This window comes from Xiphophorus hellerii, chromosome 15 (genome assembly GCF_003331165.1).
Source record: "Xiphophorus hellerii strain 12219 chromosome 15, Xiphophorus_hellerii-4.1, whole genome shotgun sequence".
NCBI classification, from domain to species: domain Eukaryota; kingdom Metazoa; phylum Chordata; class Actinopteri; order Cyprinodontiformes; family Poeciliidae; genus Xiphophorus; species Xiphophorus hellerii.
The window spans coordinates 2,443,465-2,687,257 of record NC_045686.1 but is presented as its reverse complement, the minus strand read 5'-3'; the positions used below and the strand labels follow the sequence as shown (position 1 = coordinate 2,687,257).

At 36.2% G+C, this 243,793-nt stretch overlaps 3 protein-coding genes across 5 annotated transcripts in view; all 3 read right to left on the bottom strand.

Annotated features, from left to right (window-relative positions):
- Positions 1-2,149: 2,149 nt before the first annotated feature.
- Positions 2,150-2,768, bottom strand: ptrhd1 (peptidyl-tRNA hydrolase domain containing 1). Of its 2 annotated transcripts, none has more exons than XM_032584445.1 (2): positions 2,533-2,768; positions 2,150-2,426 (listed from the first exon to the last, which is right to left on the bottom strand). In XM_032584445.1, the coding sequence occupies exons 1-2, from the start codon at positions 2,728-2,730 to the stop codon at positions 2,256-2,258; spliced, it is 369 nt and encodes a 122-aa protein (XP_032440336.1). In that variant the 5' UTR covers positions 2,731-2,768; the 3' UTR covers positions 2,150-2,255. The 2 variants fall into 2 exon arrangements, with proteins under 2 accessions (XP_032440336.1, XP_032440335.1); XM_032584444.1 differs by having other exon boundaries at positions 2,521-2,763.
- A 1,350-nt stretch (positions 2,769-4,118) lies between these two features.
- fam184ab (family with sequence similarity 184 member Ab) lies at positions 4,119-133,710 on the bottom strand. Of its 2 annotated transcripts, XM_032585596.1 has the most exons (22): positions 133,013-133,180; positions 74,651-74,770; positions 72,426-72,584; positions 70,889-71,128; positions 70,096-70,179; positions 68,907-69,158; positions 61,157-61,292; positions 59,506-59,687; positions 57,354-57,539; positions 49,506-49,628; positions 48,037-48,198; positions 47,792-47,913; positions 43,989-44,139; positions 40,184-40,396; positions 33,245-33,398; positions 30,597-30,724; positions 22,156-22,340; positions 19,552-19,698; positions 14,857-14,974; positions 14,110-14,214; positions 10,627-10,877; positions 4,119-5,027 (listed from the first exon to the last, which is right to left on the bottom strand). In XM_032585596.1, exons 1-22 carry the CDS (start codon positions 133,178-133,180, stop codon positions 4,946-4,948), a joined length of 3,468 nt encoding a protein of 1,155 aa, XP_032441487.1. In that variant the 3' UTR covers positions 4,119-4,945. The 2 variants fall into 2 exon arrangements, with proteins under 2 accessions (XP_032441487.1, XP_032441488.1); XM_032585597.1 differs by lacking the exon at positions 10,627-10,877 and having other exon boundaries at positions 133,013-133,710.
- Positions 133,711-152,369: 18,659 nt separating this feature from the next.
- man1a1 (mannosidase, alpha, class 1A, member 1) overlaps positions 152,370-243,793 on the bottom strand; it is a 119,206-nt gene continuing 27,782 nt past the window's right edge. The window contains exons 2-12 of the mRNA XM_032585440.1: positions 240,815-240,911; positions 221,949-222,064; positions 216,343-216,423; positions 181,119-181,213; positions 169,054-169,177; positions 168,888-168,981; positions 164,898-165,013; positions 160,811-161,030; positions 159,662-159,834; positions 158,589-158,704; positions 152,370-156,535 (exon numbers count right to left, since the gene is read on the bottom strand). Of these exons, the coding sequence (XP_032441331.1) occupies positions 156,409-156,535; positions 158,589-158,704; positions 159,662-159,834; positions 160,811-161,030; positions 164,898-165,013; positions 168,888-168,981; positions 169,054-169,177; positions 181,119-181,213; positions 216,343-216,423; positions 221,949-222,064; positions 240,815-240,911 (1,359 nt within the window). The 3' untranslated portion in view covers positions 152,370-156,408. The remainder of the gene's footprint in view (positions 156,536-158,588; positions 158,705-159,661; positions 159,835-160,810; positions 161,031-164,897; positions 165,014-168,887; positions 168,982-169,053; positions 169,178-181,118; positions 181,214-216,342; positions 216,424-221,948; positions 222,065-240,814; positions 240,912-243,793) is intronic.

The following is a 243,793-nucleotide window of genomic DNA, read 5'->3' as shown; positions in this document are numbered from 1 at the left end:
AGGCACAGGAAAGGCTAGCTGGTCACGGCTAGCTAAGCTAGGGTAGTGACTTGAACTAACACGCTTTCTCTTTGGTTACCTAGCAACCCACTCATTCTTTGGTTACGTAGCAACAGCTCCGGAACTGCTTAAAAATCAAGGGAAAAATAAAAAACAACAGTGTGGGACGAAAACTACGGATATAACAGGAAAGGTCACGTCTCTAGGTTGGCATATTTCAGATATTTAAAACGAAATGCTTACATTTTTCAGCCAAATACTTATAACTAAGCTGTTTTTCTTCTGGTAAAATTGCAGTCTTCATCGCTCTCAGTTTGATTGATACGTGATGAAAAACAGACATTTTCTCCGCATCCTGTCCGTTTTCCTGCTGTCCCTCAGGTAAACACGTCTGCAGCCTGCGGACGTGTTCAACTGGTTGCTCCTGTGCAGCTCAAACGATTCAGTTAGAAAATGAGTCAGACTGAAACTATTTCAGTAACAGATCATTTGAGGCGAGTTTAGTCCTGACAAAGCAAAGCGTCGCCATTCTGCTCTGAAAACCAAATGAACTATTTGCTCTATTTAAGGCTGCTCTAAAAAATATATTTTTTTTATTGTTATTGAGTAAAAAGTATCTTACCTATTAAGCAGGAACAATTCCATTTCATTCGCCACGCCTTGTTTAGATTTGTATATGATGTAAAAGTAAAACATTTTCGACTTTTGAAACCCAGAAATTTCCAAAAGCATTTTTTTTACTTTTGAAGCTCAGATGTCCACGTTTTCCCAGAAAAGTTCGAAGATCAGCCTAAAAGTTCTCACATTTTTTGACTTTTCAAAATTCCAAGTTTTTTCTAGAAATTTTCTGAGATTGATTTACCAAATTTTCCACTTTTCTCTGAATTTTTCTTGTTTGTTTCCTACAATATATCTGAGATTAATCTAAATATAAAAATTTACTCTTGTTTTCTATAGTCGCTCCAACACGCAGTCATAAGTTAATTATAACTTTGTCTCCCTTTATTACTGAAGACAGTTACAACATTGTACAAAATTTAGACTTTTAAAAAAATCTTCTTAGATCAAAAGTTATAATTTTGAGATTGAAGTCTCTTCCGAACCTTTTAGCCTTACTGTGCCTTTTGAAAAATATTTTATTCTAATGTTGTGATTAATTATGCTGTAAAACCGGAGCAGTTCCGGGAAGCAATCAGAGATGAACACAGGAGCAGATGTTCATTTCAGGGTTGCGCCTCTACGGAAACTTCACAAAGTTGAAGAATATTGTTTAAAAATGTACATTTCCACAACAAGGGATAAAAATCTGCAGGTGACAAAACAAGGTCAGCCATGAAATATGTTTCCTCTTAGCGATTGTTAAACCTTTGAGAAAAAGCGGCTGCTTGTATTTTTAAATACATTTTTATAAAATGTTGTTTATAGAAAAACATTATTCTTTCTGATCGGTTGATAATGGAATTGCAAGAAATTGATTATCAGCGGCGCAGCGATAAAAAGTAAAAAATCCAGAACAAACGCCTTTTCAGGAATTATTGCTATTTTTTTTAGCGCCCTCTTGTGATGAAAAATAATATAAAATAAACATTCCTTTAACTTTAAAAAACGAAAACGCTTCACTTATTCGAAATAACATTTCTCCAAACAATTTAGGTTTATTAATAGTGGTTAACCTGATTTTCACATTCTTTCATGTTACAACCACCAACTTTAACATATTTTATTGGGATTTTCTGATCAAAAATTGAAGAAAATAAATTAATTCACTATTATGTAAAAGTGCGAAGATTTCCTTTATTTTCAATTCTAAAAACAAAAGAAAACCTTCCAGCAGGACATCGCCACCAAAGCATCGAGCCAGCGATACAAAGAAATGTCAGATTTTTAGAAACATTTTTTAATTAATCTCAAATTTTCTAGCATATTTTTGACTTTTCAAACTCAGAAATTTCCTTGTTTATTCTAGAAAATTTGAGGGGGTTTTTTTTCTCCAGAAATGTACTCCATTTTTAATAAAAATCTTAATTGTTTTACCTTTTCAAATAATAAAAAAAAAGGTTATGTCACTTTACAATTCAACTAAACCAAAAATACTGCAGAATTTGTCGTTTCTGTTGATTAAAGTAGCAGGTTTTTTTTAAAGACAGACTGCATTCAACAAGGATTTATTCATGTAAACATGGAATCATTGTGCAGCTTCATTTTGGCGCCACCCAGTGGACACACAGATTTCTTTCACTTTAAGTCGTTTTCCATTATTTAAACAGTTTGAGCTTCTTCATCAGCGGCTGCACCGTCTCTTTCGGGTACGGCTTCAGGGCCAAGCAGGTGGGGATGTTTTCCGGCTGCTCGATCCAGAGTTTGTGGGAGATTCCGGCCTGAGTCAGGGAGTCCGACAGTCCGGAGAGCGCGGCTTCATCTGGGGCCTGCGGAGCAAAAACAACCCGGTTTTTACTCACATCTGGATCTGTTTCCATCTCCGAGGAGTGGGAACTAAACGCTGCTCGCGGCGCCGCTCACCCCCAGCACCACCTTGTGCATGGCGTCCAGCTGCTCCAGGTACCGCCGGGTGTCCGGGTCTCCGTAATGCAGGTGGATGGCGGCGGTAGCGGCGTGGCAGGCCTGGGTGATGACGGCCCCCAGCGGCCATGACAGCTGGTGGACCAGATCCGAGCGGACCACCACATACTGGACCAGCCGGCTGGGAGCGCCGGCACCGGGGGCGGCCATCTTCAAGCTGTGACCGGAAGCTGGTTTGTTTATGTTCCGGGTTTGGTTGACGTCACCACAAACACCGCCCCCTAGCGGTTTGTTTTTATACCACTACTTTAATAATAACTAGATAAATTTATGCTTGAAAAGATGCATATAAAAATTTCCAATAATCATAAATAAAAAGTAATTTTATTTTTTACTGCCTTTATGTCAAAAAATTGAAAATAGTAATATTTAATGAAGAGTTTTGTATTGCAAACATTTTTGATTTACTCTTCAGGTAAACTGGCCTAAATAAAAATGTCAATACCAAAAAATAAAATAAAAATGTAACATTACATTTTAAATAGAACAATGCTCTTATTACTCACTACTCCTAATAATATATATGGTAAATATACTACCACTTCCAGTAATAATGCAAATATTAATTTATAACAATTGAGCGAAAAAAATCAAATGTTCTGTTCTTGCTAAATAATTACTGACTATATCCTAAAATAATAGTAACTAGTGAACAACAAATAACTATTTGAACTATGATTGTTTTTTTTATAACCCCTCCAGGGGGTCTTTTGTGGGCTCTAGAGTCCCTTTTCATGAAGTAGGCTGACAGGAAAGGGGGGAAGACATGCGGTAAACGTCGCCGGGTCCGGGAGTTGAACCCGCGACAGCCGCGTCGAGGACTTGAGGCCTCCAAATGTGGGTCGCGCTAACCACTACGCCACCATGGCACGCCCTTGAACTATGAATTTTAAATAAATTTCTATATTATTGCTACTACTTGTACTACTAATTTTAATATTTAATTAGTTTTTCTCTAGTAACACAAATACTTTTTCACATGAGTTATTAGATAATTCAGAATCCAATATAAAAAAATTGTATCCAGTTATATTCAATAACATAACTGATTATTATTGATTATTACAGTACTTTATTGAATATTATCAAATCTGATTTAAAAAATCACCTTTCATCTCTTCGAGCTAAAAAATGAATCACTAGAATAATAACGATATTAATCACTAATGAAAAACTATTTCTTGTTATATTGAGGAATGTGGAGCACTGCAATAATTATTTGCTGTAGCCTAAATGCTAAAAAACAAGTTATAATTCCTTAATTATAAAATAAAATTCTAGAGCTGCGCTGCTCATGTTAGCTCTTATGTTCTGTTTTGTCGACTTTAATTCATAATTTACTGGTTGAATCGTTGAATGTTTGGACGGTTTCAGACGCTGTGCAGCTGGAAAAATTTATTCTCTTTCAAACAGCAACAGTCTTCCATCAGAGGCATCTTCAGATCTGTTGCAAGGCTGACTGCTACTGGAGCTCCTTAAAAACAACAACTGCACCTTCATTCAAAAATTCAGACAGATGAATGACAGACAAGCACCGCTAAATGTCACAATAAGTCTTTAATAAGCATACACATTATATTATAAATATAAAATGCTATTTTTGTTTTTAAAATCGGTGAGACATCATTATATCTGTGTTGAGACAGACAACCATACAAACAGGTTTTAATATTCTACCAAAATCTGCTGAAACGTCTACGCAGCTGTAACAAACCGTCCTAAAGTCTGAGCCTGTTGTCATGGTAACTGATCTAGGATCAGGTGAATGTCACCAGAAATGAGGAGGGGAACTGGTCCTGGATCAGCCCTCCTAGTCTAAGATGCTGTGTGCAGTAGAACCACATACAGACAGAGAGAGAGCGAGAGAGAGCACAATAACCTACCATTTATTTCTTTATATATATTTATTCTCACTTTAATCCAACTATGGCATTTAGCAGCATGATAACGCACCACTCGGTGTTTCCTAGCTCAAAGAAACTGCAACAGAAATCAGAAAGTAACGGAACCAAATAAACATCGAACGTACGGATGATTATAGTCACTGTACTAAGAGAGAAACTCGTCCACAGTGAGCCAATCAAATCAGGTCGGAGTGATGATCGGGCCGGGCTCAGTTCACGCTCGTTCCATCGGCTCTGCCAAAAGTGGGAATTAATGACATCAAGTTCTGTGCGTTTCACCGATTCTCCAACTGCAGCCGACTGAATCTGAGGTGAACTGACCCCCAAAGCCCCAAGATGACAATAAATAACAAATAGTTTCAACATTTTTTCTCTTTTTTTTTCTCTAATGCTTCTTTGTTTTTTTTAAAATCTCTTTAAGTTTGGTTGACATGCTGAATCCTTTTAGAAGTTCTGGTCAGTCAAAAGGAAAAGTACTGGGCGAACCACTCCTGGCGCTGGGCGTCGGCCGGGTCGATGGGCGAGTCCTTCGTCTCAGGAGGGCTTCAGGAGTCGCACACAAAGTCAGACAGGAAGTCAGAGTTAAATCACAAGCCGGGGGGGAGCGTAACGGAGCGGTCCAGAGTTTAATTAGACTCAGATTTTAAAAAACAAACTTCAGAAAGTCTGGCTGCTTAGGAGAACAACTGCTTTCACATTTTTCAGTAAAAACGCTTTTTGTGTCTAATTGGATCTGAATAAAACTTTGGATTTAATAATCTGTGTTTCCTGAATGAAGCCGTTAGATTTAGGATTTCTAAACTGACGTCTTTCAGCACCAAACAGCAACACATTAATCAGCTCACGATTATTTTGTTAATCGATTATTCTGACGATTAATTGATGCTTTCTGCTGATTTTACATTAGACAATTTTTACAAAATTAGATATACACAAGAAAATGCAAATAAACACATTTTTTAAATAAAAAACAATTTTGTTGCCTAAAATACGACAACAAAGCGTGACTTTAGAAACTATTAATTATTTGTAGCAAATAATGAATTAACTGCTAAAAATGCTTCTAACATTAAAATGTGAAAATTTGTAGGGCTGATCTATTGATTATTTTGAATATTTTTTTTATTTTTAGAAAGTTTCAACCAGGTGAAGTTGGGTAGAACATATTTACAGACAATGTTGTTTTTTTTATCTTAAATGCAAAATGTATTTATTGTTCTGTAAAGTTTTGAGTTAATTTCTGCTCTGAATGTTATTTCAGGAAATCATCTTTTTCTAGAATCTTTATACTGCAGTTAATGATTGATAACAAAATTAGTTGATGATTACTTCAATAATCGATTATGATTAATCGATTCAACCCTGGAGAGGGTGAGCATGCAATGCACAGCTGAGCCCACCAGAGGGCAGCATAACCCAGTTATATGATACATGGGCTGCAAATAGCACCAGATATCAGAGGCTGAGTAAACACAAAACAATGTTTTTTTATGATAATTTAATTAATTAATAAGGAAAAAATAAGTTAGTCAAACCAAAGAGCTGCGAAAAAGTAAAAGCTACTAAATTTAATAACTGTGCCACCATCAAGTGTTTGTGACAACTTGAGTGTTGAGAAATTTTGTCCCTCTTTTTTACAGAACTGTTTTAATTCAGCCTCTTCCAGGCTGAGACCCAGACCATCACTCTGCCACCACCGTGTTTGACTGCATTAAAAATGCTCTTTTTTCTGAAATGCTTCGCTGGTTTCAAAACGACGAGTCAGGCATGAACTCTCCAAATAATTTTAGGTTTGAAATCAAAATTTTAATCATTTAAATATGACAAAAAGCGATAAAAGAAGAAATCTGTAACTGATTCATTAGAAATATGTGAATTTTCTTTCTTCCTGTTTTACTTTGAGACAAATGTTGAGGCCTTACGGTATTTTTATCCATGTGACAACAAGAAGCTGCGGTTTTAATCTTCCACGCGTCTCTGGGGTGAAAACATGTTCCCCAAAGTTTCATCTAATTAGGTTAAGTGCTAAAAACAAACACCTACTTTAGGCGTTCCTGCTTCCTTAATTGGCTACTTCGAAAACAAACAGTCCCAGAATCCCTCAGTGACATAAAAGTTTTTTGCTATTTTTCATGTTCAAGGAAGCAAATCCCTTCCCTGCTGACTTCAGCATAATGAATCAAATTCGAAGCTCTAGAGCGTCGTTTAAACCGCCAGATAATAAATATATTAAATTAGTTTAGCAGATTTCTTTTCACAAGACAATGAAGTTTAGACGACAAGTTGTGCAGAAAAAGAGGAAAAGAGAGGAAATGTAAGGAGAGAGGCAGAAACAGGGAGGGAGTAACGTGGAAAAGGCGTGAAAAAGAAATTAGAGGATGATAAATGAACATCGCAGGAAGCTAGAAAAGAAGAGGAAGGATGATAAAAGATGATTCAGTGATTTTTCTTTGCATTAATGGCTGAGAGGATGGAAGATTTCCAGAAATCCTGCAGAAATTCAAATTACCTGGGCTAAGATTTTAAATTAACAACATCAGCTCTTTCATTCTCTTTGGAAATTCAAACAACGTGAAAATAACTGATGCAATTAATCCCGGAAATAAGCTTCGTCCCACCTGAGAACAGAAACTAACGCAGGTAAGATGGGGCTGAATGAGGATTTGGAGTCACTTCTCTGCAATTTTACAGCCAATCACATCGACTGATGCTGTAAATCTGAAGCAACTTTTGATTGGAGGCTTTACATCGATTTCAAAACAGATAACTAAGACTTAAAGGTGATTTATTGTGCTTCCTTGAACATGTTTGAATCTGTTTACGGTTTTTATGCACAAAATCCTTATTAGATAATGAGATTTTAGCTTCGAGTTCCTTTCAGAATGAGCTGTTTTAGGGCAACCTGTCACTTTAAATCCAAATAAGTTGCTGCTGGCCACTCCTCCCAACTCAATGTTGCAAACAGATTCACTACTATACAACCGTACATATTTGAAAAGCAGAAATGGAGCCTCCTGCACAACCAACAAGAATGGAGCAAGCGGTTTCAGGATGGTAAGTCAACAACAAAACACTTGCAGCAGTAAAACCAGCTGAGCAAACATGCTGGAACTCTGTTTGGGTTGCTAGGTAACGGGCTGGGCTTGGCTGGGGTTGCTAGGTAACGGTGAAGCGACATTGGAATGCGACACAACAATCAGCAGGTTTTTGAAACTCGTTTTCCAGACACCAATAAACAATCTACTTTTTAGCGCCTGGGCTGAATAAAAACATGCAAAATGTGAATTTTTAGTGAAAGTATGGATTTCTTTTTATTGCCTTCACCTGGTTTCCTTAAAAAAACAGCCTCCTTAGATAAAAAATATATTCATGTAATATAATTACAGACTAATGGAGTACAGATTAGACATATATAATCCATTCCCTAACATTCTTGTATAATCTGTATATTCTGTATAATCTGTGCATACAGCTCCCATATTTATATTTATACACAATATCTACTGTATATCTCTTTGCTATAACCCCTTATAGTCCATACATACATAGTCTTGTACGTCTGTAAATAAATATTTATATCTCATAGAGCACTTCTGGATAGATGCAAACTGCATCTCGTTGCTTGTACTTGTGACAGTGCAATGACAATAAAGTTGAATTCTATTCTAATGGGAATTAGCATAGAGTTATTTGGTTTTAGTACAATGGCAATTTAAAAGTTAAAGGTCAACTAAAACGTGGCCATTTATGCTGAATTCATTATAATTTGACTAAAATGTGAAAAACAAGCCTTTCAACTGTGTAAAAGCTTCTTTAGTGCCAGTTATCAAACTGACATAAACTGACAGAAATGTAAACATGAACTAAAATCTACGTTATCGGACCTCAGACTGTAAGGTTGTAGTGGGTTAATGTGTTGCTGTAGTGCTGGGACAGTATATTTAATTTGTTTTTTTATAGTTAAAATCATTTCGGTGTGCGTGAATGTTTGTGTAGAGAAAATGTTTGTCCCAAGCTTTTGCAAAGCAGCCATCTTGTTTTGTTCCTGAAACGAACTGCAGGAAAGCATGCAGCACACATGCTACACACCTAAACACTCCCATCAGAAAACACCAGCTGCCATGCAAAAAGATCCACCGCATGTGTTCATGTGTCACGTAATTTATCACCTGGATGCCACAAAACAAAGAGAGTCTCTTGTTGGACCGCAGAGTAGAGCTGTTTGTAGGTCAGAGGTCACAGAAACAACAGTTCAGAACCTTTTATGACAACAATCATCATGTTTCGGAGCCGGGAAGGAAAGAGCATCATGCTGAACTTTGGATGAGGATGAAAAAAAATCACAAAATGACAAAATGCAACAACATAAAGGAACCACAAAGATTTCTGACAAGTGTTATAACTTCCTGAAACAAAAGACAAACCTGCAGGCATGCGGACAACATTTACACACTGACGCACACGACTGAGGAAAGAAAACTTAAAGGGAAAAACATCATGCCCCTTTTGCATTCCAACGCCATTCTTTGAAGCTTCAGTCGCGTGTGGGACTCTTGTGTTTGTGTCCAGCTGGTATTTTTGCCCCTTAAATATTAGTAGTTTATTTAAGGAGCTGTGCTGCAGCAGAAGCAGTCAACAGTGAATTTCAGGCCTGGTTAGGAGGCAGAAAGTAATCTCCTGTATGTTTGCTGAACCTCCTTGTTGAAGAGGAAAACTGAGTAAAACACAGAACTTAAGTGATCAAAAGAAACTATAAAATAACTTTATGTAACTATAAGGAACAGTTTATCCACTGCTACTGCCCTGGAAGCCTCATTTACATTTAAAATGTACAAATATTAAGTTGCATTATGTTTTTTGAATTTGTTTTAACCAGAAAGGCAAAAACAAATTTAATTATTATAGAAAACAAGAAGTTACTAAAATACCAAAATACTAAACTGTAAGTTTTAAAATAGTTAAATATTTTTGCCTTTTTGCAATAAGCAACTTTTATGTGATTTTTAAAGTAATTTTAGTTATGAAGTTCTGATATATTGTGAAATGTGGAGGTTAATGCATCTGAAATGGCTAATGCTAACATTAGCCATGCTAAACAAGAATCATTCAGTTAGCTTATTAAATATAAGCAACTGCATCAGCTAGCTAAACTTTGGAAAGGGTTTGATATATAATTTGACAGATATTTTGTTGTTTTTTCTCACTTTAATGCTAAAAACTTTAGCAAAGATGATTTAACATGCTAGCATCGAAAGTGTTAGCATGATAGCACAACAGTAGCACAGACAATCTTCAACAAATCAAATCAAAATAAAACAATTGTGTGTAGTTTTATAATTGAAAATGCGTTAACATGATACATCAGTCTAAAAACTAAAAGTTGAGGCTGTTTTCAGTAAAATAGTAATAAAACTGTATATTTCTGATGCTGCTTTAATGTGTGTATATTATACTGGCAGTACACGTATATTAAATAACATTTTTAAAAATGCGATTTGTTGTTTTTGTCCACTTTACTTCTAAAAACAAAGTAATGCCAGAAAACATTCATTAGCATATTAGTATTAGCATGCTAAGCTAAGAACAGTAACCAAAAGTTACTCGCTTTTCAGGTCAGTTTACAGCTGTTTTTAAAAAAACAATAGTTGATTATTAAATGTTGTTGACCTTACTGATTTAAATAATTAAATGTCTATTTAGTAAATTTGAACTAATTGTATTTATACAAAGTAAAAAAGTGGATCAAAAATCAACGTAATAAAACACCAATCCACTTCAGTGGAATCCATATTTACTGGCATGGAGGCCAAAAATGTCAAATTGAAAATATCCTGAAGTTTTTTGTTTTTCTGTATAATTATAACAGCAAAAGCCATTTTATTTATTTGTTTTTACCTGGTAAATAAACTAAAACTTTTTGCTCCAAACATGGAGGTCAGCAACATTTAGGCTCTTAGTTATGCTAACTTTTAAAAAGAGATCTCAGTATGACTGCACAGAAGTGTAAAAATACATAAAATACTTTATTGTAGAATCAGAATCTAGATTTTTTTTTACATTAAAGGCGAGCTTCGGCTCAGAAAGTTTCTGTCGGACGGTAAGCGTTTGCCGAGCCGCTGACCGTCGGCGGGAAAAGTCTCACCTCATGAACTTCTTGGGTTCGGTGGGAGGGGTCGGCGGGGCTAGAGGTTTGTTGGAGTTGAGCTCCAGGTGGTGGAGGGGGGAGTTGGGGATGGGCTCTAGGCGGCTGGGCGGGGGAAGGGGCGAGGTCAGCGGGGTCTGCCCGGTCCCCGCGCCTACCACACCCAAACCCATACCTGCCGCCTCCAGAGCCCTGAGATTAGGAGAGCTGCTCAATCTGCTGGCTGCTGCTTTCTCATTCTTTTTCTTTTGCTACACAGAAACAGAGAACAGGAGGGGCACCGGGGTCAAAACGGGAACGTTAAAGGAAAATATTAAAATGAGGGAGGGGGGAAACCAAACGGAGCACAGGGAGGTCCAGAGCAGGGCTGTCCAAACTTCTTACATTCAGGGATAAACTGTGACGTTACAAGCAGCCATTTTGTTATGAACAGGGTTGGGTAGTAACAAGTTACATTTACTCAGTTACATTTATTTCAGTAGGAGTATTTTTACTATGCTGTACTTTTTACTTTTTCTTGAGTAAAATTTCTAGATTTTCTACCCACTGAATGAAAAACAAACATGTTTTAACTGAAAATTCACCACAGACACAAACCTGCAGTTTTTGTTAAAGCTTCATAAGTTTTATAATGAAATAAACTGATTTGGAAACATTTTCTTTTGCCTGATTTTGTTATTTTTTGTTACTTTTATGAATTATTGTCATTTTTGTCTTTAAAATACAAAAATTTCTACTTAATATTTTCGGCCATATGATTATGTAATTTTTAAATGATCATTTGATCAGTTACTCAGTTCTTGAATGTACTTCTTATTAAATACTTTTTACTTTTACTTGCTGAAGTAGTGCTACTGAGTATACTTTTGGGGTTTTAAAAAAAGCAAAAATATTCAATTGTAAAAAACTAAATATACAATATTTTAATAAAACGTACTAGCAGAAATAATTTGCAGATCATTGTAGATGTTTTCTAGTCTAAGAGACGACGATACGAGTCTCTTTTTCTAGTTAAAACATTCTTATTTAGTCCAGTTTCATAAATGGGTATATTGTACAACTTTTACTAAAAGTTGCTGGTGTAACCTGCACAAAATAATCAACCCGTATTTTATTTTGGAGGGTATACTTATAGGAAAATATTAATAGTTTTATTATTATTGAATACCTCCCTAAATATATGCAAAACTATAAGTTTGAATACAATAACTTGAACTTACTACCTGTCTGTTGGTGTTTTATTCACACACACAGGCTCCTTTCTGACTGCCTATTACCATATTTGGCCGTAGTAAGGCGCCTAGCCTTAATTAGCGTTACACTGGATGCAACTAACCATTATTTCAGTTATCGGTTAATCGATTTTTCTGACGATTAATCACTTAAATGGAAAAAAAATTGGCCCATGCAGCAGATTTCTCCACTTAAACTCTTTTTGGACATCCCTGCTCTGGAGGGAGCAGAAACCCAGCAGAAATCCAGCCGATGAGTGACAGGAAAGAGCAGCGGCTAACTTGATCCTAATAAATAGTGATTGAAGCAGACAGAATGGATCAGTCTGGAGGTCTTAGGAAGCAGCAGTCGCTCTGAGCGGAATGAAGAGATGAGTCAAAGCAGGAAACATCTCGCTCCAGCAAATGGCTTGGAAAGCAAAGGAAAGCTGGAATCAAAAAGCGGTTAGGAGGGGCGATCGAAGAGTCGCACACAAAGAAACGAACAAAAGGAGGGACAGAAAACGTACAGCGGTATGTAGAAAAAATACACGCAACGACAAAAAAACAAACACTGGAAGTTATAAAACTTGCGCTGCTGTTGACATTAAAACCCAAAAGTCCAGGAGATTTTAAACTCAAAGGTGGCAACGTTTGATCTTTTTCTGATGTTTTATGAAATATACCTGCAGGTGAAATGACGACGTCTAAATAAACTAAACTGTACATCTTCAAGTTAACAAAAAAACGTGTAACAGTTTTGAATCAAGAAAACATTTTAAATCTAATTTATTTCTGAATAAAAATCTAAAATTTGTAACATGCTTTTGTATTCAGAGTCAACACTTTCCAGTAGAGCTGGACAATATGGACTTAAAGTTTTTTTGAGGTACTATTATGATAACAGTATGAACTATTTATTACATTCTATTAGGTTAGTGTATGACTGCGTGTCACAGCAATTACAGCCCCACAAACACAAACACTGCTGCTGAAAAACATTCCCATATCTAATGCACTATTTCAGGTCAGATCATCATTTGTGTCACTAAACTGCACAGAGTAGCTGGATTTTCTATTTATTTGGAACAGTGGAGAAAACTACCAGTCCTGACAATAAGGACAGTTTTGGAAGGTTCCAAAAATCATTCATTGAAATTTATTGTGACAATGACAAATCAAAATTCTTATAAGAAATTTATCACAATAAACAAAACGATGCCTGTATTTAGTGTTTTAAACTAATGCTACGTTCACATACCAGGTCTTGATTCCCCGTTCTGATTCTTTGCTCAAACATTTTTTTACGAGGTTGTTCATATTACTAACTAAATGAGACAACAATCAGATTTTTTACAACCCCAAAGCGACTTCAATGCGCAGAAGAAGAACGCTGACGTCACGCATCAGCGCTCTGTTTACAGAATTAATCATGGTCGCCGTCGTCTGAGGATCAATTTTAAAGCCTAACAAGATGAAGGAAGCTAATAACAAATGTACAGCGAATAGCAACGGCCTTTTACAGAGCAGCGACTGAAACGTGTGTAACAACATCAGTTTGGATGCGTAGCCAGAACTAGTGGCGAGACTGAGATGTGATGTGATTCAGAGACTCATTTCATAAGTATAACTTTCAGCCGTTGTTTACGTCTGATTTACAGCATCTGGCTTCTTCTGGTGCAGAATTATGACGGATGTCTCACATCAATAACGTAAAAGTCGGATAAAACGAAACATTAGTCTTTGAAAACAATCGGTTATGTGTCTGAATTAATAACATTTATATAAGTGGCTCAAATAAAATTTTTTGGGGGTGAAAAGATCGAAATTGACTGCTGTGTAAAAGTTGCAAAAAAAAAAATCGGATTTGGGTCGCAGTCGGCTAGCCTCAGCTACTCCATGGTAGCTCTTATTTTTATGTTTTGGTTCTGCTGGAAGTTGAATCTCAGCTTTGGTCTCAAACTCGATTTAACCTCCATCCAGGTGACATCGGTCCCGACTCTGATGGGAATGTGTAACGTTTGGTTTTCAGGTCTCCAACATGGATTGTTGAAAACTTTAAATGTGATCTATGGCTTTCTTCCTGCAATTCTTCCGAATACAAATGCTTGCCACATTTTTTAGGTTTTAAAAATAAAATGCTTCAAAATTTGTGGTCATGATGTGGAAAATGTTTGAATCCGAGTATAAAAACCTCAGCGATGAACATCCTGTCTGCCTGATCTGCAGGTAAAATGCTTGTGGTTTAGCATCACAGCTTTGCAGGACCTACCTTAATGAGAGGGTTGATGACTCCTACGTTTGGACTGGCGTTGAATACTTTGTTGAAGTTGGTCTCCCTGTTGACAAGTTCCAGCTGGTAAAACTTCTTATCGTCCTGGAGGAGAAATTACTGTTAGCCGACAGGCAGTGGAGCAGCAGAGGACTGACAGGGGGGAGAGCAGACATTTCATTTCATTTAATTAGTTGTGCATGCGGAGTTTTCCAACTAAGATGCAGAGTTGGCTCTGCAGTTTTTCCTGCATTCATAAAATCTGCAGAAACAGCTGCTGACTTTTCAAACCGGCACTTTCAGTTTAAACTTTTCACCTTTCAAAGAATCTGGTTAGTAGCAAACTTAAAATATTTATTCCTCTTGCGTTTCACTTTCAGATTTTTTTATTTATTACTGGACAAAATTCCGTTTGCTGTTTCTAAACTGCTGAAACAGTTTTTTCGCAGCTGCTGCAGGAAAATACACACACACACGCCAACACGCACAACCACACACACCCCCACACACACATGCTCTCTAAGGATTTTGCCTCATGAAAATTTGCACAAACCAGTAAGAAGTCTCAGTTTTCTATAAATATCTCACAAAGGAAGCGCTAAAACCAAACAGTGTCTCAATCCAAAGCCGGTCGCCTCATTCACATAAAGTAATATGCATGAATATGAAATATTTGGGTGAGATACAGCTACATTTTCCTTTTGCAAAGATAAAAGTCAAACATTTTTAATTTTCTTGGTTTCTTACCACCAGCTTCTTGACGAGAGATTCTCTCTCGGAGACCATCTCCTTCAGCTCGGCGATGACCTGCAGGTCTTCAGGTCGACTCTCTCTGTTCCTGAACTTCTCCTCTGTTCCCTCCAAACTGTGGGAGAACAGAACGAGATGGTTCGTCTTTGAAAAGCAGAAGTGGAGCCTACTGCACAACCAACAAGAATGCAGCAAGTTGTTTCTGGTCAGTATGTCAACAACAAAACACTTCTCTTTTCTAGTGGCCATTGTACAGTAGTAAAACCAGTCGACCAAACATGCTGGAGCTCTGCTGGGGTTGCTAGGTAACGGTGGATAGCAACTTAACAACTGGGAGGTTTTTGAAGAGGCTCGTTTTCCAGTCACCGAAAAACATTCATTTATGGCCCAAAAAAAACGGTCAGGTGTGTTTTTAAGCACATGGTCTGTTTTTCTAACCCAAATTGAAGTATAAAAACTTTTGGAATGTAATTTTTGCATAATAGGTTCTCTTTAAAGGAACTACTCCTCAGGTCCCGTTGAATGAAACGTTGCAAAGTAAAATACCCGTTTACCACTTGGTGACATTTCATTTCATTGTTGCAACATTAGCAAAAGTTGCATTTTTGAGGAAGGAGAATGTCCGGTAATTTGCAGGTGGTTTCATTGTCTCGCAGCTTGGTGTACAGCTTTCATAATGGCATTTTTATTTCTTCTCGACGTTGACTAGTCGCGGTGACGCCATAGTGACGTAAGCACAAAACGCTTCACAACTACTTGGAGGCTTTATCAGCTATATTCAAATATTTTCAGTTTCTCTTTGGTAAATTATTTACATTTTTATACAATTTGAGCTGTCTGACGAACTCATCTAGTTCCCTTTTTCATTTCCTTGGAAAAATCTGTTTTGTCACCTGATTGCGACTTGTTGACTGGCCCAGAAAAAAAGTCATTGCAGAGAAAAGAATCGATCGTCAACTAATTGGTGCAACCCCTAGTTATTAGGAAGGCTTTCAACATGATCAGAGGATGGACATTTCTGCCATTCTCAGATGGGAAAACAGAGATGATTTTGCTTCATTGAAGAAGAAATGCTCACATCTGCAGGACTTCATGAGGTTTTTCCCACCAGCAGATAATTGGTGCTATTTGCTGTGTGAGTACAGAGTGCAGAAAACAATGGGGAGGAAATAGCTGTTGGCTCATCTTAGTGAATTCATGCCCATGTGTTTTTACTAGCAGCTTGAACTTCATCTGAATTTGCTAAGAGCAAAAAGAAACTGAGGCCAAATGTTCAATGCGAAGAGATTTTGCACATGAATGCAACAATGTAAGGATCCTTTCCGGAGCCTGAGGGACCGGGGGAGCCTTGGTCACGACAGGCCAGGAAGTCTGATTCATCCCAGGCATTTTGATGCTTCTTTTCTATTTCAGGCTTCGGTTTGTTTGCAGACCATCAACCTGGTATTCTTCAACACATCTTGCAGGGTGAAAATCCACTGCAGGGGTTCGCTGATAAGAAACACGGCCCTCAAACGAGTCGGTAAAGACGCCAAGAGAGGTGCTGAAGAGCGGATTTTGAAAGTTGATGAACTGAAACTCACTTTGAGGTAAACATGAATTTCAGGAGGAAAAATTGTTGTTATCCTTTTAATTTTCTAGCAGCACAGCAGCTTGTGTTGCAAGGCCTTAACATTTGCTGTATAGACGCAATATTTAACCACAAACAGGTCAAGGTAGTGCTGAAACGATTAATTGATTATTGAAATACTCTTCAACTAATTTAGTAATCGATTAGTCATTCCTAGAGTATACAGACTCAGAAAAAGACTATTTGCTGAAAGGACAACATATTCAGAACAGTAATCAAACCAAAACTGTATATAAAAAATGCTTAAGTAGAAAAATATATAGAATGTGCCATTTTTTAAAACTGATTACTCGATTAATCGCCAGAATAGACGATGGAATAATCAAGTACTAAAATAATCATTAGTTGCAATCGTAAAATGAATGTTTCTCCTAAGTTTGTTCCTTTTTTAATCTGGTTCCACAATTTTTATGTACCTGAGAGAATCCAAAGGACAGACTTATATTCCTTCACTTTCGACTAAACGGTTAATCGGATTCATCACGATGAATCGATTATAGAAATAATAGTCAACTAATTTAGTGCAACTGATCAGGCATACGCTAAAGGAATGCTGTTATTGCATTTCAGTGAATAAAATGTTTATTTTCTTATTTATTTAGTTAATTTTCATCTTTTACTGTATTTCTAATATTGTACAAAAGAGGGTTAAATGAAAAATCTTTAGAATATCTATTTGTTTTATCCGATTAATTGTGAGAATAATTGATTAATTGTCAGATAGATAGATTAATCGATAACTAAAATAATTAAAATAATAAAAAATTTACATAAATCTACAGATTACTGTAAAGAGGAAGATGAACCAACGATGAAGATGAGCTGAAGGTCGATATTAAAGCAAACAACTTCTAAACTATTAACTGGCAAGAGGCGAGAGACACCAGAAGACTCAAACTGAGGATCTGTTTTTAACGTGAAATATAAATTTTTAAAGATGTTTTCATTAAAAAATCTAGGAAAAAAACTAACAACCCTGTGAAGAGAACTTTAAAGACGATTCAAAAATGGAGAAGAGTTTTCTGAAACAAAGAGCAAAACAGAGCTAAACTCTCAGAGGCTTCAAAGTGTTTACAAGCCGTCGGCCTTGGCTTGCAAACTGTTGCCTCAGGCTTCCTTTAACCTTTTTTATCATTTCAAAGCTTGAAAATATAAAAAAAATACAAATAAAACTTTACTTGATGCACACCTTTAGGAAATGTAGGAAACTTTTATTTAGTTTTGTAACTTACAGTGAAAAATCTGGATCAATAGAAACGAAAGGGTTGTTTTTATGTGCACATAGTGATCAACGGTCAATGATAAGTGAAGGCTGCAGGTTTTCTGGCCATTTATTTGACCCAAATGGAAAATGAAACATTAAAATATGCATTAAATCCAATCAATGCAGCTGAAGTCGTTACAGTGATTGATCAGGTAGGAACGGACTAAATTTGTTAAGATAGATTTGTGCTGTTCTTACTTAAATTAGTAAAAGTGAATTTTCCCCTAAGTAAAAAGCACAAAAGCATCAACAGGAATTAAAGTCAGAAAGATGAAGAATAAAAACAGATGAGATTTAAGGTAAGCCATAAATTGAACTAACGCTGGAACTAACTATTATTTTAGTCGATTATTATCACTATTAACTGATTAATCAATTAATCAGATAAGAAAATGTATACATTCTGTAGATTTTTCATTTAAGCATTGTTTGTACAAGATTGGAAATATATTAAAAGATAAAAAATTAAACAATCCAATTCTTCTTATTTTCTTAAATAAGAAAACAAACATTTTTTTCCTAAAGTTCAATAATATTTCATTCCTTTGGTGTAGGTTGTAGCAAAAAATGCATCTGCAGCTACAAAAATACTTATGTTCTTAAATTAATAAAAGTTATTTTGCTTCTGTACAAAATAAAACAAAAAAGCATATATAAGAGTTGTTAAGTTTTTTTTAATCTTAACTTTAACAGAGCTGGAGCTTTTAACCATAACCCAACTTAAAAATGCTGGAAAATGTAACTTTTTACAGGAAATTATAACAGAGATGAGATATTTTCTCCAGGAAGATGAACTACATTAAAGACTAAACTATTTTTTTCCTGTAAAGACCAGCAGGTGGCGCTGTGCTGTCACCAGAATCCGACTGAAAAGGAGGTCAGCTATGATGAAGAGGGTGACTGCTGCCTTTAAGAACAGCAGAGCGTTTATTTCACTCATCCGTCTTCCTCTGACTTTCACTCTGACTCTCTTTATAAATTTCAGGTTCGGTCTGTTCGCCGCCAGCAACTAAAAACCTTCCACTTCCTCTGCTTTTCTTTTCCAGCATCCATTGTTTTCTGTCCTGTGGCATTTTATCTGACAGCTTTTTTTTTTCTTACACAAAACTGGCTTCAGCTAATGGCTGATGTCACCTTCATGTCCCTGGAATAAATCAGTATATAAACAACTTGGATCATCAGAAATTATATATATATATATATATATACACATTTGAACTAAAATTATATCAAGCTTCATAATTTCTCGCCATGATAAATCTATCTGGGTCACATTTTATCTAAATCTGCACATTAGTTTCCAACTCTGCTGACATTCAGACTGATGAGCCGAAATCCAAATTATTTAATATCCTCCAGAGTCTCTGTTCTTTTTCTTCAATTTTTACAGTAAAAATATAAAAGAAGATTTATGGAAAATTTCAATAGAGGCCAGACTTTAAAAATGAAACCTACAAAAACGACTGGAAGGAAGAAAAGCTGGACAAACGGATGGATGGATGGAAACAGTTTTCAGACGATGTAAGGAGTAAAAATTCAGGAAAATCACATTTTTTTAATGAATTGTAAAATCCTTTCGTTAAATTCCAGAGTTTCCCAGATTTCTCAGTAAATCTGATTTAAACAACAAAATGTTTTCACTGAATTTGTCTCATTAATGTCCTAGCTAAAGTTTGCTCAGCATCGTTTTGGAAATAAAGTCCAGTTTTTAATCTCTTTCCAGCCAAATCCACAACAGATATTCTCCGTAACAACCAAAGTCGAATTCGTTTTGCTCAAATTCGTTTTGCGTACGTACAGAATCTGAAGAGCCGAGATCTTGTCCTTGAGGAGCTCCTGTGCTTTGTTGAAGTCCGACAGCATGTTCTGGGTCTCCCTGCTGTGGGCGGCGCTCAGCTCCGTCAGCTCCCGCTCGTGCCTCTTCATCAGCTCCTGTTCATGAGCGCTGAGGAGAGAGGAAGAGGAAGAGCTGAGCGAATCGCAGCATCGATCTGCTGAACTCTGCAGGTTAGTTTACACACGCAGAACGAGCCCAACCCGAGCTGGAGCTGCAAAAAATCAACCCAGTTTATAAAGAAATGATGATAGCATGTCATTTTTTTACTTGGAAAAACGTAAATATGAAGTACAGATGTATAATTCAGAATTAAAAGCTCAGAATTGGGTGATGAGTTTGGGAAAACGTATGCAAGTTTTAGTTTAATGTTTTAACATAAAATTGTTTTAAAAGTATAAAAACGTTCCTTCAGAAACAAAATCAGATTCAAAATTTAAACAATTACCCACTTTCTGATTGAAAGCCTTAATGTTTGCCAGCATTTTAAAGGAGTGTTGTGTTAAGTCTGGCGCCATCTATAGGCAAAGCTGCACACTGCAGCTGTTTCCTATATAATCATCCTCCAATCAGAGTAAACATGAATTAAAATCTGGTTGAATTAATTATGTTTTATCCTGTATTTTAACTAATATCAAATATCTAAAATAATTAATTTCATAAATGCAACTCAAATTGTAGAGCGACAAAAAACATGTGACTCCAGTAAACCACATTTATTGGGAAGCCAACGTCTCCTCCTGGATGGATGGATGGATGGATGGATGGATGGATGGATGATCAAATGGAAGACAGCATGTCCATCCTTAATTTTTCTTCCTTGATCTGAACCAATCAGAATTTGTTGTGGCATTGGGCCTTCACCGCCGTCATGGCCGCCTGAACCAGGCGGCTCTGCGCCATTTTCCAGCAGAGCAGAACTGAAACAAATCTCCTCTTTCATCCCATCCAGCTCTGCGGTGCGGTGACGCACACAGAAAAATAAATAAAGAACCAGAAACAGATTTCATTTTAATCTGCAAATGGCCGACGTTTCGCCTGAAGACTCAATCAGGACGTGGCGACTGCGTGCGTCTCCCGGGAGAAAACATAATTGATTGCTCTGAGAAGGAAGCGGGAGTGAGATTGGAAAAAGGAGACGCACGACGCATGGAAATAACTTAAACAACAAACCGCATGAAAAAAAACAATGGCTGTAATTAAGATGGAGAGGAAAAAAATCAACCAAATGAAAGCAGTGAATGTGACATTAAATAATTTATTACGTCAAAAAAAAGGAGAAGAAGGGATAATGAAGGAGTCTGCCGCTCACTCCGACTCTCCCTGAGGGGCGCACATCTTCCTCTTTTTTTATTTATCAGTCTATTTTTAACCACAATTCAGATCTTATGTAACAGAAGAGGCCTGTCAGCAAACTAACGGCAAATAACGGCGCAACAGGAGGGCGGCTGAAAAAACTAAACAAAAAACCTTGAAACACATAAAGATGACTGATTTCAACGCATCAGCTGCAGAAAACTGCTATAAAAATTCACATGGAGCCGCAGGGAATAACATGGCTGCACATCAGGGTTTTTCATTTCACCCAAAATAACTAAGATTCCCAATTCGATGATTTAATGAGAAGGCGAGCGAGGCGTCATCAAATATAACCAGGAGAGTTTAAATTTAGCACCAAAAGGTTGGAGACGGATCCACTGCTTAATGGATTTAAAGGAAACTTGTAATTCTTCCTTTAACAGGTCAGGATAGGCCTGTGGCCTAAACAAAACATGTTCATTATATTTTTTGCACAAAATTGTTCTTAGATTGTGAGATTTTAGTCCGCTCCGTCCTCCTGTCACTTTAAATCCAAATAACCTGCTGCTGGTCATGACCCTCAACTCAACACTTACACTCAAAATAGCTGCAAACGAATGCACAATTATTAATACCGTAGTACGTCTTTGAAAAGCAGAAGTGGAGCCTCCTGCACATCCAACAAGAATGGAGCATGTGGTTTCTGGATGTTAAATCAACAAAACATTTTTTTACAGCGCTCACAGCTGTAAAACCAGCTGGCCAAACGCGCTGGAATTCAGCTGGGGTTGCTAGGTAACAGGGCTGGGACTGGATGGGGTTGCTAGGTAACATGGAAGGTCACTTAACAACTGGGAGGTTTTTTGAAATGGCTCATTTTCCAGACACCAAGAAACATTAAATTACTGATAAAAAACAACAGCTGGATGGTTTTTTTAAGCGCTTGGCCTGTTTGTAGAAGCAGCTTAAGAGGATGTGAAAAAATGAACAAAATGTGAATTTTGCAGAATACGTCCCCTTTAATATCTTTAAACTCTTTACTCTCAACATGATTTACTGAAACATTGAAGTTTCAGTTTTACTCCAGTCTACATTAAATAAATGTTTTACACAGAGCCTCACTCTTTTAATTGATATAACTCTCTAAAACACTAATAAGGTAATATATATATGTGTATTCTGATTTAAAAGCCTAAAATGAAGGCATCTCAAACTGTAACTGGATCTGGCAGAGGAAAACAATCATTTGGGCTTTGGGTTTCGTCTTACCGGATCTGCTGGTTGGCTTCGCTGCGGATCTTCAGCACCTCTTTGCCCTTCAGCTCCAGCTCCCTGGTCAGGGTGCTGATGTTCTCGTTGAGCGTGTGGATCTGGTGGTCCAGCTGAGCGATGTGGCTCTTCCTCCGGGAAACCTCCTCCTGCAGCTCAGAGATCCGGCTCAGCAGGTCCCGCTCCTGAAACCAGGGAAAAATTCAGTCCAATCATCAGCGTCTTTCTAAAGGCTTGAGATGGATCCCTGTTCAAGTATTTTTCAAGCATTTCCAAGATAAGTTTTCAAACTTTTGCAGCATCACTTTACAGAAAGACACAATTTTAACATATCATTTATTACTGTTATTAATAATGTTTTGTGATAGACAGCAGGGACAAAATAAATTACAATAAAAGAAAATATATTTTTTAAAATGTCTCTCATACACATTATACATCTGATTGATTTGAGAACAAAACATTAATTTTACAAAAAAAATCCCAAAATGTCAACAACGTTGTTTAACGTATAAAATATAAACCAAATTAGGAATAATACATATTCATTACATTGAAACAATCCAAACATATTTAGGGTAAATTACCCTCTTGCTTAAATTAAATGCTTAAACACAATATATAAAGAAAATCTCTGTAGGTTTTGTGGCATTTAATAAATAGAAATAATTTTGCTGATTCTAACTGACCTAAAATAGACGAAGTTTAGTCTGATTTATCTTTAGACAGCGAGAAAAAATGTGTGTATTTTCATCAGGTTTATGTAAATATCTGGATTCAGGTGCAAATAATGTTTTCCTAATTTGAATTATATATTACTAAATTGTTCCATTTGAATATCAAGCACTTTCAATGACTTTATACAGAAATCAAGCACTTCCCAAACCTTGAAAACATCAAATTAAATTCAAGAATTTTCAGGGATTTGTATGAACCCTGTACAGATTCCTGCTGATTGTTTAATTATTAGATTCAGGTGAATAAAAACATAGTAACATCAAAACGTTGGTTCACATTAAAGCATATTAATGTATTAGAATGGCCTAGTCAAAGTTCTGACTTAATTCCAACTAATGAAACTGGAAAATTAACAATCTCTATCCAATCTGATGCAGCTGGACCATTTTTTGCAAAGATAAAATGGCCTGAAGAGACGTCTTCTTTGTTATAGCTAAGGGGTCTTCAATCTAAGGCTCCAGAGCCACAAGTGGCTCTTTGGACGTTCCAAAATGGCCCCTGATAACTTTGGCTAAAAATGAAAACAAACCAGTTAATGCATTTATTACGTATAATAATAAATGCATGTTTTAACATGAAATATTTGGCAAAATATTTTTTCATAAAAATGACACAAAAAGCACCAGTAACATGTTTTTAAAGACATGAGACATTTGCAGCTCTAAATAAATTTTTTGGGCTTTTCTGAGAGCAAAATGGCTCTTTGGGTCGTAGAAATTGCCAACCCTTGTGACAGAAAGTGTTCCCTCAGGGAGGATGGACACAAACACACTCAATGCAACACTTTCCTGACCCAAACCCACAGCCCGAGCAGAGCTGCATTACTGGATTAACTGGTTTACAGACAGAAGGAGCCCAGTGAGGGAAGGAGAGACGCCAGCGACTGAATCCATCTGCAGCCAGGCGCCGGCCTTGCATCCTCTCTGGAGCAGGATCAGTAGTTTCAGGAACAACATGTTGGCTGCTCAATAATAAAAACCAAAGCGAAGGAATGACAGTCCACTGTTTGGCTTCTCTGAGGCGTTTGGCTTCACAAATGGACGTACAAATTGTGGAAACTTGGAGGAGTGACAGGATTTGGAGATAAAAGAGGGACAAACATAGGAGGAACATGAATTTAAGGCTGCAGCTAATGATTAGATCTGTAATTATTTTATCAACTATTCTGATGATTAATCAATCATAACAAAAGATACAGATTTTTCACTTTACCACTTAAGCCTTTTTTAAGTGGTAAAATTAGAAACACAGTTATTAAAATTAGTTGACGATTATCTCTACAATCAATTAATCACGATTAACCCGATTAATCAAAAGCTGAAGAATGCATCTCCATCCTTATCCCTTGCAGATCAAAATACAAATGGCACAAACTATAGAGGAATATTCATTTTAGTGCTGCAACTAACAATTATTTTATTAATCAATTCTATTCTGACAATTATTGAGCAATCGGATAAACAAAATTAATTACTGCTTTGAATGTGTTGTTTTTTCAGCAGATGGCTTTTAATTTAGTCTGTATACTCCAGTTAACAATTACTAAATTAGTTGACAATTATTTCCATAATCGATTAATTGTGATTAATCGTTTAATCAATAAACTGGAAACTGGGAATGCCAGTCCATCCTTCGAATCAGCAAATTTACACAGAACCAGGGAGGAATAACAGGAATTAGTGATAAATACAGGCAGAAACGGAAGAATATTTGAAGTTTGTTCCTTATTGTGTCAACTCTTCTGATGATTAATCGATTAGTTGATGATTATTTAAATAACTGATTCATTGTGACTCATAGCAATTTAATTGTTTCAGCCCTAATTTATTTGAAGAGCAGTTTAAAACACTGAGATGCTTTCCAATGATCAACCTTGGAAACAAAAACATCAAATTATCAGAGAAAACCTGAAGCATCTTCCAATCACTTTCAAACAGAACCCTTAAATTAAATGTTGCTCCTTTTCAGGTGAATCTGATGTTAATTGTGTCTTTGAAAAATCCCAACAAATCTCAACTTCAAGCTTGTTGGTTAAAATATGCCGCTTATATCCAGGTAAATGAGATTATAACAATAAGATTTTGGGTAAAGTGCTTTGAATCCGTCTGAACATAAAAGACAACAGCGCTCCAAACTGCCAGAAGATTGCATGTAAACATGACCAGTGGGTGAAATTACTCATGGCCACCTGCTGAGCTGCTCTCTTTTCCTTCTCAGCTCCTCAGGGACTCGAGACGTTTCTGTTGTGGTGTGAAACGGAGAATATGAGCAGCGATTTTCCCCAGCTGGGAGAGGAGGCAGCGAACAAACGGTGCGTAGGTTCAATGAAGCGCCCACACGGAGGCGACACAATGAGACCATTATCAGGACGTCACTAACGAGTGACGCATCCGAAACTTCAACATGTTTTCCACTTGGGCTTTAAAGGGAAACAGAAAATAGTTTTGACACCTTTTATTTAACGTCTGATATGCAGATGATACTCAGTTCTACATCACAACGTCACCAGGTGACCATGAACCCATCCAGGAATTGAACAGAAGCTAAAAACTAAACAATGTGGATGTGCCAAAACTTTATTCGGCTGAACAGAATCAAAATCTAAATTATTTTTTTACCTAAAGAGGAACGATCTAGAAATTATGCAGGAAGAATATTATGTGAAAATATTGAATTAACACCAGGAAGTTAAATGTTGGTCTTCCAACAATGAGCTTGAGACGCTTATCTTGAAAACTTTTGACCCAAGTCATACAGTTTAAAAAGCAATCCTATCAAACACAGACAAAATGTGAATTTAAAGAAATACAGCAGATAAAATTTTTTGTTATCCTAATTCACTTAAAACAGCTATTTTATCTGATTTTACAGTTCAAATTAAAGGTTTATTTCAATATGTAACGTGCAGCTGCAGTAATCAGTGTTTTCATAATAATTTGTAGATTCACTTCACAATTAAACCTCCATTTTCAGAACAGAACCAACAATCTAAATACTCATTTTATACTGTTGTTAAAGTTAAATGAAAGATAAATAGATATGGTTCTATCTTTTTTTGTAAAACTTTATAAATAAATAAATGTAGCTGCCATTTAAATCTAACAATCAGACCAGCCAAGTTTACCATTAGAGACAAATTTGTTCTTCTAATGAGGCTTGAAAAGGAGAAAACGTTTCATCTGACGCATTAGAGAAGCACTTACCTTCATTACAATTAGATTCAGTAACTTTACTGTCCACTGATGATTGGCCCTCACTTTAAAACATTTCAACTAATTCAACTTGAATGAAAGCCATTTATATGATTTGTGTTCAGTGTCTAAAGGTCATATTATTTGTTTGAAACACTTTTCTCTGTCCAGATCCTCTTTAAAAACCTAAACCTTTTCTTCACTTTTCTGCTTTTTTTTACATCCATTTTTGTTCTGTAATTTTGAAATTATCAACTGAAGAATAATCCAAACAGAGAAGTCAATCTACAGCAAAATAGCTCAGAAAGTGAAGAATCAAAGTGCTTTGATGGCCTAATCAAAGTCCAGATCTCAACGTGATTTAAAAGCTGTGGTGTAAATAAAAATAAACTTTTATCAGTTATTCCTGCTAAAAATGATTAAATATTTTTCATTTTGGCTTCATGTTTGTTCAGTAAAAGGTGACATTGTAGAATCTGTTACACTGACATCATGTCCTGAAGTTGAGTAGAAATAAAACAGAATGTATAACAGTGAACGATCAGATCATTTAACAAAGTTTCTGTTTCCTGACCTGAAACGTGTTTGTAAAAACTCGGCGGGTCGCAGTCAGAGAGAGGAAGTGAAAGCAGAAAGGAAGGAGCGGTTTTAATCCGGAGCGACTAAACAGCGACTTCTGGCTTCAGAGAGATAACAGAGCCGCTTGCTGGGTGACGTCCCGAAACACCACAGACACTTTTCTGCTCCAAATCTCCTCTGGAGGCAGAAAATATTCCCTCCAAGGAACATTTTCAGGACCAAGAAACAAGACCTGTCACAGAATATTTCTGCATTAAAGAGACGAGTGATAAGGTAACCGTTTTGTCATTACGGCTGAGAACCTCAGGGTGTTTTATTGGGATTTTATGTCAGAGAAATGCAAAGTATTGTGAGGTGGCAGGGAAATGATTGATGGGCTGCAACTTTTTAAAACAGAAAAAACAGAAACAATTTACTGCCAACTTTGACCAGATTTCTTTACAAACTTCCTCAAACTCAGATTAGACGGAGAATGTCTCTGAGATCATCACAAGTTTTAACTGGATTTATATTTAGACTTTCTAACATTAATTTCAGTTGTAAAAACTATACCTTGTTGCCATGGATAAATCCAAAAGTAAAAAAAAGTAGGAGCGAAAATACGTCCAGCTGCACAGCATTTAGAGTCAGAGGGAATAATTGTATAAAATATGCAACAATTTAATCCAAAAATTAAGAGTAAAAGATAATATTGAGATTTCTGAAGAAGTGATTTTTAACTTTTTTTTAGAAAATTTTGAGTTCAGGAAGACATTTGAGAGGTTATAATTAATCTAATTTCATGTTTCGGTGGATTTATATCTGATTACAGCAAATAAAAGCAAATAAGAAAAATTATTAGAAAGATGTCTATTTGTCCTTCACAGGTCCAACCATTTGTGGTCAATATTCCTCAAAAAAAAAATCAATGAAACTCATCCAGTTGAAACCTGAGGAAAAGGAAATTCTGAGCAGAAAGTCCTGGTTTCTTCGCGCCGAGCGTTTAACTGAAGCAAAGAGAATCGATGTTTAGTTCCCGTTGGCCGGCTGCTGCTCTGAGGTGACGGATGGTTTATGAACTTCATGGGATTTAATAAACCGACGTTTATCAGTCAGACAACCGTCAGCAGGACGATGTGTGAAATTTGCAATTTCAATTAGTTTTTCCCTTCGTTTGTCGCCTGAAACGCTCCATGCAGCCGCACGCATCGCTACGGCTGAAATCAGGACTCTTACGGTTTTAACACAGTAAAGTTTAAGGACTTTTCAAGCATTTTCAAGGCAAGTTTTAAAACTTTTCCAAAAATAAAAACAATTAACTAAACAAAAAAGTTTATATTCATGATTACATGATATAATTTATTACTATTATTAATGGATTTTCACAGTATTCTACATAAGAAAATAAAGTAAAATATAACAAAATGTTTTGAAATTTCTCTCTCACATATCTTTAAAATCCATAACTTTGTTTAACATAGAAAATATAAAATGATCAATAAGTTATTGAGTTATTAGGAATAATAAATATTGATTACATTGAAACAATCCAAACTAATCAACCTTCCTGCTCAAATTAAATGTTTAAATATAATACACAAAATAATCACTAAAAGGTTTTCTGACCTTTAGCAAATAAAAATAATTTTGGTAATTACAAAATTAAAAAAAGTTTACTCTGATTTAACGTCAGACAGCGAGGAAGAAATGTGTCGTTTAATTAAGTTGTATGATTCAAGTGTCAATAATGTTTTCCAAATTTAGGCTTTTAATCAAACATTAAATCAAACTTTATTACAAAACTGTGCAGTTTGAATATCAAGCACTTTAAAGGAGTTTATACAAAAATGAAGCACTTTCCAAACCTTAAATTTTAAGAATTTTCAAGGATTTAAATAAAAACACTGCAGCCCTACAATCTGCTTTGCTTTAGTTTAACTGCAGCATCTGAATGGAGTCATTGCTCTGATTTACTGCATGACTGGCAGTTCAGTTCAGACTCTAACGCTCAGATATTAACCTTTATTGACTTCTTGTCACCTCAGCAGCAAAAGATGGAGGGAATTAAAGACAACCAGCTGCGCATCTTTGGTAGAACATCTGAATCATAAGGTGACGAAAGAGGAACCCATGGCGTATGAGGGTAATTAGGATGATTTACAAGCAACAGTAGGACGGTTCCCTGCGGGGCAGGGATGGGGTGTGTGTGTGTGTGTGGGTGTGTGTGTGTGTGTGTGTGTGAGAGAGAGAGTCTGCATCCTAAAGCACGCTCACTTCATCATTTAATCATTTCACCATCCTCCCTCTAATTTCTCCGACTTCAAATGAAAAAAAAATGCAGCTAAGCAGTGAAAGTTTTCTGCACAGATAAAAATAATATGGGTCATGAGTGATGGAGGAAACTTTTATTATTGGGGGTTTCATTCCTAAAACTGAAGATAAAGTGCCAACATTTCAGCTGTAATTCTCTAATTTAACTGGCTTTAGTTTTCCTTGATTAAAACTATAATAAACTTTCTGTTGCTTAGGAACTCGGCTAAACACCTTTTAGCTTCAGGACCCTCTCCAAATGTTTTTATGTCTTAACAGTGAAATATATTAAAAAAACGTTTTAGAGTCAAGGCTTGGCGTTTTCCAGTTTACATTATTTTTGAATGATTCGAAAGGTTAGGTTTACTAACCACGAGTTCACTTAAAAGAATCTTAGATCTGCAAAAATTAGAGGAAGCTACGGCTAAATCACTATCAGATAAAGAAAAGTTAACAGAAACAAACATTAAACCATTAAACACATACACAAATTTGAAGAAGCCAATGCTAAGTAACTAAACACATGAAAAAATTAGCAGAAGCTAACGCTAAACCATAAACACATAAAAATGTGACTTATAGCAGTTACTTTCTACTCAATATTAAAGAATTACTGACTTGAAACCAGCTTTCATATCTTGTTTTTAAGTTCGTTTCGTCTTATTTCAAGTGTATAACAATATTTGTACTGACACTAGACCAGGATTACTTGGTAAGATTTAATGTTTTTTCAGTGTAGGAGCAATGAATCTAAAAGCAATCTGAAGGTTGACTTGTCATTTTTACAGTTTGATGAAGAATCTGAAGGAGCAAATGGTTAAAATTTTAAATCTAGGGTGAGAAAACTCTCCAGATCTGATTGAGAAGCGATGGTTAGTTATCAAAAAGCAAGTAGAGAAATAAAAACCGATAAACTGCGGCTGCGTTTCTGTTACAAATGTGAGCAAAACTTTGCTAATATTCTGCTAATGTTGAGAAACACAATTTTGTAATTGTCGTGTTTCCATAAAATAAGTTTAAGTGATAAATCATTAATAAACATCCCGTGCCATCATCCTCCCACCACTTCCTGCCTGTTGTCGTCTTCTTTGTGGTTTCCACCAGTAGTAACATCTAGTTGTTAATCATGTGATTCATGTGATGTGAAAAACGCGTCTTCAGTAATAAATTAAAAAACTTCCATTAAGTGAATTCATTTCCTTAATGTCAAATTGCACAATCAAATGATCAACAGAATCGCAGCTTTCATGACCGTCAGTCAGGATTTGATCAACGCTGAAAATATCGACTCCTGATGCATTTGCAGCTTTGCTAAAACTTTGAGTCGTTAAAATAATCTACACTTCATTTGTCTCAGGAGGAAGTTCTTCAGAAAGCTTCCTCAGACCCGACTTTAATGACGCGATCTCGCCGCCGCCCATCAGAGAGACGGAGAAGTCTGAAGTGTTTGGGAGGATTCAGACGAGACGGCAGAGTCGTTCATCATGCAGCGCGGCTGGCAGCTTCAGCAGAAACCATTAACGTCACACTGATTATTACAATTAAATGCTAAAACACAGTTCAGTCCGCAGCTGTCAAGCCGAGATTTATGGTCATCTGATAATGAAAGCGTGGCTGAGAACAGATAAGAGATGAAGGTTCTACCTGGCTCTGGTTGTCCTCCAGGACTTTCTCCAGCTCGGCCTTGGCAGCTGCAGACTCCTGGTGGTGGGTCTGCCGCAGGTGTTCGATAGCTGAGGCGTGGATGTGGTTCAGCTCCGATCGCAGAGAGGCTGCAGGACGACAACAAGGAAGAATTTATCTTTCAAGAGGAAAAAAAGAGGCTGAACATGGAGTTAGAAAGCTCTGGAAGGACAAACACCTAACTTGGCACAGGAACTTGCTTTTTTGAAAAAATCGTCCAGATGGCCACGATTTTTTAAGATGGTCATCAAGGAAAATTTATTTTTTCACTAAATTTGTCAATATTTTTCCCTGATGAATACTTTTGCTGTCAAGTCCTACATGACTGGACCCTCAAAAAACATATTTACTGACATATTATTTTTAATTTTTCATGATGGTTAGTATGGTTGTCATGAAAAATAAATTTTTGGACTAAAATCTTCAATTAATGTGTCTGGTGTCAAACAATAGCCAACACGTTTTGAATCATAGAAATCATTTATATTTTCTTGATCTTGTGTTTACTTTTCCATTGAACATTTTTCAAAATGGCCACCATGGTGGTAATGGAGGAAATATGTTAGCACTAAAATTAGCAGTTGCCAGTGGTAATCAAAACATTAGGTTCACTCACCACTAGTTTGTTAAATCTTTGCTCTGCTAATGTTAGGCACATACAAAAATTTGAAGAAACTAATGCTAAGCTGCTAAACACATAAAAAAATTTAGCAGAAGCTGACACTAAAATGCTAAACATATAACAAAATTAGCAGAAGCTAACACTGAACCACAAACACATACAAAAAGTTGCAGAAACTAACCCTAATCCACAAAACAGATGAGAAAAATTAACAGAAGATCATAAAAAACTGTTAAACACATACAAATGTTCGAGGAAGCTATGGCTAAACTTCTAAACACATTAAAACAATTAGCAGAAGCTAACGCTAACCATTAAGACAATTGACTCTCAGTCTGTCACGTCTTCCGACTGGTATGAGACTCACACACCAGTAGCATTTTTTTTTTTTCTCCGAAGAGTTTTTGCGGCGCTAGTGGCTCGTATTTTTCCGACAGTAGGCAGACAGGAAGGAGAGCGAGGAGAGGGGGGAGGTCGTCGGCAAAGGTCGTCGGGACCGGGAGTCGAACCCGCGACATCCGCGTCGAGGACTAAGGCCTCCAAACGTGAGGCGTGCTAACCCCCTGCGCCACCACAGCACGCCCCACCAGTAGCATTTTATTACAATAATTAGTTTAAAGGTTCAAAAAATGTCAGCCATGTTGAAAAATGGCCGCCATCCTCTAGAAACACTTGAAAGATTTTTACAGGAGCCAAACTCTGAACAAAGAGGAGAGCATCTGCTTCCTTTAGCAGATTTAATCCTCACTTCAAACATCTGTTATTGCAAACGGAGCAAAAGAAAGAGGAAACGTTTTCAGCTTTTCTATCAACAGGCTGCATTTCTCTGTAGTGAATAATGTCTGAAAACACATAACCCTGAGTGGGGAAGAGTATGAAAATTGGTGGAGGAAGTGATAATGAGAAAAGGAGGGTAATAAAAGGATGTCAAGAAGCAGGAAGAGCGAGACGGATGGAAGGAGCTCTGCAGTGTCGGGACCGAGACATGAAGGTTAATGGAGGCCCATTCATCTCACTCTGCCGCACGGCGCTAGCACTATAAACTGGGTGGTCCTCATATTTTAATACGCCTCAGATATATTTAGTGCAGATTTAACTCCTCTGGCATTTATTTTATCCAATTTCTCATATATGTTTGAATATATTTAGACACTGACCCAAATTGTGTTGTTTTATTAAACAAATGAGTTTTTTAAAAACCTTTAACTCGCCATTTAAGGAAATTTTTGCAAAATTATTAAAACTTTTTTAACATGATTTATTTAATGAATTTAAGACATTTCAAGGCCTTAATTAAGACTTTTCAAGGATGCATGGACACCGTGGTTAATATGTGTTGCTAGGACTGTCACAATAAATTTTTCTGAACAATAAATTGTCCCTTAAGTTATTGTTGTAAACAATAATATTGTTGTCTTGAGACCATTTTCAATAATGGTAATGGCATAATAAATCAAGAAAACCTTCTCAAAGATCAACAAATGTTAAATCTTGTAACTGGAAGACATTCTAAATATCCAAAATAAGTAAACAAAACTACAGAAAGAACAAAATTATTCTAAAAAAAAAAGAAGCTAGTTGAGACCAAAGTACCAAACTGCAGATCTTTATCATCCACGTTTTGGTAGAAAAAAGAGAAAAATGATAAATCATGCAAATGGAAATTATTGAACTTGTTTTAATTTTTCATTCGATGAACTGATTTATTGCAACAGGCCTACATTTACTGCAAACTGAGATGACTGACAGCTGCCTCATATGGGTAAGACACTGACTGCTTCTTACTACTCCACACAATCCCATTTAAGTTAATCTTCAATGTGAAACTTTCCAAACGATGTCTGCCTGTATTTGAATAATCCGGGTGTAATATCTGTCCAATTTGAAAAGTAAAGTAAAACTTCTACCGGTTTTATTAGCTTCCATGCTAAAAGCTGATGATGAGAGGAAATATGAATCTGACAGTTCAGATGCAGGGAACCCTCACCCAGCATGGCTTTGCCCTCGTCCTCCAGCTCGAAGCGGAGAGTCTGCAGCTCCTGTTCTGACTGCTGTTTGAGCGTCTCGATGCTCTGCCGGTGGGCCTCCCTGAGCGACTGCAGCTCTGCGTGGTGATGATGGCGCAGACGCTCCTCTAGGTCCTGATGGAGGCACAGAGGAAGGAAAATGTGAGTAGAACGAGAAAAGACGATGCACTAAAAGGCCAAACTGTTTGTTAAAGAAAGAGAACGACGACAACAAAATATGTCCCGAAAAGGTCAATAAACGATGGATGATTAGAAAATACAAAACCAACACTGGTTACAGCAAACTGAAACTTTAAAATTCAAGCAGGTTAATGTTGCTGTATGACAAATGAATGTACGACGGCGTATTAGGGTGACTGTAGATATATATATATATATATATATATATACATATATATATACAGTATATATATTTAAAAAAAGAACTGACTGGTAAAAAAAAAAATCTGAAAATTTGAGGTTAATCTCAGAAATCTTCTAGAAAAAAAAAAAGGACATTTCTGAGTTTCAAAAGTCAAACATTTTCAACTTTTGGAAATTTTCTTAGATTCAGAAATAAAAATATGAGCAAATGGCCCCCGGCCTCCCTTTGGACACCCTGCTTTAGCCTTTTTAAAGCGGTAGCGTCGCGTTTTTCAGGTTCCTGCTAATCCCCATTGTCCTGAAGCAACCAGCGATGGAGGAATGAGAAAGTGAGTTTTAAAACCCACTAATCTGCCTCGGTCTTCGCCACAGATCAGTGGTGCTTTTGTAAAAATGGCGGCTCCATCCCTTTAATTAAAGGCAGCCCATTAATCTTTACTAAACGCAGCGAATCCCATAATTACCATCTGACTGAAATGCTGCTGCTGCGTTCATTTCCTCCGACTCTCTTCTTTTAATGGACCGTCGATATTTTTCATCAACAACATGGAGGAACATGAGCTGACCTTAATCCTGACCCCTTGAGCTGCAGGAAGTGAGGCGTGAGAGCGGCGTAGCTGAATTTTAACGTCCGAGCTTCCCTGAAGGCAACACAGGAACTCGGAAGTTAAATGATTTCTGATCCAGGATCAAAGAAACGGATCCAGATGAAGGATCGGACACAATTTTCCAAAAACATGGAGAAATTTTACAAATAATAAAAAAATAAATAAGAATAAAATGATACAGAAGGCATTGCAAACATGTTTTCATGTTGATAAAATTAAGATTTTATCAGTTATTAATTATTATATAAAATTTCTGCAGCGTTTCTGTAAATTGTGTTATAGCGTCAGACGCAACTTTAATGAAGGAAGGAAGGAGGGAATACGGATGGAAAAACTGAAAGAAGAAAGCAAGAAAGGAAGGAGAGAAGGAAGGGATGAGGGAAGGAAAAAAGAAAAAAAAGGAAGGCATGACAAGCTAAAGGAAGAAAGGATGAAAAAAGGAAGGAAAGAAGGAAAAGAGGGATGAAAAACTGAAAGAAAAAAGTAAAAAGGGAAATTAAGAGGAAAGAATAATAAAAGAAGGATACAAAAATAACAAAAAGAAAGGAATGAGATAAGGAAAGAAGGATGGAAGGACAGATGGAAAAAGGAAATAAAGGATGGACAAACTAAAGGAAAGAAAGAAGGAGAAAAGGAAGAAAGGGAGAAGACAAGCAAGGAAGGAAGGAAATAATGAAAGAAGGATGGACAAACTGAAAGAAGAAATTAGGGAGGGAAAGAGAGAAGGAAGGAACAAGGAAAGAAAGGAAAAAAGAGCAAACAAGAGGAAGGAGAGAAGGAAGGATATCCAGAAAGAGACTCGGTCGCTGCTTGTCGTTTTGTTGATGGAGAGAATCAGAGAGGAAGAACTCGGAGTTTAGCATCATCATCGTGAAGAATCGTTTTATAAGATGAAGAATCATTTTGGTAAAAACTGAAGTTTGCTCTGATTTCACTTCAGACAGACAGAAAATAACGACCATGTCACTTTTCACCCGCTGAATGTAAACTTCTGGCTTGCACTGCGAGTCACCCTGAAACTTCCCGAACTTGCAGCCATTTTTATTTGGAAACTTTCTGTTTTGTGCCGTAATAAAATCAACCTGCGCTGCGAAAAGAACACTTATCACCATGAACGCAACGCGGAGGCAAAACGAAGTGAAACAAAAGAAGATAAACTGCCAGCCGCTCCTCGCCGCTTCTATTTGTAGCTTTTTGTATCGGCGGGAATTAAATCTGGTTATGTGAACGTGCGCGCGCTCGTGTTGCAGGGATTTGGAGCTACTTTATTACTCCCTGGATATGACTTCCTGTGAACTGTGAAGAGATAACACCAGGCGCCGCCATCCAGCCTAACACGCATAAAACACACATTCACAAATCATCCTTCAAATGGCTCCACTCAGGATAATTGAGTTTGCTTTCCCCGGCGCTGCAGACAGAAATATAAACAGCACCTCGATATAAAAGCCCTCCGTAAAGCTTTTAACTCCCAGTTTCTCTGCTTATTAACTAAGACTGCAGCGGGAGGAAAGATGCTTCAGATGATTTCGTCGTTACACAGAAAGTTTCCTCTTAATGCCATCAGAGAGGAGAATATTTCTGATAAAACTATTTATTTACATCATTCAAGGATCTTCAAAGAGCCGTGTTTCCATTGATTATATAAGTGCGCAATTTGATATTTATATTTAATAAATTTGCTTAGTGGAAACATAGGAATTTTCGGCCATATTGAAATTGGTTTATTGGGCAAAACTGCAATGGAAGCACTTTTTTTTGCATCACACAAGTCACATGATCAACAACCAGATGTTACTACTGGCAGAAACCGCAAAGAAGAAAACAGGAAGTAGTGAGAGGATGTTTTTTAATGACTTATCACCTGAACAAATTTATGAACGCGTGATTTTATTTGTGTTTCTTATTTAATGGAAACACAACAATATTGAAATTGTGTCTTTTCATCATTAGCAGAACATTCACAATGTTTTGAGCACATTTGTTATGGAAAAGCAGCTGCTGTGGACATTCTGCTGTAGCAGTCAGTCTTACAACTAATCTGAAGAGGCCTCTGACTGAAGACTGTAACCTTATTTGTAAATTCAGTAATCTGACCTCGTTTTTCACCAACACGTTACTATTTCCAATCCAGTAATCAAATTAAAGCTGCAGTACGTAACTTTCATTAAAAAATAAGTTGTTTTTTTAACATATTTATTAAAATGATCAAAGCCTTCTTTTCAACTCCTCTGGGATTTGGGGTCAGAGTTCAGGTAGTGTTTCAGCTATGAGATGTTCATCTGTTCCCAACTGCAAACAAAAAATTAATATTAGGATTCTTCACAAAAAATCAATTAGTCCTTAACTGGGCTATACAGACTCCAAAGTAGGCCAATTGATAAAAAACAATGCATTATTTTTTTTAGCAATATAAAAACAATATATAAGTACTTAAGCCAAATTTTCTTTACAAAAATATAAACATTTTGCAGTCGAGATAAAAACACTTTTGTCTGTAAATGTGTTTTAGCCAAAACTCGACGATCAGTTTTAGCTTCGCCTGATTCAGATGAACTAAAGTTATGCTACGTTGCTGCATTTCAGCCAATAAAATGTTTGTTTTCTTAAAATATTTGTTCATTTGCCTTTTTAATGTATTACTTATATTGTAAGTTAAATGGAAAATATGCAGAATTTGCTCATTGTTTATCTGATTAATCGTCAAAAATAAAATAATCTTTAGTTCTACAATAAGTACTTTTTTACCACAGTTAAGAATCATAACATCTGTTCAAAAGTAAAAAAGTAAAAGGGAAAATCCTTTTAGCTGCATACCATCCAGAAAAATAAAACAAAATACAAAAAGAACAAATCAGAAGTAACGAAACGGAGCGACTCCAACATGCAGCCACAGTGAGCGCCGCAAATCAGAGTTAACAGTGAGTTTACAGAAGAATATTAAAAACTGAGCTGCATGACTCAATCGCTCTTCCTTGTTCAAATTTATAGTCAAATAGTTGGCAGCAACACATGCGAGGACGCTGTTCTCTGACCGGCAGCTTTCTGACAATTACAGCATCCAAGAGGAGAAGGGGATTTAAAACCGAGATGTATGGCTGATCCACATCGACCTTGGCTGAAACGGAGGGATTAGCGCCGAGCGACGACTCATTGGCACGTTGAGGAGCGCGGGCTTTGTTTTGGAGCGTGCATATTTCCACATTAAGCAGAGAAGAGACAGCGCTGTCAGAGAGAGTGAGGCGCGGCGGCGATGAGTCACTGCAGCTCTAACCTTGACTCTGACAAGACGGAGCTGAATTAAAATGTCAAGTAGCTGGGCTTGTTCTGAACAGCTGCTTCCACCGCCACACAAAACGGTCAAACTCATCGGTTTTTAAAAGAAACAAAAGATTTGCACAAGTGGGTTGGCAATTCTGTCTCGCAAAGTACTTGGACCCTTTGAAATAGCAAAGCAGTGCAAAATTGTGAAAGAAAACATGCCAAAAACAACATTTTGGTGCAAATACACTTAAAATAAGACAAAACTAGAAATAACTTTTCAGCTAAATATAGGAGCTTATAAGTCAATAAAAAGGTATTTCTTTCACTTTCAGACTATTTAACAGTCTTGTTATATGTGAAGAAACCTTGTACTTTTCATCAATATTAAGGAATTATTGATTTAAAGGGGCAGTATTATGTAAAATCACCTTTTTTAAAAAGCTTTACATCATGTTTTTATGTTACTCCCTCATCAAAAACATACCTGGAGTGACTTTTAATCTCCATTTCAACCATTCATCTCTGCAAAACACCTGGGCGGACATAGCTCCGCCTTCAGGGCACAGCTCCTCCCCCACTCAGCTCCTTCAGACTAGCCAGCAGAAATTAGCAAACACCTGGTGAGCTCATCATAGGAGCTGCATCTCAGTGAAAAGCAGTGAAAATGTTGTTAAACAGAGAAGCCATGTTGTGAGAACTTTTAAAGAGACAGGTCCAATATCTAGGCTTTAAATCAGGAAGTGAAATTTCTTTTAAATCATATTTGACGTTTTTATAATAACTGAAGGTAGTAACATGGTTGTACTATGAAATGACACCATGTGTCTGGAAAACATAGAATACTTTAAAACAAGCTCCTAATTGTTACATTAAGTTAATTTTGTATTATTTGAAGTGTTCTAAGATATTTGCTCTAGAAATAAAACAAAAGTACTTGAGATTTTGTACTTTTTCAGTGCAGATTTACGCAGAAGGACTGTGACTTTTGAAGGAAACTGACTTCACTGGATTTTTAAAGAAATTTTTTATTTATACAAAAATAAAACAAAATCATCCTCCATTAATTAGGAAACTAAATACTTTTTCCCCCACCATGGCTCTGTTATTATGAAATCCACTTTGCTGTCTCAGACATTAACTCCACTGACCTGAAATAACACAGCTGAGCCTGCAGGCAGCAAACAAGATGATTTTATGAAAACTTACTGCTGTAGCATTGTTTGTGTTCCCCTGACCCTGTTTCCAGCTCATCTGAGTCATGAACCAAAGCTGAGAGCCAACCCAACCTACAGCCTGCAGGAAAAGATTCTATTATGGGCTAAGAAAACAGAAAAAGCTCCCAAATGTATTAATAGTAACATCATGGAGGATTCCATCTGGCTTTTCTCTCAACAAAACTCAACAAAAAATTATTAGAATGAAGAAAAAACATACATGTTTTACTGCAAACAAAACTAACTTACCGGTAAGAAATAATAGATTGTGCAAGTAAAAAATTATTTGGATGAAAAAGTTCTAGTTCCATTGCAGAGTTGGCCAGTAACTAGTTACATTTACTCAGCTACATTTACTTAAGTAACTTTTTTGAAGAAAATAGTTTCAGGAGTATTTTTACTTCGATGTACTTTTTACTTGAGTAATTTTATTATGACCAAAAATTCACCAAAGAGACACACACAGTTTCATACGTTTTAAATTGGAATAATTTTATTTTTCCTGATTTTGTTATTTTTATTACTTATATGAATTATTGTCATTTTCGTCTTTAGAAAATAAACTACATTTCCACTTGACTTTATATTTTGCTCAGTCAGATTATGTAATTTTTAAGTATTAAGTGATAATTTGACCAGTTACTCAGTAGTTTAGTAGACTTTTTAACAAAGTTTTTTACTCTTGAGTAATTTCTTGAACGTCTACTTTTTACTTTTACTTGAGTAAAAGTAAACTGAAGAGATGCTACTCGTACTGGAGTATAATGTTTGGGGTTTTTGCTAACAGCTCTGTTCCACTGGCAGATTATTTCTCATGGGAAAATGTCTTGCTAGAAGTGAAATAATCTGCCAATTTCAGCAACAATAAAGAATTATTGAATTACAACAAACTGCTATATCCAACAGCTCTGGAAAAAAATTAAGAGACCACTTAATCAGTTTCTCTGATTTTTTACTCTTTATAGGTTTATGTTTGAGTAAAATGAACATTGTTCTTTTATTCTATGAACTACTGACAATATGTCTGCAAAATTACAAGCAAAACTTTTGTATTTATTTGCAGAAAATGCGAAATGGTCAAAATAATGAAAAAATGCAGTACTTCCAGAGCTCACACTCAAATTCATATTCATTCAGAAGCAACAATATTAGGTGGAATAGCCAGGAGGTTTTCAAAGGAGTTCAGTGAAGTGGGCTCTTAGTTTTTTCCAGAGCTGGATATGCAAGTTAGTTTTATCTAATTTCAAGTGCACAAAGCACAAGATTTTGTGTTTTTCTAGAGATAAATGGTGCATTCTGGTTCTGGTAGTTACTAGCAGATAAGTGTGGATAATAAAACATCTTGAAGAACTTTAATGATACATAAAGCATCGATTTCTTTTGAAATCCCACACAGAGGTAGGATTAATATGAGATTGTATTGTTTGTGCATGTTTCGCCCTTCACCGACCTTCAGGTCGCGCTGCCTGGCGTGCTCCATGTCCTGCATGGCGCAGCGGTGGGCTTCCTGCAGACGCTGCTGCCGCCTCTGATGTTCTGTCTGCAGCTCGTCCAGCTGCATGCGCAGGTGCTCCCTCTCCTGGCTGAACTGGTGCTGCAGCTGCTGCAGCGAGGACTGCGACTGCGACAGCTGCATCTCCAGACTCTGCTTCAGCAGAGATATCTGCACAGAAACCAGACAACATTAAACAACAAAGGGTTTTTAAATCGAACGCGTTTAGTTCATCGGTGAACGTTCGGTTCATCCTGCAGAATAATAGAAGCAGAAAAAGAGGCAATCAGTTTGTTTAGAACTAATTTTTTAATCCCAAAGCTTGAAGCAGAAAAGCTTTTAGCTTTATGCTAATAACTTTGAGTTCATGGCAGAACATAATAAACTAAAGCTGCAATGCAATGAAAGGCTCGCTGAAACCCATTATTGGTAGGAAGGAAGGAGTGTGACTCAGTAGATTAGTCTGTCTAGACAGATTGCAGAAGCATGGTGAATACATCTTTGTCTAATGATAAACTTCTCCTTGTAGAAGCTGCTAACATAAACAGCTGTGAAGGCAGAAAAGCTCATTCAAAAAGATAAAAGTAGCTTATTTTTTTAGCAAAATATGCTCTGCATAACATAAGTTATTGCGATAAACAATAATATTTTAGTTTTAAGACCATTTTCAGGTAAAAAAAAAATCTCAATTATTAAACTTTAATCCTGGTGAACATTTAACGCTGGAACTGGAAGACATTTTAAATATCCAAAACAAACAAACAAAACAACAAATAAAATGAATTATGAAGTCTCTGTAAACAAAACTTTCCTTCAAAAACAGAGCTTGTCGAGACTTTTACCAACCAGAAAAAGAGATGAAAGAAAATGAGAGAAAATGTATTTATTGCTTATTGCGACAGTTTTAAATTGACAGTCTGTGTGAAACTCCCAGATGCAACTTGAAGTTAGTAACGTTTATTAAAAGCACAAAAGGTCTCATGTTAACCATACAAGACGCTAATCTGTAGGTTTGTATTTAGGTTGAGTTACTAAGTTTAGTTTAATGACTGTGTTGAAATTAAACTCAACAAAAACAGCAGATCACAGGGGAATGCTTAAATTTTATTAACCCGTGTAATTAATTCATTTTTAATTTGCTGCTCTGCATACGGTAAGCTTTCCTTTTAAGTCTCCTTCTAAAAATGTTGCACGCTTTTACCCACAACAAAACTAGATTTCATGAGGTGAAAGCTGCGATTTTTGCTTTCAGTCACGGGATAAAAGTAAGTACACCCCTTTTCAATCCTAGAGTTGTATCAATCAGGATGATAAAAAGAAGATTCTAAAATAATTTAAGCCCTCAGTTTCCTCAGATTGGCTACAGGAAACATCTGAGCTGACCAGCATCATCATTCACAACATGCTAGCTAACACGAGCTTCTCCAGGTCATTTACTGTTTTCTATCATGTGCTAGAAAACATATCAATATGTTTTACAGCGTGTAACTTTTATAAAAAATATGTTTTGTTTTTTTTTACATATTTGTTGAAACTATGTCTATGTTGTAATAGTTCAGTATGAGACGGATGATCTGTGAAAAGAAATTGATCTCATCTGCCTTCTCCCAGTGCTAACTAGAAACAACCAATCAGAGACAGGAGGCGGGTCTTAGTGCCGTCAATCACTCCCCCTTTGCTCTTTGCTACGCTGAAGCTAGCATAGCATGCTGTGAATGATAATGCTAGTTAGCATGGCCACCAATGACAGTTTTCCAGTAACGGTTGTTTCTCAACATTAGAACATTTAGCAGCGAGTACATAAGGTTGATTAACAGCGCTAAGCCCCTCCTCCTTGCTCTGATTGGTTGTTTTTGGTTGGGAACCGTAGATTTCTTTAGACAGAGACAGCAGCTCAGGTAGGAGGAGGAGAGATTGATTTTTTTCACAGATTATCTGTCTCAAAACAAACTATAACAACATGGTGACAGTTTTAATAAATATGTAAAAAAAAAACATCTTAATTATAAAAGCTATATACTGAAGCTTTAATAAACAGCTGTTCTGATTAGATAAGAATCTTCTGGTTCTGTGAAATAATTATCTTGAAAGGAAAATGGGCCAACGTGGGTCATCTTTCTCCATGGAGTCATCCGTTCACCTGAATCTGAATTATTGTGGTCCAGCTTTATAAACAATACTTGATAAACAAAACAGAGGAAAATGTAGCTCAGATTCTCTTCCACCAACTTTTCAGAAAGTTTAAAAATAACCTCCAGCTCTCCATGTTTGCACTTTTTTCTGCCTCTGGTAAGGCACAAACCCACCAGTGTTCGCTACGTCAGAATTTATTTTGCTAATGTGTTTGCGCATTAACTCTTTTTCAGAAAAGCCAAAAACGACCAGAAGAGAGTGTAAAAACTTTTTAGCAAAATTGAAGAAGTTCTAAGAATTTTGTTGCTGCTGGTCCAATACAGCAAAGTTACATCCTGCAGCTTTAATGATAAATAATAACAAAAAGGACTGAATGTTTACTGGGGTGTACTAACTTTTATTTTTATAACACTTTGCTGTATTATAGTTCAGCTCTCTGAGGAGTTAGCTGAGCTTTCAAGGCAAACTTGCTCATTTTGCTAACAGAAGATCTTCTTCTAAACGTCACATCAGCTCCTGCATCAAGGCGCCGCTGACATCACTTCCATCTGTTAAAATACAGGTCATTAGATTTTGTAAACGCCATCCCGCCTGTCAGAGTGCATCCATCCCGAAGATGAAAGCTGCTCCTGTTTGGCATCAGATTGGATAAATATAGTTTAGCTGCCTGTGTGGCAGCAGGACGACGCGCCGCCGTCGCCTGACGCAGGAACGAACTTCCAGTGTGACGGCGACAACAGAGCAGCTTCGCCGCGCCGCGTTAATATTACAGAGCAATGATTAGGAGTCTGCTGCTGTCTGTGTTACACAGAGCTGAGACAGTCAGTCGCTGCTCTTTTTGTTGTTCTTTTCTTTTCTTCCAGCATATTGATTTTCTCACAGCTGCTTTCATTACATTCATTCAGCTAAAAAAAAAATCAAGTATTTCATGTAAAAAAACAAAACCAGAGGTTATAGGATGAGGATCATCTGTTCTTCAGATAAACCTGTCGCAATAAGCAACATATAAATGTAATTAAAATGAGCTCAATAATTTCTATTTGTATGATTTATCATTTTTCTCTTTCTACCAAAAACTGGATGAGGAAAGTGTTGAATCTGTTGCTTTCGTTCACATTTCTACATACCAACAATTTTCTTTAATTTACCACTATCACACAAATATTATTTAATTTTCTTCATCTGTGAGTTTTGCATCTTTAACAAATGAATAAAATGAAAACCAAACCTCCTCAAATTTTTTTGCTTCTGATTCTGTATGCATGTTATTCTTTCTGGGGGAAAAGTTGCTCAATTTTGTCTAATCCAAAAGAACTATTAGTTCTTTTTTAAATGTTCAGTTGAGTTTACAGTTTAGTGATCTTTGAGAACATGTTCTTCCATTATTATTATGGCATTACTATTATATTAGTTGAAAATGGTCTCAAAATAATATTATCATTTATCGCAATAATTTCTGGGACAATTTATTGTGACAGATCTAGTCGAATTACGTCTTTCTGTCTTCAAAAATGTATTTGTTGTAGTTTTTAAAGTCCTGACATTCAGCCACTATTTCTCCTGCTTTCTGAGAATGTAAATAAGATGAGGAAGACTTGGAAGAAGGTCAGTCACGATGTGCAAGTCACACCTGTTCCAGCAGGTCGTCCACTTTCCTCTGCCAGCTCTCCCTGGCGCTGTTCTGCTCCTGCTCCTTGCTCTGCGCCAGCTGAGCCAGAGCCGCAGTCTTCTCCTCCTCATGCTCCTCTCTCAGCTCCTCTCGAAGCTTCTTGCATTCCTGCCTGTAAAAAAAGAAAAGAAAAAGTAATTCAGAAACAGGTGAACAGTTTGTTTAAAAAGGAGGAAAATAAAAACTTTAAAAACTGAGGACCATATGATCTCCAAATGTAGATCTGTAACCTGGACATTTTCCCATTTTGTGAAGAAGGAAGTTGCGCTCAGTTTTGATGTTGTTCTCTTCTGTGGTTCTTGGTGCAGCGCCCCCAGAGGCGAGGAGGGGAACAATTTTTTCCATTAGCTTGGATTGTTTGACACAGTGTGAAAGCAAACCGCTCCAGTATTGTAGAAAATGTTGCAATTTTGGTCCCAAATCAAACAGAATCTACCAGACTATCAGGTCTGAAAACACCCCAACACACCCTTGACTGGGTTTATATGTGGATATTTCCCACTGCTAGGTGATGTAGAGGATCTCTTTTGATGGGACTTTGAAATACCTTGACAGTATAAATTAACATATGGTGGCCTCTGCCAGAAAACAGAGAATGACTCAACAGGATTATGATCCAAAACATCAACAGAGAAACTAAACTCAGTCCGTCTGTTAAATGGACAGAGGTTCTGGTAAACTTGGTTCTATTGCAATATTTGTTATATTTTCAGCCTCTGTGGGGTTTTTTTCACGAAAACAGAAATGGAGAAGCAACAGATATTAATGGCTGTAGCATTTCACTTTTGTCTTTGGTAAACAAACACAACCCATTTCTCCTGCTATCACTAGGCTAAACCATTTGCGCTGGGTGTATTTACCCAGAATGCCCTGTGCTGTAGTCCACTTCCTGCTTTTGGAGGCACTCAAATATGCATTCGAACCGCAAAAAGAGTTCACTTCACCCAAACCGAGACTGATGTTTGCTGGTGGACCAGAGTTCACTGTTTTTGTCCGGATCAGAGTTTGATTGGCATCCACACCCTCCCAATTGAACCAGACTTTCTAGACAAACTTGAGTTTGATTAAAGCGAACGCACCCTGAAAGTCGCAGGATAGCAGATCTCGAAGACTGGACTTGGGCATCCCTGATCTAGAACGACTGCAGAAAGAGGAATGATCAAACATCCTTCTTTATCTTTAGTCTCCTTTTGACTAGACAGAGCTGAGCAAAGGTATCCTTGGTTTCCTTCAGTTTTTGTCTTCTGTCTGCATAGAAGGGTACATAATGGTCACAATCACGTTAACACTCACCCAGAAGTTTGCCACTAAGGTAAAAGTGCTCCAGAGAGCTGAATGTCCCCCTAATGGCAGCAATAAATTGTCTTGTGCCGCTAGACCCCAACACAGCTTTTAGTGGGTGACCATCTCTCCTTAACGCCGCTGCTCCCACCTCCGCGCCTCGCCTCCTAGATGAATGTGTGTGTCTGCACGCTGTCAATGTAATAGCTGAGTGGGAGTTGAAATGGCAGCTGTTAAATGGAGTATCCAGCAGGCGAGCATGTTTTTTTTTTTGGTTTTTTTTTTGTCACTCAAAGCTAGAAAGTGTCAGCCTGAAAGCGGGATCTCACAAAAGTGAACCCATCTCCTGAAAAACGTGCAGTTGTGAGGATCCAGGTGTCCTGGAGCTGCAGATCAGACGGCCATGATATTTTTTATTTGGACTAAAACACAGAGTAAGAGAAAGATCAATTTTTTCACCACACACAGGGAATTAAAGCTTAGACCATCAGAACCGGCGTCCCTCAGGGCTGACTTCTCACCCCACTCTTCTTCTCTCTGTACTAATGACTGACCAATCAGTGAATTTGCAGATGGCACCGCTGTTATTGCTTGGAGCTAGAGAGACAGTTTCTTCCCCCATGACCAATCAAAGCACCAGGACCAATAACATAAATAAATAAGTGAAATTCAATTAAAATGTGACCAAAGTACAAAGAAAACCTACAGAAACCGTGGAGAATTGATGACCAAAGAATACTTTTTCAAATATTCCATGGAGACTCTTCATTTTTAAAGAAGTGAAATTAAAAGTGATGTTCTTTGAAACACATCTCTGTCCATTCTCTCAACAAAATGTTAACTATTTAGTATCTATTTCTATACATCTAAAACATATTTACACTCCACTCGCAGCACTTTTAAACTTTCAAAGAGGAGAAACACATCGCCACAAAGATTTTCAAATGTCCAGTCAGGGATTATTGAGCTGCAGATGATAAAGAAGGTGATTAAATATTAGTTGACATTTAGCTTCACAGTCTCAATGTTTAGCTGCAAACAACTGTACACAAAACCTCGACCCCGAAATTCAAACCCAAGAAAATATCAGATATTCCTGAAGGAGAAATCCCTTCAAATTGTTTGAAGTAACTTTCTGAGACATGAAGGGTCAAAGAAAAGACCATTTGAGTCTAATTCTCACATTTGACAGAGAAAAAAACCTTTAAAATTACCACATAAATTTGATAATTTCACAAAAGCCATATTAAAAAAAAGCTGACTTTTTATTTATTAGTATTATTTTCATGCATATAAATATTCAATGTTATTAGCAGTTATTATAAGACGAGAAATGCATAAAGTGAGTGCTTGGTAATCTGTGAATCATTCATCTTTCCATTTTCAATTTACGACCAAAAAACAAAAAATTAAAAAGCGAAAGTAGAGTTTTCTTTTATTTGTTCTTGAATTGGATACAAAAAAACTCTAAAAAGATCTTGTTTTCCATATTTCTTATTTGTCTTAGACTAAAAATGCTCAGATTCTTCGCTCTACAGAATCTGAAGAGAGAAAGACGTTCGTCACCAGAGTGTTTAGGTTGGATCAATATCTGAATTAAATTTAGATGCAGATTTCCACTGTTTATTTTGTAAACTTTGCCTTTAAACATGCAAGTTTATGACTGCTTCTTCTGCATGAATGCAGTTTCAAATTATTCCCTTTTGTCACCTTTCAGCTGTGTTGTTCCCTCAGCAGCGGAGCTTCAAGCAGAAAACATTTGAATTAGACCCTAAATTGGCTCTTTAGTTAACATTTAGTGAGATAAATCTCTCCAACAGCAAACGTTTGTGGAAACTTTAAAGTCTGTACTTTTCATGACATTTTAAATAAAAAATACTGACACCTGTGGGGCAGAGCATTTATTCTCATCCATTTATTTTGGTATTCATTATCATCTAAAGTGACTTCAGCATCAAAAGTACAAATTGGTTTCCAAGCATAGAAACTTTAAAGTGTTGAAAACGCTGAGTCATCGCATAGTTTCTGCTTTTACCATATAAAAAAACACAAGTTCCCACAATTCCTTGGGACTTTTTGCAGCTTCATGGACTATTCTAGAGCTGCAACTAACGATTAGTTGTCAGTTTCTGCAGATTTTTCACTTATGCCTTTTTATGAAATATTAGAAATCCATTGAAATATGCAGGTAAAAAAAAATAAATAAAATTTTTTAAATTAGAAAATAATTATTTCAGAAAATGCAGTAAAAGCCTTCCTTTAGTGAGCGCTTTAAAGAAAATACTTCCAACATCTCCATGTGGAAAGCTCAGTCTTTTCTGCTTCACTTATCAATACATTTAAAAACTGATCTGTTGATTTTTTTTTGGACTAACAGATTAATAATTGGCTAATAAAAGATGCTTTATACCAGATTTGTTTTGTTTTTTTACAGAATTTAAACTGGGTGAAGCTCTGGCAGAGACCCGAACGCTCAGACTTACCGGAGCGTCTCGGTCCATTTCAGCTCCAGCTCCAGCGCCATCTTGTCCATCTTATGCTTTTCTTCTTCTTTGGTGGTTATGAGTTTGGCTTCATGTTGACGTTTTTGGGTTTCCAGCTCTCCCTGAGGAACAGACAGACGGACATCTTGGTGATCCTTCCAGTTGTGAATTTATCAATAATATTGATCTTTTGTCATACAGAAGGTCCAGATTATATTTCCCATCAGATGTGCGGTAGAAGTTACCTGCAGCGCAGTCAGCAGGTTGCTGGTCTCTCTGAGTCGGGCCCGCGTGGCGTCCAGCTCCTCCAGCAGTTTGTCCTGCGCCTCTTTCAGGGTGGAGATCTGGCCCTCCGCTGTCCCGAAGTCCTCCTCCCCTTTCAGCACCTCCTGCTGCAGCCGGTACACCTGCAGGAGGGTTGAACAGGACAGACCTAAACTCAGCTGCACCCTGTGCTTCTCAGTGCAGAAACAACCTTGAATTAGCCTCTGCAGCTCTTTGTTCAGTCAGCTTTTATCAAAAATATGTACAACTTTATAAATGTTGCTGACATGCAATGTTAAGCATTAAATGCTTTCCCTAAGCTACAAATCTAGCAAAAATAGGTTTAAACAGTGGCATTGAAATAAAAATATTTTATTAATTCCAAGGGGAAATTAAATGTCATCCAAGTATCTATAAAGAGTTCTTGTGGATAGTGATGCTGAAGGATTTCCAGTGGCAGTCAGTCTTGCATCGAATCTGATGGAGTCCCTGACTGAAGACTGTTGATGTTATGATTTCTGGGAAGCAAAGATGATATTCCACAGTAACATGTACTGTTAAACTATTTATATTCATCTATTATATATATAATAAATATAAAGATGCAGGGTTTGTGCACTTTTCCCACAATACATTCAAGCATTTTCAAAGAGAGTTTTCAAACTTTTCCAGGACCACACTTTGAAGATAAAAAAACAAATAAACTAAAGAAAACAGTTTAAATTCACCATGTATCTTATGATTAATAATGTCTTGTCAGTTTTCTACATCCTTCAGTAACTAAAATTTTATTTATACATCTAGAATAATTTTGGTAATTCTAACTGACCTAAAATAATAAACATTTGGTGTGATTTAAATTCAAACTGAAAAAAAGTGTGTCTTTTTATTAGGTAAATTTAAATATCTAGTTTCAACTGTAAATATAATTTTCCAAATTTAGGCTTTTGATCAAACTTTAGATAACAATTCATCACAAAACGGTGCAGTTTTAATATCAAACACTTTTCCTTGAAACCTTGAAAACAGCTAAATTAAATTCAATCATTTTCAAGGACTCAGATTAGGCCTGTCGCGATAAACGGTAAATCAATTAATAGTTCAGCAAAATTTGCTATCGTGACAGGCCTAACTCAGATACTTTTTTACCATTTGACGTTACATCAGAATAAATGTTTCTTGTTTTAGGTCAGAGGGGATTACCAAAATTATTTTTATTTTCTAAATGTAAGAAATATATGACCTTTTATTAAATTCTTACGTTTCTTTTTAAGCACATTGGTTGATAAAACAAACTATTTTATATTTATTATCTCAGTTATGTTCCATCTGTTACCGTTTTTACTCCAGAAACAGAAAGTTAAGGCTCTGATGTTGTGTTGTCAGTATTTCTATTTTTGCAGAGAGGATTGCAGATGTTAGATATCCAGAGGTTTGGGAGAAGTCTCACCTCCTCGTTGGCTGCTCTGAGTTTGGACGTCAGCTCCTCCCTCATCTCGTCCAGCTGCTGACTGAGGAGCGTCTTCTGCTCCTCCAGAGAGAGGCGCTCCTTCTCAAACTGCTGCTCCAGCTCCTGATAAAACAGAGAAATTAAATCAGTTATGAGATTAATGTCATGTCAGTGACGCTCCAGTTACAATCTGATCCCCTCACTATCCACTGCAGGACATTAATTACATGCCGCATTGCAGCTGGATCTTATTTAACATATCATGAACTTGTTTACTTGTCCAGATTTTATATTTTTGGACATGAAGATGGAGCCATAAATCTGTAATAATTATCCAGGAGGAAATTATAGATAAGATTTGAGACAAAATGGACAGCAGATGTTTAAATGTTTAGGACAAAGATTCAACTTTAAAGAAAGTTGATTAAACTACAGTCATGTGAAAACAAACAGTCTGTTGGTTTTTCTAACATATTTAGCCTGAAAATTTGAAAATTGAATAAATGGGAACACACCACTACGGAGCTAAATTGGGGCCAGAAAGTTTGTTCAACAAAAAAAACTGAAACTGAAAAAAATAAATTCTAACTGAAAAGTTATTTAGAAATTGAAAGAAAATATGAAACAGAAAAAAAAATTGGGGCCTTAAAACTTATTTAAAAGAAGAAAGAAAATCTGAAACAGAAAAAACCCCTCAAATTTGAAAGCAGTATTGACATTTTTTTTTCAGTGTCACATCCTTTGTTTAGTTTCGAAACATTTCTTTCAGTTTCAAAATTATTTTTCAGCTTGAGATATTGTTTTTCAGTTTAAATTTTTTCTTTTGAAGAATCCTTTTGGCCCCAATTTAGCCCCATATTTTAGCCTCATATTTTACATGAGTTAAAATTACACAATTAAACCACATCAGGTACAGACAAGAAAATCAATTTGCAACATTTCATTTAATTTTTCATTTAATATTACTTTGCATTTCATTCATTCAGTAATTAATATGAGTAGTTCTCCCTAAAACATGCACAGTTTGGTCTGCAATAGTCACCAGATGACATGTAGAAAAATTTAATAAGACTTAAAACAGGGGTATTCAAGAAAACTGTGAGGAGGTCCAGTTCAAAGAAATTTCCTCAAGCAGAGGTCCGCAATATCGTCTATTTGCAGTATGACAATATCGGAATACATGGTGTTAAAAATAATAATAATACAGGTTAAAATAATTTCAAAGAAGTTTATTAGCACTGAAACACAGGATAACATTGTGTGGCTGCAGTTTAAATTAAAAATAACTAAATTATGTATTCAAAAATAAAGAAAGTGCTTAAGAAAAAATAGCAGCTTCAGTTTCCTTTTGTTTGAACAATCTCAATATTTCTGCTCAACAAAACAACTCTCAAAACACCTGAACTATTTCTCTTACAGATTTCTCTTACATCTGTCTTCCCCCAATTTCCCTTGCTCAGTGTGAGAATTGAGCTTTGGCTTGCCCTGCCAACATTTTAAATCTGGGCTTGAAGGAGGTCAGGGCCATTCTCATGCACATGTGCAGATGCTCATTGGTGAGCTTGGAACGATATTTTTGTTGTGTATGTTTGTTGTGCGCTGAAAGCACGGCTTAATACCCTGGTGGACTGATCATATTGGGCAGTGAGACTTCGAATTTCCTGCGTCCGGAGTTCGGACTTAGGGGGGTATGATTGGTCAAATGCTTTGTGCTTAGTCTCATAGTGACGCTTGACATTGGCACTTTTAATAAGTGCCACGGTTTCGGAGCATATGAGGCACACTGGTTTCGTGCTCGCGGGTGGAAGAATGAACATGTATGCATCCGTCCATTCCGTGTTGAACGCTCGATTTTCGGCATCTACTTTTCTCTTTTTAGAAAGCGCCATAGTGTTTGCACCTCTTCTGACTGTAATTCACGCCCTGTCTTCCTGTATCACCTCCCTGCGTTTCTCGCTTCAATCGCTTTTTGCTCGCCTTTCACCTCCTCTTCCTTATATCACACTGCGTGGATGTCTGTGCCTGGCTACAAACCTCTGCTTCGGTTTGCTCATACAACTCGCGCTGAGTTCAAGCTGGCGATTTGATTCGCTAGTTGAACCACGTGGTTAGTATGACTCGCACGCGATTGGTTTGTAGCTTCCAATCCTTGCTCAGTGCAGTGCTGGTAAAAGCACTTGTGTCAGATAGGGAAAAAAATAAATGCTCCGGTTTAAAATTAATTCTCCCGTCAAAATTAACAAATATTTTAACAATTTATTCCGGGTCCGGATGGGATGGCATATGGGTCCGTATCCGGACCGAGGTCCGTTGGTTGCGGACCACGGACTTAAAACCTTCTGGTGCATTTTTAATTTAATTTCAGGCAGTATTACCCCCTACTGTAAATCAATGGAAAGAGAAACTAGTGAACGTTTATACGATGGAGAAAATAACCGCAAAATTAAACTTGTCCACTGACTTATTTAAGAAAAGATGGAACCCTTTGAAGACATATTTCCAATTAATATTGTAGTAAGTAAGATAAATGTAAACACACAGGCACATATTTTATAGGTAGATTTAACACATATCTCCGTTATGATAAAGACAAAAGTCACTCGAGGAAGATTTTTCCTTTATTTCATCCCCCATGTAAAAAATCCTGGATCTTCAGCTCACCGACTTGTTTGGTTGTTGTTGTTCAACTGTTTGTCTGGTTGTATTGGAAATTGTTGTTTCTGACTTATTGTATTAATCATTGATTTTGAATATTGATCTGATAAAATAAAGTCTTTGTTCAAAAAAAAAAATAATAATTTCAGGCAGTAAAGCAACATTACTGCAGGTATTACAGATTGACTTTTTCACTGCATTCATCTTTAGAAACTTTTCAGAGCATCTTGGTCGTCCTTGACTGAGGTGAGAGGAAGAACTAATCGTCAGTGTAATACGGCTTATTATGCCTGCTTATTAGTGGACAATTGTTTCTGTTACACTGTGAGATGAGCATGACTTTCCAAGGACAATTAGAGCCGAGGGAATCTGCTCTAACGCCTAATACAGTTTGCGACATTTATTCATTACACAGAGGGAAGCATTTAAAAACAGGATGTTACAGAATATCGTCGCAAAGAAGCAAAGCGTGAGAAATTACTTATGAGAAGCTCTTAAAGTGTGATTTAGTCAATCTAGTGGATCAACGGTCGTTTATTTCCCGTGACATGAGCTCACAGTTTGACGCGTAAAGGTAGCTTACCAAAGGATTGTGTTTAAAAATAATAATGGTCACTCAACAGAAAAGCTGAAGATACCGGTGCAAAGAAAACACCAGAAGTATCCAGACAATTGGAGGAATTCATGTGAAATCCTTGTGGTTTTGTTTGTTTTCTGATTTTTATTTGTTCTCCCCTGGCTCCCTGTGCTCCACATGGTTTTTGATTGTCACTTTTCCCCCATTAAAGCTCTTCTCTCTCCTGCATTTGATGGATCCACCATCAACCACACAATCATGACAGGAGCATTTTCAAGTTACGAATTTGTTAAACGGCTTAAGACATACGCTTAGACTCACTGAAAGTTTTGGGTTTATTCATAACTTCATCCACCTCGACAGAAAGCTTAGTTCTATCTGGAAAAACAGAACCATCATATGATGTTGCAGAGGATCCAAACGGTAAGATACAGGCCAGAGGAACATGGTGGGGAAAAAAGGAATGCATAGTTTAATTTGGACTCAAAGCCAACAGCCCTGTGAAGTGAATCCATTGTCTCCTACTTTCAGCTGCACAAAACAACATTAAATCACTGCCGTCTGTGTGATATTATCAAAGGCTTTGTGGGCAATTTTGATACTGAAACTGAAAAAAATCAATCGTGACGCATCGGGATTGATTTTATTACTCGCAACTCGCAACAAAGGCAGAGCAGACCCATCCATTTAAATTCAAAACGCTGCTTTCACGGAGAGAACTCATTATGATTCAAAGTGTTGAAAAGCTGCATCTGATGAAAGAAAAGATCATTTACTAGATTAAAGTTGGACCAGGCGACAGAATTAGGTGCTGATGAACAGAGGGATCATCTGTCTGGCCTGTCATTTGTCAAGAAAATAACTGATGGCAGAGTGAGGACTGAAGGAAAGCCTCAGCGGCCATTACTGTTCAGCAGAGTTCAGGGAGGAAGTCCTTATATGGAAAGAATGGCTTACATCCCTTGGAACATGATTTAAAACACATTCTTATTGCACAACTTTGATGCAGGAGAGCAGTAGATCAGCGGTTGTGCTCTGTGTGACTGGGATAAGGCCTCTGTGGAGACTGGGAACCATTACAAGGCCATTCCAGGCTGGAGGAAGCGTACGCCTCAGCAGCAGCTAAACGAGAGGTGAGCTGCGGTTCGGAGCGGCGACTCATTAACCAGTCCTGTTTGTAATCCCAGGAGACGGGTTTGGCCTCGTATCAGACCAACCCAGCTGCTGGGTTTAATTTGAACATTAGGCACAAAGGAACGAGCAGTTCTGATGGATGTGGACTGGCTGAAATGAGAAAACTGCAAAACAGCTGAAACACTGAGTTCCTTTACATCGAGGCTTAAAACCCACATGGTTAGAGATGCAGGTAACATTGTCTTTGAAGATAAGTGTATAAGACTGACATGACATTGTCATGAACATGAAGGAGTCTTAATGAAAGATTATGACTGTTGTCATGAAGTGTCATTGGGTAAATAATGACACTTTTAATGCAAAGCTGCTTTACAATTTGCAGTAAAAGTGTCATTATTTACCAAATAATGCTAAGTTGACACTTTTAATTCACCCTTAATGCAACTTTGCATTAAAAGTTGCATTAAAAGTGTCAACTTTGGATTATTGTGTAAATAATGACACTCTTAACACAAAGCTGACACTGTTAACGGCCCTTTTATGCAATTTTTTTTATAATTTTTATATTTTTACCCCTCCAGGGGGTCTTTTGTGGGCTCTAGTGTCCCTTATATGATAGTGGGCTGACAGGAAACGGGGAAGGAGAGGGGGGAAGACATGCGGCAAATGTCGTCGGGTCCGGGAGTCAAACCCGCGACGGCCGTGTCGAGGACTCAAGGCCTCCAAATACGGGTCGCGCTAACCGCTACGCCACCACGGCACGCCCCCTTTTATGCAACTTTTAATGCAGCTTTGCATTAAAAGTTTCAGTATTTACTGAATGACACTTCATGACAACATGACAACTGGATCACTGATCAACATTTTTAATGTGCATTTGATTGATGACTTTGTCTATTGTCTGTGTCATAATTGGTGACTGCATGATGTTTTTATGATTTAAAGCACTTTAAATATTCAAGATTTTACACTAAAGCTTCCATTTTGGTCAAAAGGTGAAAAGAGAAACTCCTATTTTTCACAGGAGTTAAAAACAGACTCTGCAGCTGGCAGGCGGTGGAAGTGGCTTTGTGTGTGAGCCTGCGGCCGGTCAGGACAGCCGACCTCTGTGCTAAGTAAGAGGGAGTAAATTATTAAACCTGGATGTTTTAGAAACTCTCACACAACGCCTTTCAGTATCGCTCTGCAGCATTCATCCATCTTTTCCCATCAAATCAGCGCCGTCTAGTTTCTACTTTACTTTCTTTTCCCTCTTTCCTCTGAGTTGTACATGAAGTAAATGTCATCAGCATTCAAGCGGGAGTTTAAACTTAAAAAACACATGCATTCTGCACCTTTTTAAATGTCAAAGTTGCAGCGCTTCCGCAAAGCCCAATTTCCTCGTTTGTTTGAAAGAGCAAAAGTGACAAATACCCAAGTACGTGAGGAGAATATGTAGTGCAGAACCTGAAAATAGACGAGCTTTCTTTGCTCCTTTGTAGCTGTGTGGGCAGGATTTTAACCTGATTAGTGTCAAACCGTCGACCACAGAGCGACGCAGCTGTGTGGGGTAGATGTTTTAGCTCCTGCTTTAAATGGCAACAAAAACACCCGTATCACCTGCGTGACTCATCATCAGGCAGATTGCGTGACGTGGCGTCACCAGGATTTGTTTTTTATTTTTGGAAAAAAAATCTGTTGTAACACAAAAAGGCAGAATTGACAGAAGCAGCCCCAGGTTGCTCACATTTCCAGCAGATTATGCAAAGTGACCCAGATGACTGTTATAGGTGGTAAATATAAATGTGCACCCACGCAGGGAGGCTGCGTTTTCTCATTTAGGTGTGCCAACCTCTTAGTCACTGTTGCAACCTCTTTATGATGAACCTTTTCTACAGAGGACCCCAACAAACTGCAGCTTTTCTGCAGGAGTCTCAGGTTCAATCACCTGCCACCCAAGTGAAGGAATCTGACGGAAAAGGCTGAATTTAAATGTGTGTGTGGAGCGATAATACATTCCTGACCTATATTCAGTAAAAAAAAAAAAAAGAGTTGCTTGGATGTAACACAAGTGAACTAAAATAAAATATAGTCCTGAACATCGTCTTTCTGCAAAACCAGACAAACTAATTTCTTTCTGGCAGCCAAAAATCTGCAGAGTACTTTAATGGAAACAACTTTTCCATTTGCATTTTATCTCTATTTTTACCTCAGAGGCAGAAAATCCTTAAATCCTGCCATAACTTAATTAAGACAACTAACTACAGAAACAGAGAAAGATTTCACATATCAAGTATTTTACTGAAGTAAATCACTTTGACAGCATTTAACAAGCTCATTTAAACGGGCCATGTAATCTGATTATACAATCTGAATTGGAAACCTGAAAAGTTGTATTTTATTAGGGATGATGGATGGATGGATGGATGGATGGATGGATGGATGGATGGATGGATACACATTTTTTTAAACAGACAAATTAATGCTGTAGTAACTGGTGGCGCTAACATCACCATTAACACCATTAATCAAAACTCAGAAGAAGAAGAACCCCAGCATGGCTAAGGCAGTGCTAGGCTAACTGCTCCAACAAAACAACAGCAGCTGTTTTTTTTTGTTCCTTCTCCTGTTTCCTCTCTGTCATTATGTTCTTCAGAATTAGTTTCTAATCTACACAAAGTTGATCAGATTCTGTTTTTCCTCAAAATAATCTACAAAATGTCTGTAATATATTATGTAAAAGAGCAGGATTCTCCAGAACCCGACTGGATGCTGAGCCAAAAAACAACAGATTAATAAGCTTCCAGAACCAAGTGGAACAGCTTTTTAAATGGCTGCTTTTTCGCCCTTGCAGCAGATGGTTGGGTCGGAGAAAAACGTTGGCCTGTTATAAACCAGAGAGTTTGTGGATAAGTTAACAAGCGCTGCTTCCCCACAGAGAACAACTTTATCAGCAGTTCTCCGCAGAATCTCTGCTACCTGGATGAAAATACAAACTGGGTAGATTTTTTTTTTAAACGACTTTTCCTTTTAGCAGGAGATATAATATACTTGGATGGATGGATATAGAAACATGGCAGGTTTTTTTTTGTCTTAAACCTGATAGTTTTTTATTTTAAACCTGTTAATTTTTTATTGTAAACCTGTTAATTTTCTACTTTAACCATTAGTTTTTTAGCTGCCTCTGCTGGTGGAGGCTCTCTGGATTCACCAGCTGCTGCTTCTGATCCCGAGCAGACAAAGCCACTCAGTTATAAACAGATACAACATCAACAGACTGAATTGAGTGGCAGGAGCAGATCTTTTGGCAGGCAGTGGCAGCAGAAAGCAGACGGACTGACAGCTTGTATTTTCTCTGAGTCACTCCCGATTATCTGTCTGTTCAGGTTAAACATATTTCAAATTCGCTGTTGCTTTAAGATTCTCCCTGGCTCTGCACTGTAACTTCACCTTGAGGAGGAGTGAATGTCAGCCTGCTGGTGTGTGACGGTGTGGGGACTCACAGCCAGCAGGCGGTTCTTGTCCTTCTCCGCGGTGGTTAGCGTGTTCTCCAGGGTCACTCGGTGCTTCTTGGCCACTTCCTCCAAAGCGCGGGCCTGGCCGTCCTTCATCTGGCTGGCCTCTTCCTCGTAGTGAGCTCGCACGCTCCTCATGTCCTTCTCGTGGGACGTTTTCTCCTCATGGAGGGTCTGACGAACACAACAAGGCACAATGAACAGATTTAAGCAGATCGGAGGCCATTTCTCTGACCAGCATCATATTGATTCTGTTTGTGTTTATGCTTTCTCTATCTGAAACAAAAAACAAAACTTTATCCTTGAATCTTATGAATGATCTAAAGCAGTGGTTCCCAAAGATTTTCTGGGCCCCCTATGGATTACAATAGACCCCCCCAAAAGAAAAAAAAAAATCAACTGGGCACACACATCGTTCAACCAGACATAAACCTATACACATATTCTGTTTTCATACTCCACTGAAGTTTATTTCACATTTCAACAAGTTGCAACAAAACAAACTACATTCATCCATACCGCCCTTTTACCTTCACCTGGTTCAAATTCTGTCAAAAACATCTTCTATTAAGCACACTTTACTGTCCAATTATTGATCAGTTAATCAACAAAGTAACAGATCAGCTCTAAACTGTATAGATATGAAGTAAAGCAGAAAAAAACTTGACTTGAATATGTTGATATTAAAAGTATTTCCTTCGCTACAAATGTTCGAGTTTTCACTAAAGAAATTGTGTTTTTGCATTTTAGGCAATAAATGTAAATTTTTGCGTTTGAAAAATTTATTTGATTATTTGTTTAGTTGCATCTTTTAATGTATTTCTAATATTGTATAAGAAGGCTCATGTGGTTAAATAAAAAATCTGCAGAATCAGATTATTTTTTAATCTGATTAATCAATTAATCAGATAACTAAAATAATTGTTGGAAAACATCTAAAAGATGCAGGACAGACTGTTCTAAATCCTCAAAATGAGCAGCTTTTTTCTTTCAAATGATAAAAATGATCCAATATTATATTTTGTATGTGCTTAAACTTTAGATATCTTTAAATTTTCTTTGCCAATCAACTGAAACATCCAGTTATTCACCATAGCTGTGTGCCTTGGAGGCCACTCTGACAGAAAAGTGTAGTAAAGTTTAGCTGATCTTCTGTTTTCCTGGGGAAAGCATTGAAATTCACAGCAGCCGCAGCCAGTGGGAGACCTCTCCCAGCTCCCACAGGATTAAACTGCACAAATGTCAGAGACAAAAGGATGGGAAAACACACATGAAGCAGCAACACTTGACATTTACTGTCTGCTGCGCTTGGCCGGCTGACTAAACTGTTCCACAAATCATCTGACCTTTAAGGCTTTTTGTTTTTAAAAAGCTTGTTTTGTTTTTGCTTCGCAGTTTTTTTAAAGCTGTGATCGACAGACTTTGCAGCCGAACAGTTTGAACTTTTTTTGCATTAAATTCAACATTGCAGAAAATTACTGCAGTTTATCTGCAGCAGACCTAATATTGGATGTAAATCTAAGCAAAGTAAGAGATACAAATGGCAGTGGAGAAAGAGGGTGAAAGTAAACAGAACAGATATTAATTTAACACGGTCGAATGAATTACACTTTTGCAAACCAAAAATAAATAAATAGGAATAAAAAAGTATGAAATGGACACCAGAGTTAGAAGATAAGAACATGAAACACAACGTTACTAAAATATTTTACACAAAAAGTAAATCTGATCTGATTTCAACACATTACAATAATAAAGTTCAATTCAATTCATTCCAACCAAGAAATAAGAATTAAGTCATTCAGAATCCATCCATTCATCTTTCTATCCATTGATCCAACCATTCACCGTTACGCCCGCCCATCCGCCCATCCATCCATCCATCCATCCATCCATCCATCTTGATTCACAGCAAACTGAGTTGCTGCCTACTGAGTTCTGTCACACTGCATCCTCATCCTATTAGCATAAAGTAGCAGAATTAATCTGATACAACTCTGCATTCAAACAGCAACATGCTGACTATTGTTCAGCTTCCCTACAGTCTACAGAACGGATCAGCCTCAGCATCCTGATCAGCTTTTAGTTATTCATAACAGTAACTTGCAGCCTTGCATGAATTCTAAGCAAACACACAGACCTTCTCCAGGGACTGGATCTGCTGTTTGTGTCTTTCTTCCAGCGCTTTGCTTTGGCTCTGCAGGGCCTCCCTCTCTTCCTCCATCCGCAGCACCTTGTCCTTTAGGCGGCTGCGCTCGTTGTCCAGGTCCCTGATGGCGGCTTCCTGTGTCATCTGGGTGGCCTGCAGGCTGCTTATCTGACCTGTCATGAGAGAAATGTTACAGATCAACACAGTTATATAACGAGTGATTATTTTAGGAATCAATTATTCTATTCTGACGATTAATCGATTAATTGGATAAAAACAAATTCAGTAGATTTTACTTTTAACCACTTATGTTTACTTTACACACTAAAATTATGTAAAACAAAAAAAAAGTGCAAACCCCCCAATAATTAATTAATTGTTTTAAAATAAGAAAATAGACATTCCTAAAAAAAAAAAAAAAAACATTGTTAACAATTATTTTAGGAATCAATTATTCTATTGGGACGATTAATCAGATTAAAAAAATTTGACACATTCTACAGATTTTTTGTTTAACCATGTAAGCTTATTTTATGACATTTTAAAATTACGTGATAATTTTAATACATCCTCCCTCCACCTAATAATTAACTGTTTTCAAATAAGAAAATAAACATTTTATGAAGCTAACAATTATTTTAGGAATCAATTATTCTTTTCTGACAATTAATCAATTGACTGAATAAAAAATTTGAACATTTTGCAGATTTTTTTATTTAACCACTTAAAACTATTTTTGTTTACAATATTAAAGACATGTAAAAAAAAAAAGAATGCAAAAAAACCCCATAATTAATTAATTATTTTCAAATAAGAAAATAAAAATTTTTATATAGCTAATTATTATTTTAAGAACTGATCTTTCTATTTTGGTGATTAATTGATTAATCAAATAAGAAAATGGGCACCTTCTGAAGATTTTTTATTTTAACAATTAAGCTTATTTTATACAATATTTTGACTTTGCATAAGAGTTTAATTGCGCATTCACTCCTCCCCAAACCAAACAAACTTTCAAGGCTGGAGTTTGATTAAAACAAACTAAACAGGGCTGCTGGGAAACCACACTTAATTACAGTCTACAGATTTTTCTCCATTTTTAACCAAATAACCCAATCAACCTTTACAGGACACATTTCAACAAACCAGCTCCAACAGTTCATATAAAATTTGAGAGAATGTGTTTTTCTTTGCAAAACGCCCTCCATGTGCCCTCTGAGCTCCATTCACCAGCCGGATCCCAAGCAGCTTTGGCGGAAAGCGGAAAAACATTTTTCTAATCAAACTTTAGGAGCTCATGAAGCTAATGAGGCGAATATTATTCCGCTCTAACGAGCTCAGATGGCTCACATGCATCAGACTGTAATGTTTTTACAATATAGTTTCAGCAAAAAAGAGAAAACATAGACAAGTTGTTAAACTACATTGTGTTGCTTAAACTGGATCGACTCAAAGTGTAGAGTCCACTGCCTTGTAGGGACAGGGAACGCCCTTAGCTATGATATGGAGCCATAACTTTAAAACGTTTTGGGTTGTGATGCCTCAGACGAGACAAGAGGAGCTGTTAGTCGATGTCTAATGTGTTTCTGCGACTGCCAGCGTGACGAGAAGTGAGGAGAGGTGATGACATTTAGGTCCTTACTGGCTTTGAGGAGTATTTCCGTGGCCTGCTGCTGAACTCGGTCTCTGGCTGCCTCCAGCTCACACTCTGCCTCTTTCTGACGGATCTCTATAATCTCAGAGTTCTGGGTCACTTCATCCAGCTGCTTGGTTAAGTCCTGGAGAAGAGTCAAAACAATGCAAGAAAACTTAAACGGTGCAAATGTATGAGTTAAAACAGAAATAAAAGACAGGGCTTTCTTCTACAACTCTCGTCTTCTGATGTCATTTCCAGAGAAAGGATGAAGCTTTTATTCCTCCAATGTGTGTATATTGATCAGCTGCTTATCTATTAGTGCAAAAACTTCACCCAGGGTTTCACCAACTCAAATTTAAGACTTTATAAGACATCTTTAAGACCATTATGAATCGAATTTAAGACCTGTTTTACAATGAAAATGTATATTTAAGACTTTTAAAGACCTCTTTAAGACCATTATGAATTAAACTTGACATGTATTGCAACAGAAATGTACTTTTAAAACTTGCTAAGACATTTTTAAGACCATTATGAATTAAATTTAAGACTTGTATTGTGATAGAAACATATATTTAAGATATTTTAGGACCTCTAAAACCATTATGAATAAAATTTAAGACTTTTATCATGACACAAATGTACATTTAAAGCTTCTTAAAACCTCTTTAAGACCATTGTCAATTAAATTTAAGACTTGTATCACAGTTTTTTGAGATATTCTACAATCACGGCAATTCACGCAAAATTTGTTGATCAACGCATTTTTTCATGCTAGTGCATAATTGTGAGCTTACTTAATTTTCATTATGAAAATTATGCAGTAAGTCTTAAAATGTTTAAAACTTACAGTCTTAAAAAGTCTTAAATGTACATTTCTGCTGGGGAGGATTTACAAAAACGCTCAAACCCTTAGCTCTAATAAGGTGAGCTAAGGTAAAGAATGGATTTTTAAAGAATGCTAAAGTAAAAAATTTATTTTTACTGATGTAATATTGACTTTTAGGATCCAAATTCAGATTTGATGTTGACGTGCTTAGCGCTGAGTATTAACACTAAAACCAGGAAGTAATTTAAACATTAAATCAAAGATGAAGTTTATTTTGTTACACGACATCAGCTAGTTTCTTTCAGTAATTCTTCTGCTCGACTCATATTGTGTCAAGTTCTGTTTGCTGTATTTCCTGCATCAACTTTTAGCTGCCAGAACCATCTGTTATTTATAGGAGCAGATTCATTTTGTTCCGTTTGTAAATAAATAAACTTGTATTTATCTCCTATCCATCTGGTTCTTGCCTGCAAGCCTACATTTTGCTCCCGATACCTCCACAGACATCTGTGATGATTAGCAGAGCAAATTAAAACATGCAGCTCCTTAAATGAAGGAAACAGCCTGTTCATCTAATATTTAAAAACAATATTGGTGAAAAGTTGTATTGTAAACATAACAGACCAGGGATGCATCTAATGATTAGGTTACTGATCTATTATTCTTTTGATTATTCTGACAATAGAATTAAAATAAAATGGCATGCAGATTTTTCATTAAACCTCTTTAGCTTTTTATTACACAATAATAATGATTTCTTTCATTTTATTGCAGAAAATGCAACAACACAGCCTTCCTTCAGTGACTGAACAAAATGAAACTAAAACTGCCACTTGAGAAGTTTTGATAAAACATATTTACACAAAAAGGCGTTTTAAAAATAAGTCGAAACGTAAATGTATTGTACAATTTTAGCTTAATTACTGCTTCAAATATGCTGTTTATTTCAGCAAACTCCCTTTTTTAGAATGAACGATTAATCAATTACTAAATTAGCTGATAATTATTTCAAAAACTGATCAATCACGATTAATACGATTAATCATTTCAGCCATTTTCAGCTTACAGAACAAAACATATTGCTGGCAATATGTTTGCCAGCAATACATATTGCTGAGGATCAGGGCTTAAAAAAATCCCAACTGCTGCTCAATTAATAAGGAGCAGACTTCAGGGAACGATGCAAATCGACACACATGCAGCGCAGAAGTTATGCGACTCAGAAACTCATGAGAGGTAATTTCACGTCTCCGAGTCGCGCCAAACAGCCTGCCTAAAACCTAATTACCACAGCCACAGTTAAGACAAAGAAGCCCCAGAATGACGAGACCCACTGAGGAGTCACACCAATTAGACTTTATGGGTGCAGGAGTGTGAGAAAGTTGTCTCCGTTTGAGATGAGAAAAGTAGCTGCAGCTTCTCCCTGTAAGATTTCACATGTGAGCCACAACGCCTAAAACAGAAATAAAAAAATCGGTCTTTTTAAATGTTTATTTTCACATTTGTGTGGTGAGTCTTGCTGGGTGAAACATTCAGACAGAAATGGAGGCTGTTTAATTTTTGTGAGCATGAATTTCTAACTCCAGATTTGGAAATTCCTGGATAAAGTATTGGTTGCTATAATCTCCATCTCTACTAGATTTGTAGTAGAAATCTACTACAAATTTATGGATTGTTACCAGATGTATTGTTTGAAGCAGGCATCCATTATCTGTTACAAAGCTCCAGTCTGAAAACTTTTAGGAGAATCAAAGTTTATTACAGTGGAGCCCCGGCTGTACAATGTAACTTTAAATTGTTCCACCTACTGGCTTTTCGTTCAGATTGTCTAAAATATTTGAAAGGAAATGAAGCGTTGGACGCTGAAAGGCAGCCAATCCAGGAGCAGCAGTTTCTCCCCCTTGGTGCTGATTGGCTGATGCCCAACGATTGGAAATACAGTGAATGTTAGCTTCTGCTATAATGCAAAACGGTTTTCTACTTTTTGTATTAATGCATTTTAAGGTATACTTGGTGTTTTTATTCTTAAAACAGGCAGTTATAAGCATTTTAATATAAAGAGTTTTTCTTTAAAGGATTTGATAAATTGGACATAAATTTTTTTTTTTTCCAGACTGACTGACTTCATGAAAGTTTGTCCACTTGTCATGGTGTAAATTTTGTCTCTGAGTAATAAGATCACTACTTCTGTTGAGCAGAACCAGGACTCTGTGTTTAGAAAATAAACCTGAGGCGATTTTATTCTCCTGTATTGATGCATATCTGCCCATTTTCCAACAGGCCTTGTTTAAAAGATCAACACTTAGAGTAAAGTAGTGGAGTTCAAATGTTATTGATCATGAGCCAAAATCATCCAGTTGGGCTTAGCAACAAACTAAATATGTACATTTTTAATAGCACATGTAGCTCTTGTGTTAAGGTGATTGTTCAGGTAATGCAGACCCAATTTTTCAAAATAAAATCTTACTATTTTTAGCAACAATAACAGCATTTGTGTCACTTTCTCTGAAAATGTTTGCTATATTTAGTTTAATAAACCAATTCAAAGCAGTTTGGGTAGCAACAGGTAAAAGCTGTTACTATTTAAATTGAAATGTAATAGACACTAAAAAGTATGATTGGTAAAAGATGAATACTTTGTCCAATTTGAACCCAAAGTGAGTTAAAATTAATTAAAAATGAGTCTGAATGCGTGTTTCTAAACTGGATAAAGTGACTTGTTTTATACATTAACGGATGAACGCTACAGCCTACAGAGCTGAGCTCAGATTTATCTGGACTTTATTACATATTTTGTTGTTTCAGGCCTGGTTGCTTCACCTTAAACAGCAACAAGCCTTTTGATACTTCTGCAACGCTCCAGGGTACTCTTTAGTTATTTGTTTAGTTAAAAAGCTGATGTCTGCAGTTAGTTTAATTAAACACCATTCTTCTCTTAGTCCTCCAGTAAATTCCTTTGTCCTTTCACAACCTTTGTACTCAAAGAGAAACATAAAGTTGTTTAATGCCACATCGATCCTCTTGGATCCAAAAAGGCCTAAAATCCAGCCTGCGTCTCTTTTCTCCATGCTCATTTGAGCCTACTGAGCCAGCAAATCTTTAAAGGGCTCACAAAAATAGCTCCTCTGTTTACTAAAACCCTGCTCTGTTTTGTGGAAGGCAAGCAGAACAAGAGGATGAGACGGGATAAATTTTAGGAGCAAAACCTGCTTGGAGGTGAAGTGGCTCATGGAAACAAACCGATGCAGGGAAAGAAACAATCAGGGACAAAAACACCTTTAAATGTGGCTCCTGCTGTCTATTCATTATGGTTTTGTTTGTTTTTCGTTTTTAATAATGAAACATGGTAAAAATGTAATGTTATAAGTGAAATAATCTGCCAGTGGAACCAGATTTTTTTTTATTATATGAGCATTAATAAATTATTGACTTAAAACAAGTTGAAAACTTACTTGTATGTTAGTTTTGAGACAAAACGAGTCATTGCAAGTGTTTTTGCAGTGTACTTCAATTAGGATATGTTCTCAGTTAATTAGTAATCGATTATTCTATTGAATCATTGATTAATCGGTTATAAGAATGAAACAGTCTGCAGATTTTTTATTTAACAACTTAACCTTATTAAATGCAGTATTAGAAAAGCATATCTGAAAAAAATAAGCTGCACATTTTGAGGATTTAGGACAGCCAGTGCTGCATTAGATGTTTGCCAGTAATTATTTTAATTGGATTAATCTAATTATTAATCTGACTTAATTGATTAATCGGGTAAAAAATTGGCAATAATTCTGCTGATTTTTCATTTAATCTCTGAAGCCCATTAAAGTAAATAAGCATTTTATTGCCAAAAACGCAAGAACAGAATTCCTTTAGTGAATGTTTGATCGTTTGTAGCAAAGATGCATCAGCAGCTGAAGAAACTGCGTCTAACATCAACATGTGAAAAACCCAAACCCCTCATTGATTTATCATCAATTGGTTTAGACTAACCAAGTAATAATTGTATAGCAAAAGGTGTTTAATAAGTGATTAATCAGATTTGAAAAATATCTGCTTAATCGAGTAATCGTCAGAATAATTGATTAAAAAAACAACAGGTAGTTGCAGCCCTAATAAAACTAATAAAACCGTTTCAGTGATGATAAATATGCACAAATACTGAAGTTTCAGGTCTAAGAAGTAAAATCCCTGAATGGAAATGTACGGATGAAACCTCTTTGTGGGAAAACTGCCTGAAGTCAAACTTCAGGTGTTCTTTAGTTTTTACGGTTTAATCCAAATAAATGGAGTTAAGTACAACATCACCCCAAAATCCCTAAAGAACCTCTCTGATTTTTACATTTCCATTTAAATTAAAAAACTCATGATTAATTGCTTTTGTCTTGCGGGGAAAAGCCTCTGTCAGCCAACTTGGACCAGCTTTTCTCGAGAGCGAAATATTTAGTCCGAAGACAGTGACAGCAGCAATTTAGCACAGCGTCACTGGTGTATTTCACTCTGGGGAAAATTTGTAATTTTTGGCAAGCACGTTCCCGCAGTAGCTTGTGAACAGTCAGCCATTAATTACGTCTGTCTGAGTTACTCCGAGCGATCATTTGCTTGCATTTCTCTGAAGATTTGCCCACTTCATCATGAGCTAAAGGAGGATGACAGAGAACATTGGAGCAGTAAGCTGAAGACAGGAAAAAGTTGTTTAAAGTTGGAGTTAAGTTGATGCTTGATTTGTTTTTTTTCTGCATTTATGCTTTTTGTATCTACACTGGCCTTCAAAATATTCATACAGCAAACTTTAATGGATTTTATTAGAAGTTTAGGTGACAGACCAACACAAAATGGAGCATAAAAGTGAAGTGGAATGAAAATGACAGATGGTTTTCATTATTTTTACTGATAAAAATGTGAATGTACGTTAATATTTAGCTTTTTTGTAATGAGATGTCACTGAATCAGTGAATCTGTAGTTTAGGTTTAAGTTTATTGTCATTACAACTTTCTCATGTGCCGCCATTTAATTTATTGCTAAAAAAAGAAACTGGTAAAATGGGCAGAAGTTTTTGTTTGTAACGTGATAAAGTGGAAAAGTTAAGGAACCTTGAATCTAAATGAAGGAATAAAATGCTCCTCCACCTCAGCCAAATATTAAAACACTTAAACTGAAGGTTAAATATAAATCTATTATTTCCCAACCATGAACACTTGTCTGCATCTGAAGGATTAAGAGACTTGCTCACAGACAGTCTTATTTAGAGATTATTCAGATATTAACCCACCAAACACTCAATGTATGAGACAATCAGATTTGTTTGTATCAAGTAAAGTCAGTTTCAGGCTTTCTGCTTTGTTGACTCTTCTTTATCTGGGTTACAGTTAATTGCGCTGATAATTAAATGAAACTAATAACCCCAGGCACACAGCAGTTTCTGCTGACCTTGATCTTATTCTTGGTAACTCTGCAAAAGGAGGACCTCTTACTGTCTTCTGTGTAATCAGGCTTCAAACAAACCAGACCCACTTTACCGATTCCCCTGAAGCACTTGTCATTTGTCATTTTCAGTGGGGAATCCCCTCAAAAGACCTTGAAGACATCAAAACTCTGAAAGTAGGAACAAATCCTCACCTAACAAACATGCAGCTTGTTCTTACACGATTTAATCTGACTGTGCTGAAGAAAGTCAAATTTATCCAAATTTACCTTGAAGGCATCAGAATGGAAACATATTGTAAGATTGAAGTTGTTTGTTTAAACAGAAGAGTTGGAGAGTAAACACCGAGTGTGTTTTTCATTAGCTTCCTAACCTTTGATTTGGTATTTTACTCACTTTTATAAAACAGACAGTACGGTTTAAATTGTTAGTTGCTGTTATTAAGTGCTGGGAACACTTATGCTAGTCTGCTAATGTGCTAGTAACAAAGCACATTTTTTGATTAGCGCTTATACTAACTTTGACAATGTTTTAAACACTTAGCTTTCCCTACATTTTAAAGCACCAATTTACTTTAGAATTTGACACATTTACTAAATTAGTCTAGTTTAGTAAATTAGTAAAACATTAAGTTAGCAATCACAAAAACAATGCTTTACTAATTAGCACTAGCGTAGTGCTAATTGGTGCTTATTAATTTAATAAATATTAATTAAATTAGCACTCATCAGTAAGTAAAAAACTTAGTAAAGCACATAAGTTAGTAAAGCAACACATTAGCTGCTAGTGGAAGCACTAGTTTGGTGTTTCTGTTTTTTGTTCTCCTTTAGGCTCAAACATGGAGGAAAACAGCTGTTAAAAGTTTAAAAGTTTCAAGTTAGTAACTAATTAACCTTTAACCTATGGAAATAAAACTAAAGGCCGCCTTGAATCCAAAACTGACAGTTAAACGCTCCTGTGGGGACAATTAGAAAGTGTCGGATAAATTAGAGCAGCCGTCACGTTGCACCTGTTAGAGGTTTAAAGTTTAGTCCACAGGGACTGGAGAAGTTTGATTTTATTTCAGTTCAGTAGCAACTTATCAGATTTTATCACATATAGATCTGCATCTTATAGATTATCTTACTTTTATTATAGTCGTTAAGGGTAAACAAGCTGTGTTACAAAGGATTCATGTTAAATATTAGCTGCAAATTTTAATAAATATGAATTTGTGATGGATGGATGAAAAAGCTCATCAATGGATGGATGGATTAGTAGATGGATGGATGGACAGATGGATGGTAAACTAACATTTCTCCCGTCTCTTTCTCTTCATATTTTTCATATTTGGAGGAAAACAAAAACTTTCCTCCATGTTCAGACTTCCTGTCTGAGCTGAAACGTTTATTTAAGTCAAACCAAATTATATCTTGGCACTACCCCAACATCTCTGTTGGTCCATAAATGGCCAGAGGAAGTGAAACCATAGAAACCGCCTCCATTTTGTGTCTGTCCCACTGACCTTGGTGGAGCTCTCTGCCGTGCTGAGCGCCGCCTGCAGCTTGTGCGACTTCTCGCGGTTTTCCCGAGCCTCGTCCGTCACGCGGGCCAGCTCGGTCCGGAGCTTCCCCAGCGTTTTCTGGAGCGCCGCCTCCTGAGTCTGGAACTCCCGCCGCAGCTCGGCCTCGGTCCGCTTCCACGCCAGCAGGTTGTCGGCCGTCAGCTGCTGGGTTCGCTTCATGGCCTCCAGCTCGCGTTCGTAAAACGCTTGAGCCTGGAGAACAAAACGGAAAACAGAGCTAGACGTAAAACTCCCGCAAACACGGGAAAACTACCAAGTATTTCTGGTTTAGTTTCTAGTGAAAATATCTTAGTACACTTAAAGTAAGACAAAACTAACTCAGCATATTAAGCCAATCATTCCTTAATATTGATGAGAGAATATTTATTTCATTGGCAGATTTTTTCGCTTAAAATATGCGAAAATTGACTTGTTATAATAACTGAAATAATCTGTCATCATAATTAGTACCTTTTCATCAATATTAAGAAATTATTGACTTAATTCTATTTTTGAGTCTCTTAAAAACAAATTCTCTAGTGAGTCACTTAATCTGGCTGCCAGTAATAAAAGAAAGAGGCTCTCCTACTTTGACTAGGACACACCATTTAAATCTCGTGTTAAACAAGTTTTTACTAAGCGTTTAATCTGGTGTGCATCATCACTACCAGTCACATTAGTAAGGCGTGGAGTGCTGCTGTAGTAAAATACTCTTGTTAAAACGCCTCGTTTTCTGTCATTGCTTGTCAGATAAAGCAATAAAAACTCACCGGTAGATCATTCTCACCAGTCTATTATTCATCTGATTTTATGAACCAAGTTTAGGACGAGTACACAGGCCTTTAAACTCGTATTTACTTTGGTCAATAAAGCACAAAAGCTACTAAATGAGCATAATGATGTAACAGGAGTGTAAGCTGAACTCAGTTTACAAATGTTCTATAAATTAACCTAAATAAAAGTACACTGAGTGAAGGTTGTTGGATTTATCATCTAGTACGAGGCATCTCCAGTCAAATTCATTATGGAATCACTAAATTTAGCCCCGTGTTGAGATGTAACCCCAAATATCACTGTTATTAGTTGGCAGGGGGGAAAAACACTTATCCACGATGTGTTGGACTCAATGCTTCCCACTGCTGGGCGGTACCTTGCTGAGTTTGGCTTCGTATTCGTCCACCAGCCTCTTCTTGTCCTGTTTGAGCTCCTCCACCCGCTCCGCCAGAGAGTCCACCTGCAGCACAACAAGACTCATTAACCGTTTCTGCTATTTAAACTGTAAACTTAAAGCTGTAAGAGTGGATTTTATTTGGGAAACATTTACCATTTCCAGTGGAACAAGTACTTTTTAAAATCAAGATTGAGGAATTATTGACCTAAAACAAGCCCTTATTTCTGGCTGAAGAGTTACTTGGGAGTTAGTGCATTTGAAATAAGACAGAACTAAGAAATTTACACTTGAAACTGAACCAAAAATACTTGGTAAGATTTTGTGTTTATATACAATTTTTGAAGTGATTACACTGCAAAAACACAGAATCTTACCCGGTATTGTTGGTCTAGTGGAAATTTAAGTTAATAAAGAAAATACTTAATCCACTGGCAGATTATTTTACATATAGCAAGACGTTTCTCTAATGTTATGAGTGAAATAATCTGCCAATGGAACTAGTACTTTGTTATCACTGTTAAGGAATTATGGACTTAAAAAAGATCGATCACATTTCTTGCTGAAATGTTGCTTGTAAGTTAATTTTGTTTCACTTCATTGAACTAAGATATTTGCACTACAAACTAGACCAAAAATACTTGGTAAGATTTTGTGTGTTTGCAGCGAATGAGTTTTTCCGCTTCACAAACTTTCAGTTTAATAGGGAAACTACAGCACACTGAGGCCAACAGGTTGGGCTGTTCTGGTTTTTCAGAAGTTAATGGTGCGTCACCTCGGCTTTGTGGAGCTGCCCCAGTTTCTCCTGGTCTTTGCTGTAGTTTGCATTCTGGCTCTGGTGGCTGCGAAGGAGCTCCTGGATCTCCTGCCTGTGCTGAGCCTTGAGCTCCTCCAGAGCCGCTTTCTTCTCCTGCTCAAACTGAGCCTGGGCCTGGCTGAACGTCCGCAGCTTCTCCTCAAAGGACCGTCTCATCTCCTCCACCTCCCTCGACATGGACACCACGCGCTGCGTGTGCTGCCAAAAGAGACACAAAATGAAAGGCTGAGTCAAAGGAAGGGGGGATTGATTTATGGGTTTCTGGATTTCAAAGTGAGCCAGTGAGTCTTTAGGTCCGCGCCAGGCGGTGATGCGCTGGATTGGGGAATTCTGATCTGACTGCCAAACCTTTCGGCTCTAAATGAGCACAGAACAATCTGAACATTAAACTCCTTCAACTTTTTAACATCCAAGTAACACAAATGTCTAAACTCACTGATCTAAAGTAGCTTTAATAGTTATATTTACATTCATTTTCTCTTAATTTCACCATTTTATTTGACTAAAGTCACAGATAACATAATTATTAACTTGCTCTAATTAAATAAGAAGATGTTTGTCTTTGAAAAGAAGTGCAGGCATGATATGCCAGAAGTAGTAACTATTTAGCAAATCAAGGGAGCTGCATTCTACGGTGACCCAGAAGGGTAAAAATAAAAAAATATAACGCCACTAAGCAGCAAAAAAAGCCACGACAGATGTTGGTTGTTTTGCTCAAATGGAAGCTATGCTAGCAAGTTTTGCATAAGTTTCATTTTAGCAGAAATTCAGGTTTAGCCTAAACTTTGTTTTAGCACAAATCCCATTTTAACAACAAAAAACAAACAAACAAGCAAAAACCCGTTTTTTAAAGAGTAATTAAAATTTTTTTTGTTTTGGCCGCAATTTTGTTTTAGCGTAAATTGTGCTTTGCCAAACATTTTGCTTTAGCCAAGATAACCGGCATTCATAAGTTCTGTTGTAGCACAGCTTCAGTTTTAGAAAAAAATACTGTTTTAGCATAAATTTAGTTTCATCCAAACTCTGTTGTGCCTCTCGTTCAGCACATGCGTTTGTGTTTATCTAAACCAGTTTATTCTGCTCCACTTCACAGTCCTGGACTACTCTGTGTTCATCTGTCACATGAAATCCCATTGAAATACATTAAAGTTTGTTGTTGTCAAGTGACAAAATGTGAGAACTTGTGAAAAATATTAAATGGTTACAAAAAGACTTGACCAAAATCCAACTTCTCTTTAATGAAGAAATGTTTTGGCAAACAAATTCTTTCATTCAATTTTCCAAGATATTAATGTCAGCTTAGCTATTATTGGTAGTCAAAGTAAAACGATGCCCGGTATCAAACCACGATTTGTAATGACAACAGAACATGTCTGGGTGGATCCCTGCTGTCGACAGCAACAACAACTCGCCGCATGACGCTGATTACCTGCAGCTGTGCCCGCAGGACCCCGGCGGACACAGCTGCTTCCTGACAGGCGGAGGCTGCGTGTACCTGGGCCTCGGTGCAGAGCTGCATGTCCTCCACCCGCTGACGGTAGCTCTCGAACTCGGCCAGCGCCTGCCTCTTCATCCTCTCATGCAGCTCCATGGACTCCTCCAGAGACTGGATCCTTTTCTTCAGGTCCATCTCATCGCTGATTTTACTCTTGTACTGCAGCAAACATGAAACGCTCAGTAAGCCAAATAATCGCTTCATAAATTAAAATGAGCTCAATAATTTCCATTCTGATTAATCATATTTTTGAAGGGGAATTTCACTTACAGACTACATAATCCATTTTATTTATGATTTTGGTTTTGTGTGGGGTTTTTTACATTTTGGTTGTTTTTGAAAAACAAAACTTGCATTAATATTCCATTATCAATATATTACTTGAAAATGGTCTCAAAAATACAATACTATCTTTTATTGAAACAATTTATCGTCCAGCAAAATTTGTTATTGGGATAACGTGATATTACTTTACATTGACATGCTCCACAAAGGCTTTGAATATTAATGAGATAAATAGAAACAAGCTCAATAATTTCCATTATATGTTAATAAATGTTTTTGAAGGGCAAATTTGTTTACAGACTTCAAAATCTATTTTGTTTATAATTTTTGATATTTGTGTTTTATTTTTACAATACCTTCCAGTTCTAGTGTTAATTGATTAGTTTTGAGTTACCTTTTGCGAGGGAACACACACAAAAAAATCCCCATGTTCCCTGCAGGGCTCCGTATCACTTTGTTCAAATTCAGTAAAAAATCTTTTTTTAAAATTTCTATTGAGTAACTTTGCAATTCCCTTATTAATCGATCAATAAAAACCAATACTCAGAACTACACTGTATTGTAGATACAGATTTTTTGTAGATTTTTTAGGTAGATTTTTTGTATTTGTGTAGCACATGCAATAGGAATGCTATTTTATTACATTTTAGGCAAAAACATATATAATCTTATTTTAAAAAGTAACTGAAATTTTTTATTGGCATCTTTTAATAAATTTCTGATGTTGTATAAAAAAATCTGCAGAATGTGACAATTTCTTGTCAGATTAGTCGATTGATTGTCAGAATAATCAATGGATTAATCCATTATTGAAATAATCGTTAGTTGCAGCCTATTAGATTTTTCTCATTCATTCTTTTACATAATTAAGATAATAATTAATTAATTAATCACTTAATTAAGTAATTAAGAGATTTTATTAGTGATTTTGTTTTATATTTTTTGAACCGAGCCATATTTCTACAGTGAAAAACACATTTCTCCCAAACATAAGATCTTTTTCATTTCATTCACAGGCAGAAAAACCTAAAAGACGAATATTCTGCTGATAAAATATTGATGATTTCATTCTGAGAGCTGGCTGTGAGATCCTGGCTAATCTGATAATACTTTACAGTGGTGAGTCTCTGTAACGGCGCTTTGAGGTGATGAAATCATGTGTTTGATCTGGAGTTAAAAAGGAGGGAAAGAAGACCTGGCAGGTGCAAAAAGGTACAAAGCTTCACTCCTAAAGTCACGTTTTCATGGAGAAAATGAAACAAATGAAGCATTTTCTGACCAAGAAGAAGAAGATAATTACCAGCTGCTGATACTTGATGGGGCTTATATGACTTTATAACCATAAATTCAAACTTTTGTACATAATGTTTACCCAAAAACCCCAAAATTAGCATAACATTCATGTAATTACATATGAGATCAACACACCATGTCTAAATCTATTATCCTCATTTTGCAGGAGTTCTTACAACAAACCCTCTGATAAAAGAGTCAAGCTGTAGTTCAAATGTTAACTAAACGTTTACAATGAAAACACTGTAAAAACACTAAATCTCACCAAGTATTTCTGGTCTCGTTTCTAGTTAATTTGAAATGAGACAAAACTAACGTACAATTTATTTTTCAGCGAGATATAAGAGCTTGTTTTAAGTGAATAATTTCTCAATATTGATAAATAAAATTGATAGTTCATCTGGCAGATTTTTTCCACTTAGAAAATGGGAAAATGTATTGTAATAATTAAAATAATCTGCCAGTGGAACTAGTATGTTTTCCATGAATAATAAGGAATTATTCACTTTAAACAAGCTTATATATTTTGTTGGAAAAAAATTCTAAGTTAGTATTGCCTTATTTTAAGTGTGATAAGATATTTGTACTAGAAAATAGACTAAAATGACTTGTTAGTTTTAGTTTTTGCAGTGTGAGTGAAGACTCACCTGCAGGATCTTCTCTCTGGTCTCAGACAGAATCTGCTGCACCTCCTCTTCATGCGCCTCCTTCAGCGTGGCGATGGCCGCCTCGTGTTCATCGTTTTTCGTGTTCAGTGCATAGATAACCTGCAACAGACACGCATTAGGTCAGGGGTGTCCAAAACGTGGCTCAGGTCCCATTTGTGGCCGTTAGACTGCAGTCCAAGAATAATACCAATTTGTTTGTTAAACTTTTTATTTTAAATTTGAGTAAAATTATTTCTGATATGGCTTTCTTGCATTAGAAAAGCAGAGTAGAATCCCATCTATCCAGAGACTTTGCTTCACCCAAATCAGCTTTTATTTTATTTATTAAACTCAGCTAACCCTCACAAGGTTGCTATGAAAAAAACTGTTTTGTAACTTAACTAGATGCCTTTGTATAAGGTAGAAAATGTGCAAAATCCTAGTTGTTGAGTGTAAGATTAAAAAAAGATATCTGGCTACTTTGTTTGTAGATTTGGCCACCCCTCCATTAGATGTTAAACATGATCACTATCAGGATTTAATGCAGTGTTAATACTCGACTTTGCGACTCGTTGCATTTATGTTGCTGAATATTTAATGCAGGCTTGAGCTGCAGAACATCATTTTCAGGATGAAGTGTAACTGGATAAAAGCGAAGCCGTTACAATGATTTCAGTTTACAAGACAGAAAAGCTTTGCATTTATTCATGAAAAGCAGCTGGAGTATCAGAAATGTGCAGAAACGTTAAAAAAAGTCAATTCAGTTTGAATATACAGTAAAAGTTTGGACACACTTTCTCATTGAATTCAATGAGAAGGTGTGTCCAAACTTTTGGTCTGTACTGTGTATATATTTAAAAAAACACTGCTCTTTTGATCTTTTATTTGATTATTACAGATGATCAATCTCTCTTTTTGTTTCTATCAGAAAGTCAGGACTTTGATGGTTCTGATGGCACCTATAGATTCCAAAGAATATAGAATAAAAACATGAAATCAGATCTTCCAAATCAAACGAGTGGATTAAGTAGCCGTAGCATGAGGCCTGTAAAGCTTCTGCATCACAAATAAGCAGATTCAGGATGTAAATGAGCCTCCATGATCCCGGTATCAGCTCAGTGACGCCCCATGTTCATGAATTAGAAATGGGCTGCTGCTGTGCATCACCGGGGTTAAAAATAACACAAGCAAACCGCCGCGCACGGGACTGACCTCTGACCTTTAAATCCCATCCCCAAAATACACGCGGCCGTCCGGAGAGCCGTAATCTGACAGCGCGGTAATCCCCCGGCTCATGGGCACAAAGAGCGGGATGGGAATGAGGTTTCACATGAAAAAGCAGAGACACATTTCTGTTTTTCAGAAACAGAAAAATGTGATGCTGCCGCTGCTGGAGAAGCAGGTCAATAATTCAGGACACTGAGCTGCACAAAGCTGCTGAAGATACTCAGAGATTACAGACCATGTGTCAGAATCAGAATACACTCTATTGATCCACAATTTGTGATAGTTAATGTCGTTTTTGGGTCGAAAATAATAAGTTCTAGCATTTATGTTAAATACCTGAAATCATTTCTATATTATTCTGACATGCATGAGAACATGGGAAAAACCATGGGACAGGGATCAACCAATCACTGCTCAGTCACACCACCCTCTTTGAGAATTTGAAAACCTTTGATCTTTACTAACCAAAGTTATGGGGGGATCAAATATTTAATTGGTTTGAAATAATAATAATAATAATCTGTTTCCCCTCCATAACGTGGGAACTAATTAATTTAACAGCAAGTATTTAACTATGTTCATTCCTCTCACAAGGGACAACAAATCCTGTAGATTTGGGAACATTTGCTCTTTATTCGCCAAAGTTACCTGGGAAACCAAATATTTCAGCCGTCTGAAATATTTGGTTCCCTCCCTGTAACATGGGAACTAATTATGAGTTTTCAAAAACTCTTCAATTGTATTCATTCCTCTCACCATGGACAACAAATCCTGTAGATTGGAAACATTTGCTCTTAAATGGAATTAGTTCCCATGTGATTGAGTGGGAACAGATTCTTTCAGACAGCTGAAATATTTAGTTCCCCCCAGGTAACGCTGACAAATAAAGACCAAATGTTCCCAAATCTGCAGGATTTGTCGTCCATCGTGAGAGGAATACATATAGTTAAAGACTTGCTGGTAAATTAATTAGTTCCCGTGTTATGGTGGGGGAACAGATTATTTTCAACAGTTGGTGTTGGAAATAATTGGTTCCAACACCAACTTTGTTAAATGAAGACCAAATGTTTCCAAATTCTCAGGGATGGTTTTGGGTGGTGGTGTGATTAAGCGACCCAAATTTCAAGATGATTGGTTAATCCTTGTCCCATGGCTTCTTTGAAAAAAAAGGAACTACGTTCTCATACATCTCAGAATAATAGAAAAATTATCTAAGGCATTTAGCGTAAATGCTCAAACTTATTATTTTCAACCCGAAAATGACATTAACTATCAAAAATGATCAATTAGAGACATATTTTATCCAGTGATCTGTCATATTTTACATTAGAACATGATTTGCCAGAAAACCTACACTCTCTTCTTTTCAGAAAGTCTACTTTTTGTGCCATCAACCAGCTTTCATCCATTTATATCAGCAGTAAAAATATAAATACACACAATGTGTTGGAAGACAGTGTTTGATGGCTGACTGATCAAAAGTGAGGCTAAAGTGAACTTAGATCTTTGTGATAAAAAAACTAAGTAAACAAAACAGAAAACTGTGTAAGAACCTCACACAAGACTATGTTTATTTCTTTAGTTATTGTAGAGTTTTGTTGTTTTTTTAACAGCAGCTGTTGATTAAACTGACAGTTACAACCTGATCATGATTATTTGAGTCGTTGTACTGAGAAATTGATCAGAAGCTGCGTGAAAATGATTGGCTCCACCTCTCTGGCTGCAGTGCGCGCTCCCAACACAAACAGGGACAGATTTTCACACAAAACTGGCGCTCTAAAATGTATTGGTTCAAAAAAGATCATTTCTGGTCTCCCAAGCCTACATGACAAAGAAAGAAGAAAGAAAAGAGCAGGAGAAGTAGGAAAAACAGTGTAGAGAGGAGAAGGAGACGATCACATCTACATCCAGGGCTTTTAATACGATGAAAAGAAGCAGATAAGTTTCTTAAATAAGTATTTGTTTTTTCTGTTTTCGCTGACAGCTGCAGAGCTGCAAACTGATGACTCTTCATAAACAACAACTTGTTTTCCTCCTCTGATGCAGATGACCTGTGAATTTAACTGTGACCATTCGGTCTTGTTTTTATCTGTCGCGCGTTGTAATTTAACATTATGGCCCTAAGCAACAGCTCTGTGTGTTTATATATTCATCTAGACGATTCAGTGTGGCGTATTTTTTAAAAACGTTATCCTCAGTCCCCCGCTTCAGATTGATGCCATTTACAGCAAAAAGTCATATTTAAACGAGCAAATTGCTGCTGCTTGTGTGAACTCTATAAACATTTAAACTGGTGCTGCTTTAAAATTAAAACAAACTTTGGCACTTTCCTGATTTATTTATTACTTTGGATGTTTTCAAAACTCTATTCTGTGTACTGACTGCTTACGTATTGCGTAAACTCTGGGCCATAGGAGCCACTAAAACTTGCAGGTCTGCAACTTTTTCTTTCTTTAATTTTTATGTTTATTGTGCTTTTCACTGGGAACTGAGGCCTTGTGGTATCAGGGTAGATTTGCTCTACAAATGTGTTAAAGGAATGGTAAATTACAGAGAAATTATGCATTTACTTGTATAACGTTTTGAAAAAATTTACTTCTATAAGCAGTTTTACTAAACTTTTTACTAGAGAAAAATATTTGGATACTTTCCCCAGTGAGAAAAGCATCACTGAATGAAGAATCTACGTTAAAGTGAGACTTCTTGTTTATACACAAGCTTTGTTTTTCTAATGTTTTATACAAAAGATCCAAAAACATAATATACTGTCAATGGAAACTCAATTTTCATTTGCATGATTCAGAATTTTTCTCTTTTTCTACTGGATGATGAAAGTTGTAACAAGTCCTTTTTTAAAGGACAATTTTGTTCACAGACTTTATAACTGATTTTATTTGTTATTTTGGTTATTTATTCTAGATATTTAAAATGTCTTCCAGTTCCAGTATTAAATGTTCATTTATGTTGGTTGAAAATGGTCTCAAAACAACATTATCGTTTATTGTAATAAATACATGTATAGTTTTATCTTAGTTTAAGTGTACTAAGACATTTCCACTAAAAACTAGACCAAATATACTTGGTAAAATTGAATGTTTTTGCAGTGTACTCATGGTGTGTGCTCAGTTTTAGCTTTTCCTTGACTGAATCTGGTTAAAAAAATAATGCTGCATATTCCAATTATGAGCAGTTAAAACATGGAGCTAACATTTCAGTCAGTAGCAGCAGGTTGGCACTCAAATCCAGCGCAAAGTGAAGCCTTTCCTGCTGAAGATAGAAGCTTTTAAAAAGATAGAAACACGTTTCTTTGTCTTTCCTGTCAGTTCAACTCAACAGTATATATAAAGGTTCGAATTCACAGCCTGTGCTTTTATTTGGAGCTTTGTGTTCATAAATGAGCAATGAATTGCCCGAGATCAGAGACCAACAGCGACTGAGAATATTTGGTTTGCAGTAAAATAAAGCATCTTTTCCTCGGAGCGGCTGAATTATTCAGACTCTCATCAGCTTAAGACGAAGAAGCTCTTAGAGGAGCTAAAAATCTCCGTCACGAGACACTTCTGCAGATGAAATGCACTACTCAGAATGCTGCAGAGGAACAAACACACACACACACACACACACACACACCCCCACACACACACACACACACACCCACACACACGCACACCCCCACACACCCACACACACACACCCACACACACACACACACTCCCACACACACACACACACAACCAGAACAGGCTGCCAAGATCCTGGTGAACCAGTGAACCCGGGTCCAAACGCATCAGTGTGATTGGCCTGACTAATGGCCACCAGGCAGCAGAAACCATTGTGGAATAAAGTGTGTGTTTCAGAGATAAAGTCTTCTTTTTCTGGCTCTGCCACCCAAAAAATACCAGTAGTTCATTTAAAAACTTGAGGTAAATTTTGCCAGATTTATCCCCACATTCAAGGACACACTCTGCTTTTGGGAGTGTGTGAGCACAACTCAATTTATAGGACTCAGAGCGCCAGCAGTGAGCCTCTCAGGCTGGTTTTTCAGTCGCCTTCGCTCTGATTAAGATGACACGCGGCTTTAAAAAACGTCCTGCTTTGAGGTCGAATTTAACTCCATGTCAAGGCATTTTATGGTAACCCTGAAGGGACACGCCGAGTCAAACACAGTTTGATGAGCGGCCATTTTTAAAACCGATGCCAAGAGTAAATTAAATTAAGTAGACTATAGAGATTATATTTGCCTGGGAAAAACCTGAATGTACTTATTTTTTTATTTAGTTTTAGCAAGATTGTACATGAAAGAAAAATAATAGTTGTGCACAGAGGAATAAATTTCTGCCAAAAAAAAAATCCTGTGAAACTTCTAGATTTACAATAAAAAGATTTAAAATTCTCCATCAAAAAATTTTAAATTTGTGAGAAAAAATATTTTTTATGATTAAAGTGGCAGCATTATGTGTTATCCAGGCATGTAGGGCCATTTCATAGCACAATCAAGTAACTATGTTGTTCTAAAAACGAAACATCAAATATGACTTCAAAGACATTTGACTTTGGACTCTATGGTCTTGAAATTGGGTCTCTGTGTCTTTAAGATCTTCTGCTCGTTCTGAAACTCTGCCTCTAGGAAGTCATCCTAACACAGCTCCTTTATTAACCCTTTAACAACGTTTTACCGGCGTTTCACCGAGAAGCAGCTCCTATAATGGGCTCAGCAGACCCACCAGGTGTTTGCTAATTGCTGCTGGCTAGTCTGAAGGAGCTGAGTGGAGGAGAGCTGCTCTGTAGAAGCGGCAGAAGCTTGCAAACTGCAGCTCTGAGGAGGAGCTGCTCTTGAAGGTGAGGTTAGGTCCATCCAGGCGTTTTGCACAGCTGAATGGTTGCCATGGAGATTAAATCATTTCTCAAACATGCATGAAACAAACAGAGCAACACTCCAGGTTTGCTTTCAAGAGGGAATAACATTATGACATGATGTAAAGCTAAAAGTCTATTTTACATTACACTGCCCTTTTATAGATTTAAATTTTAAAAATCTAAACAAGGATGCTCTCTGACATTGAAAAGTCAGAAGTTTGTAAGAAAGAAGTTTGAGACCATACAGGTGGTAAAAGAGGATGGAGTATCTAGCAGTGAGTCAGAAAGGTGCTGGAAATGAAACTATAATAAAAAAACAACAATGATCCTGATGAGACGAGAGCAGTCCATGTGAGGCGGACTGCTTACTGTTTGTGGTTCCATCACTGAAAGCCTTGTTATTTGATTAGCTGCATGAATTCAGCTTTGAGAGGCTGGAAACAGAATTAAAAATAAGTCCAGGTCAGCTTGAATATCATGTCCTCAGTACAACAGGAGCTACAAATCAGGAGGATACTGTCCTCCCCAGGGAGCAGCTTATTTTTATTTATTTACTGTTTACTTTGGGTAAAATGTTCTGCAGCTCAACTGCTTTGGTCTGTTCAGTCTACCACTGAAACGATTAATCGGATTAATTGTGATTAATCGATAATTGAAATAATAATCCACTAATTTCGTAATTGATTAATTGTCAACTAGAGAACACAGACTCAAAAAAGGCCATTTGTTGAAAGAATTACACATTAAAAACAAAATTAAACCAAAACTGTGTCAATTTTTTAAAATACATATCTCATTTTACCAAACAAAAAAAAACAGTCTGTAAACACAAACTCAAAACTTCACCTGAATCAAATTCTGTAAAAAAATAAAATAAATAAGTATGCTGTTCCAATTATTAATCAATTAATCCAAAAATGAATCAACATGTTGAACTGTACTGTTGTTAAATCGATTAGAAGGTGCTGAGCTTTTAACATGTTGATGTTAGAACTAATTTTTTTTTGCTGTAGATGCATCATTTCATACAAATGACAAGCGTCCACTAAAGGAATGCTGTTTATTTTCTTAGTTAAAAATGAATTTAATTTCTTGTTTATTAGCATCTTTTAATGTATTTTTAATACTATATCAAAAAGTTCAGCTTATTAAATAAAAAAATCTACAGAATGTGGCAATTATTTATAAGATTAATCGTCAGAATAATCGGTTAGTAAAACAATCGTTAGTTGCAGCTGTAGTTCAGTCTCAAACCGTAAAGCTGAAAGAATCCAGTGACATTTTGCATTTTACTAAAGAGCATTAAATAATCACTGAAGCCTTGTAAGAGAATGAGTGAGACAAAGTCGCTCTCGACGGAGATCTTTTCTCTCCTCTGCCGGTCGATCACTTCGTGTTCTTGCAGCGCTTTGCTTAAATAACAGAAGGCAGCGGATCAATAAGGCGACAGAAAATGCAACACACTGTGTGTGTGTGTGTGTGTGGGTGTGTGTGTAAACACTGTAGACTTCTGCAGCTAGTGACTGGAAAAGCAGGAAAAAACCCAGAAATTTGAAGCTCTTTCTTCATGTTTTTTTTTATACTATATTTGAAATACAATAAATATGGATACATTTCTGCCCTGTGACAGACTGGCGACCTGTCCAGGGTGACCCCGCCTCTCGCCCAAAACATTCACTGGAGATGCACCAGCACCTCAGCAGACCCCACTGGGGACAAGGGTGTGCCAAAGTGCCAAAGTCTAAAAACTAAAGAAATTTTTCTAAATGAAAACAAAGCAGCTTTCATCTGAACAATAGAAGTAAAGTCATGACTTTTTAATTGTGTTCTGCTGTAATCAAAGACAAAGATGCCCTTTTAAGTTCACCTCAGTCAAATCCACAAGTCAATCTAAATTAGTTGAAAAGCCTCCATTAAGCCTCCGTATAAATATTTCAAGAACAAAAGAAGATTTATTGTAATACAAAAGATAAAAAGCCAAGTTGTCGATTCTGATTAAGCCTGTCACAATAAGAAAATAATCAGTTAATCACATGATAAATTAGAATTTGATCTTTTCCATTCTGATGATCAATCATTTTTGAAGGGCAATTTTGTTTGCAGACACATCATAATCAATTTTATTTATGGTTGTGGCTGTAAGCGGTTTTTATTTCTGTTTTATTTATTGTTTGGATTTTTAAAAAATATCTTCCAGTTCCAGTTTTAACTGTTCTTTACAAATGTTAAAGTTTACTGATCTTTTATAGGGTAAACTTGCATTTTTATGCCATTATCATCATGTTACTTGAAAATTGTCTTAAAACAACAATATCATTTATCACAATAATTTACTATCCAGCAAACATCGTTTTACTAATTCTGATGCCTACATAAAGTGAGGAAAATGAGAATTTGGCTAAATATTAATTTTGTTTTTTCCGTCCTGCTTAAAAGTTTGAGATGATAAAACAAATGTTAGAGAAATCACAGCTAAACCCAGTAACTGTCATCACTGGTAGTGAGTCTTTACATCTCTGTGCAGGAATTTGGACACGAAATTCAGCCATATTAGAGGATTTCCAACTTGATTTATAACTGGACTTTGATTAGGCCACTCCAAAAACGTTTTTTGAGACAGCTGTGAAAGATTTGTCATAAACATACCGTGTCCCAGCAGACCTTTGTGATTGTGATGCTTTCAGAGTTGGACAGTAACTAATTAGCTTTTCCCAATTACATTTATTTTTTGAAAAAAAAATTGCTTTTTACTTTTATTTGAGTAATTTTATTATTAAGTATTTCTACTCTTGCTTAAGTAGAATTTCTGGATTTTCTACCCATTGAATGTAAAACAAACATGTTTTAACCAAAAGTCCACCAGACTCAGACACACACCTGCAGTTTTTGTTTCCTAAGATTTTTATTGAAAGAAATTGATTTGGAAAAATTTTTTGTCTGATTTTGCTATTTTTTGTAACTTATATGAATTATTGTCATTTTGGTCCTTAAAATACCAAAATTTCCATTAAACTTTATATTTTGGTCCATCTGATGATGTAATTTTTAAATATTAAATGATTGATCATTTGATCCATTACTCAGTACCTGAGTAGACTTTTTACCAAATACTGTTTTACTCTTGAGTAATTTCTTGGACGGCTAGTTTTAATTTTTACTTGAAGTATTGCTACTTTTACTTGAGTACTTTTTGGGCACTCTACCATTTTTTGGATGTTTTACACTTTGAAGTCGTTTTGATGCCTGTGATTCAATATATTGTGCGGCGCTAATAAAAAATTTAAAGCAAACTGTGGCGGACGCCGACATCAAGAGAGTTCACTTTTTGTTCTGCTGGCTTTACAAATGTTCAAAGAGATCCTAATAATGAAAAATGAAAAGATGCAGCTCCTCTTGAAACTTATCAAAGGATTAAATGAATAAAAACGGTTGGCTGTCTCTTGTTACTTTTCCAACAGTCACACACTCCTACAAAGTCTATCATCCAGGTCAGCTAATGAGACTTTGATGATAATGATGATGTGTAATGACCATCATTTCTCCACCTTAATGCTAGCCTGCAGCCATTTCCCACCTTGTGGAAAAGGAGTTTAGTCTTCACAGCGCAGAGGAGTGGTGCAAAAACTGACGACTGAACATACAAAAATTTATTACATTTCTTGTATCTAGGGCCAAAACGATTATTGGGATTACTCGGCTATTGAAATAATTGTAAACTAATTCAGTAACTGATTAATCGTTAACTGGAATAAAAAAGACCATTTGTTGGAAGAACAATAAAGTCAAAAAAGTAGTTTAACCAAAATTGAACAAAAAATATATAGATTTTGCATTTAAGGTCTGTAAATGTGCTCTTCCCAAAACTCCTCAACTGGATCAAATACTGTAAAAAACAACAACAAAAAAAGTCTCAAAACACCTTTTGCTATCCAATTATTAATTGGTATATTAGTCTATAAATAATCAAACATTCACTAAAGAAAAACTACTATTGCATTTTGAGCAATAAAATGTCCTCTCATTTAATAATGGCTTTTATTTATTTATTTGCATCTTTTAATGCATTTCTACTATTGCATAAAAAATTATTGAGGTTACTCTGCAAAATGTGATTTTTTTTATCTGATTAATCGTAGAATAATGAATTAGTAAAATAATTAATAGTAGCAGCTCCTTTTGAATCTGTAAAATAAAATAATAAAATGCAGAAGTTCCAGGATCTGCATTAAATACCGTTGATATTCATATTTGGATACACTGTCACCACAGTATGGAGCCAGAAATAGATAATTAGGGTCATTATTTAAGCTCTGATCTTTTACAACTCACTAAATCAGTAAACTGCATCTTGTAGATTTTTGTTTAATCAAATGTTATTAGATTTGCCATTTCAGCTATAAAACCTCGATAAAAATATCACAACTTTCAACGGCTCCACATTTAACCTTCTCCAATAGCTTTGGTTTTTAAAATGAAGCCAAAACAGAAAACGATTTCCAAAGAAAAGCCCCATGATACGAACGGGTGTCGTTGCATTGCTGGGTATTGATTTCTGCACACTTGGGGATAAAATCGTTACCTGTGCGGAAAAATGTCCGAGGGGGGACGCGGTGCTTAATTACTGGAACAACTTTCGATGTGTCATTTCGCAGGCAGAGTCTTCAGAGATGAGGCAATTGCACAGTTGGTTTAGTGGAAAACTAGTTTAGCAGGCAAATATCTTCATCATTACTGCTGCATACCAAGTCATTGTTCAGTTGGACGCCTTGTTTTCCTCTTTTCACACCCGTTCTCTGCGCTTGAGTCGTAGCAACTATTTGTCACTTTTCTTTAGCAACTCAATGTCTTCTTGATGTCAGGATCACCCAGCCTGTTTGTCGCTGGTAGAATAGTTCAGTTTCTTTGTCAAATCATCAAAGAGTGCAGAGTGTGAACAACCATCAGACAAACTGAAACTGAAGGGCCATTTTAATCTGTCATACGGCCAAGCCAAAAAAAACTACAGACATAAAATTTAACAAGAGTGGCCTTTCACGCTGATCTTAACAAGTTTTAGTTTTCACTCAGCAACGGTTCGTTTGAGACTCAAATTCTTGTCAAAAGGGACATTTTCTTTTTTGTGCACATTTCCAGAATTATGTTTTTTAGTAGTATCCTTGTTCTGCCTAGGCAAAATTTTTATGCCCACTTTAGTCCCAATCTTAAGTTAAAGGTTATTTTATTTATATAGCACATTTTCAGCTATATAAATAAAAGGATTCTTTGTATCCTTTAGCAATACAAAGTGCTAAAGGATGCCCTGAACATTGTGATGGCCCTAAAGACAATCTTAAAAGATATTCCTACCATGTGTGGAGTGCAAGAGTGATCTAGTCAGCTCAGAAGGATAAAACCGGATAAAAACATGTTGGATATCCCACATCCCAAAGTGTGGGGTGTTGCCTGAGGATAAACGAGAGCACAGCCTCTTGAATATGACCTGTCACCAGAAAGCAAGGTGACGGAAACACAAAGGAGAATCTTAGGGCGTTTTTTCATTGGTGGTCCGGTAGATGTGGTTTGATTGGGGACCAAAATTGCAACATTTGTTACATTTTCAGCTGCTGTGATTCACTTTCACACTGCACTGTCTCAAACGATCCAAACTAATTGAAAAACCTGTTCCCCTCCCCACCTGTGGAGGCGCTGCACCAAGAACTACTGACGGAAACAACATGAAAACCTGTGAAGAAGACACTGAGCGCAACTTCCTTCTTCATAAATGTAAACAAAAATGGAGTGGTGTCAGATTTCAGTGGTTGTAGGCTTTCTATTTTGTCTTTGGAAAAAAACATGAGCCATTTCTCCCGCTAGCGCTAGACTCAGGAGTTTGTTTCGTTTGGATTTTCCCAGAATGCCCTGCACTGCCGTTCACATATTCACACTAGAGTTCACTTTAGTTGAACCGAGATCAATGTTTTTGGCGGACTAGAGTTCTTTTTTTTGCGGTCCACATCGGAGATTGATTGCACATTCACACCTCCCCAAAGGAGCCAGACTTTCTAGTCAAACTAGAGTTTGATTAAAGCAAACTAAACAGGGTTGGTGTGAAAGCAGCTTAAAAGACAGAGACAAAATAACTGCTATGGAAAACCAAAAAGTCCAGTCAACATCGCAAACATCTTTTTCTCGTTTTTTCTCTGTTAAAGTCCACAAACCATCACCATTGCTCCTCCCCAGTCAGCCATGTTTGCCTACTCTGAAATCACGTTTGGTTTTGTGATATTTCCAGTTTAACATCCATCCATTGAACATGAACTGAATGAAATCAGATGGCATGTGCTGAGAGGCTCCAAACCTGTCATAACTAGAATGTTTCATCGTCTTAGGTTTTGAAAATTGGATGACAGTTTTAAAATTAAGATAACTGGAAGAACAGCTAATAAAAAATTCAAAAGATTGAGGTTGTCCATCCCGAAAGCTTAATATTCCCTTATTCATTCCTTCTAAAACCAGATTATGTTAGATTATTGGTTAAAATGAGCAAATGCAACACAGAAACCAGCAGGACTCAATCCCACCACCAGCTGCTGAAACGCCACTTTACTTTGGAAATATTTTTTAGGACTCACTTCATTTCTGTTTTCTTGCTGCAGCATGGTTTTAAACTTTTAATATGTTTTTTAACATTAAAAAAAAAAAAAACTAAAACATGCACATGAAGGCAGTCTTCCATTTAATTTACGGCTTCAGTTTTATGCATTTTCTGAGTAAGAATTTACCAAAGCATGGAGAGAGATAGGTTGCTAATTACTTTAATTAGAATGCAAGGCTGTGATCTGCTAAACTGTAAGGTGCACCTTAATCCGCCAGCTAATTATGGGATGTTCTGTGCTGCTATAAGTGGTGGTGCTGTAAAATGCAAAAAGTCTGTCCTTTAATTTAATGCAGAATCTCTGATGAGTGCATTGGCTCATTTAAGAATCCGCCAATTGAAGTGCATCAGTAATGGCTTCTAAATGAAGAATCCCGGGAAAGTAAAGTCGTGACAAGCCTGGTAAAACCTGTCCTGATCACAGAGGAGGAAAAGAAGACAGACTGAGGCCGCAGCAGACGATTCGTCACTTAAAGTTGAACCGAGCAGATCTGGAAAATACATGACTTCAGGAATACATGACTTTTTTCCAATGAAACCGTTTTACAGTTTGATCTGTGGGGATATGAACCATCTGATGTACCAATGCGATGCACAATATATCGCTATTTACATCAGTATCAAACAATTTTAGATGTATTTTTAGCATATCTGTAGAACTGATGTTTATTTCCATCTTGTAGTTTGTGTTTAAGAAGGAGAGGTTTGGAGAGAAGCCATGTTTGGTAGCAGCTTCACGTCTCAACTTGAATGTTTGAGCATTTATTGTTTATTGAGGATATAATGATGACGGGCATGAATAAATTATATGAACCTTAAGAAAGCAGTGCAAAGAGATAAAAGCAGAACAGATTGTGGATCGCACTTTCTGACCTGAGACAAGAGGACACTGAAGAAGTCGTGTTTTTTGTCATATTTTTACAAAATAGGAAATGATTTTCCAAATTGAGGTCTATGGAGAGATAAGACCCAGGAAATAGAAGGTGCAACATAAATGTCAATGCAATCTTATCCAAATATCTCCAGTTCAGACTTGCTACAGTTTAAAATAAAAAAGTAAACCAATAACCTATAAACCTTTATACTCAACAGCCTTTAAGACGTCACCTGTCGAAAACAAAGCATCTAAACTATTTTAAAATGTGACTCTTGAATATTGAATTTGTATACTTTCTGCCTCATCTGCTCTCTGCAGACAGCACAGATCTATTCAACAAAATTAAATGTTTCAATAAAGGACTAAATAAATTCCATCAGTTCTCAAACTCTGACTCAGTTTAATTTGCAGTGATGCATGACTGAATGAGCGAACAGTGAAACAGACAAGCGGAGACCTTGGTTTTATTTAAAGGGCTGCTCTCAGTGATCAGATCAGAGTTTATCATACTGTCGTCTAATGGTTACAAAAGGTTTGTGGGCATTTTGCTTCTTCCCACATGCAGTGTCTAGAAAAAGAGCACTTCTCTTCATATTGTCACAAGTACTGACTTTAAAGATGCAAATTTTACAAATTAAATCAGAAATGTATGGCAGTCATTCGTGTTCTGTCCATCCTGGAGTCACAAAGCTTTGGAGATATTTCTCAACCTGTTTTGCTCATCTCCTTTGTTATTTTTTGCTTATTCATATTTGCAAGTAACTTGAATTCAGAGTGTCACAGAATAATTTATTTTCTGGACTTTGAGATGCAACACAAAAATATTCTTGGGGAAGAAAGAAAGGAAAAAGGAAAAGGAGAAAAGTGGAGGGAAATGTTTGAAGGGAAAGAAGGAGATGGGGGTATAGGAGAAAAGAAACTTAGAGAAAATGCAAGCAACTTAAAATCAATCAATAAATGAATTATATTTGTATAGCAACACAGCAGTTCAAAGTGCTTTCCATCGCAAAAATAACAATTTGCTTCTACACCTGCAAGAAGAGAGAAAAACCAACAAAGAAAAAAACAAAACTGAGAAACCACAGCAACAAACATCATATTCTTATATAGTAATAATTGCATCACTAAGTTAATGTAAGATGTATTTAGTGGAAACTGCAGCCCAACAGAGTGCATCTGGAAAACACCAGTAAAATCTTGAATATCAGTTCAGTTACAACGTTTAATTCCCCTTTGGGCTCAATTTTGAATTTGAGTCACAAAAAAGCCGAAATAAAGGTTTATTATTACAATAGGACAAAAAGTGGAAAGGTTCAAGAGCTTCTCATAAGGCTTTAACTGAAATGTAATGTAATTATTTCGATTCGTTGGCTGTTTGTAGCATGTGTGCGGTCACTGCATCATATTAGCTACACAGAACTGTTATGCCTTGCTAACTTGCTAACTATAAAATGCCATCTGGATGGTGTTAGCCTGCGTGTTTGAGGTGTTTCACATGTTTCATCCTTGTTGACACAGAAGAAGAGAATAAAAAACAACTGCTTGTTTCTGCTTTTATCATGTGAATTAAATCGTAGAGGAAATCCAGCATAACAAAATGCTAGTTTGCAAATAGATATGTCATAATATCCCCAAAAAGCAGTCTCACTCTGTATCTGTGGAAGATGGAGGGATAAATTAATGCGTCTTCTGTATATTTTGCATTAAGCCCGGTTTAACTATGACAGATGTGACTCATTTTTGAATCATATTTGCATCTCAAACTAATCCTGCAGCTAGAAAACACATTCTGAGCTCCAGATGTTTTCCTCTTATTGACTAAATACTGTTTTCCTTTTTTTCCTAAGTTTTCAAGTAATGAGTAAAGCATCTGGTTCCAACTCCCCTGCATAGAGTGAGCTAGATTAGCTGGAGTTCAGAGGAAAACAGAAATTAAGAGGCAGAAAGTTGCACAACAAACTGAGCAAAAGAAGACTTGGGAGAATCATGCTGCAGACTTGCTGCAGTGTAACGTTACGCGTGAAAGATCCCGCCTCTGTCTCCCCGCTGCAGGGCAAAAAGCTGCTCGCTAACGATGACTAGCATTGGTTTTAGCTGTTAAGTTGTCTATGTAACGCGCAAAATCTTAAATGTATTCGTGATATATAAAAGAAAAAGAGGTACGGTGCTTTGCTACCAACTGTCAACACTACGACAACTAGATAACAAGGTCAGGAAAAACATTTCATTAAGAAAAATTATAGTGAGGGAGAAGGAAGTAGGTTAGCTATGTTAGCTTGACTTTTACAACTGTAATATGTAGATGTGATGTTAAATCTACTGTGTTTTAGTTCCGTTAAAAAATAAAAGAAAGGCGACCTAAACAACAACTCTGACAGATCATCAGTAGAGCAGGTGTTTAAATTAGCTAATCTACCACTGCTGTGTTATATTAGCTAATAGCAGCGGTGGCTAATCTACCTCAGCGGTCACTTAATAATCGCAAAATAAGCATCAAGATTAAAAACATAAAACTGTAACGGACTGAATGTTCTGTTCTTTATGTGGGAAATGTCTGCGTATATGAAAAAAAGTGGTGGTGTTGTTGGTTGCTATGGTAACGAGTGTGTGTAGTGTAGCCCACACAGAGAGCGAGGAAAACAAAAAGTGGTTTTGAGTTGTTTGCCAGTTTTTCTGCGTTATTTTTCCCTTTCTTGTGGCGCATAGAACTAAGTCAATAATACCTACATCTCCAGGTTTCATTTAGTCAACTGGACTGCGTTGACTGCTATGGACGGCATGTAAAAGAAAAAGTCTTTTTGCCTTCCAGCATTGTGTGCATGCACAAAATTTCTGGTTGTAAACAACAACATATAGGGGTTTATAGAGATTTCAAACGGAGTAATGCACTATTTGTCACTTCTGGCAGCACAGGCTCAGAAACAGATCACAGCAGAAGCTTTGGGCCACACAATAAGGCCTTTTTCAGAGCTCAGCGGTCCAATCTGAATGCAGCGTGCTGCTCTTGGTGGCCCTGAGTCTCTGTATGGATGCTATAGAGAAATTAATTTGATTAGAGCCCATCCTTCTCTCCTTTCATCTCTCCACAGACTGTCTCACTGTCAGACTGTTGCAGCGGCTCTTTGCTTCAGTTTTAATTGAGCTGGACTGACGAAGAACCGTTTTTCTTATTCTCTTCAAGGCAGCAGAAAAACTATCGTCTACGGTAGGTTTTATTTCCTCACTGTGGCTCCTGTAACAGCAGCAAAAAACAATCTAAACCTGCAAAATTACATTCCAACTGGATGAGTTTTTTATGCCAGAGGGGAAATAACTGTTCATTATTCAGATTTAATGTAAAAAAGCAAAACCCATCAGGACTAAGTTTTCTAAAGGAAAAAATATCTTGATTTACAGTGTGGTTAAAAAGTATTAGTGCAGGTTTTTACACTAAATGCTGACACAAAGGCCTGTCTAATAAGCAATAAATCAATTAATCGCATGATAAATTAAAACAAGCTCATTTTCCATTTGCATGATTTATCGTTTTCCCCTTTTCGCTCTACCAAAAACTGGGGAATAAAAGTATTTAGTTTGGTGTTTTGGTCTCAACTAGCCCATTTTTTGAAGGACAATTTTATTTAGAAACTTCATAACTCATTTTAATTGTTTTTTCTGTTTTCTTTTTTACTTCTGGATATTTAAAGTGTCTTCCAGTTCCTGTGCCAAATGTTCAGTAGAATTGAATATATATTGATCTTTGAGAATGTGTTCTTGCATTATTTTGTCATTAACATTATATTATTTGGAAATGGTCTCAAAACAACAACATTATCGTTTATCCCAATACCACAAATACGTATCGTTTTTTAAATTGTTATCACAATAGTGCCACAAAAATAAATCAATTAAAAAACATAATAAAGCTACATTTTGTTGATTGTAATTTGGGAATATTCAATATATTTACTGAAATCTGATTCAGGACCACACAGCATTCTGGGAGATGTAGGCAGAGGAAAGACTCGTGGCCAGCTAAGTGAACGTTGTTGGATTCACCAACTCACTCATTTTTTTGATTACTTAGCAACAATCTGTTGAATAACTCGTGGTTACCTAGCAACAAACTGTTGAGTTACTGGCGCAGCAGCAGTTCCTCATAACCGCTTATAAATAAAAAGCAAGCATGGAGTGAAAACTGTGGATAAAACAGGAAAGGTCACACCACCAGTTTGGTGGTATTTCAGATATTTAAAACTAAAAACAAATCAATAATTATTGATATCAACTGATATGAAATGTTTATATCATGAAATATTTTTCAGTCATATCTTCCAGCCCTATCATGGTTGATTTGTAAAAGCGATAAGAGAAGGGGAGTGAATATTTTTACAGGTACTGTATATTTCGGTTTTTTTCACTAAGATACACATTCAATCTTGGCATCAGTGTTTTAAGCTTTGTGACCTTCAGAAAACTTAATGGAAGGAAGATGCCAAGAACCAAACTGATATTTCTGTCTTTATCTGCCAAAATTCACTGCATTATTAATCTTCGTGCTATATCCTCTCAACTAAGAAAATAAAGAGTTATAAAATGCTCAGCATCAGTTACGCTGCAGAATGAAAGAATTAGTTCTGACTCTGTTCTTCCTCCACAAGTAGCATGGAGCAGATTCACTCCTGAGCCATTGGCATGCAGTCAAAGATGCACCAACTTTATTAGTCCTGATATTATTTTCCATCCAGTGATCCTGGAATCCATCTGATCCGCTGGCTCACGTCCACATCAGGCCGTTTCTTATGAATGAACTTAGATTCTCTCCGGACTCGGATCCCGGCAGCTATTATCTGGAGTTTGCTTTGCTCAACAAACTGTCAATTCTGATAAAAATTTCCCACAAGTCTGGATTGGAAGTGGTTAAGTAGTACAGTAGTTGTAATGTACTTATACTGTTTATAAGTTAGATTTGAACGAGGCAAGAGCTAGTTCTAAGCTTGTGGCTTAGGTCATGACAGTTGGTTATGAATACCTACCAAGATGGCTGTCAAGGTTGACAACATCAGAACTGTGTATTGATTGCACAAAAATCAGCCCAAACACAAGCTAGTTCAAATGAGCTTGTGAGGCAGCAGGTATCTGGCAGCTTTTTTAACGGTATTTTAATGAAACTGGAATAAATGAGGACACCAACTTCCCTGAGAACCTACCAACAGTTCCTCCAGCAGGTGCAGCTCATTTCAAACCGCCTCTGTTCCCCAGGAAGGAGCCAAATGAGACGAGTGGCATTGGAGGATTAAAATAAGTGGAAGCAGTTTATCATTTATCCCCCTCATCTATACACTCCCATTTCTCTGGTGTCACCCATGGCCTCAGAGGAAAACACTCTGATCTCATTATGTCTGTGAACGCGTGTGCTTCAGAGGAGACAGAAATGTGTGTGTGAGAGAAACACGGCCAACATGACCCTGTGGTAGATACACAGAACGTGGAGAAAAGCTTTAAATCGTTCATGAGGCAGCGAGACGGACAGCCAAACTGTGACCTTCTGCCATTTTAGGATTAAAATTTTAACTTGAATAACTAGTTTGCTTTTAACAAGCCAGATCTGTCAATGTTAGCTGCGACTAACGATTATTGTGAAGATTAATCAGATAAAAGAATTTTCACTTTCTGCAAAACATTTTATTTAAGCCATTTTACACATTATAAATCCACTTAAAGATGCAAATAAACGACTCAATTCCTTTTTAAATAAGAAATCAAACTCGTCATTACCCAAAATGCACTAACAGCATTCCTTTAGTGAATAATTAACTGTAGCAAAAGATGCCTGTGCAGCTAAAAATACTTCTCACATCAACCTGTGAAAAGCTCAGCCCTTTCTGCTTGACTTAATATCAATGATGTAGGGCTAATCTATTGATTATTTATGACTGGATAGCAAAAGTTGCTTAACAGCAGATTTTTTATTTATTCATTTATTTTTCTGAATTTGAACCAGGTGAAGTTAAAACTATGGCACTTCAGGATCTCTGGGTAGAAACTTTTTACAGAAAAAGAAGGATTTTTTAAAATATAACTTAGATGCAAAATATATGCATATTTGTATAATTTTGGCTTAACTGCTCTGATTGTTTTCATCTGAATTTGTTTGATTCTGTATACTCCAGTTAATGATTAATCGATTAATAAATTAGTTGACAATGGCGAATACGTAGCAGTAATAGTTCATGTTTATAAGATATTCTTGAAAAATAGCTATTCATTTTGTCTGAAGGTCTTTTAAATTTAATCTTTTGGATCTTAGTTACTTTTTCGTCTCTTGAGCCTAAACCCATTTTACAGGTTTCTTATTTCTTGGTTGAAAAATGTAAAAGTTTAATTCAAGTGTCCAACAAACAGTAATTTCAGTTGTGATTTTTGTTACATATAATAGGTGGAAAGTTATGATTTATTTACCTATATCTACAAAGTAATGTTATGCAGCATTTGCTGGTGCAAAAATACTATTTTAAATATATTTTTACTGGTCTAAAAACCAATTTAAGCTTTTCTCAGTGCGCTATTGGCTAAAACTCTCAATATGCTGGATCTCTAAGCTCCTGTATAACGTTCTGATAAGACATTTTCCACCTATACACTCCTTTTATTAAAAGTAGATAAATATTTTTTAGAAGGTACAACAGCTACAAGAAACATAGAAAAATGTTCAGCCACCTTCTTATTCAAGCCTTTAGCATGCATGTTGCCATAATAAAAAACATGTCCGCCTTTGAAAAAGGTTTGATTCCAATGTGGGGAAAAGGAATTACAAACAGAACAATTACAACAGTCAAAAGTTTCTGGTTTGATTACGTAAGAAATTTAAAATACATTTTTTTCCAAGATGCAAAAATTGCTACTGTCCAGTGAAGGTAAAACAAGGGGAATTGTTAGCCGATTAGTGCATCTCTAATAATTGTTAAACTAACATAATTTTGGTATTTTCATAGAAAATCTGCAGAAAGTGGAAAAAATGTGTGAGAAACCTTCAGGTGTTAGTGACAGATTAAAGTGGAATGCTAATAGGAATGATTTTTTATGTTTTCTACAAACTCCAACAAGCACAGCGGCACAAATCACTCAAACACTCATAAAAGCTCCCAAATAAAACCAGCACAAAGCAGGTCTATTAAAACCTGTAGTTAATGCCCACACACAGGCTGCCTCCATGTTTTCTTCCTTTAAGTCTGATGGGTTTCTTTCATTCCTTTTATCTTCACTCTCAAGTGTTTTAGCACAAAAAAGAAACTCATCACTCACTATCCTCTGTGTGGTTCAATCACTGAGGAAAACAACGAGGAGAGGGATGCTCCTGGGCGAAGGCGGAAGAAGGTGCAAGGTGTGTTTAATCCATCAAAATGGAGCTTTAAGCTGCACAGTGTGAGAAAGTCCACACCTTCTGCTACTGCTGCGGCCCTGATCTAAAGAAAATATATGCTTTCTTTCAGAGCTTTCCTGCTTCTGCATGGAGCTAAAGTGGTTTGGTTTTTTCAAAATGAGAAAAGAAAAAGAAGCTTGTATTGTTGAATTATGGCGTCTATCTGCCATCTACATCTGCCATCAAATCAAAGAGCAAAACTAGAAAGGAGATTAGGTTTTCTGTCAGATTAAAAGTCATGGGTTTACGACACTATAACAGGTTTGGTAGATCGGTTATCTGTGTCTGAACCAAAACCTGTTAGTAAGTAAAGCAAATAAAGGAAGTTAGTAAAACAAGTAATTAAGTAAAGCTATTGAGAAAAGTAATTAAAGACATTAAGTAAAGGAAGAAAAGCTAGTAAAGTAAAGAAACTAAGGAAGTGAAGGAAGTAAATCAAACTAAGTAATGAAACAAGTAAAATAAGTGAAGTATGCAATGTAAGTTCAGCAAGTAAGTAAAGTAATTAAAGTTGGCAAGTAAAATAAGGAAGTAAGTACAATAAGTATATAAATCAACTAAAGTACGTGCATTAAGTAAAGTAAAGCAAGTGAGTCACGTAATTACAGCTAATAACTAAAGCAAGCAAAGATACTAAAGAAAGAAAGTAAAGGAAGTAAATTGAGTAAAGTACTTAAAGTTAGGAAGTAAAGCAAATAAGTGAATTGACTAAGTAAGACAAGTAATTAAGTAAAGGAAGTAAATAAAGAATGCAAATTAAATGAAGCTTGTAAAGTAAGTAATTGAGTAATTAAAGCAAGTAAAGTAAAGTAAGTAAAGTATGCACAAAGTAAATAAAAACCTGTGGTATCAGTAAGTAAAGTAAGTGACAGACAGAACCCATATTCAGTTTTTTGCCACTAGACTTTAAATCTCCAGGTGATTTCATCCTGCTGCCGTTTTTATAAGTTATATTCAAAGTTTAAAAAAAAAAAACAACAAAAAAACAAGTAAAACTATTGAATTGTGATGATGTATAAATCGATTTGATAATAAATACTCAACAGAAGAAACGATTCTCTCGCCATTTTGCAGACCTGATTGGTTCTCCTTCCTAGAAGTTTTAAAAGGAAGCTTTTTTACCATTTAACTTCCTTTAATTTGAATGCAGTAGACTTTCCCGTTACATCACCTGCACAGATTGCTTGGCTTTGTAATTATTGTGAAGATCTCAGGTGTGTGTCTTCAGCCAGGTTTATGGAAACTGTTCTGCTTCGTGTTCAGCAGCTGCAGTGTTCGCTTCACAGTAAACGAGCATCTCTGCCTTAAAAACCTGTTGGGTTTTCAGTCTGTGGCTCATTCAAAGCTTCACCCAGACAAATTACATCTGGTCTTCATCTGACGACTCTGTCTTACAGCCAAGCAAACGGCAGATTACCGTTTCAAGCCTGCAGAGAATAAAAGGTATCTGGGAGCTCAGGCACAAAGCTAAAACTGGCACCAAAACTATTATCCTCAGGGTAAAGCCAGAGATTGTGTCGCCACAATGGTGAACTGATAACAATAAGCCATAAGCCATGATAAGTAGACAGCATATGACAGTGTGTGATATTTCTGCTGTCTTTTTAAATTCCTGCAGAATCATCCTTCATGGCTACAGATCATTTATCTGGCAGTGAAAGCTTTGTATGCCGAGGAATATTAATTCTAGGGTTGGGATGGGAGTGTGACAGGCGCTGTGATATGAATGAGGCGTTTGTTTAAAGCCTGGAAAACTCTGGATTCCAGCAAATCTGAGTCACTTTTAATTAAATCTTGGGCACATGATTTAAATAAATTCATGTGCTTTTGTTCTATAAAATAAGTGTTAAAAAGTGTTTAGAAGTCATAAAAGCAGAGTACCAGCAACCTTTATTGCAATGCTATGTAGAGTAAAACCACATATTAACACATTTAAACTCAGCCCAAAATAATGTATATTTTTGTATTAAAAGGATTTTAGCAACACTGCAATATGTTAGTCAAACAGAACGGGAGGAGAGACGAGTGAAAAAAGCTTAAATAATACATTGGGTTTAATTATTGCCATCTGCCAACTGGAAATAAAAATTTAAAGCAGGATTCTGGCAGCTGGGACACGGTTAACCTGCATGTGTAGAGCGTTTTTAAACAGTCTTCTGGTAAAATTAATTGACATCATTTAAAGAATCACCAGTTATTGTTTTATTCTTAAACACCTCAAATGCAACTTTTAAAGGAGGAAAAGAACCAAAGAGATGCAGAAAAACATGTAGAGAGCGGATTATAAACACCAGTGAGAACCATCAGGGTATTTTCATGGCATTTTGCATGATATGATTAATATTGTAGGGAGGAAGTATATAAATTATGGAGTGTGTTTGTTTTAATACACAGCACAGTGAAGGATAAAGTTATGAAGAAATTTAAAGCAGTGTTGGGTTAGACGACAATATCCAAAGTTTTGAACATCTCTAGGACTATGATTATGATTGATTTTGTGTAAAAAGTGCAATAAAAATGTTTTGTAAAGCCATACAGCTATCCTAACTTGTTCAAGGAAGCATAACAGGTCACATTTAAGGACTTATGAACATGCTGATTATTAGACTGATTGATAATGAACCAAACAGTCTTTCTGCTCAGGGAGACATTCACCAGCAGAAATCCTATTCTGTTTTTTCACATATTTTCCATAATCCTTGCGCACTGCTCTTTACATTTTCCCCAGTTTATTTTCACAAATGTGCTGACGTCTAGCTCTGCTGCTACAGACCGAGTCGACAGGATCTACACAGCAGGAGAAGGAGAACAGCAAGCGAACAATGTGCTGAAACAAGATCAATATGATAGTTTTCTACAAATTATGTCCTGATGATTACAGCCTGTTTGTTCAGATGATTTATTGCTAGAAAAACACTGCAGGTCTCGTAATCAAACATGACAGCTCATCATTGGGTTTAATGGCTTTGGACTAAATTCGAAACTTGGCAAGGAGAACAAATAGCATGTACAGTAGCATTTGATGAGGATAAGTTGCTTTTTGTTCAAAGTGCTGACAGCTGCTCTGATGTTTGGCTTAAAATCAGATCAATGTTGTAACGATGACATAGGGATGGATGATATTTGGATACTAAAGTTAATGTGGTCTCTAAGGTTATGCTCCCTGCAGCCTGGAGTGACCTAAAACTGATTTTTTTTTTTTTTTTTTGCTTTAATGCGACCTGCATCTGATCTTTTCATGACAGTCTGAAAAACACAGATCAGATTTTTCGAATGCGACCCAGGACACTTGGACATCTGATACGTATCTAATAATTTTAGATGTCTCCTGTGTTTCTACATCCATCTGACCTGAACATCACAGATACTCGACAAACGTCACTATTCTGCGTCCTGATACGCGCAGGCGGGAAGAAAAACAACAACCATGACGGACCATAAGGAGGACTGAGTTGTTAATGTACTGGCTCCGGTTGGACAACAACTTTAAAATCATAAGATTAGCTCCACCGTTAGCATCCGTGTTTACTTACGCAAACATTGAGCACTTCTTTTTTATGGCGGTTGGCAAAATACTGAGCACTCTCTGTGTGCAAAATTATTGCACCCTCTACCGAGCATGTGGGTCACTTTCAGGTTGTTCATAGTTCACACAGGAAAACATATTCAAGTCGGAAATGTGAACGACTACACAAAACAAAACTGGTATTGAGCTTTAAGGCCTGCAGGAGGAACATAGTCTAAGAGACAAATATATCTGACATTCTTTATAAACAGACATTCAGTTTTAATGATAAAACAATCAGAAATGTGTGGCTGATTGTGGATTAAAGTCCTTGTTATTAGCACTCTATGACATTAAATTCATAGCTTTGTTTTCAGAGGGGTGCAGTACCTGTCTGCAAGTGGTCATTAAATTTATGCTTAGATGTTCCTGAATCCAAAACACTGGTTCTGTCATTGGTCCCGCTGTATTGGTGGGGAGAACATTCCTGCTTATCGGAGTTCAGAAGAACATGGGAAACTGGAAATGCATTTTCTCTGCATTTCTTCTGCATCTCCATGCAGAGAAAATGATCTCTGGAGGTCTACAAGGCCGCTGACAGGGTAGAAAATGAAGGGAACTTTGTTTCAACCACCTCCTCTGGGTTTGATTCCCCTCACACAGGCCGACCAACACACACACACACACACACCCACCCACCCACCCACACACACACACACACCCACACACAGATCTCTTTTCCTTCCTGTCTTGGTGTAGAGAGTTTGCAGAGCTGTGAGAAATGATCTGTCCACACACTCAGAAGGTTTCAGAAGGATCTGCTGTCTGGGATATCGGTCAGCTCCATCTGCCTGCGCTCATCTGATATTAAACACAAATTCCTCTGCCTTCAAATTATATTCATGCTTTTCCCATGCCTTGGTGCTTCAAATTTCAGGATGTGGATGGACAGCGTAATAATGGATAGTTGGACTTGTTTAACCTTAAACAAACAGCCACAGTTATCTCTACATTAGATTTCTGAGGTATAACATGCTAAACAAATCCAAATCTTTTTTCTAAATGTCGGTTAAGTATCTCAATGCTAAAAATTTATAAATTAATGACTTGTACAAGTCACAGAGTAATACCCTATGTAGGTGTAATACTGAATTTTATTTTCTCTGTTTAAATAAAACTGTGCAGAAACAGTGCAGAACATATTAAAGTTAATTTGTGCAGCACATTTCATTGACAAAAACATTAAACAATCACCAATTATGAAACAAGGAATGAACATTACATTTTGTCAAATGTTATCAAGCAATACATGTCAAAATGTTGATCAATGCACTACTCTACTGATCAAAAGCCACTCTAAACAAATGGGTTTGCAGTTTTTGGAAGTTTGTTTCAGATTTGTGGTTCATAGAAGCTGAATTTTGCTTCTGGATCAACTGAAGCTGTGTGATTTGTTCTTTTTAAAACTTTTTAGACAGACCTGCGACGACACCGCTGCAGTAATCAATGTAACTAAAAATAAGCATATATATGAGTTTCTCTAAATGTTGCTGGAGCAATAGTCCTTTAATCCTGGAAATGTTCTTCAGCTGACAGAAGGCTGACTTTGTAACCCTCTTTATGTATCTCTGAGGGTTCAGGTCTGATCTCTAGTTTCCAGCTGTAATAACTGAATTCGTGTGCTGATTCTAGATTGTTCCTCTTTAGGTCCAAAGACAATAACTTCAGTTTTGTTATTATCAGGAAATATTTGTAGAAATCTGATCCTTTCATTAATGTCCAATATGAGTTTTTCAATATTGAGTGAATCCATCTTTTATCTTTACATACTAAGTGTCCTACCATTATGCTTCACTGTAGGTGTTTTTTTCCTCCTCCTTTGGGCTGAAAGGTTTGTTACGTTACTCCACAGAACTGACTCCCAAAACCTCTTTGTCATATTGATGTAGTTTTGAGCAAATTGGAGCTGACTTCTCTTATGCTTTTGGGTCAGTAGTGGTCAATGTCTTGGAGTCCTTCACTGTGGGAACTGAAACTCCACCAAGTCTTTTTGCATGTCTGCTGCAGTCAGTCGTAGGTTTTCTAACTTTTTATTTGCTTTTCCTTATTTCTGTAAAGCAATAACATCTTTTCAGACCTATGTGGACAACTTTTTTGAATCACCCACATTTTTAGTCTCAACTACACCTGCTTGAACTAATGCCAGTCCAGATAAATAAGTCTTGTTTACAGGCATAGAAGTTATCAATGTTGACTTCAGAAAATTTGTTGTCATAAAAGACTGTTTTTAGGTTTTTCTTATGATATTTTGAAATGAATGTGATTAAAAAACACAGATTTTCCAATTTAATGACAAAAAAGACTAGATCTAAAATAGTATTGTCATTGTTTTTAGTCTTATTCTGTTGTGGAAAATAAATCTAACACTTGAATGAAACAGGTAAAACCAGCCTTTGTTATTAAATTTATATTTAAAACATTAGTTGATTCTGTATCATTTAAAGACCAAAAGAGATGCAGGTTGCATCAAGTGAGCCTCGGACTAATACTCTAGAAACTGTTGAATACATTTTAGGTGGCAGTACTCATTAAATATGGGATTTAGTTTTGAATTTGTAAAATAACCCTTGTTATTTTAGCAACTAACTGCTGTTAGTTGCAAACAGGTGAACAGCTTTAAATTTTGTGCGTAAATCGAATTTGCGGAGGTGGTTAAATAAGTTTAAGTTCAACTGTAGATATTTTAATAGTCACTAATCAGAGCCAACCAAAGGAAAATGGGTCCATTCAGATCACTATGTGATTGATTGGTGGATTTTTATCTGTTTAAAATCACTAATCTGTAACAAACATTTGATCTTTTTTCAGATTCCCATAAAAGTAAAAAGCTTCTACGCTTCATTACAGTAAAGCTTTCCAGCATTTCTGTAGTTTTAAACTCAATTTACTTTGGGAAGACTAAATATGCAAAAAAAGTTTTAAATGTTTCTAAACATGCCCTCTATTACTATGCATACATTAATCATGTCTACAGAGCAATCAGAACAAGAACCAACCGTCTCAGAGACAGTTTCTACCCGATAGCAATAACAAAACTAAATGCAATCAAAAACAACCATTAATCATCATGAATGATGTATGTGAGAATGTGGCTGTTCTTATTTATTTATTTATTTATTTATTTTTTTTACCAGTTATTTGTTAATTCTTACATTGTGTGCGAATTGTGAGACAGTTATTTATTGTTTTTAAGCATATGCACTGACTGATGGCACTTTTTAAATTTCGTTGTTCTTGTGACAATGACAATAAAGATTTATCTTATCTATCTAAAGGCATTTCGTGGAGTAATTTTAGAGGGTATTATTTAGATATTTGTGCATATCTGCCTTTATTTATAAAACAATCTCTCTAGTTGTAATTTAAAATGTAAAATAATGCCTCAGAAATTAAGATTTATGTAATAAAACTGTGAACATTTTGCATTCAGGTTCCTATTCAAACGCTTAAAAAGCAAAACACCCAAATGATTAGTCATTAAAAGAAACATCAAGAGGACCTGAATTTAGATCTTTTTTAGACTTTGCATTTTGCCATCTGCTGCAGACGGGCAGCAAAGGAAAACATCATTAGCTACGTCTACCCCATGCAAACACACATAAGACGGCAGAATATGTTTGTGTGTGTGATGCGCTGTCCTCCGTCCCAGCAGATCACCGTCAAATGTTGTCAGCCGTGTTTTGCCTCTAAACTGAGCACATGGGGCCACAATGCCGCAAGTAGCCAAGGAAACCAGTCCACTGGAGCAGAGATGCATCTCACACCACAGAATAAACAAAATGCTAAACACCATTTGTCATTTGTTACTGTGTGCACTTTATTTTTGTAAAGTTCTCAGCATAAGAGCATACAGCAAAATAAGAAACAGATGTTAAAGTTGCGACCAGAGCTGTAATGATTCATTGATGAAAATCTCAATTTTTAAAATTCCTCGAGGAAAATTATCTGAATTGAGGCTTTGTAAAATTATGTTTTAGCCAGATGATTATTTGTGTTGCACCAATGAGATATTGACAAACTCCAATAATAAGAATAATACATTTTATTTACAATGCCCTTTGTATCTTTAGATCTTAAAGGGCATAAAACAGGAACAAAACAAGCAGTTGTAATGGCTATTAAAAGCTAATATTTAACATTCAAGTCTATAATTGTATGATTGGAACCATAGATTAATATATTCTATGTCTAACTTTATTTGTTAACTACTTTCCATATTCCCCTGTCCCACTGTGGATTCTTTAAAGTCCCTACTTCTGCACCGAATTGCAGAGAGATTTGTACTGCTGGCTAATTTGTATGTATGACCTTCACCTGCACTTGAGAGAGAACAAAATGAACAGATTGACGGAGACAGTTTCAGGTTCTCCCAATCCTCACCGAAGCGGCGCATGGCCAACTGCAGAACGCAGGCAGGACTGTGGGGAAAACATAAAAGGCCGACCAGCAGACCAAAGAGATTACAGTACTGGGCTGTGTGTGTGTGTGTGTGTGGGTGTGTGTGTGTGTGTGTGTGTGTGTGTGAACAGTTCAGCAGTTCAAGATTTCCAAAACTGATTGCGAGCCACAGTGGCAGAAGGAAAAATATGCTCCAACATTTGCTGCCAATGCTTGCCATTAAAATACAGGACTGCGGCAGGAGCTAAATCCCCTTCAGCCAGCAAATATGCATAAGCAATGTCATGCTAACACTGGAGCTACAACGTCAATGGGTGAATATATTTAAAAAGTAGACCCAAGTAAAGACAGGCTGCAACTCAAACTGTGTCAGAATCTTTATTAATCTCAATTATTCCAATATTTAGTCTACCTACAGGTTAAAATTCCTTGTCAATGAATCTCTAATATATGGCATATTGGTTAAAAATATCAAGTTTCTTTAAATATGTCAGCATCATAAGGCTTTCTAGAGGGTCTGACCAAGGAGAAGCAAGAGCAGCTGAAAGATAAAAGGAAAAAGCTACAGCAGCAGTTGCTCGTCTGGAGACAGCTGCAGAGTTGACTTGAGGCGTTTTTCGGGTTTTTCTTGCCATTAGAAGTCGGCCAGTGTCTGTTCCCTCCAGCTACGCGAGGGGAGACGTGAAATTTCAAACCTGTAACTTCATCCTCAGACTGCAGGAGCTGAGGCTTCCACAGGTAAATGTTGACTCTGGGAATATATTTAGAAACGAGTGGGAAGGCAGTAATTGCACGCTGCTCAGACAGGTGATGAAGGAGGGCAGGTTAAAACATAAGAAGAGAGAGAGAAAAAACTTTTACACACATTTTTTTCCCCTTCTTTCCCCCACAGCGCACAAACAAAACCCGCCTGATTGGCAAGGCTTTTCGCAGCTGGTCGCCACGGAAACGGGGCCGAGTCACTGCCATCACGGAGGGCTGGAAAAGGTGCGGAGAGGAACAGGTGAGCAAACGACGAAAGGAAATGTCAGCAGCGGATAAGTGGGTGACAATGTTTGCGATTCAAAGTGTGTAATTTTCCCTAAGCGGCTGACGCACATCCTGGAAGCAGTGATTGAGTTAAGGTTGACAGTCAGGTGTAATCTAACAGAACGCGCTGCAGACAGGAGATAATTGAACTACCCTGAGTGATTATGACCAATTAAGGTTGACGCTAATTAAAGTAATTCTTCAGCAAGCCTCTGTGTGGATGGGGAAGCTATCGCCAAGAAATTATGATAAAAGTAAATAACTCATTAATAAATTCTAATTTGCTCAGGCTTTGTTGTTGGTGCCTTCCCAACCACCAAGAAATGATTCAATAAGCAGGAGAGAAAATGAATTTGACGAAATATTTCTGGATCAATGTGAGGTAATGCTTGCGGTGCATATTTAAGGTCGACATCCCGCCCACATCGAGACTGGAAATGGAGATAAAGTGATAAAACCCTGCAGATTAAGACAACATTTGAGCTTTGCTTTGTGGCGTGACGAGTCATGAGTAGGTTGGGGTTGAGACACAAACATGAAAATGTTACTTTTTAATGATAAATGTTCTGAACAGGAGACAAACATGGAAGTTTTATTTTGTCTTTTGGTGGAATACCTTCAAAGCAATTCATTTTTAATGAGTTGCTTTTGCATTAATCACTGGAACATTGACCAGCATATTTGATGTGCATCTATGGTTTTGATGACGGCACTGGAGAAAATGTAATGTTTGTTACTGGTTTCTCAGTTGACGACTGTATGGTGGTTTTATGACATTTTTGTGTTTTTATGATAAAGCACTTTGAACTGCCTTGTTGCTGAAATAAACTTGATTGAACGATTGAATAATTTTTTCAAAGGGTAAAATGTCAATGTCAGTTTTACCTTAGAGACAGGGTTTGTATGGGGGGGCCTTGGAGTCCTTGAAAATTCTTGAATTTCAATTTGGTGTTTTCAAGATAAAAACTGCACAGTTTTGTAATGAAGAGTCATTTCTATGCATCTAATAAAAAGAGACATTTTCTTCTCACTGCCTGATGTTAATTTAAACTAAACTTTTCTTGTTTTAGGTCAGTCAGGATCACCACAATTATTTCTATTTGCTAAATGCCAGGAAACTTTGTAACTTTTTTTAGTATATTCTATTAAGGTAATGAAGCTTCCAGCTCAAATTAAATGCTTTAACACAATGAATATTTACTTAATGACTTACTAATCTGTGTTATAAGAATAAAAAATTTATATTTTATATGTTAAACATTAAAATTGGAGGATTTTTTTGTGTTAAATTAATCTTTTGTTCTCTGACCAGTGAGGTTTATTGGTTTTGAGAGGGCATAAAATTATGTTATATTTTAGTTTATTTTGTCCTTGCTGTAGTAGGTAGAGTATCATCATAAGACATTGACAATAGTAGTAAATAGTATCATATAATGGTGAATTGACACTCTCTTTTAGTTTATTTGTTTGTATTGTGGTTCTGAAAAAGTTTGAAAACTTACCTTGAAAATGGTTAAAAATGCTTAAATTTTACTGAGAGAAAAGTGGATTCGCCCTGAACAAAGCTAGTAGTAAATAACAGAGGAATGTGGTTGCATCTCTCTGTGAGAGACACTTTTTGGCCCAGGATCATCATTTATTAAGTGGAGTAAAATCCGCAGCTTTGCTTAACTGAACGACAGAATGTGAACTGAATCATGTGTATGAGATCCGGGCTAATAAACACAGAACACAGTAGGACTGTTTACAACACACACGAGCTGCACAATAATTGAATTTTAATCTGGATTACAAATTTGGCTTCCCACAAATGAATGAATCTGATCCAAAGTTAAAAATGCATGCTGTGCCAAAATGACTCGCAGCAAAAGCAAATCAACGCTCCCTCCGTCACTTTTAGCTGCAGAGATTGCGACAAGCTGCAGCATTCAAAAACACGAGCGTCTGCAAAGTTTTCCAACTTAAGCCATTTCAAATTTTGTCAGCAGCAAGTTAGCAGCCAAAACACTCACTGTATATTAGTGGGATTTTTTGGTGCAGATCAAAACAAAGCAGCAAAATCATTGTGAAATGGATCAATATGAACAGCAGATGTTTATTTCCATCTTGTTGGCGAGTCATATGCTATGATTCATAGTCAAAAACTAAAATAAATAAAATCAGCATCAATTAGATTGCTGTTGATGTTTCTTTTAGGGTCATTGTTAGGTTTATTATTACATTTTTTTTAAATTACAAACAGGTGTGTGTGTATTGCAGTCCTTAGAAAGAAAATCGGACAAAAATGGGAATGAGAAGTCGTAAAAGGTGAAAAAACTCACATTCATTAGATTAATGAAATGATTTGTAAGCTGTGTGCACAAAGTTCAGTTGTGATTTTTAAAAACTGTCGAGGCTGCATGTCCTTCGTAAGGTACTGCAGTCATAAAATCCCATTCAGCAAACCAACATCATAAATTAAATATACTGTACCTCAATCTGGTATATTTAACCTGGAAAAAAATCCACCACAATCCGCTCCATTAGCCAGCCAAGAACTGAACGAGAGATTTCTTCCCTTAAACCAAATAAAAAGCAAACAATTCTAAATGATTTTCTGTTTTTTATTTCATCTTCCACAACAGCTGTGGCCTAAATAAGTACTGTACCAACAGTGATTTACACCACGTCACATTGCTTTCCACCAATCTGCGTAATATTTCAGCTGCGTGGAACAAATAACTGAAGAAAGATTCTAAATCAGCACTTTATCAATAGAAAGCATGCATGAAAACTAAACCATTTCACACGTAGAGTCAGGTATGTGATGGATGAGAAGTTTTCCTCTCGCTGGCTGCTGCTGCTGAGAATCAGGTCAGATGAGTCACCGGCAGCGTGCGCCCAGAGCCACAATCTCTCGCTCTCTAATCCACCGTCAGCCTGATGTGATAATGTGATCTCATTCAGTTTGCTTTTCTGATGCTTCCCCGCATCTATGTACAGTTCCTACACTTGTTTCCTTCTGAGGTATTGGTTTTAGCCAAGAAGAATAAAAACTGCCCGGGTGTGTACTAACTGTACACACCCGGGAGTTTAAGACGTTTATTAAAAAACGTTTAAATGTACTTTTTCAGCCTGTTCTTTAGTAATAATAAGACAGATCTTTTTATAAAAGTTTGGAAAAAAGAGACTAACATTTTTCTCTCACTATCTGCAGTAAAATCAGAGTAAACCTCTGGGGACTGCACAGTGGAGCAGTGGGTAGAGCTGTTGCCTTGCAGCAAGAAGGTCCTGGGTTTGATTCCCGGCCCGGCCTATGTGTGAATGTGTGTTTGTCCTGTCTGTCTCTGTGTTGCCCTGTGACAGACTGGCGACCTGTCCATGGTGACCCCGCCTTTCCCCCGGAAAGTTAGACACCAGCACCTCCCAACCCCACTAGGGTATAAGAAAATGGATGGATGGATGGACTTCTGTTTAAGGTCAGTTAGAATCGCTAATCTGATTAATTGTTCCAGCCCTGATAAGGTATGTTGTCTTGTCTCCATCTTGTTTTTCAGTGTTTTGTTGTTTTGGGTTTGTGTGGGGGTGTGTGAGTGTGTGTTTGTGTCCAGGTAGTGGCCGCCTTGTTCAGCCGACCATGCCTCTCCAGCTGTCTCCCTCACTGTATGGGCTAACCCTGACTGACATGGACCCGGCCCAGAGGCTAAGCACACAGCGCGGCGGGTTCAAACGCGCCCGGCGACAGATGCACAGTGGTTGGTTGTGGCACTGACAGCTTGATCTAATCTGACCCCAGCATTGGATGTCTGGTTTGAGGTGTGTGTGGGGTGTGTGCCACAGCTGCTGAATGATGAGGTTCACTCCATCACCTGCCTCCCAGTCAGCCTCCTGTGAAACACAGGATGAATGTCCTCTGAGGAGAAACACAGCTGGAGTTATTCCTGTCTTTGTGAGGACAGATGCATTTATTCTCTCTGTTTTAAACTTATACAACCAGCTCGTAACCTTTAAGCAGTGTTCTCATTTTAAAATCAGTGTGCTGCGAAGAATCCCACGGTGAGACAAGCAGACTCGAGCCTCTGATTATCTCACCTCAGTCCCACGCTAATCCTTCTCCTTCTGTGGCCTCTTTACATTTGTCAGTGTCTGCAAGGAGTGCAGAGTCAGCAGAATGACTGTGAGGCTCCAGCAACTCCAAGTCTATTGTTCACACACACACCCCTACACACACCTGTTTAAACATGGAGGATCAACACCAGGATCCTCTATTAGTCAGATCTAATGCATCTAATCATTATGGATTGTTGATTTGATTTGGTTGGTTAGTTGGGTTGACTGGTTAGCTTGTTTGGGGTGTGTTGGTTGTTTAGTTTGGTTGTTTGGGTGGATGGTCTCAGTTTGGATGAAGAGAACTCTGGTGGTAGATTGAACTACAGTGCAGGGCATTCTGGGTAAAAACAACCAAAACAAATGTGAGTAGCGCTGCCGGGAGAGATGACAAAAAAGAAATCCTACAACAAAAAAGTGACGCCACTCCAATTTTGCTTACATTTTACGACAAAGGAAGTCGACCTCTGTTTTCTTCAGAGGTTTTTGGTGCAGTGCCATCACAGGAGAGGAGGGGAACATGTTTTTCAAAGGGTTTGGTTGGTTTGATGCAGTGCAGTGTAAAAGCCAACTACAGCCGCTGAAAATGTAACAAATGCTGCGATTTTGGTTCCAAATCAAACCGATTCTATTGGACTATTAGGGGTGAAAACAGCCTTAGACACAAAGGTAGAAGATTTTTTATCTAGAAGACCAGCTAGTTATTTTCTGCCAGGTGCTTCCATGGTTACCCTAAAGTTTGAGAAATAGCTTTTATTCCATTAGCCAAAAAAGGAACCAGAAAGCAGCACTGTAAACGGAGAAAAAGCCAAAATGAGCAGGTTTCTCACATGCTGTGTTGCCTGAGTTACAGCAACATCAGGTCAACCGCTGAAGCATGAAACCCGTTTGAGATGCGACCAGATTCCCTTGATCTACACCGAGGATCACAGCTACAAAGCTGGAAGTCACTCTGCACAAATCTGACGTTTTATGTTTACCTTGAATGCATTTCTTTGATGTCTGCTTCAGGAATCAGTGTTGAACGCGTGCCGCATCAGAAGTGATGTATGAATGGGACGGTTATTATGGAGCGGGTGTTAAGAATAGCACAGCGCCAGGCTCCTGTGGGAGCGGCTTGGCTCGTTCTGTCTAACTATTCTCATCTTTCTCTTACAGTCTCTGTTTTGCTCACACAGTCACAGCATGCAGAATTCCATTAGCACTGGCATCAGAGTCTGTAACACTTGTAGCCTGCAGCTTCTCGCCATCTTCTGCCATATTTGTGCGTGCGTGGGTGTGTGCACAATCTGTGTTCTCATCATTTGTGAAATTTTAAACGCAAAAGGACTGCAGGTACTGTAAAAGATGCAATGTTCAGGTGTTTCATGCACATCTGTGTAATGGTGTGGTAAAAAAAAAAAAGGACAAGGTCAATATGTCATAGCTTTCCTACGAAGCGGTCAGACAGAAAAAAAGAAATCAACAAGCAGCAGAATCCCATTTGCACCAGCCAGTCAAACATTCTGCTGAAGTGGTAATGAGCTGTGAATCCACAAATGACTGCCTGAATGTTGCATTCACAGAAAAGCCAGCAGCCTCAACACACAAGACACTTCCCACAATGTTCAGATTGGCGGTCAAGATGATTTTTCCTCTACTACATTATTTTTACAAGGTTTCACACACAAGCCCACAACATAAAACATCAATCCTACATAAGCAAAAGCAGTCAGTGAGCCAATGAATACATGAAACAGAGGAATGCCCTCCATTTTTTTGCAACTGCACTGGATTTAAAAAAAGCAAATAGCAATATATGCAGGAAGGCTTGAACACAATAATAGTAATTCACACCAGCTTTTTGTGCGTCGTCTCCTCAGCCACAAACACAGCAGCTGAAACGATTAATCAGATTAATTGTCATGTATTGATTATTGAAATAATCGTCAACTAATTAAGCAATCGATTAATCATTAACCGGAGCTCACAGACTCACAGGACATTTGCTGAAGGAACAACATACTCAGAACAATAAATAATGTGTTTTGGTTTGAGATAAAAAGAAAAACTTTGTAAATATTTTCTACTCATGTAAGAAGAATTTTTTTAGCTGTTTATTCATCCATTACTACAAACGTTCAGGTGTACACTAAAGAAATGATATGTTGTTGTATTTTAGGTAATAAAATGTTAATTTTTTTATTTAAAAAGTGATTGAAATATTTGTTATTGGTATTGTTTAGTGTATTTTTAACATTGTATAAAGAAGGCTGAAGTGGTTAAATGAAAAATGTGCAGAATGTGTCAATTATTCAAAATAATTGATTACTAAAATAATTGCTTGTTGCAGGGGTCAAAGACATAGATTTTTATTTGCCTTTTCTTTTTACTATTTTTATTAGCACAGATTTCCCAGTTCTGAAATTGTATAACATCTGACAGGAGGAATCATGTCAGAATGACACTGCTAAATTAACGGCATTAACTAATTCTTTTTTTGGGGGAAAAAACATTTTAAAAATGTCCCCGATTACAAAACTGTTACAAATAGTTTAAACACATATCGTATCGTATTAATTTTTAAGTACATGAAAATGTCATGTACTTTGTGCACCAATCTCACCAAATACATAAATCAGATTATTGAAGTTAATTTATTTCCATAAGTGAAACATGTTATATCGATGAATTAAACAGACTGACGCTTTCAAGCTTAAATTATGATTTTAAGCTCACAGCTAATGAAAACACATTTAACATTAAAATATTCCATCAAACAAAAAAAAAAAACATTTTTAAAACAAAAAGGGGTTTTAAAAGTTTCAGCACAGTAGCTTATGAGAACCGCATGCACGTACAAGTGGCTTTGTTTACTTAATTTATCCGTAGCGTAACTGAATTTGTATTGAGTCTCTTTTCTAAAAGCAATACCCATTTCACAGAGACTGAAATGAATTTTTCCTTCTGACTGGGGAACATTTCTGTTAAATAACTTGGCAAAAAGTGCCCTGAAGCTAGGGATGAACTGAGTTTGCTTTTGGATTTGTCTTTATTGATCACTAATAACTTTCAACTGTGTGAAAGTGTTTGTAGTCTATTTTTGACTGTGAGAAATGAAACACAAAAGTTCTTGAGTTACACGTTCTAAAATAATACTTTGCATGCTAACCTGCAGAATGTAAGGAAAATCTGAATATTAGAGAGAGATTCAGATGTTTATTAAAGTAGGAGTTAGAAAAACTGATCAGAGCATCTCTGGTCTTTAAGATTTCCCTTTCTGTAACAGTTCATCTCTTAGGGACTTTAAAGGTGACCTATTACGCTTCCTTGAGCAGGTTAGGATAGGTCAATGGTCTGTCTATACAAAATATGTTCATTACATTTTTCACACAAAATAATTCTCAGATAAAGAGATTTTAGTCTGGTCAGTTCTGCCTATGCTGAGCTCCTTTCTGCCATTTTAGGGCCTTTGTCACTTTAAATCCAAATATGCTGCTGCTAGCCTTGCCCCCCAACTCAATAATACAGCCATGAATCTTTGAAAAGCAGAAGTGGAGCCTCCTGCACAACCAACATGAATGGAACAAGTGGTTTCTGGATGGTAAGTCAACAACAAAACACTTGTCATTTCCAGCAACCATTGTATAACACATACAGCGGTAAAACCAGCTGACCAAACATGGTCAACTTGGGTTCCTAGGTAACGGGGCTGGGCTCAGCTGGGGTTTCTAGGTAATGGATCAGTGCCCATCGAATGTGCAGATTTTGAAATGGCTCGTTTTCCAGATACCAAAAAACATTAACTTATTAAAATGGCTGGGTGCTTTTTGTTTTAAGTGCTTTGACCATTTTTAGAAACAGTTGAAGTCCAAATGTAAGAATAAAAACATGAGGAAATTTTACATCAGGCTGCTGAAGAACCATAAGGCAATGTCAGAACTTCAGATCTGAATCACCCAACCTCTTTCCTAAACTCCAACCTAAACCACCACCTTGCTAACAACCATAAACACAAACATGAAAATATATTACATTTCTAACCATTAGCGTTTCCTCTCTGCGTGCATGAAATGGAACAAGTTCGGAACCAGCAGGCCCTCCAGGTGGTGCTAAGCATCCAAAGCAGAATATAAATGATTGGTTAAGTCTTGCCTTGATGTTTTCATTTCCGTATTTATGATGTTGTGTCTTTTCTTCTGTCTAAACTTTCTGTCCTGGCTGCACGGTTGGTAGCACTGCTGCCTTGCAGCAATAAGTTCTTGGGTAATTGTGTAATAAAATAAAAGTGATGCATGAGTTTTGAAATAGGAATTGGGTGCTTTTATTGTTTCAAATGGATAAGATGTACTGTATTTCCTTCCACCATCTTCAGTCACCTCAGTGAAGCACTGAATGACTGTAAATTAAAGGTTTTATACTGCGAATGTGTTTGTGCAGATTAAATGTCGCTCTGTAGGCGCCGTCAGCAGCTGCTTCATTTAGGAAGTGAAGCATATGTTGAAATGTTTTAAAACTCAGAGACCAGCGAAGAAGAAGAAATTCATTCTTTGATTCAGCTTTTATTATGTCCGACACTCCAGGCAAGAGAGGCAGACATCAGCCGAAGGATTAAACTTGAACAAATGGCTCCCTGGTTATAAATCCTGTGCCATTTCTTGTTTTCAGCTTTTATTTTTGATTGTGATCATAAGACGGGCATGAATAAGCACAACTCTTGCCTAGAGCTGCTTAATTACAGCTTCTAAGGTGTTGTTTTTACATCAATAACCACATGCTGTATTTTCTGTGACGCTTTACCGTTATGCCTGCAGTCTGCAATGCAAAAACAGTTCATTAAGGAACCATTTAACTCACTGTGAGACACAAAGAGAAAAACGGAAAGAATCTGCTGAAAACTGGCCCTTATTGATCGGTCACAGCTCAACATTTACAACACAAAGCTGTAAACACAAGTAAGAAATCCAATCAACTCAATAATCCCACATTTTTCTGATTTACTTAATGAAAATTTGAGATTCTACAAGTGCAGGCAATGCATTTCATTCACTAATTGTACAGCATTCTCAAATTACTCTTCATTAAATTTGTTTGTGCTGTCACTTTCCATTGTTGGAGAGTTGGTCCTGAGGCAGCAGGGATCAGTTTGATCTGATCTTAATGGGAAGACAGACTGGAAGCCGGGTGGGTGATGTCACGGCGAGGCCTGCTGCTGTTTAGATGCCCTTTAGCTGGAGGAAAGGACAGACTGATAAACAGGGAGGAGTGGACGTGAGGGGAGCCAAGTAAACATGTCTGCCAGCTTCAATAAGAGTGAAATGGGGCCTAATTTTCAGAAAAACATATCAAAAAAAGAAATAAAAAAACAACTAAGGAGTTATCAGGTGGAGGGTAAATATTAGTCTGCTGCAATTAATCGAATGATAAACTAATATGAGAGGATCATTTCCATGCTGACGATTATTTTGTTTGCAAGGCCATTTTGCTTATCATTTGGGTTGTGTGTGGTTTGTATTTCAAATTTAATTATTGCTTTTGGTTGTGTTTTATTTTGGAAATCAAAAATATCTACCTGTATTAGGTGTTCTTTTAAAAAATAAAAAGTTTATTGGTCTTTGAGAAAGCAAAGTTGCATTTTTTTGCCATATACAGTACAGACCAAAAGTTTGGACACACTTTCTCATTGAATTCAATGAGAAGGTGTGTCCAAACTTTTGGTCTGTACTGTACATACATATATTACTTGAAAATGGCCTTTATTAATTATTCCATTAATTACTGGGACAATTTATTCAATTATTCAAACATTTTGATGGTGAGAAACACAGTAACAGAATTTTATGTGAACATACATCATTTGTCTCTGACAAAAATAGAGGCACAAAAAAAAATCTTTTCCATTTTTCAACTTTAAGTGCATAAATTTTTGATTAGTAAATTAATGAGGAATTATTTTCTTAAAAGAATCTCCTACATCTTGCTAAAAAGTCAGTAGTAAGTTAGTACATTTGAAATAAGACAAAACTAAGATACTTGTATCAGAAACTAGATCATAAATACTTGGTAAAATTATGCTTTTGCAGTGTACTAGTGAATCAACGACACTATATTAGACTTTCCAAAAAAAATCTGACACTGAAAGTGTTTTGTTATTAAAACTCTCATATTTTTGCAAAAAATTAAAGATTTCTTATAAAAAAATCAAATCAACTTAAATAACCTAAGTGTAACTACTGCTTAAAGTTATTAAAACAGTAAGTTGATTGACATGTACTAACAATCACTTTACAAATAAAGATGAATGGTTTGATTATAAGCCAATGACATCATGAATCTAAAGATGCTTAGTGAAACTGGAATATTATTCCCTACCTCGGTTGTTGCAGCACTGCAAGGTTTAATGTTGTCTGATTTGTTTGTTTTGAAATGCAGAGACACAATCTTATCCGAATCTCACTGACTTCAGGAAATAAATCATGGTATCGACGTGAAGCAAGAGAGAGGCAGATTTGATCTGGCTGGAGCTAATTTCAGAGCTGTAACAGAGAAAGGAACATTTAGGTTTGTAAAAGTAGACTGGCCTCCCAGGCACTCCATAGATTTGATTAAAGATGTTGCATAAAGGTGAATATAAATTCATAAATCTCTCCTGGAGCCATCTCATTTCTATGACGCACTTGTTAAGCAGAGTGTTAACACAAGCTTGGTGAGCCTGCACCGTTAGAAAAGCAGAACCCAGTAAGTAAAAATGGCTCCCTGGTGGCCAAATACTTGCCTGCCAAGAAAGAGTAGAAAGTTGAAGTAGCTTCAAGCCTTAAGGAAAATTCAGGCTGTTGCTCAGAGCTGACAAAGGCTGCTAAATAGTTCACTGCCTGGTTTGTGGAGCAGGAAGAAGGTTTAGAGTTTCTGTTAACACTGAAATTAACTTCAATTTTTTCCCCCAATTTCTAAATATTTTTAGCTTGTTGATCATTTTTGTTTCTTGTTATGCGTGATAAAATCAATAAAGAGACCTTCAGGAGCAGGTGGAGGCTGAAAAGAGAAGTTTGGAGAGAAAAGAAATGGGTGTCAACATTTGTCATGAATGACAGATTGCATGGTTTCCAGGCACCCTGATGTTCTCATCTGCAACTGATTAAATCTATTTGTAGCCTTGTTATTGTGATTTATGTGTCATGTGAAGAAGAAAAGAACAAAACGTGACAAATCAGATACATAATCTGAAGCCGGACTTACAAAACCAGCGAGAACACAAAAAAAGACACTTTATCATATTAGTATATTTTCACATCTAATTAATCAATAAATTAACGGTTTGTTTTAGGGTTTGTATTAATAGCTGTTCAGTGTGCTGGTGAAAATTTAACAACCAACTTAAGCAGTGACGCTCCAGAACCGTCAAGGCAGTAGTAAGTAATAAATCAATTAATCGCATGATTAATTAAAATGATTTCCATTTAAAAGCCGGCATTTTGAAAAACGCTGAAAAAAATAGCAGAAAAAAAATCAATTCTATAGCGAATCACAATTACTAGTCCTGGAAATTCAGAATCAATTCAAAATATTCAAAACTCAGTTTTAGTCTGCTTAATTTTTTTGTAAAAGAAATATATTTTGAATAATTCTTTGATTCCTATTTATTTAAGAAAAAGCCATTCAGCTAAACTAACCTAGATATGGTAATTTAAGTTACAGAATCCTTTGCAAAAATTTATTTTAGTTTAAATATAAAGTCATAAAATTTGACACAATATGAAACCTTGTAAAATTGTTTTAAATTAAAGTGCATTTTGTTTACACTGTTTTCTTACTCTTGACACATAATTTAAACAGAATCCCAAAACCAAACACAAACATTGTTTCTAAATCAAAAATTGTAACCCTAAAACTCAGTAGTTAGTTCACACTTTTTTCTATTTTTTTTTTTTTTATTACAAAACTTCTACCTGTCCCTTTTGCCTATTTTCCCTGTCAAATTTGAATAGTTCATATTTTCTGAAAGCGACTTCATAATCCATTTAAATCGTTGTTGTTGTTTCGGGTTGTTTTGTTTATCTATTTTGGATATTCCAAATGTTTTCTAGTGCCAGTGTTAAATCTTGGCTACACATTAAAGTTTTTGATCTCTGAGAGAGTGTACACATTATGCCTTTACTATTATTACTATATTACTTGAAATGGTCTCAAAATGACAGCATTACTGTTTAGTGCAAAAGTGACAGGCCTAGGGACAAACCGCCATAAGTCAGTAACATCACCTGAGAGTCTTAACAGATCGCAGATCGGTGAGGGTGCCATGACGCTTTCTACGCCATTCCAGACTTAAAGTTGAGAATGTTTTGTTCTTTGTAAATGTGCCATATCTGGCAACTTTGAACAAGTCTGACAAAAAACTTGAGCGAGCTCAGACAGATTCCTCCTTCACAGCTGGACGACCATGAACACAGAGAGGCAATTTATAACAAAGGAACCAGAGAGCAAGACATTCAGAGAACAAAGAGGATGAAACTTCTACGTTTTTCTTCCTACTGGAGGAAAAAAGATGAAACCAGCTTCCTGATGATAGACCTGACCCTTCTGTGTTCTCTAATAACCAGCAGAGTTGGTCGGGCTTTTAGGTGAGAGGAGAGATGCATAATGCCCAGCAGAATGGGTAAAGTTACTTTAAATCGCAGAGTTTCTGACTCTGATCATAAATATTGGGCCCATTCCAGAAATTTCATTTGAACCAACATAACCATCGCATCAAAAACCAGTTTTAACACATTTCCTACTAAAACACCTCACTGTGGCAAAGTTTAAACAATCTTATGCTATGTACACGCAGCAGGTATTCGTGCTTAATTATGATTTTTTGCTGAAAACGGGGTTTTTTTTGCATGGTTGTTTTTACCACCAATTAAATGCAAACAAAATGCAACTGCCATTGCTGAAGTTGTTCAGAAATGGGATTTGAAAGTATCGTCATACTATGAAAAAAGCTCAACTGATAACTATGAACTTTAATGGAGCATTGACTAAAACTTCTGTAGGCAACATCTGTTTGGATGTGTAGTCAGGACTAACTGTGGTGGGATTGTGATGTGATTCACTTCACTGACTTATTAAATAATTTCAGAATGTCAAAGAAAATCTCTACCGCTTATGTCCAGATTTACTGCGTCTGGCTTCTTCTGGTGCAGAATTATAATGAATGTCTCATTTGAATGTCTCAGAAATTTGGATAAAATGCGACATAACTGTTCTGACTGCTTTGAAAACTATTTAACATGTCCAATATTAGTAGCACAAGTGGTTAAAAATCTGATTATTTTTCGGGAGTGAAAAGATCAGAAATGGGCTGTTCAGACTGCCGTGAAAAAAAATCAGGTGAAATAGCAAAAATTCAGAGCTGGGTTGTTTTTGCCTGCTGTGTGTACGTAGCCTCACTGTTGATTTGAGATTTATGAGGAAGGCCATATTCAATACTGACACTGGAAATCCATCCAATATCCGCCAAAATACAAGCATCAGATTATATAATAATTTATATCCAGAAGACTATTTTATTTAATCTAAAGGTGATAACTTGTGTCAGATACTTTGGTTGAACCATAACAACAAAAATGTCAAATTCTATTATCACACTGGTCAACAGCCAAAAAAATTGTCTGGGGCTTTTCAACTGTTTTAGGGTAATTTTGAGGTGCTGAATTCAAAAATCACATTAGTTTTGCTCAATCAGGTAAACTTTCTGAACTATGGATGTAACATGAGCATCAAATGCATGACTTGTCACATACGGATCGATTTTCTGAGAATCTGGGCTCAATGAGTGATGAGCAGCCGGAGCAATCCCATCAGGACAGAAAAGAGATGAAGATGTAATGTTCAATTTACATGTACTTAGATTATCAATGTTTATTATTCCATTTACTGAAAACTAAGTTTAAACCAACATTTAATTAACACACTCTGTAAGAGAACTTTTTTTTTCTCCTAAAACCTTTTTTTGGATGAGAAATAACTGATAACGTCACAAAAATGCCATCAATTTAGTCAGAAGATTAGATTTCTCTAAATCAAATTAGAATAAAAACCTGACTTGATAGAGAAAAAATTATGTCATTTTTTGGATTCAGTGGTGCAAAATAGTCCTAATTCAGTTGAAAAAACAGACAACTTCCAAAAAATATTTTTTTGCTGCCCAGTGTTATTGGTGATTTTTAAAATACAGAAAAATGCAGTAAAGGCAGCAAGGGAACCTATATCAGAAAGGCAGTTAAATAAAAACTACAGTAGAAACTATTGGAGTGAAAACTGTGGATTAAACAGGAAAGGTCATGCCAACTTAATTTTACTTTGGGACCAATAAAGTATTTTTGAATTTGAATTAATGCTCACACAGTTTTCCAATACACCAGACTTTAATAGCTTAGGAAGGAAAAAAATACAACTTTTTAATTAGGGGTGGGCAATATGGACTCAGAATTTTACAGCTCTGTTTTGTGTTATTATTGTGATAATGATAAAAACTATTATAACTATTACTTCTTTTTTAGATACATCAAACAAACAAATACTGCTCTTAAAAACGTTCCCATTAGAAACAGGCTTCTTCAGAAGAGTGATTTACATCACTAAGCTGCACATAGTAACTGCATGTAATTATATTTTCGTATTTACTGATATTTATTTATGTTCTTGTGGAACAAACAGTGGAGAAAATAGTAAAAATATAATTTCCAATTATTGATTTTCTTTATCATTAAATGAAATGATAAAAGATAAACAATACGATAAATGCACACCCCTGTTTTCAGGCTTCTTCTATTTTTGTGCCTTTTATTCAGCCTGATTAAGTAAATGGATTTCTGAAACAGACACCATCAAAACACCTCACAAAATCATCACCGAGGCGGGTTTCATTTCTGCTTTTCCGCTACGTTGAGTAAAAATCCCCTACAACATGCTGGAGTGAGCTCTCATGTCAGACACAAACAATAAAAAGCCCAGAGACGCCGTCTACCAACACGGAGACAGGTGGAAGACGCTGACAGCCTCTTAGGAGAATCTGTCTGACAAATCAGGTACGCATTACAGCCAGCTGTGCATCGGAGCAGCGCCGTGTCCTGCCTGTAACACCCACATGAAATACTGCAGCATCAGCCAATTAAACAGGCCAGAAAAAGGAGGAAGCAATATGGTTTACGGCTGTCCAAAGGCAGAGGAAACCTTGAAGGTCAATGTTAACAGTGACTCATCAAATCCACACTTTAATTGTGTGTGCATTGTGTTTTTTTATCTGTGGACAAAGCTCCAGGCTGGTCCCCGTCTTCCTGTATGCGTGTGTTGGGGTGTATCTAAATGCAACCTGACAGTGAATTGTGACAATAAGTGATTAAGCTTCCTGCACAGGTTAATAAGCTGTATGTCTCACAGCAGTAGGCCACCACGCACGCACGCACGCGCGCACGCGCCTCACTCGAGCCTTCATTCCCAGAAACTATTTTTAGAAATTAAAAAGCGGAATGAGTTGAAGAGTATTTTGAGGAGAAATCTGTTACATCCCTAAACTCTGGGAACTATCACAACCAAAACGGTTCATAATAGCAGCAAATAAAAGGAACCACAGGCATTTTCTATATTTCTACTGTTCACCAAACTAAAACTAGCCAATTTCTCAGCTACAGATTTCTGACTGATTTCAAATATGTATAAATGAGATCAAGTTATTACATTCAGTATGAATTTTGAAGTAATGTGCTGCTAAAACTGTCAAATTCAATCAACTAGAATATGTATTCTTACACTGCCTGGCCAAAAAAAAAGTCGCCACCAAAAAATGGTCACACTCTCTAATATTTTGTTGGACCGCCTTTAGCTTTGATTACAGCCCGCATTCGCTGTGGCATTGTTTCAATAAGCTTCTGCAGTGTCACAAGATTTATTTCCATCCAGTGTTGCATTAATCTTTCACCAAGATCTTGTATTGATAATGGGAGAGTCTGACCACTGCGCAAAGCCTTCTCCAGCACATCCCAAAGATTCTCAATGGGGTTAAGGTCTGGACTCTGGTGGCCAATCCATGTGTGAAAAAGATGTCTCATGCTCCCTGAACCACTCTTTCACAATGTGAGCCCCATGAATCCTGGCATTGTCATCTTGGAATATGCCCGTTCCATTTGGGAAGACAAAATCCATTGATGGAATAACCTGGTCATTCAGTATATTCAGGTAGTCAGCTGTCCTCATTCTTTGGGCACACAATGTTGCTGAACCCAGACCTGACCAACTGCAGCAACCCCAGATCATAGCACTGCCCCCACAGGCTTGTACAGTAGGCACTAGGCATGATGGGTGCATCACTTCACCTGCCTCTCTTCTTACCCTGATGCGCCCATCACTCTGGAACAGGGTAAATCTGGACTCATCAGACCACATGACCCTCTTCCATTCCTCCAGAGTCCAATCTTTATGCTCCCTAGCAAACTGAAGCCTTTTTTTCTGGTTAGCCTTACTGATTAGAGGTTTTCTTACGGCTACACAGCTGTTCAATCCCAACCCCTTGAGTTCCCTTCGCATTGTGTGTGTGGAAATGCTTTTGCGTTCACAATTAAACATACTCCTGAGTTCTGCTGTTGTTTTTCTTCGATTTGATTTGACCAAACGTTTAAGTAATCACTGATCACGATCATTCAGGATTTTTTTCCGACCACATTTCTTCCTGGAAGACGATGGTTCCCCACCATCCTTCCAGTTTTTAATGATGCGTTGGACAGTTCTTAACCCAATTCTAGTAGTTTCTGCAATCTCCTTAGATGTTTTCTCTGCTTGATGCATGCCAATGATTTGACCCTTCTTAAACAGACTAACGTCTTTTCCACGACCACAGGATGTGTCTTTTGCCATGGTTGTTTAAGAAATGAGGAGTTACTCATTGCATCAGCTGGGGTTAAATAACTTGTTGCCAGCTGAAAGATAATCGCCTATGCAGCACTTATCCAATAGGAGGCTTGTACCTATTTGCTTACTTAAATCCAGGTGGCGACTTTTTTTTTTGGCCAGGCAGTGTATGTCAGACTTTCTGCAGGTTTCACCAAATTAACTTTAAGACTTTTTAAGACCATTATCAATTAAATTTAAGACCTCTAGCATGACAGAAATTTACAGAAGAAACTCGCACACTTTGCGATGCTCTTTACAGTCTTAACCTCATGAAGTGCTGAGCGTTTTGGGACAGAATGAACATAGCATCAAATTTGCAACTACCCATAATAGGTGCAAAAAAAATCTAGCTAAGCCAGTAAGGATATGTTAGCAAGTAGTTACCGGTAGCCTCAACAGCCTCGACTCTCAGAATGCAATGAAGATCTCTGCAAATTACTTTTGTCTGACCAAAAAGTCCAGTGAGAAAAAAAACTACACAGAATAAGATAAACAACAAAATTTAATACTTGTATTTAAATTTTTTAAATGATTTTAAGATATTTTAAGGCCTTAAAACATATGCATTTAAGATGTTTTAAGAACGTGCAGACACCCTGCATGAGGTTTATTTGTCAGATTAAAATTATAATAATATTCTTTAAACAGGTATTAAACTTAGCCCACATCTCTGTACTGAACATCTGTTGCTTTATTCCTATGATGGAATATTTTCATTTTAAATGTTGTATTATCTTTATTTTAAAGGTCTTGATGGCACTAGTGGCCTTTTTTCAATAGTAGCTGGACAGGAAGAAGAGCAGCGAGAAGAACTTGAAGTAGAAGACCTGATTGGTCTGAAAGGCCATTCAGTGAGTTATAAACTAACAAAAGTTTTTAAGGTGGAAGTATTATGCAAAAATCAACTGTTTTGGGCTTTATAGTGTTATTCTCTTATAAAAAATATAATCAGCGTTGTTTTGACTCATTCATGCATCAATATTCAACATGGATAAGCATTGCTATAATGACATGTTGAAGTACGAGTGTCGAAAAGAGTAGGGGGTTCTTAAAGAAACAGAGGCCTATTTCAACGTGTCAGATATGGAAATGATGCAAAGTCAAAGTTATTTTTGATATATAAAACATTTTTACAACAACTGAAGGAAACTTGGTTTTATACTTGGTTGTGGTATAAAATGGTAATACTATATGTGCTTGGGAAATACATGGTTATAGGGAGCCATTGCAAAAATGGATGGATGGACTGACAAATAAATGGAAACAACTTTTAGACTAATGGAAGAGGAAATCAACTTATTCGTTTCTCCACACCTGAAAACACTTAAATCCCAGACTTTTTCTTGCTGTGCAGAAACATAATCACTGCAATCACTCTGGAGAACAATTGATTGCTGTAATCAATGTAACAACCATTAATACAAGCAAAATATATTCAACAGTTGCTGAAGAAGTACTTGAAAAAATGCTTGAACAGTTGTAGTTTGTTGTGATTATCTGCAAAAGGTAAAGCTGGTATTGCTGTATTGTATCTTTCTTAGCTTCTGGAAAACACATTTACATATATTTATACATCTTCATTTCTATAACTATCTTTAATCATCTTTTGTTTGTTTCTGTCTCCACCTTTTCATCTTTATCTACTGTATATCATTCTCCGTGTTTCGTCCAGTTTTTGTCAACTTTGGCTCTTCATAAGCAATCTGAACGTACAGGGGCGACCTCGTAGAGACAGAAATAACTCACGATGTGATCTGGTGGTATTAAATAGGCTGATAAAATTAATGATATTAATTGTGAACACATACAATTACTACATGCTGTGATCTTCTTAGGGAGGCGGGCGGTCTTGTTGGCGCCCCCTTTGGATAGTATTAGGGGGGAACAAGCAAACAAAAACATTTAATTATTTAATTCAATAAATATTTTATGTGCATCACCAGAACATGCTCAATCAATAAATATGTTTTTCTTCATGTTTCAAGTTCTGTTCAGTTAAAAAGTTCCTAAAGAAATAAACTCTGCAAACTATGAACATTTTCTGTTATATTTATTCCAAACTAAACAAAATCCACAGTTCAGAAAACAAAACTCTTAACAAGCAAAGAAGTACTAGGTTTTAACAAGTTCTTCCAACCCTGAATGACCTGGTGTCTGTGTTATCGGACATCTCCAATGCTTACAGTAAAACTGGACAGAAATCCCTATATAATGTTTTGATGATCCTTTTTCAGAGGCTTGAAATCAAATTTAGCAAAAAGCAGAGTTTCATAGAGGATGTTCACAAACTGGAACGAGTTATTTGGAAGCAACCAGGAATCCAAAGTGAATCATGCGCCTCGTATTTCTGAAATAAATGTCAGATTCAAGGACACAGCTGTTACCTATATGCATTTAGCTTTACAACAACAGAGACTTATAAACACTTCTGTGCTACAAAACGTTTCATTTATTGGTGTGTAGTGGCATAAAAATAAAAACAAATGTTTTATATGTACATCTGAAGACACAGCAGGCTTTTTACCATGAAACAGGAGTTGCATGGCTTTGTATGAATGATACATGATGCATTTATTGTATCATGTATCATTTAACATGGCAATAAGTTAAATTGATGATTTGTTGCGATGAATTCCAAGTAACGTTTAAAACAAACTGTCCATATTGTTAGTTTTAGTATTGTCTTCACTGTTGGTTCCATGAGAGCATCAATCAATATCAATATATTTGAAAATATAATTCAATGCAGTTAAAATATAGAGTTAAGCAATCCAAATTACACTTGTTTTTATCTGACTAAAGAAGCATATTACAAATGGGAATGATTTTCAAAAGAAGTATTTGTGTTTTTGGGGCTATAATCACTCTGCCATGAAGTAACAGAAATACAATTACTTTAAAAATAAGTAATAAATGGTTCTTATCGTCACTTTTAGCATTATCATAATAGTACCACAGAATATCGTGATAAAACTTACCTATCACTATTCATAATGGAAGTGCATCAAAACCAAAACACAAACTTCAGAGACTAAATCTGTTTCATTTCCTCTCCTTTAGATCTGAAACACATTCTCAATTCACCAATTTAAGGAAAATGGGAGTAAAAATCCAAAGTGTGTGGATTTTTTTCTGCATTTAACAGGTCATTTAGCAGCTTTGGCAGCGTTTAAAAGGATAATTTGTTGATGATGTTGAAGAAATAGAGAGAGATTAAAGTCACTGTGTCGGGTATATGGTCTCAGTGTGGATCTGACCATCTGCTTTCTAATCCTGCCCACCCCTCGCTGCATGGATCACTGCACTACCCCTGAATTATGGCATCAGCACGCACATTTTTCTGCCAACTGAGGACGGCAGATTCGGTACTTTAGCAGAAAAGCCAAGAACCAGATTCCTATCTCATGCCGTCAACTTAGGTTTTATAAATTATATATCCAATTACTTGTTTTTGTTTTTAAATTTGTCTGAACTTAGCTTTGATAATTTAAGAGAAAACTTAATGGATACAAATGTAAAAAGGAACTACTCCATTACTAGTGTCCTACTGTGCTTCCTTAAACTATTACATTAAATATTATTTATTCATATTATTAAAGTCTTGTGACAGTATTTTACATTCTACAACAGGGATAATGTAAAATCAAACAAAATAGTGTTTTTAAATGTCTCCGTCAAACATGCCGTATACACCTGAGTGGTTTGAGAAAGTTACAAAATAAATCAACCTTGAAAACACCCAACTGAAATTCAAGGATTTCAAGCACCCAAACAGGCCCTGGTAAAAGGAAAAAACACTTTTCCCAAATTAAAGTTGATGCATAACTGGCCTTGATAAATAAAAGTTGAAATAATGAATAGTCATCATATCAGCTATACGTTTGTTCCTTATTTATAATGTCTGGTTTTTAATGATATAATATTTGGTTAAAAATCAGTGGTTTGGAATCAAATTTTAGATCTAAATATCAATAATAATACAGTCACAAAGTGTTGCCTTGATGTAAAGTACAATGTTGACATCCAAATATTTATTTATTTTTGAGATGTCACCAAAAGAAAGTATTTAAATATTTGCTTCGGTATTGGTCTATTTATGAGGAAAAACAATGCCGCACACACACACACGCGGGCGCGCGCGCACACACACACACACACACACACACACACCCACACACACACACACACACACAGAGTCAACACAACTGTATTTGACTCTCTGTCTCTTTGAATCCCTTCGTCAGGAAAAACATGAGAGCTCAGAGGTCTATTTCTGACTCACTCACTTGAAGACGAAAGTCAGTCAGGCATTGCTGATGAAACACACACACCCACACACACACACATTATTTTCTACATCATTGTTTTGATGAAGTGAGCAGACATGTTGCATTGGACTTCCCAAACCTCAGGTCTGACAAGAGCTACATGCAAGAGCTCTGAACTATAATTTATATAAAACGCGTTGCCATGGCAGCAAAGCCTCTGCGCTGCCTCCTTAACAATAAATCCAACCTTTTCAAACAGAAATAAAAACTCACAAAATACAGCTTTCAAAAGGAAGAAATAAAAAACTGAACAGAGGCTGAACAAGAAGGTGATGAGAACTGCTGTGTGGGATTAAAGATTACTGCCAGGAGTCTTAAATAACGGCGGTGGCTAACAGGTCCTTCATCACAAATCATGAGGTTCAGAGCCGCTGGAGAGCTGCAATCAATGACCCACTCACTCCCTATGCATGAAACTCCTATAGAGACAATATGTCAGGAGCACCGAGATGGAAACCGTCTTTCTGCGGATTGTAAGGTTTAAATTCATGACAAAAAGATGATAAGATAGGCAGAAAATGGTTTATAGAAATATTAAACGAGAAAGCTGGTCAGTCAAAATACAAAATCAAACATAAACAAATAATCGGATTAATCATGATGAATCAATTACTGAAATAATTTTCAACTAATTAAGTACCAGATTAATCGTTAACTTGAGTATACGGACAAGCTAAAAAAGAATAGCTAACTGCTGAAAAAACTTACATTCAGATAAAGATGCCCAGAAATGTTATTTATTGGCCATTTTATCCACTTTTTGCATCAATAAATATCAGTAAATTCAAAAATATGATTAAGTGCAGTTTCAGTGTGTACTACAGTGATATAAATCACATTTTTCAATCCATTTCAGATGAGAATGTTTTCAGGAACAACATTTGTGTCTGTGGCGCCAGGAATGCTGAACCATGCACTCACCGTCCTGCAAAATGATTTTGAAATGAGTAATAAATAGTTCTTTTATCATACTCTTTATTGTTATCATGATACTACAAAATATTGTGATGAAAAATCTTCTTTGTTTGCAAATATGTTCTACCCAGACCTCCTCAAGTGGCCTAGTTTTAGCTAAAGGAATGCAATTGTTGCATTTTAGGTAATAAAATGTTTATTTTCTTATTTAAAAAAGAATTAAACTTTTTATTTGTATTTTAATGCATTTCTAATATTGTTTAAAATAAGCTTGAATGGAAAATCTACAGAATTTGCCTAAATTTTTTGCCCATTAATCGATTAATCGTTCGAATAAGTCAATTGCTAAAGTTGCAGCTCTTTCCCAAACATTTTCAGTCCCTGTGGGTTTGTCCTCTGCAGCTGGAAATCTCTCAGCCTGGGATGTCAGAGGGTTGAGGAGGCGGATCGGTGAGGTTTCAAGGTTGATATTTATTCCTGAACGCCTCTCCCACTCAGCGGAGATCAGCGGTCAGTGTGAGCAGCAGATGGCCCAAACACTGCCGGCCGATTCCCCAGCTTTGTTGTTGTGACCTCACTCAACACGGCGCTGGAGAGAGGCGAGGCTCAGACGTGTCGCCGGTGGGAATGTGTGCAGCCTGCCTCATGAAAATACCATCTACTGTTGTTCCAGTTCCCAGAAACAACAACTTCATACAAACTTTATGTGATTCAGTTTTCTCTTGTCAGCCATTTTTAAACTACCAATTTTATTCTGTTGCAAGGGCTTTAAAGGATGATCATTTTGGCTCCTTTCACTCTGATAATGAACTGGATCTATGGATGCGTTCACACCAGTCCTGTTTGGTCCGCTTTAATCACACTCTAGTTCGTTCTTCTAGAAAGTCTGGTTTGTTTGAAGAGATGTGAATGAGAAATCAAACTCTGGTCCACCTACAAACTCAGGCCTCAGTAAATAAATCAATTAATTACATGATAAATTAAAAGGAGCGCAATAATTTAAATTTGCATTATTTACTGTTTCTCTCTTTTCACCAAAAACTGGATGATACAGATGATACAGGCTTCATAATTCATCCATTTTATTTGTTGTTTTTGTTCTTTTGTTTATTTATTTTAGATATTTTAAATGTCTTCCAGCTCCATTGTTAAATATTCACCAGAATTGAAAGTTTATTGATCTTTGAGAATATATTCATGCATTATGATCCCATTATCATTAATTTACTTTAAAATGTTGTCTCAAAACAACAATATTATTGTTTATCGCAATCATTTCTGGGACAATTTATTGTCCAGCAAAATTTGTTATTGTGCCTAACCTCTCTCAGTTCAGTTGAAGTGAACTCTGGTTCGGTTCGAATACGTACAAGAACACCAAGTGGACCGGAGACTGCTCCAAAAACAGGAAGTGGACAACAGCGCATGGCATTCTGGGTAAATAAATACAACAAAAACAAACACAAAGTTCTAGCCCTGGCTGGTGTTTTATGGTTGAGCAGCTGACTACATTTTTTTTTTTCTCCGAAGAGTTTTTGCGGCGCTAGCGACTCGTATTTTTTAGAGAGTAGGCAGACAGGAAGGAGGGTGAGGAGTGGGGGGAAGACATGCGGTAAAGGTCGTCGGGACCGGGAGTCGAACCCGCAACGTCCGCGTCGAGGACTAAGGCCTCCAAACGTGGGGCGTGCTAACCCCCTGCGCCACCACAGCACGCCCTGACGCTGACTACATTTTTGTTGATATTTTGTGAAGACAGAAGTTGAGCTCAGTGTCTTCTTCTGAGGATTTTGTGTCATTTCCTTCAGTGGTTCTTACTGCAGCGCCACCACAGGCGAGGAGGGGAACAGGTTTTCAAAGAGTTTGGATTGTTTGACAGTACAGAGTGAAATCGGACCGCTTTCTGAAAATGTAACAAAAGTTGCCATTTTCTACCATGCAATCTATTATGTGTGAAAACACCCTAAAAGACATACGACAATACGTTGTCGTATGTCGTATGCCTCCAAAAAGTCTGATGCAGAGATCTTCACTCCTCTATTCTTGAAAAATTAAAAGAAAAAACACAAAATGGCCAACAGAACATTTAAAGTAGAAAACAATGAGCTAAATCATTTTTGAAGAAATCTGTGAGCCTGGCTTGTTATTTCTGAACCAAAACATGAATCCAAGTCGGCCATCTTCCACAACATAAAAAAAAAAAACTTTACACATGTGCCATATTCCTCTCATGTTTTGATCATCTCATTGTGATAAAGTAGCACCAACTGACTGGACCTCTGTTGAATTATGTCTGTCACTTTAAAGTGGGAGGACATTTGTTTTATGTTACATATTTTTATTTAAATAGAAAACAGTTTTCAATTAAGGCTTTTTTTAAATAAAAAAAAAACAAATTTTGTTTATCATGATTAATTTGTAAAACCAATAAAAATGGTAAAACATCCAAGAGGGTGAATACTTTCCATAGTCTCTGTATACTGCTGCCTTAATTTCAACTAAAATGGGTTCAATCTTTCATGTTTGACCTCCAAATGATGAACTGTTGTGGATAACAGCAGTCATTTTTAAAACTTTAACCCAAAACTGTTTATATTTTCCATCTGGTTTGTTTCTGTGTATATTTACCATCTAAATTGAGCAAATTTCATATTCTGCTTGCATCACCTTCAGTAGTTAAGTGAGTTGCCACTAGAGTGAAACTGTATGCTTGCTGAAGCTTACTCAACCGATTTTTCTCTCTCTGACTGCCAAGCAATGAGTTTATTCCACAGTTTTCCCCCTTATTTTTGACTGGAAATATGGCAATTTTAAGTGCTGTCCTTCACATCTATGCATTTATTGTTACCAAATCTTCCTAAAATATCTGCAGTGCTGTCTTACGCACTTCAAACATTTTCATGTATATGTGTCGAATAAAATCAACAAAAGTAATGAAGGAATAAATTGTGGGAAAAAAAGAAGAAATGATTAATAAAATAGGAAAAGCTGTCCACGATACATTGCTATAATGATGAAAAACTAAATCTAAAGAAACTTTCCCTGATCTCAAAAAGCTCTGGCTGGCAGCTTTAAGCATAGTTTTGCTTTAAAACTATTTTAATTCTTGAAAGATGAGGATTTCTTTGCACCTTGACTTATTTTTAAGTCAAGGTAAAGTTTTAAGAAGTTTTTTCATTATGTTACTATTTGATACGATTGAACACTTGGAAAGTTGGCTACAAATTCAAGAGCTAAAATTGTGAGAACAAAATGAATCATAAATTACACAATTTAAACAACTTTTTAATATATAATTAAATTAAAAAATATTTTATTTATCTCAAAGGGAACTCATATCATCCAAGTGTCTCCAAAGAGTCATGGATGTGATGCTGTGTAGCAGTCAGTCTCGCAGAGAATCTGAAGAGGCCTCTGACTAAAGACAGTTGCTGTATGATAGACTCATGAATGCTATGATGCTAACAGAGATGATATTTCACTGTAACATCAGGCATTTGCAAGTACTCCTGTTTAAATTCCTGTCTGTACGGTTAGGGGAGATCACTCTCGCCCATTATAATCAATGTATGAGATGGTTTGAACTTCCTCCTTTTATCTCTGCTTTGCATCCATAAAGCCTCCATTTCAACTCCTCATAGTTCAGGTATTAATTGAGCTTTAAGATGCTAATTAGCTGCTCTGGTTCTAAAAACTATGCTTTGTTATCACGGTTACTCATCATGGCAACTGTACAAAAGCAAAAAAGTGAGAACAAAAATTGCACAGCATATTTGCATGTTTGGAGTAACCATCTAAACATGCAACGGCTCAACTAAAACAAACAAAAGTTGACAAAAAGAACAAACCGAAGCTAACATAACAGAGCTACTCCAACATGCTAGCTCTTGCAAACCCTGCAAAAAGCACAGATTTTATGTTGAGAGGCAGCATTGGATCCTCCCTAACACACACTTTAGATCACAGAAAAGCCACCTCACAAACATTTAAAGCTCCATAATGACAGACTGGGGGCACAAACGTGCCTTTGCAGGCCTGAATCTTCCAGAGCGATCGCTACACTATGTTAGACGTTTTCATTTTGGTAAGAGTCGGATGAAAGCTGTGATCCTCAGGGCAAAAGATTGTTTCATATCCATTTGAAATGCCAGTGAAAGCCCACAAGTAGATCATCCCAGCCATCTGGCTAAAAACAAATCCGTCAGAACGAGTTCTGAAATCTAATACACAAAACAATACCCACAGCTTTCCATGTAACGTTGCTCTGGATATTCAGTTTATTTCAAATTTTAGACATATACGTCAATAAATAGCAACTCTACAGTAGTTTGAACTATTCCAAGGGAAAAGTATGACGAAAGAAATGTTTGACTACAAAAGGATAAAAATTAGAAACGTGTGATTTTTTTTCTATTCAGCCCATCTCTACGTGAGTCGTAATAAATTAGAATATCAACAAAAACTTGGTTTATTTTAGTAACTTGGTACGAAACGTGAAAATATACTAATTAGAAACAGAGTTATATATATTCCAAGTGTTCATTTTTACTAATTTTGATGACTATAACTTTCAGCTAAGGAAAACACAAAATTATGTTATTTAGAAAGCTTGCATAATAAGACAAATTAGAAAAGAATATTTCTTTACTCTCCACAATTATGAAAAAGGCTGCTCAGCCTCCACTAAGCTACAAAATATCAATGCTAAAGACTCTTGCTAAGCATAAGCTACAATATCCAAACTAATTAATGGAAAGTTATGCGGAAGGAAAAAGTAAAAAACTGTCAAAAGTATAAATATCTGGTTTAATGACCACTGTGTTTGGTGGAAACTCCACAGAGAATTCATCAGAATGTCATCAAAAGGAAAATGAAAATTAACAATGATAAAGAAGTACCATTAACTATACTCTTCTGTATTAAATTATATTTATACAGAAGATTCAGGTGAACTAAAATTTAGATTTTCATAGTTGTAAGTCTTAATCACAAGCGGTAACTCTGAAAAACATTTTAAATGCATCACTCTACACGTAATGAATCTAGAGTTACTGAACTAAATTAACTTTGTTATAATGATATTCAAAATTAATGAGCTGAACCTGTAGAAGTGTTTGTCCTCATAGTGCAGCAGCCTCAGCACACCTGAGTCAAATGAGTTCATTAACTCCAGAGTTCCTTTCTAATGGCCCATTCACTGGGTTCAGGTGTGCAGAAGCATCTACAACAAGGCAGGAATTTTAAATAGGAGCATTAATTATTTAAAGCTTGTAGAAGTCAAACCAAAATTAGGTCATAATCAGAGGTGGGTAGAGTACCCAAAACTGTACTCTAGTAATAGTAGGACTACTTCAACATATTTTTACTCAAGCTAAAGTAAAAAGTCACCATGTAGGAAATTACTCAAATAAGAGTAAAAAAGTATTTGGTAGAAGGTACTGACTAACTGATCAAATTATCAATCATCTGATTTTTAAAAGTTACATCAGATGGACCAAAATATAAAGAAAAGTGAAAATTTGGGAATTTTAAGGACCAAAATGACAATAATTCATATAAGTAACAAAAAAAATAACAATCAGGCAAAAGAAAATTTTTCCAAATCAGTTTCTTTCAATAAAAAACTTATGAAACTTTCAACAAAAACAGCAGGTGTGTTAAAACATGTTTGCTTTTCCATTCAGTGGGTAGAGAATCCAGAAGTTTTACTCAATCATAGCGATACTTCAAAATAAATTTACTCAAGTAAAAGTAAAAAATACAGCATAGGAAAAATACTTAACTTCTTTAAGTTACTCAAGTAAATGTAATTAAACTACCAACTCTGATAATAATAAATAATAATCCAGGATATGTTTTAATAGATTAAAACTTGTAAATTAATGAGGAACATTTAAGTGTTTCCCTTTTAATTTTTTTTGGCAAGTTAGTCTTAAATTAGAAACTTTCAAATTTTATTTTATATAAATTGACTTGCAAAGTTAGATTTAATCATAATAGACCCCGAATGTACTAGAACATACCTTAAATCCAGTGGGAAGTCATAATGTTTTTGCATCTATTTGTTTTGTTCAATATTTAAATATTTCCTGTTAAATGTGAAGAAATCATAATGGAGTCCGGTGGAAGAATTCTGCTTACCTTGGTTAGCTGTGCGATCTTCTTGCTCATCCTCAGGTGCAGGTCCTGGGTATATTCCATGGCGACGCCGGACTGGAAGGAGGCGGTGGATGATGAGGATGATGATGGAGTAAATTTCCCCTGACTGGTAGGGCAGTAATACTGCTGCCAGCCCGACCCAGTCGCCATCTTCACGATGATGCTTGAGTGAGATAAGGGCAACGATGGTTAACTGGACGGGGGGCTAGACGGTGCAGAGACGCACAGAGCTGGGACAGCGTGTTTCAGCGAGGCACGGCAAGAGTTAATCAAAAATATCAAGCCTTTCTGACACACAAACCGCTTTCATTTTGCCCGCTTCCCGTTAATAATAAACTAAAGGGTCAGATTTTACTGATTCAACCCCAGAAAATACCAGCTACTAGCATCGTTTCTGTCCGTTATCAGCGGGTCGTAGTGCGGGCACCTGGCGCTGATGTGGAGCTCCGGTTCTCCGGGCGGCGGGCGGGCTGCCTCCCTCCCAGTCGGTCACCTTGGTACCGATTCTCAGCGGCAGCCGTTAGGAGTAATTCCTCCCCGAAGCATTCCGGCTACATTTACCGGACAGAGCGGAGCGCAGACCGGAGGGGATAATGGGAGAGAGTTGGAGAGAGAGCGAAAGACGAGCTCGGCGGTTGGTTGCTGCTCCTCTTGTTGCCATGGATCATCTCAACAGTTTATGCTGCATTCACGAAGGATGGGAGCAGCGCTGCGTTCACGTACCGTCGGAGATATGAGCTCACGCTTTGTGTTCCAGCTAACAGTGGCGGTTCGAGAACAAATTTTTTCTTACATTTCTTAAAAGAATAAGGTGGCCTTAAATGTGTTAATCACAAGTCTTAAATTTTGTTGTGGTAGCCTGTTTAATTTGGTATATTCTATAGTTTTTTGTTTTTCTTGCTGTTACACGAAAGTTTCAGTCATCACAGACCCGAGGCGGTTGCTAGCTAGCTTTGTATTTACGCCCATCACTGATTAGCACAGATTTACCCCCAGTTGGGTGGGCGTAAAATGGAAAGGTAAAAAATTGACTTTTGAAACTCTTGAGTTTCTCAAAAAATGTAAACTTTTGGAGATCACAAATGTACTTGTTTTTTCTATTTAAAAAAATTCTGAGAGAATGCTCTTTAAATTTCTGAGAAACTTACTCATTTTTCTACCTAAAATGGCTTTAATACGCCTTTGTAGCTCTGTCACTTGAAGCGGTTGCAGGTATCACTTTGTAGAGGTCAATATAGCATTGCTAGCTAAATAGTTAGCTTTTTTTAAACTCCCGTAATGGGTAAGTGCAAACTTACTGCTAGATGGGTGGATGATGTTCGTCTTTGTAATTGGTTCACTTCTGCTGCCAATCAGTTTTATTTATTTTCAATGCTTTTAGTACATTTATGTTGTGTTGTCACGAAACGCTGTGTCCACGTACCGTTGGAGCAATAAGCTAACACTTGCGTTCCAGTAATGTAAAGACAAACAGTGGCGGTTCTAGATCCAAATTTTCAGCTCTTTAGAAGACGCTGAGTGCAACTTCCTCCTAAGCGAAATGGAAACAAAAATGGAGTAGCGTCATTGTTGGATTTGCTTTTTCTACCTTTGGTAAAAGATCACCAGCTAGCTCTCCCGCTAGGATTCGACTCTGGTTTGTTTTGGTTGTATTTACCCAGAATGCCTTGCGTTATAGTCCGCCTTCATTCACATAATATGCATTCGAACTGCGCTAGAGTTCCGATGTAGATTGGTGAAAAGGGTAAAAATCCATCATTGATTTACATATTTTCCAAAGCCTGAATGTTCAGCTGCTCCATGTTTTTCTTTGGAGGGTCGAATCCATAATGTTTTTAGCAGGAGTTGCAATAAAGACTTTCTCAACAACAAAAAGCATTTAAAATCTTTTACAGTACAGTGATAATTTAAAGATAAAACCACACACCTACAGAGGAAGCTGTTCTGTAGGGAGAACACTAAAAAAAGGGCTCCTACAGATGTTTTATGTAAAATTACAGACTCAACTCTCCAGAGTTGGCAGTTTTTTACATTCTAAAATAAATACTGAAGCTTATTATACATTTCTGACACGTTTCTACAGGATTTCATAAACCAAACCTTGAAAAACACACAGGAAATAAAAGAGAGGATGAAACAGCACACCAAATAAAAGAAGGCAAGGAAAGAAGAACACAAACAGCAATAAATGAAAATATTTTAAAGAAGGAATGACAGAAGGTAGCAACAAAAAAACAAAGAAGTAAGCAAGGAAATAAGGCTGTAGGACAGGAAGGAAAAGAGGACAAAAGGATGGAAAGGCAAAAGAAAGTAAAGAAATACAATGACAGAAACATGGGCTCAAGGAAGGAATTAAGGACACAAAGAAGGAAATAAAGGAAGAAAGAAAAGAAAGAATGAATGGCACCAATAAAGAAGAGAAGCAAGGAAGGGAGGCACTTTAAGACAGGTAGAAAATGAAATAAAATTTGGAAATACAAATACTCTTCTATGTGCATTTTCTTTACTCAAACCGCTCCACACCTGGAAAATTCCTGAATTAACTTCCAGACTTTTCCAGGCCAAGAAACCAAAGAAATCAGAGTAAAATCAGAATAAATGGCATCATAAAACACCGTATTAAACACTGAGGTCAAGTTAATCAGCTGGAGTCAATTACATCCACTTCCACCCCATAATAAGCTTCTATTAATCATTTACCATTCACCCAGAAAATAACTGTTTTAACATCAAAGGAAAAAAATAAAAGTAACAGCAAACACAATGTAAAAATATGACATTTAATTTATTTCTCACTGCTTGTGTTTGTTCTGATGAAGCGGTTCACCAAGATTTCTCAATAATGTCCAAAACTTAATGAATTTATTGCTGGCTTGTTCTTTTTTCGCACCTAAATATGTGTGAAATCAGCCGAATCTCACCTCACTTCACAGGTGGAACAACTGAAAGCATTTTCAGTAAAATATATTTTTTAAAAACAACAAAATCAGTGTTTGTCTGTTTTTATGTGTGAATATTAAGATCTGCTGTGCTGTGCAACAGAAATGCACCAATCTGCTTTTCAGTGACATCATTTCATCCATCAAAGCAGAAAGAAGAGAGAAGAAAAATAAAAATAAAAAATTCAAGCTGACTGGAACGGCAGCTGCAGGCGATCTCTCAGTCATAATCACAGCCGTGACGCAAACGGTTTGTCTTCTGCGTTCTATTTATGGTTCCAAATGGATTCTTTATTTTATTTTAACATGAAAAAGTGTTTCTAAGGAACTAAAATCATCGGTGCGCTTTATTGTGCAGGAATTCAAAGAAACAACCACAGAGAAACACTCTGGTATGTCAAGGTAAAAAGGATTTTCTACTTTTGCTCTGTTAAAAGAAACATATCTAGTTTTTTATATTTTGGGCTGAGATTAAATTTATTCTCAGTCATAAGAAAATTATTTGAGGTCACTTTCTTTTAAAACTCCTGGTGTATCTAGCCAAATTCAGTAAATTAAATAAAAATGGATTTGTGTGTAGCAAAGTCTGCAAAAATATCTGAATAAACGTGATTCTGCTTATTATTACAAAGGCAGTTTAGAGCGATTGTAGAGGAGAGAGAGAGAAACAGGAGAAGTAATTTCACCAAAAAAAAAAAGTTTCAAAAGTTGAGAATTTGAGATCAAAAGTCAGAATTCTGAGATTAATCTCAGAAATATTCTAGAAAAACTTGAAAAACTTCTATTTTTCAAGGTTGAAAAGTTTTGATTTTTGTAATTTTTCAAAGTTTGAAAAGTTTTTAAAAAAAGAGAAAAAAAAGCCTTTTAAAACTCAGAAATTTCAGTTGTTTCTAAGATTTTGACTATTCAAACTCAGAAATTTCCCTGCTTTTCTAGAAGATTTCTGTGATTAATCTCAGAATTCTGATTTTAGAATCAGAATTCTCACTTTTTAGATTTAAGTAAGAATCTGAGGGGATAAAAACATCCAGACTCAGAGCAAAAAAAAAGTCAAAATTTTGACTTTTTTTATTATAAATCTGACTTGTGTTAAAATTTAAATTTGATTCTAATCTCAGAAAGTTTTTTGAACAAAACTTGGAAATTTCTGAATTTGAAAAGTTGAACATTATTTTTTTTGTCACAATCACAATTTTGACTTTTATCTTCTCAAAAGTCTAAAGTCAGAAATCCGAGTTTAAAGTCAAAATTCTACTTTTTAATCTGAATTCTGATTTTTTTTTTCAGAATTCTGACTTTAATCTCAGAATCATCCCTTTCTTTACAGATTTTTTCAGGATTCCGATTTTAATCTTCTGTGATCAAAAGTCAAAATGATTTTTTTCAGTGATCCCAATCCTCTTCTATACTTTTTGTTGTGATTGTTCTTTCTTTTTTCTTGCAGTTGAGAACATTTCTTTGTCCTGAAGCAGAAGAGCTCCAGGTTAAAGAATCACCAGGTTCGTGTTGTGATGGATCAGACGCCAGTGTTTCCAGTGTTTCCAGTGTTTTCAGTGTTTCCAGTGTTTCCAGTGTTTCCAGTGTTTCCAGTGTTTCCAGGGTTTCCAGTAACTGAATGGTTTTGGATGCCAGTTGTGAGAAGTTTAACTGCAGCTTCAGATCTGGAGGAACTCCATTTATTAGCAGTTATGATGTGTTTTTGCACAGATCCCATGCTGTGCTGTTTCGGTTAAAATAAAACAAAAGCATTTCTTTTGTGTAATAACCTCTGGAGTTATCCAATTATCTTCCAGTTTGATTGCTTGGCCTCTAGTGTTAACGATGTTCTCTGTTTATTTCTGAGAGCAGAGATTAGATTGTGGCCGTTATTATGTTGTCAACTTCATCAGGTTTTGGTTGTGCCATCGGGTTCTTCTAATTGGATTATGTTGGTCTGTATTCCCTCAGCAGGAGGAAGCGCAAATGTACAAAATATACAAATTATTAAGCTGGGAAAAGAGGAGATGAAGGCCCGCCTTGATTTTATTCACTCTAAAAGTAGAAACGAATGCATCGGTGTGGGTGTTTATGCCAAGAACAAAAAACAGCAACAGATAATCACTCTATTGCAACAAATGCAATTCATATTTCCCCAGACTTCTTTATTTTAAAGGTTTTCTTACATTCCTCAGTATCTGTATCATTCTGTTGTTTACAACGGATAAATCTTTGTTTAGCTTTGTTTTGCTCTGTTGTGTTAGAAGCTGGTTCAGTCAGCCGATGTAACGAGTTCATTATTCACTGAGAGCAGCGTAAATGAGGATGTGACCTATTTTAAAATTATTATAATAAACATGCTGCTGCCAGAAACACACAGAGAAATTATTACCATCAGAAAATGATATTTATTTACCCCTAATTTTGGAAAGGACAGAGTTTCAAAAGTCAAACATTTTCAAGTTTTGGAAATTTTCTGAGTTTGAAAAGTCAGAAATTTCCATGTTTTTATGAACATTTCTGAGATTAATTTCAACATTTTGGAGTTTTATCTAGAAAAACTTTCATTTTTTTAAACTCAGAAATTTTCAGGGTTTCTTTTTTTTTTTTTTTTTTAGAAAATTTCTTAGATTAATTAAAAAATCTCAGAGTTTTCTTGCAAATTTTCTACTTTAGAAACTCAGAAATTTGCAGAATTCTGACTTTGAAATCAGAATTTCAATTTTAATCTTTTGAAATCAAAAGTCAGAATTTTACTTTTTTATACGAATTCTTTCTGTAAAGCAAATCAAACGTCAGCGGCTTTTACTTTTTTACTTTCAGACACTTGCTATGAGTAACTGTGGCAACAGTGTGTTGTTTTTACAATTAGCCGCTGATTACAATCTCAAAACTCAAATAATATCTGAAATATGACTCTAAATCCCATGGATGTATCTCTTCCAGCCATCATAAAGGGAACGAATAAAATCCCCAACTCCAGCGTCTCACGCAGCCAGACTGAGATTTACAGTGTTTGTTGCTGAAAAGCTCAGATTTATTTGGTTCAAGTTAAAAACTCAGCAGAAATGACCTTTTGTTTAATAACTGATTGTTTATTTAATATGACAGACAGAAAATAAGGTAGCAAAACTATGAACAACATTTAATGTTTTCTGAACAGGTTGTTGATGAAAATAAGAGTTAAATGTAATTCTCATTTAATTTAATAAGAATTCTCATTAAATGAGAACTTAATATAATGAATTAAAGGTCAATAAAGTAACCCAGTAGCAACCCCGTAGCCCAGATGGACCAGTGCCAGTAAACTGTTTGTATCTGCTCATGTCAGCACTTTGATGGCTGTTTTAATAAATTAATTTGTCGTTTAACGAGTCAAATAATAGAATTATCCTATTGTTGACTAACATTAAATATAGTGCAGTAAAATTTGTTTTCTTTTTTATGTAATTTGTACTTTGAGTCTGTAATAAAATCTGTCTGTCTGTCTAACCATTATTTAATTATATGGTTAAATAAAGGTTAAATATATATATATATTTTTAATTCCAGGAAAAACTCACTGAAAAAAAAGCAACAAATATGGCATTATAGGCCCACATTTCTGTATTAAGATAGTTTGTTTATTAGTCTGATGTAAAGTTTCAATCTTAAATTATTATGTTTTAATTGGTTGAAAGTGAAAAATTATCATAATTAACAGAAATAAAGGTTTGAAAATATCAACCTGTGTGTAATTAATCCATATACTTTGCTTTTCTTCATGAACTGAGTTACTGAAATGAGCAATCTTATCTGTAATTTTCTAATTTATTCAGTATGACTGTGAATGGACTCCATGTTCTGGTCTTACTGAAGTGTTTTTAAATGTACCAGTCACATTCAGTCATCAGCACACGAGTTACGGCTGAACTAACGGCCCCGAATGATTACTTTCCCCCAGTGAGCCGAAGCTGCCCGGAGTTAAATTAGCATTGAACCCGACAAATATGCAATTTAACGGTCGGCTCGACTGAAAAAGACCACAGAAAAGAATCCATCTTGAATTTAAAAGCCTTGAGGTTATAATAGAAGAAAGATTAGGTTTGGTTGCAAAAAAAAAGGATCATAAAGGCTCAAGTGCCCTCCATGTCCAGATTTGATTAGTACAGAAATATATTTTATCATTAATATTCAGCCAGATGCAGCAGGGTTAACAGGAGGACAGATGAGCACCGATCCTGATCGCATCGTCCAATAAAACCAAGAAGTTAATGAAGCCCGATGTTCTGCCAGAGGCCTTTCTGAAACCTGGAAGTATCAGGTTTTTGTCAGGAGGTTGGATTTGATCAATACACTGCAGAAATACACAGCATATTAAAAAGCAAACATACAGTTCAATCCAATTCTTGCCTTGGGTGTTTACTGGCATGGTCCATCAAATAACGTCTTGCATAAAAATGTAAACTTCAAAAAGCAAATTTTAAAATTCAAGCTTCTGTGCCGACGAGAAGCAAATCATTCAAACTCTTCGCGGCGCTATCAGTGAGACGGTTCTGCCTCCACATCATCAACAAAGATGATAAAAATCAACAACAACCATGTCACCACTTCCAAATATAACTACAAGCCGAAATCAAAGTGTGTATTTCAATTTGCTCAGCAGCAACGAAAGTTTAAATCCAACATGAGAGCCTCTGGATTCGTCACAGTCAGCAGAACTGACAGCTGTGAACTGATGAGAAGAAAGAGTAGAAAACATTTCCTCTCCTGTCGTTCCTGCGTTTATTAGACAGCTGTTTGGGAAGATGTAGACGGCAAACGAGGGATTAAAGAAAGTGGAGTGACATGCAACACGGATCCTCGGCTGGAAACAAACCTGAGACGTTTCATCGACCGGAACTTAAATCATTTACAAGAACAGCTCTGAAACTTTTAATGTCAGGAAAAATCGTTTCATGAAAGAAAAACTAATTCAGGGCTGCAGCTTAGTATTATTTAAGGACGTGATTGTTCTATCAATTATTCTGACGATTAATCAATTATTATGATGACTAATCGATTATTCTGGTGATTAAATGGATAAAATTGGATTTTCATTACATTTTTATAAAATACTAGAAATACATAAAAAAAGGCGAACAATTCAGTTCGTTTTTTAAATAAGAAAATAAACATATTGTTGCACAAAATCCAATAAAACTGCTTTCATTTAGTGAATTTGAATCAGGTTAAGCTAAAAATGCCACTTGATGAGTTTTGAGTAAAACATATTTACAGACATAGGAGGTTTTATCTGAAATGCAAAATATTTTGCACAGTTTTGGCTTAATTACTACTCTGAATATGTTTTTTAGAGTTTGTATCCACTAGTGAACGATTAATCAGTTACTAAATTACTAGACGGTTATTCAATAATTGATTAATCACGATCAAATGCTTCAGTCGTAATAGATTATGCAGATTGAAATATTTTGAGCTGTTATTTCTTGCATTTCTGATGACTTGGACTTACAGATAATCAGGACCCAAAATTCAGTGTCTCAGAGAATTATAATATTTCCTAAGATCAGCAAAAAGGGATATTTTACATAGAAATATAACTTCTGCATGGATTACTGCATCAATGCGGCGTAGCATAGACGCAGTCAGACTGTGGTTCTTCTGAGGCGTTCAGGAAACTCAGGAAACTGCTTTGATCATCTCCATTGTTGGCTACCATTTTAGCTGATTCTTCTTGAAAAAGCGAATAAAAATATTTATAAAGAATCTCTCTTTGATTTTCCTAACATTTAACAAAACGAATGATGAATACTAATACAACCATTGATGCTCACACCTTGAGTTTCCAGCATTGTTTCTAAATAGTTGACAGAATAAGCAGAGTTAACAGGTTTTTTCCACCCTTCACCCCTCAGGAGAAACTTCCCTGACAGTTCCCCCATCACAGAAAATGCTAAACAAGGATACATATGCATGTACAGGCTGTTTAGAGATTCAGCTGGTGTTTTTGTCCCCGCTGTGCGTATGGAAATGTATTCAAAGGCACCGTGTCACTGCCTTGTCATCCCTCTGCTCACCTGCCAACTGATGGAGAATGTTGGGATGAAAATCCACACTTAAACCCACTGCAAAGTTCATATCATACACAAAAATTCAGAATATTAATACAGAAGCAATTTGCAAAAAATATCAATACACTACATTACCAGCTAATTTAGTCATTCTCCACTTATAGAGAATAACTAAGTTAATTAGTCCGCTGAGTTAATTTTAACTAATTCCATTCGAAACTTTGAGTAGGATTCAAATCTTGTTAATTGAATTCACTCCAAATTATAGTACAACAAACATTATGATGGACACAATATGACAGAAAAACCACTTCAGTGTAAGTTTATAGCTAACGATCATTTTAGGAGTCAATTATTCTAACGATTAATCAACTAATCGGACAAAAAAATTGCCACAAATAAACCAATTAAGCCTTCATTATAGAATATTAGAAATACATTAAAAGATGCAAATAAATAATTAATTCCTTTTAAAATAAGGAAATAAACATGTTCTTTCCTAAAATGTAATAACATAGCTTTTTTTTTTTTTTACCATCTGCAGCAAAAAAACCAAACTTTTAGTGAACAGCTGAATTAACTGATTACTAATTGGATAGCAAAAGGTGCTTAATTAAATTTTTTAACAGGATTTGAACCAGGTGACACTAAAACTCACACTTGAGAAGTTCTGGGTAGTACATATTTATAGACAAATATGTTTTTTTTAATCTTAATTAAAAAATGCATATATTTTTGTACAGTTTTGATTTAATTATGGGGTTCTTTTGCTATAATGGAAGTTGAAAATAAGATATCCAAGGAAACCCAGTCAACTGCTTCCCATTATTGACTTTGCAGCATTTCCTATTCCTGGGCAAGTATGTGGTGACAGTAGAGAGGAACCACCAGGCCCAATATGAGCGTCCATCAGGTGTGACACAGGAAGCACAGAGAAAGCATGAAACCCTGGGCCAGGTGTGCTTTCTATTGGAGTTAAAAAGAAGTTGATGGCTTCTTCCAGACAAAGCTAAGATACAGCTAGCACTTTCTACAAAAATAAGAAAAATAACATGGTCAACTGAATTAATTTTAGCTACATTTGCATAAAAAACAGCTCAGGTATAAATATTGTCAGTGTTTCAGTCAAGAAAAGAACCACAGATAAACCCCAAAATAATTATTATGCTTCTCTGAACAGGTTAGGATACATCTATGGTCTATACAAAACATGTTTGTTACATTTTTTTGCACAGAATCCTTTTTAGATCATTATATTTTAGTCTGCTTTAGTTCCTAAAACAGCCTGTTTTGAGCTACTTTATGGGTTCCTGTCACTTTAAATCCAAAGAAGCTGCTGTTGGCCACGCCCCCCAACTCAATGTTTACACTCACAGGTGAAAATGGCTGCAAACAGATCACAGCAAATATTTTCTGGACGATAAGTCAACAACAAGACACTTGTCTTTCCCATTTTACAGCGGTGACTGAACGTGGCGGAACTGGAACTGAACGTTTGGGTTGCTAGGTAACGAGGCTGGGCTAGGCTGGGGTTGCTAGGTAACGGCGCGGTGCCTGTGGAATGTGACTTTGAAACGGCTCATTTTTGCGCACATTTGTAATGGAAACAGCTAAAATAATGTTAAATATTTTAGCAATTAACAGGTTAAATAATGCTTTACTATTAAATTTACTTTAAATTTTTAGAGTAAGGCATTTTAGAATACAAAAAATACAAAAATGTGGATTCAATGTGATAGTCATATAAGAGGAGAGGAAAAAATACTAACCAAGCTCACCTTGCTTGATGTGAAAAGTAATTTCCCCACCACTTTTGTCTGATATGAAAATTTGATGACTTGAAACATTTCGGTATGACAAAGAATGATGTAGCTGCAGAGGAGCAGGTGTTTTTCCAGGTTTAAAATGGAATATTATTACCAGCACTGAAATGGGAGTCTCCAGGGACCGCTGCCAAACACAATAAGCTGGGGAAGGAAAATGTATGACGCTTTTTTAGCTAAATAACCTCTGATAAAGGACAAACTGTGATTTTACTGGTCCAAATATGTGAAGCTCATCATTCTGACTGAAACAATAACTTGACTTAAGTGGACCAAGAAACCATAAAATGAACAATATATGGGCTGTCAAGGCTATAAAAACTCTGGGTGAAGGCTTTCTACCCTTTATGGCTCGTTTTATATAGTCTGAGGGTTAAAATGTGAAGTATTTATCCAGGCGGCTTCAGACACTCTGACAGCATCCATGTGAAGTCAGGAAAGCGACATTTAGGATGTGGAAATGGATCTAAATTCACAGCATCAAAGCTGCAGTCTAATCTGGACTTGTCCTTCCTCCAGGCCAATACTTTGTCTCACTAGTTAAACTTGAATAAGTTCCTCTTGTGCCGACATCCCTGCACACCTCAGGGCTACATTTGTCTCAGTTTTTTCCTTTTTGTACGAAGATACTCTCTGGTGAAATCTTTGAGTTTTCTAAGAAATGGGCCAAGAAATATCACAGCACATACTTCAAATTAAGGGCTATTTTTATACTATCTCAGTTATTTATATTGTGCCTGCGTGTTTTTATTTAATTTAAAGATAAAAACTGACTTTCTAATAATCTCATGCCTCTCAAAACTGCTACACTGTAAAAAAAATATTCTTTTTTAGAAAAGTGTTGTTTTTACAGGAAAACTCTGGCAGCCGTCGTTACCTGAGTATTCATGTAAAAATGACACGTTAGGTAATTAACTCTACTAAAAAAAATTTAAATTAATTTACAGCGATTAAAATGACAGTGAATTATATTAATCATCTGTTAAGTCTAGTAAAATTTAATATTAACTTTGCATATGTATAAAAAATTGTAAAGTGTTTTGTATTTTCAAAGAATGACAAAATTTAGTTTTTCCAGTTTTTGAATGTCACATCAACAGAATTGCTCTAGGATTTTTACAACAGTCTTTTGTCTCCATTTGTAGTTTTAACTAATAAATTTGATTATATTCATATTGTTACTGTAAAAAGAACACAAACATTTTACACAGGTTTACTGTGAATTCAACAAAATATTTGTTTTTTGCTTTACAGTATTTTTCTGTTGTGATTTTACAGTTTTTATGCAAATCTCATGACTATTTTTTAAAGTGTATATTCTGTTAAAATCAGAATAGTTATTAGTGTTTTTATATATTTATGATGTACTTTACATTCATTATGTTTAACAAGTGTTTGTAGAAATAAATCTCAATAGTTGCTTATTTTTTCAACGGTTCTTTAATTTTGCCACATTTACATGTTATTTCCAGTTAGACCACCAGATGGCAGCATTTATCCCATCCTGCTTCTTTAAAAACAGAAAAATTGGAGCATAATGAAAATATATAAGCTGTAAGATATACATAAAAAAACTTTCAAATGTTGGGAATTTGGATTCCTAACATATTTTCATTCATGTAAAAAATAAGTGGGACCGGAGGGACCGGAGGGTGTGCTCCAATTATAGAGGGGTCACACTCTTAAGCCTCCCTGGCAAGGTCTATTCAGGGGTCCTGGAGAGGAGGGTCCGTCGGATAGTCGAACCTCGGATTCAGGAAGAGCAGTGTGGTTTTCGTCCTGGTCGTGGAACACTGGACCAGCTCTACACCCTCGGCAGGGTCCTGGAGGGTGCATGGGAGTTCGCCCAACCAGTCTACATGTGTTTTGTGGACTTGGAGAAGGCGTTCGACCGTGTCCCTCGGGGAGCCCTGTGGGGGGTTCTCCGGGAGTATGGGGTACCGGGCCCTTTGATATGGGCTGTCAGGTCCCTGTATGACCGGTGTCAGAGTCTGGTCCGCATTGCCGGCAGTAAGTCGGGCTCGTTTCCGGTGAGAGTTGGACTCCGCCAGGGCTGCCCTTTGTCACCGATTCTGTTCATCACTTTCATGGACAGAATTTCTAGGCGCAGCCAAGGTGTTGAGGGGATCCGATTTGGTGGCCTTAGGATCTCATCTCTGCTTTTTGCAGACGATGTGGTCCTTTTGGCTTCATCAGATCGTGATCTGCAGCTCTCGCTGGAGCGGTTCGCAGCCGAGTGTGAAGCGGCCGGGATGGGGATCAGTGCCTCCAAATCCGAGGCCATGGTCTTGAGCCGGAAAAGGGTAGAGTGCCTTCTCCGGGTCAGGGGGGGTGTCCTGCCCCAAGTGGAGGAGTTTAAGTATCTCGGGATCTTGTTCACGAATGGGGGAAGAAGGGAGCGGGAGATCGACAGGCGGATTGGCGCAGCGTCTGCTGTCAAGCGGGCGCTGTACCGGTCCGTCGTGGTGAAGAGAGAGCTGAGCCAAAAAGCGAAGCTCTCGATTTACCGGTCGATCTACGTTCCCACCCTCATCTATGGTCATGAGCTTTGGGTCATGACCGAAAGAACGAGATCGCGGATACAAGCGGCCGAAATGGGTTTTCTCCGTAGGGTGGCTGGGCTCTCCCTTAGAGATAGGGTGAGAAGCTCAGTCATCCAGGAGGGACTCAGAGTAGAGCCGCTGCTCCTTCACATCGAGAGGAGCCAGTTGAGGTGGCTCGGGCATCTGGTCAGGATGCCTCCTGGACGCCTCCCTGGTGAGGTGTTCCGGGCACGTCCCACCGGGAGGAGGCCCCGGGGAAGACCCAGGACACGCTGGAGGGACTATGTCTCTCGGCTGGCCTGGGAACGCCTCGGGATTCCCCCGGAGGAGCTAGAAGAAGTGGCCGGGGAGAGGGAAGTCTGGGCCTCCCTTCTGAAGCTGCTACCCCCGCGACCCGACCTCGGATAAGCGGAAGAAGATGGATGGATGGATGGATGGATGGATGGATGGATAAAAAATAACTGCAAGATGCACATTTTATTTTCATCCTGGCATTTTCAGGTCAGCATTTGGTGGAGACTTCAAATTTAATAGAAATAAGATGTTCAGGTGAATTCCTAAACACTTTAGTAGAATCAAATTAATCATGATGAATCGATTATTCAATTAATCATCAACTAATTTAGTTATCAATTAATCATTAACTGGAGCATACAGACTCAAAAAGGCCAAAACAATTCAAACATTTATACATTTTGCATTTAAGATAAAAAAAAAAACTGCTGTAAAAATCCCTCTAAAGAAAACTGAATATGTTATACAGATACTATTTATGAAATTATTATAAAAATCTGACTGAGAAATAAGACGATATCATTCAATCATTATTGGCTCTTGATGAGAATTTACATGTAAGTTAGTTTTGTCTAACTAATAAAAACAGAACTGAGCGTCTCATTGGGTGTTTTTGGACCACAGTAACTTTCTTACTGCTATGCTATTTTTTCAGTCCAATTCCTGGTTTTTATTTACTGAATGTCCTTAAAGCTGCATTTGTAGGTGTTTTTTTTTTGTTTGTTTGTTCCTGCCACATATTAGAAACTCCTACGACTTCACGGCATAAACCATCAGATGTCCCATTTAGAGTTTAGTAAATCTTCACTAAATATTCAGTCTACTTTAGAAGGTGACCTTCAGCAGTCATTTTTGGAGGTTTAACCAGCTTTTTTACAGTGTAAGTTTTTAGAGAGCATAATTCCTTCAAAGTTTCCTAAATGTTCTACAATCGGTTTTACTTCCTCACAATGCTTAGGGAATATTTGCTAAAAATTACTCCTAATATTCTGGTTTACATTACTTCCTAGTGTTCAGTGCACTTTTCACTGTCCTTTATCCAGCATTACTAAACCATTAGCTAAAGGCTACAACTAACTTTTCACTGTCTTCTAGCTAGTGTTCAGGGTACATTAGCTAAATCTTAAAGCTAACTTTCTAATATCATCTAATGTGTGTTCTTGGCTAAATGCTACAGCTAACATTTTAGTAACCTTTAGCTAGTGTTCAGGGATTGCTAGTTAAATGCTACATCTAACTTTCCAGTTTCTTCTAGCATATGTGGAGAGTGGGCTAGATGCTATAGCTAACGTTACAGCATCTAAAAACCAGTGTTCAGGGTACATTAGCTAAATGCTACTGCTAACTTTCTGAATCCTTTATCCAGTTTCATAAAATGTTGGCTAAATCCTAAAGCTAACCATCCTGTCGTCTTTAATCAGTGTTCAGAAAATATTAGCTAAATGCTACAGCTAACTTTGAAGTATCCTTATGGCAATTTAATGTTCAGAAAAAACAAGGCTAAAAGAAATATTGTAGATTTGAATGAATTATTTTTTTTAGTTTTACTTCCAACAAAATGTGTATTTTGAGAAAGAGGTGGTGAAAGCTTGAGGCAGGGAGATTTTAGCATAAAGAAGAAACCATATTTCAGTGGCAATTTAAAAAATCCAAATCCCAGATAAACTGATAGCGTATTGAAGATTTCCTCGCAGGTGTTTAAAATACCATTTTCTGTTAGTTAAACTATTTTATCTTTGGTATTTTTCATCAATTCTTTTTACCAAAGAAATGGAGAATTGTGTCTGTGTGACAAACTGCTGGTGTCGACTAAACAGAAATAGAAAAATCTCTATCAGAAAATGAAAAAATAACAAATAACTTCACATCTTCTTACAGTTTCACACCACAGACTAACTGCTGCCTGTTTCTGCTTTATTTACTCTGTTGTGCATCATCTCTCCGCTGGTTGATCCAAATTAGCAGGTATCAACATTGTGTGGATTAATTACACGTTGCTCTCTGCACTTTCTGCCACCAATTAAACAAATCTGAAACAAGAATTAACTCATCAACTGGAGACACAAAGGCAAACAGGATTATTCATCATGTACTGTATGCAGAAACCTAAAATCGACCTGTAATAATAATAAAGTGGTTAATACAACAGCAGCATCTTGTTTTGCTGTTTCTGGTATGAATTCTCATACAAAAGAAAATATTTTTGACCATATCAGAGCTGCTGAAGGTCGACTGAGACAGAAAAATGAAAGCAGACTTTAGAAAACTCGCAGCGAGGGACGAAGCTTTGCTTTATTGGTTTCCATGACAACAAGAAATACTGCAGAAAAACGTTCAGATAAAAAGACCAATCACTTGAGCGAGGTATCAACACATTTTTATGTCCAAACCCAACAATTCTTCACACCGAAATGGTAGACTGGCAGAAAAGGATAAAAGTAGAAAAATAACAAAATGTGTCTTTTAGGAAATATAAAAACCCGTTTATCACCTGAAAATCAGAGTAGAAATTGACTGCTAGCTGCTCTTTGGGAATCACATGGTTGTGGTTAAAGTTTTAGTTTTGTCTGTGAAACTGAATTATCTTTGGTAATTTCATTAATTAAAACAGAAATGGGAGAAAAATGCCACAGGCTGCTTGTCTAAGGATCTAATTTAGTTTCGCTCTTGACCTGTAAAAGTAGCTGCAAATATTCACAAATATATCAGCATATTCCAGAGACAAAATAGATTTATTTTGAGTAAAGATACAGAAGCTGCATTTCCTCAGTGTTCTTGATCGCATTTGGAAAAGTTGATGGAAACAATAAAATTTTAAATTATTTCCTTAATTTCACAAAAAAAACGTTTTTACGCTGGATTGTTTTTATCATTTCAAAATAAAACAAAATGTTAATACACTAGATTTTAACTGAATAAGTTCAGACTTAGAGGAAGATCCTGACCACTGGTGTATCTGTGCCTTACCAGAGGCATGAAACTCTCTTCAGTTTTCGCAACATTCAGTTTGTTATAGCCATGCGTAGCGTCAACATCTGACTAAATCACAATTTTTTGGATTCGCTCCAAACCAGTGGATGGAAACATTAATCAATTCACATTTTTGTTTTTTTTTAAGTTTGCTCAAATTTCGCCCAAACTTTGAAAACTCGTTTTAGTTTAAGCTGATTCATCCATTGAGTCCCGAAAACGAACCTTTTGCCTCCAAAATGATTCCATATTGTTCAAAATTTGGTAGAAAGAAGACTCAGTCGTAGACAAAACTGTGTTTGAACACAGTGTCCCAAAGCTGGACTAAAAATAACTTAAAAATGAGTTAAAAATGGAAGAAAATTCTTTAGAAAACCAGCAGGAGTTCTGTCTCTGTCCACGGTGCTGAAATTCATCTATTTCCAGTAGCAGAACTTTTAGGAACCGTTTCACATTGGCGTCAGTATTTTTACATCAAATGTATCGCTGTGCAGAGACATAAATAACTCTCTAAAGGATCCAACCAGGCGGCAGGAACATCTGTCCAGAATGTGGGTCAGACTTCCTGGTTCCCAGTGGGACTCCAAACAGGAAGTGGAGCTGCAAACTCCTGGGGGATTTCCTGGTTTCAGAACAACAATCTGCTGCTGGTCAACAAACCAGCCACGATGGTGGCAGAGGAGCGACGTCCCAGCAGGGGAAACATCCGACACCCACAAGTTAAAAACTGGGGAAACAAAATGAAATCATGTAGTTTTAATCTGTCCCAGTTAATCCGTGTGACATGTTTTCTTTGGCTCTTTTACTCTTGTGGTTTTCGTGGTAATGGTGCGGAGGTGAGGATGGGTTGCCCGAAGACTCCTGTGGGATGACACAAGCAGAGAATAATCTAAAAACGTGAGGCATTAATATTTAAAATGAGTAACTACAGCAGTGGGAATCATCTGGAGCGCATATATCGTCCTTTGCTGTCACCTGGTGGCAGGTTTTAGGAACACCCGCATTTAAATAAAATCTATGAAGGTTTTATTTTGGATCAATGAGAGCAAGTTGGTATCAAATGAAGACATTTTGATCTAGAAATCCTTCTAATATGCTCCAACTTCTCAATTAATTCAGTTGAAATAATTCACACAACCGAGAACAAAAAATTAAAACTGCCTTCAATGACAATGAAATTCAACACAAGTCTTCTTAACTTAGAAGAGTCCAACCGACCTTGAGTTCCGCCAAATATAAATTGTAAACCAAGTTAAAATCTGTGAATCAAGAGGAATTTAAAGGCATTATTGTATAAAATACAGTACCGAAAGAACCGTCATCACGAACTGGATTCAGCTGAAACACTGCGGGTCCAGTTCACATCGAGGTGCAGACAGTTTGTCCCAACATGGACAAACCAAATGGACCTGGAGGAAAGAACTTTGGTCATATCAATGATCCCAAACACAGAATGAGTAACTGTGCTTAGAAATAAACTGTCTTTGTGCCAGTCAGCCACTCCAAAGAGCTTCTCAGTGGGTCGAATATTCAGCCAAAATTCCCTGAAACTGGAAAAAGGATTCAGAAAGTTAGCTGTAGCATTTAGCTAATGTACCAGGAATATTGGTTAATAGATACTGTAATGTTAGCTATAGCATTAGCCAACACTCCGTATGTGCTAAGGGATGCTGGAAAGATAGCTGTATCATGTAGCAATCCCTTAACAGAGGCTAAAGGACAATGAAATGTTAGCTACAGCATTTATTCCACACTATACGATAGATGATATTACAAAGTTAGCTGTAGCATGTAGCCAGCCTGAACAGAGGCTAAAGGACAATGAAATATTAGCCGTGGCATTTAGCCAACTATCTGTGAACACTGGCTAAAGGACAATGAAAAGTTAGCTGTAGCATGTAGCCAATACCTCACTTGCTAGATAATACTAGTCAAAGGTTGTCATAGCAGAGACAAAATTCTGTTTTCCACAGAATAATGACCATCAGAGCAAAAACTGGAAGATTTCAGCAGATGCAGCTAAAAACAAATATTTACATGAAAATAAAGACACAGCCATTTTTTCCTCTGCAAACTACAAGAGAGAATATGAAGCCGATTTAGCAACATTTAAATTTAAGCTTCCTTTCATTTCCTCAGTATTTGGTAGAATTGCACAAAGTTCTGTTAAACATTCTGGGTTTCCTTCCACAAGTTTGTCAATAATTTGCTGGAATTTTGTGTTATTTCTCCTGACAGAACTGGTGAAACTAGATCAGGTTTGTAGGCCTCACATTTCCAGCTCAGAAAACCAATTCATTAAGTGCACCAGTCCCTCCTGCTGCTAAACATGACAAGCTGCAAGTTTCCTTTACATATAGTTTCATCAGACTGCAGGTCATGTTATGCATTTGTCTGTTTTTTATGGCTTCTTCCTCGCTGAATGGCCTTTCAGCTCGTCGGTACAAATCTTCATTTTAAAAATGTTCTTGTCAAAAAATACGATTTTTTTACCCACATCTTTGATCAGTTTGTTTTTTACGTCACATAAAGATCTAGTTTGTTAAAATAGATCCACAGGTGTATGGATAATTAACCAATCAGAAGCTTGCAAAGCAATGACATCATCATCTGAGAATTCCAAATTCTATTTGCTGATAAAAACAGAAATTTGTAAAAAATGTACAAATGCCACAAAACCTATTTCAGGTTTCTGAAGGTTTTCTTTGGACTTTGGTTGCTTGATAAAAACAAGGAAACAATTATTAGAAGATGTTTTATTCACAATAGAAGTGTAACAAATATAGTTTATTAAAAAGTCTGCTGCTCAATATTATCATTTTATTCCATATATTCAGAAGAATCTTTATATAAATGCCAAACGGCTCGTCTGCCGCAATGCAATATTTACATTTCATATCAACAATAATTATATTTAACACAATAAATCAAATTTCCCCACAGAATTAAAACACTGCATACAAATGTAAAATAATCTTTGTGCAATGGAATGATTCTCAGTGAGTTTTTCTACATTTCTGAGGCTGTTTTCACACATTTGAAGCTCTAAAACGGCTGATTGGGCGACTGAGTCAGTGAGAAAAACAATGAAACACAAAATGATCAGAAAAAAAAAAATCACCAAAAAGGCCGACCATTTTTATGGAAATAATTTAAATCTGAAGGTGAAAATTCAACCAGATTAAAATAAAAAAATCTGCAGATGAGCCCTTTAAAGAGACTAAAACCCAATAATTCTCAAAAATCTGAACAGCTAATTTCATTTCCTGCAAATAAAAATTTTTTAAAAACTTCTGATTTAAAAGGTAAATTCAAACCTACAAAGCAGCATCTCATCTTTTTAAATCCTTAATTTCACCACAAATGAATTGAGAAATCAGAACAAAAAATCTAAACTAAACATTTTGGCTTGAGTTTTATGAGAAAATTGTGTATTTAATGTAAATTATTCATGTTAAAGCTGTAGAACAAATATGAAAATGCTACTTTATACACAAATAAAAATCCATTGATTCTGAGTTGAATTACATCCAATAATTCAGCAAAAACTAAAATTAACACAAGTTAGCAAAACGTTTCTTTCTGAAGCGAAATGATTCAAGTTTTAGATTTTTTCTTCCTTTGATTTTTAGTTTCCTGTTTTTGCGTTTCTACCTCTCGGTAAATTCGTTCTGCAGCTTTTTGTGCTTTTCAAGACAAACAACGAGTGAAATAAAGTAAAAGAATTTCACATTTGCTGGTACATTCATTCGGCTCCATCTGATCCTTTGTTTTGTCGACTGTCACTTGAAAAATATTTTTAAAATAACTGACTTGAGTCTTTTTTTTGTTTTTGCAGATTATAAAGCAGCTGTTTCTGCAGTTTGTTTACTGATTAACCCGCAGCGCCCCCTGGAGTCGGCTCCCAGCACCAGCATCTCCTATGATCTACCAGAAATAAATTATCACAATCAGCTGTTACAGTTTCAGACAAACAAATGACAGAAAAACTGTTCAGAGAAAAAATGATTAAAAAAGGCAAACTTTTTGAAGTAAAATATTTAATTTGAGATAAATTAATTAGAATTATTTCCCTGTTGGAGGAAATTAAAGCTTTTTATTAAGATTTGATTCCCAGAAATAAATAAATAAAAAATCCCCTTTTTGACACCGAAATGAAAAATGACATTAAACTGATGTTTGATTTTTCTATTCAATCAAAACAGGAATTTAATTTAATCAGTTTCAGAAAAATTAAGTCAAGTAATCTAATAGACGCTTTAAAAACAATCAGAAAAATGTTTTGTTTTCAGTTGAATTTCACTGTTTTTTCAACTTTTTCAGAGAATAAAATCAACAATTTTCCTCTGTAAACCTCAAAAATCATTTTTTAAAAGTTCTCTGCTTTTTTTTTTCACTTTTTAGTCAAAATGTCTTGGTCAGAATTAAAACATCATATCGATTCTAGTTGGTTTCAGTAACTTAAAGTGAAGGAATCTCATATATGCTTTAAAAACAAACAGATTGATTAGTTGATTTCAGTTTAATTTGACTGTTTTTGGTACGTTTTCAGAAAATAAAATCAACAAATCCTTTTTCCTAAGCGTCCAGAAAAACCTGCCTGCATTTTTCGAACTTTTTTTCTGTGTTTTGGCCAAACTTAAAGGTCAGACAGATGTTTTATAAACCTCAGATAAATAATCTCTGGCGGTGACGCGACTTTTTTAACGACTAGCCATCTGCCGTCTGTCTGCTTTAAAACTGGGCTGATGAATTTGATCCGCCGCCTCCAACATCATTATTTGGCAAGACGAGAGAAAGATCTGCGAGCCTTGCACATTGTGATTGGTAATTACTTTATAATGCAGCTAATTTCACAGTCTGCAGTCATTTGGCCCAAGATTCAAGAACTGCAGCAGCAGTCTGCCACCACTAGATGTCACTGCAGCCCAGGAAATCAGACTTTTGACTCTGGAGAGGGAATAACACATCTGATCTCCTATTACAGATGGATTTTCCTCAGAAAGGATTGGTAATCCTTTTATTCGTGTCCACTTTTGGTTAAATCTTCATCTGAAGGATGGGAATATACTTAAAGCTGAGAGTCTTTGCTAAAAAAAATCCCTTCTTTGTGTTCATATGAGCTGCAACTCCTGTTTTTACCAGAGAAGGCACTAGATTAAAGACTAAACTGGATGAAATCTGGCTTCGTCTCTATGGTTCTGTGGAAAAAAACGATAAATTAATCATGATGTAAACGACAACGTAAATGGTAAAAGCTGCGCTACGTCAGTATGGCTTCAATGTGACTGAAGGTGGAGCTTTTAGAGCAAAGTTGAGCATTTCCTCACAGAGGAGAAGATCCTGCCTGACGGAAAATAGAAGAAGAGGAGACGAAGGTTACATCCACGCATCAATAAAAACTTTAACTACATTTAAATCACCGCTTTGCAGAACAAAATGATTAAAAACCGTCCAACTTTAATGATTTTTTTTAAACCGTGGATTTCCTCTAATCACAGGGTGAAATATGAACATAAACCACCGAGGCCTGAGTGGCTGTTTATTAAGATCTCAGTTTCAAGATTTTGATAAAAACAAACAGGCTAACCAGCTAATCAGGTTTACTGGGACAATTCTCAGTGGACTGGTCTTTTTTTTTTTTTTTTTTAATCATTTATTGTGAAAAATTTCTCGAAACTTTAAATGAGGTTCGAGTCTAAAGTGATCACTTCAAGTTGATTCAGATGAGTGGATGTAATCTCTGGAACAGCAGCGTAAATGTTCAGGGTCTCAATGGAGGCACTGATTTCAAAATTTGAGCTGATATTGATATCCGATATCAATATACTGGATATTTTCCCATATTTCTGACATTGAAAGAACAACCAGAAAACTCATATTCCCAGAATCCTCTGCAGCATCACCATCACATCGGGTATTAATATCGGGCCAATTCCGGTATTTCATGCATCCCCAAAAATAAAAAATAAAAAAAATAAAATAAAATAAAATAAAGCTCCCTGACAATTTAAACTGCTCCAAAATCCATCAAAATTAATATTGGTTCACCGGTTTAAAAAAATATTCAAGTCTGAGGTCATTAAACCTAAAATCAAACCAATTTTTTCAGGAAAAAAAGGCCAAAACAATCGAGTTAGGAAGAAATATCCGTTTTTAAATCCTTCTTGGTCAAACTCCGATGGAAATGTGAGATAGAGGAACAAATCAAACAGCTGGTCAAAGAAAACCAGTTGAATTTACTGGCAGATATGAACGAGGCATGATTTAGATAGATGAAAACATAAAAAAAGGAAATCCCAGTGTTTGTCCAACCAAACAGATCCTCAAGCAGCGAAAAGGAATCAGAAAGTGAACTGGGAGTCTTTCCGCTCACCGTGTCACTTCGCCGCCCCTGTCAGTCAGAGCTGAGGGGTTTTTGTGCCCAAACGTCTTTAATTCACAGAGCCGCCTGGTTTCACCCTCACAGAGAAAAAAACTAAACCCAACAAACATCCTGATAAATAACGTGACCAGACGAAGAGCAGCTGATTGATTATCTCTGCCGTTTCCAATCCAAACAGGAAGTTCTCATGATTCCGGTTTTAAATAAGCTGCTCCGGATCCGACCCAACCGGAGATCAGTGTTTGCAAAAAGATTCAAAATAAAACAAAAAAACAAATCAGATAAAACCAGAACAGATCCAGTTCATAAAAAGAACAAAAAAATCAAAATCCGACAAGGAGGAACCTGTCACCAGCAGGAGGCTCAGATATACAGGGTCAGAGGTCACTGGGAGGCTACTCCACTTCGTTGGGCGTGTCTGTTTTGTCCTTCCTGATGACGGGCAGAGGGTGAGCCTCGGTGTTGAAGACCCAGTGTTCGAACGGCAGGTGGTCGTCGTCGGAGAACAGCAGGTACAGATACCTGCAGAAAAACACAAATTAAACAGAGAAACTTTTTCAGATAATTTTCAAACCAACGGACTGGTGGGCTAACATTCGCTAATCAGTTAGCGCTTTAGCTAGCTTTGAAAACATCTAGCGCATGAAACGTAAACCGTGTACATTTGATCCTGTTGATCAAGTATCAGCTGGATAGTTGATCAACTCTATCAAATACCCAGTTGATCTGTTACAGAACAAAACATTTAAACTTAGCACTTTAGCATTAGCATCCACTAAATACCATGTTGTTGAAGTTCCCCTGTTATCTCATCATAAAACCTCAGGGAAAATATCATTTTTTCTGCCCCAACTTAAATTAAATGTTGGATTATTTGTGTGAAATGATGCAAAAATTGTCCCGTTTGTGGGTAGACAAAAAACCTGCCGACATGATCAGTAAAAACAAAAATAACTGGAAACAATTAGAGCTAAACGTGACGCTGCGGCTGGCAGGGAAGACTGGAGACATTTGGTGTTTTTCACAGTTTCTGTCTCTACTATTTGGAGCCTTTTTTAATTAACTTTTTTTTTAGATTTATGTAACAGACATCGTCTGGCTGACATATCTGTAATTACTGAAGCTAAATTAGAAGCGTTTGTTTTGTCATTATTCCTGGAACTTTCTCCAGATTTTAGATTTGTTTCTCTGGTGCTCCGTATCGGCGGACATGCGGAGCAGCTGAGACCTGATTCATTTGGAGAAGATCGACCCGCGCAAGCAGAGACATTAAGAAGGTTTTTAATGAATTTTAATTCATTAAAATTAATTAAAACCAAAAAGATTTTAAATTTATTGTTATATGATATTTATTACGGCTATTAGTACTGTTTTGTGACGGTATTGTACATTATACAGCAGAGACAAACTAAGCTAAAATATTTTATTTAATACACTTGACTGCTCTGAGAACAAAACAATAATTTCACAAAAAACTAAAAAAAACTAAAAAACTTGAATGAATAAAATACAAGACAAAAATCTTCTATTCTATATATTTTTTGGTATTTAGTAAATAGAAATAATTTTGGTAACAAGAAAGGTTTAGTCTGATTTAACTTCAGACCAAGAAAGAAAATTATGTTTTTATTAGATGTATGAATTTGTTTGATTTCAATTGTATTTTTTCAAATTCAGGATTTTAATGAAACATTAGATCCATTAAATTACGTTGAGCAGGAAGCAGGGGAGTCAAACTCATTTTAAATTTTAGCTTCATTAAGATTATGAATGTTGTCAAAGGGCTGTTTGTGGCAGAATGTAGTGATAAAACAAACTAAACTGTTAAAATATTATCCATCTCTGCATTCAATGAGTATTTCTTTAAATTAAATAATCTTGAACATCTTTCCAGGATTTTGCAATTGTTTTTGTCATTTCTTGTGACCTGATTTTGTGGAGCAGATTTAGAAATGTTTACAATATTTGCACTTATATATGATGTTAAAAATGACATTTTGAACAGTGGAGTAAAAGTAATAAACACTGCCCCCTGTAGGTGGGAGGTAGCATCACTTAAACCAAATGCATTGATTGTAACGATGCCACTTGACAAAATGTAATGTCTGTTTCTGGTTTTCACAATTGTTGACTACAAGATGTGTTATGATGTTTTATGATTTCATGATGTAAACCTGTTTGAACTGCCTTGTTGCTTAAATGTGCTGCACTAATTAACATGATTGATTGAATATTTTTAACCATTTTTACAGAACATTTGCAATAAAAATCACAACTATAGACCCGCAAAAAACAACAACAGAAAATACTGCCATCCGTTTATTGTGTGTTAATTTCCACAATTGTGAAAAACTAGAGGAACTGATAGACGTAATTTAGCATCTGAGGGCCACAAGATTTGGCCCCTAGGCCTCGAGTTTGACATGTGTATCTTAATGTGTGTGTGTGTGTGTGTGTGTGTGAATGAAATAACCTTAAGCCTCTGTCTGAAGCTGAGCTGGAGTGAAAGGCAGCTTCAGTTTGTGTCAGGTCAGGCCTGCAGGGCCGAAGGGAACGCTGCTCAGTTTGGACTTACTTTAGCGTTTCGGCCAGGTAGAAGCTCTGCTGCACGTCGTCGTGGTTCGGAGACGAGGCGTAGACGTCTCTGACGCCGCTGTAGCCTCCTTCTAGTCGGCAGTGCTTCTCCAAGGCCTGGATGAGACGCAAACAGAATATCTTAAAATATTCTTCAACTCCTCAGCTCATGTTGTTCATATAGAAAGGGAGCTAAAAGAGTTCTTGTTTTATTTTAAAAGGGGTGTCATTATGTGTTGCAGTACCATTTTATACCACAATCAAGTAACTATTTTAATTTCAGTTATAAAAATGATACATATATCAAATATGACTTTAAAAATTGCCTCCGTCTCTTTAAGAAGCTCCTGCTCTTCCTGAAACTCCGCCTACAGGGAGTCATCTCAACATTGCTCCTGTAAGTCTGTCTTGGTAACAAATTTTGTCAGTTTTTGCGATAAACAATAATATTGCTTTGAGTACATTTTCAGGTAATAACAAAGTAGCATAATAATGCAAGAACACATTTTCAAAGATTAATACACACTGAATTCTGATGAACATTTAACACCAGATCTGGAAGACATTTTAAATCTCCAAAATAATTTAACATAACAAATAAAAAAATTAATTAATTATGAAGGGGCTAGTTTAGAGTTTTATCATCCAGTTTTTGGTAGAAAGAGAAAAAAAAAATAAATAAATCATGCAAATGAAAACAATTCAGCTCGTTTTAATTTATTAATTGATTAATTGATTTATTGTGACAGGGCTCCTCCATTAACCCTTTAACAATGTTTTACCAGAGTTTCACTGAGAAGCAGCTCATTTAATGAGCTCAGCAGATGCTCAGTTTCAACAGGTGTTTGCTAATTGCTGCTGGCTAGTCTGAAGGAGCACAGTAGGGGAGGAAACTTAGTTGCCATGGAGATTAAAGGATTCCTCAAATATGCATAAAAGAATCAAAGCAACACTCCAGGTACGTGTTTAATGAGGGAATAACATTATAAACATGATGTAAAGCTCTTACTGCTCCTTTAAATAAAACTACAACAAATTGAGCTGAACTTTATGAGTGTTGTGAAGTTATTTCACCTGGACAGCCTCCCAGCCCCACTCTCTGTATTTGGGGTCGTGGGTGAATCTCCACATGTACATGTAGGTCTCGATGACCTCCGGGCGCAGGATGAAATATTTCTCGTTCTGTCGGGTCGCGATGGCCTCGACTCCGCCGTCGAAGCGGAACGCCTCCGGACCGAGCTTCAGCGCTTCGGAGAAAGGAAACAACACAATTTAAGACTCAGATCGCAGCTTTTATTTACTTTATGTCAAGGATTTATATCACCTGACAGCCAGTGTTAGTAGACTTTAGATTTATATGATAGCTGCAGTATCATTTATCATTCATAATTTAGTTTATGCTACATATGTGGGTGCAGAGAACAACACCATCATAAAACTGTTTTCATTTTGCTCATGGTCGTAATCCTCCAGAAACTTATTGAAACATCTAACAAAATGTAATCATTATCATTATAATCCTTTTCCAATGTTTAATAAAATAAAGATAATACAAAGACTATGACAAAAGAATAAAAATGAATGCTAATAAAGACAATTTTAATGATAATAGCGTAGGCAAATATTTGACGATTAATTGAAAATTCTTCAGTTTTTTTATTTAACCACTTTGTCATTTTTATTCAATATTAGAAATACATTAAAAGATGCAGGAAAACAATTATCCAGTTAGCAATTAATCAATTACTAAATCAGTTGATTATTTTAATAATCAATTAATCACAATTAATTTGATTAATCATTTCAATGGATTTGTTTCTTGAAGGTAAATGGAAAGTATTTGTCTTTTTTACGTAAAGCTTCTTGCTTTTATTTTAAACTGAAGATGTGGAATAAACAGGACAAAATATTTTTTATTAAAAAGCAAAGTTTACTTTATCTCAAACTTCACAAAATAAAGGAGGCATTCCATTTTTGTATTTGTTATGAAACAAAAAACAAAAAAAAATTCTAGATGGAAGAATTTTAAAATACTTTAAAATATTTGAATCCACGAAAATTTAATGATCAATTTACTCAAAAAAAAAAAGAGAAAAGGCACAACATGCTTTAAATCATAAATAAAATCTTTACTAAGACTAGAATCTATTTATAGTTCATTCTGAAATTATTATTATGAAATATAAAATTTTCAGACGATTCAAAGGCTCGTCATGGAGTTACCCGTCCTGGCGTACGACTCGTGGCAGGTGCGAGCGATCTCCGCCGCCTGCTCCATCTGGTGGCCCGTCTTGTCACCGGGGGCCCCGTCGGCACCCAGAGCGATCATGCCGCCGGCGAAACACGTCAGGTGGCCCATCTTGTGCTCCAGCAGCCCTCCCTTCCACTCGGCTATGTAGGTCAGCCCGCTGCTCGACTTCCTCATCAGGTTGGTTTCTATCGCCTGGAAGAAAGAAACAGGGTGGCGAGAATCAAAAAACATGAATCCCATGTTGTCTCTATGATAGGGATGCAATTGATCAATTATTTAGTTAATCTGTAGTTAATTGATCTCATCTATAAACTAATGATTAATTAATAAGCAGCCATTTTCTTGAAAACTTGAGTTTTCTCCATGGCTTTGCTTTGATTGCCTCTTTTTGACAACAAATCCAAGAATGTTTATAAAAGGGATGCAAGTTACCAATGATTTAGTTTATCTAAAGTTGATTAACTGTAAACGTTTAATTGATTAACAGCCATTTTTTTTAAACAAGAGTTTTTCTAGTATCATAATGGCTGATCGTCTTTCCATAACACAAACAACTAAATTGTCCATAATATGCTGAATGGACCTTACCAAGCTCCGCCCACAACCGACCCACGTGACCGCAAGTCTCACAAGCAAAGCCTCCCAGCTGTTTCTATGTAAACATGATTAGTGCATCATTTCTACCGGATTTTCACAATATATCAGCTGCTACATGGACAGAGGAACTAACAAGTTCATGTCATCATCTGGGAGGAGGTTACTGGTTTCTCAGTCACAAGCTGGTTGCAAACCTGAGGCCAGCAGGTGTCAGTCAGTTATGGTAGATCTGAACTTTGACCTCAATATGAGAAGCTACAGACTGATAGGAGGAACCAAAGAGCTCTGTAAAGGTAAAGGCAAATCTTCTGAAGTTGGGACATAATTAATTTAATTTCACATAATTATCGCGGCAGAAGCCATTTGTTTGTTAAAATTTTATGAAATATATTTGTTCTATTTGATGTTTGTTGTGAATGACGTAAACTCACAAACGAACGAGGTAATTAGTCCAACGTTTAGAAACTACAGCGAGTAATGCGCCACAGCAAAGGTAAACAAAGGTAAAATAACCTGAACAGGTGATCAACTCAAAACCACTCCTACCTTTTTACTCTCTCTCTCTCTTTGTAGTTTAAGCTCACCTGTTACCGTGGCAACCGCCTGCTCCCCGCAAGACGAGCAAAGATTAGTTAAAAACATAACATTCAGTCCGTTACGATATCAAGTTTCCAGGCTTGATATTTATTTCTCGATTATTAATCAGCGCTTCCCTGAACACAGCGATGGTTGATTGACTAGCTGTACTTGGTGCTAACGTGGCTAACACGAGTAACAGTTTAGTCCAAAGCCTTTTCTGCTAAAATAAAACCTTTAGTGTATGTCAGATACAGACACATTGCATATTGATCTGTTTAGCTAACGTAAGACTGTGTAGCAGACCGGCTTCAAGGTGTAGAAGTTGTATCAGTTCTGCCATTATGCTGTACTTAGCTAACGGGAAGCTAAGTGTGTTTGTGAGACGGCCACGCACGTGACCACGTAGAATGGGCATCAGCCAATGAAAAGTGGCCCCTCTGGTAAGGTCCATTAAAATGATTACATTTTAATATTTTCTATCAGTTGTGTTTAATACAACTGATAATGGCGGAAAATTGAGGTTTTCTCACATTAATTAACTTAGATATACATCTATGAAGTATAACAAACCAGAAACCTCTTATGTTGCTGAATTGAAAAATGTGTCAAACACGTAATTAACATAAAGAAATACCGTCTGTTGCTCTTGAAGGAATGTTAAAACTTCGCTCTATAAAGTGCACTAACTCAAGTCAGCCCTTAAAATCAACCGTGCTTAGTGGCGCCATGTTTCTCATGTTTTCTCAGTTGTCCGCCCTGCTTTTCTATCAAACCCTCACCTTCGTAGCACATCGTTAATATTTGGTGGATAAGTCGACGCTGCTCCGCCACACGTGAAACTTCATCTATATTTCAAAACGGAACACAATAACGTACACTTCATCCCACAGCGGACTCTGTTTTAACCGTTTCTCTTTCCCGCTCCGCCATTTTGTTTCTGTTTCAACGGCTCCGATTAAGAATGACCAGCGGCGCCTTCTGCTGGATGGCGGCCAAACTACAACACTAAAATAGGGTCTAGACTAGGACGTTACAAGTTAATCGATTGGGATTAATTTTAATCTAAAATACAATTGCTCTATGCTTCCAGATTTAGTTATTGTCGATGTTTAACTCCAATATTTATGCTCTTGAACTCACCACAGTGAGCCAAAAGGACATCCAGCAGCTTTCTCCAGCTGAGACCCGTTGCTTGTCACCACAACTTAACTTGATGATTTATTATGATGGAGGAAATAAATAATCCTCTGGGTTCAGGAGGATTTTTATTTCCTTCCTGCAAATCATCTGTTCAGCATCTTTGACTCTGTGTGAGCCGCTTCGTGAGGTTATTTAAATAACCAGACTTTTGTAATGTCTGCAGATGAAAGCAAATACCACAGCATGACTGCTTTTTATTATCCACAGCTGACCTTGCTGTTGTTGTCCGCCATTATCCAGCATCATCTATAATGACTCAGAGGCTGCATGAGGGATTTAAACCCTGTGGAGTAAACGGCAACACTTCACCAGCTGTAAACAAACACCACGCTGTCTGCTTAGAGGGAACATGTGGAAATTAGACGGCCACTCGCTGTGAGGTTTATGTAATATCACCAGGTTCTAAAAGTTTCATTTGGTTGGATCACATACTGGGGATATGTCGTCTCTAATTTAAACTAAAGAACATTGACCACTATAGTTTTCAGTTGATTTCCCTTTTTTTTTTTGTCTTTTTACACCAAAAAGAAAAGTTACTACAGTAGATCCTAATATTAAGCTAACATCAGCTTATAACTGCCTATTTCAACAGTTCGAACACCAAATATACCTCAATATGTATTAATACACATTATATTGCTTTCGACTCATTATCACTGGAGCATTGACCAACATATTTGACATCTATTGATGATTTTTATTACAGCACTTAAATAGGATGTCAATTGGTGACTGTATGTTGTTTTTATGACTTATTTTGTGTTTTTATGATGTAAAGCATTTTAAACTGTCTTCTTGCTGAAATGTGCTATACAAATAAAATTGATTGGATCTATGTTTCCATTTGTCAGGTACAACTCTCATGTGGATTTTGTGCAAACATTTAAAATGTCGCAAAAAAAGAAAAAGAAAATGCGAATTAGACGTGTCCATCTACTGGTTTGAAGCGAAACAACTGGGCTACGCAAAGTTTAATTTTCATCAGATGTTGACGCTAAGCATGGCAGTAAAAAAGCAAGAAGTAAAGGTTGCAAACTACCTACGAACTGCAGTGAAGCTCAGCCCGTTACCTAGCAACCTCAGTGGAGTTCCGTCCGTTACCTAGCAACCCAAGCAGAGCTCCAGCAAGTTTGGTCAGCTGGTTTCCCACTGTATGAAATGTACAATGGCTGCTGGAAAAGAGTTTTGTTGTTGACTTACCATACAGAAACCACTTGTTGGCTCCACTTCTGCTTTTAAAAGATGTACGGTTGTATAGTTGCGCATTTGTTTGCAGCCATTTTCGCGTGCGAGTGTAAACATTGAGTTGAGGGGGTGTGGCAAGCAGCGGCTTATTTGGATTTAAAATGACATGAGGCCCTAAAACAGCTCAAAATCGGACTGAAATTTGATTATCTAACAATAATTTTGAGCTAAAAAAATATAACAAACTTGTTTTGCATCACCCATAGAGCTAACCTAACCTGTTCAAGGAAGCATAATAACTAAAGTAGGAGATCAGAAAAATCACCCTACATTAAGTTTGACAAAGCCAAAGTTGTGGATAAAGACATATTTAGTATTTCTGACCAACCTCTGAAGCTTTATTTAAGTCCCTGCCCTTTGTTTAACTTGAGCAGCTAATCCAATAAAGACCCTCTGAGCATGTGTGTGTGTGTTTGTGTGTGTGTGTTTGTGCCTCACCTGCAGGGCATCGTAGTACATCTTCTTCCCTTCCTCGTCGGTCTTGTCGGACATAAGCCAGGCCTTGAGCAGATACTCATAGAAGCTGTCGCCGAGGCCACCCACAGACACGTGATCTGCAGCAAAGATTAGCGGAGGAACATAAATCAGCGCCGCGCGGCTCCAGCGAGGCCGCTGCACAAACACCGCTACATTATTCTGGTGGCAGGCTGATCGAGTAGTTTTCTAGATTTTGTCCCGCTGATAGTCGGCGAAGGCACATCCATATGCATGCGTCATTAACGCAGTCCGGCTGCGTTGAGAAGCGCAGAGATTAAATGTCAGCTGTGATCATCTTGAGGCGAAAAGAGAGGAAGAGGATAATGATGATGATGAGGAGGGTTTGGTTTAAAGATGGGGAAATATTTAAAAATAAAGAATCAGCGATGAACAAAAACCTAGAATAATATTTGTACACTGCAAAAACACAAAATCAGTAGTTTTGGTTTAATTTTCTAATGTAAATATCTAAGCAAACCTGAATTAAGAAAAATAACTTAAAAGTAACTTTTCAGCAAGAAATAGGAGCTTATTTAAAGGAAATAATTCCTTTATTTTGATGAAAAGGTTGAAATTATTTAACTTAAAACACGAGATTTTTCCCGGTTTGGAGTTTTAAAAAAAATTAAGACTTTTTTATGGTAATATTATGACTTTGTTTTGGTAATATTAGAACTTTGTTTTCAAAATGTTGCTTTAATTTCAATTATCCCTTCTGTGAGTTGAACAGATTACTAGTGCCAAGCAACGAGAACGTTTCTTTAATTATGAGAACATAGTCCCAATATTAGCAGAAAAAGACACAATTTTACCAATAAAATGTCCTCAAATTACAAGAAAAAATTTGATTTAATGAGAATTTTATTTTTGTTATTTTTCATATTGGAATTCTCATAAAATTACGACTTTATTTTCAAAAAGTTGCTCTGATTTCAGTTATTTCTTCCTTGAGTCGGACAATTAAGTCCGAGCTATGAGAATTTTGTTTAATTACGACATTAATTATAATATTAGCAGGAAAAGATACAATTTTATCAATAGAATGTCTTAAAAAACTAGTTTTAATGAGAAATTCTTTTGTCTTATTTGCTGCCGTTCATAAAATTACTACTTTATTCTGGTCATTTTAACATTTATTGTCATATTATTTCAACTTTGTCATACGACTATTCTTGTGTACCATTCTTGCATTATTATGACTTTATTGTCCTAATTAAAAGTAAATATCTTAGCCTGACCTTTATATTTTGTTATAGAGTTGATCTGAATTCAAAATCCAAATAAAACACGCTTATAAAACAAGATGGCCGCCATGGGCATTCTGTTTGGAAACATGAACTAAATCTTAAAAAACTTGATTAAATCGATTCATTTCTCAAAACGACTCAAACCTTAAGGTAGAATATAAGAGTTTATAAGCGTCTCTCCTGTCAAAGTTCATAGTTTACAATTTATTAAGCAAACCCAACCGCCACAACATACTATCAGCCTGGATAAACAACTTTTATGCATTCATTCCTCTTTTCTTTATGTTATCTAAACAGCAATTCTACTTTTATGCATCAGTTAATGAAATACTTGCCTGAAAACACCGTTATCAGCTTTGTGTCACATAAATATGAACAATTATAACCGCTCATGTGTTTAAATGGTTGTTTTACTGAGCATTTCAGAGCAGTCTGCGGGAACAGATCCATATTTATCCGACTCAGACAGTTGCAAGCCTTTCATAAAAAGCTGAGCAGTAAAACTATACCTGACAGCGCTTAATAAAAGCTGAGAGCATATCAGTGGATATAAAAACAAAATAATAAAACCAGGCAAAAGGATTTTTACTTTAATGTCACAATCTTTTTTGGTGAACAGCACAAGTTTCTCTTTTTTTTTTTTTTTTTTTTTTTACAGAGAACAGTAAAATTAACAGCAAAATGATGTGAATAAAAGGTGAAATTGGATCAAGAATATAGAATTTTTTATTGCTGTTAAATGTAAAACACTAAAAAGTAGAAGGTGGGTTTAAGGAGGTCAATTTGTCTGACAGCATCTTTTTGCCACTTTATCTTCAGATGTGTGGCTGCAGCTGCTGCATTTTTTGGACTTTCTGAATAATTCTTTAATAATTATTTTTATTACGTTTTTGTAGATCAGTAGATTTAGTTCAGTTGTTGTAAAGGTGTCAACAGCTAAATAATGTTTTAATCAGTTAGTTACACTTATTCACATACAAAAACCTTTTAGAAAAAATGTACTTTCAGGAGTATTTTTACATTTTACTTTTACTTGAGTAATTTTATTTTGAAGTATTTTTACTCTTACTTGAATCAAATTTCCTCAATTTTCTACTCACTGGATGGAAAACAAACATGTTTTAAATCCACCAGACTCAGACACACACCTGCAGATTTTGTTAAAGTTTCCTAAGTTTTTTATTGAAAGAAACTGATTTGGAAACATTTTATTTTGCCTGATTTTGTTATTTCTTGTTACTGATATGAATTATTGTCATTTTGGTTCTTAAAATACCAAAATTTCACTTAACTTTATACTTTGGTCCATCTGATGATGTAATTTTTAAATATTAAATGATTGATAGTTTGTTCAGCTACTCAGTATTTCAGTTAACTTTTATAAAACTTTTTTACTCTTACTTGAGTACAAATATGTTGAAGTTGTACAATTTATGCCCACCTGTGGTTTTAATTATGTTTTATTACATGTTGAAGCCCGATTTTAATACATTAGATATTGCAGTGTTTCAGGGATCTAGTCAAAGTCTGGACTAAAATATAATTCAGATGTTTTATTCATGGCTGAATAAAAAAAATTTGGTAAACAGGAGTGGGTCCACATATATGACAAATATGACTGATAGAAAACTTTCTTTGATATATAAAAAACACCAACATCCCAGCTTTTATCTTCGCTCTCCGTTATTCTTTGCTCGCCGCTCGTCCTTCACGTCCGACGCCTCCATCATCATCATTTTTACCTGTTTAGCTCTGTGGTTTTAAGAATCAGCTAATGGGTTTAAAATTACACCCTATCAGGAACATAAAAGCATCTGAACGGACTGAGAATGAAAATACTTGACGGGTGAAGAGTGGGCAACCAAACCGTGAGGTCATCCAACAAGGTTCAAACGGCAGCTTTAGGAAATGGAGCATGACTTTATCTGATGCTAGTAAACATTAGCATGCTTTTGAGCAATTGTAGGGATGAGTTTTTTTTATTTATAAATTTAGTCAAAGTTCAAGAAGAAAATGAAAACATTTTTCTTTAATTTTCCTGTTGAAAATGTTGATTTCTACAGGAATCTCTCTTCCTCTGCTAATTCAATATTTCAATTGTGCATCATTTACAAACAATAATGAATAATCTCAGTCTGATCCAGACAGTTTAATGATTACAGCAGAATAAATGTATATCAACTCTGCTGATTTAAATCTGTACAATTACAGGTGAAAGACGGACATAATGCGCTGCAGAACAGCAGCAATTTGCATGAATTAGTTCAAACCTGGGCGACGTTCATAATGTAATAAATTCAGATTTCTATTGTCGGTTTACATAATGAATTCAGACAGGGTCTTATATGTTAACTACTGCATTTCTTCTATATGGGAAGCTTTAAGTTTTTGCATATTCTTCTGTTCGTAGGAGTTTAAAGATGTGCTTTAAAAATGTGTGTCAAGAACAATAAGAGTTAATTAATATAAAATTAATGTCTTAAAGCCCCAGAGAGATGCTTAAATTAATTCATTGGAACTGTTCTGTTTTGGTAGGTATGTTGGTAACTACTTTCTAATTTAAATGAATTGTGTTTGAATTTATTGGCACATTTATTGAAACTTTAAATCATTTGTGTCCTGACCACACGCTTCTCACAGCCACCGTTAAGGTTCAGATGTTAACAGATAAAATAATACCTTATAAAGTAACAGAGTTACTTACGTTGGCCCCACTGGCCGCTGTTCGGGTTCAGGTAGTTCGGATAAAGTCCCTGAGGTTTGTCCAAACGGTTCAGCACTTTCCTGATGTTCATTACCTACAGATACAGAAGTCATATTTCAGTGAAATGGTTGCTTTGAACAGATTTCCATGGCTTTGCTTCCGTTACCTTTTGAGCAAACTCTGGGTTTCCGGAGAGTTTGCTGAGGTGCATGAACTCCAGATGGAGGGTGCCGTACTCTGCCAGGATGCTGCTGCCGCCTGAAGCCCAGGGCCAGTTCCTACCGACACCACTGGGACACAAAGAGAGGAACGGTTAGAGACGAAGGGAGGGAGGGAGGGATGAGAGGATGGATGGATGGATTGTTGTTGATTGGATGAGTGGATGGATAAATTATGGATAAATGATGGATGGATGAACAACTATGAGTGGATGGTTGGTTAGATAAATCATAGATGAGTGGTTGGTTGGACGAGAGGATGGATGAGTGAATGGATGGATGAATAATGAATAAATGTATTTATGGATAAATTGGTGGTTAGACAGATGGATGAGTGGATGAATTGATGGATGGATTGTTGGTTTGTTGAATGGATGGATGAGTTAGTGAATGAATGGATGTTTTTTAGAGGCATTATTGTATGGATTATTATCATTATTCTATAGATTTAAACAGATGAATTGACGGAGGAAAGCTTAACATAAAGACTAATTTCAAACTAATGGAAACAGAAATGTTTTCCATATTTCCCTTTTCCATAATTTTGCAGATCTAAAAACAATTCAAACTATTTTCCAGACTTCCAGTTTCTCTAGGAAGTGTCATAAAAAAACAAACTTCCATTAATGTGACAAAGAGACGATGAAGAAATGAAACGGTAAACCAGGAGTTAAGGGTCAAATCCAAACATGGAGGCATTTATCAGCTGGATCCTGGATGGGAGCATTAAACCAGCAGCTGTTTAAAACTGAGCAGCTCCTTTGATCCAGGAGACGTCATTACGTTTGCATTCTTCTTTTGCTTTTTTAATTTTAACAAACAGATTTCTAAAATAAACCTGGAAGGAGGCAGATTGACATCACAAAAAGCTGCATATTTTCCTTCCTGGAGAGCAACCTGCTTCCTTGACAAGTACAAAAGACTCTGCAACGCAGTGTCTGCAAGATCATTAAAGCCACTGATGAGACAATTTCAGGCCAAGGACTGATGACTCTGATGGCAATGCCTCAAGTGAGTACTCATGAATACATATTGGCTATTTACTTCACTGTCAGTGCAACACGAAGCGCACAAAACAACCGCCGCATTCAGGGAAGAGATCCAGCAAATGAGAGGAAGAAGAAGAAGAAGAAGAGATCTGTGAATTGGGAGAAGAGCCACACTCGCACAGATCTCTTTAAGGACGTGGAAGAACATACTAATTATCCCCCCCTTTCAAGTCATCATGCTGCACAAGGCGTAATTTGTTTCCCATTACACCCTGGATTTAATCAAGTCAGCCAAACAGAGGGAGGACCAGGGGAGCAGCAGGCGGAGAGACGCGGCGGGGTCACCGGTGAGAGACAAACCCATCAGCGGAGACCCGGGTTCATCGATGATTCAGTCTGAATACACGTTTAACCCCTTCAGGCCTGAATCCACTGGAATGGACGTTTACAGGCCTTTTTCCTTACTTTCTTCTGGGTTACTATTACAAATATTAGCAGCTTATTATTATCATACCATCATTATTATCACTTTTTCTTAGTTTTAAAAAAATTGTATTCATTGTTATATAGCACAGATTAGGAAGAATTTATAGGCATACATTTGCAAGGAGTTGGTAATTATTCTGACTATGTATGAGTCAGTTGTTATTTCCAATCATTATTATTATTATTATCTGTAGATTTTCTTGTCTTGTTATGAATTGGTTTGTAATAATTTTGTTTGTGTAATATAATTTATTTGTTCGTCTTTAACACAGTATATAGAACAACAGGCACAAGAATATTATAACATGGTTTTAATTACAGATTTTGGTTAATTATTGAGTTGGTAAGTGATATATTTCATTCAATTGAAAAAATTAAACCACTTCTTCCAACTCATTTCAAACAGAAAAGTAATGGTAACCTAACTATTTTGTTGTTTATGTTTGCACATGTTTTCTCTGTCCTACTGATTGCTTGTTTTCTTGTTTTTAAAAATCTTTTTGAAATAAATAAACAAATTCAAATCTGGCTGATCATGTAAATTTAAAAGAGAACCTTAAATGTACAATAGAGAATGAACTTCTGTTGAATTGATGGATTGGTTAAATTTATAGTCTAAGTTTGTTATTGTTTGTTTTATTTATCTTTGCTTTTAATAAAGTTTTGATATTGCTGAAATAATTTGTATGGTGTTTATGTATTTTTGTCATGTTTGTAAGACGTTGAAGAAGTCGATTTAAATTTTGTGTTTAATTTGTGTTTTAATACCATTAAGTCTCTTTTGTACTGTTTGGCGTTTACTATGGTAGACACTAATGGGAATCCCTAAATAAACAAAAACAAATAAATATAAAATAGGGATATTATAATATGAATGATTCTTGTTGATGACTAGTTTCCTATAGACCAATGACATGGACAGATGAATGGATGGATGAATTGTTTAATGGATGGAGAGTTCAGTTATTGATGGATGGATGAATGGGATCAGTGGATGGACAACTGTTGTGATGATGGACTGACGGGTACAAAGTTCAGACAAGGGGTTAAAAACCTAAACTTCATCTTCTTCATTTCTGCTCCACTTTGGACCAAATGAACCAGTTTAAAAACGTTAAACCAGTTTCTTTGTTTCCAGTCCCATTGGCTCCTGTTCTGGGACTAGAAAATGGCAATAATCCATCGTAATACCGAACAACGGAGCTTCGTCTGGCCCACCTGGGTCCACTGTTGTGTTTGACTACTGAGGCACATGGCCCACTGACCCAGTTAGCAAAGCTCCTTTAACAACTCCACGCTCCACAGAGTGGGGAGACACTTATACAAGTAAATTATTTGGTTAATGTCCTGTTGCATTACTGAAAGTGGAGCGATCTTATTCAAATAATACAATGTTTAAATGGATGAAGTGCACACATGTCCTTGATTTCAGCTTTTTAATGGATCTTCAGGGAATTAAATAAATCAAAACAAACTTCACCTGCGAGCTTCTTTTATGCCTCTTTTCATTTAGCTATTAGTAAAAGCCTTGAGATGTTGAATAGAGCTGTTGTAGTGGAGTCTTTTTGGTTTTTTTAACATCCACCAAGATTAAAATTTACTCACTGATTCTCTTTGAGGCGCACAGGAAATGTTTATGAAACGTTACGGTGACCCAGAGCTGCAGCTTTATCAGGAGATTATGAAAAGACCTTCACTAATGCACCAAGGCTGATACGCAACTTTCATTATGAATCCAGAGATCAACATAAATTATCCAACTCTGATTGAAGCGATATGATGCTGTTTGTTTAAAATGGTATGGATTTATCTGCTTGTCCCACATTTTGGGTAAACATTGTTTATCTGTTATGTATTTGCAAACCCAGAGGGGTCAAGGTGTTGATGAATAACAGACTGATGCTGCTGTGATTTAAATTAGTTTCCAGTAGAGGACATGAGTCGCTCCTGGTGAGGTTTCATTTCACTCAAATCACAAAATCATGAGTTTTTCAGCCCTCAGTGCATTCTGCCGAGAGAACAACTCATATTTCAAGTATGACTTTCAAATATGGATGGAGATTTTTCCGATTTTTGGTGCCATGATTCAATTTAAAACTACATTTTTTAATCAAAACAATTGTTCATAATGATTTCTTAATCTATTGTGTTCAAAGTATCTGCTTTGGGCTGGAACGATTAATCGAAATCATGGTGATTAATCGATAATTGAAATAATTCTCAACTAACTTAGTAATCGATTAATTGCTAATTGGAGTATATAGACTCACAAGAAAGCTATTTGAAGTAATAAGTCAAAACCTTACAAAATATATATATACGTTTTGCATTTAATATAAAAATACTTTTGTCTGCAAATATTTTTTAGCCAAAACTCCTCAACTAGCGTAGTTTTAGCTTCATCCGGGTCAAATTTACTAAAGGAAAGCCGCAATGTTACAAAAACTGCAACACAAAAATGAATAAAAAATCTAAATGAGGAATGTTGAGTATCTTGTGAAGTTATACTTTGCTATAAGTTTTACAGATAATATTTCATGTTTAATAGAAAAACTTAAATCTTAATACTTAAATCGATAGTTATTGAAGCAAATAAGTTTTTTTTTTCGCAATAAAAACTTTTTTTGTTGTAATTTTCAGATGTTTTTCTGGTAAAATTGCATAATTTTTCTGCTGATATTATGATTATATTTTTGTATTTACACTAAAATATTTGTACCCTGGACTTAATACTTTAATGTAAAACTCACAGAAGGGATGGCTGGAATAAAAGCCAATTTTTTAAAACATTTGCAATTTCTGTTTTCTAAAAAAAAAAGAAAAAGATAAAAAATTGGAAATGAGAGTTTTTATTTTTAAGTCATATCTCCCAACTCTAATAATCCCAAAAAGTCTACAGTGTAAAAATGGCCGCTACCTGCTAAGCTAATGCAACTATAAATTAGTATTTTAAACAGCTGCTTTTGTTGAAATCAAATGTATGAGTCTGTAAAAGTCAGATGGAATATTCTGTGAAATGTTTCAACTTAAGTCGGAGACCAATCATCCTTCCTAGACTTCGTCCTGATCCCCACACATGAACACAAGTTAACTAAAACACTAAATACCAACTCAGATAAACAGTTCTCACAGTTATCTGCCTTTGCTTGCCAAACTGCATGAATTAACAACTTAATTTTCCTCTAACATTAAGAAGAAAATGCTCCAGGACAGCATGGGCAAACATGAGGTCAGCTGGAAAGAAAACATCTCCCAGCTGCCAAACACGTCCATTCCCAGTCCAAACGTATTAATCACAGATGCAAATTTGCCCCAAAATGGGATAAAAACACAGAGGGAAAGAGACGGTTCAACTCTTCCACTGTTATCAAAACCATGATTGGTTTTTTGCTCCAGTTCAGTGACTAAGTTGATTTTTTCCCCATAAATTACTGCCATTTGTGACATCTGTTGATGCAAGAATAACACTAGAGAACAGAAACAATCATGTAAAATATTCTGAACCTAAACAAGGTGAATGCTTTCACATTTTACTATAAATTAACTTCATTTGATGTTCAAAAAATACGCATAATAGCTGCAAGGTGGAAGAAAAATAATTTTTACAGACAAATGTGAAATCGTAGCATCTCTTGATAAATAACGTATGAAGCTAACACCTTCACTGTAACATGGTGGTGGCGGCATCATGATGTGGGGTTCTCTCAGGTTCCCTCATTTCAAAATCTACACTATACTATCACATGTACTGGCACACTTCCTCTAATTCACTAATAACGGAGCTAATTTTTCATGTAGCGTTTCTTCAGCATTTCTGCTAACTTTTTTACTAACATTTAGCTCACTTAGCTTCCAAGCAGTAATGACGTTTATATTAATGCTCTTATTTTGAAGGGTGTTAAGAGTTTACAGGTAGGTGTGCAAAACCAAAATTTAACTAGAGAGAAAATAACTGATAACCACTGCTTTATTTTGGCAGAATGTCTTCAGGATTACATTTTTAGTGCAGACTGTGAGCTAGATGTTTGTGTCCAACATTAGTGTCTAACCTCACAAATCAACATAACTGCACTCCTACACTTTATAATATACTGTAATGTTTACTTTAAACTATAGGATTATGTACACATTTTTAAAAATCATATATAAACAAAATACATTTATGATGTGGTTCTAGTAAGGTATGTACAAGGGGCTGCAGGTGCTGCCAAAGATGTTACATTTATTCAAGTTTTTCATGTTAAAATCTAATGATTCAAATAAAAAAATGCCTTAATATGTCTGAATACAATAAGATGGAAGTGTACATGTTAGTGTTTGATGCAATCATTGGCTTGGTGTCTGTTGAGAGGACGGAGAAGCTAATTTCAGGATCCAAACACCTGAACAAAAGCCAACAAAGCCCGCTGCCTTGTATACACACAGAGACACAATAGCCCAGCTCATTAAGACCTGTCAGTATGCAGTGAGGTGGGAATGATTTGCAAAGGCTTTATCAGTCTGGATGTTAATAAGAAGAGCAGTGGGACATAGTAGCCAGATCTGATAGCAACCGTGGAGCTGCTGTGTGCCAGAAAGACAAAGTGCCAGGGGGGAAAAGGTTTCTAAAAGGTTCCTGTTCCAGCTTTAAAAGTATAAAAACCCATTAGACAGAGAATGCAGTTATTTATAAAGACAAACAGCTCAATGATGCTGCAGATCTCTAAAATTAGAGTAGCTACCTTCAACAAATTCTTAAAGACAGAACTTTATGAAAAATGTTTTAATTAATTCTGTTGCTTAAAGGGGAGGTATCAAGTTCACACGTTGCACATTTTTATACTTCCATTTGAGTTTCTACTTTTTTCTTAAAACAACCCAAGCTCTTTAAAAACCCCGCCCAGCCGTTTTTTGGCAATGAGTTTATGTTTTTTGGAGTCTCGAAAATGAGCTGTTTCAAAAACCTTCTGAATGTAACGTCACAAATGAGTAGGCACCCGTTGCCTAGCAACCCCAACAGAATTCCGCCAATCACCTAGCAACCCATCATCCTAGGGTGATTGGCCTAGGATTGCTAGGCCAATCACCTAGCAACCCTAGAAGCCAATCGAGCTAGACCAATCAAGGTCTAGCTCGATTGGTCAGTTGATTTTATGCACTGTACAATGGCTACTGGAAAAGACAAGTGTTCTGATGTTCACTCAGAAACATTCTTGCTTTGTATTCTTGCTGGTTGTGCAGGAGGCTCCACTTCTGCTTTTCAAAGATGTAAGTTTTAAATATTTGCTCATCTGTTCGCAGCCATTTCCATGTGTGAATGCCAACTTTGAACTGTAGGACGTGGCAGCAGTGACAAGAGGGACTAAAACAGCTCAACATAGGCGGAAAACTGTGAACAGGTTTTGAATATTCCATAATACAATGGCATATTACAGCCACTATAGTTAATAAAAAGAAAAAAGCAAGAGCAAATTTCTGCAAAAAACAAAAATTTTCTGATTAATCTCAGAAATTTTCTAGAAAAATAACATGTAAATTTCTAAGTTTCAAAAGTAAAAAATATTCAACTTTTCAAATAAGAAATTTTCTTGTTTTTTCTAGAAAATTTCTGAGATTAATCTCAAAATTTGAGTTTTGAATTTTTTTTGGTGGAAATTTAATACTTCTTTTTTTTTTCTTCTTTTCTGTCTACAACATCCCTAATACGCTGCTGTACCATCCAGACCAATCCCAGCCTGTTGAAGGAAGCCTAAAGGGCCACTTTTAAGGACTAAAGATTAAACTAAACATGTTTAGGAATTTCTTCACCCTGACTGCAGCCGTCTGGTCTCTCTTGTGAACGCTGTAAGGATTTCACCTCTGTCCATCTGGCTTTAGTGCTTCTAGATCTGCTCTAATGAGCCATGAGTCCCGGGGCAGATCAACTGGGACAAATCCAGTGGATCTTAGTAGCAATTTTCACTCCGCCAGCAGGAATCAATGAGTTCACGTACCGATGAAGGGAGGCGAGGAAGTCGGAGAGAAAAAGAAAGTAAAAGTCTGTTGGATGTGGGAACATGGGGCTGGCTTTATGACCCTTTATGACGTAACCTTGATTTATCGCTCCTCTCCAAGGGACCAACTAGAACTCGTTTTTGGTGAATCCAGCAGATAAATCAACTGGACACAGAGTTCAGATCTCTAATCTCTAAAAATAACTCCCTACCCTTATTTTTTTTTAAACTACTACAACTAATTTAGAGTCCTTTCATAAGATCCAACAGCTGGAACATTTCACAGCAACACAACTCAGGTCATAAAATCAGTTTCATCTCTGAATTAAATAAACTCAACTTTTAAAATCAGTAAATAATTTACATATAGAACTAAAAGTTTATTTTCTACGTTTCATGATGGCAGACATGACTTGAAAATGCTGCAGGGAACAATGTACAGTGGAGAAAAATATAAATACAAACTATTTTTTTAAAAAAGCTGGCAATTGCAAACTTTGGCAGAATTGTTTTATTTTAGCCATATTGGACCGTTTTCAAGCTCGAACGGCCTATTTAAAGTCATGACACATTATTACTACTAGTATATTACATGCACATTTTCTATTTTATTTAATAATCTGACTCAGATGCACATTTCTCTTAATCTTGGAGCTTTTTTTAATAACTATACGGTATGGTGTAAACTTGCCCTTACTTTTTATTGTTTTAATTAAATAAGATTTTTATCACTAACAGGTGAAATGACTACAACCACTAAATTCTGTTTCTGTTTACATTTTGTGAAGAAGGAATTTGCAGTTAGTGCCTTCTTCAGAGGGTTTTGTGTCGTTTCATTCAGTGACTTTTGCTGCAGCGCCCCCACAGGCGAGGAAGGGAACAGTTTTTTTAACTGGCTTGTTTGGTTTCACACAATGCAGAATGAAAGTGAACCACACCAGCTGAAAAATGTAACAAATGTTGCAATTTTGAACTGAATTTACGAGAATATAAGGTATGTAAACAAAAAAAAATGTAGTTAATTCCAGCTAAATAATGACTTGACAGCTAGGCTAGTTTGGCATCAGTGAAAGTTTCTTTCACCATAAAAACTTGAGAGTTTTCAAATGCAGGTCACTACTAATAGAACTTCCTCATGTTATCTGCTTCTAATAAACATGTTTTTTTGATGATTTCAAGACATTAAAGTGTGGTAAAAACAAAAATGGAGGAAATCTGTAAGGGGGGTGAATACTTTTTCCATGTCTCTGTATCTCAGGAAGAACAAAGTTCTTATTGCAGAGCTCGACTCTCACAGCACCAATAACAGAGGCAGAGTCCGCTCAGAGGTGAAACCTGTAATCAGCCGTCTGCAGAGAACATGTAAGATGACAATCACAGGGAATGTTTGATTTCTACGAACAACAAAGCCAAGCATTACAGCCGGTAAACACTGACTCCAGGAGTTAAAATAACAGATAAAGTTTGAGGTTTGACCTCTGAGAACTGGAGCTGCTGTTTGTCCTCTGCAGGACAGAAAGACAAACTTTACCGAAGGATGAAAAAAAACCCAAATCAGGTCAAGTAAAGGAGGAGAGAAAGGACAAAAGGACGAACCAGAAAGTGAGAAGAAACTAAAACTTGTGCAGGGAATAACTGAAGGTTACACACAAGGTGGTTCACCTTTAAACCATTAATTCAGAATTATTTTAGGTTTAAACTCTAAATATTCTCCAGCTTTATATCTCATTAAATCTCAAACTGCAGGGATCAATCTGTGAGTCAGTCTGAGATATGAATAAACATTTTAAATTAACAAAACAAACCATAATTATTTAAAAAGTCGTTTTGTCCAGTTTCTAGTGCAAATATCTTACTACACTCGAAATAAGACAAAACTAACTTTCAAGTATTTTTAAACAAGATACAAGAAATTATTTTGAGTAAATAATTCCTTAACATTGACAAAAAATGCTGGTTCCATTTTTCAGATTATTTCACTTATGACGAGGTCAAAAGGTCATGTTACAGGTGAAATAATCTGCCAATGAAACAAGTACTCAAGTAAAAGTAAAAAAGTATTTGGTAAAATGTACTGAGTAACTGATCAAATTATAATTTCATATTTAAAAATTACATAATTGGAAAATGTAAAATTAAGTGGAAATTTTTGTATTTTAAGCACAAAATGACAATAATTCATAAAAGTAACAAAAAAATAAAATCAGACAAAATAAACATTTTCTAAATCAGTTTCTTTCAATAAAAAACGGATGAAACTTCAACACAAACTGCAGGTGTGTGTCTGTGTCTGGTGAACTTTTGGTTAAAACATGTTTGTTCTTCATTCAGTGGGTAGAAAATACGGAAATTTACTGAAATAAGAGTAGAAATATTTCATAATAAAATTACTTAAGTAAAAGTAAAAAGTACAGAGTAGCAGAAGTACTCCTAAAAGTACATAAAAAGTTACTCAAGTAAATGTAATTGAGTAAATGTAACTAGTTACTACCAAACTCTGATGTTACTGTGACTGCTGCATGGGAGTGTGTGTGTGTGTGTGGGGTGCGCGTGTGTGTGTGCAAAATATCACAGCTCAAGTCATGCAGGTAAAGTCATCATCTACAACAATCTGCCTCAACCTCATGGGGGGGAATCACAGATCTGAGCTGAATCCCATGAACATTAAAACACACACACCTGCAGAAACACACTCACACCTTCACACACACACACACACACACACACACACCCCTTCAGAAAGAAACACACACATACCTTCAGAAAGAAACACACTCACCTTCAGAAAGACACACACACCTTCTCACACACACACACACACACCTTCAGAAAGAAACACACCTGCAGAAACACCCACACACACACACACACACCTTCAGAAAGAAACACACACACACCTGCAGAAACACACGTCTCTCCCCCCAGGGCGTTCCTCTCTCCAGGAAGGAGGACGTGGGGGACTTTGGGGTCCATTCACCCGTTCAGGCACAATGGAAATTAATTTATTACAGCACATTTATCGTCATGACAACCTGCCTTTTAATTAAAAGCCAACAAACAGCAGAGCGTTGCGTCTTTCTCGACAGAAAAGGAGAAGACCGGAGGAGTCGAGTCAGCAGGATGAAGGATGACTTCAGTCCAACATGAGAATTTAGTTTGTTTAAAACAAAGTCATGAAAATTAGATTTTAATTTGTTACTCCTGCTCACTGTTGTAAAATTATTCAGAGACTCAAGCAAATTTATCTTTTATATAGAATATTAACATGCTTTAAATCAGGAGTTTCTAACCCCACAGACAATCAACTTTTAGAATGTTTTTTATTCACTATTCAATAATTATTGCATTAATTTAGCATAAATGCTGCCTCATATTGTCTTATTTTAGATGGCAGAAAATTCTTCTTTTTCTTGTCGGAAACTTTTCCATTTCTTGCTTGCTAAGCTAGCTTCAGGAGCAACGTAGCTAAATGAATTTGACTGGCAGAAAATGAGCATCAGAAGTAACATATAAATAAATTATTTTAATTAAAATTGTATTTTTTAATGACTGAAAAGCAGAAAAAAATTATTAAAATTTTAGGATAAAAAAATTGTGGAATTACTTTTTTTGTGCACACTTTTTCCTCATCTCTCCAACGCCCCCTGGTGGCCACTTAGAAATATACTGATACAGATCATTTTTGAATCCTAAAACTAGTAATTTAATTAAAGTTTTGTTTTAGATGTTGCATCAAAGACGCTTTAATTTAACAAATGCCTATGTAAAGGTACTTCTGTTAAAAAATGACGGGATTTTCCACAATTATCAGAAACAGTTCAGTTTCATATTTTCTCCATGAAGCAATAAGATGCCAGAAAACAATTATTGATTTCAAGTCAATAGTACCTTAATATTCGTGAAAAAGTGCTATTTTCATTGGCAGATTATTTCACTAAAACATGGGAAAAATCTCTTGTCCTAAATTAAATAATCTGCTATTGGAACTAGAACTTTTTCATCAGCATTAAGGTATTATTTACTTAAAACAAACTCATTTCTTGCTGAAAAGTTACTTGTAAGTTAGTGCACTTAAAATAAGACAAAACTAAGATATTTTCACTATAAACTAGTTTGTGTTTTTGAAGTGTATTACATTTCCTGCTGCTTTATAAGCAAATTCATGTTTAATAAACAGTTTGTAGAGATTGAGGGAAGACTTCTTACGTTTAATCTATTATTTAAGCTCAGAAAAACATGGTGACACCAGTCAGATGGAAACATCTAAGTGATGGAAGACGACCAACAAAAAGATTCTCCATCTTTATTTGTGGTGTGTGAAACCGGGGGAAACTGTGTGTCAGCATTTCATGGCGTATTAATAAAACCTCCTTCAGGTTTGTAACCTTCAGAGAGCGCTCGGGGAAAACAACAACGCGTGTGTGGCGGGGCGGCGCCGTCACGTTAAACCAAAACATCTCGGTGAGTGAGAGCGGCGAGCCGCAGACCACACGGCGCTTTAAAGCAGCAGACCATCAAAACGGAGCGCCGCCGGAGTGGACCGCCGGGGCTGTGTGAGTGTTTTACCTCTTGAGGTTGAGCAGAGCCCAGGGGATGCCTGTGGGCGTTTTGAAGGCTGGCAGCAGCTTTTCACCCAGCTCCACCGCCTTCCTGCGGAACACCTGAGAAAAAACAAAAGCATTTGATTATCTAAGGGTTGCAGCAGGAGACAAATTTGTATTTTCTCCAGCACAGCTTTAAAAATAACTAAATACAAACAGTAAAGAGAAAAGAGACTCCACGGGTACAGGAGTTTAGTGAAGGGAAGCTCTATCTTGCTAGCCAGAGAAATAACTTTTGTGTTTTGTTGAGAAAAATCAAGATAAACTCTAGTGTGTTTGCCTAGAAAGTCCAGTTCGTTTGTGGAGGTGTGAATGCTAATCAAACCAAAAATGCAAACTCTGGTCCGCCTGAAAACCAGTTTAAGTAAATGCTGGCGTGGCTTGTGTGAACACCAAGTGGACTGGAGACCACTCCAAAAGCAGGAAGTGGACTACACCTCAGGGCATTCTGGGTAAATACAACCAAACAAACATGCTAGGCTAGCCCTAACGGAACAAAATGGCTTGAGGTTTTTACCGGTGAACAGAGAGAAATCCTACAAATGTTACTCCAATGTTGTTTTCATTTTATGAAGGACGTTGAGCTCAGTATCTTCTTAAAAGGTTTTCATGTTGTTTCCTTCAGTAGTTCTTGATGCAGCGCCCCCACAGGCAAGGAGGGGAACAAGTTTTTCAAAAGGTTTGGTTCTTTGACAGTGCAGTGTGAAAGTGAACCAGGTAACAATGTAGCAAATGTTGCATTTTTGGTATCAAATTGAACCGAGTTTACCGGACTACCAGGTGTGAAAACACCCTGAGGCTAAAGGTTGTTGATAAAAGAAAAAAATGTCCAAGGAGGAGAAAAGTTCTGCTAAAATCTCAGAAATTTTGAGTTCAACTTTCCCTTTTTTACAAGAAAAAAATGTGGATATTTTGTTGAAAAGTCAAAAGTTAAAACTTAGAGGACTTTTGTGTCAAAATTCTGAAGATTTCTTCTTACAAATTTCTGACTTGTCAGAAAATATCCCAGCTTCAACTGTAAAATTATAAATTTTTGAAAATGTAAAACAGAGAACATCCAAGTTTCTCTAAACTACAATATATTCTTTTAGGTAAAAGAAAAACTACAAATAAGAATTTCAGCACCTTCTTTTACTTTAAATCTCACCTGAAGGATTTTGACTCCTTTCTGTTATTTCTTTATCTTTTTGTAGTTTCTTTTTGAATGAGACATCCCATGTTGCAATTTTTTCTGCACTGATATCACTCTGCACAGTTTTGAAGCTATAAAGTAAAATTTTCATGCGGAGTAACCTTCGGCTCCGATTCAGAGCCGACTGCAGGGACGCTGCGCTGCTTTAAATAACTTCATGAATATTAAACAAATGAAAAGATGTTTATAATCAACTAGACTCTTTTCTGCACTATACATCGATTCTGATCTAGTTTTAAACGATGCCTTCCTTATAATGTACTTAGACGTTCACAATTCTGTAAATTCATAATACATTGAAGAATAAAACTCTGTTTCTCTCTTTTTAAAACATAAAATCCATACAATACAGCACCCGTCACATTTATTGGTAGCAGAGAAATTTTACTTTTATTTTCAGTACATTTACTTAATGGGGAAAAATAAATTATTGGGATTCCTAATTTTCATGACCAAATCAGTCTCCAAATCTAAATCTGATACAAAACCTTTTTTTTTCTGACTGACTTATCAATACAGTGTAGGGCTAATATGTCGATTATTATTTAGATTGATTAACAACTGGATAGCAAAAGGTGCTTAGGAGATTATTTCTAAGGAATTTGAACCGAGTGAAGCTAAAACTGCCACTTGAGGAGTTCTGGGTAGAAAATATCTACAGTCAAAGAAAGTTTTTTTTAATCTTAAAAGCAAAATATGTATATATTTGTGTAATTTTAACTTAAATACAGCTCTGAATATGTTGTACATTCAGAAAAAGGGTTTTTTCAGTATAATCCAGTTAACAATAAATTGATTACTAAAATAGTTGATTATTTTCATAATCGATTAATCACGATTTACGTGATTAATCGATTATGTATATAATTTCTTTGTGTTTATTCCACCTCTAAATGTATACTCTTGATTTTTCTCTACATTTTCAGTGAGATTGTGTGTTATTTTAAGGATTTTTGTCCAGAGGAAACTATAAGTGTTGAGGCCTCTGTAAATCTGTGCTGCAATCGATTAATCACAATTTATCCAATTAATCATTTATATATATTATTTTAACCTCTCAATGTATGCACTTGATTTTCCAAACATTTTTGGTGAGATTATAGTCTTATCTTCAGGCTTTTTTTCCAGGGTGTGGAAAAGTGTGGAGACTGCTGCATTTGATTAATCACAATTAATCCGATTAATCGTTTATATATATTATTTATTCATGTGTTTTTTCAACCTCTAAATGTATGGCCTTGATTTTCCAAACGTTTTCAGTGTGATTGTAGTGTTATCTTAAGGCTTTTTTCCAGGGGCAGCGATAAGAGATGAGGCCTCTGTACTGTCAGCTGCAATCAAGCCAGACTTCTCTGTCGGAGAAGAACCTGCTCTGCAGACTTCGGAGCAGTGTTAGGTGAGGGGTCTCGGTGTCTCTTTCTTAGAGAGACGTTTTATATTTAGCTCCAGGCACAGGTCCAGTAAAAATGTCAAGATATTGTGAGTTCTGCCCTAACATGCAGCCGACAGTTTGACACAGCTGCTGGCAATTCAGCAGCTTTATTTGAGCTGCTGTAGCTGACCACTGCCATGAGGTAAAATGACACTTTTTTTTATTAACTCCTGCTTTTGACTTTTTAAATCAATTTTAAATCAGCCAAGCTACTTATTTATAACTCCAGCCTGCAAAAGAAACTATCTGATCCCAGCTTTGAGATTGAATTTTTCAGATTGGAAGGAGAGAAAAAACAAACATGAAGCTCTGTGACCTGTGTCTCTCTGTTCTCCGTCTTTCACACAAATACACTCAGAGGTGTGAAGTAGCAGAGACTAAACTGGCAGCTATCCACCCCAGGGACGAACCACTCAGCAAAGTCTGAAAGACGGGGGCAGATTGGAGGACACGTTTTCTGCTTTTTAAAAAAAAAAAAAAGCTCTAGAGGGGCTGCACGTCAAAACAATGAGGCAAGTTTACAGCGTTTCTTTGAAACCGGATGGCAGGAAAAAAATACTCTGCACATAACTGCAATGTACAGAATCCACAAGCAAAGACGTACATTTACATTTTTGGTTCAAACACGTCTTTGAACAAATGCAGTTTTAAAGCGAACAGGCTTGTGGTTAATGAGAAAATGAAACAACCCTGACAATAATCACAGACTAAAAGCACCAAAAATGCCTAAAGTGGTTGAAGCAACATGATGGAAATGGGCTGTAGAAAAACATTCAGCCGAGATTTTTGGCTGTTTTCTGAACAGAAAGCAGCCAAAAAAAATCCTTGCAATAATCATAAATATTATATGTATTCAAGTACCGCAACTAACAATTGTTATAAGAATTTATTATTTAGACGATTAATCAATTAATTGATTCATCGGATTTTTAAAAAATGGCAGTTGTAAAAAATTTCAATTAAACTCTTAAGCTTTTTGCTTATACTAACTTAGCATGAGAAAATAAAACTGTCATTGCCAAAAATGGCCATTAATTCAATTATCAATTATTCAAGATTATCCAATTAATCGTCTCAGTACTAATATATTTATGAAGATGAACAGATTAGAGTTTTTGTCTTTTGTTACTTATTTTGGATGGCTTCAGGCTTTGCTTTGTGAACTTTCTCTGCATATAAAAAATTCTAAATGCTCTCCAGATATCTAGAACAAGATATGATGAAAGTAATTTTTTCTATATTCTGGACTCAGAGACTGAGAGGCACGTTAAATGTTTTTTCCTCTCAGTGGAGTATGAAAAACTGCCACTCTGGTGAAACATTACCCAACTGCACAACACTATTTCTGTGCAAAATTCACTAAAAACGTTTTCAGCTAACTGCACTCTGAAACATCCAATTCATTTTTTCATTTCTGAGTAAAACACACTCTAGTCGGTCATTTTGTGTGAAGAAATGTCCACTCTTTTGGTTCTAGGCTTTAGTAGCTTTTCTTTTAATCATTAACCTGACTTAAACTAGGTGGAAAACCTTATTGAGGGAACTCTTTGGGATCTGCATAATTAAAATGGATAACATCCTGAGGCAGGAAACACAAAACTGACAACCTGTAGGCTAATTTTACACCTTAGTTACAGATCAGTATTTATCAGCAGTTGTGATCCCTAGACCCAGTGAATACCGGGAGTCGAATGTAGAGGGATTTCTTTAGTGTTTCCTTAGGAGGCGCTGCGCCACAAACCACTGAAGGAAACAACATGAAAACCTCTGTAGAAAACACTGAGCTCCACTTCCTTCAACAAAACAACAAAAAAAAGAATCAGCATCAAATTCTAGTGGTTGTAGGATTTCTCTTTTGTCTTTGGCAAAAAACCACAAGTAATTTCTCCTGTTAGCGCTGGACTTGAATGTTTTCTTTGGTTATATTTACCCAGAATGCCCTGCACTATAGTCCACTTCCTGCTGTTGGAGCAGTCTCTGATCTGCTTGGCGTTCACATACGCATTCAAACCGCACCAAAACTCACTTTAACCAAGACCGAGGATTATAGACGGACCAGAGTTCACTTTTCTGGTTTGATTAGCATTCACATGGACTTTATAGACAAACGAACTAGAGTTTGATTAAAGTGGGCTAAACACTTTAATCAAATTTCAAGAACATACAATAAATACCCAAATGGCTTTCCATACTCAAGATATTATCTGTTCACTTGGCTTGCCAAATGGGTACAGCTATATTCCCTGTTCTTTATTGATGGAAATCAAAGCAGTTTCTTTAAATTTATAAATGGCATTATTCATTATTCTAGCATTACTTTGGTGTGGAGTGCTTTTCTGTCTTACATTACCTAAAAACATTGTATACAGAGACAGACTCAACCCAAAAAGTGACACCTGTACCGTAATTTGTAACAACAACATGTGCTATGACACCACTAGCAGGTTTTATGTCAGAACCAAACATTTGAATTTGAGTTTTGCCGTCACCAACAGAATGATGTGAACCAAAGGGTTAATTTCAGAGCAACGCTGTCAGGAACTACCATCTGCTAAAGCACTAGAGAGCAGACGGTGCTCTGCGGCAGAGACAGAAAATAAAAAAAACAAAGCTGGGTTTATTAGATGGATAAAACTTTCAGCCACCCAGAGTGATACTCTGAAATACATACAGCATAATCTGAAGGGAGAATGCCAATAACTGCTACAATATACCTGCAAGCAAGGAAACATGAAAGCAGTCAACAGATTGAAGAATTTAAAACTCTCAGATAAAAAAAAGCTGTTAAACTTTTCTTTCTTTAAAGAAATTGCATTAAGCACGCCTGCTAGACTTCAAGGATAGTCAGAGTGCATCTTCTCGAGTGTGTTTACCAGAAAAAAAGCCCACCGGCTCTCATTAAATACATTTGCAAACACGTCATCACATCCACAGCAGAACGACCGAGCCCAAAGGATGCTGCAATCAGATCAACAAACGCCAAACAATAAATGAAAATATTGAACATGGAGCCTAAATCCAATTTTCCTCCTTAATCTCCGGACTTCCAAGGCAGATTAAGTTCAGGATGATGTGCGAATACATTTCTGTTTTATGTTGCACAAAATGGGAGCCGCGCCGTGTCGTAACAAGACATCAGATGCCAGAGATTAATGTCTTTAATAATGCTGGAAGCACACAGAGGGAAAGGAAAATCCCAGCGACGCACAGACGAATGAATTACACACAGCCCGAGTCCGAGGCCATCAAGCAAGCTGACAACAAGCTTTAATAAGTGAGTGAATCATACAGAACCTGAGGAACACGCTCAAAAACCCGCGGCTGATGCCGTTAGGAAAGGCTAATGTTGATAATCACATTTCACACCTGAGCGCCTGTGACAAAATATCCATCAAGAAGATTTACTGCTGCACTACAGTGTGTTTGTTTCTCAGAGTTAATCCTGGTTAATAGATAAATTAGTTAACAGTATGTGACAATTCAGTCCCCGAAGACATCAGCTGGCTGCTTCAGATGCACGACAAACGTTTACGAGCAGGAAAAAGAGAGAGACGGGGAAAGCGTACAAACTGAAAGCAGAATGCAGTGATTTGGAAAACAGTAAAAAAAGAAAGAAGAGACATCAGATCTTAAAAGGGAGAATTTGCTGGAGGCAACATATTTCAAAGAGCTGGCCCAAAAGCAAGTTTTACACGGCATTGCATCACTCCTTTTAACATCTATTTTAAATTAGGAACATTAGACATTAACTGTAAAATGGATGTCAGAACAATATTAATATGTAACGGTATTCAGTTTACAAATGTAAGACATTCTGCTGCAGGGACAGAAGAAATATTGTTTTGCTTGGATGGTATTAAAATCATGCATCTATTCATCACCGCAGCGTCTGACAAATCAAGTATTCTATCTATTAATTGAACATTTTTCATTATATTTTTCATTTAATCACTTAAGTCTTTTTTCTACAATATTAGAAATACATTTAAATATGCAAACAGACAATTCAATTCTCTTTTTATATAAAAAAATGTTAACTACAATGGAATAGCAGCATTCCTTTGGTGGACGAATGATCATTTATAGCAAAGGATGCAAAAATACTTTTATATGTGAAAGGATCACTAAACATCAATACATTTTCACTTAACTGATTAATAATTTGATAGCAAAAGGTGCTTAGTATGAGATTTTTATTAACAGAATTTGAACCAGGTGAAGGTAAAAAAAAGCAAAATATATAATTTTTTATACAGTTGTGGCTTAATTCCTCCTCTGAATATGTTGTTCTTTCAGCAAATGGTCTTTTATTTGTGTCTCCAGTTAATTAATTGATTACCAAATTAGCTGACGATTGTATTAGTAATTGATTAATCACAACTGATTCGATTAATCGTCCGAATTCCTAAGCTATCCATATCAAAAACTGACTAAAGGCAATCACACAGTATATATTTGCTTTTACTGCTGGTGTAACAAGGTCATATGATAAGAGATCCATTTTCACATGATTCCACATGATTCAATGCCATGAGTTAATCTTGGGTTACGCAATAGAGATGCTTCACTCACATCGGCATGCTGGATGCTTGAAACTAAAAATAAAACTCACTGAATACTTTATTTCTTTTGGCCAATGACTGTCTGACCAACATCATTGAATTTTGCTCCCAGGCGGTAAGTTGATTCTTAAATATAAGTTACCTTGTCCTGACGAAGCAGAACACTGTGAATTACACACTCTTGATCCTAGCACACATGCACTATTCAGAACGTAGGCACATGTTTAGAACCATGTACCATGTGTTTTTCAGTACATCAGCGTACATGGCAAGATAGGAAAAGTGTGAAAGCTGCTTTAGGATCAAAAATATCATAAATGCAAAAATCTAAACCAGAACATGCACAACAGAAAATCCCAACCGTCATGGCAAAACAAGTATTCGGGACATTGCAATTGCATCAGATTTGTTTCGATGCGATTTTTGGTGGGAAATTTCAAACAGTGCAACCAAACTCTGCATGCTAATAATATCCTGTGAGGGACTTGAATTCGCTTTAATGCCTGAACCTTAATGATATTTTATGTAGGGCTGAGATGATTAATCAGATTAATTGTGCTGAATCAATTATTCAAATTATTGTCAGCTCATTTAGTAATCAATTAATTCATGGATACAGACAAGAAAACATAGTCAGAGCTGTATCATATGTTGATATAATCTTATAAAACTAAAATGCAAAATTAAGATCAGAATTTTATTAACACCTTTGCATGTTAATATGTTTGAAAAAAACTCCTCGAGTGTCATTGTTTCAGTTTTTTCCCAGTTCAAATTCAGTACAGGAATGCTATGCAACTGCAATTTAATCACTAAAATGTTTATTTTCTTATTTAATAAAAAAATGTAATTATTTGTTTTAATCTTTTAATGTATTGTGTAAGAAGGTTCAGGTGGCTAAATGACAATATGTAGAATGTGTCAAGTTTATTTTATCTGATTAATTGTCAGAATAATTGATTGCTAAAGTTATTGTTAGTTGCAGCCATATTTTCATGGCTAAGATTGTAAAAGGTCCCTGAAAATGTCAGTTTTTGTGAAAAATATAAAGCCAACAGTTGAATCAATAGATCGTATACGAGTAGATTAAGAAATATTTCTCTTTTATTTATTAGAGCCATAACCTTCCACTCGACATCGCTGACCTCCCCGTTTTCTTCTTTAAATCGAAGAACAAGCTTTGCAGTGATAAATAAATCTCAGATCTGGGTTAGGGTTACGTACAGCGAGCGGCTGGGATGTAATTCAGTGAGGAGGCATCAGAAACCTGTAAGGTTTGCGTGTTCATCAGGTTCTGTGTTGGTATGATTACGTGTTGCAGTCCACAGAGAGTGGAGCGGACAGCTTCCTAACTAAGATGAATCACTCTGCCTGGACGTTGTGTGACCAGCAGGCCCAGTGGGACATGTGGCCCAGATTACAGCAGCATCGGTCGCTGGGATGAAGTGGGGGCCCTCCGGCCTCTGTCATCTCCTTCCTCATCTTTCCTCTGATGTTCACCTATTACTCAAGATTTACTGTGTCAACTCTCCTTTTTCTTATTCTGTCTGTTGTGCTTCAGTTTCCACTTCTATTTGTTCAATTATTAAACTCGGGCCGGTTATTTTTTATTTTATGTCTTATTTAATGAGCTGTCTTCCCGTTCTCAGACACAAAATTTAAAATCTTATCTACCATTCGTGCTTAGATTTTAATCAATGATTTTTTCTTTTTTAACTGTTAATGTAGTATTCTAGAATGTTTTTCTGACTTTTTTTTTCACCAGGAAAATCCCAGAGATCAAAAATCTATTTTGCAAGAGAATCCAGGCCAAAAACAAATAAATTGGTTAAAAGATTTGCCATTTAAAGCATTTAGAGCCAGATGATTCCATCTCAAAATCAGTAAGAACAGAAACTTTAGATTTATGTGTTTCTGCAACTCGTTCCAAGAAAAAGGAGTAGAGAAAGAAAAAGATTTCTTTGCAAGTTCAGTTCGGACCTGAGGCACCGAAAGTAAAAATAAGTTCAGCAGTTTTCTTTAATTTTGAGAAAAACACTCTTATATTTGTGAAGCTATTTGAAATTAACCAATTTAGATTTTTTTCTCTATCTTACCAGTAAAATCCCATTGAGATAGTTATGTAACTATTGCTGAAATTAATTCTTTTCTTGTATTTTTCTCACTATATAATGCAGATCTTGCTCAGTATTTGTGTTTTTCAGTTAGTTTAGTTTAAAATATCCTGTTTTGAATGCATCTATTTAGCTTTCCTTGATTGTGAAAACATTAATAAATCAGAATAAAGAAAACTTTTTATTTGTAAAGCCATTTAAAATGAACCAATCATTCAGTTACGTAGCTATTTCTAAAATAAACTTTATTTTTTATTTTTCTTCCAATATAAAGTTAATCTTGCTCAGTATTTCTGTTTTTTAGTCAGTTTTATTTTTAAAATATCTTGAATAAATCTTAGCTTTCCTTGGTTGTGATAAAAATAATTAAATCAAAATGTTTTGCCTTTTTGTATATTTGAAAAGCGCTCAATAGTTTTCCAAATAGTTTTTACGCTGATTACAGTTTTATAAAATTCACATCTCGACTCAGACACTTAACAAATTTACAGTAAACAGCGAACAAATCACTTCTTGTTTTCTTGTAGCTGCATGTAAAGGCTTCAGGATTGTAAACTCAGTCCATGCAAAGCGACTGAGGATGAAGAAAACAGGCGGGGAAGACTTAGCGTCAGCTGAAGGAGGTCGTTCTGGAGGCTGCAGCTGCACTGGAGAGGCTTATCCAACACACACGCAGCACTCTGAGGAGGTGACAGCTTTCAGTAGTTAAGAAGCCTGCTGTTGTGTGAATGGTTGCTCTTGTCCTCCACTCCACTCTGCTCTCTGTCAAAGCCTGTCCTCAGCCTCTTTCTGGGTTTAATTCATTGCTTAAGAAGGGAAAAAAGCCCCACAAGGACAGGCAGAGGGGAATAGCAACACCGGGATCTGTAATCGATGAAGGAGCAGTAAAGGAACGGAAATGGGGGAAAATATCTAATTATTAACTTCAGTTAATTAATTAATCTGATATGCAAATTACAGAATAACAGTTAAGCAGAAGGTAGGGTTTCCTACTCTCACTATCCGATGTAAAACATTTCTCAGCAAGAGGTGAAATGTTCATATTTAAGGTATTTAAGGATTTTGCATAATTAAAGTATTTAATTATGCAAAATCCACATTTTGCACATTTATGTACTTCGATTTGGGTTTCTATTTCAAGAGCTTAAAAACATTTTTTGGTAATAATAATGTTTTTTGGTGTCTGGAAAACAAGCCATTTCAAAAACCTCCCGACTGTTAAGCCACTTGCCTTGTTACCTAGCAACAGTGAGCCCTGCTCGTCACCTTCCAACCCAAGTGGAGCTCCAGCACCTTTGGTCAGCTGGTTTTAGACAAGTGTTTCGTTGCCGTCTTTCCATCCAGAAATCACTTGCTGCATTCTTGCTGGTTGTGCAGGAGGCTCCACTTCTGCTTGTCAAAGATGAATGGTTGTATCATTGCATGCCTGTTTGCAGCCATTTTCATGTGCGAGTGTAAACGTTCAGCTGGGGGCATGGCCAGCAGCAGCTCATTTGGATTTAAAGTGACAAGACGCCCTAAAATGAGCAGACTATAAACTCATTATCTAAGAATAATTTTGAGCAAAAAATGTAATATACATGTTTTATATAGCTTATAGACCTATTCTACCCTGTTTAAGGAAACATAATAGGTGCCTATAAGCATCTGATGGGTTAACACTTGGGTTACTCTCTGCTGTACGTCTAAATGACCCGGAAGTGCCGGTAAAAGTCCAAAAGCATTTCACAGCGGCTTGAATCTCTGCTCCAACTGCACATTGTGATTAAAAAAACAAGCATATCACCTTTCATTGTATGCAAAAAAGTTAATTTCCCAAACTTCAAATTTAAAATTCCAAACTTTTAAAGACTCTTTTTAAAAGGGGCGGTGGAATATTTAGCAAAATTGACTTTTTTGAGTGTTTATATGATGTTATAATTTTACACCCACATCTAAAACAAACCTGGAGTGTTGCTTTGACTCTTTCATGCATTAAAGGATTTGAGAAATCCTTTAATCTCCCGTTGCAGTCATTCGAGGGTGCCTAAGCACTTACTCATACAAAGCGAAGCCAATTTACACAACACTCCTCTAGACTAGTGGCAGCAGCAATTAACGAACACCTTGTGGCACGGTGGAGCTTATTATAGGAACTATTTCACTGAACACTTCTCAGAAAGAGTAGGAGTTTCTTAAAGAGACAGAGGCCCAATTTCAAGGCATTAAATTGCAAATTTAACTCATTTCTGATATACAGTATTTTTAAAACAACTGAAGGTAACATATTTACTTTATTGTGCTATGAAATGATACTATGTGTCTGGAAAATGCATAACACTGCCCCTTTAAATAGAAAGAGGCCAATTCAAGGAGTCAGATATGGTTATGATGTGAAAAGAATTTTTTAAAAGTAGTTTATATATATATAACAATTTAGTTATTTGAATTGTGAATACTGCAGAAGGTAGGACAGTGTCAAATGCAAAAACACAGATATAAAAATAACTGGTTTAGTCACTTTTACATGAGAAAAAGCTTTAAATTTAGAGTTCCTGTTGGCCAAAACCAGTAAGTCAGACCTTCCGTCTTAAAATCTATCAAATTTATGCAGTTCGCTCAGAAATAGCTCTAACAAATTCCTCTCTCAGCAGAAAACTCTGCCTGACTGTTTAAAGTTATTTGGACCAAGTTGAATGCAGCTCTGTTTAGTTAGAGGGTAAAAAAGCAAATGTTACTGCAGAGTGCCAGATAATCTATTAGCTTAATTTAACACAACACAGGCCAGACATCAGCCCTCCAGGTCCAGTTCAGCAGCTGGGAGCGCTCTGCTCTTTACTTTATAATTAGCCTTTCAAGCTGCAGCGCGTCACAGTTTCAGTAGAATTAAACTCACTATAAATTTCATGAATTTATTTTCAAACATGAGCTGTAATTAGTCACGATAAAGTTTCCTGGACGATAAATTATCCCAGAAGTTATTGCGATAAATGATGATGATGTTGTTTTGAGACAATTTTAAAGTAATATAATTGTATAATAAAGCAAGAACTGATTCTCAAACAACAAATTTAAAATTCTCATGGAAATTTAACACTGGAACTGCAAGACGTCTGAAATATCCAAAATAAAACAAAACAACAAATAAAATTAATTATGAAGTATCTGTAAACAAAACTGTTCTTCAAAAAATGGATTAGTTGAGACTAAAACACCAAACTGAAAACTTTTATCATCCAGGTTTTGGAAGAAATAAAGAGAAAAAAGAAAAACAATGAAATCATACAAATGGAAATTATTAAGCTCGTTTTAAATTATCTTTCGATTATTGAATATTGCGACAGGCTTGTCTGTAATGAATTATCTCTGTGATTCAGTGAGCAGCTCTTAAGTCACTGATTTTGCCACAAGACCCAAAATCAGTCATTGAATGAACTTGGGAGGCCGCAAAAAATATTTTAACGCAAACATTTAGTGCCAATAATGAACTAAAGTAAAAATCAAAATTATTGTAGATGCAAAACATAAAGAAACACAAGACCAACCCTCAGTTTCTGACTTTTTGGGGTTCATTGTTTTCCTATTTTTGCTGAATGCGTTTGAGCAAAAGTAGTTTGTGGTTCCAGTTAATAAAAACTTAGATAAATTCAGAAAAGTTGTTAATAAATGGGAATTGAAGGTGTTAATCTGCAACAAAAAAACCTTCATTCTTCATAAAAATTAGGAAAGTGAAGGAAAACATTCACCATTCTATCCTTAAGCTCTTCCTGAGACTCTCTTCAGTCAGAGGCTTCTTCAAATGCGCTGTAATGCAGACTGCTACTGTAGATCTTTTCTGCCAACGGCCATCAATATCTACAACAACTCTGAAGAACTTGAATTTGGGATCAATAAACTGTTTTTAAATTTAAATTTGAACTGAATGAATGACTCCAGCCTTGAACAAATGTCACATGACTTGCAAAGAAACCATCTAAAACCAGCAGCGAAAGATGGGATCTGATGTTTTTGTTAGTGTCTCTCAACCCAAACCGTCAATATGCGTCCATATACGATATGCAAAGCAAATCAACCGCTAATAAAACTCTCCTTTGTGTCCTGTGGCACGATCTCTGCTGACTCTGCAAACCTTTGACAGTCACCTTTTTTGACAGCGCCGCTACGGAAATAAGAAAGAGCTGGGAAGGTGAATTTACATAGAAAATTGCCACCTATGTGAGAAAGTTGCAGAAATAGGAGAGAAGGAAAGATGGAAACTGCAACATGAGCAACCAGATGAAAATTTCAAGGTTTAAAGGTTTGCTGCTGCAGCTCGTATCATCTGTGTCAGAACAGACATAAACTGAGAGGCATTTTCATAATAAATCAGTGTTTATGACTAAAACACTGGGATTAGCAGTTTTAAATCTGATTAGTAAGAATAAAAATGATATTCCGATATTCGATGTTTGAAAAATGTTGCATTTCTATCTACTGAGAGAAAAGTGGAAGTGGGAGGAATTAGAGGCGCACCGATGAGACGTTAAGGTCTGTATCGGTGACCATAAGGTCAGATTACAATTATTAAATGCACTTTTTTAACCATTTTAAAGGCTTGAGGTTTAGTTTTTATGTGTTTGACCAAGGTAGCTAATCCATTATTTTTGTCAGTTTATTTTTTATTTTAAATTGACTGGTATAAATAAATTTGTAATTCAGTACATTTATGTCTGTGTTTAAAAAAGAAACGTTTTTCTGTATCGGATCGGTACCGGAAATGAAAAAAGTGGATCGGTGCTTCCTTACTAGAAATCTGAATAATGGATGAAACTGTTGGTACATTAGCGTAAATATCAATTAAACAGCTAAATCAATACTTCACCAATTTTAATTGTTTCACCCAACAGCATTTCTTTTAAGAAGTTTTAGCTTTTCCATATGTTTTTATGTCAAAATGTCAGATTTTTCCAGACTTTAGTTTCTCTTTCCCAGTACGTTTTAGCTACTATTGAGCTACTAATACAAAACTTTGAGTCTGTATGGATGGGTAAAAACATTTAGACATCAGGTCAAAACATTAAATCTGGAAAAACAACCTATTCCATATTTTATTTTTGTTTTTACACTTATTTAGAACAGAAAATGCTTAAATCAAATTCTACACTTTTCTCAGACTGTATAGGAGTTCTGACAATTATTTTGTACCTTGAACTACATTTAAATTTTATGACTGAAAACAAACATTTATTTGCTTTCGCAGAATAAAAACACACTACTAAACATCAGTGCTTTATGCTTAGCGATGAGTTTACTGGAAACCAACAGACCTCATTTACTGGAGGTCCATTCATTCACGTCAGCAGCCTCTATGGGAATTACCAGCTGGACAAATATAGGCCATAGTAAATGATCTGATGCTAATGATGATAAATATTTCACAACACTGTGCTTCCTAAAAACAAACTAAAAGCAGAGATGAAACTCCCAGAGAGTGCATGTGTGATAAGGAGCCAGTAAAGCGGCGTTTAGACCTCCCAGTGGAGGATTTGCCCCGTCGCTGAGCTGTAACCCTGACAGCTTTCATCTGAAGGAAAATGTCAACGATTCCTTCAAACAGTTCAAGAAGGCTAAAGACCATAAAGGCCCTGAAGTTCCCCCTCCTGGCAAAGCAAACAACTGTTTAAGCCAGCGACAGTGGGACCTCCACTGCTTCCTGGAGGTCAACCAACGCCAGCCAAAGAGGAAAGATTCGACTATTTATGGTTGATGCAGAAAAGTCAAACCCTTTTCTATCAGTGTTTCGGCTTGTTTCTATTTTTTCATTCACCATTTCATATTGTTGCAATTTTGGTTATTTCTTCCAGGTATGTAAAGAAGCCATCCGTCACTTTGGGGATGTTTTGTAGCTGATGATTTAGATTGGATTTCCTTCTTTATTTTGAACAAATGAATAAAAAAAAATAAAAACAAAACAAGAATGCATATACATACATTTAAACACATACACACACACAAGAAAACAATGCTTTGCAACTTAAGAATCGGTAATTTTAGCTTGTCTGAAAAGAACACTATTGTTTTTAATTTCCACACTTTTATATTATTCTTCAATATACATCTATAATTATTGAGATGTTGTTTATTTTTGGTCATTTGTAACCTTTTGATACATAAGTCAAAACAGAAAAAAGAAAACTTGTGCAGAAATAAACATCTATATAACAATACATGTCACAGAATATATAATGTATAATATTATATCAATACACAAAACATAATTTTAAACATATAAATATTAAATATGTCAATTTTTTAAAACTATGTTAAAGGTAATTTTCTGTAGCTTACTTAGAGTTGTTTTCATTTCCAAGCTGGAAATAAAAGGAAACTAATTTCATAGTTTGGTTGTTTTATAAACATAAACCAGTGAAAATGGGGATCAGATCCAAAATATAATGAAACATTATACAACATTAGATTAACAGTAAACAGTTTTGAGGACTTTTATTATTTTACTATCAAGACAAATTGATATTAGTACAAAATGGTTTATTTAGAGACATAAAATGAGTGTATATAAGTAAAAAAACAAAATTTTAATAAAACAAACAGACTAAAACTATAAATTATAACTCTTCTTGGGTGTAATTAAAACAACGTTAAAACTAAGATGAATACTTCCATGACTTTTTTTTAGTGCAATTTAACTCAATTGACAAACTTAACTGAGTTTAAAACAAGATTATAGATCATGGAAAGCACATGCTTGTGTAATGTTGGTTATTCCCAACATTCCAGTTTCCAACCAACTGGGCTTACTGGTTTTGTATAACTAGGCTTATTGGTTTTTGTATAATTATGCAAACAATGTTTCTTCTATGTTGGTTGTTGCTTTGCAAAAAAGAAAGGCAGCACAATGCAAAGGAATTTATAAATAATTTGGAGATAAACTTGAGATATTTTGTGCTGTGAACAAAAAAAAGAGCCAAGAGAGGCTTAAAATCTCTCATGGAGTTGAGAAAAATGTAATAATTCATCCACAGGTTCTACGGTAACGTTTAATTGCCGAGTTAAAAAAACATAACAGGTGGGGAAAAAAGGACAGTTTGGTAATTTTGGTTGAAAAAGCAGAAAAAACCCAACTTGGACATTAAGAAGAGAAGCTCAGCAGAGAAGAAAAGTATTTTAAATGTAATGTTGCTTGAATGGTAAACAAAGATACGTGTCAAAAAAACAAAACAAAACATCAAAGCTTCAGATCTTCACAGTTCAACAACATGAATACCAAAATCCACATATAGGTTCTTGAAAGCAGTAAATCATCAAAAAAACATCAGTAGTAAGTTTGGCTGCTGCTCATGCTCAGACGTAAAGATCCAGACAGCAGGAAACAAAGACAGGGAGACAGCTGATGTAATTGGACTGTAAGTCCCACAGAGGGGAGAGCTGCCTGGTGAAGAGTTCGGGTGTTTACCAACCGCACTTTCACTGACTCCAAATTTCATGTTTGAGGTTTATTAACATTTTGGATTAACCAGAGAACTAGAGTTGGTAATTTAATTAAGCTAATCCCAAAAAATAAGATGTCGAATTAAACCTGGCATGTAGGACTGAAACGATTAATCGTTACTAATCGATTAATCGCTAACTAGAGTATACAGACTTGGAAAAAGACCATTTGCTGAAACAACAACATACTCAGAGAGGTAATGGAGCATAGTTTTAGCTTGCTTTAGTTCAAATTCTGTAACATCTCCTATTAAGCATATTTACTCTCTAATTATTAATCAACACATCAGCTCTAAACTGTATTGATGTTAAATCAAGCAGAAAAGGCTGAACTTTTTACAATTTCACAATTTTTTAGCTCCGTTTTGCTACAAATGATAAAGTGTATGCTAAATGTTATTACATTTAATGCAATAAGATGTTTATTTTCTTCTTTAAAAAAGAAATGCAATTGTTTACTCGCATCTTTCCGATTAATCGTCAGAATAATCCATTGATGGTGCCTCACTGGCATGGTTCCTTCATGTTAAACTCATTCATATCAAAGTCATTCATGGTTCTGGTGAGCTGGCTGCTCCTCGATCCACTCAGAGATGCAGAAAGACCAGTGAGCTGCTGCCCTGCAGTCTAGCCCAGGGAAACTCTTGCTCTTTTCACACCACTGAGCAGCACAAGAGCCCGCTGCATCCTAATAGCACATTTAGGTACTCGAGACTCGCCTGAGCTGTAATTAAAAAAAATGAGCACACTATGCCGAGGTGGTATTTCGCAGTATGCGCCGGGTCAATAGCTTTTTAATCAGAGCATTCGCTGGAACTGTTTAGAAAATGGGTGCAAAGGCCTACAGGCCAGGCCTGAAATATTGTTCTGCAACAAGCTCGTCTGCACCCTGGGACTTAGTTTGTTAATGACATTGGTTTAAAATAGTCTTACAGCCAGGCAGAGGCTGCTAGGAGGCCATGCAGGGGGCTGCTCTGGAAACATGTTTCAGCAAATCCAATTCAAGACTTTTTAATGCCACCTTGAATTAAATTTAAGACAGAAAAAAACCACATGGGGTAATCCTGCTGTGTTATAATAAATAATAACTAAAATTATGACATTTATGAAGTCTATTTGTGTCTTTTCAGCAGCTTTGTGGATGCTGAAAAGCTTTAACTCTGCTTTTTTTCCACAGAAAGCACCTAGCTTGATTTGGGTTGGCAAAAATGAACGTCATACGGCCAACTGGCGATAAATTTGAGATCAACATGCGGGAAGTGACATCACTCTCTCTCCATTCATTTCCTATTAAAATAGAAATCTAGCAAAGCAACCGATGATCTTCATGCATGAGAAGTTTCGCGCTCAAACACGTAGAGGCACGTGTGCAATGTGACAGTAAAGTTGAAAAACGTCAACATTTGTCAGGTTTTACCCCCAATGGAGATGAGTTTTGCCTGTCGCTGTTTGGTTAGCTAGCTAGCTAGCAAGTGCATATTAGCTGCTAGTTAGCAGCAGCCTCAATTGTCTTGAATCCCAGAATACAGCAATGTATTTAGAGCCAATTTGCATTTTGTTTTATGAATTTAACACTAGGCTGAAGCGATTAATCTGATTAATTGTGAAGAATCTGTAATTGAAACAATCATATTTTTTTAGTTGCAGATGTTTCCTTCGCTACAAATGGCAAAGCGTGAACTAAAAGAATGCTGTGTTACTGCATTTTAGGCAATAAAATGTACATTTTCTTATTTTAAAAAGGAATTTAATTGTTTATTGGCTTTTCCATGTATTTTTAATAATATATAAAATAAGTTCAAATGGTTAATTTACAAATCTGCACAATGATTAATCGATTAATCATCAGCATAATCCAAATAATAACTAATAACTAAAATAATTGTTAGTTGCAGCTCAATTTAAGACATTTGAGGCCTTAAAAAGTCTTAAATTCATGTATCTGAGAATAATACTTTAAGGACACTATTGGAAAAGACCCTCATGCCTAAATCTTCACAGCTCAGGTGGGCAAAAATGACTGATTTGATACAAAATCTTCTCTCTAACATGCAGCTCACACTCACAAAAGAGAAAAAAATGAGGGAAAGTAAAAGAAAACAAAAAAGGCACCAGAATGAGTGACAGGCGAACAAGGTGGTGATACGAGTGGTGAGAAAAAAGCTGAACAATAGACATGTCAGAGTCAGCGGCTAATCTGTGATTAGATAGCGCCTCAGTTTGATAATACTCCAATGTGAGAGCAAAGAGGGAGACTCTCTCAGCTTCCTCTGTCACTCAAAGTGTATGTGTGTGTGTGTGTGTGTGTGTGTGTGTTAGTATATTAACTAGGCAAATGGCTCCCTTCCCTTATCTTCCTTGCAAGGGGACGAGATAAGGTCCAATGAGGGCAGGAGTGGAAAGCCGCTTGGCTCCCTTCAGGCCAGATGACAGGAATAAGAAACAAAGCAGCAGACATGAACTCTGGGGATATTTCAGGCTTTCTAACAATAACCGACTGCAGATCTGCCAGTCAGAAACACCGAGGATTAAAGTTACATCCTACATGTGCAAATATGGATGTTTAATTACATAACAGAAAGCATTGTTAGCTCTCTTTACTATTTGTGGTTCTAGCTCAGGCATTCTGGCATAATGATGTAGTTTGTAGGTTGACTGGAAGCTAGTGTTTCTTTGGAGTAACAATAACTATTTAGCATAAACACTCGGGGGATTTAGGACATAAAACGGAAAGCTGCCTTTGATGATGTTAATACGGAGGTCTCAAGACGCCAAGCAGGGAATTTTCCACCAAATAATTTCTCTTGGTAATCAGCCTTTCAATTAATACCCCCACATTAAGATAATTTCAGCAGAATGCTCCCAAATTTGACTCAGGAACAAAACAGATTTTACAAAAATTAAATCTTTAATTTCATGTTTAAGAACAAGGATTAAATGTTATTCTGATTATTTCATTTTTAACGTCTTATTGGTGTGATGCAAATGTCAAAAACTGGACCCACAACCACATCAAAAGATTTTAAGTAAGAACGCGAGCAACAGCGTTCTGGGTCAGCTGCAGCTTTTTAGTTAGAACTGTTGCAGTAATCAATGCAATTAGAGATAAACGCTTATTGTTCCAGATGTTGTTTGAACATTTGTTCAGGTGATGAAAGCCTGACTTTGTAACCGTCTTTATGTGTCTCTGAAGGTTCAGGTCTACATCACAACACCCAGCTTTCAGACCTGATCTCTAGTTTCTACCTGTACGTAGTAACTGAAGTTGTGTGTTGACTGAATCATTCCTCTTTAGATAAGAAGATCATAACTACAGTTTTGTTTCTGTTAAGGTGAAAAAAGTTATGGGATGTATTGATTATGTTCCATCCATCAGTGATTGAAAGGGTTAATCATCACCTGATGAAATTGTAATGTAGAGTTGTGTGTCATCTGCATAACGTCTGATAATGTTCTAATAACTAAGGGCTAGAGCAAAAGAAAATCCTTATTTCTAAGCATAATTTTAAGACTGCATATGAAAAATGTAAAAAGTCACAGATAATCATGAATGGTGATTTCACAGATGTCCAGCAGACAGTTGTTAACATCTTTGAGGAGGAAGGAAAGCCACAAAACATCATTGTCAAAGATGGCAGCCATTGACAGGGTTGGATCCATAGTGAGTTCAACAAATAATACATGGGTTTCAGTTAAATCATTCTGAAATAAAGGTTTACAGTGATGTTAATGCTCTGGTTTATCACCTGCAACAAACGTCTGCCTTCATTTTTAAGTCCAGCAGCATTATTGCTGAATAGCATTAAAGACGATGACTCCCTCTGCCAAAAATCCTTTACCGCACACTTTTTGATTTTATTGCAAAATAAATAAATAAATAAATTAATTAATTAATTAATTAATTAATTAATTAATTAATTCTCCTGCAGTTCGGATGACAGGAGTTCTGATAACATATCTGATTTTAAAATACACTTTCCTGACCTTTATTTGAATAAATAAAAAAATAAATGAAACCAGGAATGAAATGATTAATCAAATTAATCATGATGAATCAATTAATGAAATAATAGTCAACTAATTTAGTAATTGATTAATCATTAAAGTATAAATTTGCTCAAAGAACAACATATTCAGAGGGGTAATTACACCTTTACTGCAGTATATATTTATTTATTTTGCATTTAAGATGAAAAATACATTTTAGCCAAAACTCCTGAAGTTTTAACTTCACCTGGTTCAAATACACTAAAGGAATGCTATGTTACTGCATTTTAGGCAATAAATATTTATTTTCCAATTGTAAAAAAGGAAGTGAATTCTTTACTTTCATATTTTTAAGTATTTCTAATATTGGACAAAAAGTATTAAGTGGTTAGATGAAAAATATCTGTAAAATTTGTCCATTTTTGACTACATTATTTGATTATTCGTCACAATAATTGATTAATCGACTACTAAAATTGTCATTAGTTGCAGTCAATGAAACCCAATTTCTGTCAGTGTTTTTTATTTGAGTTGGGCTCATGACTCTTCTGACATTTTCCTTTGTGCCATCCCACTCTACCGCAGAATGTGTTTTATTGCTATTGTGATGCTGAGATGGGATTACAGAAAACATGGAGATTTATTCTGTATGTGTTGAATCATGCATAAGCAATAATATAAAAAGGAAATATACATGTACAGATGCACAGATTTAAATGCAATCTTGGCAAGAAAGTTTAACTACTTTTATGGCGACCAATAATTCTGTATTTTATGTGATTCTTAATGTCAACACATCAGTTTTATCATAAATATAACTATTTTGAACTGCTGTTCTCAGGATATTAAGATAAAGTGTCAATCTAATGATTTTTTTCTCTTTAGGATATAAACTGTATATATCCTAGGATATTTACAGTTCCACTAACATTTCCTAGGAAATGTTGGAGTGGAACGCTTTTAACATTTCCTTTTAGTAAGAGTTTAGTAAGAGTTTCAAACCTCAACTTTTGAAAAGTTATAATCGTCTGACCATCTTGGGCTGGAATTTAATTATTTTTACTTTTACAATACTTTATATGTCAAACAACTCCTAATTGTTATTTGAATTTTCGAGAACACAGGGTCAAGTCTACTGCCATTTCAGTCATCATACTGAAGTAAATTTCATCTGTGCAGACAGAGAGTCTGCATAGCTTAGCATGAGATTAAGTAAAGGCAAAAATGTGTATACATAGTACAGTTTGGGTTCACAGTGCCTGTATGGTCCAGTTAGCGATAAATCAATTACTAAATCAGTTGACAATTATTTAAATTATCGATTAATCAAGAGTTTTCCAATTAATCGTTTCAGCCTTAGATGCCAGGTTTAATTCTGTATGTTATTTTGGAGGATTAAGTTTATTAGTCCCAAACTACGGTGCTCTTGGCTAATCCAAGGGCTGAAACTATTAATCAATTAATCAGTAAAATGAAAACCTTTAACCGTTTCTAGTCATGCTAAACATGTCCTATTCTGAAAGCGCATTCCAAAAGCTTGGTTTAAATTTTTAAACTCTAAAATAAAGAGTGTTTTCCCTCACATGCAGAGATTAAATCGTTATTGGGGAGTTTTGAGATATACTGCTCAGAAAAATGTCATTTAGTTGACGTATCAAGTGCAGAAACTTCCCTTAGCATTTATTTCATAAAAAAGTTTCAGTTTCTTGCTGTGAATGACTTACAGACACCACTTCACCCTCCTGCTCAGTGTGTATATACCCATACAAGACAAAAAGGGGAGTGCAGTGGGAAAATGAAGCTGTGTGGTGGAGCAATTACTCGATGTGTCAAAGCATGGCGAGAGGAAAGGCTTGGATCCTTTTCTGACAGCGAACATGTGTGGAGCTGTTAGGATCCTACAGAGTCTCGCCTCACAGCTGTCTGAATTAGGGAGCGAGCTTTTAGGTGGACACACAGGGAGGGCTGATAAAGGTTTTGGTAAGCCACAGGAAGGAAGAGAAGATACCACCGATGTGTGACCCTGCAGACCAAACCAATTTTCTTGGTGTCGAGCAGCCCGCTGCTGTGTGGAGCTGTGTGGGTTTTTCCTGGCTAACGGACAAAAGAGTGTGAACTAATATTGTTCTGCAAGAGTCGGATCATAGGGGATAGAAAACAGGGTAATAAACCAAATTCGTCCTCTATTTAGAACGGACGGTATTCTAGTGTGTTGGCATGCGTAACAACTAACAGCAAATTAAAGCCTCAAGATGTCCAACCATTATCTCCGACTCTTCCATTAAATAAGAAATTAAATTAAAATCACACGTGAATAATATTGTCCACGCGATAAGCGTGATGTACACAGTTAAATGACATACATTCAAAATTCAGCCATCGAAGATGTTGACATCTTATTCAGGTGTTGGAGCGACAAGAGCGGCTAATTATGTGGCGTTTTGGGGGAAAATGTGGTCGGCCATTTTACAGAGGAGCTACAGATTCAAAACCTTAGAATGACACGCAATTCTTTATGACCTGTTCAATAAATATTTGTTGACACAGGTAATCTGGAGGAAATAAAAATGATCAATCACCCTTTCCTCTATGCTACACTGCAGCTAGCATAACCTGTTGTGAATGCTAACTATAGTTAGCATAGCCACTATTGATGGTGGACAAACAGTTTTCCTGTAATAAGTGGTTTTGCCAACATTAGCATATTTAGCAGTGAGTAGATGAGGCTGATTGACAGCATGAAGCCCCTCCCCCTGGCTCTGTCTGGAGATGGCAATAGTAGCTCAGTGAGGAAGAGGAGGAAGAGGAGAAGGATGTTGATCTTTTTCACAGATTATCTGTCTCATACTGTCACAACATGGTGTCAGTTTTAACAAATATGTAAGAAACTTTTTTAATGAAAGTTGCATACTGCAGCTTTAAAAGAAATCTTCCAATTGTGATTGGAAAACTGGTCAAATATGGAGGTAAGATGCTTGTTGATGGCTGCAAGAGGGGTGTTGCTTAAGGATATTTAATCAAATATTGTTTGTAACTTTATGAGTAGTTTATTTCTTAATGTTACACTGTCAGACCATAGCAAAAACAAAGATTTAAATGAACCATAGAAGCCAGCATGTGCATAAAAGAGATTTCTAATTATTCATAAGTGTCTTGAAAGTCTGATATTTTTTGCGGATAGTGTTTAAATTTGAGTAAGAAACCTTTCATATTGTAGGAGGTTCTGAAACTACTTTGATGATAAATTCTAGACGATACATTTACTGGTGATAAGCCAACAACCAAACCCATCTTCCAGGTTCCTCAACAAGAGAGAGATAAAAACATGAATAAAGACCCAATCTGCGGATTTGAACAGCTTATAAAACGGATACCAAGCAGTGCATTACATTTGTCCGACACTTCTTACTTTTTCTGTGTCCTCAAACAGCTTTTTTCCATCTGTAGGCCCGCTCGATTTCCTCAAAACAGATTAGACCAGTCTAAAAAGGGATTAAGATAGATATCCAGAAAAATTCATTCTCCACGGTTGGTAAATAACCTTTTCTTGAGTGTGTGCGTGTGAATCTAAGCGGATTCGTAAGGGGCTTTGCTTGAACACAGTGGGAGGGAACAGCAGAGAAGGCCAGGAGGGGAATGGGTTGGCGTGGCTGTTTTTCTCCCTCCGTCCCTCAAGCAAAGCCAATTTTCACACACAGCGAAATGGATTTCCTGAGGACAGCAGGTAGAAGCTGTCCGCTGGCTCCGGCAAACACAATGCATCACTCTGTGTGTGTGCGTCTCATATGTCACTGATCAATAGTGCAGGTTGTCAAGATGACCTGTACAGCATGAGGTCAGTGATGGGATTACACCGTGGGTGGCTCTGTGAAACAGAACCGGTCCCTTCCTGTGAGAGACCGACTCAAGGTCTTAACTTTTACAAAGCTCAGTGTTTCGGTTTATATAGACGTCAAAAAAAGGTAGAGTTGTGTAGAAGTTAACTGATAATTATAGCTGTACAATAAACTGCAAATATATTTTCTAGGGGTGAAACGATTATTCGAAATTAAAGTGTTTAATTGATTAACTGATTATTGAAATAATCAACTAATTTACTAATTGATTAATTAACAGACTCTAAAAATTCAATTTGCTGAATGAACAACATACTTAGAGAGGTAATTAAGCCTAAACTGTACCAAAAATAAATATATTTTGTATTTAAGATGAAAAACATTTTTTGTCTGTAATTATTTTTACCCAAAACTACTAAAGTGGCATTTTTAGCTTCACTTGTGGTCAAATGCTGCAAAACCCCCCACCCAAAATTTACTACCTCTTGCTATTCATTTATTTATTGGAAAAAACTGGTTAGAAGACAATATTTTATTGCTGCAGATGTACCAGAAAAAACAAACAAATTTTATTTAGGTAATACAATTTATGTGCTTTAATAATTTGCATATTTCAGTATATTTCAAATATTATTTTAAAAACGTTTAAGTGGTTGATGAAAAATTTGCCATTTTTTTAAAAGGTACAATTAGTCGATTAATCATCAAAATAATCAACAGAATAATTGATTACTGAAAGCCCTACTTCAGGGATCAGTTCAGGGGCCATTTTTGTACCTTGTACTGACTTTTGCGGCCCCTGAAAGTCAAAATGAGTTTAATTGACAAGATGGTAGAATTAGGGCATTATTTCATATCGCCAGCTAATGCAGTGACAAAGAATGAATAACAAACCAGTTAATGTCCATAAATCCTGAAAGGTTATGTTTAATAGCAGCATAATTCAGCATTTAAGAAACTTGTTTGTGGTAGAACAAAATTAAATGAGCCACTACATTTTATGTGGAAGCAAAAGACACTTTTTGTCCTGGAAACATGTTAATTTTAGCACAAAAACATACAAACAAGCCTATGAGATTGGAATAAATACAAGGAAATATTGTGCCAGATCAACAGGTGGGACAATTGTTAACTTTTATTTATAGGTTTAAAGTCATTCTTTTAACTCATTAAACTTCTTTAGTTGCTAATGCAGTGTAAAACGTGTGAATAAAGAGAAAGTTGAAGCTGATATAAATCTTTTTGGGAAAAGTGGTACCTTAAATTCAATCATAACACCATGTTAACATTCTTTTCCTCCATCTTACAAAACATTTCACTGAATAATTGTGATTTTTCATTGAAAGAATAACTTCAGTTATTTTTTTCTCTGGAGGAAAATTTACACCCATGTGAGAAATGTTATTTTACAGAACTGAAACCTTTTATATTTTTGCTACTTCTCAGCTGCTGAGATGAGATCTGTCCAGCTGTGCTGTAGATTGAATAATCACACATTTCACTAGCTGTGACATTGTCGACGTAAACAATGCAGACCACCTGAGAATAAGTTTGAATACAGGATAAAGATGCAGATACCTCAAGTTTTCATTAAGCAGACTGAATAAAAAAGGTTTGCTAAGAAATAAAATAGTAAAATCCATTTTTTCTCATTTTATTTTAAAGGTGGAGGAGTACATGTTCAATCATTTCTAATACCTGCAACTCTTCATGTCTCTCATGTTTAATCTCGGCTTTCTGATGAGAACAATAAGTGAAAAAGTGAAGTAAAACCAGAATAGAGAAAGGCAGTATGTCTCCATCCTGCTGCTTCCAATCTCCAGCGGTTCTTTTCTCATTATCGTCATTTTTCACTCATCAATATAAAGCCGTTTTTCATGCCAGAAACACTCTTTTTGGCACATTATCCAGTGTTTTCCATTATCTGAACAGCTGGACAACATTCCTCAGTCCTGATATTATTCTCAGTGCTGTAATTTAACTTTTCCGTCCCTCTGAGACGTGTGTTTGGTTTTGTTTTAGGCATATTTTAATTAAAACTTGATGTGGTTTTTTTTATTGAGCTGTGACACGTGTTAAATTAAACAGACTACAGGTCTGAACACGATTTCCCTGTAGTGCTACTGGGATAATATTGGTAACAATAGATAAAGTTTCGCTGGAGTTGAGGTGCAGCAAGACTTTCGCTTTTGTTTAGACGCAAAAAAACAACTATGACTTTATGTAGACCCTGAATTACACAAAAAAGACAATAAACCAAAGACGGTCTGGTAGGGAAGATGTAACTTTTTGTGTATGTCTAGGGGTGGAAAATAAATAAATAATAATGTATATTGTGATAGACACGTAATTAGTATCAATTGATAACACATCTGATAGATTATTCAATATATATATGTATAATATCCCCTGAACTCAGATGAAGAACTGCACAACTTTTTGGGGGATGTAGACAGAGAAAAAGGACTTTAGCTGCTTAATCTCTCACTGCAAGCTAAGCTAGGTTAGTGGAATCAACTAACTCACTCTCTGGTTACCTAGCAACTCACTTATTCTTTGGTTACCTAGCAACAACCTGTAGAGTGACTTGCACGGCAGCAGTTTAAGTTTTCAAGTTTTGTTTATCGCAATAATTACAGGGACAATTTATCAAAGTTTATTATTGTGAGAGGAGCAAATGAAGCAAAGTAAGAGAAAAAAACTTTCACCATATGATCTTTTAAGAGTCACTAAATTATGAGTCCAGAATTGGTTCTGAAAGCTTCATACAGTCAACACTGCAACAACACAAAATATCTCCAAGTATTTTTGGTCTAGTTTCTAGTGCAAATATCTTTAGTACACTTTAAATAAGACAAAAGCACATATAGGAGCGTATTTTAAGCAAATAATTATTTAATATCAATGAAAAGGTACTTGTTCCACTGACAGAAAATTTCACTTATAAAATGAGAAAAATGTCATGTTATTGAACAAGTGGAACAAGTACTTTTTAATCGATATTAGGGAATTATTGAATTAAACGAAGCTCCTATATCTGCTGAAAAGCTATGTGTAAGTTAGTTTTATCTTATTTCAATGCAATAAGATATTTGCACTATAAATTAGACTCTTTGCTTGGTAAGATTTTGTGCTTTTGCAGTGAAAGCGGTCCACTCAGCCTATTAGGACCAGTATTGGTAATCAGTAATCCTGTGATCGGCTCACAAAGGCCTAGTATGAAGAGCGAACACACATCTCTGACTGCAGAGTGTTGCTGAGATTTGTGAGCGTACTCTGGAAAAGTTATCTTAATGGATTCTAATAAAGTAGTGGAGGGATTGGCAGCGGCATGCGGCGGTATCCTGGGCCAGACCGCCCGGCTTGTTGAGCAATCGGATCAATCGCAAATAATAGAAGCTTTCAGGAAATGACTAAAAGCCTGGTAAGAACCACCATCATTCAGCTAATTTCTGAAGCTACCAGCACAGAAGCAAGAAAAATCAGATAACTGGGTCCTCGCTATCAGAGGGTTTATTCATGTTGATTTTAAGAAAAGAAGGAGAAGATTGCTCAGCTTAAATTGCCATGGAAAGGAAAGTTGAGTCAATTTAACAGGTAGGATCATTTAATGGTTATCTTAGGGAATTACAGCTCTAACTGGATGGATAGAGTCCAGAAGTTATTTTTAACCTTCAAAGTCACTGATTATTGATTGGAGTTAAGACTAGACTTTGACTAGACCATTCTAACACTCGTATGCTTTGATCTAAACCATTTTTTTCATCTCTAGCTGCCTGTTATGGCTTTCAGACAATTATTCCCTCTGGTTTTAGAAGCTTTTCAGCTGGAAAGATCTTTGCTCTCAGTTTCTTGATTTTGGAACATCATCGCAACAACATGGTTTTTTTTCACAATTGGTAGAAGTTGATTAGCGTAAGCATGCTCAAATAACACCTGAAGTACAATCCTAAATCCCAGAGGACCTGAAACTGAGGCTTCAGGATGCAGAGGGAGGGAAAGAGGAAGTTCAAACCATGTTTTCCATCCATAATAATGGGCAAGGATCATATCCCCTACTTCAACATCTCTCTAACCATATGGCTAAATGCATATTTTAACAAGAATTACTCCTACCATAGATCATTCCATCCCGCAGAGTCACCATGCAAAATGACTCTTTGAGGATACTTAGATAATTTGAATTTACATTTATTTTCTCTCTGTAAGGATGATATCCTCTACTCCAACATCTTTCTAACCATATGGCTAAACAGAGATTTGAAGAAGACCAGAAAAAACCAAATGAGGTGGATTGTAGTGCTGAATCCTGAACATATTACTGTTACACTGTCTCTGCTGCCCTCACATTTAGCTATTAGCATGTAATGACAGCTACAGTCTTCAGTCAGAGGCATCTTCACATTCGCTGCAATACTGACCGTTACTGTAAATTATTCCATCCCACAGCTTCACCATCCAAAATGTTTCTTTGAAGATGCTTGAAGTTACAACAAAGTGTAATTTCTCTTTGGTATAAATGAAGTATTTTTAAATTGAGTGCGACAGTACAGCTATATTTATGCTGAGATGAGATTATGTGAATCCCTCAGCATGCAGCTGTAGATATGCAGCCTGTTTATGGGGAATGTTTAGGTGATGCTCCTGCATGAGCCACTAGACTCTTTTCAATGCATTTTTCTGCCTATAAATGAGGTCATGTGGGAATCAACGGTTTGTTTGGCTTTAACTGTGATGATGGGTTTTGATTTAATCAGGTTGGATGTAAGGGTTTGAGAAAAACATTCAACAGATTACAACAGCAGATATGACTAAGACGTGGATTAGCTGTCATCACAGCTAAGCATAATCATCTCTACATTTTAATCATTGTGGAGGAAAGGGCTTGGAAGGAATACAGATCTCTTATATTGAATATTGTTTAGCTTTAAAGCTGATTTTTCAACTCAAATAATAAACACGGGATATTTTCTACACGATTTTCATGGAGACATTCTGTTGTTTAGGCTCCTTTTTATGTAAAATATAAACATTTATTGTGAATTTATTGTATTTGAAATGTTTAGGTTTTAAATATGGAAGCTGGAAAAACTTAGGAAGGAAGGAAAGAAAGAAGAGACAGAAGGAAAGATGAAAGTGTACAGGGAAGGAGAATAAGAACAGAATAAACAAAACAAGGTACCAAGGTAAAAAGAAAGAAAGGAAGGAAAGAGACGAACAATGATTTGAGTAACTAAGGAAAGGAGGTATGATGGACTCAATGAAAGAAGGATAAAAAAATGGAAGAACAAGGAATGTAGGATGGAAGGGAAGCATGGCAAATGAGGGAAGGAAACATGAAAGTTCACAGGGAAGAAAGGGAAAGAAACATGAAAGAAGGAAAGGAGGAACAAGAATGGTAAGAAGGAAGAAAATAAAGACAGAAGGAAGGAACAAAGGACGGAAGACAGAAGGAAGCATGACAGTGTGCAGAAGAGGAAGGAAGGAGACAAGTGAATTAAGGATGGAAGGATTAAGGAAGTAAGGACAGAAGGAAGAAATGTCTAAAAAAGGAAGGAAAGAAAGAAGGATAGAAACAATGGAATTAAGGATGGAAGGAAAGGGGGAAGGATGGATTGAAGGCAGGAAGATAAAAAGAAAGGAAGGACAAAAGACAAAAGGTAACTTGAAAGTCCATAGGGGAGAAAGGAAAGGAAGGAAGACAAAAAGAAAAAAAGAAAGAAGGAAGGAAGTAAAGAACTGGCTAAGAAGCAAAGGATAGACAAAAGAAAAGAAGACAAACAGAGAAAGGTGTATGGTATAAACAGAAGTTAATAAGGAATTGTGTAAGTAAAGAAGAAAGAATAAATGAAAGGTCAGAATTACAAGGACACAAGGAAAGGAAGAGCAAACAGAAGGAAGGTAGAACCACAGCAAGGCAGCAAGGAAGGAAGGAAGGAGAAAGAATAAAGTGTGGAAATAAGAATGTTTCTCTAAAATCTATTTTCTTTCTGCGTGTTCATCTAATCCTGGAAAATGATTCCAGACTTTTCCAGACCTTTCTGCTGGTGAATCCTCTGAGTCTGATTTCTACTCTTCCCTCCTTCTGCACCTTTTTCCCTCACCGATTCCTCCCATCAATTTAGTGCCTCCATCCATCACCACTTCTTTCAGGTGTCTCCCCTCATTTTCCCGTACAATCTCTTCCTTCATGCTCCGCTTCCTTTCCTTTCGCGCTCCCTAGCTTTCATCCTCTCTGTCCTTTCTCCGTCCTTGCCGCCTTCCAGCACTTAGCTTTGATTAGCAGAATGACTGGAAGCCTTTCAGTTAGTTCATCATCCCGTACATGCTTTACCTGCTCCCTACCGTTCTTCATTTCTGTGCAGGAAGAGGACGCACGCTGGGATCTGGACGGACGCTAAAAGCCTGCCAGTAGGGCGCAAGCAGCCGCTACCAGCTCTGCTCTTGCTGATCAAATTTTCATCAAAGCGAACAGGTTTTGTTCTCTCTCTCTCTTTTTGAGTCTGGAACAAACTGCAACAAATGACTGACTGAGTGGCTCGTCTTCCAACAAAAATAATACAAAAACAACCCGACTTGGTTTGAAGTTTTAAATGGAGGAAATTACAGCCAAACACTACTGAAGACAACGCATGATTTAAATGGTAGTGTTGGGCAAAAATACCTTCAATGAGTCACAAAACATGTTTATTTAAAGTGCAAATCAACTTGTTTTTTTGCTTACAAACCGTCTAAGTAGATTATCAAGGGTTGTATCTTTATGTTTCTGCAAATTTTGACATTTTTGTGTAAATTTGCTTAGTTCTGCATTATTTTGCCTAAAACCTTCTCAGTGGTTGAACCAGTGCCTAAGCAGTTGAATTTTTCTATTTTTTAAAAACGCTTCAGACACAAAAAGCTGCTACATTTATTACTTGTTGATTTTTTTATTTGAAAAAGTTGATAAATATAGCAACAAACTGTGTAAGTTAAAAATTGTGCATATTTTGTCCAAAGCCTTTGACTGAAGACAACCTGTTTTTTTATGACAGTTTCCTAAAGAGCATGCTAAGGGTTGTTTGCAATGTTCTTGATTTTATGAAGAACCCTTCTTTGCATCATCATCTCCACTGGTTCCAGTCATACCCAGAAAAGAATCGGCCATCTTTGTCAGGTCTTTCTGATTAGATCAAGATCCTACAAAAAGCTGATTGGTCTTCATGGCAAATGTCATTTCCTTAAATATACAAGATCAAAAACACTCTCATTCTTCATTAAAATGGGAAAACAGACCTTACAATGAAATGAAATCACAAATCTGGTTTAGAGTTTTTTAATAAGCTCTAAAACCAACAGAAGACAGTCTAACAGTTTTCAGCTTTGATGATGAAACTGAACAGGGATTTAAGTCAAAAATAAAAGCACATTTTCAGCAGCAAACCTTTTAAAATCCACTAAAACAAACGTCCACAGCGCCACACCCGTCCTTTTAACCCACTCATAATTAAATTACTCAACTCTCCACTCAAAGCGCAGACCTCCTGCTTCGTTTATGTTTGATTTGTATAATATACGGGATGTAATAAAACCGAATATGAATGTCGATACTTTCTATTTCTCCCCGTCATTATCGAGCCTGTTGAGTGGCTCTAATGTTGACGAAGTCTCCCCATCTCTAATGAATATGATTGAAATTCTGAACAACATGCAGACAAAGTCAAGAGGCTGAATATTCACTAAGGTCACAGACTGATTCTCCACATTCAGGCTGTTTGTCTCCTTTCTCTCTGGATGTTTTGGTTTAAATAGCTTCTCAGTCAGGTGGTCTCATAGCAAAGAAACAAATCGTTAACTGTTAATAAAATCCAGTTCTGTTGAGGCCCATTGATTCCTCAGGTGGTAGTTTTATCAAAATAAATAAATACATAAATAAAAACTTGTTGATGAGTAAGAAGAACAGGAGAGTCCAAATAAGACAGTAAAGACCTAAAAATGATAAGTTTATATTTAAACACAAAAGTTTATCAGAACCATTTCTGAACAAAGATTAGCTTAACGTAGTTATAAGTTTCCACTGCTTATCCAGGGCTGAAACGATTAATCGGATTATTCGTGATTAATCGATTACTGGAATAATCGCCAGCTATTATAGGAATTGATTAATCGCTAGCTAGAATCAAAATATGGGTATTTGCTGCAACAACAAAAACTCAGAGAAGTAATTAAGCCAAAACTGTACAAAAATATAAACTTTTTGCATTTACGACAAAATGCCATACATTTTGGGGGGTAGAAAAAAACCCTTTTTCTATCTAATTATTAATCAGTTAATCCAAAAAATAAACAGAAATAAGGTTTCAAATGTTGTTGGTTTGTAGAGATTTTTAGTTGTAAACCTAAATGATCAAATGTTCATTAAAGGAATTCAATTTTATAAAATTTCAAGTAACACAATGTATATTTTCTCAGCAAACAATGACTATTTTGTTTATTTGCATCTTTTAATGTATTTATAATATTGCATAAAAAAGGTTTAAATGAAAAGCGTGCCAATTTTTTTATGTGATTAATCGGTTAATCGTCAGAACAATCTACAGATTAATCGATAACTAAAATAATTGTTACTTGCAGCTCTAAACTGATCAATCTTCCCCGACTTGTGACTGTAATAATCTTCAGTATTGGCTTTAAATTTCTTTTTCAGTTCTTACCAGCGTGAGCTAATTTCGTTCCTTTAACATCTCCAACCAATCTTTTACCGAAATCAACTGACACTGATGTCTTTTTACCCCCTGCAGCAGAACCCAGCGTTTCTTCAGAACCGTGTCGACTTTCATTCAGTGCCAGAAAATCCTGCAGCAGTCCATCATCTTCTCAATCAAAACCCCCCTCAGCTCTCCAAGGCTGCCCATCAGCCATTTATATACCTTCACCAACCTTCAGGGAACCCCAACCTGCAGCCGGAGGAAGGGGCATGAAAAGTACAACTGACCTGAAATGAACGAATCTCATTCAGGGAACAAAAAAAAAACAACAAACTGCTGCGAAATATTAAGAGTCGTCTGTTTTTAAATCAAGTACGTCAAACATTAACATCTTGATAAGTTTCCAGCTAATCAACAGCAACCAATATTTTCCAGGGGATTTTCAAGGTAATGAAAGCAATTTAAATTCACAATAATTCAAATATTCTTCTAGCTTGCCATTTGTCTTAAAACCAGCTTGTTTCAACTACATATCAAAAACTTTATTGATGATATTTAAATCATGTAGCTGATGATTTGTAGTTGTTTTCCATTATCTACTCAGTCTAATCTAAAGCAACGTGCTTCTCAACTACAAGGTCGTAAATCGTTTTTTAAGCCCAAAACAGGGATCATAACAATAGATAATTGAAACAAAACAAGATAGTATAAGATATAAGACAAAATATTCAAAAATAACAGCTAACATAAATAATACATCACGTTTAATTATACAGAGCTCATCAAAATCCTTAGGAGACACTCAATTATTTAGTAGAAAATGGTTTGTGTGCAGTGGTGGATGGGCAAATTTATCTGCAGTCAGATTAGAGACAGTTTCCAAGAGAAATGAAAACATGGAGCACAGTTTTAGATCCAACACGATACAATTATATTTCATTTAGGCTTTGACCTTCAGAAGTCGGTGGATGGACAGACAGATGTACAAATGTTCGGGTGAATGGACGAATAGACGTTGGTTAGAAAAAGAAATAGGACAGAAAAGTCTGAAAATTTAACTGTTTTCTATGGTTTAATTTTTAACCTTCAAAGGTTTTCCAAACTTCCACAGTTTTTCAGACCCTCTCTGAATCTTAATGAGAAAATCAAAGGAAAACTCCATCAAATGGCCTCATTTTAAAGTGAAATTTGGAGACTTTTTTCCTCCAGACGTTTTCAGGCAGTTACAGAGTCTGTTGAATCAGATGAGAAAAAATTCCCACCCAATTCCCACACTGACTCAGCACTGCAGGTAAAAATCTCATAGTAACACCTCCAAGTCTTTCCCATTAAATTCACTGAAAGAATCTCTCTCTAGACTCAAAACCTGAATTAGTTTGGATATAAAGCGACTCGGGTGACATATTCCATTAGCAAACTTACATTTCAGGAAATGTTTTACCTCAAAAGACCAAAGGAAGATCCCAACTTCCAAACATACCAAGCATTTGTGATCTAACTTCTACTACAAATATCTTACAACACTTAAAATAAGACAAAATAACTCACAAGTAACTATTCAGCCAGATAGGAGCTTGTTTTAAGTAAGTAATTCTTTAAAATTGATGAAAAAGTATTACATCGCTGGCACCGTTACCTAGCAACCCAGTTCGAGTTCCACTGCAGATTATTTCACTTATAACATGAGTGAAATAATCTGTCAATGCAACAGTACCTTTTAAAATCAATATTAAATAAATGTTTTTACTTAAAACAAGCTCCTATATCTTGGTGAAACATTTTTTGTAAGTTAGTACATTTGAAATAAGATAACACTGAGATATTTGCGCTAGAAACTAGACCAAAAATACTTGGTAAGATTTAGTGTTTTTGCAGCGCAGAAGCAGCATGAAAAACAGCGAATGAAACTCCTTACCTCTTTCCCAGACAGGTAGTAGGCAGACAGCAGACCTCCAACAAACCTGATGTTCACCTCAAACACAGAAACTTCTGCATTCTGCACCAAAAAAAAGGAACAACAAACGCATATGAGTCAGAAAACTTATATAAACGTCATAATATATCCCCCAACTTTGTTTCATCATCTGAACCCAAACCAAAAGGGAACTCCAGCTCTGTCAGGGAGAGGTTTGGTTTATATTGTTGCACTGATTGACTTTACAGAGCTGCTGGCATGGCTGCTGCTTCTGAAACGGCTTAAATGCAACAATAAATCACAGGTCTCCTGTTTTTTAAAAGGAGGAGACAAATTAAACAAGACAGCTGATTTCTTGCTGCTACAACCAACACTGCTACCCTGGACTGTTAGTTTCCGAATATCGCTCCCAGGGGCGTCCCAGAAAACGAATCAAATTACTTCTAACTCTCTGATCAACATGGAATTCTGGGAAATTTATTATTTCTGGCTGGAAGGATTTAGCCTATTCAGTTCCTTGTTTAAATAAAAATAAAACTCTTATTGCCTAAAATGTAATAGCAGCATTTCTTTAGTGTAAAGGATGCATCTGCAGCTAAAGAAATACTGTCTACAAATTTGTTGACTATTTTTCGGATTAATAACTGGACAGGAAAAAGTGCTTACTAGTATTGTTTTTATATATAATTTGAAGCAGGTAAAACTAAAAATGCCACCTGAGGAGCTCTGGATAGAACATATTTACAGATAAAGATGATTTTTCATCTTAAATGAAAAATATATATACTTTTGAACAGTTTTGGCTTTATTACTGCTCTGAGCATGCTGTTCTTGCAGCAAATGGCCTTTTTTGACTCCAGTTAACGATTAATTGATTACTAAATTACTTTGTAAATCAATCACGATTAATCTGATTAATCGTTTTAGAGCAGCACTAAAATGTGATATAAAAACACATTTAATGGCAAGAGCCTGGACTTGTATAGCACTTCATCAAGTTCAGAGGACTCCAAAGCACTTTCCTCTACAATCAGTCAGAGTGGTAGGCTACTTGATAACATAAGAGGCTAAAGATAGTTTAAAATGCCAACTCCATTATTTCTATCTGTTTCAAGTGAGTAAAAACTCAATTTTAACGTCTTTTCTTAATAAGCATAAACAATAATCCTCTGTTTCCTATTATAATCTGCAGATTATTTTTTAAGAAAAAAGAGTTTGTACCATGGTAAATTTATTGCCATGTGTTAAACAGCACTAATACATCCTCCAACTCTTCAGCAATGTGACAGAGATTAAGTGAACAATATCTACAAAATAACAATGCCCATCTTTCTAGACAACAATAATAGCGCATCTCAAAATAACAGTTGTCATAGTATTTGTCACTGGGGCAGAAAATTGGGTTTTTCTGAACAGATTGAAGAGTCAGATGAAGAGTTTGAGCTTGACTGACAGCTCTCATAAGCCGCTGCTGCCAAACTGAGATATGACAATAGGTTGTCCTGTGGAAAAACAAATAGAAAATATCTCCAGTCATTTTACTGAAAGCCGGAACCGCTGACTGACGAGGCTGACAGTTTGGTTCATTTCTGCTGATTTAAACTCAGAGCTGGAACCAGAAGTTTGCATACACAGAATAAATGCATCTTTTTTTCTCACTACCTGAAGTTAAAAACAAAACATCTCTTGTTTTTTTTAGCACATTTACAATTACCAAAATTATTTATATTTACTAAATTCTGCAATAATTAGAGCAAGAATATGTCAGAGATTTATCTGTAGCTGTTTTCATTGACCATATAATTTAATTGCGTTTCTTATTTATATGGAAACACTGCAATTACAAAATTTAATTTTTTCGACAAGTATAGACATAATGGGAATGTCCAGTCATTGTAATGTTGGGATTCTGGTGAAAAACCTTCAAACTGACCTCAAAATAAAAGCTAAAGACTTTGTGAAGTTGCTGCCGACGCTGGTAAGACTGAAAGAAACGTGTCCTATACAGACTTGGGCTGGAAGGCCGCTCGGTTCGGAAGAAGCCATTACTCCAAAAGAAACCTAAAAAGCCAGATTTCAGTTTGCAGATGCACACGATGACAAATACCTTCATTTTTGGAGACATGTCATGTGGTTGGACAAACTAAAGTGTAACTGTTTGGACATAATGACTGTCATTGCATCTGGAGGACAAACTGGGATGCTTGTACCATCCTAACTAAATGATGGCGGTGGCAGCATCATGTTTTGGGTTTTTCTTTTTGCTTCAGGAGGAACTGGTGCACTTTATAAACTAGATGGCATCACAAAGAAAGAACATTATGAAGAAACATTGAAGCAACATCTAAAGACATCAGCCGAGAAGTTAAAACTTGGGCTCAGACTGGTTTTACCCCAAACCTGTCAGCTAAAGTGGTTATAAAATGGCTTAAGGGCAACAAATTAAATTTTTGAGCATGATATCAATCATGTAGAGAATTTGTACACCTGTCAAGAGGAATGGACCAGAACTCCAGCAAACTATAAGATGGCAAACACTGAGGAAATGTATGTAAACTTCTGATTTTGACCACATTATCAAATATATGTTTTCTCTTATTATTGTTGTTTAACAAACAGAAATAATTCTGGTAATTCTAACTGATCAAAAACAAGAGAAGTTTTGTCTGATTTAACTCCAGATAGTGAGAAAAAAGAAAAATGTATTCAAACTTTCTCATAATCATTCTACTTCTTCCTCTTTAATTTATTCAAAATTAAAACTGAATAACTACTTTTGGATTCTTTAATTTTGCCAACTCAGGATGATTGTTTCTTCCCATGTACAGCAGTAATTTATTAATGTGCTGGACTTCAGCAGCTATTACAGCTTTAAACTGTTGGTCAATGACCCTGTGAGTCAGCATTTGTATGACACTATCTCCCTCCTGAAAAAAAGGTTGGCAAGCTCAGAGTCAAGTCTCCTGATGTTGCAACATTCAGGCCATTACGGAGCATGCAGGAAACTGACTAAGCGTGGCCATTTCCAAGTTGAGAACGATTTGAGGGACTTCAGCAAAAGCCAACGACTTAATGATCCACCTAAAAATCTTTGGATCAGAAGAGATGCCTATCATCACCAAGCATCTGCTCTCTTAAAACGCCAAAAAGTGAAACTTGAGAGCATTTTGAGAGGCTACCACTGGAGAAATAATCAAAATATGCCTGTTGGTGGTTTAAAGTAGAGCAGCAAAAACAAATGAAGTGGATTAGCAGAGCTTGCCAACAAGTGATGGTGTCATCCATGTAGTGTGATATTTTTAAGTTAACATGTCACAAAGACTCTTTGATGATACTTTAAAGTTAAACTATTTCTGAATTGAATTAATATTGTATATAAATACAAGCGGGGATAAAACAGTCAGATTAAACATGATGAATTGATTATTTGAAATAATCGTCAACTAATTAAATAATCGATTAATCGTCAACCAGAGTATAAAGACTCACAAAAAGCCAAAACTATTCAAAAATATATACACATTTTGCACTTAAGATAAAAAAAGCAACTTCTTTGTCTGCAAATATGTTCAGCTTAACCGGTTTCAAATTCTGTAAATACATACAAATAGGGCAGAAGAAATTAATCAAATTAATTGTGATTAATCGATTATTAGTCAACTAAATTAGTAAACAATTAATTGTTAACTGCAGTGTACAGGTAAAAAAAGATACTTATTTTTTTGTTTAAAAATAAATGGTTTATTTGTATTTTTAATGAATTTCTAATATTAAACTAAACTTGGGCAGAATTTGCTAATGTTTTATTTGATTAGTATTGTAGACATGGCATAACTAAGTCATTAGCAATATTGTCATATCTCAGTTCTCATATTCATAATCCTTTCTGTCCTCCAGGAACTAGTAGCATGCTGGAGCCTTCCCGGTTCAAATCCTCTAAATTGTCTCTACAAACTGTGTCGTGAGCCGTACTTCTCTGGGTTTTTCCACTCCTGCAGGAAATAAGAAGTTTACTCCAGGAAACAATTGGCTCTCTGCTGATATAATCCAGTTTGACTGACAGGGCAACAACTGCCACACACTGGAATCAGGAAGGATTATGCAAAAAAGCAGCAACAGCAAAAAAAATAATAAAAGAAGAGATGTGGCTTCATTTTACAAGCACATGAAGAAAAACATCTCATATTCAGAGCATGAACCATTTTTCTTTAGATAGAAGTCTAAACAAAGACACTGATTTCCTGTCAGTTGTGCCTGTTGCAGCTGATTTTTCAGTTATATTTGGTTGGTTTAGATGAATCTGGTTACGACACCGATCCGCAGACACAGTCATGACTACGCTAAAGCAAAGCTAGAATGGTTTTCTGCCTCCTCTTAATAAGAGGCTCTTAATCATAATGAGGATGGCTCGAGAATAAAGGGAAACATCAAAGGAGAAGAGGGCAAATTGTCTGCGCTGTACCGACGTTCATATCTTTAGGAACACAAGCCGCTGAGCTCATTAGTCAACGCAGAGTAAAAAATACACAGTCCTATTTCACCTAAAGAAACTTTAACTAACTCCATTTTCAGTAGCATAAAGAAAACTCAGATTTATTGTTGGAGGTTTAACTTTTAAAGCTCCTCTTATGATTATTTGATTAGGATTTTATTGACGACAATAAGGAGAAATGAAGGAGAACTAAATTTAGGTTTTGGTTTTTTAATCCGTACAAGAAGCTTTCATAGCTTTAGTCTTTATCCATTAGCAACTAAAGTCCTTCAGTAAATAAAACTGCATTTTATTAACTCAAGGCAAAAGTATTTAGCTCTGTGTTCATCATATTTATGAACATAAATCAGATCTTTTTATATAATTTCTAAATTACTTTGATAAAAACAGGAATATATTTACTTATCCATCTTTTTGCATTAAAAAATATCAGCATTGTAATGCTGTACATTGAGGAGGTTTTAATAAAAAATCTTAAATCTGCATCTTTTATAAATTCACTTCTTGATATGGGTGATATGGCTCAGGGAGGCATAACCAAGGGGGCGTCGCAAGAGATCAACTTTCAAGCTAACAGCTTTTATTTTAATCTGAACATAAATAAATCTTTGCCCATTAACACGTTTATTTTCAAATTTATTTAACTACTTTTTCATTTATTTTTGCAACTTATTTGCAATCACACTTATATAATTTTTTTATATTAGCACACAGGGGAGCAGTATGCACAGGTGTTTCTCTGGAACGTAATTTCAAATTATTCACATAACATTTTTTTATTAAATTATTTTTTGCAGATTTTTTTGCTCGTCTTTCTTGTTTTCTTCACAATATTTTTTTTATTATTATTTGTAAGTCTTGCCAGAGCACATATGACACCTTTAAGCCTAAGAGTCTCATCAGAAACATGATAACTCTTGATCAGAATGTTTAATTTAATTAACCGAAGCAGATATCTCTTTATAAACAATAAAAAAAGCTTCAAAATTCAAAAGTTTTTTTAACACTTGAATGATTTAATGTACTGCTAAACCACAGCACTTTTTTATATTTTTGAAAGTAAATAAACTCTTTGATTATTGATTAGTTGATGTATGTTATTTTATTAACTTACCACATTGAAGTCCAGGTTTTTCTCCACCCAATCTGTGGCAGCTTCAAACTCCTCAAACATTTCCATGATGTAGAGCGTATCTAGAGCGTCCACTATTGTTGCACCTTTTATACTCCCTGGAAGAAACAGGAAAAAAAAAACATATTTCAATTAGAAATGAAACGATTAATCAGAAAAATCGCAATTAATCGATTGTTGAAATAATAGTCAACTAATTTAGCTATCGATTAATCATTAACTGGAATAAACAGACTCAAAAAAGGGATATTTACTGAAAGAACAACACAGTCAGAGAACTAACCAACATAAAATTGTACAAAAATACAAACATTTCATATTTATGGTAAAAAACAAAATTTGCATAATTGTACAAATGATAAAGTGTAAACTCAAGGAATGCTATGTTGATGCATTTTAGGAAATAAAATGTTAAAGAAATTAAATTATTTGCATCTTTTGATGTATTTGTAATATTGTATAAAAAGATTTAAATAAAAAATCTGTAAAATGTGCCATTGTTGATCTGATTAATCAAATAATCACCAGAATATTTGATTAATCGATAACAAAAATAATCCTTAGTTGCAGCCCTCATTTAAATGAAAAGTTTTTGCAGGTTTTTGTGTCATAAATATATATTTAATTTGCCATCAGAAATAGATTTAACGAAGGCATAAAAAGATTTCAGAGCTGTTGAAAGCTTTATCCGAGTCCAGATGTTGGCCTCAAATTTACAGCAAAGTTCTGAAAAAGCCGTTAAAGTTATAGAGGTAAAGTAAATCATTAAGCAGGCAGATGGTGAGCGGTACAGACGAGCCGATGAAACGTAAAAACTTCTGTTCATCTGCAGTGATTAATATAGCAGGAGGCAGGACGTATAGATCATCATTTCAATGCACTCATTACTCCAAAACCAGAAACAAATGTGGGTCTGGGTCGGCACCAAGCAGCTCAATAAGTCATGAAACATGCAGAGCTTTTAGTTCTGAACATAAAATCCAACACGGAGAAACCATCTGACCAATTAAAGGAAGAAAATGGAAGCAACGCAAAGAAAGACGTACAACAGGAAGTAGAGCTACAGAAAACAAAGGAAGAAGAAAAACTCTGATATTTAGATAAATAAGTTTAAGAAGTAATTCAATAAAGGATGCTTTATTGGACACAACGCTGATTCATAAGAACTACTATCCTTTATAAACAGCGATGCTCCACTCTGATTATTAAAGTAAAAACAGGATTTCAACAGATTTTTAGAGAGAAACAAATTCTGCTACGATCCAAGAGTTCCTGTTAATCCATGTTTGGTTCGCTTTTTAGAAATTAACGTTCACTGGGAGGGTACAGCAGACAAGGAAGGAAGGGAGGAAGGGAGAAAAGAAGGAAAGAAAGACCAAAGGAAGGAAGGAAGAGAGAAAATAAGGAAGGAATGATGGAAGAAAGGAAAGATGGAACAAGGGAAAACAAGTATAAAAAATGACATGAATAACATGAAAGGAAAGAAGGAGGGAAAGAAAAAATAATCAAAGGAAGAAAGGGAAAAGAACATGGAAGGATGGAAAGAAGAAGGAAAGGAAGGAAGGACAGAAGGAGACAAGAAAAGAAGGAAGAACAAGGAAGGAAGGAGGAAAGGGAAGAAGGTAGAAAGACAAAAGGTACAAGGAAGGAAGAACATTTTTTTGCCCCTTCTAAAAAGAAAGGGGCAAAGGAAGGAAGGAAGGAAGGAATGAAAAAAAGAAAGAAGGAAGGAAGAAGGGAAAGAAAAAGAAGAAAATGAAGTGAGGGAAAAGAACGGTATACAAGGAAGGGTGGAAGAAGGGAAGGAGATTGGCTAGCATTTTGAAAACAGCCAATCCAGGAGCACCAATCATTTTCTTTCTCTTTGGGTTGCAGCCAATCAACAACGAGATGATAGGCTGCAGATGTTAGCTGTCCAGTTTCCACTGAGCGTATTAATAAATATTAATTAATATTTGGTGTCTGAACCATTAAAATAAGCAGTTATTTTATTTTAACTGAGATCTCAAAAATTCATAGATTTAAGCTTTTCACACCAACATTTGTTGCTTCTTAAAACCTGCAAATAACAGAGGTACACTGTTTGCTTAATGGAACAATTAACTAAATTAAAGTGTGTAAACATGAAATTAAACATTTTCTATCATCTAAGATAAGATATTTGCGGCATAAAAGTGATACAGAAATGAAGAAATGCTGCTTAAAGATAAAAATAAATCTAAATGTCTGAATATGCATTACTGTTGTCCTACAGATTTTTCTGTAACACTGAAGGAGCTTTCATCTTAATGGCCTGTCTGCAGGAAAAAGCAATGGAGCTGCCACTCAAATCTGCATTAAATAACCGCTTGAATGTATAAACGCTCCAAGTATTTCAGTGTTTTATTAAAGCAAAAGCTTTTCTTATAGACTTTAAAAAGGGAAAAATGATCCAAACACCAATTAAAACATAGAAAAGGTAAAACTGTGGCGTCAATCATGTTTTCTGCTTTGATTCGTCTTCTTTTACTAAACTGTCAGGTTCGTTTGACAGTTTCAATTGTTTCACAGTGGGAGTAGTTATCTTTCAGGTTTTTGTTTTTAATACACTAAATTAAAGAATATTTTGGGGAAAAACCACAATATTTTCAGAAGGGTCAAAGGTTAGGAAAAACAGTTCGTACAGTTTTTCTATTGTAAAATTCCTATAGTAAAAATGCTTTTTAAGCATTTTTAAGGTAAGTTTTCAATCACTTTGGAGGTAAAAACAATACAAATTAACTACGAAAAAGACCGTTTTAATTCTCTGTTAAATATTACTTATTAATGTTTAAATAATGTTTTGTGGGAGTATTTGACATGAATAAAGTAAACTAAAACAACAAAATCTGAAGTTTTGAAAAGTCTCTGTCACGAAAACTAAAACACTAATTTAAATAAAGTCTTTATTGCAATTACACAGTTTAATAAATCACTGAACCATTAGGAACAACAAATAAAGCAAAGTGAAACAATCCAAAGAAATTGTGTTAAGGTGAGGAACCTTCCTGCTCAAATTAAATAAACACAATATACAAATAAAAAATATTTTAAAATTGTTCTCGCTAAGTTTTCTTACATTTAATAAATAGAAGTAATTTCAGTATTTCTAACTGACCTAAAACAAGAAAAGTTTGTCTGATTTATTTTCAAACTGAGGGGAAAAAAACAAAAACCTTGTATGAAAATATCTAGTTTCAACTGTAAATGTTGTTCTTCATATTTGGATTGCACTTTATTACATAACAGAGTAGTTTGAATATCAAGCCCTTTCAAGGAGTTTCCAAACCTTGAAAACGCCAAGTTGAAATTCAAAACTTTCAAGGATTTCAAGCTCCCTGAAACAGCTTCTAAAATCAGATCAAGGATCTGTGTGTTGGTCCAGATGGAAAGATCTGAGGTTGTGTGAAGGCTGGGTTTTGTCTGAGGTGTGTGTGTGTGTGTGTGTGGGTGTGCGTGGGTGTGTGTGGGGGTGTGTGTGTGTGTGTGCGTGGTGAGGCGGCAGATGGTTCAGCAGAGGGAGGAATCAGTGTGGCCTCTCCATAAACATGAGTAGCAGAGGAAGAGACGACTCTACAAGCACCGAGCGAGAGGAAAGGATTTGTGACGCTCGCTCTGAGCGCTTAGCTTGTTCGCGTGCGAGAATTTAGCTTCATATTTGAGTTTTTGCAGAAATTAATAAACAGAAGTGCTTCTGCCAACAGCAACAAATGGTATATTTAGCACATTAACAATTTTTTCTACAGATTTCCTGTTTAAAAAATTATTTTTATGGTTTTAGCTCAACTTAAAATGCAACTCCAATGTTGGTCCATCTGCAACTTTCAATTTCAACTTTCTACAGCGCCAATCGTATTCTTCCAAGATTTTCCACATTTTGTCGCGTTACAGTCCCAATCTGGTGGATTTCATGTGATCAAACAATAATAGCTAAAATTCACTGATTGTGTGATTGCGTAATTTTACATTTTGAAAATAAATTTGCTTAATGGAAACAAAACTGCAATTGAAATTTTTTTTTTGGCATGACAGGAGTCACATGATCAACAACAGGATGTTGCTACTGGCGGAAACGACAAAGAAGACGACAACAGGAAATAGTCAGAGAATCATGTTTTTATGACTTATAGTGTGAATATACGTATTTATTTATGATTTTAATTGTGTTTCTTATTTTCAGGAAATACCGCAATCGCCAAATTAGAAGAATACTGACAAAGTTCTGCGCACATTTGTAACAGAAACACAGATAATGTAGCACATATCCAAACTGGAAGTAGGATTTGGTTCTAAGGCTTAAAAATAAAATCTGATTTTTTCTTACCAGATCTGATTTAGCATTTATTGGTCTTTGAGAATGTGTTATTATGCCATTACTATTAATGAAAGTACTCAAAATTACAGAATTATCGTTATAGAGTTAACTTGAATTCAAAGTTCAAATAAATAGAAGTTTGCCAAACAAGATGGCGGCTTTGGCCATGCTGACATCACCAAAAAAAAAATCCAAAAAGAATCTTCAAAAACCAAATCAAGTTTTCGCCCTGCCCTATATTAAAGCATATCCATTTGTTAAAATGGTCTAGTCAATGTCCTGACTTGAATCCAATTGGCAAAACAGATTTATGCTTTTTGATGTTCTTTTTCCAACCTGGCTGAGCTTGTTTTACCCCGACTGAAGCCACAGAAGCTGAAGGAGGGAAGAAATTGACAGATAGATGAAAAATGGGAAAGCCAGTCCCCAGAAGACAAGAATCATTTTGGCTCTGTTCTGAGGTAGGACACAAGGATAGATTGCAGCAAACGGAGGCAGAAAAATGAGAGGAAAGGGGTCCAAAAGTCATTAACCAACATCATTCTTTTTTTCCTGTGAAACACACTCCATCCACTCCTTCCTCTTCCAACACTCACTTCTCTTCTAACGACAGAGATATCAATATTTTATCCAACTTCTCGTCCTTTCATGGAAAAATCACCAACATTAACCGTAATAATTAAATTCATCATTAAGACACGACGTCACACAAAGTCCTGATACATGTCTAACATTTAAAAATCAGCAGAACAAATGGGGGAAAGTGACATGAATCGAGTCATAATGCACAAATTGGAGGCAAAGTGAAAGCTTTCTGTTTGTGTGGGAAACTGACTATGACACTTTTATTTTGAAAAGCACGTCTTTTGTTTCCCACACAACATCCTTTCAGGTATCCTTGGCCTGGATGAAAACCGGAAATCAAAACAAACATGCAATCTGTGAACAAACTTTAACTTTGAGAAAAATAAAACAGCTGTAACTTGCATTGGACCTTGTTGCTTAACTTAGCTACAAAAGTTAAGCTGAGTGTTAAGTTTGTAAAAAAACAACAAAAAACTGACTCTTTCATCAGGAGTTTGAATTTAAAACAGATTAAAATTACTGCAAAATGTGAGACCTTGCTAATTTATGGCACTGGTTTTTGTGGACAGTATTTCGACATATCTTTTGCTTTAGTTAGGCATAAAAAAGCTTTTCTTTAAAATGTTTCAAGTGATTCTTATAATTACTGATGCTGTTTATGTCTTTTCAACTAAAAGAGGAATCTGACTCCAATTCAAAATGCATTTTTTCATTATATCAGTGATATTCTGTTGCCTATTTTTGACAAACCCAAGATTTATAAAAATTAAAAAAAGTTATGGTGACAAACCATTCTACGTGGTCACGTGCGCGGCCGTCTCACAAACACACTTAGCTTCCCGTTAGCTAAGTACAGCATAATGCCAGTACTGATACAACTTCTACACCTTGAAGCCGGCCTGCTACACAGTCTTACGTTAGCTAAACAGATCAATATGCAATGTGTCTGTATCTGACATCCAGTACAGACCAAAAGTTTGGACATGCCTTTCAAGTCAATGAGTTTCCTTTATTTTCATGATTATTGACATTGTAGATTCACACTGAAGGCATCAAAACTGTGAATAACATGTGGAAATATGCACTAAACAAAAAAGTGTAAAACAACTGAAAATAGCCCTTATATTCTAGTTTCTTCAAAGTAGCGACCTTTTGCTGTGATTACTGCTTTGCACACACTCTGCATTTTCTTGATGAGCTTCAAGAGGTAGTCACCTGAAATGGTTTTCACTTCATAGGTGTGCCCTGTCAGGTTAATAAGTGGGATTTCTTGCCTTATAAATAGTCATGAAAATAAAGAAAACCCATTGAATTAGAAGGTGTGTCCAAACCTTTGGTCTGTACTGTACACTAAAGATTTTATTTTAGCAGAAAAGGCTTTGGACTAAACTGTTACCCGTGTTAGCCACGTTAGCACCAAGTACAGCTAGTCAATCAACCATCGCTGTGTTCAGGGAAGCGCTGATTAGTAATCGAGAAATAAATATCAAGCCTGGAAACTTGATATCGTAACGGACAGAATGTTATGTTTTTTTTTTTGTTTGTTTTTTTTTCTCCGAAGAGTTTTTGAGGCGCTAGTGGCTCGTATGTTTTTCTACAGTAGGCAGACAGGAAGGAGGGCGAGGAGAGGGGGGGGAGTCGAACCCGCGACGTCCGCGTCGAGGACTAAGGCCTCCAAACGTGGGGCGTGCTAACCCCCTGCGCCACCACAGCACGCCCCTGAATGTTATGTTTTTAACGTAATCTTTGCTCGTCTTACGGGGCGCAGGCGGTTGCCACGGTAACAGGTGTGCTTAAACTACAAAGAGAGAGAGAGAGTAAAAAGGTAGGAGTGGTTTTGAGTTGATCACCTGTTCAGGTTATTTTACCTTTGTTTACCTTTGCTGTGGCTCATTACAGCCGCTGTAGTTTCTAAACGTTGGACTAATTACCTCGTTCGTTTGTGAGTTTACGTCATTCACAACAAACATCAAATAGAACAAATATATTTCATAAAATTTTAACAAACAAATGGCTTCTACCGCGATAATTATGTGAAATTAAATTAATTATGTCCCAACTTCAGAAGATTTGCCTTTACCTTTACAGAGCTCTTTGGTTCCTCCCATCAGTCTGTAGCTTCTCATATTGAGGTCAAAGTTCAGATCTACCATAACTGACTGACACCTGCTGGCCTCAGGTTTGCAACCAGCTTGTGACTGAGAAACCAGTAACTTCCTCCCAGATGATGACATGAACTTGTTAGTTCCTCTGTCCATGTAGAAGCTGATATATTGTGAAAGTCCGGTAGAAATGATGCACTAATCATGTTTACATAGAAACAGCTGGGAGGCTTTGCTTGTGAGACTTGCGGTCACGTAGGTCGGTTGTGGGCGGAGCTTGGTAAGGTCCATAATCTTTGGGTGATTCAGCAGTTCTGCTGGTTTTCATTGATTGTTTGAGGTTAAAATATAAACTTTGTTTTCTTTTAAATTCTGAAGATCTTTGATCAACTATTCATGTCTGCCTTGACTCTCTATACCGCTTCTTTTATCCATTTGGATATACAGACATTTGGCTGCAGCCATACCGAATATAAATGAGACCCTGCAGAGGGCAAAGTTGATTAAAAACGGAGGGAAACACAAATAGATGTGCAGAAGCCGAACCAGCAAACATCGTAGATCTTTTTTGACATTTTGCTACATATCATTTTGTTTTCCCTCTTCTCAGTAAAGAGAAATTGCCCGGTGCCTCTCCACCTTGGACTCACCAATAAAAATATCTAGTGAAAACATTGTTCCCTGTCAAAAACCAAACACAAGGTGAGCTGACAGCGGCTGGAAAATTCCCTTGACTTTATGAAATACGCTGTCACCCAGCCAGGCGACGGAAAACAGACAAGGCTGCAAACTCAACCTCTCGCCAGCTTTCCAAGGGAAGTCAAATGGATTAATGAAAGATGTGCTGACTCTGCAAAAAATAGAAACGGCAGCCTCAGCCTTCATAAGTCTGGAAGAAGCCAAAGAGTGACTGGTATTAAAAAGCACAACGCTGAAAGCTCTTTTAAATAAAAATCCTGTCTTCAGCTCACTGTCTTTCTAACCAAATGGTCTAAAATTGTTCCAACCCTAACTAGACGTTTAATCCCTAATCCCACAATATCATCCAGATCTCAACACATTCACCTTCCAGTGATTCAAACACTTGCCTCATTTTAGTTTTATTTTTTATTTCAGGAGGTCAAAAAGGGTTGGGGAGGAAAAGTGATGGCTAAGGCTTTGGGTAATCGTGTTACTGTGAGCAGGAAGCAAGCACACACACACACACACACACACCCACGCACACACACACACACACACCCACACCCACACACACACACACCCCCACACACACACACACACACACACACACACATCCCAGAGCGTGTTAACCTCTTGGCTTTGGCTGCCACATATTCAAGCGTCAACTGTTTTTTGTCAAGGTTACAGCGAAAGGCATTAGCCAGACTCCTTTCTTTTTTTACTCTGTGCTGAAGCAAGACGGGCAAATTTAAAGCATCCATATCATCTTTTAGGATATTCTTAGGATTTTATACAATAGGCCAAGACAAAAGTGATAAAAGATTTTCTAAATGTTATTACTTTTACATCAAGCCTCTTGATGTGGTTACCATCAAGGTTGAAACGATTAATCACGATTAATCTGTTATTGAGATAATTGTCAACTCATTTAATAATCGATTAATTGTTAACTTGAGTACACAAACTGTGTGTACAAAACTGTACAAAAAATATATTGGGGCTGAAACGATTAATCGGATTAATCACAATTAATCAATTATTGAAAGAATCGTCAACTAATTTAGTAATGGATTAATCGATGGAGTACATAGACTCAAAATGGACAATTGTTCAAAGATTTTCATATTCAGAGGATTAATTACGCCAAAACTCTTCAAAAAATTTATTAAGTTTGAAACTATTAATCAGATTAATAGATTATTAAAATAATTGTCAGCTAATTTAGAAATTGATTAATTGTTGACAGGCTATTTAGTTAAAGAACACAGTGAAAGAAGTAAGCCAAAACTTTACTATTATTATATAAATATAAAAATCAAACAGAAAGGGTGAACTTGCGCATGTTTTTGAACCCTTTTGATTGGTCTAAGCACCAGAGCTGTTATTTGACTTTATTTTTTAGATGTTTTCAAAAGTTTCATGATAATTTCTGATAAATTTATGATAATCGTTAACAATTCCAGATTGCTTTTGATAAATTCTGATGGTTTGATATTTTTCTGATGAACATATGTAGTATTAATGCAGCAGTTCCTGCTAGTATTAAAAAATCCAAATAAAATGGGCATTTTCAACATTTCAAAGGGCTGAAACCGGGCAAAGGGATGGTATAAGAGTAATCAGTAGTTTGAGTGAAAGCTTGTGTCTTTAATAGAGCTAATGAGAGGATGAGTGGTGCTGCAGTGTTTTTCAAACCCTGGGAGGTGGGACTTCTTGTTGTTTAAGGTGCATTAAGCGTGATTAATTGAGGCAGTCGACAGTTTAAAGTTTCACAACAAAAACCCAGGAGAAAAGTTTTAGCATCTCAGAGATTTCATGTCACGACGGCAACATTTCAGCTCCCCTCTTGTCTGAGTCCCATCCACAGCCGTGCTGCGGGAGATTTACATCACTCCAGACTCAACCAAATTCAACTCCCTCCGCCTCATCATGCTGACAAACACACAGCAGAAAAACCTGAGGGAAGGCCACAGCAGAATTACTCCATCCATTTCAATTACAAAGATTGAATATCTGATACACAGGCACACTGAATGCTGCGTGGGAGCCGAGGCTGCAGCCCGGGACTCAATGTCAAATTACATAACCAACTAAATGACTTGTCGGAATAGAAAGACACCAGAAACATCAGTCCTCTTGACTGGTGGATAATATTATTTTTAGCTTTGCTCACAACAGCGGCGGGGCTCAGAGGCCGCAGGAAGCAGCAGAATCAAATGTGGGATGACATAATGAAAGGAATGTGGCCAAGAAGCACATGCAGCCAACAAGTTTACACACCTCAACCCTGCAAGCCCCCGATGCCTCCACATCATCAACTCTGCCATCTAACTGAAGGTGAGCTGCAGACCGGCGTGTCTGCTTCTCGTCCTTTAAGTCTTTTTTGCTGCTTAGCATTTGGAATTACATTCATTCAGCTGGAAATGTCCAAGTTACACACATCTCCATACTCAAATCTCCTTAATCTTTAAAATTATAGACAAACGTTTTCTGTGAATTTATGGCAGGTATATTTACAGAGTTCTGACTTTGGAAACTTTGAAAACCAAAGATTGACTGGACAGCAAAAACTTTGTGGATGGATGGACAGATGGATGAAAACACAGATGGATTAAAGTGCAGACCAATGGCAGGTTGGGTGCACAGATGGATAAATTAAAGATTGGACAAACGGTTGATGATTGATAAAAAGACAACTTAATGACTGGACAACTGCCTGTGATTGACGGATGGATTAAATGACAATTCAATGGTTGGACAACTGTCTAAATTGTTGAAGGATGGATTACTGAAGATTCAATGGTTGGACAATGATCTTTGGACAATGTGGTTGACAAATGGATGAATGGATAAAAGTCTTCAAACTCTAAAAGTCTGGATCGATGCATTTAGAAGAAAATAGATGTAGACAAGTTAAAGGATGTTGGAAAAATCCACAAAAACTGCTGGGTTGGACATTAATTCAAACAGCAAAACAAATGCTTAACAATATAAAAGTCAATTTTTTCCAAACATCTCCTGGTGAAACCCACTAATTAAACCTCCAAAACTCATGTGAGGTATTTAAATATTACACTGTTAATTAATTATAAATATCGCTTTAACACACATAACTAAAACTGAGCAAAATTCAAATAGATTTTGAACTATTAAAAGAGATCAGTTATTCTAAATATATATATATATATATATATATATATATATATATATATATATATATATATATATATATATATTGTTTGGTCAAAAAGTGCCCTGCAATAAATTTCAGAGATTAGTGGTAAGATGCTCTCAACCATTAATCTGAAATAGAACCTCTTCCTGTCCAAAGATCACACTTTCCACTTCGAGTTTTATCTCCTATCTTTTTATTTCTGATGGTATTGATTGATAAACCCAAGTTTGAAGGACAAAGTACAAATAGGACAGCTAATAGACAGCGGGGCAGTCTAGCTGTCTATTAGCTAGACTGTCTATTAGCTAGACTATTAGCTAGTCTAGCTAATAGACAGTCTATTAGCTGTCTATTAGCTAGACTACTAGCTAGTCTAGCTAATAGACAGTCTATTAGCTGTCTATTAGCTAGACTGCCCAGTGAAATAAACATCTGCGCTAGATTTAGACCAACAACCTGAATCAGTTTTTGGCAAAAAAAACAAACAAAACAAAACTCAGATCATCTAAAAGCTGAAACAGAAGATGATTATTTTCACTGCTTCCGTTTATTTCCTTTGCAAGTACAGAGATCTACAAACTTGACCTGTAGATGCAGATGGAGACTTTATTTGTAATGAAAATAAAATTTTCTTACACAGAAAATTTTAAAAGTATTTGTGTTTTTAAAAAATATAAATTCAATCAAGGCAAAAAAAACCCTGAAAACTAAATGTCTTTCTTTAACTATAGCAAAAGTGCAAAGTAGCACATTTATGTAAAAAAAACTCTGATGTTTTGAGTAATCTCAGAAATTTTCTAGAAAAAAGGAAATTTCTTAGCTACAAAAATCAAATATTTGCAAGAAATAGAAAAACATTGAAATTTTGACATTAATGTCAGAAATTTTCAACAAAAAAGTTGGACATTTCAGAATTTCAAATATTTAGAGAAAAATTAGAAGATTTCTGAATTTGCTCCTTTATTCCCCATCTACTAAGGCCCTAATGAAATGTTGTAAAAATTCCTTTCAAGTTTTAGTTCTACAATAGATATTGGACTAATATATTTGCTTGATTTAATCAAAACTGAACACAGATCAATGAAGAAAATAATACCAAATGAAAATGCAAGACAAAAAGACATCCTCAGGTGATTATTAAACCTGAAAATTTGTCCCAACTCTGCATTAGCTGCAGTATCGCTTCAACTAAAGGCGATAATAAATAAAAGTCATAGTGCTCTGACACGGGCATGGAGGAAAGACCGCAGGGAGAAAAACAAAGTGACAAAGAAAAGCAAGTCTCACAAAAGCCTTGCAGCATCTGTGGCAAAGCCTGCCCTTCATCCTGGGGCCTTTTTAAAGCACTGCACATGGGGCCAGAAAGAAAACCTGCACTGCAAAGCCACTGTGTCTCAGGAGGAGCTGAAGGTCTTCACTTCTTCACATCGCCTGCAGCTACAGCTCCATCCGACTGTCCGGGAAAATAACCACACTTTCAGGTCAATGTCAAACCTAAGCAAGCCGCACCCGATTAATAAAAAATGGAAACTATTATGTTGAATGCATTGTGTGTTAACAGGTGGGGAAAATGTGAAGTATTACCATTGGTAGCTCAGTATTTAAAGAACTTTTGCAAACAAAACGGTTTCTGCAGGTTTCACCGACTAAAATCTAAGGCTTTTTAAGACCATAATGAATGAAATTTAATACCTATATTGCAACAGAAAATTATATATAGTAGTAGTCCCTTGCATGGGCTAGCAAGAGAAGTGAGCCAGTTGTGGAGATAAATTCACAGGAGCTAGCAAAGGTATATTGGCAGCTAGTTAGCGGTAGCCTCAACCACTTCAAGTTACAGAATGTAAAAGAGGAAGTCTATGTTAGGGTGGCCATTTATTGTATTGTTCATCTTGATAAATTTCTCTTCTTGACACAATCATTTCCCCCAAAAACTTAGTTTTACTATTTTCTGTTTGTTCAAAGAGACTATCAATAAAACTATGATTAAATACAATTACTATGAGCAGTTTAGTGATATAAATCACATTTCTTTATGCGACTGAGGAAGTGTGTTAAAAATGTTTTCCAAGCACATTATCTGTGTTTAAGTGGCTATTATTATTATGTCATACATTTACAGTCTTACAATTAAGACATAGTTCTTAATGTCACTTTTATTGGTATTTTAGGTGTCACAAAATATTGTGATAAAACTTTAAGTCCACATCGTCCAGCCTACATAGAATACGACAGTAAATATTCCTGCCACAATATTTAAGATCTGTGATTGACGTATTTATAAATAAATGTAAAACACTTTAAGGTCTTAATTTTAGACACATGAATTTAAGACTTTTTCAGACTTTTTTAATGATGATTAACAGTTGAGTCCAAATGTCCAACAAAAATAACAACAAAAAAAGACCTTAAGAATGCAGGAAAAACTATTGATTTAAAAGTTACAAACCTTGAAAAGTTACAAGCCAGCAATTGAAAAACAGAGATATACCTGCTCTGTATCAGAAGTATTTCAGTCAGGTAGAGAAGAAGCCGAGGCGACAGGCGGAGAGATGGATGCCATCCACGCCTCTAGCTGGATTTAATTTTAGCAGAGCCAATGAATCTACAGAGTCCTAAGGCACAGGATCTGAAACAGACTAGTCATCTTTTCATGATATTTGTTTAAAAATACAAATTCAGCAAAACCTTTTAAGACAGCGAATAAAAGGCAAGAAGAGAAACAGATAGTCTGCACTGGGACAAGAAGAAGAACTACTCATATTGAAGTATTTGTTTATTAGCATCAAGTTTATTTGCAGAGCACATTTCAAAGTGCTTTACCTCACAAAAACATCATATAATCTTCTATTATGAAACAAACATTATATTTGGTCAAATGTCATTTTCAAAATTACCAAGAAAATATGCTCCACATATGTTGACCAATCTTCCAGTTGCTGTGAATAAAAATCTGCACAGACGGGTCTAAGCCTTGATTTAAAGGAAATCAGTTTTCTGGAAGTTCGTTGCAAATTTGTGATCCATCTGATGTATTCAAGGACTACTGATTTATACACTGCAGCAAGTGTCTTATTGGCCTACTGTTTAGGTAAAGCCAACAGACGATACATTTTAGGCATAAAAAGCTAGCTAGCAATGCTTATTAGTGGCTAGTTATCAATTTGAGTCACAGAACACAATGAAGGTGTCTGAGTGCTACTCAAACTTTTGCCTGACAAACAAGTCCTGCGGGGAAAAAACTGCAGAATATGAGATTAAATAGTCTTGTCACAACGACATTTAAGACCAATAATAAAGGTATTTAAGGCCAACTTTAAAGAATTTAAGACCTTCTGAAACTTAAGTATGAAGGATAAGCCACCTTGTCCTTTAATATCATTATTTTTTACCTGTAAACAAACTAGATAATTCCCCTAACTTTAAGTTAATGCATCCAAGTTTTAAAATTTTTTGTCGAACCGTAGACTCCAAGTATTCGCGGGGTTTAGGAACTACAGCCTCTAAATAGCTGAAATCTGCAAATACTTGAGAAGATTAATCTAAAAACGCTTCCAACTGCCTATTTTAATGGTTCAAACACCAAATATACATTAATGGAAGCGGTGTTAGCATTGTCACAGAAGCTAACATCTACGGTCTTACTCCTTACTGTTGTTTTGGGGAATTCAATCAATCAGCACCAAGGAAAATGAATATTTGTTTTATCCAGACAAATAATATTTTCCCATTTCTGGACTCCACCTTAAAGCATTTTAACTCTCAGAAAGTCGACAACAAATGTAGTTATTTTTACTTTAATCTTTTTGTTTTGTAAGTATCAAAACTTGAATACTTAAAAGCTCCTGGTTTTGTCGCTGAGATATCCAGAAAGCAGAACATATGTTCGATGCAAGATAAAGACGTCCCTGAAATGAGCCAAAATCCAGCTAAACGCACTTAAAGTGGAAACAGCTGATGGAACAGCTGGCGTTTCTCCACAGAGGAGACACAGCCACCCGTCAGTCTATCCCATTCCTGCTGGAAACACACCAATCCGCCACTACATTGAAAACATTTGAATAACTTATCATCTCAACAACTTCCAATGTTTTGCTGGAGAAGTCATGAGGATTTTCCCAACCCATTTCTTTGAATGCATCCTGTTGGCAGGAAAATTCATGAACTCATGCCAGAAAGTAGCCAGCTTGAGGCGCTGAGTAGGTCTCCAGGCCCACCAGACGGCCATCTGACGAGGATACTCGAGAAAAACGGCGATCCAAGATGGCAGCAAGCCAAAACTCACAAAGGAAACCTTCACAAATAAGCCAACATCTAGATAAAATACAATATTTAATCCTCTTTTGAAGCATCAATGCCATATTTTCCAGCTTTTCATTCTCTATATTTCCACCAGCGAATGCCTGAATCGGAAAATTCAACAGCAGATGAACCAAAAGACCAAAAACCTAAATAACAATCATGATTATATACAATCATGCAAGAAAGTTTATCTTATCATATGAAGTTGCAGTGTAGCATATCTATCTTTATCTAGATAAATATGTGAACAAATATGTCTCACTATTTGGCAAGGAACAGGTAGATTTTGTCTCCTTCTTACCCTTAATGCATAATAAACAGTAATAATGATTTATTAAGTTTTAGAGATGGATAAATAACATGGCTATGAACCATTTATTAGCCACATTTTAAAAAGTTCCATACTGCATCTTTAAGCACGTTAATCCTAAATAGACACAATAACTGTCTGTTACTTCTGAGTTTGATAAATGAAGTTTTGAGTTTATTTTGATTGTCGTGTTTAATATTAAAGTATATGCTGATGATGGTGTTGTATGTTGTGTTGTGCAGGAGCCAGAGAAGGTTGTGACGAGGCCCTGAGGGCGAGGCGTCCTGTTTACTGATGGGATTGGGTCTGGAAGAACAGGAGAAGAGCCTATTTACTCCTCAGAACACCAGGAGGGGAATGTAAAGAGAAAGGCAAACACAGGATTGAACAGGCTAATCTAATAATTAGTATTCATAGACCTGGATTGTTCTCTCTCTTCCTACATTTACATGCGGCTAGGAACACGGGGGGAAGGAATTTATACAAAGCTGATTGAATTTCCTCATTAAATGTAAGAGGTGCAGCACTAAAACAGTGTTCAGTATGAAAAAACTGGAGCAGCAGATTATATACAACCAGAATCTGCACTGTGAGCAAGTCTGCAATGCTGAAATCACAAAGGATTATAAGATATGGGCTGCATTCACACCGGTGTTGTTTAGTCTGCTTTAATTGAACTCTTGTTTGTTTGGGGAGGTGTGAATTCTCGCTTTCTTTTCTTAAAAAGGAATTATAAATGACAGAATAAATTTTTTAAAAGTGGCTTTTATTTCAATAATTCCTTCTGAGAGTTGTACAATGGCATATTAGAGCTAAGTTACACACATTTTTATTTAATTATGAGGTAATAGTCATAATATTAGTAGAATAAAGATGCAATTTGACCAGAAAATGTCTAAAAATTACAAGAAAAAAGTTCATTCAGTTATAAATATCTGGTGGAACAGATCAGGTCGTGTAGCTCTTTCTTTGAAATAGACTCAGTCGTTTCAAAGTCCTGCTCTGGATAATAATTTGATGCTGAGGTGTTAAAAGACTAAATATTTTCTTACCTGTAAAACCAATACCTAAGTATAACTTCACAAAATTCTCAACATTCTTCATTTAATTTTTTATTTTTCATGGATTTCTCATAAAATTACTCCTTCTTTTCCCTAATATTACGACTTTATTCTGGTAATATTAACGCTTTATTCTCATTATTTTGACTTTATTGTCATATGACTTTATTCTCGTACTACTATGATTGTATTACTGTAAATTATGACTTTATTTTAGTAATTAAACACATAAAAATCTTAGCCTGGCCCTAATATTCCATCATAGAGTTAACCTATATGTTCAAATAAATGGAAGGTGTGAAACACGCTTGTTTAACAAAATGGTCAAAATTGGTCATACCCAATAAGTGCATTGGTTTAAAAAAAAAAAAAAGATTTTCCATTTTCCAAACATTAAATCTTCAAAAACCAAAAATTTTACTAATTGATAAAACCAAAAAACAAATAAACATATATTTTGCCTTTTTTAAATTTATTTATATTGGCTATTGAAAGTAAAGGAGAAGCAAAGTCCATGTTTATGTTCATAAAGTTGGTAAATGATCGTTTCTGTCGCAGTGGGATCATCATGGTTGAGTGAATAAAATGTGTTTTTTATAACAGTCCACTTGTTTTCCAGAGTATTCAGCCTTAGAAAGGATTTCGGGATGTTTATGTTTAGCAGGTGATAAAATGATAAAAGATGTTTTTGCAGGTGAGCGTCTCTTCAATGGGACGGAGAAGAACGAGGCCACGTGCCGGAGGATTTACCTTCAGGCTGGGCTGAGCCAAGTTGTGGTTTAACACTTTTACATAACACCCAGACAAGAAAAGCAAATGCTTAAAGACATGTTCATTCAACAACTACAATACAACACCAGAAATGTAAAGATTTCAGGTTAAAACAAAGGGTTAATCGCTGTGTTCAGCCAGCGAGGAGTTGGATTTTCCACCAGTAAAACTAAGCTGTGATCTGAATGTAAACTGTTGCTGAAAGGTTTACTTTATGTCCATATCTGTGTTTAGAGGTTTCACAGCTGCTGTGAGGTCAAAACCCACCAATATCTTCAACATTCAACACAGATTCCCCTCCATTTTCTTAAAATTACAACCAAAAAAATACAAATCTAACTGCTACAACTGCTAGCAGGACAAACTGAGACCAAACTTGTGGGAGTGTTTTGTTGTTTCCTTATCAGCAGTTGAGGCCACGCTGCCTTCTTCACACACGAATGGCATCTTATCATCAGAATGCAATGGCACTAGACTAACTGACACCTCTGATGCACAGATCCCCAAGCTGCAAGCAACTCTAGCAATATTTTCAGCAAAGATCTGCTGCAAGATGTCTGTTTGTTGGGATGCAACTACTATGACGATTAATCGGCTTGATTTTAAAAATGGCACGTTCTGCAGATTATTTATTCAACCACTTTTTTTTAATACAGTATTAGAAATGCATTAAAAGATACAATAATCTTTTTAAAATTACAAACATTTTATTGCCTAAAATGCAAAAACAGCGTTCCTTTAGTGAACGTTTGATCATTTGTAGTAAAGGAGCCAAAAATTTAATCTTTTTCTTCTTGGATTAACTGATTAATAATTGGATAACAAAAAGGCTTTTTGGGTTGTTTTCTTTTTTACTGAATTTGAACTAGTTGAAGCTAATACTTTGCCATTTGATGCCTTTTTTGAGTCTGTTTACTCCAGTTAATGATTGATCGACTACTAAATTATTTGACAATTACTTCAATAATCATTCTTCATAATGAATCATAACAATTCAGTCAGCTGCACATTTAGCTTTCCTAACTCCTCGTATGCCATTGAGGAGTTCTGGGTAGAACATATTTACATACACATTTGATTTTTAAATCCTAAATGTAAAAATGTATATGTTTTTTGTACAGTTTTGTGTTAATTACTGCTGTGAGTATGTTGTTCTTTCAGCAAATAGCCTTTTTGAGTCTGTATACTCCAGTTAAAGATTAATCAATTACTAAGTTAGTTGACGATTATTTCTATAATTGATTAATCGTGATTAATCGTTTCAGCCTTAGCTGTTTCACCATGTAAAAGCTGACAGCTACAAACCCTGCTGCACTCATTAGCACCATAGCTGCTGACAATTGGTTAGATGCATAAACAGAATATAAATATATGATAAAGTTGACATTTAGAGGCATGCGTAGTCGGGTGGGTCTAAGTAGCGGCCAATTTGGCTGCTAATCTAAAGGGCAAGGCTGCTGGCGGCGGGGAAACGAGATCAATCCTGAGTGTGTCTGTGCTGTGTGTGTGTCTGGGTTTCGCTTCTCACCAAATAGATTGCTGGAGTGGCCCTGCTTGGAGACCGGCCGGAGCTCATTGGAACCCCAGGCGTAGCGCTGGTAGCTGTCCCAGGCGTGCTTCATCATCTGACAGGTGGGAAAGAAAAGGAGGAGGAGGTGGAGAGAGAGGGGAAAAAGAGAAACGTTAACCTGGAGAGGAAATACTGAGCTGCAACAACTGATTCATTTTAATATAAAGTGTTAACACATCCACAAATCCATGATTCACATCTCTATTAAGAACAGATCAAATGTTTAAAAATGCAAACATAACCCAGCTGCACTGATGCTCTTTCAGTTTAGATCATCCCCACAATATACTGACTTTAAATCAAGCAGAAAAGTCTGAGCTTTTCACTTGTTGATGTTTGAATTTATTTAGCTGCAGACGCTTCTTTTGCAACTGACCTAATGGAATGCTTTGTTATTGCATTTTAGGCAATAAATGTTTATTTTCTTGCATCTTTTAACATATTCCCAATATTGTACAAAAAAAGACAAAGAAATCTTCAGAATATGCTAGTTGTTTACCTGATTAATCGATTGATTGTCAGAATAATCAATTAATCATCTGAATAATCAATCAATTAATTGATTTGCAATGTGAACACAACTTTCCAACAGAGAATCTCGACACTCGTTTCAGGTGAAGCCATCTACGGATGCGTCCACCGTGGAAATCTAGGTTAGCCAACATCGACCCAAAGAACAGATCCTCTAGAACAGGGGTGTCAAACTCCAGTCCTCGTGGGCCGCAGACCTACAGTTTTTAGATGTGCCACAGGTACAAACCACTGGAATGAAATGGCTTAATTACTTCCTCCTTGTGTAGATCAGTTCTCCCAGTCTTGCTAATGACCTAATTATTCTATTCAGGTGGTGCAGCAGAGGCACATCTAAAAGTTGCAGGACTGCGGCCCTCGAGGACTGGAGTTTGACACCCCTGCTCTAGAACCTGCATCCAGATTAGACTCCAAATCCTTTTATCCTCCACCTTCTGACAGATCCGTTCACTCACAGTTCACCGCTCGGCTGCTGCTTTAATAAACACACGTTACTGGAAGAGGAAACTTCTGCCTCCAATGTTATCTTGAGAAACCAGACGGCGGTTCTATAGATGTACAGAAACAAGCTGCACTCGCTTCCTGTTGCTACAGTCCGTCCAGGTGTGAGAGCATGATGTGCGTTCAGCTGCAGTTCTTCCCGTTACAGCTGCTGACTCAGTATTAAGTTCCTGTTTGAAGCATCGACACATGCTGAGAACAACAACAATTAGAGGTACAAATAGTCGCAGCAGGCAGTAAACCAGTAGGTCAACGAGTCTGCTAGTTGGCGTAACTTGTTGCCTGGGAAACCAAAGTTATAATAGTGAGTCAGTAAAGCTGTCAAACAACAGCATAGCCATTTAGCAAGTCACTCAAGCATGAAAATATGCTCTGCGAACCGTTATGCCACCAACTCTGAATGCACACAGAGAAGCTTAAAGTCGACAGGAAATCAAATTAAAGCCCTTATTTGACCTTTCATGATATTTTTTAGAGCTGCAGAGAGCAAACCATCAATCATCAGGAAGCCTACGCATTTAAGCTAAGGTCCAGGCAAACTTATATATTTTGATCACTGCAGCTGTGAATGTCAAAACTGAAGTTAAAATCCTCAAAGGCATTTATGTTATCACAGCATCTGCTTTAAAATGACACTTTAATCATGGAGAGATGAGTAATGAGGAGAAATTCGTGGAAATCACGAATAACGCCATCATTGTCAAATAAATACACAGATTTTTTGTGCCCTCATTGTGTTTGCAGCTGGGCACTCAGGTTTATTAAAAGCAAACACTTTGGTGAAGCAACAGCTCTGGCGACCATGAGAGAGGAGGACGAGCCACAGCTGCTTCGTCTCGTTTCACTGCAGCATGGAGGGGAAACACTCATTTATTCAGATATTTAGATAACTACTCACTTCAAACATACTTTCAGTTTGATTATTTCTTTAGTTTAGTATTTTTTCATTGAAAATAGAGATAGAAAATCATAAAAATACTCAATCTCATAAAATATTAAACAAAATTTAATAAATGATATTCTAGTAAACTAAAAATGACAAAATAAAATAACTAATTTCAAATATACTTTCAGTTTTGCTATTTTAGTTTAGTATATTTCATTGAAAAAAGAAATAAAAAAATGTAAAACACAGATTTCACCTAAAATATTAAATAACTACACAAAACACTTTAATAATTTTTAAAATCTTTTTTTTATTAATAAAAAATAAGAGTTGGTTACATCAAAAATCCTGAATGTTGACCTTAAATAAAAAGATTCACATTTATGCAAAGTATTTTTTTATATTTTTATATTTGTTTTCACCTCTAACAAACCTGTATGTTTTCTAAAATGCATATCAGATTAAAAGGTGGAAAACGTTTAAAAATTATGGTTTATTTTTCAAAACTTAAACACCTGTAATCCTAACTAAGAAAATCTTGTGAATATATGCATCTGTAATTAACTATTCACTTTAAAACTACTAACACTTAATAAGGAATTTCAGTGTATTTGGCTCCAGATAGAAGAAAAAACAAACTGTGTTTACATTGTTGTGCTGCAGCGGCTTACGCCGTCGCTGCCCAAGGATAAATGCACTACAGAGTTGCATCATGAGGGGATTCCCTCAAGTGAACTGACACGGGTTAATCCTGCTATATACACTTCATCTCAGCTATTTTAAACATTAACTATTTTAAAGCAGGTAGCTTTAAAGAATCCCTCAACCAGAATACAATTCTTCATAATAAACATGGTAATCTGATAAGACACAGATACGAAAGTTTTCACAGTCTCTTTTTTCGTGCTAACCTGTGCTAGATTTATTGCAGAGGGCAGCTACGTGTTGACTCTAATTGGATTAACTGTTCAGGATTTTCTGGGATTATTAGTCTGGTGGCAGAGATTTCAAACTAGGAA

Excerpts from the sequence above, each read along its gene's own strand:
- fam184ab (XM_032585596.1), bottom strand. The coding sequence starts at position 133,180 with ATGGCGACTGGGTCGGGCTGGCAGCAGTATTACTGCCCTACCAGTCAG. Across the intron at positions 71,129-72,425 it reads AGCTCTGCACCGAGGCCCAG|CACACGCAGCGCGTGGTGTC; the intron begins GTACACGCAGCC and ends CTCTTTTGGCAG. Across the intron at positions 59,688-61,156 it reads GGAAATACTCCTCAAAGCCA|GTCAGATAAGCAGCCTGCAG; the intron begins GTAAGGACCTAA and ends CTCTCATGACAG.
- ptrhd1 (XM_032584444.1), bottom strand. The coding sequence starts at position 2,730 with ATGGCCGCCCCCGGTGCCGGCGCTCCCAGCCGGCTGGTCCAGTATGTG. Across the intron at positions 2,427-2,520 it reads TGCACAAGGTGGTGCTGGGG|GCCCCAGATGAAGCCGCGCT; the intron begins GTGAGCGGCGCC and ends TTTGCTCCGCAG.